This window comes from Pelmatolapia mariae, linkage group LG6 (assembly GCF_036321145.2).
Source record: "Pelmatolapia mariae isolate MD_Pm_ZW linkage group LG6, Pm_UMD_F_2, whole genome shotgun sequence".
In the NCBI taxonomy this organism is placed as follows: Eukaryota; Metazoa; Chordata; class Actinopteri; order Cichliformes; family Cichlidae; genus Pelmatolapia; species Pelmatolapia mariae.
In genome coordinates, this window is record NC_086232.1 from 14,232,935 (window position 1) to 14,490,636 (window position 257,702).

At 41.3% G+C, this 257,702-nt stretch overlaps 10 protein-coding genes across 13 annotated transcripts; 6 read left to right on the forward strand and 4 right to left on the reverse strand.

Annotated features, from left to right (window-relative positions):
• Window positions 1–35,063: 35,063 nt before the first annotated feature.
• LOC134629000 (beta-1,3-N-acetylglucosaminyltransferase lunatic fringe-like) lies at window positions 35,064–44,671 on the forward strand. The gene is made up of 8 exons (XM_063475874.1): window positions 35,064–35,580; window positions 39,538–39,586; window positions 39,966–40,068; window positions 40,151–40,304; window positions 41,241–41,326; window positions 41,445–41,604; window positions 41,841–41,926; window positions 42,871–44,671. Exons 1-8 carry the CDS (start codon window positions 35,215–35,217, stop codon window positions 42,935–42,937), a joined length of 1,071 nt encoding a protein of 356 aa, XP_063331944.1. The 5' UTR covers window positions 35,064–35,214; the 3' UTR covers window positions 42,938–44,671.
• A 2,271-nt stretch (window positions 44,672–46,942) lies between these two features.
• Window positions 46,943–76,797, reverse strand: LOC134629001 (protein tweety homolog 3-like). Of its 2 annotated transcripts, XM_063475875.1 has the most exons (15): window positions 76,278–76,797; window positions 75,110–75,295; window positions 65,129–65,325; window positions 59,768–59,879; window positions 59,465–59,685; window positions 58,487–58,582; window positions 58,278–58,350; window positions 58,072–58,147; window positions 55,783–55,838; window positions 55,588–55,680; window positions 55,408–55,500; window positions 54,948–55,084; window positions 52,896–53,069; window positions 51,334–51,409; window positions 46,943–49,897 (listed from the first exon to the last, which is right to left on the reverse strand). In XM_063475875.1, the coding sequence occupies exons 2-15, from the start codon at window positions 75,233–75,235 to the stop codon at window positions 49,763–49,765; spliced, it is 1,665 nt and encodes a 554-aa protein (XP_063331945.1). In that variant the 5' UTR covers window positions 75,236–75,295; window positions 76,278–76,797; the 3' UTR covers window positions 46,943–49,762. The 2 variants fall into 2 exon arrangements, with proteins under 2 accessions (XP_063331945.1, XP_063331946.1); XM_063475876.1 differs by lacking the exon at window positions 51,334–51,409 and having other exon boundaries at window positions 49,773–49,897.
• A 1,446-nt stretch (window positions 76,798–78,243) lies between these two features.
• Window positions 78,244–87,201, reverse strand: iqce (IQ motif containing E). 2 transcript variants are annotated; one of them, XM_063475164.1, is made up of 21 exons: window positions 86,690–87,201; window positions 86,443–86,484; window positions 86,227–86,272; window positions 85,987–86,136; window positions 85,446–85,547; window positions 85,149–85,219; window positions 84,827–84,940; window positions 84,675–84,725; window positions 84,513–84,583; window positions 84,347–84,419; window positions 84,220–84,260; window positions 83,934–84,085; window positions 83,243–83,298; window positions 82,917–83,146; window positions 82,649–82,756; window positions 82,114–82,381; window positions 81,893–81,979; window positions 81,268–81,395; window positions 81,087–81,169; window positions 79,250–79,348; window positions 78,244–79,103 (listed from the first exon to the last, which is right to left on the reverse strand). In XM_063475164.1, exons 1-21 carry the CDS (start codon window positions 86,759–86,761, stop codon window positions 79,006–79,008), a joined length of 2,142 nt encoding a protein of 713 aa, XP_063331234.1. In that variant the 5' UTR covers window positions 86,762–87,201; the 3' UTR covers window positions 78,244–79,005. The 2 variants fall into 2 exon arrangements, with proteins under 2 accessions (XP_063331234.1, XP_063331235.1); XM_063475165.1 differs by lacking the exon at window positions 84,675–84,725.
• Window positions 87,202–96,724: 9,523 nt separating this feature from the next.
• LOC134629002 (fascin-like) lies at window positions 96,725–103,416 on the forward strand. Its single transcript, XM_063475877.1, has 5 exons — window positions 96,725–97,704; window positions 100,566–100,722; window positions 100,844–100,965; window positions 101,214–101,384; window positions 102,140–103,416. The coding sequence occupies exons 1-5, from the start codon at window positions 96,882–96,884 to the stop codon at window positions 102,343–102,345; spliced, it is 1,479 nt and encodes a 492-aa protein (XP_063331947.1). The 5' UTR covers window positions 96,725–96,881; the 3' UTR covers window positions 102,346–103,416.
• A 5,512-nt stretch (window positions 103,417–108,928) lies between these two features.
• LOC134628483 (ras-related protein Rap-2b-like) lies at window positions 108,929–109,914 on the forward strand. The gene has a single exon (XM_063475166.1). It carries the CDS (start codon window positions 109,118–109,120, stop codon window positions 109,757–109,759), a length of 642 nt encoding a protein of 213 aa, XP_063331236.1. The 5' UTR covers window positions 108,929–109,117; the 3' UTR covers window positions 109,760–109,914.
• Window positions 109,915–113,695: 3,781 nt separating this feature from the next.
• On the forward strand, window positions 113,696–119,066 carry plk1 (polo-like kinase 1 (Drosophila)). The gene is made up of 12 exons (XM_063475167.1): window positions 113,696–113,794; window positions 113,887–114,265; window positions 114,586–114,754; window positions 114,955–115,099; window positions 115,368–115,461; window positions 115,572–115,797; window positions 115,929–115,971; window positions 116,087–116,184; window positions 116,285–116,362; window positions 117,670–117,824; window positions 117,925–118,107; window positions 118,212–119,066. Exons 2-12 carry the CDS (start codon window positions 113,903–113,905, stop codon window positions 118,404–118,406), a joined length of 1,749 nt encoding a protein of 582 aa, XP_063331237.1. The 5' UTR covers window positions 113,696–113,794; window positions 113,887–113,902; the 3' UTR covers window positions 118,407–119,066.
• Window positions 119,067–122,089: 3,023 nt separating this feature from the next.
• Window positions 122,090–130,008, reverse strand: palb2 (partner and localizer of BRCA2). Its single transcript, XM_063477211.1, has 12 exons — window positions 129,931–130,008; window positions 129,793–129,852; window positions 129,531–129,711; window positions 127,975–129,396; window positions 125,091–126,439; window positions 124,803–124,955; window positions 124,402–124,484; window positions 123,800–123,946; window positions 123,549–123,665; window positions 123,059–123,146; window positions 122,792–122,967; window positions 122,090–122,702 (listed from the first exon to the last, which is right to left on the reverse strand). The coding sequence occupies exons 1-12, from the start codon at window positions 130,006–130,008 to the stop codon at window positions 122,477–122,479; spliced, it is 4,080 nt and encodes a 1,359-aa protein (XP_063333281.1). The 3' UTR covers window positions 122,090–122,476.
• Window positions 130,009–131,982: 1,974 nt separating this feature from the next.
• Window positions 131,983–139,308, reverse strand: LOC134629004 (retinol dehydrogenase 8-like). The gene is made up of 6 exons (XM_063475878.1): window positions 139,154–139,308; window positions 135,841–136,002; window positions 135,559–135,738; window positions 135,266–135,359; window positions 133,969–134,152; window positions 131,983–133,846 (listed from the first exon to the last, which is right to left on the reverse strand). Exons 1-6 carry the CDS (start codon window positions 139,257–139,259, stop codon window positions 133,619–133,621), a joined length of 954 nt encoding a protein of 317 aa, XP_063331948.1. The 5' UTR covers window positions 139,260–139,308; the 3' UTR covers window positions 131,983–133,618.
• Window positions 139,309–142,739: 3,431 nt separating this feature from the next.
• On the forward strand, window positions 142,740–189,351 carry LOC134629005 (collagen alpha-1(XI) chain-like). Its single transcript, XM_063475879.1, has 66 exons — window positions 142,740–143,110; window positions 152,757–152,924; window positions 153,030–153,121; window positions 153,628–153,749; window positions 154,353–154,515; window positions 155,654–155,776; window positions 156,662–156,781; window positions 156,894–157,022; window positions 157,112–157,159; window positions 158,501–158,542; window positions 158,684–158,746; window positions 158,837–158,911; window positions 159,446–159,529; window positions 159,653–159,709; window positions 160,503–160,556; window positions 160,672–160,725; window positions 160,838–160,891; window positions 160,975–161,028; window positions 161,112–161,165; window positions 161,255–161,299; window positions 162,429–162,482; window positions 165,129–165,173; window positions 165,249–165,302; window positions 165,389–165,433; window positions 165,509–165,562; window positions 165,653–165,697; window positions 165,782–165,835; window positions 167,378–167,422; window positions 167,571–167,732; window positions 167,832–167,885; window positions 167,968–168,021; window positions 168,110–168,154; window positions 169,970–170,023; window positions 170,129–170,173; window positions 170,252–170,305; window positions 171,672–171,725; window positions 171,828–171,881; window positions 171,993–172,100; window positions 172,185–172,274; window positions 172,366–172,419; window positions 173,243–173,350; window positions 173,535–173,642; window positions 173,736–173,789; window positions 173,878–173,931; window positions 174,303–174,410; window positions 174,807–174,860; window positions 174,954–175,007; window positions 175,098–175,151; window positions 175,236–175,289; window positions 175,413–175,520; window positions 176,536–176,589; window positions 177,135–177,188; window positions 177,272–177,325; window positions 177,544–177,597; window positions 177,681–177,788; window positions 177,878–177,931; window positions 181,712–181,765; window positions 181,848–181,955; window positions 183,106–183,159; window positions 183,270–183,305; window positions 183,417–183,470; window positions 183,613–183,943; window positions 184,082–184,194; window positions 184,366–184,434; window positions 188,139–188,372; window positions 188,464–189,351. Exons 1-66 carry the CDS (start codon window positions 143,032–143,034, stop codon window positions 188,608–188,610), a joined length of 5,238 nt encoding a protein of 1,745 aa, XP_063331949.1. The 5' UTR covers window positions 142,740–143,031; the 3' UTR covers window positions 188,611–189,351.
• A 5,615-nt stretch (window positions 189,352–194,966) lies between these two features.
• LOC134629008 (noelin-2-like) lies at window positions 194,967–236,359 on the forward strand. 2 transcript variants are annotated; one of them, XM_063475884.1, is made up of 8 exons: window positions 194,967–195,224; window positions 208,953–209,102; window positions 215,285–215,440; window positions 221,725–221,944; window positions 224,266–224,372; window positions 234,149–234,325; window positions 234,440–234,613; window positions 235,441–236,359. In XM_063475884.1, the coding sequence occupies exons 1-8, from the start codon at window positions 195,162–195,164 to the stop codon at window positions 235,759–235,761; spliced, it is 1,368 nt and encodes a 455-aa protein (XP_063331954.1). In that variant the 5' UTR covers window positions 194,967–195,161; the 3' UTR covers window positions 235,762–236,359. The 2 variants fall into 2 exon arrangements, with proteins under 2 accessions (XP_063331954.1, XP_063331953.1); XM_063475883.1 differs by lacking the exon at window positions 194,967–195,224 and adding an exon at window positions 199,270–199,802.
• The last annotated feature ends 21,343 nt before the right edge of the window (window positions 236,360–257,702 follow it).

The following is a 257,702-nucleotide window of genomic DNA, read 5'->3' on the forward strand; positions in this document are numbered from 1 at the left end:
TGAATTATGTTCCACCTTCTCACATGCACTCACACACGGATTAATTGAATCTCTGAGTGTTTAACAAACCATCTCGGCTATCTGTGTGAGCGCCTGAGGGCAATCAATCTCTTCAGGCACCGCTAACGACCCTCTGCACATAAAAGTTGAAGCATATTCCCCAATAATGACTCCCCCGTAATGACATTTGCCTCTGCATCCTTCTCCTTTATCCATGACACGTATGCTTGTCCTGTACTAATGACTGCAAGCATACAATTAGCTTAAAAGCGATTTCACGAAAAATTGACATCCGCACAGCACCGTTTCTCGGATCTGTTTCCTTCCACCCCCCTGTCACTTCCTCAGTTTAATGGGAATAATTTAAGACCATGTTTTCACAACCTTTCTGACTGTTTGATGAAGACGCCAATATCTGCCAAAGAAAATGGAAAAAGATGATAAACAGGACAGCGTCGCAGCATGTTTCAAACCTGTGTCATGGCATTCTTTGCTTGGACACAAATACCCCTGAACCTGAATTGGATGGGCAGAAGAGAACAGATGGAGTGATTCGAGTTTGGAATAGCTTTGACTTTCACAAATAAATATGACAGAACTGCTGCCCGTCCTTTATTGGAAAACATTTCACAGACAGGCCTGGACACGTGGGGAGAAATAATGTTTTTATATGACACACCTAATTTACAATGAGTCCGTTGATGCTTGATAATAAAAAATCGATTATAAACACTTTCTCTGAAATACACAGTTACACTGTGGAGCATTAAATGAATCAGAAGAGCCAAAGTTATGATGAAGTTAGCAGAAGACACATTTAAAGATCTCAAACAACTTGAAGGCCACATTTCATCTTCAGCACGCATTACAGGGTGATAAAAATGTACATTTTTTTAATTAAAAAATCGATTTCCTGTTACTTTCTCTGTGTAAATACCTGAGCTTTTAGCTACACGGCCTGGAATAAAAGATGCAGTTTTCTGCCATATTAAAGATTAGGTTTATGTAGTTCACCACTTAAATAGTATTTACTGTTGTCATGACAGTACATTGTGGGCTGGATACAGAACATAAATCATAAGTAATAATAACTGTTGTTCGGATGGAGTCTCAGGGTCGATTGTTTAGTCATTATGCTGTCATCCCACCAGTGACAATGCCAGTAAGGAGAAAATAACTGGCCCATTTTTCTTTTTTTTTTAGCAGAAGCAGGCGCAGCATCAATACGAGAGAGGGTTCAGGGATGTAGTGAAGGAGGGATGGTTTGACAGAGGGAAATTAGGGATAGGGAAACTAAAAGTGAAGAAAGAGAAGAAAAAGAAAGTACAAGACAGTTTAAAAAAGAAGACAAATAAAAAAAACTCTTACATCTGCGTTGTAGCCCAAAGCTAATGGTGATTACTTGGCACAAAGATGGCCCTAGGCTATGGTCCTGAAGACTGAATCCCAAAGTAAACGCCTGATGACTTTATGGTCTCGGTCACTGCATTCATGTCTTCTGTAAGAAACATGAAGGTTTTTTGTACATTTTGGTCCTCATTAGTGTCCAGGAGGATGATAAGTCTCTACAGTATTAGCATGCAACATCCTTTTTTCCTCCTTTTTTTTCTATAATGTTTGCTTTCAAAGAGCTGCAATGGAAAAATGCTCAGTTTGAAGCTTTGAAAACAGGACTTCACAAAACCAGTGGATGACATCACGACGCTCACGTCCGTCTTTCTTATACAGTCTCTAACTGACGACATGCCAGGGTGAAATCCGCTGCTCAGCTACCAATCTCGCACATCATCTGTAAACAAAAGCTGATTTTTTTTGTTGTAAAATGTTTTGCCAAATTTCCTATTTAGTGCACTTTATTTTTATCATTGCACTCACATCTGGTTATCTGCCTCTTAAGTCTGACGTCATTCACCATTTCTGGGTCTGAACTCTTCTTCGGTTCCCCAAATTTAGTAAACACTTACGGTGTTCACACCGAACGCGATAGAGGCGGCCAGAGCGTCAGGTTTACATGTAAAGTCAATGGAAAAGCGCGATGACACGCGATTGCGCGTCCCGCGAAAATTCGGAAGCAGATTTGCATCGCGAAAACGGGTGAAACGCGCGTCACAGCAGCGCGTCACAGCAGCGCGTCTGGCGCGTTTGACTCGCGAAGAAAACCACGCGTGTCAGATTTTGTGTTGCATTTTGTGCATACGCGCGTATTGCGCCAACCGCTCGAGTTGGAAAATCTGAACTCCAGCGTCAAATCGCGCCGCGACAACCAATCAGGAGCCTGGTGACGTGGCTCTGACCTAGGTACTGACTCGTACTGTCCCGCTATTTTCCCACTGATGTACAAATACCTTTCCCTAACAAGATAATGTGTTTATTCAGAGGACATCTGCAGGAGAAAGTGGAAGAGCCTCAGGGACACATATAATAAGGAGAAGAGGACAGAGAAGCAGAAGAGGAGTGGGTCTGCAGCAGGATCAGGGAAGAGATGGAAGTTCTTCGCGGTCATGGGGTTTCTGGACCCCTTCCTCACCCCGCGGGAGACTAGCGGCAATATGGTGCGGACCGTGGAGAACTTCCCCCCTGAGGACCAGGGACAGCCCGGAGAGGCAGCAGAGGAGTGTCAGTCAGAAGGTGTGTTTACAATGAATTAATGTAGGCAGTTAAATATAGGAATATATTTTGTTTATTAATAAACAGTATACAGTGGTCCTGCTGTTCATCCGTCACTGCCTCGCCTTTTCGCTGATTTTTTTTATTGCACCGTACAGCTTTCAACAATGCGCATTGCATTCTGCAGCCTGATTGACAAATCTCCTCCGTGTCGTGTCTCCTGCGCTTGCCAAACTTATCATGTTTGGTTTTGATAACCATCACGTCCAATAGAAAAAACAGCACAAGAACACTCATAACTATGACCCTCATTCGGAAATACACACCTGCACCGCGAGGGAAAAAGGCGCACGAAAGTGGCGCGCAGACGGAGAAAAAGCGCGGCATAATAAAACTTCCTCCGACATTCCTCCCACATTTCCGGTTCGCGCGTGTAAATATATGCAATTTTGAGGTGCGATGGATTTTTCTTGGACACGCGTTGAGGTGCGAATGTGCACGCGTCAAATTAGGGGCATTTGGGGCGTTTGGTGTGAACACACCGTTAGAGTTAAAAACAGTCAAAATTCTTTCATCTACAATGAAATGAATGACACCTGTTCTCTCAGGTGCTGCAAAAAAGTTTAACATCATGGCATCTGTGGAAAAAGGACACATATGAGGTTCAACGGAGTTAGAAGTTAGCATTAAGTTAGCTTGCTAGTTTCCATCTAAAGATGATATAACATGTTTTTGACTGAGGGATTTCTAAAAAAAACTAAAATGTGCAGCTCTGCTATGACTTTGGACACTGATGATGAGGACAGAAAATTAAACAACAGCAGTGTTTGTAGGGTTCCTGAAGTTGGCCTAGCTTCCATATAATCGTGTGCTACCTACAGAGCTATGATTAGGATAATATGAGCACATTAGCAGAGCGAAGACAGAGGATGAGCATTGCCTTGTTCCCCTCACTTAACGTTAACATAGGAATTTTTACAATGAGCAGAGACAAACTGTTACATAGCAATTTTCTACTGTAGCTAAGAGCTCAAACTACAAACACTCACACTCTAATGGACACAGTGGAGTCAACTCAGGGTTCTGTATCATTCCCAAGGATACTTCCACGTGCAGACTGGAGCAGCCTGGGAAATGATCCACCACCATTCTGATTGGTAGACACACTGAATTCCACAGACCAAGCTAACCCTGTATTATATGTTTTATATGTATAAAGACACATAAGGGGAATCAGTTTACATACTAAATGAATGGAATGTGGCACAAGAAGAAGAACTGACTACACCACGCACATTTACGAGCCGACAGGCTGGTCGTCCTGCCTTCTGGTGACAGTAAACAACCACAACGTGTAGACGATGCGCTGCAAAACTGTGCGCACAACTAGTGCACAACATTACCTTCAGACTGTGACTGGTGCAAAAATAAAATCTTGATATGATCTGTCTAAGGTGGAATAAGAGATCTTGAGGTAGAAACAACAAATAACTTTTATTGGAATTGAGCAGAGAGCGGCACGTCACTGTTCATAGAGTCTGTTTCTAATCTGAGCTGTTACATTCACTTCAGCAAAAACTAACATATACAAACACTGTACATTAGGTTAATATCTCAGATATCTGTTACTCACAACAGCGTTATCATCTTTTCTGCCCTCTAACGCTGATAAAGGCCTTTATTATTAGCTCGCATTTTATCTACTGACTTATTTTATTTTTAATGTTCCTTTTTGTTTTAGTTGTTAGTTCAGTTAGGAGGAAGAATTGTGTCAGGGTGTCGTGGCTGTTATCATAAAGATGTTCCCCATAGTGCTATTTTTCCCTGTCACGTGACATCCATTGTGTCTTGTTCTCTGCACGTAGAATAACCCCACCCCTCGGGGGGAAAACTTGATCAGGAACATTTTAGACATCTGAGAACATTTTTCTTAGTATGCTACAGATAGCTGTTACATTGCTGTCTGTGCACTGAAAGGTTACTGTTAAATGAGGTGAAACAAACTGATGTTTGGGCAGTCGTAAAGTCTATGAATGCAACACTCGTTTGTTGCATAACGTCAGCGCCAGATTTGCACCGTGCCTCGATGTGCTAACATTTTATATTGTCACATTCTCACCACCCAGTATCAACGATCGTGCTGTAATTTTACATTCATAGCCTCATTTTATGCCCCCGTCCTCCTCTTCATCATGAAGCCAATTTCCCGCAGAGACATCATGTAAATTGACGACATTGTATATCGGTAGATGTGTTAGTCCACCTGTGTGTGAGAGCGCGTGTGCCTTGCACCCATGTGGGTTACAGAGGAAATGGATGCTTTGAAATGAAGTGCAGCAAAGAGCCCGGGGCAGCTCCTCACTCCCAGCCCTCTGCTTTTCATCATAAATCTTTCATTATTCTTAAGTCACCTTTGTTCTTGCCCCCTCTTCTCGTCTGTGGGCTTCCTGAGAGAAAGCGTAACTCTCTGCCTACCTCTGGATTGTCCCAATTGGATTGAATTTAAAAAAATATTCACGTTCAAATCCTTTTTTTTTTCATTCAAAACTGATAAAAAAGGAGCACTCAGCTGAAAGCATTTGCACTTAACAATGCAAAAAATGAGATAGCATTCAAAAAGCACATAAAGTACTCTCAGGGTCCAGTTCTGTATACTGGGCATGCTCACTTTGCTCTGCTGGGCAACCTAGCCATCCCTCAATTTAGCCTTTTACCCTTTTCCCTCCAGAATCACTCAAGATATATCTGCAGCTATACAACTCATCTCCTCGAGCAAACTTCCACTCCCCGTGATTTATATTTCCCAATCTCCTTCCGCTAGCTTTCCCCTCTTGTGGTCACATTTGAGTTCAGCTCAAAACACAAACACGGGATGTGGTCTGAAGATTTTGACGCAGGTATTCAGGAAATATCGAGCGAAGCACAGCAAGGTTCAGACTCAGCAGAGCCCGGTGATGGTGTGATTGGGGATTTTTATGTGTTATTTTTTGCCCTTACTGTGTGTGAGCAAAACCAGCCAGTTTGCTCAAGCAAACTACTGGAATCTATAGATCCCGTATTTTAACTAAGATTATAACAAAGTCCGTGTTTGAATTGGTCAGTGATAACGGTGTCTCTGCTCACAAAAGCATAGCCAGCAAAATTTAACCATGTAGCTGTTTTCCCAAGAAGTGCTTTTTCTAACGAGCCGTTACAGAGTTTGGAATACTTGAATTACCAGAAACGCTAAAAACTGTCAGAGAAAAGTAAAGATCTCATTGGCTGCATAAGCTGGAAAAGTCTTTTTCTTTTCCTTCTAATTTTTAGACCTATAAACCAATACTCTGCAGCCAATTAGACATGTCGACAGAGACAAAACAATGTCAGAATGGGGGTGAAATATGATCTAAATGACTTTGAATGTGGCATGGTTGAAAGGTAGTCTGAGTATTACAGAAACTGCTGACATTCTGGGATTTTCCAAGCTGCCATGGGTGAATGGCTGGGAACACTTCCGCAGCCTGTTGCGGGGCCATAACAACACAGCAGGTCAATGTTTTGCTCGAATGTATTCACCCACCTTTAAATATGTTGTTATAATGTTTAATTTGTAATGTTTGAACTTTGTTATTTGGATTTATTTTGTAATTTAACATACCTTGCTCCATTAATTCATCCTGCTGTTGTGAATCTATCCCGCAGTGGTACAGTGTAGGTAGTTGTCAGAAACTGCTGCATGTAGTTGGGCTAGCAGGGTCAGATTAGAAGTTAATCATGTAAGCAGGGCGTGGAGCAACAATTTAAAGATGTTTTTACATTATAACACTGACAGGAACAGATAAGCAGGACTACAACCAGACAGGTTTTTAGGTTTTTTGCCAGTTTTGTGTGGAATAAATCAGTTTTTTTAATGTCCACCTGTTTTGGTACCGAGTGGCATGCAAACTCCCTTCTACAAAGCATGAGTCTGAAACTTTACCTCCTGTATAATAGATGTGGTTGAAAAAATTGATTAAAATTGGCCACAGACTACAGATTTTTTAAAAGCCTAACCCTCATGTTCATCTGATCAAGGATTACAGTACGATCCCAATAAATTAAACCATATTCATTCAATGAATGGTTTCTGAATGTGTATGGAGTTCATTCATTATGCTTTATTGTTTCCACTTGTTTTGGTTCACAGAAAGAAAAAGCAAACACAAATCTGACCATGGCCACCACAGCCTCGGTCTGCGTGCCTTTCCTGCTGATCCTCCGGGGTCCTCCCACAGTTCAAAGACTGATTTCTGCAGATTCGTGCTAAATGAACTGGAAACCACCATGGCTGTAAATGTGATTATCTACCAAGAGACATTTCATTTTAGGGCAAAATGACAAATTACAATCTTATCTCTGCGTGAAAAACCACTGTCTGTTCATTTACTTGAATGGGGCCAATCCAGTCAGCAAGACACAGCAGCAGCTAATCAAATACATGCTTCCCTGCTCAATTATTTTGTAACATGAACATTGTGGAAGGCTACCTTGCAATTAGTGCAACAAAACAAAAAAAATAATAACAGTCATTGAAAATACAATTGTGCTTGTCCGGGACTGTGTTTCATTTTCATTTCCAGCTGAAAAAAGGAAAAAAGAAAGAAAGAACGAAAGGACATTAGCTGCTTTAAACCAGAGCTGTTTTCAATCTGAATGAAACAAACTTCAAAAATTTGATTACTGTAATATGAATCATAGTGTACGTTCTTTTATCCTTTTTTTCCTCTCTTTCAACTTGCTTTTGAGTTAAGCTGACTTTAGCTTGTGTGTAGGATAGACTTGAATGAATTTTGACCTTGAGAGCTGCATGAGCGTTAGCTCGTGTGCTACCATGTAAGATAAGAAGAACAGTCACTGACCATAGCTGCAGGACGGAGTCACAGCTTTCAGTGGATTTACTCTGCCATAAAAAGGCAAGAATCTACACCTTCTTTGTTCTATTCGGTGTTTATAAAGCAGTTAGATTTAAAGTGTGCTCAAACTTATAGTCAGCTTGTTTGAAGTTTTTGGTGATCAATCATCCTGTGAGTTTATAGATCTTGGCAGCATGGAGTGTGAAAACAAATCTGTTTCCAGATCTGAGATGTCAGGAAATCCCAGCGGACTTGACTGGCTGCCGTCTTTGTGTTTCTCAGCAAGCTTTCCAAATACTGTGAAAAGTTTTGAGGTTAATGTTTCTTTACTTTTCTTTTTTTTATACATTCCAAAATGGATAAAATGTATTTGTATGTTAAATTCTACACACAATAACTCACAATTACAAAGTGAAAAAGGTTTGCTTGAGGAAATATTACAAATAAAAAAATACATAACATCTACATACTTACATGTATTCAAAGCCTTAACAATGACACCCAAAACTGAGCTCAGGTGCCTCCTGTTTCCATTGATCATCTGTCAGATGTTTCTATAATGTGATTGGAGTCTACCTGTGATAAATTCAACTGACTGGGCATGATTTGGAAAGACACACACTTGTCTATATAAAGTCCCATAGTTGACTGATCATTTCAGAGCACAGACCTAACCATAAAGTCCAAAGACTTCTGTCTTTGGACTTGGCAACACTGTAGGCCTCAGAGACAGGATTGACTGGGACTGAAGGTCCCAGTGAGCACAGTGGGCTCCATCATCTGTCAGTTGATAAAGGCTACGTCCACACTAATGTGTTTTCGTTTGAAAACGCATCGTTTTCTCTCCGTTTTGGCCTCCCATCCACACTGAGACGGCGTTTTCCTCAAGGAAAAACGCAGCGTTTTGAAAACGCATACATTTCAAAACGGAGCTGCCCTGTCGCAGTGTGGACACTCGAAAACGCAGACTTTCTAAGACGATGACGCATTTTAGTCATGTGATGTAGTCATGTGACCAATTAAACAATGACAGCGGAGGGCATTATACAGCAGTTGTTTTGATTGCTCTCAATTTTGACAGCCCTAAAAAAGATTAATATCAGTCTGTACATGCTCCAGATAGCTTTCCTTCAAATTCTTTAATTCTCACTCGCTTTTGCGCATGCGCGGGACTGGAACGTAAGCGCTTTGGGCCGTTTCAATGTGGACGCGCAACTCTGTGAAAACGACTGAAAACGCTAGTGAGGACGCAGAGCGTTTTCAGATGAAAACGCCGTTTTCAAATCTATCCGGGCTAGTGTGGACGTAGCCAAAGTTTGGCACCACAATGACTCTTCCTTGAGCTGGCCACCCAGCCAATTTGAGCTATTGGGGTAGAAGGACTGTAGTTAGGGGGTAATCAAGAACTCGATGGTCAAAGAGTGACTCTGGCCTGAATGCAAGGGGTCATGTCTGGAGGAAACCAGGCACCGCTCATCACCTGGCCAATACCATCCCTACAGTGAAGCATGGTGGGGGCAGCATCATTTTGTGGGGGTGCTTTTTGACAGCAGGAACTGGGAGACAAGTCAGGGTGGGCATAGACAGAGACATCCTTGATGATAACCTGCTCCAGATCTTTCTGGATTTCGGACTGTGTCAAAGGTTTGTACATGTAACATTTTTGTTTTGTTTTTTGGTTCATAATTTTTTCATTTTGTCATTATGGGGTATTGTGTGGTTCCATTTTGAAATAAAGCTGCAACTTGACAAAAAACAACCCATAAAACAAATAAATGAAGTGCTGTGAATGCTTCTGTATGCACTCTGCAGAGAACCTGGTGTTTTTGCTCTTTCACCCTTCTGTGAACTCCATCCCTTGTCCTTGTCCGGTACATACCAACAGCATCATAGGAAGAACACAGGCCTCTTTTATCTGTTGGCTACAGGCTATTAGTCTTTCCACCCTTATTTCACCAGGCAGTTTCTGGAAAAAAAAAAAAAAAAGCTGACACAAACAGCCGGGGGGTGTAGTTACAAGAAAAAAGATGGAGGAGAGTAAGGGTGATATGGGTGTAGATGCATGTGCATGGAAGAGGAGGTGATTGAGAACGGTGGTGCAGAACAGACAAACTGTGCAAGCGTAATTCCCTGTGGCACCACAAGATTAATTTTTCACTTTAGATTTTCTGGTACATGCTGACACGTCAATGAGTCCCGGTCCATTTCATGGGGATAAGAGTTGCATGATGAGCAGATCACATCAGCTCCCTCCGAGCGTCTGTGAACCATCAATCCCTGGCCTTCGCAGTGACATGCTAAGCTCTGGGCAAAAAGTGGCAGGAGCCTGAGGAGGTGGATCTGTTTGTGTGGATGGTCAGATTAATAATGATAAACGGACAAATGCCCATTCACACATTTGCTTGTGTGTGCATGTCTGTATGGAAGGCGTGCTTTAAGGTTGTAGTAAGATTAGATTTAAGGTTACACTAAGGCTTGGGGGTAAGTTTAGGCAAGTAAGTCAATGTAATGTCTGTGAAGTCCCACATACGCAACTGCCTCTCTTCCTCTGTGTGTGTGGGGCGTGTGTGTGTCTTGAACATGGAGGCTAGAAAAAGGTAAACATACATTTATATCAAGTACTCAAGGGCGGTGTGCTGCAGCAAGAGGCTACAGCACCATCTTGTGGCGTTCTTCCACGCTTGAATTTGTCCTCACATGTGAGCAGCAGCTCAAAAAAAATAATAACAAAATGAAAAAAATAAACTGCCTTGTGTGCTGGAATAGTGCCCTGTTATGTTTTTATGGACACGTTGGAATGGTCCTTTGGGAACTGTAAGTTACACAAGTGGATTAAGTCTAGTTTGGCTAAACGTGGATAGAGATGAATGGGTTTATGCACTGTGGACAATGACAGCGAAGTGAAACTATACATTTCTCATGGAGGGGTCTGCCTGTAGACCTCCAGGGTTTGGACTATTCTTTTGCGGGCTGCCAAGACACGTCCAGTGTGGAAAGGAAATAACTAAAGGTTCTCCCTTGTGGCTGTCCATACAGTAATTGTGATTTGTTGTATGCATGTGGTTATGGTTAAGGCTAAAGGCAGGGGGCAGGGAGAAGGGTTAAGTATCTGTGGTAAATACTCAACCCATTTCTTCATTTGCATAGAGCAAAGTGGGCACATAATACCTGTCCCAAAATCATAGAAAGCACCCAGCTGCCATTTCTTCTCAAAGTTGCATTTAGACAACAAAAACAATCGGTTTTATTTCATAAAACATTTTGACTGCTGGGCTTCACACTAGTTAGTTAGCTCATTAAAAGTAAAACTGGAGGCAGATACTTCAGCTATGGAACCAGCTCCCAGTTTAGATTCAGGAGACAGGCCTGGTTTCCCATGATGCACTGACTGTTTCTCCTTCACTCACCTGTATCTGTTACTTCATGTATTTATACACCACTCTGCATTCAATCATAAGTTATTATTCATCTCTGGTTCTCTACCATAGTGTGTCTTTTGTCCTGTCTCCTTCCCCTCACCCTCAACCAGTCGTGGCAGATTGCCGCCCCTCTCTGAGCCTGGTTCTGTTGAAGGTTTCTTCCTGTTAAAAGGAAAGTTTTTCATTCCTACTGTCACCAAGTGTCTGCTCGCAGGGGGTCATCTGATTGTGGGCGTTTTCTCTCTATTACGGTAGGGTCTTAACCTCACAGCATAAAGTGCCTTGAGGCGACTGTTGTTATGATTTGGCGCTATATAAATAAAACTGAATTCAATCGAACCGTACTGAAAAGTTGTTCAAACAGTTCAGTTTAATGCTGTCACCATTATCAGCACAAGCAGCCTTTATATTGACATAACCACCAGAAGTGTCCACACACTGAAGGTCTGCTTTGTGGAGGGGTTCAGTTTGGTGGTCCCATCCTGCTACCAGTGTAAAAATAAGAACACCTTTCTCAACTGCTTACTGAAATAGTGATTATAATAATGGCATGCAGGCATAGAATTACTCTATAAGCAGCAGGGGATTTCAAAGTGCTAAGTCATGTGTGTAATGCAAATGTGAAAACCTGCTTAAAATTAACTGGAAATTGTCATCTAATTACTTTTAAAAGCAATATACAGACAGGCTCCTGCTGACACCTAGAGGAGTGACAAATTGTGCAAACGCATAATAAAATGAGGATTACATGACAGACCTAGCATCTAGGAAGTTGTAGGGATATGCAGTTCTATAAGGTAAATCAGAATAACTTTATAAGTAAAGGTAAAGTAAATCCATGCGGAGCTGTACAATACATTACACACAACTTTAATCGCTGACCACATGCCAGCTGACTCAGCACTGCTGACCTTTGATGGAACAGAAAAGCAGGAAGTCCAAAATAGGTTGGCTGATTTTTCGTATTTTATGATACAGTGGAAATCCTAACACTGCGTGTTTACACTGGATCAGTGAGCAGAGCTCATCCTTATCTCCAGTTTGAAGGAGTTACCTTGAAAAAAAACCTGCTGATCTCTGAGGTTACCACCAATCAAAGCGCTCACAGTGTTTTAAGGGATTGAGGCAGCTTTGCCTACAGGGCCGTGAAGAGCCTGGCACAAACTCCAGATATGGTCAGAGTGTCAGTTAATCGGCTTGTGGATCTGACTGTAAGCTCAAAGTTATCCTCTGATTGGTTCCCGCTGATTCTTCTTGTCGTGTTTAAGTCATGAGGAGAAGTCAACATGTGGAAGGCAATTGGGGGGGGCTTCGATGAGATTGCTTTAGGTGGACTTGCTTAAAAGAATTTTAAGGCTGATGTGCAGATGAGTATGCATATAATGTGCGCACAAAGCGATAGATCAAACACGCACAGAATGTTAAAGCTGTGCTAAGAACTCTTCTGCATCCGTCCCCGGGCTGTTTGCTTATCGGTGTCAGTGGAAAGTGTTGCACTGCGAGGGCAGCATTTTATGCCTCTGTGTGTGAGAAAGAGCTTTTCTTCTCACGCTATGATGACTCACTGGTGACAACAGCCACCACTAAGATGCTTTTAATATCACTTATCCTGGATTCTCCTAGAGGAGATCAGACACACACACAAACATACATATTTCCTTGTGACATTTTGTTCTCCTTCTCTTATATTCAGCCTAAATGACTGAATGTATCTGCAATACCCATGATAAAACGACTTTCCTTTTATTATATCTAATAAGAGTTTTATGTCATCACAAATCAATTTAAAATACAGACATTTCTGTGTTTGGTTCTGAATGCAACAGATTTACGAGGGACAAAGTGGAATTCACGCCTGTCAGACTCTCCATTTATAGTCCATTACTGATGCACTCTTTGCAGTGTGAAAGGGCTCCATTAAAAAAATAAAATAGCAGTTTGATCCGTCATGAAGACCAACGGCCTTTAATGGATTCATAAAGTCATGGATTATAAATCAATAAAATGCTACCACTCCACCTTCCACACAAACACTATACATTAGTACAACAATGTATAAGAAGAAACACAGTTACCATTAACTAGCTGATTAAGTCATAATAAAGCACTTATTAATATATCATAAGCTGCTAACTGAGTGTTTTTCCTTACTAAATAATTTAGCGACTGCTGCTCAGTGACTATTAAACAAATAGTTGTATAAATTATGATCTAATTATGCATTGCTCTATGTGGTTCTTATACGGTGAGCCCTTGACTGTAGTCACTGTCCATTTTTCTGGTGTCCACACATACACGAGTATTCTGGTAAATGTGGTGTTATCTATACGTTTTGGCTTTTTGTCCCCACATGAGCTGCGTTTTATGTCTGGACACTGTAACTGAGCTTTTGAAAAGGTGATTCTGTAGTAAGGATGTCCAGAAACTCAGTTTCTGCATTTGTTTGTGTATAAGGAAGATTTTTGTTTTGTGTCAAACGTGCGTGCCTTTACCTCCGTCTTTGATGTCAGACTGTGCACAGACAACAAGGATGGCTGTAGTTACCGTGATGTCACTAGTTGATTTGTAAGTCACATTTTTGAAGCCTAATGATCACTTTTGTGTTTTCCGGTGGACCAGTGAAGTTTTTTAGTGTTGCCATCTTAACATTTTAGAACTAGATGTGACGAGAGGGGAGTAGGTGTCACTTTGTCGATCACAAGGCATCAGCCAATGAGCATACCCTGGAAAATCCTCCTTTCTGAAATTTTGGCTTGGCTTCCTTTTTCAAACAACAAAGCTACATCCATCTTTTGTCTGTGTTACTATTACTAGATTTCTGATAAGCCAACATTTCTATACAGTTAGCGTTACATTGCCCTCCATTGCTTGACAGTGCTTGTGACATTTTTGCACGTGTGTGTGTGTTTTCATATTTTGGCCTTCACATAATTAAGGATACACAAGTCATCAATATATTGGTCTATTTTTCAAAACTGATAAATCCCAGTTAGAAACAATGGGCTAATGGGCTAAACACTTATAATTTCTCAAAGGCTTTCTTACGTAGCATCATTAAGTAAGCAGTAACAGTTGTTGTTGAGGGACACTCTTACATAGAAATCAATACATGCTTAATAATGACTCATAAAGTGTCAGTATGCTAGTTTATTAATTAAGGAAAATTCAAATTTCCTTCTTGCAGAAAGTTAGACTAATGTTATTGATTAGTTTGTACACTAAATATAATGTACATGCAACACATAACATACATAAATCCATGCAGTCTATGAACTACAGTCAGCGGCTTAGCTAAACAAAGAGAAGGAACCATGGCCTTCCAAAGGCAACAAAAGCACCTATCACCACTGTTATATTTCCTGGAAGTATAACAGTGATGACATAAAATCCACTGAAAACCTCTGATCCGGCCGAGAAAGAGTGCCAAAGACAATCCCCCATTAAACCTTTTTATTTTTGTGCAGATTAAACAAACACCCTATGTGGCCGGGCTAAATTCTAACAAAAAATTTACCAGGCCAGTGCAAGACAAAAGTATTCCTTTTAGACTTTTCTGCAGATGCTCTTTTGCCCTGTAAACTGCCCACCACAGGCCTTTATTACACTTCTGTGTTCCTGAAATAACCACTGCATGGTAGCGGCAGGCAACAGAAAAAGTGCAGCCCAAGCCTGTTGCTCTTAATGGCAGCATGTAGCATGACTTTAAAATCCATCCTGCCTGTGTGGAGTAAACTACACATTCTTTTCGATTGCTATAGAAACCAGTACAATGACCAGAACTGCAGAATGGGTGTGTGTGTGCGCACTGTCTGAGTGTGTGTCTGACGGATGCGTTCCTGACAGTGATGTAATTGGCAGTGTCCGAGTGCAGATTTGCAGGTGTCAGACTGATGTGACACACCTCTGCTGCAGGCCCTTTTTGTACCTCGCTGATAAGATAAGACTCAGTGTCTGTCGCTATCGCATTCACACAAAGTGAGAGGTGTCAGCTCCTTTCTTCCTGACAGATTAATGCGCTGCCATATTGGAAGCGTTTTTATCACTCACACACTTCACACCCGTAAAGCACAAACACATTCATTTCTGGAAATAACCGAGCGAGGATGACAATAATAATCTCCAAACTAAATGCCACAATTACAGCCACAGCTTTTAGAGGAAAAAATGCTTCTAAATTCAGCTGTTTAAAAAAAATTTTTTTTTTAAAGGTTCGTAACTGTGAAAACTTTCATTTCTCTTTATTGAATTTTTTTGTTCCGACCCTCCGATTTATCCCAATCCATCAGTACCTCAGTTCTAACCCAGCAGGCTACCGCTCTCCACAGAATAATAATGACAATGACAATAATAAGGGCTATTACACAGAGGTGCGCAACCGAGGGGAATACAGGAAATGGTAATGGATTTGTACCTACAGCAACACACACTGGCCCAGACCTGCATAAGCAGAGCGCTATTCATCATTTAAATTTGTTTTTCCCAGTAACAGCAGAGAAATGAGATATTAATGGGGTCCATGTTATGAGCATTCCAGTTAAACAGGATAGGGCTGCAAGCAAGCAAATAACTAAAGGCAGAGGCTGAACTAATGCCAGCTGGTTTGAAAACTGAATCACAAAAAGTTGTGACCAGGCCATATAAACTAAAGTGGCTGACAATGATTTACATTTAAACACTGGAGGGTTCATAATCTGGGAGCAATTTTGCTAATATGGCTTTTATAAAGTAGATGCAAAATTTCAAAACTGATCCGACGAATTTAATTGTTTTTCATGTCTGTGCAAAGGTCAGATTGACACTAAAGATTTGATAAAAGTTAAGAAATAGAATGCATATATTGCCCTTTTCCATTAGTACCTACTCAGGTCGGCCTGACATGGCTCGACACGGTTTTTAGAGTTTTAAATTAGGTAATTTTACCTGGTACCAGGTGCTTTTTAGTACCTCCTCGATCTGGGTTCCAAGTGATCCAAGGTGACATCAAAAGACAGTCAGCATGTGACCGACTGGCTGGTCAGTAATGTCAGTCGATGAGTCATGAGACCGTCTCCTTCACCAAAGTCAAAACCCCTCAACAAGCAAAAGGACTACACAGAAACAATAGGATAGCATTCGTGTCGCATACAAACAAAGTCACAAGGTGGGTGCTTGGGGTCGTTGCTATAACAACCCCATGCACATTAGGTGGTACTCAATTGTAATGGAAAATGAGTCGAACCGAGTGTCCTGAGAATAAAGGTAACTTAAGGGACTTTGAATCTGGCATGGTTGTTGGTCATAGATGGGCTGGTTTGAGTATTTCTGAAACTGCTGATCTACAACCTACAACCATCTCCAGGGATTACAGACAGTGGTCTGACAAAGTATCAAGGAGGAGGTAGTACTCTGGGTGGGTTCAGAGGAGAATGGTGGGACTTGAGCTATTAGGAAGCCAATAACCACCCAATACAACCAACGTATGCAGAAGAGAATCTCTGAACATCTCAAATCTTGAAGCAGATCAGCTACAGCAGCAGAAGACTGCACCAGGTGCCCTCTTTGTCAGCCCAGAACAGGAAACTGAGGTTGCAATTTACACAGGTTCACCAAAGCTGGATTGGAAATTAATTCTACTGCAAATCATGGATGGTAGAGAGCATGAATCCATCCTTCCTTGGCATTTATGACGTCTTCCAGCAGGATAACGCTCCATGTCAAAAAGGTCAGATGATCGCAATCTGGTTTCTTAATCATGGGAATGAGTTCACTGTACTTAAATGGCCTCCGCAGTCACCAGATCTCAGTCCAGTAGAGCACCTCTGGGATGTGGTAGGGAAGAAAATCCAAATCATGTGCAGCCAACAAATCTGCAGAAGCTGTTTGATGTTAAAATTTGGACGAAAATCTCTGAGGAATGTTTCCAGGACCTTGTTTAATCTGCGACATGAAGAATGAAGGCAGTTCTGAAGGCAAAAGTGGTTCCAACATGGTACTAGCAAGGTGTATCTAACAAAGTGGCCCTTGAGTATTGGCAGCATACAGATGTCAGACCTGTCATAATCTAGAATTATGATATATTTGTAGAAAGTTTAGTTTTATGTGATGTCTCTGTTTTTACATATTGGGTGTTATTTCTGGAGAAAGTTTTTAAAGGATTACATTTTTATAGCATGAAATATTAGACATGTATATGGATTCCACATTGAAAGACACACACACACACTCACTCTCTCACAGGGAGGTCACCAGCTGCCATAAGTGTCATGTGCTGTAAAATGAAAAGTCTCTTTTAGCAAGTAAAATGCAGTTCTCACACACTTAGGGCCAGCAGACAGTTTAACAAGACACGCATGTTTAAGATTGAATAACAGCTGTAGATTTATCACTCTGTGTGAGACAAACAGAACCTGATCTGTTGATTTATTTTCCCTTTTCCCTTCATCATCATCTTTTTCTTTTTTTCCTCAGTCCAGCATTAAGATGCAACTTGAAACGCGAACAGTACAAAAAAAAAACAATTGAACTCAGTAAAGCTGTGCTTTGCAATTTGCTCTATTTTGTTTGTTTCTGTGTGCCGAAGAAGGCAAAGCATCGACATTGGCTGTTTTAATATTTTACTTTTATCTGTTTTAAGATCATGTCAGTTTTGCAGATTCAGTTATAGTTTCTTGACTGTGACACCGTGACGAGGCCGAGGACTGACGAGGAGATCGGAGGCTCCCCTGAATTTGTTATGGCTTAGAGTTGGTATCACGGAGCCTGAGGAGGGGTTGAGCTTAGAAAATGTGTGTCTGAAGGAAGGTCAGGGCAGACAGTGTACATTTTAGGAGCTGGGTTAAGAGTGAATCACCAGGGGAACATAATCAGCCATTAGATTTCAGGGCTTGAAGGGATCATAGTGAGGACAGCAGGCGACTGAGGCAAAGGTAACAGGCTGGAGTTGAAGGTGAAGGGAATCAATCTCTTAAAAAGCCCTGCCTAACTGGAGGGCCACTCCAACAGCCATTGTTCACTGTCTCAGAATTTAGGATACACAAGTCATCCAGAATCTTTCCATGTACATGAATTAGTGCTGATACTGGGTTTAAATACACAGTCACACTTTATTAGGTTCTGTTCAATTGACTGTACAGAGACATTGTGAAGTCTTGCTGAAGTTCAAACCAAGCAATGATGAAGTAAGGAGATTAAGGAGACTTTTTAAGGTGACATGGTTGTTGGTGCAAAATGGTCTGAGTAGTTCAGAAACTGCTGTTCTACTGGGGTTTCCCACAGAACCATCTCAAGAGTTTAGATAGGATGGCCCAAAAACAGGAAGTATCCAGTCCTCTGGGCAAAACTGTAATGCTGATGTCAAAGGTTAGAGGAGATTGGCCGGAGCTGATAGGAAGGCAACAGGTAACCAGTCTGAACGCACAATACATCAAACCTTGAAGCAGATGTGCTATGACAGCAGAGACCACACTACAGGCCATTTTAATATCCCGAAGAGTACATTGCAGAGTAGTTTTTTATCAGTTGTGCAATAAGCAGTCACTGATATTGGCAAAGATCTTGCAATATGTTCTCACTCCCACACAGTGACAATTATCTTTGCTTATCAAAAAAAGAAAAGAAGACTTCCAGTTTCTGTTATTTCATCAGGTCTGCGATGCCAGGGGGGATTTCCAGAGAAACAGAAGAGGATAAAACCATCCAAAAAATCATAATTTGTCATTTTCCAGTTTCAAACAAACAAGACATACTGATAAAAAGTGAACTTCGGGGAAAGTGGGAGGTTGATTTCAGACCCATGCTAGCTGTTTTCCTTTGTTATGGTACTTTGGCTTCATATTTAACATAATGTTGTGGTAAGTCTTCTAATGTCGTGATCATTTCCCTCTTACTGTTAATACATGTGAGTCCTGAGAAAGCTGTCGGTAACCAAACATCTCTCTCACTCGCCTCCGTATTCATGTTTTCTTTTCATTTTCTCTTTGTGTGTGTGTGTGTGTGTGTGTGTGTGTGCGTGTGTGTGTGTGTGTGTGTGTGTGTGTGTGTGTGTGTGTGCGTGCGCGCGCGCGCGCCAGTATCAGGTCAGACTGATTAGACATGTTTTGGCTCTGAGTCAGATTAAACAACAGTTCATTTCCCTCCGTCTTTCCTACATTGTTTGTCTTCTTCAATCTTATTTGTGTCTCTTGCCCTCAGTGTGACACTCAGACACATGCACACTGTGGATTTTATCATCACGCTGCTCTCTTTGATGTAAGTGAGAATGTGGAGTGCAGCTTGTAGCTCAATCGTGGGAGAGGTGACGACTCGATCTTGTGTCATGTACTCTGCAGACAAGGTCGTAAGTCTCACTCACTGTGACTGTACCACTGAGTGACTCGCCATCTGAGAATGAGGCTGGATGACACGCCTAGCGTCTTTTCCAACTCCTTTATTGACTTTCTCACCCTCCTATTCACCCATTTCCATAATTCCCAAGTCTCTCATAAGGTTTGTTTTTTTCATTATATCACACATATGGTTCTACTAAACTCCCATTCACTCATTCAGAGATGCGCTTCCCCCCGTCACAAAGATGAGAAGAGCAAACCACGGCTGTAGCTTTCATTGCTTTTAACACTTAATTTAACATCACTGCAAAAAAACTCTTTGTCTATTTTGACTTTTGTCAAAGGTAAAAGACTGACAAGATCGCAGACATAATGGCCTATAATACTAGTTGTTCTGAGGTAACAGGACATTGAAATGTGGTTCTGGAAAGTTCTTCATACCACTTATACATTACCAACTCACTAAAAAGTCTGGATCGCTTGACGAGAGAAAATATGGTAATGTTTTCCCCTCGAGTGGTCAAAAACCTTATTGCCCATTTCAGTATAGTTTGACAGCTTAACCTGGCATAAGTAGGACACCTGTCTGTTCTTTGACAGTCCCAACAACTATTTAAACTTGAAACTTGGCGAGTGGATTGTAGGGGACATGAGCAGGCAAGTTCGAGGGAAATGGCTACACAAAAACCAACACCATGGTCCAATGACAAAGTGCATACACTTACCATCATCTCAGTGTCTTCCATTGTTGTGTTGTTTGTGTCATATATAAATGATGTCACAGGACTTCAGCCGCGTTCTTATGACAACCCCACACACATTGAGGTGGTACTATAATGGAAAAATAACTGAAACCGAGTTGAGTCGAGTCAAACCTTGTAGGTCATTATAGAAAAGTGGAATAAGTTAAGAAGTAACCATCAAATGTTTACTCGAGCCAGAACCTGTCATGACTAGTGCTGTGGCAGGCCTCAAATGCAGGACTCAAAACAAAAGGTTTAACTGAAGGAAGCAGCTTTAATAGCTGTGCAAAATTTGATACAAGAACACATAACCAAAACTAGAAACAGAAACTTTGGAACTAGAACTAGAAACTGAAACTGGGAACTCGGAGGAAACACTTAGCTATGGGAGCAAGAAGGCAAAAGACACACAGCGACATGCGGTAACGATGCGACAACGGACAGAGGACACCACAGGGCTCCAATACACCAGGGAGTAATGAGGGAATGGGAAGCAGGAGGGAGACACAGCTGGGACTAATCCGACAAATCGAAACAGGGCGTAAGCAAAACCGAAAACACTGAACGCAGGACACGAGACTGTCAAAGCTGACAGCGAAGACAGAGCGAACATGGAGCACAGAGACAAGAGTAGCAAACTGTGACATGGAGACACGACTGACTGGGGAGACACGGGACATAGAGACCGGGAAAGAACAGACAAGAAAACATAACTGACTCGACGTGAAGGGAGCGATCTAAAAATCACTAAAGTATAACCAGAAACTAACTGAATCAAATAATATTAATAATCAAAAACATAAACACTGAGACCGTGACACTAGGGCTGTTCGATATAACGATATATATCGGATGACGATATAAAAACGTCTATCGTTTCATTTTACGCTATCGTTTGTTTCGTGGTGTCGCAAAATAAACTGTTTACGGCAATATTTTTTCATCGTTTTGATGGTCACTGTAGTGGCTATATGAATTTCTTAAAATTCTCTCTTTCTCTTATATTTAATATAACCACACTACGGACGGACAAGCGCCTGTTTTTATGCGTTGTGTTTAGCAACAACGACGGTAACAGCATCGCGTGTCCGCTTGTTTATGTTCCATATAAACCTTTCACAATAAAGCTCAATATCCTGTTGAGACTTTTCAAAATAAACTGAATCACGTGAAAGAGCAGATTATAGACTATGTGCACGTTAGCATATGCTACTTCCGGTGCGGAAACTCCTGTGGGGAGCTTTGTTTCCGGTGTCCTATTCGCGCCCTGTTTACGGTCCAAAACAAGTTAAGCAAATGAATGAATCAAGCGGCGATTTACATTTCTATAGATGTCTTGGGCATTAACCCAATATATCTGTAAATGATGTTCATCGACTTGTCGATATTTTTCCCCCGCGCCTCAGCGCAAAAGAGAAAAGGGATTCAACAGTTATATTTCTCAGCTGTCCCTCGTTTATCGCGGCTGTTATGTTCTAAAAATAACCAGCGATAGGTGAAATCAAGTCGCCAATTTTATTTTTTGACGGTGCAAAACGTTTCGTGGACATCGTGGACATACAGTACTGCACTTCAGAGTCACACTGCTAGCGATCGATGCAGCGATTCTGTACTGTACAGGAGAGACGTTACGGTGACGTAAAAATAAGCATGCAAACTTGCACTAAAAAATCCGCAAAACAGCGAGGTGAAAGGTGAACCGCGTTATAGCGAGGGACCACTGTAATTTTGAAGGTAAGTCACAACATACCCTTCGTAAATACTAATGTATAGAAACCCTTACCACCAATCATTCATTTTTTGTGTGGCCTTTTTTCACGGTTTGTTAACATGCTGTGTAGGTGTGTACTTGACTAGCTGATATCGACATAACGGGAAACATCTGGTTTTACTATTCTTCACCTGTAGTTTGAATGCTGAACATTTGCCTGTTTAAATCATAAGACCAGTCACTATACAGAGATGTGCTTCTGAATGTGGACGATGTGTCTTCTGATTTTGTAATGCAGTTCTGCTTGTGTTGAGTGATGTAAACAACTGATCGATCGAAACTCTTTAAACGTCAAAATTGATTATTAGATTTTTTATGACACAACAGTGGTGAGTGTTCCCACCTTCTGCTCTTTGTAACTTAACGGGATCTTTCCGTTTTCGAGTTTTGGACATGATTTTGGAGCATATCTTCACAGTAGCGATTGACCGCAAAGTAAAGCTACCGGAAATGTACAACCCCACATCCGGTCTCAAACCAGGAAGTTAGCATTTTCTCGTGCACAGGGTCAATTACGGATGAGAAGTAAAAAAGAGCCGCCAGGTGTTAAAAAAATAAACCTTAGACTAAAACGTCAGAACAGGCTTTTCCCCGCAGCACGCCGTGTAATAAATACTCACAAAGAAAACGGCGGCCGTTAAAACTTATGTCTAAAAATGTATAGTTTCATGCATCAGTTAAAACACTCGACTCCAGGTACGCGCAGCTGGAAACACTTCCTGCAAGACGAGCTGCCCGAGATTCACAGAATTTACAGAACATGTTACATTTTTGTGATTTATATCGTTTATATCGTTATCGGGACGATAGAATTCTTATATCGGGATATGAGATTTTGGTCATATCGCACAGCCCTACGTGACACTATCCCAATTTTAACTTTAACTCTAACTCATACTCTTCACAACAAAGCTCGGTTTAAAGGGGCATTAGTATGTTTTACAGAATGTAATCACTATGTTACCTTCAATTCACCTGACACGCCTAGCAATAATATAGATTACATGCACATAACATGCTAGCAGTCAAGTTCTGCTTTGATTTTAATTTTCCATCCCCTCTTTTTTCTTGTGTCTAGAGATTTCTCAGAAATGGTTATATCTAAAGTTGGACAAGTAAAAAGAAGGATTTAGTAGTCTTGTAGTCTTGAAGCAGCAAGTGTACTCCACTGCATCTAATAGCTATAATAATCCAATGTCATTGTATGTCTTCACATTTCAGCAAGCTTGTTAAAGTCGCATCTGTCACTCTTTTACAGCATCTGCTTGTCCTCATTTTACTTTGTATTTGAGGTTGTCTCATGCACAGTGTAATCGACAAATAATGCACAGAGAATGTACACAGAGCACTCGTTAGGGTGACTTCTGTGAATTCCTGTGATCAAAGATTGTGGTTTTCAAATCCCTGCAGGTCACACACTGTCTCCAAATACCCACAGGAGACACTTTTAACCCATAAGCACACACACATGCACAAAATTACACACACATCCTGGGTGGTATGTGCAGTTGTGATATCATTTAATGGACTCACATGGTCTTAATCAGCTTTTGGCAACTAGCTGCCAAGTCATCCATGAAGATTTATTCGTGTTTTTATTAATCATATGATCATCACTCGCGTTTTTCTTTCATGGCTCGCAGCCTCGTTATCATCCCAACTATCAACACCAACTTCAGCAAAAACAAATCAAGTATAACAAAACCATAAAGCTCTACTTATTTAAGCCAGCTTTCTCCTGGCTGTAATAACGTTTGACCAAATCTTCAGCTTAAAAAGATTTATATCGTGGAAATTATTTGTCCCCCAAAAAGATAGGTCCTCACACTGTTGACTTAATATATTTCTGTCACCACAACACACATAAACAAACACAAACTCCCTGTATACGTGTATGCAAATAGATTTTTCATTGATGTTGAAAACTATCAGTCCTTTTATCCATAACTGAGGGAAGTATTTTAATGAGAAGCACATGACTTTACAATCCTGGTTAAGATGACAGGACCTCTTTTTGTAGCTGGACACACACACACATATATACACACATATATACACACAGCGAGAGCATGCAGAGACACACACACACATTCTGGAAACTGGATAACATGCAGAAGGAAATGTGGTTTTATTCATTCAGGAAAAGAAACAAAAGGTCTCAGATAGTCTAAAAACACACACATATTTTTCACTGTTAGTGTGATTTTAATTGCATTACACTATGAAAACAGGCAGATGATATGAAACACAAGCAATGGCCAGGGAAGTTTTGGCATGAGTACACAGTGCTCGGTATCGCTCCTCTGTGTGGTGATTTGCAGTGGAAAGTACCTACCATGGCACAGAATTAAACATATGGTGGCAGAAACAAACTGAAGTAATGAAGACAGCGAACAAAAGGGTGAGCATTTGGGGGAAAAAAACACTGAAGATAAAAATAGAATAAAGACAGAAAAAAGCATGTTGTGATGAGCCAGCTGAAGCCCTGTAAGCTCCATGCAAACTCTTAAAGATCTGTTTCTCATTGTCTTCTCTCCTCGACATAAAACAAACTCTCTCTTTCTAAAAAAGGCAAAACCAACAAACCATCCAATCCTGAATAATAATCCAAGACATATGATGCTCTCCAGGCATTCTGTGTTTTCTATTACAGCCAAATACACGAGTCCTAGCTCATTTGATTGCCTTCCCGAGTTACTGGATGCATCGGCACTCATTCTCAATATGGCCGGGGTAATCTGTTCTGGAGCCTAGTGTGAGAAAGTGCCAATCTACTCTCCAATACCCAGAAACTGGGAAATAACAGTGTTACAGCATATGTGTATGTTTGTATAAACTATGTATAAAGTTCACAGACTGGTGAACTTTAAATTTCAAAAGTTGAAATTGAATTAAAGTAAGAGTCTGTCACGACATGTCATCATGACATGAGCTTTCAATTATATCATAAGCTGTATATGAAAGATGGACATCACTTTAGATTAAGTAAGTAAAATTAATATTTAGAAGGGTTTTTTTATTCTTTCAGCTGCTTTTATGTTTATCAGTCTAAGAGCAAAGAATGAAGATAATGATATAATTGGCATGGTGTAAGTAAGTGCTCTCATATATTAACACTTATAGAGCAACAAAATTGTTTTAAAATGTTTGCAGCCAATAGGAAAAAATTAAGGCATAAAGTTACATATACAAGAACAATACTCAATACTGATGTTTTTCAGGGAAACCCAAAGATTTTGGTTGGTATTACAGAACTTTAATCTCTATGCACAGATGTCTGAGGAATCTTCCAGGAATAGTCCCACTACTTCCCAGAGAATGGATTGGTCAGTATGCAGTGATTTCACACATGTTAATCTCTAACCTGGAACCTAATTGGGTTAACTCTGGGTTAACTCAGTAAAGTGGAAAAATACACAGAGATGTTGAACCAACGGGACTTTGGTCCCCAGTGGCGACTAACAGTTCACTCAGAACTGGGCCGCATAGACATATTTGGGGCTGCTGTGGCTTCTTCTAATTTACTTCTGTTTTCTACTTGACTGGGTATCGCCAAGGCAGCTGGTGGGCAATCATGGAAAACCTGTCTGGTTTTCTTGAATTTCTCACATTTCTAGTGAACTTCCTTATACTGGCTCACTTGTCAACCAATCAGCATTCGACCGACAGACAGATAGGTCATCCCTATCAAGCAACATGCAGTTGGTACTGCATGGTAGCACATTTGTGGTGGGTGAAAAGCCCCTCTTAATGAACTATCCCTCACTGCCCCTCCAACACTGGACCTATGCCAAAAATACATTACCCATCAGGCAACCTTCTTACAGAAAAGTCCCTCCATCTAACCCTAGCTAACAAGTGCTACCTTTAGTTGCTAACTGCCTAGCGCTACACAAGATTTACAAAATAAGCCAAACTTTCAACAAGTGGTCCACAAGCAAATGGTGAAATCTGTCTTTCATACAGTCTTCATACTTATATGCATCATAAAAAAATGCATTCCTTTAAATACTGAGCTACATTACTTGATTACATTTTTGCCGATTTCGTAACACAGTTTAAATGAATCCATTATCAACAAGCATCTGACACATAGAGATTGTACTGCTTTTGGTCCTGAGCTGTGCTTCTAAAGTAAGAGTGGTCAGATTATATTACCCTTACTTTCAATGCACTTTGGTGGCTTGACTTATACCAAATAAACATAATAGGTCGCACACCATTGGTTTACACAACAGCAACAACACGTATATTTGCTCTCTGAGGATTACTGTATGTCTGTCTGATGGCTTTATCAGTCGGGATGAAGTGAGGAGCAGCTGAAGCAGTTTAAGAAGCTTCTGTGGACTCACAAATACACACCAAATGAAATACTTCCTGTTTTCTTCAGGGAAGCCCAAACCTTTAATCAATATCACATTGTGAATCAGAATCCCCGGAAACCACGAGTGACGCCATGGCAACCCCAATTCTTCATCCCAAACTGACACCTGGGATACATCTAACCCTACCGCCCACCCCCACTCACAACCCACCACACGCCAGACTTCTCTCCATTAGATGTGGTCTGAGAGCAATCGCTCACTCTGGAAAAAAGGAACGAGGAAAACATCCTCGTTGTTTATTCTTATTCCCGCTTCCAATCACCCAATCCCCACTGTTTCTTTTTTTCCCCCTCTCATAAATAAGCACAATTAGGAAGTCATTGAACTTATCAATTCAAACAGATGAAATAGACTTTGAAGGCTCGAGAATGTGTGGGCTTCTTTCTGTTTATGTGCGTGCATGGAGTTTGTAGAGTGAGAGGAAACGGAGGAAAAGTCCCAAGTTGAGGCTTGGAAAACTGTGACCTGTGACTCTGAATTCTGCAGCGCGTGGATGACAAGTTGAAACAAGAGAGGAGAGAAGGGGCAGAAAGGAAAAACACAAAAAGAAGGAGGCAGAAGGGGGAGATTTGAGAAAAAGAAATGAAAGAAAAAAAATCATTCAGATAGGTGCAGTAAAATAAAAATAGTAAAAATGTACGTTTTGAAAGATGAGAGACAGACAGGGAGGAACAAAAAAGATGCTTTACAGTCTTTGTAAGTGTTTGACATATAAAACGCACACAGTGCTGCAGAAGACCTTCATTTTTACTTCGACATTGGCAGCACAAAGATAAAACATCTTCTGTCAGGACTATAGATATGACTTCTTGAGTCCATTCAACAACCACAGCATGCTCTGGAGACTTCGTGCACACAAACACAGCTTCAGCTCACATGGTGGCTGCACAGATACAATTGGAGAAAAAGAAATTAAAGTGTATGTGTTTCAGATGCTGTGCTCTTAATGATCCCACTAGGATGAAAGTGAAGGCAATAAATTGCCCTTATCTTTGAAGGGAAGTAGTAAACAGGGATTTCATGATGAAGACAGGCAGAAGGGGACACAGAGAGGGGGAAATAATGAGCGGTCTGCTTTTTCTCCTTTCTCCACTGATTCTCTCAATATGTGTCTCTTCGGAGCATCAGCTGAGTTTGTTCTGTATGTTATCCACGGCAGAAAATCTGCTTCTCATATCATCAAAAAGAAAAACACGCAAACACAACTCATAGAAGTCAGAGATTTGAACTGTTTCTTGTTTATGGTTGCATTATATTCAAGAAGAAAACGTAAATCTAGAGCATTTTTTTTTGAGTAATGTGAAACTGTTTTATCTGCTGTTGTCTGTGTAGGATCTCATGTTTTGATTATATTCTGTTGTGGGCACGTGCTTCCTGTTATACTTCTTTGAAGTCCGCCGCCTGGAGCAAACGTACTCAGAATCACTATGTAATTTTGTTACATGAGTTCAAATGTTGCATTTAATGCACTGTAATCTGGTCAAATGAAATGCACTTGATTGGTATGCATTTATTTTATATTAAGCACATTCTTCTTAAAGATTAATTATTTGAATAAATAAAACTTTGATTTTACACATTTCAGGTGTTTTTTGTTTGATTGTTTTTTCATTTTTCTCAAAACTTTTGTGGGTGAAGAATCATTTTTTGAAGGTGTTTTCCTCTCATCTAAAAGGCTTCTGCATTTCTAAAAGGTGGTGAGAAGCCCCAGGTATGTAACCCCTGGTGGGGTTGTCACCTTGGAGGTGGTCCTGAGACACATTCACAATGCAAGTTGTTAGCGGCACATGAGCCCAAGGTGTGAAGTCTTTGTGAGATGTTGCCCCACCCGGCCATCATGCAGGTATTAAGGTGTCATGGTTTAAGTCATGAACGGTGGGTTGAATCGACTGGGAGGGGATCTCAGGGATGCATTATAGGTGGCTGATAGTTGGTGTTGTAGGCTTGGAGCTCATTAGCTGTTAGAACTAAAGAAGCCTTTCAGCTGAGAAGTAAGACATTAAAAAAATGTTCAGTTTGCCTCCATCTCATGAACTTAAAAACATATCTGCTGTTACTTTGAAAACTTGCGTGGACATGATTCACTACTTGTTGTAGTTACAGTGTTTCCATTACTGAACTACACTTTATTTCTGATCGGTGGCATTAAAACAGAATTTATGGGTGAGCATGCTTTTCAAGCATTAGTTTTTGATATTTGAAGTTTTGTTTAACAGTTCTCCCACTCCTGGTGAAGTCTGGTATCATTCCCCGCTCTATTCCAGCCCACTCATCAACCAATCAACATTCGGCAGCCGCATACGTCATCTGCTTCCAGTCAGGATCTTGGAGGACTGCACAGGAATGCGTTTCGCATGGGTAAGAACCCCTCTCACCCCTCTGTCTGAAAGTTGAAGTTCATACACAAGTCTGCCAAGTTTCACTATGATCATCATCAGATCGTGAGCACAAGGGCCTGTGCAGACATCTGTATGACTGCTTGATGTGTTGCCTCGTCAGTGGAGAATTTACATTACAATGCACAAACTATGCACGCACAGGAATAACTACTCAGCTGGGGGTCTCCAACTCTCTGTGTTCAGAACAGGATATAATCAAGGCTTTCAATAAACCCTGTTCTATTATTTTAATGCAGCAACTCGAGTCAACATTTAGAATTTGCATGAAATATTTCAACAATGTGTTCAAAGTAAAATCTGGTTTAAAAGAGTCTCCTTCTTAGACCGGACATTTATAACCTTCATGAAATTCAAATAGGCCTCAGCTGTGTTTTGTGTTGACTGCTAATTAGCCAATGTTGGACTGCACAGACTCTAAACTGGTGGCTCTTTCAGACACGTGTTTTTTCCCACCTGAACCTGCCAGCTTCACGTCCAAATAAGCACCATGACATAATTTGCATAAAGTCTGGCACAAGTCTAAAGTCCAGGTGGATTACAGAGACAGAGGCCTGAAAGTGAGAGACTATACAGATCTAGTAGCAGAGGGCACACGAAGACTACTTCGTCAAAGTAGCCTAGTTCTGATCTCCTCCACCACCAACAGCAGCATCTCTACAGACCAATAAAACACAGTATTGTTTCTCCCACAGCTCCAAGTCAACACTATACCACCACATTAGATGTCACTTTGATGAACTGTCCAATTTCATTTGTACCATTTTCCTCTCCATCACTGTCATGGGTATGTCTGAATGAAGCCTTTAGATAAAGTAACAGAAAAGAGATCTGTGTCTTAAAGACAGAATAGCATCACTCCAACAGATTGGTGAAGGCAGCAGTATTACGGTTCCCATCTCTGAAAGGGGCTTAAGATGCTTATACAGAACAACCTGCAAAACATCAGCATGTCAGCATAACTGTCTTTGTGGGCATGTCACCCCAATGTAAAAGTATGCCCACGGGCTGTTTCAGACAACAAAAGAAGGGATTCATACAACATGTCGAACAGATGTTTCGAAAGGCAAAAGCCTTTATATATGATCCAAACCAGCACAGTGGAAGGAGGCATGAAAAGAGTTTACGTTCATTTAAAGTTTTTTATGTGAAAGAAAAGGAGCCAGAGAAGTTTAAACCCAGCCTTTAACACCTTCACACAGCAATCACAGTGAGAAGTGGGTGTGAATGTGGGGTCACTGGTTTCGCAAAGTTGCAGAAATGCTTGAAAACAGACGCACTGGTGCACTCGTATCTTGAGTGCATATGCAACAAGTTGAGTCTGGTGCATACTAAACTTTTACTTTGTTTCACACAAGTCTCAGACAAACACACTTTAAGATACTTTTAGAAAATTGAAACAGTGTGGCTAACAAGCAGCGATACCAAGCCCAAAAGAAAACACAGACAAACCAAAGTGACCACAACAAAATTCAGAAAGTCCTTTGAGCAGGAATGTCAAACTCATTTTACATCATGAGCCACTTTGATCTCAAGTCCTGACGGCAGTTTTTCCACTTGATAAAGTAATACTCCTGCAGTCATGTCAGCGCAGATAAAATTGGACTTCAACTGTAATACATAAATTAGTAAAATCACAGTTCTGGCAGCTTAGTGCCCAGATTGTCCTTTAATTATAAAAGAAAACATCTGTTAAATAACAGAACATTTCCATTCAGTCGTTTATCTGTTACTTAATTAGTTTGGTGTAGTATGAATGGACATAGGCGATATATCAACATATTGATGTATCAGCAGGAAAAGCTGTACTACTTTCACAAATACAGATAAAAGTCCAAAATTTATGCCTTCTTTCAGAAGGCCATCCAGTGGCCTGGACTGGACCCTTTGCTGGCCCTTTTCTGGCAACCAGACCTTATGTTTAACACACCAGTAGAGGAAAGCTTCTCTGTTCAGTCGTTCGTATCTTATCGGGAACGGGATCATTAATGCGTACCCACAGGATAAGGATAATGGGGCAACACAATCACAACCATTCACACAACCTCTGTTCAAAGTTAGAATCGAGTCTGGTTTTCCACTGCAGGCGCAATTCGTTCAGCACGGTGGTCATGTGACTGTGACTGTGACTGTGCTGATAAAGTCTAACACGTACCCTGTAGTGACAATATTTACCTCATTCAGATCCTAGAGGCCTATTTCAGACTTATGCATAAAGTTACCAAGGTGAAAAATATAAAAAGTGATTATTATCTAAAATGATAGCAGTGTGTGGGGAGGGGTGGCACCCACAAAACATTTCCATTTGGTTTCCCAAATTTAATGTCACTTTCCTACTTAATCAGCTAAAGGATTTCCTGCTAACATGACGCTTATCATAATAGTATTAAACCACAGGATGCAAGCTACTGATCGCACATCATAGCACCTACACAAATCATTCTGAGACATGTCACAAACTAGCATCGTGTGTGACAGAGAGGGAACTTTCTGAGAAAGAGCATTTTTGACCTTTGAAACATTTGATAAACATTTGTGTTATCACATTTAAAAAAAATAACTTAAGTATGGCTCACTAGATGGAACTAGTGCTTGTCTTAAAATGGACTTACCATCACTTGCTTTAAAGCACTTCAACAACAAGCTATAGAAGCAAGATACACACATATGTCATATATGTCAGCTTAATATTTATTCTCTTCTAGCTCTGTTTCCTTTCTGCTATTGAGAAAGACTTTTTCTTTAGCTGCTAAAAGTTAGCTTAAAAAAAAAAGACTGATAGGAGTGGTGGGACTGACCCAAATTGTGAAATCACACATATTCAGCCGATTCTCTGCTACAGTAAGGGTGAGAAACCATATTTGATAATTTAAATAAACATCCAAATTGGACTTCGCATGACTCACTGTGAGGTTGTAGAAGCCCACTGGTTTCTACCAGCCACACATGAAAGATCTGGTCATGTGACATATTGGAGGATTTCAAACTTCAGTGTTGTTCGTAAAATCTCTGGGAAGTCTCTTTTTAGGCATGCACCAGATGCATCTAGTGAGCCATACTTATTTCTAAAAGATGCCTTATTATAAACAGGACAGTGGCAGTCAATAGGGTTGGATGTTGCAACAACTTTGCATATCAGCAGACAGTGATCCAGTGAGAAATTTAACCAATTTATAGACAGTTTCAACTGAGAAATATGTGATTTTATTTGTGTTATGACCTTAAAGCAGTTTTTTTTTGTATTAAAATTACATACATTAGTGTTTATTTTTACTGTCATTCCTGTTACTGCTAAAATTCATTTAGCAATTCAATACTTGTTTAGTTTTGACTGAATCATATATGAGAAAACAAAGAGGAGGTACCACTAGTAGTTACAGTCCTTTTTTAACCTACTGTTAAGTATTCAAAATTTTTATGTCAATTTATTTTGTTTTCAGTAGATCTACACTTTCCTTTGACTGTTTTCCTTCCACAGCCTGCTGGATATTGACTCAAAAATGTACTTGCTTTTCTTTTGCAGCTGTCCACTTGGCTCTTTTATGGAAGGCACCACATCCAGCACCATATCACAGAGTACACACGCTCAGTTGTCAGTGAATGAACTTAAATTAAGTTAAATCTTTGAAGAAAAGTATCAGTTTTTAGCCATATTGGATATTAATACCACTTCTGCTTCTGCTTGTGACTGAACAGGGATGCTTTTTTTTTTTTTTCAAAATTTTGAAAGAACATTTTTTAAAGAAATGTTGAATTTCTATGTATTTTTAAGTGTTTCCTGTAAAGGGTTAAAGTAGCTTCAAAGATAAGTTAATCAGTTCCTTGGACCACAGAAGTGAACAGAAGTGTGACCACCAAACTCAAAACTTAAATGTTATCTTCCTTTACTAACTTTTTTGGGCCATTTCCGTTGTAACTGAACAAATTCAATCAAATCAATAGTACATGTCATACAACTGAGATGCCAGCTGAATATAATTATTATCTACAGTGCCTAAAGACAGTATGACAGCACGCAGTGGTCTTTTATCAGTGTCTGAGACAGGCTTCTGTGTTTTGAAAAATGCAACATTACACCAATTTGCTTGAGGGACCGGCACAAACAAACTGCACACTATTAGAGGGGAAACATTCCTCAGATGGTTGGTGGATCTGGCAACCTGTCTGCTTGGCACGTCTTGTGTTCTGTGTGTGAGAGTGCACAGAGTTGGCAGCACTACACACGCTCCTCTGTCACGGTCTCTTTCAACATCTGTCCTCTTGGAGAATGACCCACCAGGCTTCCACACAGAGGAATTCAATACACTCTCCAGAGAGGAGAACTGCCACTTTTATGTCCAACAACTGAAACGGCTGTGCTGATTTATCATGTGTGTTATGCTGCATTTGAAACACCTGCCATATTTCCTTCCAAGCATCACAGGGGAGGTCATTAATTGTGTCCCATTGGAGAACCTCATTTTTTCAGATACTGATTTTAATTTAACATTGGTCAGATTAATGAAAACTAGACCGCTGAAACAGATGAGACAGATGCAAAATAAAATGAAATGCCTGAATAAACTTTTATGGATCATCCATACGCAACACAAGGAATGTGTGAATAAGTAATTCGGGCACCGTCCTTTTTGATCATTGGATTCCAAACCTTGCTTTAACACCCATGGGATATTTTGAGACAGTACTCTTCGCCAAATTAGGAATTATGAATTTCATTTGGAAAATGTATCCTAAAAAAATCAAAGGAAACTCCAAAGAGCTCTTTTTCTAATAATTCAATTCAGTCTTCTTTATTAAACGTTAAATCAACAACAATCAACAACAACAATCGCCTCACAGCAGACCCTACAATAATACAGAGAAAGCCCCAACAATCGGATGACCCCCTACGAGAAAATGCTTGGAGACAGTGAGAAGGAAAACTCCCCTTTAACAGGAAGAAACCTGTTAATTGGGACTGGTTGGTTCTAGAAGCACAGATGGCTTTGCTTTTGCTAGTTGTCCCTCACCCCCAACCAGTCAAGATGGATTGCTGCCACTCCCTGAGCCTGGTTCTGGTGAAGCTTTCTTCCTGTTAAAAGGGAGTTTTTCCTTTCCACTGCTGCCAAAGCGCTTGATTATAGGGGGTCATGTGCTGGCATCTGCCGTGACCTACTGGAGGTGAATGGAAGAAGACAGGACAAAGACATGCTTTGGAAGAGAGCCAGAGATGAATTATAACAAATAGTTAAACAGAGGTGTATAAACACATAGTGAGCAAAAAGGATCACTGAAGAAGTAACACTCAGTGCATCATGGGAATCCCCCAGCAGCCTAGAACTATTGCAGCATAACTAGAGACATTGTCTGTCTCTCGAATCCAAATTGGAAGCTGGTTCCACAAAAGAGGGTCCTGAAAGCTGAAGGCTCTGCCTCTCATTCTACTTTTAAATACTCTAGGAACAACAGGTAAACCTGCAGTCTGAGAACCTAGAGCTCTAATGAGTGATACAATAGTGATACAATACTATAATAAAGATAAGATGGGGCCTGATATTCCTTGTATGTGAGGAGTAGGATTTTAAATTAGATTCTGGATTTGGCAGGGACCCAATGAAGAGAAACCAATATAGGAGAAATATGCTCTGTCTTTCTAGTCCCTGTCAGTACTCTTTCAGGGAGTTTTTAGGTCATGTTGATAATAACAAATTACAGTAGTCCAGCATAGAAGTAATAAATGCATGAACTAGTTTTTCAGCATCACTCTGAGAAGGATGTTTCTCATTTTAGAGATATTGCACAAATGGAAGAAAGCAGTCCTACATATTTGTTTAATATGCGCATTGAAGCACATATCCTGGTCAAAAACGACTCCAAGATTCTTGGAGAGGCCATGTTGCTAGCGAGTCAGCTATGAGCTAAGCTAAGCTGGTGATTCCCTAAAGACATAAATACTGTGAAAATAATTAGCGAGTGAATCAACATAGTGTACTTTGGATAAAGCATGTGAAGATTACACTATGAAATAAGAAGTTATATATAAGTTTTAAATTAAATTGGCTAAGCAGATAAGCAGCACAAAAACACCGCTTTGTGTTGGAACAGTAAGTGATACTCTGCTCAGAAATTGGAGAAATACCAAATAGGCTGTAAAAGGACAAGTATGAAATTTAAAATGGAACACAACAAATGGCCAATAAAATTAAAAAATAAATTTAATGAAATATTTGGAGCAGGGATATTGTTCCTCTAAATGATTGGGGGGGGGGGGGTTACATGAGTTGTTTTTCTTCTGCAGCTGATCACACTGGTTGCATCTTTATTTAAGACAAAGTCCCAAAAGATTTATAGGGAACTTTAGAAAGTTTGTCTTTTAAAGAGACAGTTCACTCCTGTATACACATACGTACAGGCCAATGGAAAACTATGTATATTGGACGCTGGGGTGAGCTGTCCCTTTAAAGTGTATTCAGCAGCGGACTTTCCCTGCTTCTTTGCTGGATCTCCGCCCACACTAAACGCTCAAATCTGCCACTGGATGCAAACCGGACCTAAAACAGTCCCGCCCACTGGTGGATAACTTCTGTGTTAAACACAGCTGCAAGCCACTCAGTGGGAGGTCATCCACTGAAGGAGACACGCGGGACGGCCGTGATTTGTGTACTACAGTGGAAATGCTGTAATCCGGAGACAAGCGCTCTCAGAAACTTTCTCACTCTAAAAGCGTCCACGCAGTCACGATGTGGAAACCTGTGTGGGTATCAAAAGGCCTCCTCGGCTCCGCGGGACCTCGCGCTGCTGCTGCCGCGGTCACCTGTCTGCTGGTGACCGGGATGCTGGTAGTGACTGGCGGACACCCAAGCTGCAGAGTCCCGGAGGAGCTTCCAGCCGCGGGTACAGGCGGAAAAGTTTTCTCAGCGTATTTCAGCAAACTGACCCGGGAGAGAAGAGCGGTGAGCGGCCCCCCGCGGAGCAGCGATCCAACCGGTCCGGTGGAGCGTCTCTCCCCGGCTGATCTGTTCATAGCGGTGAAAACCACCGGCAGGTATCACCGGCAGAGACTGGAGCTTCTTTTGGACACCTGGATCTCCAGGAACATGCCACAGGTAAGTTTGATGGCCCACCTGTTACTCAGAAACGGGCCAGCTTCTCTTCACATCATGACGCACAGGATTTGGTTTTTAAGCACTTCGATTTCAGCCCTTCGGTAGTCTGTATACTTGTGTTTCTAGCAGCCTTTAGTTCCAGGTCAACTCACTAAAGGCACAATTGGGGAAGGCGTGTCCTAAAGGTTTCATACACTCAAGGCTGCGATTGCCATTTACATCCCAAAGTCTTTGTGTGAGTCCGGGACAGGCTGGACTGGGGCAAAAAAACATGGCCCTGGCAATTTGGGTCTAGGCGGCCCACACAGCATGTGACAATTAAAAGCCAAGCTTTAGTTATTAGTAGTTGCTCATTCATTTTACATGAATCCTTTACATTCGGCCCACCGGGGAAATGCCCTGTAAACCAGATTATCAGTCCTGCCCTGATCCGGCACTCATGGCTCTTTGATGCCCCAGGCAGGGAGCTGTAAAACGGAGATGGGTCCTTTTTGTAATGTATGAGATGGAGATCAGAGGGCAAACAGGCTGATCACACTCCTGCTAATGTGTTGACACGATACAGGTAGAGGAGAGGAGGAGGAGAGACTGCGCTGATCAGGCAGGCCTAATGACATGAGCCAAGAGAGAAAGTTAACTTGACAATTCAGATCATTTTTTTCTTTGTCTCTGCGATAACATTAACATGAAAGAGCTGAGCATGGTATCAGTCTTATCAATTTTATTTATATAGCACCAAATCACAACAACAGCTTTCTCGCCTTACTTTGTAAGGCAAAAACCTTACAATAATAGAGAGAAAACAGAACAAACACCAACAGTGAGACGAGCCCCTATAAGCAAGTACTTTGGCGACCTTGGGAAGGGAAAAACTCCCATTTTTAACAGGAAGAAACCTCCACAGAACCAGGCTTAAGAAGAGGCAGCATTCTGCCTTGACTGGTCGAGGCTTAAGGGGAGGAAGACAACTTACTTTGCAGATTTTTTTTAAAAGTCTTCTGAGATGAATTATTTCAAATTATCATCAGGATTCATCTTGAAACTGTGCTTGCAGCTGAATTTTAACCTCAAGCTACCCAAACAAGATGTTTTTTGTCTCTTGTGCTATAAATGTTTTCACTCAGACTGTGTGCACAGGGCTAATCATCAACTAATCATTTTCATGTTCTGAAAAAAATCAATCTTCAGATTTTTTGTAATTGTGTCTATTTAAAAAAAAAAAAAAAAAAAAAAGAAAGAAAGAAAGAAAGAAAACGACTACAAAATATTTTTCAACTTTCTCCCAAATGAGTCATTAATGAATTGGCCGATCACTACAGTTTTTTTTTTTTAGTTTTTTTTTTATTAAAACATTAGTCCTGTGATGAGGATTTAGAAGTGCTGGAGTTTTAGGGAGAGGCTGGTACAGGAGGAGTTTCAGTGCCTCACAGATAAATATTTAGGATCAAACAGGACGAGCAGACAGCTTTTTGGTCTGAGGCGCGGTGGTGAGTGAGTCAAGGATGAATCTGTTGCTATAAAACACATGGGCCAGCGGTTGAGTGCACCCAGCAGCTTCAAAGCTCGTAATCAAAGGCAGACGTGACTGTGGATCGTGCGGCTGTCATTCTGATTTCCATTTAAACCTCAATGTTTGAGGGGATGAAGCTCATTCGAGTTCAGTGCTACACCCAGACTGTTGACATGTAAATACAGTTTATGTGGAAGGAAATCAGCTTGTCGTGTGTATGTGGGGCATAATCATGCATTAGCTCTCGCAGTCAGGTGTTTGCAACCCTACCCGTTTCCCAGACACACCTCTGTACTGTAAGGTTGCTGAGTAATGGAAACGTGCACACACAGTCAGAGACCTTCACGAACGCACACATGCCCTGGGAACGCGAAGGATTTCTCATGGGAAGTTACAAACGTGTCTGATCACGAGGATAAACACGCGCGCACTCCACCACACACACACTGACTGGCTTTTGCTGCTTTTTTTTTTTTTCCCCTGGGTTGCCAGCCCAACTCCTGGCAACCTACCCCCACCTCCCAAAAAGCAAAAAAGGTCCACATTTTCTCCTCCTCCCCCCGCGCTGCTGCCTTCTTCTTAGACTGGCTCAGGCGTGCACTGGTATGTCATAGACATACTCTTACGCAGGCGTTCTGATGCAGAAGCTGACTCTGCTCTGGAGGCTTAAGAGGCTCAGAGTGGAAAAAAAGACTGACAGAATCTCACAGCTGGCTGGAGTGTTTCTGTTTTTTGGGGGGGGGTCAGTCACGTTTACTCTCTTGATCACGTAGTACTTAAAGCAAAGATTTATTGATATATTCATGCTGCATGTCAGGAGGGAATAAACTGACTCAAGAACGAGGAAAGAGCCTGGAAACAAAGAGCCTATAAGATGCAAAGACTTGAATTTATTTCGTCAAATGAAAAAAGTGTGCAGTATATGATACATTTTTGGAGGGGACACAACGCAGTGCTATGATGGGTTTTGTTATTTAGTGTCCTAGGAAGTCCTTTGCATTCAGTTTGTGGCTGGAGGTTGTAGCAGACTTTGGACATCTGCCCTGCTGCCAGGTCTGGACTGCAGCATCCTCTCGCATCAAGTATTGATCTGTCTGCTGGCAGAGAAACTTCTTGGCAACTTTTGTGGAGAAGTTCTGTAGACTTCAAGGACAGCCGTAGCACTAACAGCATTTAAATGATCTTTAGCTGCTAAATGATTTCGCTGCAGCTCTTTGTCCTCTTACCATCGAAATGCAGTAGAATCTTTTTGTTCTATGTAAGAGTTTTGGGGACTTCAGATGTTAAGTTTCTAATGCCTCACTCGAACATAGACAATAAAGTCATAAATGAACCATAAAGAATTCTCTTTATGAACAACAATGAAAGAAAAACGGAGAGACAGATTAAATCCACTCAATCTGAGATTCCTGAACCAAACTGTCTGCCAAGTACAGTGATGACCTTATGTATTAGCTACTTGCACTTACCACACTTGTTTACCCTAAATTTGATATTGAGAAATTGGGTGATTTTCATGGACTTCTATTCAATAGAGTCGCCCCCTGCTGGCCATGAGAAAGAATGTCCCTTTTCAAACCCACAGTCTGTATTTAGCTTTAACATATTAGCACAACAAGCAATTTAACATTTAGGTGTTAGCGTTTAGCTCTATACGCCCTTGTTTTTCTTTTTGGGGGCTTTCAGTTTTTTCCATCAGTTGGCTCTTTAACACTTCAACTGCTTTTATGCTGGACTGAGCTGACAGGATGTAAAATCATCAGATACCTTGTCTAAACGGCCTGCTGCATCATCCTACAATGGGGGAACTAATGATGTGATCCCCTGCTGAATTTGTAAGTGAGCAAACTTACAAATTCAGCAGGGGATCACATCATTATTTCTACCCCTGAACATTTGTGGGGACTAAATATGACAACTCTTTACCCCCGCCCCCCCAGGACCTATAAACGCATTCAGAATTACTCCCAACAGTGAGCACATTATACCTGCGATTGTTTCATTTCAAACACATTGTCCTGGAACAAAAAAAGCCAAAACAACAGACTATTTAGAGACGTGTATGTGTGTTTTTTTACTTCCTGTGGAGGGTTACGAGGTCTGCACAGCTTCCTGAGTGCACAGTGACCCTCAACCCTGTCACTCACCACATTAACACTCACACAGACACGCGCAGCAAGGGGGTCGAAGCCAGCTGCTGCGCTGCTGATAGACGGGAGGCTTACCTTTGGCCTGGCGCTCAGTCAGCGCAGCGTCGGCGCTGCTTACTGCTGCTTCGTGGAAACGGGATGAGTCTCACCTGAAATCACAAATGTGATCTGTGAAATGCTGATGCAGTCATCACCTGCGTGGTTGCTGTTTTTCTTTCTGTGCTGCTCGGGAAAGATTACTGAAATAATATGACCGGCGTCGTGTTTGCGGGTTTTTGTTTTTTCTTTGTTCCACAGACATACGTGTTCACTGATGGAGAGGATGAGAAGCTGAGGAAAAGAATAGGTGAGAGAGACACACACATATGTGCACACACACACAAACACACACAGCAGTTTTGCTGAGTAGCTGCAGTCTTATCTACAGTGTGCGAGGCAGGAAATCAGGGACCAGGCTGCTGACTGGGCAGTAATGTTTCCACAAAGTGCAGGAAGTCACTTCAGTTTAATCAACAGGCCTTTCCTCCTCTTACTCATGGAATTGTTCAACTTACAATGAGAAGAATAACTGATTGAATTACACAGTGCAGAAATGTGTAATTGGGGTGTTTTTATAAGGGTGTTTTGAAGCAGTCAGGATATAATGAAATCCAATACTTAAACAGCTCCACTGCTTAAGTCGAGGCTGCCTTGATCATTGATTTCTGCTTCTTATTGATCATCAGGAGCTCACCTGATCAACACCAACTGCTCTCAGGCACACAATCGTCAGGCGCTGTCCTGTAAAATGTCTCTGGAATATGATGCTTTTATCAGCTCTGGGAAGAAGTAAGGCGCAACGCACACCACACTGTGCACCACATACCCACATACACAGAGTTTACTAACCCACAGCATTGTTATGTCGCAGGTGGTTCTGTCACGTTGATGATGATAACTACCTGAACACAGGCTCCCTGCTGAAACTCTTATCTCAGTACAGCCACACACAGGACGTTTACATTGGGCGGCCCAGCCTCGAGCGACCGATAGAGGCCACGGAGAGGCCCGGCACTGACGAAATGGTAATTTTTGTCTAGAACAGTTTTACCTTAAAATTGGAATATTGAATGTTTTAGGTTTGTAACTATGCAGGTTTGCACCTTTTTGTTCCTTCTCTTACATTTTTTTTCTTTCTTTCTACTCCTGGCTCTCTTTGACGTCACAGAGGGACGGGAGTACGGTGGCCCCGAGAGGTCAAACAGACTGTAACATAAGAAAACACCGGCAAATAGAAAAATGCTGCAAAAGCACACTAAACACAACAGAAGTTGAATAAAACACAAAAGTAGAAAAAACGATCTCACAATAACACGTCGCAGTAACGTGATGCAACAGCTGCTGAAGTGACAGAAACCAAAACATGAGAAGGGTCGCACTGAGACACGCTTAAGGTGGGGGATTCATCAGTGTTTTCAGGGAGAAAAAGATACTGTGTGTGGGGGGGGTGGGGTTATTTTTTTAATCGCATGATTCATATAATAGTGTCAATATGTTTGTAATTAGCCGGATGCTGTTAGCTTGTCACTTCCCCAGCTGTTCTCATGTTATCGTCTCCCCAAAAACACTTCAGTTGTGTTTTGTGGGGGTTTGTCAGCTTTTATCTTGCCTATTTGCTGGTGTTATAAGTGTTTGACTGATCAGGGCCACCGTACAGCAGCCCCTTCCACTAGCTGTTTGAGAGGGGCAGCCAATAAGAATAAAGCTGGTTTAAAGTTAGTTGGAAGGCAGCGACAACAGCTTGTTTCAGACACTGGGACATGCAAAGCTACTCTAGAATAAAAACATGAAGCTGGAACAATTGATGATCACACAATGGTCCTAAGATTGTTTATCGACATGCGGAAATTTGCAAAAGAGATTTGTGGAAGCTGCACAACAAAACAAAGTGGAAAATGAATAAATTAATAAGAGAGGAAGTGGACAGTCCATTTATATTCATGCTGTGTGTGTGTGTGTAGAAGCAAGTGCGTTTCTGGTTTGCCACCGGAGGAGCGGGGTTCTGTCTGAGCCGTGGCCTCTCCCTGAAGATGAAACCTTGGGCAAGGTAAGCCCTCTCTTAAGATGAATTATATTTTTTTAAATTTATTTATTTATTTTCTTGGCACCGTTTCAGCTGCAGGTCTCATTTACTGTCTCTCTGATTCTTTCCTTCTCTGTTCTAGCGATGGCACTTTCATGACCACAGCTGAGCACATCCGCCTCCCCGATGACTGCACGGTTGGTTACATTGTGGAGGCGCTGCTCGGCGTGAGCCTCATCCGCTCAGGGCTGTTTCACTCCCACCTGGAGAATCTGGGACTGGTGTCAGACATACACAACCAGGTACACACGTCCACACACACAAAGACTCATTGTGACGCCAAAGAAACTAAATGGGCAGATGAGGAGACAAGACATCTTGCACAAAGACCAATCACAGTTTTAAAGAGCATGATTAAGATCTGCATCAGAATTTGAGGATCTCTCCCTTTTGCTCAGAGTTTCACAAACTTTGCCTTGGTGGCTTTTGCTCACAGACAAGAAACTAACAAGCCTCATATATGTCGCCCTCCCATCAGGTCACTCTCAGCTATGGCACATTGGACAACAGCAGGAACACTGTTAACGTGAAAGGCCCGTTTACTATAGAAGAAGATCCCACCAGGTAAATTTTCTGTGTCAACATGTTTACGGTATATTGTCAAAAACATTTGCTTGTCTGCCTTCTCACACACACGTACATGAGTGACATCCCGCTCCACAGGGATTATGTCAGCACATCATATTAACAGCTTCAACTCTTCTGGGAAAACTTTCCGCAAAGCATAAGAGTGCCATAATCACACCATAATCCCCCTCTACCATACTTTACACTTGGCCCTGGAAGTGATTGCTGGGATTGGTGACTCAACGGCGTTGGCAGTATAGTTTGTTTCCTGATGTAATGTTGAGCACAGGACACAACGGTGTAATTGTTTGATCTCTAAAATAGTGACTAGAAAATAGTCAGTAAAAAAACAAAAGGTCACCTTCACTGTGATTATTTACAGTTCAAGGACCATAGCACATCCAAGCAAAGCAAAACAAAAGGCTGGAGAACACGCTTCCTGACATTAAGGGGATTCCTTCCCTTCTTTTCCCCCTTCCCTTGGCTCTTTGGCCAGTAATTATATTGTTGTGTATTGAATTGAGGTAATTCTCTTTATTTATCTACTTTGTTAGCAGGCGCTGATGGCAGTGTGCCTAGATGGTGGGAGGTAATGAGATAAGCTCGCTGTGAGCCACTGGCGGCTAATGGAGGGGAATAGAAAATCAGTAAAGCCTGCAGTAGTTTATTTTGTTATTTATTTATTTATTTATTTATTTTAATCTATTCATCATAGTCCCACAGCTGCTTTGGCAGTCTGCTTTCAAATACAGTTTTAATACATGTGTAGTAAGCTTTATGTAAGCACTTGTGGTGCATGTTTTACTACTACAAGTTTCCTGGCTTTGTCCTCTGTCTGTGTGCGTGTGTATGTGCAGCTGATTGTATCCACGGCCTTATTTTGAAATGCCCAGTTGGCAGCTTCCAGGCATTGTCACACTCATTTCCCCCCTCTCTCTCAGATTTAGGTCTGTCCATTGTCTGCTGTACCCAGACACTCCTTGGTGCCCCGGCCCCTGGCGACTTTAACACCCATCTAGAGACAAAAGAGGGAGGAAGGGATGGACCGATGGGGGAGAAAACGTAAATATCTGCCGAGTCCCGCCGCTGCCGACTCCGGAGAATGCCTCGAGGCAGTCGGGAGATTTGTGTTTGCCTCTCTACAACTCAACTAGAAGACAGGCTTTTTAGGACACTTGAACTCTGACCCTGTGTGTAAAAGTCACGTGTCTTTTACGTGGAAAACTGATGGAGATTGACATTTATTTTTTTAATATGTAGCTTATTTCTTTTTTTTTTTTTTTTACGTACATGATCAAATGTAGACTGTTATTTCCAGTTTTTTGAGGCGCTGAGAGGAAAGTGTTGCTGTCTTTGGACAGACTGCTAACTGATGGCTTATTGTGCCTTCATACTCACAATGCTGACCCCAACAGTATGAATTTTATTTATCTGACTCTGCAATAATGCAAAAGGCCTTCAAAATGTCATAGTCAAAGATGCTTTTCTCCTGCAAGCAGGGCTGTTTAAAGTCTGTATGTTTGTCTGACTACATGGATTTATAACACATTTTATGATCATAACATCGCATTCATCCTCTGAGAACAGGGAATGCCAACGCCAGCTTACTCATAGCAAACTCTCAGATATTTTAGTTTCAAGTTTATCAGGCCTGGAGCGATGATTCAGGCACGCACCTCAAGGCCTGAACTTTTGCCGACATCACCCGGGGAAGCTGCAGTCAGATCGGCTGATCCTTAGCATGCCGGTTCACGAACACGAGAGTCTGCGTGATGTGTGATTGCGCCTGTGGAAGAATGCCGAGCAGGTATTAGTCTATTGAAGTCACGATGAGTCATGTGTGCTGCCTTCTGCACGCTCTGAGGCGGATTTTCTCCCGCTGCGTGCTACACGAGAAAGGGCAAATTTGGACAATGTGTCGATCTGATTTCACCAGTGTTATCTGGAGTTTGTGTGCAAGATATGACACAGTATGAGTGTAGAGAGATGCTCAGTACCAGTAGCGCCACTCCATTAGAACTTTTATAGAAGTTGGCCCCACTTGGATCTAAACTGCTGCGTAGTGCAGCCTGTCCTGCTTTCCTTTGAGCATCCTCTCTCTTCTTTCTCTGCTGTAAAAAATCTCTTGAATGTATATGACTGTATTTCCCCATCATGAAGGAAAAAAAACATGTCCATAGTGTTAAACAATGTGGGGTTTGTTTTTTTGTTTTTGTTTTTTTTCCATCAGTGTTCAATATAAACCCCATTCTTGGGTGTATATATTTTAGAACTGCACGTTTTTCTCTTATTTTTGCTGTTTGCAATTTGTCATTTGATTAAAAGACTAAAAGGAACAGTCTGACATTTTGGGGAAATGACTTTCTTCTCTTGTTTGTGCCTGGTTACTCTGTCGTATGATGTAATGTCAGTCTTCTCATTTAATTCTCCAAGAAAACAATCAGATTCCCCAAAATGTCAAACTGTCCTTTATTCCTGATACAAAAACTTCTTTGTAAAGGTTATTATTGATGCAAATGGAAGGAACATGACTGCACTGCTTCTAAAATGTTTTTGTTTTTGAGCATTGACTCATGTTGAGTCGTCTTGATGTCTTTCTGTGTGTTGAAGGAAGTTTGTGCAATTAATAAAAGTCCACCCCCACCCCTCCCCACGTGAATGTATATATGATAACTGTTGCTCCTGAAGCAGAAAGGCTCTCTCCAGTATCTGGACTGTATGGTTATAATAAAAGTGTTTTATCAATCAGCTGTTTGTTCTCTTTACTCAATTGCTTATTGTCGAATTCTCCAATTACAAACAAGTTGGAGTGATAAAAATTGCACATGCAAATACACTCACACTTCTTACACGAAAAGATATCTGCTGTTTGTTTGAAGAAGTCTGTGAGCTATGAAGAAAAATGCACTTTGACCTTTCACCTTTTTACTTGTTCGTGAATCTATGGGTTTCTGTCTGGCGGAACCTCTCCTCCGCACTCATAACCCTCTGACATTTCCCTCACACATTCACACTAACAGTCCTCTTATCTGATCAAGCCATGCAGAAGGGCCTGCAAGAGATAAAGGCAGAACCCAAAGATTAGCAGGCCGTGTGTGTGTGTGTGAGAGTGAGTGACCTCTCTCCCACTGTGAACCCACCGGTGTCAGGCTGTGTTGACCGTGACGAAAACTTAGCCAGTGAATAAAAATCACTTTGGGCTTTCACACTCATCTGAGTGGACAGCGACACCTGCTGACTGTATGTGTAACTGCGCTGCTTTTCAAAGTCAGACATCTTTTTATCCGCCTAACGCTGTAGGTTTTAGCTCCACCATCAAGCCTGTGAGATACAAAATCATTTGTCTTTCTCAAGATTAAATTTTAAACAACGCAATTACAGATTAAATTGCGCTGCTTATTAAGTAAGTATTCCCCTTATTTAATCCAGAATCCAGACATTATTGCAAAATAAAAAGTAAGTCGAAAGTTTTGTCCTCTCATGAATTTTGTCTGAAGTATTAAACGTGCGGCGTGTTTGTTATGTAAGTCTAAACTGTACATGGCATATTTTTATTATGGATGGTAGAATCTCAGTGCCACTTCTCTCAAAACACTGAACTTGTAAATGTAGCAATGATATTGTTAGAGTCTCTGCTTCTTGCTCAAAGTAATCTGCATCGTCTGGAGTCTCATGAATGCATGAATCGTGCTTGCTGCTACTTCTGCGCACAAGTCTGAAAACGCTCTATCAACCACTAGGTGGAGACTTTCTCATAGAGTGGCCATGACAGTCCTCTTATTGAGGTGTAAACTTGCTGTTTATTAATATAGGAGGCTAAATGTATCTTATACTATTCTCCTAGGTTTCATTAATCATCAGTAAAAACTGCTGCTCTTAATCTGTAAGAATCTAGAGGTCATAGAGCGACAAAACAAATCATTCCCCATACAAATGTAGCTCTGTAGAGATTAAAGCTTCACATCAGCTGTACTCATTATTGTAATATCTACACTGTCAAGATTAATGGAAGTAGCTCTCTCTTTTCATTGACATCGGTCCAGTCACTTTTATTTTCCTCTTGATGTGATTTGTACTGGTATTCATTTTGATGATGCAGGAGAAGATGCTGGTAAATAGCATCACATCAATAATGAAATGATGGAGTCTGCAAAATTAAATGGCTGTAACCAATATTTCAGTGTCACTGAAGAGATTCCAGCACTTTTAAAACATTTGCAATATCAGCTTACAGTAAAGACGCTCATCCGCCACTTTATTAGATAAACTTGTTCAGCTGGTCGTCAGTGCAAACGTCTAATCAGTCAAGGAAATGACAGCAAATCAATCCATTAAGGCACTAAGATTGTTCAAACTTGGGATGGGGAAGAAAGGTGATTTAAGTGACTTTGGATGTAGCAGATGGACTGCTTTGAGTATTTCAGAAACTGATGATCAACTTGAATTTTCCCAAACAACTATCTGTAGGGTTTATTAAGAATGGTCCTAAAGAGAGAAATATTTAGTGAGTGGTATTTCTCTGGGTGGAAACGCCTTGTTAATGCAAGAGGGCAGAGGAGAATAGCTAAAGCTTTGAGCTGATAATAGCAACAGTAACGCAAATAACCAGATATGCAGAAGAGCATCTGTGCATCGGCAGAAGACCACACCTCTCCTGTCAGATAAGAACAGGAAGAACAGGAAGTTGAGACATTTAGTGTAAAAACAACATGAAAGCAACCCACGTCACAAAGCTCACATGATCTCAAAATGGTTTCTCGCACATAACGACAAGTTCACTGCACTCAAATGGCCTCCGCAGTCAGCAGTCTCAGTCCAGTAGAGCAGCTTTACGATGTGGTGGAACAGGAGCTTTCCATCCTGGATGTGCAGCAGAGAAATTTGCAGCAACTGTGTAATGTTGTCATGTCAATGTTTCCAGCACCTTGTTAACTCTGTGTTAAACCTGGTAAAACCTTCAGGGAACAGGGTGATAAGAAGAAAAAAAAAAACAGACGCAACGGTCTTCATCAGTACGTTAAAGTTGCTTTAATTTCTTTTTTTAAAACATTTATTCCAGGCTGAATGATATCATTACCACAGTTTTGACATGTATATCATTAATATCTTAGTTAAACCATCAGAAAATAAAAACAGCCATAGAAAACATTGTTTGTCTGTCACATCTGAACAGTCGTGCATTTGAAGTCCTGTAATTACCACACGGAGAAGCGCCCACTCGTTACTGACTCTTACTGAGCATGGCTCTTCCCACCCGTCACGACATACTGTACCAGAGCAGTCAAATCACAGACAGCACTGGCACAGAACTTCAAACGCAGCACTGCGTCAGGTGCGCGGACGACACTGTAATAGTCTTATTAAAACAGTTGCAAGACAGAGAGTCATTCACCATTAATAAGAGAGGAAAAACGCTGCTCTTGCCTTTATTCTCCTACAAAACAGCTAGCTATTATTTTATCTTTAAAGTCTGATTTTTACAAGACAGCGAAACACTTAAAAAAAGAAAAAAGAAGAAGAAGACATGTCGTGATATGAAGAGTGCTGTAAGAGTTTAAAAACATTATGAAAGGCCATTAATCAGTGACTAGTCCCACAGATCTTAACACTGTTTGCATCCATGGTGCAATAAAACATTGTAAAAGTACTAGACCATAGGTAGCATTGTTACCATAACATGGACGTTTCCTTCCTAGTAAAATCACACATGTAAGATTGTCTCGCTAATACGAGAAGTGGTCATCGATTAATAAGACAGTATTAAAATGCTGTACAGGATCGGGTGGTGCAACAGCGTACGGGAGTTCAGGGTGGCCGACTACAGAATTGGGGGTTGCTCTTTAATTCGGTTACTACCTACTACGTGCTGCTACTATCGCTCTAGATATGAATGTAAACAGGATAAAAGTAGGGAAAGATGGGCTTTAAAGAATACTGCAGTATGTATGGAAGGTGTGTGTCAGTAAAGCACAAAGTGTATGTGTGTGTGTGTCCGTTAACGTGTGTGCAACGTCAGTGTAGGAATGACTCAGGCCAGATAGGCCAGCCTTTGCTTGCTTTGCCAGTCACTTAATCACTGTACTCACACAGAGTAACAGTGACATAGAGCAACGGCCAATCACGTCGCAGTGATGTCACACACACGCGGGTTCACGACTACTGTGTTTGGATTTTTTTATACACTGTACACAGAGTGGGAGGAAAAAAAGCCACTGGCAGTGACCCAGGCAGTGAGTTTTACTTCTCCATCTCACAAAGTCACCTTGAAGAGAATTTGTGCTTGTGGGTAGAAAAAGAAAGAAAGAAAGAAAGAAAATAAAAGATTCAATATCTGCGCTAAAAGGTTAAATCTGAGGTCACCAAAATAAAAGCACAGGAAGAAACAGAATACTACAGTTGGTCACAGTATCACAGCGTCAATGTCAGCTTATGATAAAAACAAACTTCGATGTAACATCTTTTTCAATCAGGAATGGGGTTTTTCTGGCTTCGGGACACAATTTACATTTAGTAATCACGGAAAGCCGCTCTGCTTTTCTTTAACAAATCCCTGAATTTAAAAAAAAGAAAAGGAAAAAAAGCATTAAAAGTAACAAAAACATTTCTGTCCCTCCTCAGTCCGGATCCTCGACTGCTTTACATAGCACCTGGCAAATGTGTAGTTGCAACTATCGGTCCACTCCTTCCCTTTTCCAAATGTCTCTCCTCTTCCCTTATCGTTGACAGACGGAGGGAAAAGATTCCATGTGAGGTTTCTTTTTTCCCCGTCCTTTCTCGAGATATCTGGAGGCAGTAGGAAATGAGGGCAGAATCAGGCATCCCTCATTGAATTATTCAGTTTTTTGGCACAGGTTGGAGCCTCCGTATGCCCGTTGTCTCAGACTCCGTTTTCCCAAAGTTCAAAAGCAGTCATTTCACAACAGGGTTACTGGCTCGTAACTGAAACGTATGCGCACGTTAACAAGTATGGAAAAGACACGCGGGCACACTTTTTTTTCTTTCTTTTTTTGAGCTTATAATTCAAGTCTTAGACGACAATGTTAAGCTAAAGAGAGAATGGGGATCTGGTGGTACAGTTCATCTAAGCATGGCTTTCTGATTCACTGGCTTATTATTTACACAAATGAGTGTTTGGTTAGACTATCTTCCTACTTGTGTGTGCGTGTGTGTGTGTGTTTGTATGAGAGATACAGCAAACATTTCCATGATAAACACACAGCACACCACGTTACCAGTAAAGGATTCAACAGTCTACTTTTCATGAACTCAGAATAAAGCACATGGTCACTATTTACAGCTCTGTACAGTGTGTGTGTGTGTGTGTGTGTGTGTGTGTGTGTGTGTGTGCTTGCCTGTGTGTGAGTGTGTCAGGGGCGGTTGAGCAGTGAGAGCAGCGTGGATGCCTTCACTGGACGGCAGTGGACAGATGCAAGTTGGGAGGAAGAAACTGTGGCTTTTGTGGTCCGTGCATTGTGGTTATGAGGCCTGAGCCATCGCAGCAGTGGTGGATCAAGCAGCTTGGGCGTGTGTATGTGTGTGTGTGTCCGTAAAGAAGAGAAGCAGAAGCATTGATCTTCTACAATGTGCTCTTCTGCCTTTTTAGTTATGTTGGTTTTATGTAGGAAAGAAGTAGAAGTTGAGCTTTAAAAGTGCAGTCATGTGCTGTGGTATCTGGTTGATGAGTCCTGCTGATGAACCGGTCAGTGTTGGTCAGTGGACCTGGAAAAAGAACTGGAAAAAAAAAGCACCCAGCTCTGGTGCTGTGGGCCGTGTTGGATCTTGCTGTTGGCTGTGAGAACTGGATTCAGGCAGTGTTGTGGCTGAAGTGCTTTCTTAGTGGACTGAGGACTGTGGTCTGGCAGCGGGGTGAGGCCGGCTAGCGGGATCCAGTTGGTCGTTAGGAACGGAGCGTCGGTTCTGGTCTGGTCGGTTGGTCGCCAGGTATTTCGCTCTCATACTGGAGGTGTACTGAAGAGACGGGGGATACAAAAAAAGAAGAGAAGAAGAAGCAGAAAGGGGCGAGAGTGGGAAATGATGAAAAAGGAGAAAAGGATGAAAAGAAGACAAGGAAACCACGGACAAACAAAGATTAATGCTTGTAGATAGATCGATATGAAAGGCAAACACAAACACACACGTACAGTTGAAATACTGTGACCAGTCATTTGGACAGCCGGGGTTTGATTACAACAGTTATTCATTGTGTAACAGCTGATTAGGTCAGGATGATGTTATTGTAAATTAGCAGATGTGGTTCATTCGTAGTTAGTTGCTCTACTTCTGATGTAGTAGGTTAGCCTGGTATGAGTTAGTGGTCTCTCGGGAGCACCGAGGTAGTTACAGTCGGAGGTCTGCGGTTTCCACATCGCTGCAGAAGACAGAAGAGCAGCTGTGCACAGGACGGCGGCCCAGCCATCGGCCCTGTCTTAAGAGTGGCGAGCGGCGGGCCGTTTTGCTGGCTGCTACGCTTCAACAGTGGAGGTGGGGGAATAAGTGCTCCTGTGGCTGTGCAATGGTGAAGGGTGAGGGGGAAACACAGGACACATACACCTCGACCAGAAGATGCACACATAGACACGGTGTGGGAACAAGGGAGGGAAGGAGGAGCGGGAACTTTTAAGAGGCTTGGGCTCAAGTTTTGCTAGAATTGCAATATAAGCTATATGAGCTCTGACCCGCAAGGGTTCGGGGTCAGGTTGCACCGAGCGAGGAATGCAACCCGAGCCCTGAAGTAATAACACCAGATTTGTTCAATAAATGCTGTCACTCCACAGTATTGTAATGTAGAAGTGTACAGGTGATACTGCATGGAACGAAATCCACAACTACAGGCCCAGCAGCACTTTTTTAAAAGCCATAACAGTCAGCATTTCATTTCTTACAAAAAAAAAGGTTCGAGGTTGAAAAAAAAAGTCTTTGAGGAGAAAAAAAAATCTATGTGGTCTGCACATCACCCAGCACCAACCAGACGTTTTACATCAGAAATAGAAGACAACTTTAGCCAAACATGACCCGGCAGTTGCGCTTATCGAAACAGTCTGCCCCCTTCTTTTGATGCAAGTGCAGATCTTACTATAACGACAGGCTTCTTTTTCAAGCTTCCAGTTTTCCCAGGCTGCCAAAATGACCTAAATGAAGGCGATCTGTGATCACGGTCTAGCGTGAGCACGGAGGACACTTGCAGTGTTTTAGGGATTTGGGGTGGGTGGGTGGCGCTACCTTCCAATATCCACACATAGCGTGCTATGAAACATCTGAAATAGTGAATAATTTACACCATTCTTTGCTCGTTACGCTTAAATGAATAATATGCCAACTGTGTGGGATTTGAAATGTGTCCCAGCAGCACTGTGGCTATTGGAAGATAGCTGTGGGAGAATGTGTTCTAGAAAGTGTGCACTTACAGAGGGTGGAGGGGACTCCCTGCCAATCAGGGGGGTGTTCTCACACCGAGGGTTCTGAAAGTTTGCGTTCTGGCTCCTGCATTATAGAATAAGAGGTTACTGCATGTCGTCACCCTGCCGCTGAGCTCTTGATGTGCGGATCTGCTCATCGCTGAAACACAATGACTCTGACATATGGCCTCTGAAAAATTACCTCAATAATTATTGCCAACGTAGGACGTAAGCTTGGTACTACAGGGGCTTAAAACACCTCGGCCACAGTCCAACATAATTAACATACTTTCAGAACAAAGGCAAAATATTGAATCTCACAATGGGACTCAGTGAAATAGGACTGTTATCATCATGGATAGCCACTGGAGATTAACCTCAGGCCCACATTTAAAAGAACTCTGCAGCAATCGTTTTTTCAGGCCAACATTTCAACTATTAAAGGATTCAACAAGATATTTTTTAACTTAATAACAGGCTGTAAATGTCCTGTGCAAGCAAAATTTATTAGGGAGCTAAATGCTGAGGAGACTGTTTATTCTATTACTGCAAGCGGACACTGTGGGTACAGAAACCAACAACCCCGGCATGGATAAGCTGCACTTATACATTTTTTCTATTTAGCTCGATATAATCAAAGCCAGCCAGCGCTCATGCGACACTCAGTTTTTAGGGTTTTTTAGTGTACTGTGGTTTAACAACGATGGATTTGCATGCTTTGTTCATCTAACTGTAAACATATGATTTGCATTACTGCCAAACCAGCTCCTAAACTTTGTAACTATATGTTCTGAAACTTATTTTCCAGGATTGATGACAATCTGGAGCTTGTCATATTCAACAGATTCAACTACCATATGAGACTGTGTACCTATGCAATGACAGCTTAGCTATGGCAAAAAGAAAAGTAATGACTGGATGAGACTTCCCATCTAACTTTCAGGAAAAGCTCAAACCAAACCCTGTGGTATGCTTTGGAATATAGACTCATACAGGGTTGGTGAATGTGGTCCTTCGATGGTCCAAAAACCTGAAATTAGCACGTCTTACTTTCTGGTTTCTTTGTGGCTTGAAAACCATCACTCTTCCCTTTGCAGCAAACACTGCATTGTGTTTATTAATTGTGCAGAGATATATGCTTACTTATCTTCTCTACTTCCTATTATGAACAAGCAATTCAGTCCTGTGCCAACAGCAAGCATGGTGCAATTATTAACTTAAACTATGCGAGTGCAAAGCTGAATTTTTGCTAAAATCACAGACTTTAATAGGCAGGTTGGTTGTATACAGCAAGCAGCTGTTTTTCTTTTAGCATCTCAAAGATGATAAGTACTAACTCACTGAGTAACAAATATCGCTGACAGTGTGTTGCAGTCGACATGCAAGCCATACATATTTTAAAAAAACTATTTAACAGCTTTTCTAACTTATCATTATCACAAGCAGTAAGCACTGCTGCACTTCTAGCCTAGATCACATGGTGTGGGGGGGGGAGGGGCAAGCATCAGCTACCTATTGGCAGGCAGTGTATGATCCTGCTAGCCTCTAGCTAGCGGTGGGTGCTAACTCACATGTATTCAGTGACGGGGGCATTGCTGACAGTGTGGGCTGTAGCGGGCAGGCTAGCTTCGCTACCGTAGCTGGAGCCACAGCTGTAGAGACTGGGCATGTGAACGCGGTACAGGTTATCGTGCACCCCGCCACGTGAGGCGCCCGACTCGTCCTCTCCGTCTTCCTCATCCATCCTTCAATTGGTCGGGGTAAGGGCCAGGCACGAAAGGGCATGATGAATAAGAGGGGGGGAGGGAGGGAAAGGTACAGGGAGAGGGAGATCCGAGAGAAACAACAGAGTGTAAACAAGTGGTTGAAGAGGAGGTTAGGAGAAGGGGGAAGGTGTACTTGTACTATCAGGAGTTCCCCGATATTAAAATCTGGGTAAGGCTACGCCCTCCGGCCCCAAAGCAGCTGAACAAGAAGAAAAGGAACATTGGGCAGCATTCATCTACTAAACAGACCCACCACAAGTGCAGTGAGGTCCAGAGTGGACACTTTTTTTCCCCCTTTATTGCTATGTGTTGTTAAGTAATCATCAACTGTAAGAAAGTAGCAAACCCTTCTGTATTCCATGTCATTGGTAGAAACATGCATGTCATTTTCTTCATGCAGTCATCCACTGTTTTGGCTGAGAGAGTTTGCTCCTTTTATTAACAGGTCGCATTGTTCAAACAGTGTCCGATTTCAAGAATGTCCTTTTATATAATTCATGCATCTCTGTGTGCTCCATGAAATTAAAGCAAAAACATCAGGAAAAAAAAAGATAATATGGCTGGTTTGGGCAAACCATTTTCAGACAAAAAAAAAATGGTCAAAAATGTAAAACAGCCAGCAACGTAACAAAATGAGGCATCAGATAAGATACGTGCTGATTTGGAAGTTGGATGCAGCTGCAGAAAAGCACTGGATTCTGTTAAGTAAGGTCAGTCACAGAAATGCATGTGTACGTGTAGGCTTTATTATTTATAAGGTTCTTTTTTTCCAGTGATTTTTTTTTGTAACTCTATATCAGCTGTCCATATGTTAAGAATATATCATCAGACTGAAAGAGTTTAAATTAAGGTAAAGAGGCAGGAAGCTGTATGATGAATAAATTAGCCTAAGCCCTGTGTTAACAGAGACAATAAGCGACAGGTGTTGTTGCCCCAACTGGCCACCAGATGGAGACGTGTTACTTATTAAACCAAAATGGAGTTTGCGACACAGTCAGTCTTTACAGGCAAGAGACCCAGTGAGCACTTGTTCTGAGAGATTGATTATTTTTCATACCTGTTGGGTCATACACTGCGATTCATGGCGATTTATGCCCGCAAACAGCAAGTGTAAAAGGAAGCAAAAGAAAAAAAACTATCATGGCACAGCTGTTTCAATATTCAAATCCTTCACCAGAGTGACACGGTCACTGCGAGCAAAGTCTACCTGTCTCTTTCTCTGATTTTATCGCAGAATTATTTGCTCGTTCGAATATCTGTTTGAATGGTAGCGGTGGTTAATCTGACCGTGGGGGTCATATGCATCACCATTCGTTGAAGCCCAAAGCATTTCCAAATCAGGACACAGGGGAGAGGAGGAAGGGAAAGAACATAAGGAGGAAGTGGGGCACGGAAACAAACAAACAAAAAAAAAAACTGTGGTGATATAAAGTCTAACACGACACTGGTGCTCCAAGTCCAAAGAGGAGAAAAGAAAAATGAGAAGTATGTACAACCATACAAACAATGTTCAGCCACACCGGCAAACGATAAAATAAACTGTAATAGATGCAAAGATGGCAAGAAGATAGTACAGAGTACAGAGTGATACGACAGTCTGGGAGGCAGGTACACTTAAAAAAGAATGACATGCATGGGCACCAAGTCGATTCTTTATGAGTCTTCCCACTGTTATCGAGTCCACCAGCTGAGATCAGTTAGACAGTTACAGTAAGATGTTAACGAGCTAGTGATGTGTCAGTCATTAGTTAACTGAAGAGATGGATTTAAGGATGTAAAGGCTCGTGTAGGTGTGTGTGTGTGTGTGTATGTGTGTGTGTGTGTGAATGAGAGAATGTGAGGGTGGGTGTGTGTTACCTCTTGCCAGGCCAGGTGTGCGGCACACTGCACACAATAGAGGAGAACATCAGAGCAGTGACAAAGGAGAAGAGAACCAGGTAGATGAGACCCTCCACGCCATCATAACACAAGCCAGTCAGTGCTTGGACGTAGTCCTACAAGGAGAGGTGAGTAGAGGAGAGCTTTGGCCCTAAAGTAGTCCTTTAATGAATCAATTCCTTATTTACAGTCGCACAAAGGAAAAAAAAATAAAGCTACTGTGCATGTTTCCACCACACGAGGAGAGGAGAGAAGTCGCAGGGGATTTCTACTTCACCATAACCTCTGAAAGCCTGCGCCATGATCTGGTGTGCATCTCAACAGAAATGTAACTGCACAGCGTAAAACGGTATCAGCCGTGCCGTAGAGTCACCGCACACGTCTACTTTAAGCTTCAATTACGGACGTTATCTTTACCACAACACACCCTGCAACTCACCATGTGCAGGCTGCGACAGTCGACGAGAGCAGTCAGCTGGTGCAGGCCCACCTCGGTGGAATTCAGCACAGACTGGATTTGTTCGAGATTCCCCTGCACACGCAGAGCAAAGGTTACACATGTATGCTCAAATATACTGTAAATATCTGCTCTTATGTACATCTAGACACACACACACACCTTGGTGCTGGCAAAGTCACGTGCTGCTGATCTCAGTAACTCTGCCACATCATCCTGCATCTCCACCAATGCTTTGTGGCTCCCCGACAGCCTCTGCAAAAAAAACAAAAAAAACAAAGCAAAACAGCCTCGTGAAAGGAAGAAATTGCTGAAAAATGTGTTCCAACGATGCAACAGCAATGACAAAGACCTCACCTGCTGAAAGGGGTTAATCTGTCCAGAGCTGCAGGTCAGGTAATACTGCAGGATATCTGCGAACATGCCAGTAAATACAGATCACTATAACGATGGGAACGTTTGGAATGCACAGTTTCATTTAAAAACCTCACGTGTAGAAAAAATATCCAGTATGAATCTATTGAGCCATGACTGCAATTCTACTCAGGCATAATTCAGTGTGTGTGTTAAAGAGGCAACATCTGTGCGCTACAGCAAACAGACAAAGCGGAAACAACTGACAGACAAACAGAAGTCATTAGATGAGTGAGAGGCGGCGAGCGAGGGAGAGAAATGGAGACAAAGAAATGGAGCAACTGAGAAATAAAGAGGGATATAACAGGATGGAAAGAGAGAACAAATGCAATTAAATGAAAACGAAATGTAGTCAGGTTGGGGTTTTTTTTCTGAATCTGAGACAAGCAAGGGCAGAGCGAGCAGGGAGTACAGGGTTGCTGATGCATTGCAGTGAGCACAGAGAGAGAGTGAGAGCTTTTAGATACCAGAGTGCCAATCAAACACAATCCTGCCGGATACACACACACACACACACACACACACACACACACACACACACTTGTTTCTTTAAATAGCAGCAACATGTCAGGGTGAGATTCAACTGTCAGTGAGGAAAATGGACTCTGTTTGAGACATTTCTGCTCACACTATTTGTCAACACGCTGCATTTGCATATAAAGGGTCGTACCCTACATCCCTTTACCATAAAATGTTCACGATTTATAATTAACAGAGAATTTCTAAACATGACAATCCCCTCTCCAGGACTTGTGGATCCAAAAGTGTAGCATTCTTTCTTTAAATTCTGATATTTTATTTGGTGAAAACCAAAACAAAATGTGGGTGCTTTTGTCTTCAAGCAACATAAATAACTGTAAATATTCTTTTATCCGGGGATTCCCAAATGGTAGGCCACAGACCCCTGGTGGGGCTGTGAAGAAACTGCAAGTAGACAGGAAAAATTTGCATATGATAAATAAATGGGAAAAATTATAATATAAACTATAATTATGTGTGATATATAAATAATATAAATTTGAAAAAAGAAATATCACTATTTGCACAAAGCCACCAGATTTTAATTTTTGGGGGGGAAAAAATCTGACATATTTTGATGGTTAACTACCCTTAGACTTCATTAATGATGTAAAAACCATAATGGAGATGTGGCCATCGCATGCTGCAACTAAAAGTGTTAAATGAGAATCAGCTTCAACAAGTAAATCGTTAGAAGATAAAAACGAGTAAATGAAAACACAGAAACACTTCATGAGCTCGTCTTATGACCACAGTTGTGGTTTAAGGTTTGGACTGCACACAGATTTACTGATTTTGAAATAGATGGCAGTGGTCTGCAAGACTGGAAAAGGCTGTTTTAGCCCTGTAGCAATTCATGCCTATCTTACCAGCACCGTTTAGACACACTGCAGCCAATGCCAATACAATTGGATTATGGATCAGTCACACAACAATAGAAATAGGATAATAACCTCCTTGCCTTATGAATGCTTTTAATTTAGTTTTTTTTTCTTTATTTTTTTCCTGCCACAGGTCAAGCATGCGACATCGTAAGTGTCTCAGCAACTACTTTCAACCACAATGGGACTTGACAGGTCATGTGTCTCCAAAGAACTGCGACCCAACTTGTACTGACTGCAATCCCTCTCAGACAGATTGGCAAAGCTGTGAAATTAATATAATTCATAAACACAGACACGCTCACAGTCTGAGTCAGTCTGCGCCAATGAGTGTAACTCGTGTGTGATTATCTCTGTCCAACAGAAGACTCGACTGCACTGGTTGTACTTCTATATAAAAGCAAGGTTACAGACAACCTGTCATTTTGCAGTTAATTCACTGTCCTGAAGAAACTACATCACAACTGTCAGGTTCTGGCTGGACTCTGACTGTAAGTAAATTTCTGTGCATGTAGACAACAACAGATATCCGATTAGCGTCAATATATATCAGTTAATTGCTGTTAACAGATTTGACCTCATTTCCAACATGATTCCATCCAATCGCAACCTGATGGCGCATAGACTCTGTCTTATTGCTGTTTCATGCACCTAAGTTGCTTTAAACAAGGCAACTGACTGCAAGTGGTCACAGACCTGGTCCCCATCTTCAGCAATCATTTCAAAGCCAACAACACCGCAATACAATTTGTTGAATTCATTTTATGATTATGTGAAAGAAGCACAAAAGGTTTTGAAAAAAGGCCAGTGATTTATTTTCTCGTCTCCATACCTTGGTTAATGACATCGTTTTCCTTGGTCACCCTGGTGATGTAGGTATCGGGGGAGACGCAGAAGTCGCTGGCTGACTGTGGGGGGCGAGTGCACATGACACATCAGGCTACAGTAACGTGCTGAACAAACTCACTCAAGCAGTGGGTAAAGATTACATCACTGCAGAGCCGGAGAGCTCAACAGTGTTGCCATGGTTACACTTACAGCAGCGACAGCCAGCTCCAGGCCCAGCGATCCCCAGCTGATGATCAAAGTCAGAACACCCAGCAGACACACTCTGAAGAACACACCCCCCCCCCAAAAAAATATCTTTTTAAAGCAAGATTCAGCTTACCAACACGACATACAGGAGGCAGGACACAATTTGATCTGTCCAATAGGAGCAGGCTTTGGTGTGATGTAAAGTAGCATACCCAATAAGAGTGCCTCTAGAGTTGCGTATCAGTCCAAACAGCACCAGAAGACAAATGAGAACATCAAAGAGCAACAGGCCAAGGTACCCCAACCACCTGTAAATAAAAATAATTATCACAGTGTTTCTTACAAACATACAACACCAAGTCAAACAGATACATATGCAATGCAAAGGACAAGCTAATTAAAGCTTTACTAGAAGACTCGACACGTAACAGCATCACAATCAGTATACTGTTTTTCAACCAATTTATCTGTCATTGTCCGAAAAACAACAAAGCAGGTTAACATGAACAGCAGTCATATTGAAAGAAGCCCCTAAAAAGAGGGATGAAAACCATTCACACTTAAAGAATGAGATCAGAGTACCCATTCATTCACAAACTACTGCGAAGGACACATAATCCATCAATATCTTTTAAGGGCTCCTTTTAGCATGTATCTCAGCCTCTCCCTTTAAAGGTACATCATGACATATTTGATCCAATATGTCTGTCAGAGGAAGCGGGTAGCCTTCATTCTGGTTAGAGCTAAAGCCAGACCGACAACTTTAGAGTGACGACCCAATACTGTATTTTTCATCATATCGTGATGTCAATAAGTTCTGTTTCTCACTAATGCTGTGAGCTGCTTCAGCCTCTTGTCTTAAAACTGAAATAACCCATCAATTTAGCACTGCCAACAACTATGTTGCCTTTTGTTGCTAACATTTGTTGAATCCTGCTGTTGTGTTCAGGGCTCACCAATTATTTTCATAAATGATTGAGAATCTAAGCTTAGTTGCAGATATACAGGTGCACCTAAAATATTTAAATCCTGATTTGATTTGATTTGATTGAGGACATGACCAGAACATATGGCCCATCATCTGTGGTTTTAATAGTTTAACCTTACAGTATAAAACTTTGTGTACGAAAGAATGTAAGAGTAGTCTTGAGTCTGAGCCAGAAACAAAATCCATGTTGGTCAGTAGTTACCTGTAAAAGTCAAAGGCCTCCGTTTTACGGGCCAAGTCCTCCAGGGAGATCTCAGTATTGGACCAGAAGGGAACATCAACCATCAGCCTCACCAGCTCATCCAGCTGTCCCTGGAGCTTCTGGACAATGGACACATAATCTGTCTGATCCTGGAAGGCTGTCTCTAACTGGACCAAGTTCTCCTCCACAGTCTGATTTAAGGCTAGGGCGCTGTCTGAAACCTAGAAAGAAAAAACTTTCATCAGGAAGGTTTTCCATAAATAAATAAAAAAATAAATTTTTTGCAATCAGTGGATAACTCACCAGTTTCTCCACTCCAGACACGGTGCGGTTGGCATGACGGAAGGAGTACGCTAAACGCGCGGCTCCATCACTCGACTCTCCGTTTCCATAGAACCCTACGGCTATGCCAGCGCTAGGAGGCAGAAAACAAGACATCCCCCATGTAAACACAGCACATAATTTAACCTTTAAATTCATATCATACAGAACTACCCACTGACAGCTGAACTGCTGAGTGCAGTTGCTCTGTCAACCAGCAACAGGCGACATTGAGCACTTTGGCTTTTCAGCTTCGGTGTCACCCTAAAGCCTCGGGCAAGCACAGGACTACCAGGAATGAGTCACACACACACACACACACACACACGGAGCCCAAACAATAATTGGGTCACCAGACCGCAAATAATATGATCCTTCTGCAGCTCTGCACCCACGTTCACACATTACATATGCTGCAATATCTGGGGTTACTGGCCCCCAACTTTCCTTTATTTCAAGCCCACGTCCTCCTTAACCATGTTCATGCTACGACTAACCCGTCGCCCACCCAACACCACCACCATTACAGAAATCTTCTCCACTCTCTGTTTTGTCACTCCTGACCCCTTTTCCCCGGCATCCCCCCTCCTCACCATGCTTTTATATCCTCACTCTGCCCGTAAAAGCTCCTGCGCTTCCCTGCCCTCCCCTTGTATGCGTGTGCCCGACTGTATGCTTTTGTATTGATGATGCTGTCTGCACAATAACACCAGACAGATTTGTAGAGAGAAATTTATGGCCCTTATTACAGCAATTCATTCTAGCCCATTAGATTTTGAGTAGCCCCTCTTACAACAGGGTCTGCGCTGTGTGTGTGTCTGTGTGTGTGTTTCAGAGCTTTATGACATAAATGACATAAAACCGCAAACACAGAAGAAAAACAGAGTGGCAATAAAAACAAGCACAGCGGCCCTTTAATGCACTTTGTGGTTGATGTACCCACTGTCTACTTCATCAGTTATCATTTCCCCAACCATCCCTGCCTCCCACCATCTCACTCCATCCTCCATGTGATCTCAGCTTAAACAGTCAACCACCTCCCTCAGCTCCTGTTTACACATCCTTCTCTTCTCACCCAACACCCCTTCTGTCCCTTAGTTCCCTTTTATCCTTCCTTTCCTCTCTCCATGAGTTTTATCTCCCTGGTTTTAATACCAGCTGCTCCTTTCAGGAGATTGCATAAGCTTAGGATATGAAACAGATAGAGCTCCTCCTTTAAGGCAAAAGTTGAGAAATCAAATAAGAGACAGTAAACACTGTACAGCTTAGTTCTGATAACACAAACAAGCTCCAAACGGGAGAATACAAATACGTTACTAGAACATCTTTTTGCCTTTTAGGAACAGCAAGCTGTTCTGAACGAGGTCACCTCAAAGAAACTGCTCTTTGTTTAGTTTCTGCTTCAGTCCACTTTCAACTGAAATGAACTGACTTCATGAGCTAAAATGCTTTGTTCTACCTAAATGAGCACACTTAAGTGGAGTCAGACGGAGCTCAGCAGATAAGAAAGTAAACGCTGAATACAACGCTGGGTTATGATCAATTCCAGTGCAGATTCACTGCAGTCCAAAATAAATGCATTCAGTTAGCAGACAGCATTCTGACAATTAAAACCGCTACTAACAAAGCAGCTGATGACTATTATGACTATTCTGGGGGATTCACCAATCCAATTCGTGCTGGCCAGGCCTCCTTTCTGACTCTAATTTCATACATTATCCACAATAATGTCATCAAAAACATTTTGATTAATCAAAATTGATACGAAGTGTATGATACATACAGGGTGAGTGTCATAGTGCCTGTGGTTTTTATTAGTTTTACTGTTTTCTCCCTCTGTGTGAGTCCCACAGATTCTGTCATCTTGTTCAGCGTTGCTGTCTTCATGTCTCGTCATTGGTTATTTGCCTCTACCATTTTTACTTTGAAGGTTAGTTTTCTCGTGTGCCTTGTTTTGGTTTTACTTCCTGCTTTTGTTTCCCTCCTTTGAGATGGTCTGCTGTTCACTGTTTTCACCTGCATCTAGACACCGATCAATTTGTGTCGGCTCGTCTGTTTGTTCCCTGTTGTTCTCCCGCTTGTTCCCTTGCTCCTTGTTCTTTTGGTGCTTCTTTATGGATTCTTGTTTACCTTTTCAGACTGGACTCTGGACTGGGTTTGATCTGACAGTAAATGCTCATTTTCTATTGCTTTCCCTGCCTCCCTCTGTGTCCTGCTTTTGGGTACTCTCACTAATATTATATGAGAAAATGAGACACATGGCTGATTTTTTCAGCAACAGCCATTTGAGCTATGCATATTTTTTGATCCAATGATCTCTCTATGTAATTGTTTTGATCATTCTACTAGATTCAAATTGCACAGGAATCCAGCCATTGATCCACAGTTCAGCAGTTCATGTTACCTTACCTGTTCCCTAAGTGTTTTTGGATATGCATTTTACAATCAGTTTCTCAGATACACTGTTCAGTTCATTCTTGGCAGCCAGTTTGTTATTTGAGAAAATGTCTCAGCTAACTAATAATCAAATATGTTGATCTTTTTGTTTTTTGGCTGATCTTTTCACAACAACAGCAAAAAAAACCCTAAAGCAAGCTACAGAGTCTCCTGTATAAACACACTACAGCTGCACACAAATGGAGGAAGCCCACATGTAGCTGGAGCTGGGCCAAAAATAACATATGATGTCATATTAAATTGTGGACCAACCAAAAAAAAAAAAACGCATGGAACTGCACGCACACAAAATCACACGCAAATGCGTTCACATATACTCAGATCCATATTCAATAAGAAATATTACAGCTAATCATAACATATGAAAACCTCCAAAACAACGATCTTCAGCTCTGAATCACGCTAATGTGCGTACATGCACACACACACACACTTATACACAAAGACAGCTTCCCCGACTGTATAATTCATTTCTCGTCTCTGCATCAAATCTGCTTCTGTCTCCATGGCAACCTTTCTAGGCCAGGAAGAAGGCCGAACAGAGAGAAATAATAAATAAAGGAGGAGGACTAGCAGAGATGTAGAAATGGAAAGAGAGGAAGGAAAAAGTCAGCAGAGGCGAGGCATAAAATTGATGAGAGGGTAACTGAAAGAGGAACAGTCTGTGTGTCTCTAAGCAGGCAGAAATGTGCTCGCCTGTGTCTTTGTGTCCAAGTAAGAGCAGAGCCCACACACACTCCGGTATCTGTGGTCAAAATATCCTACTGCTGGGTCACTTGGGTTAAAGAACTCAGAGTGTACAAAGCCTTCAGAGTCAGATAAACACAAACACTGAAGTGTCACCACCTGGCTGGCTCCCACATATGCCACATGGGCTTCATGCATGTGATACAGCAGCTGGAATGGTGACTTGCCACCATTGCCACCTATTCTGCATTTCACTGTCAGCTTCTTACCCTCGGCCTCTTTTTATTTATCTATTGTCCTGTCAGGGCGTGCAGCTGTAATAGACCTGCTAATTCTCTGATCAGGACTAGCTTACCCACCATCAGGCGTACCATTTCAGGCATTAACACTTTCTGGAAAGATTTTATAGCACTTACAGTGTCATGACGAGTTATCATTGATCTGCACACTTTTGTTATCTTTACTTTATATGTTCTACTTGGCTAGCCCCACATACACACATATGGTGAAACAGATAAACACACTAACATAAACATGGCGAAACAGATAAACACACTCACACACACATGTTGAAACAGAGCAGTGGAGAGAGGGGAAACGATCATGATCTTAAATAACTGCAAAATGCTGCACCTGAGTATAGGAAAGTCACTGTAATATGTAAAGAAACCAGTTTGAGATGATTAATTATCCAGCATCAGAAGATGGGTATACTGTGGTCATAGTATTTAAATGATGATCAGTTGATACTAAGGGGCCCAAAGTGTGCCAAGAAAACAATCACCCACACCATTACACCACCAGCAGCAGCCTGAACCGTTAATACAGGGCTTGAGGCCAGCGAGCCTGAGTGAATTGTAGCCTCAGTTTCCTGGTCTTTGCTGACTGTAGTGTCACTTGGTGTGGTTTTCCGCTGCTGTAGACCTTTTGCTTCAAGGCTGCTTCAGAAATGCTCTTCTGTATACCTTGGTTGCAATGTGTGCTAAGACAAAACTAGTTATTAATGATAACTAATTCAAAAATTATTTACATGTTGACTGCATGTGTTTGTTGCACACATATAATACAAGTAAGAGTCAAATAAAAAATCCAAAGTCATTCTGTTCATGCTACTCACTGCACCAAAGTAATGACGAGAGAAACTTGTTCTGATTGAAGAAAATTAAAATGTGTGCCTTAAGTCATCACTGCTCAACATGTTAGTCAAGCACTACAAGCCTTCTATCCCTTTTTAGTGGCACGCTGTACACTAACTGGCTGTATAATGCTTTTCTTAGCAACCCCCTGAGAAAATGTGAGTCCAGGGCTAGAGGGCAACTCTTCCAAGTGAATAGCTAATTATGCTGGCTCAGCCCTATGGGAGTATTCACACTTAAGCACTGCCAAACAAAAGCATCCCTGACTTTTGTTTTGTTTTGTTTCTTTGCAGGAGTGATGGTCTAATGCTGCGCTTCATTTACCTCCGAAGTCAGATGTCAAAGCAGGGAATGACATCACTCCCGACTTGACTGCGTTCAAGCCGGAAAAGAAAAGAAGGAAGAGAATTTGTTTTGCTCCTAGCAATGTAGAATCATCCATCTAGCAATACAGTATAATGTCTGTTTTTCTGCCCTTAAACACAAAGATGGAGCCTGGTTGGGTCTCTGTGTGTGACTTATTTAGTGAGTCACAAATACAAAACAGTAGTAGTACAGATGAGAGGTTTTACAGTTTTACTACTGTTTATGTGCACTTCCGCCAACATGGATTTTGAAGTAAAGGACTTTCTGAGCTGGAAATCCAACTTGAGGGGGCGTTCCAGTTATAAATTCAGTCTTGGAAGTCAACATTTCCAACTTCTAACTTCAAATAAAGTATTAGCAACACTGGCACTCTTAAGGCAAGCCAACCAAGTTGCTGTGGATACCTTTACATTAACGAGAGCTAGCTAGTGCTGGACCATTTGAATAAACGTGGCTGATATGGTGCTCGACATTCTGAACTTTCATCAACTTTTCAGCATAAGTAAAGTGAAGCAGAAGATCCACAATTCAGTTCAGCAACACACGACAATACTTCATTCAAAGTCAATGAGACACAATCCTCCCTTACTCATCTTACAGACTGTGATGCAAAGGTAGATGTTGCTAAACGCACTCAAGCACAAACAGCTTCATCACATTGTACAGAAGAGTCGATCTCATAGGAATAACGTCTCACCTGCAGACGAGTGTGGCAATGATGACGCACCAAGCGGTGCAGCAGCAGTCAGCGCTAGGCTGCTGGGAGTGCATATGGGAGTGTGAGGACTCATCACTCTTGCGCCGCCGGCAGCAAAGCCAGAAAGAGTAGAAAAGGAGGAAAAGAAGGTCCAGGCCCAAACACAGCAACGCCACAGCACCGAGGAGCAAAACAGACTGAGGAAAGAGTGAGAGAAAAAACAAAAAACCAATTAGCAAAAACAAGACATTTGTGATTTTTGTACAGTTTGTGTTACACGTTTTCCATTAAACTTTGTCTTGATTCGTTCAGATGCATCGTGTTTGAGAGGTTTCCTTTATCACAGGGAAGTGGGCCATTTAGGATGTGGGTTAAGGAAGCAAATTAGCTGATATGAACAGAAACCAGACACACCGACAGACCACATGATTTGCCAGACACATGTGCATGTATTCGCAATACTGTGTTCCTGTCTCCTGCTACTTGAGGCCCCCAAAATAGTGACTGTTAAATGGGCTTTTGATAGACACCATAAAATTTTTACCTTGTACTGTATTTGCACACCATCAAGCACATGCACACACACACCTCCACGAGTGAGAGGAAGCGCTGCTGCTGGGGAGCTGTATGCGCCAGAGACCCACCACACAGATCACATACCCTCTAAAAGCTTTGAAGTGTAAAAAAGGGTGGGGGTGGTAGGGGTAGACAGAAGGAGAAGTAGGGGGAGTAAATTTGAAACAAAAAAAGATATGCTGAAGAGACGTACAAGGAAGCAGATGTGAAAAATGACTGAAGTGAACACTAAAAAAGGAAGAAGCTGGTAAAGACAGACACGAGAGCTGTTACAGCAGTTTGGCTGGGACTGATGAAATCTTTTTTTATCTTACACACACGCTGAAATGTTGATTTTTCTTCCCCCTCTGGGACTGTCTGGAAAAGTCATTGTACTGGAGGACCATGAGGGACAATTATACGTTTCTGAAAAACCAAAAATCTCCAACTGCTAGACTACTTAAGGGAGACGGAGGAATCCTGCCACGGAGCTACATGGTGACAAACCGCAACAGTGCAACTCTGGGGACCATTGATGATAAACACAATGGGACTCCACCTCCACAAACACTTCCTGACTTCCCAAGATTTTAAACTGCTGCTTTTTTGCTACTGACCTCATATTTTTGCTGATTTCCAGACAGCAATGCCCTTACATCTTTAAGCTTATTAAAATATATCAGGAAAAGCAACCTCTGGGACAGCGTCTCTCAACCCAACAGGATTCATGCAAGGATTAAACCAAGGGTATACCAAGGTGGTTGACAAAAAAAAAATAGGAAAAAGGAGATGGGAGGGAAAAGAGAAAGGACCTGGCACGTATCAATTATAAAACCATGACAATCTTAATACATAAAAGTAGTTAACAAAGCATAACGGATAAAAATGTATCAACGCACACCAAATATTAGCTAGGTGGAAAAGCAAGATTAAATAAATAAGTCTTCAGCCGTGATTTAAACAATGGCATAGAGTCAGACGCCCGGATAGCAACAGGAAGATTGTTCCATAAGACTGGGGCAGCTACAGCAAGCGCACGGTCACCCCCAGACTTCAGCCGAGAACGAGGTTGCTCCAGAAGAAGTTGGGTAGCAGATCTAAGTGCTCTAACAGGAGTGTGTAACCTAAGAAGCTCATTGAGGCAGCTCGGCGCCAAGTTATTGATAATTTTGTATGTGAAAAGTAGTATTTTAAATTGAATATGGTATTTAACTGGCAGCCAGCGCAAGCCAGCAAGAACAGGAGTGATGGAGGAAAATTTCCTGCTACCTGTCAAAAGGCATGCCGCCTCATTCTGGACAGTCTGCAATCTGAGGAGAAGGGAGGAGGAAAGGCCAATGTAAAGAGAGTTGCAGTAGTCCAACCTGGAAGTCACGAATGCGTGAATAAAGGTCTTCTTCCTTGAGCCTCTTAGAATGGTTCCAACGATGCGAGAAAAAATAATGGAGAAACATGAACAACCTCCTAAGGATTGAACCAGCTATGTGTAAATATGGGTCTAAACGAACTGCTAAGCACCTACATACCATTAATTCAATACGATGTCAAAACCACTAGGCATGGCACTACTTTGAGCTCGACGCCAATGTTAGCATGCTAGCATGAGCACAAAAAACAGTGCTAACCTGTTAGTAAGAGACAGTGCCAAGTTTGCGTGTTCAGCGTCTTAGTCTAAAATGTTAGGATGAGGGGCCAGCTAAAACTGCAATGTTCTCACTTCTATTTCTACTTTCACTGTCTCTTTAAATTTGACTTTTTCAGTAAGCAGTACAATTCACGCTAGCTACTCACAAAAGCATATAAGTGATAACTTGTCTTTGAAGGCACAAATCTCTTTTCACATTAAGAAAAACAATGCACCCTAATAATGTCCGTGCTTCTTGGTGTGTGAGCTGAGGCACATGTAACAGCACTATAGCACCATACAAACACATGGGGGGCTAGAGCCAATCTAATCAGGTATGGGTTCATTAGAATACTACAGCAGAATTTTTCATACAGTATATGTGTAGTGAAACATGCCAGGCATCATTATTTACTAAACGCATCAGTTCACTTATATTGTGTGAGATCCTACAGTTGTGGCTGTGACCTGGTGCAATGTATAAATGTGATGTACCTCATTACAAGATAAGTTACAACTATAGTATATTGACAAAAGTACTGAGCTAGCTATACTTTATACCTACAGGAGCTGCTTAGCATTGAAAATCTAGCCAACGAAGCTCCTGGTGCAGTTTCTGATGTTGATGCCAGAGGAGGTTTGGAGCTCTGCAGTTATGGAGTCCACAGTGTTGGCGACGTTTACACACTACGTGCCTTGGCCATTGTCTGCCATTTGTGTAGTTTTAAAAGTTGTCTTATTACACTACCACACGCTTATTCCTAAAATAGCTGTGCTGTACAAAACAAACAGGTAGTATAAGTGAGCAGCTAAAATCATCCCTTTTCTGTCTTAAATTATCCCCTCCAGTAGTTTTATTTTAAAAAATGTAAGTATTTTATTGTGCAAATTCTGACTGTGAGAAAAAATACTCATTAGTGAGGGTCCATCTCAGCAAATGTGCCATTAGCAATGTTGAGCCCTGCTCATCAGAAAGAAGGAGGAGGAAAAGGAGAAGAAATCTGGTTATTACCCAGCTATCCCTGACTGTCTCCTCCCAACAGATTAAAGATGATGAGAGGAAATGACATGAGTTTCCTGATTCTTAGTCTATGGTATTATGTATAGGTATGTGTGTATGTAAAATCAACAAAGGGATTTAAACTAAATGGAGATACAGATTAACCGTAGCAGACTGGCAATGAAACTGCACATATACATTATGATACATGTCACTAGTAGGACACATTCATGGAGAGAAAGTAATATTTTTTACATGAATTCACGGTTTCCCCTTTCATAAGAGCTCAATTTTGGTTGGACTATGTTTTTTTTCAAGTGGCCGAGATCGGATTTCAGAGCAAACTGCTCACGATGCTGTGGTGACTCGCATGCCCAAAAGAACAATGGCAAAGACGTCACATGTCATACAGAAATAAACATGGAGGTCACAGTTATTGTTTACATTTTCTACTTCATAAGTTTGTGTGGGAAAATTTGTGAGCAGATGACAAAGAGCACAAAGACGACAGCCAGCTTTTTAATTATGGCATTTCTTGTGGCGTGTGTGGGTGCAGAGTCGGAGCCATGAGTGGTGGCATTGTACCATGAATTGCTTCACAGAGACAATTTTCAGGTTGTCACAGGCTATTTTAACTACATAATAGAATTGTGAATGTAAATTTCAGTTCAGATACCAGAAAAACTAACTAGACTTCTGCCTGCAGTCTGAAGACAGCCTTCGGCACGGCACTGAAACAGTTTCATGCAATGACTAAGCCAAAATGGAAAAGAAAAAAGAATACTGTACTGGCCTGAATGAATGAAAAGATCGTCAGATATCAGGGGACTAGGTAATTCTTTCTGCAGATTTGTTTTTGTGTTTGCAAGTCTTATTTACAGCCTTACTGTTGCTAGGCAGGGAAATATTTTTGGACTGTTTATAACATGTCTTTCAGGGTTAATACAATTGTTTGGTTAACCCAATTAAACACAGAGCAAGAGTGAGACAGCAAGGCTGCAACATGCTTTGCTACAACATTGGGAAGAAACTCACTGTGAACACAGAGAAAATCTCCTGTTCCCAAATGATGGGCTGAAAGGTGAAAATCCCAGCCTCCAAACACAGCTTAAACTCATGAGAAACGTAGGCTAGGCCATGCAATTAAACTGCAGGGCTTAAAAATTGGCATTAGTCAAAACAGTATTTGAAAAAAAATTAAATGTCATTTTTTCATCAATAAACACACATTTTCAGAGTGTGCATTCTTGATTTTAAAAAAGCCGTTTTCACAGAAAACCTGGGCATCTGAAAAACAACTAGTAAACAGATCATCAAAAAAGCAAGTAGTTCCAACAAATGCAACTAAACTACATACTACATCAACTACATACAATAAAGCTATCTATAGATAAACTATACTACAGACTATTAAGTCTGTTCAGATAAAAAAACTACATATACAATCCAATGCAAAAGTCTTAAAACACCATTGAAATTTACCTAAACACGTGCAAACGTAAATTAAAAAGATACACCATATAAGGCATAAACAGAGTTTGGACAATTTTAGTGAGCTTGAAAGTCATTATTTGGAATATTAAACCCCTTTTATTCTTCAGCACAGACGGAACTGTTTTAGGCAAACTTTCTTCTAATTTCTTATTCCAGGCTTCTTGAAGGACATTCAAAGCTCTTCTTTGGATGCTGGCCCCGTTTTATTCCATAAAGATGATCCTCCTCTAAGGCCAATGCTATCACTGATAGTATTCATGCCCGATAGTGTTTTTCTATCCAGGTATGCCTTTATAGCATTGTTTGGGATCATTGTCATGCTGAAAAATAAAGGATTTGCCAATGAGATGCTTTCCAGATGGTATTGCACGGTGGATCAAAATCTGATGATACTTTTCTCTGTTCATAATTCTCCCAAAACAATGACAGTCTCCACCGTGTTTTACAGATGGCTGTAGACGCTCACTGTTCTACCTCTTCTGTGCAGACTAACGACACTTTGGACAAAAGCTTTCAAATTTGGATTCATCACCCCATAAGTCCCACTGCCACTGATTTTCAGTGCAGTTCTTGTGTAATTTGGCATACCTCAGCTTTCTCTCCCTGTTTCCCCTCCTAAAGAATTACTTCTTCACAGTCACCCTTCCACCGACACCATTTCCGATAAGGCTTTGGAGAACAATAGATGGATCAACTAAAAGGCCAGATGCATTTTACAGGTCCTGTGTCATGTCGTTGTTTATTTTTCTGTTTCTTAAGGACATGACTTTCAGATACTGTTCATCTGCTTAATACATCTGTTTTGTGTCCTCCAGTTGTACAGTTCACTCGGATGTTTTAAGGAGACACTGCACTGAAATGCTGAGATATGGGAATCATCTCTTTGGTGCATTACTTTTTTATGTATGTCAGAGACCACTAAAAAGTTTCAACAAATTCTGGCACCTTGGAAGCAAACTGTAAAGAAATAAGGGCTCACTCAAGACTCTTGCACAGTACTCTAATTCAAGTAAAAAGTCAGAAAAAAGTGAAAACCCTAACCCATCACAAATTGGGTCTTAGAGATTATCAAACCTCAAAATTACTCAGTGCTTAGTGTGGTTAAGAGACGTAATGAAGTGAAAGTTTATGTTTAAGCAGCTAGAAATGAAAGATATCTCACGGTTTGCAGGAAATATGATTTGAATGATCACCTGCCAGTGAAAAGTGCAAATCAGCGAGTCATGACTGTCATGTTTACAAAGCAACAACAACTGACCTAGTACTCATAGAACTCCTCCTGGTGTGCTTGATGGCTGTTAGATTAACTGTCAGGCTAACAAACCATCAGTGCAGATTAGGCGTGGATCAATTAGCCCCTAATAAGCATGGTGAGCCTGGGTGTACATTAGTGTGTGCGTGCGTGCACATCTCCACACTAGAGATCAGCTTGCAGGCTGGAGGAGGGGCTAAACGTTAAACACCCCGGCACACTGATCTACTTTCAATCTGCCCATTTAAGTGTGTGTACGTGCACTCCCACAAGTGTGCGTGCATGTGTGTGTGTGTTTGAGATGACAGGATCAATCACTTCCACTTCACTGAGTTGTCCTTGCACTCTCCCTGCCTGTGTGTTACTCTGTAATTTGGCCTACTATCCTCTCAACTTCTTTCCTGAGGCATTCACTGACCTCAAGTTCATTCTGTTAATATTCACCTGTGCCACTGGGTCAAAGAGCTACCAAAGCACAAAGGCATAGACAGTGCACACAAAAAACATTCAACGCTAGCATCATCTTTCTAAACTGCTACGAGGAAATGCCTTCTTCAGTGCAAACTGTAGCAAACCATCCAAAATACCAATTACTGACTTACTTTCCACAGCTGGCAATATGAAAGTGTGTGTTATTACAGGTCACATGATTCCTCTGTAATGTTCTGCAGCTGCTTAACTGTGGCTGCGAGCTGACTTTGCGATTCCACCATAACGCAAACAGATGAACAGACATGCAGAACCTCAGGATAAGAGCTCCTATTTCAGCTATCCAGGAAAAAAAACGCAAACGGTTTTCTTCACAAAGCCACAGAGTCAGCATCCCTACTAAAGTCAAAGTCATCACAGACCAGTGAGTGAATGAGTGAGTGAGACATGGTGTGAGAGGAGAGCTTTTTTCTTTTTTTTTTTGTGACCAGCTTCAAAAGCTGAATGCAAATGAACCCGAGCCAAATCACATCAGAAAGAAAAACACTACACAGAAGAATCTCTCTCTATTGTGTGAGAGAGTGTGTGTGTGTGTGTGTGTGTGTGTGTGTGAGAAATGTCGTGGTGCGGTGACGGACACCGTGTGCTGAAAGACACTGTGTAAGACCTTGTTTGTTATGTGTGCGCTCGAGTGTTTATGTGCTTCTCAGCTGGATGAGTAGATGCATGAAAGCCTTTGAGACAGATATACTGAGCCAATCTAAAGACGGGCTTCAGTGAAAGAGTGAAAGAAAGAAAGAGAGCATTCTTCCACAACAGACTCCAGCCCTCCCCTTCACCCTCCCCCCAGTCCAACTCACCCTCCTTCTCCTTGTCCTTCTCAACCTCTATCTCTCCCTCCTCTGCGTCTAGCCAGAATTAACGATTTCACCCTGAATGGAACCCCTACATTCACTCACTCACACACACAATTGCGAAATAACACACACGAAACCCCCCCAAGGGAGTTGTGTGACCTCATCTCAACGAGCAAGCTCTAAATACGCGCTGACACAGAAAGCGAACATACTGTACGTGACGTATATGTATGTATATATATATATATATAAATACAGTGCACGCAACGTCTACAGCTGTACAAACAAACGTATGGCCGTAGCACAAAACCCTCACTGACATAGAAACCGCCTCGTTTGCTAAAATATGTCAGGATGTAATTAGTCTAAAAGGGGGGTCCTTAAAATTCCAGTGGGCAAACACATTGGCACACACATCTACAAAGGACCTTAGTTAAACACTGAATAGCTCGCAGGAAGTGGCTATTTGGCAATTTGGAAGCACCTCCCATGGCTCATGGAGCCTTCTCTCTCTCCTCTCAGCTCCAATCAGTCCCTTTTTTATCTTTCTCACTCCTCTTCCTCCTCTCTCCCTTCTTCTCTCTCCGGTTCTCATCTCCCTCCCCTTGTTCGTGGCTGTGGGTGCCTTCCCACGCTCAGCGCTTGAACTTGCACGCCCTCCCTCCTCTCCCCGTAGTGTCAGCAAATGCATTGAGGGATGACTGCGGTGCATGAAATGTGAGATCCTGAGTGATGTGCCTTTGCTTTATATGGCCTAGCGAGGCTGGGTTTACTGCTGCAGAGACCTGGGAGTCACCTTGTTTGAGGATTCTAATGAAATGCAGCAAAACTGGGGCAAATCCCCCCCCCCCCCCTTTCAAGATGAAGCTGCTTTCCAATGCACCGTTCCTGGCTCAGTCAGTGTTTAATCCAAGAATGATATCAATTAGTTTTATGCTTTTAAAGAAATCTAATTTGGGATTTTTCCTCATTAGTTTTTTCCAAGTATCAGGTTCATTTTAATCCAATAAAATGCTGAAAATTTGTGGAAAAACAGACCATCGGAGAGCTCAAAGTGCTGACTGCAAATTTTGTCCAACTAACCCTCGCAAATCAGCAGATATTACACTGATAATGATATACAAGTAGGACAATCGCGTTGGGATTTCTGTCAGTGATAAATGACTTTACATATTAATAGGTTTTCAAAATTGTCTGTGATTTATTTGTGGCCATTGGTTCCTACACTTCTAATGGTGTCTAGAGAGCCAAAAAATCAATTCCTACTCACTACCTCATATTACAGATTGCATATATGTATGAGCTGCAAGCAGTTCATCAAGAGTGATGATACTTTCACAAACCACCACATTTTATCATTGAAAGGTAAAGAAAAATACCCAATCTGTCCACAGATGATTACACAGACTTACTATGGCTTCATGGCCTGTGCTGGTGTCCATCTGGTACCTTTTTGGCTAAACAGAGGGAAGAATTATGGGAATTTAACCAATGTCAATCATGCTATTCGTAGGTTGACTGCTAATTGGCTGACTAGTTGGCTTTGATATTGAGGGGAACAGCAGCAGAGTTCTCGATGAGCAAGAAGAAGGGCAAAAAAATGTAAATATAAAAAAATAAAAACCACAAGACCTCAGACAATGGCTTTTTTCATTGTTTTTCCTGTTTGATCATGACAGGGGTTAAAGCACAAACAATGGGACAAACAGCCCACATTACTGACTGCTCCATGTGTTTTTGGCACTGCCATCAGGTGACAGTACAGTTACAGCACGTAGACGGGGTCCTGCACAGCTCTGTGTAGCTGCTCCAGTCTACCAATACGGCATCATGCCGCGTGCTTTACAAGGTGAAAAAAAACAGCACTGTTAACAAAGGTTTATAGTTTCAGAGTGTAAAACAAAACTGTGTAAAAACAGCTTTGTTCCAGCAGCCACCACAAAAGTGAAACAGCTTATAACAGATGACCCACAATCAGTGTTTACTTACTTTGTTTGATTTTATTTTTTGAAATTATAAGTACCTTTGGTGCTTAGTACTACGTTGTGTTATGTTGGATATGTTATGTGTCAGATTTGGAGTTCTACAGCAAACTAAAGTTTGCAAATAAAGTAACTCTTAACTGATTACTAAATTCATTGATTTACAGGTTCTCCACTTGTTATGTGTCCACGGTCTGGGACTTACAGTGCAATTCAAATATCCGGATATCTGTTGCAAGACTTCAGTTCAATGAACCAATCACTGTTTACAAATGTAAATACGTCTTTAAAAAAGGCTAATAGAAAGCTAAACCACTGTCAGACAAGCATGAGTGGGTTTGAGATTGCATTTCTATTCCCTTATTTGCTCTCTACATGGACTACAAATGTATTTGGCAGAAAATAAATGGAAGACACAAAGATTCCTTTACCTTCTCGCTTTTCTACAGAGTCAGGCTATTCATATGCAATATCTATTTATATAGATTAATCTGTCTATGACTGTGGAACAAGAATAGGCTCACAGATTTTATTCTCTCTTTTTTTCTCTCTCTCTCTCACACACACACACACACACACACACACACACTCACACAGCGCACTGATCGATGCAGGGAGGGAACCCACAACTCTGGCTGCAGGACGGCTTCAGTCACCACTTGGCCACTCTGCTGTGAAATTACAGTGTGGGCATGTGGCAGGAGGTACGATGATGAGGCAATGCTGCACGATGAAGGAGATGATGAATTTCTGAGTGGGAGGTAATTATTCTCCCGCACTTGTCTTACCTTCTGGTACTCAGAGTCCTCTGGCCTGAAGTCGCTGCTCACTGTCTGAAACTCGATGTTGAAATGAGGCAACCGGTGGAGCAGATTCACCCACCAAGGCGGAGAATAATTCACCACGGCCGCCATCCTGATGCAGCTGCCTGCCGGCTCTCACTTCACTCTATAGTCCGATTCCTCACAGGGACACTGTAAAAGAAACAGCCAATCACTGCATCTGAGGAGGACACGAAGCAACTTTTTATGTCACCAAATGCATTAGATGAAGAGTAAGACGCAGCATTCGCATGTTATCATAAGGCTAATGTGATGACCTAACAGTAATCAATACCCACTAACAGGGCGGGTCAAAAATGCCAATATAATGGATACCCTCTTTATTCATTAGTTATGCATATATTTTCACAAATTATTAATTTCAATAAGATTATAGTTGCAGAATCGTGATCATTTCCCATTGGACCAATATAAAACACCCCTGCTGCAAAACACAGGGGTTACATGTTTCTGTGTGTTTTGCTACAAAGGCAAAAAGACTGCAATATGACATATGACTTTACTATTTGGGGGGTTGCCTTCCTTTACAGTGATGTATGTTTGGCTTATTGCCAGTATCACAATGCATTATAATAACTATATTATACTATATTACTACCGCACAACAATTATCACCAATAACCTATTAAATGTAATTAAAGCCCGAAAAGATATTCAGTAAGTGTACATTTCGCCCAAACGTTAAACCTGTACATGAATTATGGCATCCATGACAGCGTCACCCAATTTACGCCCATACTGCAAAAACACAGGCTTCGTGAGATAAATGTGTCTTGGACGGGGGGGGGAATGGCCGTTATCAAAGCCCACACACCACTACGACTCTTATTGTTGTACTGAATTTACTGTATGGGTACATGTAGGTCAGCCCCTTCACGGGTACCCTCACACATTCAGCACTCAAGCCTTATTTATCTATCGCAGCGCTCAATAAAATGTTAGCAAACCCAGATTAGCTAGCTCTATCCCGCTTTGTCCATTAAAACTACCGCAGTACCACAGAGTCGTCAAGGCAACGAGGAGGGAGAAAAGGAAGAATTCATTTTGAGGTCTGCGTGCCTGTGGACATCCAAGTCCGTGTGCTGGGGTGGGTAGGAACCGTGTTATGACCTACCTAGTGAAGCCCAAGCGGATGCAGACCCTCGTTTGGTATAGTCTTGGAGGTCCAGACCGGCGTATAGTTCACCTATTGTCTTCCCGAATCCGGCGGTAGATTTGAGCACGACAGCCGTGCGCTGCTGCTGCATCAACGCGGCCGGACCGAGCTAGCTGCAACGAGCGAGTCGCTTGTAGTCCCATCCACATTGAAAAGAACGGAATAACGGTCACCGACCCGGTCCACTCACATTTCACCGAGACGTCCTCCCGTTTCGACTGCCTTCACCCTCCGCAAAAGCGTCACGGCAGATTAGGGGTTAAATTATCTTACCAGCAAACCAATATCTATTTTTTTTAATAATAATACAGTTGCTGTCCTCCGCTGCTCACGGTTCGTGCTCGTCGGCGGTCTTCCCACAGTGACCGCCGGTTCAGCGTTGCGGCTCTTCAATTGGATGGTATTGTTGGAGCGTGAAGCAAACACGGTGCTTTAAAAGCCCTGAAGGACGGGGCTTTGCGGCAGCTCTGTGTGCGTGTGAGCGCGTGTGTTTCTGTACGCGCGCGCCTGAGTTTGTAGATGTGTATGTGAGAGGGCAAATGCGCAAAAAAGCCTCCCCCTGGCGTTAAAGTGGTGGAAGTACACATTAGACAGTAGGGCACTTTATCCTCCACAATGGTGAAGATTATTTTAGAAAGCCTATATGACAAAGACACAGGTGGAAAGCAACACAATGGGTCTTTCACTAGAAATTGTTTTAAATGTTTTCCTGGAATATTTCCAAATTTGAAAAAAAAAATCAGAAAAAGAGTCCCAAATGGTAAAAAAATGGTAAATGGCCTGTATTTATATAGCGCTTTAATAGTCCTAAGGACACCAAAGCGCTTTACATATCCAGTCATCCACCCATTCACACACACATTCACACACTGGTGATGGCAAGCTACATTGTAGCCACAGCCACCCTGGGGCGCACTGACAGAGGCGAGGCTGCCGGACACTGGCGCCACCGGGCCCTCTGACCACCACCAGTAGGCAACGGGTGAAGTGTCTTGCCCAAGGACACAACGACCGAAACTGTCCAAGCCGGGGCTCGAACCGGCAACCTTCCGATTACAAGGCGAACTCCCAACTCTTGAGCCAAACAATATTAATGTCTCCTACCAATAATAAATATAAATAAATATGATATCAGAGGTTGAAGGTTGCACACCCAGGGGATGCCCAACATCTTCAGCGTTATAATTATAATAAATACATAGAAATTATATTTTCACTTGTACTTTTAACACTGGGCTAATTTCAGATACATACATTTTGAAAAAAAAAATCCTATATTTCACTGGTTGTTCTCTGTTTTCCCCAGACTTATTCTCTACATGAGAAGAGGTCCATAAACAGCATTATGGAGTAATGACACTTAACTCTGTCACTATTCTGAGGAGTTTTAGTAAAGAGTTTCTCTTTTGTTTCAGCTAAAACTCTTGATCATGATACTGTTGGAGGTTTTTGTACAATCCTCAGTGCCAGATGACGGTCTGGAGCTGTGCAGTTATAAAGTCAGCTGAGTGTTGGTGGTGATTTTTTCACACTGCACCTCAACCAGCTTTTGTTGTGGTTCCTATTACAGCACCACACTCAGCCATCTCTTTAAAACTACACATTATTCACAAAGGTTTGTAAAGACAGACAGCATGGATATGTGCTTGATTTTATACACAGTGGAACTGATATTAGCTGACTTCAAACATTAAAAGGTGTATGGACACAAAGGGTGTAACAACTTGGTACCCCCTAAAAAAATAGGGGGTACCATTCATATATCCTTTAACAATTTTGAATTATAATCAGTTTTAAAATACATGCTACTTCTCTCAGAAGTGTTTGGGAAAATAAGCACAAAAATGTAAGTACAGGTAATAGTTTCTGGGAAGGACCACGTGAGACTGGAGATTTTATTAGAAAAACATTTTATTTACTGTATCAGAAATTAAGTTACACTGATCACGTGGAGACAAATGCACTCGATCATTGATTTTATTGACTCATTTGTCTGTTTTAAAGCACAAGTATTATTGGCATTAGACACAGTCCCTGTGTATCCTGTGTATCCTCCCCTGCTCTCACCGTTTCAGTATTGCAGCAGCCTGATCTATAACTTATTCACAGTTTGGCTCAATAGTGCATCAGTTAAGAGCTGTCCCTCAACCACACCGCAGACTCAGCTATAACGAACTAAGCATGCAACATATATTAGTGTGCTGACTTTCATGTATTACCAAATAAGGCATGTGCAAATGTGATTTTATGGATTATTTCAGCCTGATGAAGCCAGATGAATTTAAAGTGATGCCTGCTAGGTTAGCAGAAACGAATGCATTTATTACTGTAATTTCAATTTGAATTCCCATGCAGCAGGCACTTTGGCAAAAAGAAACAAAAATAAATCTGACTAATTAAACAGATATTTGGCTCAAGAATAACACACTCAACAAAAATGGGCTGTTCGTTTTATGTTCTCGTCTGATTAAAGAAAAAAAAACATCTCATAACCTTACATCGACACTCAGACACATTCTGAGAATATTCCTGTTATTGGCATTGGCATGGGAGCAGCTCGTGTTACACAGTGAATATTGTTATTGATATTACAAACATTATTGGAACAGCCCAGCTTTTATTTGCAGGTTCAGTAAGAAGTTAAAGTTCTTAGTAACTATACTCAGTAACTATACTTAGTGACTACTCAGCTTCTCGATGGGCGTGACGGAGACACGATGATGTCATCAGAATCATCAGAATAGAAAGCGGCGTCTTCATCGATGTCACGAGACTCACTCTGGGCTGCAGGAGACATACAGCACACATGCTTATAGATGTGTGGACGCACTCCTCTATAATTACCTTCAACACTTACATTTAAGAACAAAGGCCATGAAAGAAATAAACACAGGATACAGTAAAAGAACTTGCTGTGACCTCTGTCTGACCTTTTGTGAGTGTCTTCCTGGAGGCAGAGATGTTAGACGCAGGCCGGGTATTTTTCTTTACACCTTCCTCTTCACCATCATCACTGAGGGATGCAGCATCTTATTAACAGAACAGCAAAGAGTAATTAATGCCATTCAGCCACACCCTCAGAGACACATGTACAGATGATATAGTGCTAACAGCATGCATTTAAATATGGACCATTTCTTCTCTTCAAGGTTCAAGGTTCTTTATTTGTCACATGCATAGTTATACAAGTATAACACACAGTGAAATGCAACCTGACACGCTCCTCGACATGTGCAAAAAAAAAAGGGGGGGGGGGGGGGGTAGAGGAAGAACATTATATATATATAGTATATACATTAGGTGAATGTGCAGTAGTAGCAGCAAGCAGGTGAATCCTGTACACCAAGTGAATTAAATAAGAATAGACAATCTGACTATTTTACAGAAGACAATATAAACATATTTAAAATTAAAGGAATTTGAAATGTACATTGTGCCTGGGTTTAGAGTGTCAGAGTCTTGTGGCATTGACTAAACTTTTCAACATGTAAAACCCTGGCTGTAGGAATCTAGAACTGCTCAGCGAGAGAGTTCATGTTGCTCATGATAGGCCTTTCACCACATTATTAAAAACATCAAATGGACATATGAAGATGGTAAAAAACATCAGCTTCACTGGAGGCTGTCCTTTACAACTTATAAAATATAACTACAATGTACCCAGTGAAGCATGACACAATACGACACACTGTAAAGATCCATAAGAAAGCACATGTTCTCAGATCGAAAACAAGAACAAGGTACGATGCAGGTTAAACTCTCTCACTGAAGCCCACAAGGTATCAAGTGCAGAGGCATTCTTGTAAGCATGTAGGGGGGAAAAAATGCTGACATCACTGCTTTGCTCTATGCACCAGCACGCTGTGACATGCTCAATACTCTGGGAGATGGTGGGGAAAGTAATGGGGGAGTCAGGTAGGGCAGACAGATGTGAAGGCAGGACTCCTGAAACAGAAACAGCTTCTCACAATGTTCTCAGAGAACTCCTAACTTTCTTGCTTAGGAAGGATTGAGGATAATTCACAGAGCGGTTCAGTCACATGGAAAGTTCATGCTCATTTGATCTGTTCATAATTAATCACCGTCATCATCTGATTTCTTATTTTGGCATTTAACAGGAAAAAATGGGAAGCTGCGACAGACTTGAGTCATCGCGGATGTTGCGATCACTTGACGTGAGCGCATTAAATATGATTCTGTAAAGTTTAATTAACATTGAATTACTTGCAGAGAGTTTGGGGGACATTCTTTAAACTCTTTTTTTTTTCTTCTTGTCATTTGCGCCTCTGTTTAAACAGTTCTTAAGCTCCTAAACAGTTTTTTCTACTCCTAGTAAAGTAGAGGCAGTAGTGGTGTGAAGGTCCGCTGAGTGCCCTCTTAAGTCTTTATTTTATTTGAGGCACACGGTGCCCTCGCTGGTGCTGAGCAGACAGGCACAATAGAATTACATTACTGCTCCAGCGAAATCCATCAATACTCAAAGCAGTGCCGGGGGGAAGGAATTATAAGTGATTTGGAACCTGAGAGCAGGGAGGTGCATACATCAGTGAATATGAAGTCTGAGCACTGAGCAGTTACAGTGTAGCACGAAGGCACTGAATACATTTGTACAGCGTGTTGGGGTGCATCAACCCCTATCCCTGAATTGAAGATGGATGGAGAGCTGTGACTTTGTTTAGTTTTTTGTATGTTCTGATGAATATTTTCATAGTTTGCTGTGGATGTGTTTGCATATAAACATTTTTTAAAAGATGGCTTGAACCTCACCTTTTTTGCTGGGTGGGTGTGGTAATGCACTTCCTCTTGCTGCCAGCGTGGGAAAATTGTTTTCCATTAAAGAAGGCACAGACCTAACACACAAACACCAACAAGCAATTATGGATTTTTTTCTTTGGTTTGACTGTTTGTTTGTTGTTTTGTTTTTTAATTCAGTGCATAAATGAGTCACCTTTCTTGTGCAAGACTACATCGAGCCAGATGTCCCCTGAACGCTGACTGTATCATCGTCAAGGCGTCATCATCCAGCATGTCACCAACAGAGGAAGCTTCATCGCTGAAGTTTGAGGATTTTTCAACCTGGGAACAGCACAAAAGGGGGAAGAGATAAGAGAGGTTCAGCAGGGACAGAAGCTTACAGCCAACCCACCAAAAAATGCTTTTTTAGAGCCACCTAGTGGTTATTTGTGTTAGCTGCAACGCTGACTCTGGCTTATTAAGGACATCATGATCTCTAGTAGGATTGTTGGAAGTAAAGACATCAGCACACAAGTAATTTCTGGTTTAATCAATTTTTTCCCCGTTTCTTTGGGTTTGAGGGGAAAAAAAGAAAGAAAAACAAAATTACATTTAAGTCCTTCATTGCTGAAAATACTTCACACACCTGCTGATCATTATCCAGCATTAGAAAAACAAAATCAGCACTCGTTATGCTAAAATTAACCTTAACAAAACATACATGAGTCTTCAAGTATCCATGAAAAGTAGCATTTATTGTTTTGATTAGTACACTGTTCTCGCTGCTTTACAAGTATGGCTTGATATGAGCGTATCGCATGGAAGCGTGTGGGTAAAACCTGATTCTGTGCATCTTCCGGTAGCTCCTTCAGCTGTGAGTCTCTGAAGAGGTGGCCTCTTAAAGCTGACTGCAGCATCACTGTGTCCTTAAAAGAGAATGCAGAGGATGGATATGGACAGAAAGGGAAATCTGGGCCAGAGTGTCTAGACTTTTTTTTTTTTTTTACATAACATTTGTATCAGATATTAATAACTTCCTTTGCATAAGCGTGTTACATACCCTGTTTCTGTGCTCCCTCCAGCATATCTGAATGTCTAATGCTGCTTTCTCCATTTCTTCTTTCTCTCCGTCATCTGTGACCGATTCCTCACCTCCCTCTGCCTCCTCTTTGCTCCCCGTGTCCCTCTCCTCTCCCTCTCTCACACCTGTGCTGCCCTGAGTCTCCTCTGCCAATGTGGGAGGAAGAGAGGAGAGCTCAGCCTGTGCAAGTTTACTGTTTTCCTCCTCCAGAGTTTGGATCCGGGCTCGCAACTGTTTCAACTCCTGTCTGGGAAACACAAAACACACGCGTGCAAAGCAATAACTAAACACAACTTTGCATGAAAAGTAAACTCCACCTGCAAATCATCGTTATTATTATTATTATTATTATTATTACATATTTATCTATTACTTAAGACTTGAAATGGAATTACACTTGGCTTTTAACTTAAAACTACAATGATCAATTTTATGAACAATGCAAATTGAAGAAAAGTGTGGACACACTGAACCACATCCATGTCAAACACCAAATGCAGGAGTGAAAGTGTACTTATGCTGCCGTCTCTCTTCATCGTGTAGTGTTTTCTGTTCAGCTTTCCACTGTTTTGTCGCTTTCTCTACTTTTTCTCTTTCAGTCTTCAGCTGTTTCAGTTCATCACTGGAACCACAGACACAAAGCAGATTAAGTATAGAGAACAACAGCTGCTGTTACAGATGTAATAATGTGGTAGGTTCACATCATTCATTTATTAAACTTTTACATTTAGAAGTAGTGTTTTGTTTTTTAACTGAGCAGTCTCAGGCTGCTCGTTACTCACTCTCTACTTGACAGCAACTTTTCAAGTGCCATTTTCTCCTCCTCCAATTGGCTCAAGCGTTCCCTCAACTCCAAAACCTCCTCCCTTTCATCAGTGAGCGTTCCCCCGGAGACCACTGCCTCTGTTGCCATGGTAAACGCCAGACTCTCAGTGAGTGTGGTCTGGACTTCCTTATCCAATAGGATGGTGCTTTTTGGTGACTGGGCGTGTCTTTTGCTGTCGTCCAGCCTCTGACAGGAGGAGAGAGTCTGTTAGCTGCGAGCTTAGAAACAGAGGCAGGCAACTGCTCGTGTTTACATGAACAACTGGTTACGGCTTCCTCTCACCTTCTCCACCTCCAACAGCCGTCTCAACAGTCTCTGTTTACTCCACTCTCTGTAATCTAGGACACATCATTACACACACTATTTTCAGTAACATTACAGCACACAGCAGAAAACTGTAAGCCAGTTATGACCATCCTCTTGATCTCCAGGATGTTCACTTATGACAAAAGTGCATTTAGTCTCCTTGTGTGTTTAATTGGAGGCACAGCATTTGGTTTTAGTTGTGGCTTAAAAAGTACAACTTTTGAGTCTTCTGGAAGCTGCCTGCATCCATGACCACAAGGAATTTTTGCCCCTTTCGCCCAACAGCACAGATGTAAAGACTAATACCAATTCCTTTGTCTTTGCATTGCACTTAATGTTAGCTGGAATGTAATCAGTAATGGCAGCCTATGTAGATCATAAAGAAAAACTGTATTAACCAATTAGGATTTAAAAACAATACAATTGTGTTTTATAGCAGCGAGCTTTACTAGGAGACAGGAAGGTTTCTAGTACAAGCTCCTTTAACGGGACCCTAAATCAACATATAGAACACACTGGTTCCAGTATCATTGGTTGTTTACCCCTCCCGGTTTTATACATATGTACATACTGTATGTAAAATGTACAGTGAGTTGTAGGCGTTTTACACTGATATCTGACTCTTGCTGGGTTTTTTAGCACTATGTTGTGGCGTGTGAGAAAAGACCTTTGGCTCCTCCAGCAGGACTGTCAGTGTTGAGTTCTTCTCTGAGTGCCACGTTCTCTTGTTGAAGCTGCTTCAGGTTCTCAGTCAGACGGTGAACTGTGGAGCTCAAAGCTTTTTGCTGCCTCTGGGAGCATTTGCTCTCGGCTCGACAGCTGCAACAGAGCAGGAGAGGAAGTCTCAATGCCAGAAACGTACTCGTTTATTCGTTAACCTTTTATAATGATGACGATGGAGATCCGTGATTCTCCTGAACTCAGCTACACTCAGACACGTGTGTTTCAGTCACCTTTTCTCAGCTGCTTCTAGAAGCATCCTCAGTCTCTGGATCTAAAAGGTAAGCCAGACAGACCCACTTTACTGAACTCCTTTACACACCACCAAGCTCACAGTGGGCAAAGAGGGACTGATTTTACCTCCTCAAAGTATGATTTGACTCGAATCTTCAGTTCTTCCAGGTTGGTGGCCCTCAGCTCACTTTGCAGTTTACTGAACAAGCAAAAAATAAATAAATCACATGAGCATCATTCTGTTTTACACAGAAACCAAACATACAGAGACAAAGTTGGAGGACGTCATTACCTCAGGGCGTTTTCTTTCTCTCTGCACTGCTGCTCCAGCTTTAGGATCCTCTGCTTCAGTCCATTGATAACCTTGACAGAGAGGATCAGCTTTTCTTGTTATAAACACATCCTAAATGAAATTTATTCCCGGCATGTTCACCAACCCACTGGGTATACTCACCACGCTCCCTTCTCTTTTCCTATCTACCAAACTACGCGTATATTCAGATCCCTACAGGAAAAACATTGCACAGTTGGGGGTTTTTTTCATCATTTTAGTTTCTTTGACAAAAAAACTACACACGAAAAAAAAAAAAAAAATTCTGTTCTTACCTTAGTGGGATCCAACAGTGATTCTATCTGTTTCTCTCTCTTGGCATTATCTTCCTCCAGGCGTCGTAGTTTGGCTTTCATTTGCTGGTTGTCAGATTTCTGTTCATGAAGGCTCTGCAGAGAACAGCACCAGTGACTACTCAAACATATAATGAGTGCATAAGGATTTACATTTTAAAGAAGCCTGACTAAATTAAAGAAGAAAAATGTAAAAACATATTTTTCTTTTTGAGAAGAAGAACAAAAACGAGATGGAAAAGTCACTACACCGATGTGCAGCCATGCATGTGTTGTTTTAACGTGTGATTGTGTTACTCCTTACCTTCTTGAGGTGAATGATCTCATCGTACATGTCCTCCTTCTTCATGAAATCACTTGTAACTAAAGTCAAACCTGCAAATGATGGGAGAAGGTAAATGATTTCACAAAGAAGATAACACATGCTTGGCTTTGTAAGTCATGAAAAACAACACTGACTGCACTAATATCACATCATACTCCCTTCACAGCCAGTATTTTTCCTTTCTCCTGTCTCCTGTTCAGCACAAAAACCTGACCTTCAGCTCTGTCTCCCTCTTCGCTCCATTTCTAAGTCTGACACACAAACGCGTTCTCTCACCGTTGGAAGCAGAGCGGAGATGTTTGGATTTCCTCGTGCTCAGGGTCTGCATGAGGAGCTCTGGTGTGGCGTCACACTCTGATCTCAGAGTCTGAGACACATCTGAAAGAGAGAAACAGACAGAGGCTACTTGTCAACATGCTCCAATTTCCTAATTCATTTGGCAGATTTCTATTGTTTTTAATAACGCAGCGTTAGATGTCTGTGCCATGCTTATTTTTAAGCCTAGATGCTGTGCTAATAAACATTAAAAAGAAGTTTGGCTAACACAAACTGTTCCAACACGAGTCAATACTGGATCTGACTCATGCCTCTTCACACTTTTCGAGGACACGCTGCAGAGCATGAATAATGCATTTAAGTTCAGATATGATGGAGTGACAAAATCACTGCAAACCTATATTTTCCTTTACCCTCCTTGTTTTTGCTGTACAGCATTCCATAAACTGTTTCATTTCAAGCAAGCAGATAAACCCATTCACTGTGAATGTATTTATGTAGACACCATCCACAGAGCTTGTTGTGCCTTCATGACACATACCAAGGCCGTTGCTGAGGGAAGTAAGGCAAGCTGGGCCAGTCTCCCCGGGAGTGTCCAATCTGGTGTCCCCCAGAGAGGCCCTTGGTAGTCTCCAAGCACCCACTGCTGCTCTCCTGTGATTCACATTCAGACTGGTGAGGTATGGAGACCCTACAAATACAAAAGCAAACATAACTTTCAAAGTGGGTTTTCCTACAGAGTCTAAAAATACTACCTACAGTGCAGCTGAGCAGGACTCACCTGGAGAAGGAGGAGGCTTGCCAGAAGAGACTTTCTTTTTCGTTTTCTGATAGAGGACAAACACGAAGGGGGCAAAGCAGAGGACAGGAGTATTTATGAAACTGATTTCATGCTGAAGAGCACGTCGAAAGCAAAGGAAATATCCCAGCCATAAAAACAAAGACATGACGATGTGTTCATGTGGCACAGATGAGATTCACGAGTCCATTTGTTTACCTTTACTGGAACATCAGCAGGGAGCGAGAAGCCATCCTCAACCTAGGAGGAGTAAGACACCCATACTAAGACAGAAATTCCCTCTGATTGAGAAGTCAAAAGTAATGAAAACGACTGCCATAAACTACTATAGCTTTAAATTATAGAACCTTATAGGCTTTTAATAAGCGATTCCAACAAGAACCACTGTAAAGTCAGTTTTAAGTAAACAGCTGTATCTTTAACCCAGCCAGATCAGAACACTCACCAGCTCCTCGTAGTCTTCATCTGTTTGGACATCACTCGCCTGAAGAGACATCTTAGCATTGGCACTGAACATAGCTAGTAAATAAATGTTATGTTAGGTTGGAAAACTCGACTTTTCCCACTTCTAATTCGGTCATCTTTTCCCAACTCCCAAATCTTACTTCACGTCGCCTCCCCTCTTGCTAAAAAATACACAGGGGGCAACAAAAGAGACGCTAGCTATGCTACAACTGGGAATTTACGTGTTTTGGGACAGCTAACTTTCCTTAATAATAAGCAGTTCATACGGTAATGTGGGCTGTAAAGTATAGCTTCCTTAAAACTGTTAAAATGCTGCTGTCTTTCCGTACAGCGGTTACTGATTTCTCATCGGCGTCGCAGATTGAGTCGTCTAGCAACCAGGCTGCCGTTAACCAGCGATGTCAATTACCAAGAAAAAATCCGAGCGGTGCCGGAACTGCATGAGGACGTCTTCAAAATAAAAACGTAAACGCGTGACAGACGATAGTAAACGTGACGCGTGATGCTTATCTTAATTTAGTGGTAGTTTATGAAATAATGTGTTTTAAGTTGGCAAACCACGCTTCGATTTCAAGCGAAGGGCAACGCATTTTTTAATAAGAAACTTATTTTGAAAATACCGACCGGTTGTACCCGTTAGCTTTGTTTACCTTGATAGAGCACAGCCCAGGTAGTGTTTTGCCCGCTGCTCTCGGAGTGGTGCTACAAGGAGGGGCTGAAAGTGGCTTCTTCTTGCCAGAATCATTCAGGTCCGTGGGACACATACAGCCCAATTTGATCCTATCTGGGATGGACCAAAAAAAAAAAACCTCCATAATTTACAAAACAGATGATTAACAGATGGAATTGTGTTAGTTTTTACTTGTGCATTACAGCTTACACAGCTGTAATGCATCATAGTGGATATACAAAGGCACACAACTTCACGTGTATTTTAAAACTAGAGAGTAACAGTATTTTTACTCCTTTACGATCTAAAAAACTTGAGATATCCAATCTAGCTAGCATTATTATCGACTTCTAAGGAATTTTCACACTTTGCAAAGCCATTCAGTTGGCCAGATATGACCATTCTGAAGTCCAGTTGTTTGAACCCATTCTTGGTTCCATATAGCATGAGTCAAGGGGATGAGAATGTAAAGGTAACCTTTGAGCTCAGTTTGAAAAAGTCAGAAAAACTAATAAGAGAAGTTCAAAGAATAACTGACAGAACCTAATAGTCCTATTGCCTTATAGAAGACACAGGGGTGTTGTCTTAACATCAAACATGTATCAGCCTCTCTGATGCTGAGTAAGTTCGGTTTGTTCAGAATATTTGCCTGAATTGGAAAAACCTGATTAAATCTTTCTCTTTTGTATGTCCACTGTCAGGAGTTGCTCTTTTTGTCATTCCTCAAATTCTCCTCTTTGCTGCAAACTCTGCAGCGAGCAGAGTGGCCATGTTCCTGTATCATTTTCTCATACTGTTTACACAGGTGCTGGACCCCCAGCGCCACACAACCAGGCAGACCAGCATATTTTTGTTCAGGGAGAGCAAAGTCATTGTAAGCCATTTAATCGTGCAGCTGTAGTTTTTTCTTAGAGAGCTTCACCAGTCTGTATCTTTAGAATAAAACCAGTCACCTATTTTGCTCATATACACAGAGATGATAATGGTATAATTAAAATTCATTTCAATTTTATTTATGTAACACCAAAAAACACAACAGCAGTCATCGTAAGGCATTTTATATTGAATGGTAGATACCCTACAATAATACAAAAAAATACAATAACACAATGATACAGAGAAAAAAATCAGATGACTCACTTTGAACATGAACGTGGCAACAGTGGTTTCTTCCCCTTTAACAGGAAGAAACCTCCGGCAGAACCAGGCTCAGGGAGGGGCAGATGTCTGCTGAATAACTTGACTTAATCACATAGTTTATAATAAAATAAAGACTTCAAACTTCCTACAAACCATCCACGATAAAATCCTAGATGTCTTTTCATTTTGGTCAACACCTACTAAAGCTGGAACCTATCCCAGCTGTCACAGGGCAAAGGGGGTATATTCTAGACAGGTATGGTCAATTTACCATTGGACTGTGGGAGAAAACCATCCAAACGTCACACAGAAAGGACCCCTACCAGCCAGTGAATTCAAACCCAGCAACTTCTTGTTTTGAAGCAAGAGTCCTAACCACTGGACCATGTCCGGTGTCCTCAAACAATGATCTTAAAAATCCAAATTTCCCTTTGGAGTCTCTCCTTCTCAAGAGAGAATTTCTGTTTTTATCCAAATAAAAGGATGGAAGGAAAACTCCCTGATAGAAAACCTTTCTGCCTGTGAATGGTGTAAATTGTAAATTAGTAGCACCATCTAGACTGATAGTTGTCAATCATTTTGTTTCTCAGCTGTTGTTTTATGAGATCTTTTAGTCTATTTCATTTTGTCATTTAACTTGATTCAGTGCTTCTGCCAGTAATCAGGCCTGGCTCTGGCTAGTGGAACTGAACTTTAACCCCGGTAATTCATGATTTAATAGGGCCAGGTAGGTTTGGTTCATTTTCTCTTTAAAAAAATGAAATAATAATTATAAACTAGAAAGCGAAAATTTCAGAAGAAATTTTAAGTGTGCCTATGCCGCTGGTAATCAATGTAGTTTGCCATTCATACAGCTACAGAGAGCAAAACTTAGCAGAGCAGCCATTCTCCACCATGAACTATGGTAAAAACAAACACCGCTCGCACCTCACAGATGACAGCTTACAGTTTTGGGTAAAGATGAAGTGACTTTGTACAGCCCCGATTTGCAGACGCTGTGCACATAGTTTCATGAGCAGAAGTCCCATTGTACCACGGCAGACCCGACAATGTTTGCATGAACACGCTTTGAAGCATTACGTTATGGACCACTTTTCACACATGGTTGGTGTACCCACACAGCCGGCTGTAGCTTTTCAACTCACAGCCTGACACACACCCAAAAAACAGCCGAGAGAGCACAGACTACGCCAGAGAGGCGTGATTGCAGATGCCGCTCAGGTGGGTCCACCTCCCCTGCAGCGGCACTGCAGACCACGCCCCGCCACACACATCAATCACGTAAAATAAATATTTATGCACTTTTGCATTCACTTTTTGTTTTTTGTTATTTTTACACAGTGTTCTGAATGATTAACAATGGTCTACAGCCAATCTTGTGTATTATTATACAAACTTTGGTTGTAAGATGCCCTACCTGGCCCCCTGGCAAAAGCTTTGCTAGATCCGCCCCTGCACAGTTACCAGCTGTCAGCTAAATAAAAAAGGAGCTTGGTGTTTATTTCTCTCAGAAACAGTTCATAACTTCCCTTCAACTCATTCATGTCACCTAAAAAAAAGGTAAACCTGTTTCTCCATCACCAGTTCAGCTCTGATGATTCGGTAAGGTCATCTCCTGGTTTCCACCAGCCGCTTCTACAGCTGTGGCTCCAGCAAACATCAGCTGATACTAGAAATTAAAATCAAATGAATTCTAACAACAGCTGATCAAGCTTAAACGTGCTGCTGTTGTTTAGCGCAATAAACAAACAAGAGAGAAAAGCCGATCATTGATCAGTTTCATGACTGAAGTTTGAACAGGCGAGAGAATGACAGGGGAGGCTGTCATAAAGTTCAACATCAGTAACTTAGCGCGCACACAGCTGTATAGAAACTCCGTCGTGCTAGCAGTACCAGTTATTATAACTGATTGTAAAAAGTCAGCACAACGAAAATAAACTACACCTAAACTCGGTTTATATCTGACCCAAATAGAGTGCAGTTCATAACTTCTTACCTGAAATTCAGTTCACCTCACGCTCTGACCGGCAGCCGCCTGCTTCTCCTGCCTTCGGTTTCCCTGATCCACGATCTACCACCGGTCGATCGGCGGTCGCCTCGCCGCCTCTTATGTCTCGTTCCCTGCATGCTCTGTCTGACACACACCGGTGGATAGCTGCCCTCGGTTGTAGCTCCGTGTCAGCGACCACCAAACAACTCAGTTATTTTTTCCACATCGACCAGCATCTGGACAATCCACCGCCTTTCACTGTTTGTACCGTTACTAAAAAAAACCCCTCATCAGCTCATAAAAACGAAAAATAAGTCCAGCTATGACCCTGAGTCAAAAAGACAGCCAGTTAGCTAGCTAGCTGTCTAGCTCTTTGCAGGCACCGAAACCATCAGAGCTAATATGGGATGTCTTGGTAACACAAGCAGATATTTGAAGTTTACATCTGGCCAATCCACCACCTTTCACTGTTTATACCGTTACTAAAATGAATAAATAAATAAATCATTTATTTATTTAAAATAAGTCCAGCTGTGACCACGAGACTTTACGAAGGACCGGGTGTGAAACCAGAGTAAGCCGCTCTCACTGTCATCCAGGCCGGCTGTAGCTTGTTAGCAAAGCCGCGCTAGCCACACTAGCCAGCTAGCCTCAAGCAGAAACGACATCGTCAGAACATTGTCGCTAATATGGGATGTTTTGACAAAACGAGCAGATATTTGAAGTTTACACACCTATATTCTCGCCTGAAAATATCTTAAAAGTTTATTTTGTGACCTAGAAACAGTATTAAGAGGAAAATAAAAACTAAGTGATGGCCGCCATTGTTTGACTCGGCAGAGGCGTGCTATGAATTGTGGGATATTGAGTTTTCCACCAAGCATTACCGTAACTATTGAATGATTTGCGCAACCTTAAAAATTCCAATGGCTCCTGAAAGCAGCGACGCTGTGCGCACCGTTGATATTGTCATCATTACGGTAATCCAAATAAGGGTAGACAGGCCGTACTACTCCCGGCATACCACTAGAGAGAGCCAACACACCACAAATGAAGTTTGAAATTTGTATCAGTGGGACCAAAAGATGGAGCCAACACACCACAAATGAAGTCTGTTTATTTGGCGCCAAAAGATGAATTGGCCTAAATTTGCACTAAAATCTAAATATTTCAAAAACTATAAAAGTCATAAACACCAAAAGTCACACCATACTAGTCCAGCTTCAGCCGCACAAAATGATGTAACATATGTAACCCTAATGTCAAAACTGTTTGGCAGAGGAGCGCGGGAAAATTTTCACTAAAATATTAATATTAAAAAAACTATAAGAGTCATAAACACCAAAAGTCATAGCACACCATTCCTGATCCAGCCGCACAAAATGAGGTAACATATATGAATCTTGTCTCAAAACTGCGAGGCGAGATTCGCTGCAAAATTTCAGGCGGAAACTGAAGAATAATAATAATAACTAGAAAGCGAAAATTTCAGAAGAAATTTTAAGTGTGCCTATGCCGCTGGTAATCAATGTAGTTTGCCATTCATACAGCTACAGAGAGCAAAACTTAGCAGAGCAGCCATTCTCCACCATGAACTATGGTAAAAACAAACACCGCTCGCACCTCACAGATGACAGCTTACAGTTTTGGGTAAAGATGAAGTGACTTTGTACAGCCCCGATTTGCAGACGCTGTGCACATAGTTTCATGAGCAGAAGTCCCATTGTACCACGGCAGACCCGACAATGTTTGCATGAACACGCTTTGAAGCATTACGTTATGGACCACTTTTCACACATGGTTGGTGTACCCACACAGCCGGCTGTAGCTTTTCAACTCACAGCCTGACACACACCCAAAAAACAGCCGAGAGAGCACAGACTACGCCAGAGAGGCGTGATTGCAGATGCCGCTCAGGTGGGTCCACCTCCCCTGCAGCGGCACTGCAGACCACGCCCCGCCACACACATCAATCACGTAAAATAAATATTTATGCACTTTTGCATTCACTTTTTGTTTTTTGTTATTTTTACACAGTGTTCTGAATGATTAACAATGGTCTACAGCCAATCTTGTGTATTATTATACAAACTTTGGTTGTAAGATGCCCTACCTGGCCCCCTGGCAAAAGCTTTGCTAGATCCGCCCCTGCACAGTTACCAGCTGTCAGCTAAATAAAAAAGGAGCTTGGTGTTTATTTCTCTCAGAAACAGTTCATAACTTCCCTTCAACTCATTCATGTCACCTAAAAAAAAGGTAAACCTGTTTCTCCATCACCAGTTCAGCTCTGATGATTCGGTAAGGTCATCTCCTGGTTTCCACCAGCCGCTTCTACAGCTGTGGCTCCAGCAAACATCAGCTGATACTAGAAATTAAAATCAAATGAATTCTAACAACAGCTGATCAAGCTTAAACGTGCTGCTGTTGTTTAGCGCAATAAACAAACAAGAGAGAAAAGCCGATCATTGATCAGTTTCATGACTGAAGTTTGAACAGGCGAGAGAATGACAGGGGAGGCTGTCATAAAGTTCAACATCAGTAACTTAGCGCGCACACAGCTGTATAGAAACTCCGTCGTGCTAGCAGTACCAGTTATTATAACTGATTGTAAAAAGTCAGCACAACGAAAATAAACTACACCTAAACTCGGTTTATATCTGACCCAAATAGAGTGCAGTTCATAACTTCTTACCTGAAATTCAGTTCACCTCACGCTCTGACCGGCAGCCGCCTGCTTCTCCTGCCTTCGGTTTCCCTGATCCACGATCTACCACCGGTCGATCGGCGGTCGCCTCGCCGCCTCTTATGTCTCGTTCCCTGCATGCTCTGTCTGACACACACCGGTGGATAGCTGCCCTCGGTTGTAGCTCCGTGTCAGCGACCACCAAACAACTCAGTTATTTTTTCCACATCGACCAGCATCTGGACAATCCACCGCCTTTCACTGTTTGTACCGTTACTAAAAAAAACCCCTCATCAGCTCATAAAAACGAAAAATAAGTCCAGCTATGACCCTGAGTCAAAAAGACAGCCAGTTAGCTAGCTAGCTGTCTAGCTCTTTGCAGGCACCGAAACCATCAGAGCTAATATGGGATGTCTTGGTAACACAAGCAGATATTTGAAGTTTACATCTGGCCAATCCACCACCTTTCACTGTTTATACCGTTACTAAAATGAATAAATAAATAAATCATTTATTTATTTAAAATAAGTCCAGCTGTGACCACGAGACTTTACGAAGGACCGGGTGTGAAACCAGAGTAAGCCGCTCTCACTGTCATCCAGGCCGGCTGTAGCTTGTTAGCAAAGCCGCGCTAGCCACACTAGCCAGCTAGCCTCAAGCAGAAACGACATCGTCAGAACATTGTCGCTAATATGGGATGTTTTGACAAAACGAGCAGATATTTGAAGTTTACACACCTATATTCTCGCCTGAAAATATCTTAAAAGTTTATTTTGTGACCTAGAAACAGTATTAAGAGGAAAATAAAAACTAAGTGATGGCCGCCATTGTTTGACTCGGCAGAGGCGTGCTATGAATTGTGGGATATTGAGTTTTCCACCAAGCATTACCGTAACTATTGAATGATTTGCGCAACCTTAAAAATTCCAATGGCTCCTGAAAGCAGCGACGCTGTGCGCACCGTTGATATTGTCATCATTACGGTAATCCAAATAAGGGTAGACAGGCCGTACTACTCCCGGCATACCACTAGAGAGAGCCAACACACCACAAATGAAGTTTGAAATTTGTATCAGTGGGACCAAAAGATGGAGCCAACACACCACAAATGAAGTCTGTTTATTTGGCGCCAAAAGATGAATTGGCCTAAATTTGCACTAAAATCTAAATATTTCAAAAACTATAAAAGTCATAAACACCAAAAGTCACACCATACTAGTCCAGCTTCAGCCGCACAAAATGATGTAACATATGTAACCCTAATGTCAAAACTGTTTGGCAGAGGAGCGCGGGAAAATTTTCACTAAAATATTAATATTAAAAAAACTATAAGAGTCATAAACACCAAAAGTCATAGCACACCATTCCTGATCCAGCCGCACAAAATGAGGTAACATATATGAATCTTGTCTCAAAACTGCGAGGCGAGATTCGCTGCAAAATTTCAGGCGGAAACTGAAGAATAATAATAATAATAAATCCGACGAATAGTAATATGTGTGCCTCTTGGCATAGGCACACATAATAAATCCGACGAATAGTAATATGTGTGCCTCTTGGCATAGGCACACATAAATATTGTGTTTATCTTGATTATCTTTTTCTAATGTTAACATTTGTTTGATGATCTGACACGTGATTAAATGGGAAGGGGGTGAACGCAGCACTGTAAGCCCAAACTCATGCTTCACATTACTTGAGTAGTACATACTGTATCATTTGAGCAAGCTGAGTTATACTTCATTACACTTTCTCACCACGAGCTATCTAAAATACAGGCAATCAGGCATTATACTTCAAAAGTATACACAACTCAGTGTTCATTACCAAGACTCAAGGACTTTGCTGTTAGGTAATGAAAAACACCCAGACTCTCCTTAACTTGATGAATTTGCTTTTTTTCTTTCCGAGATTCTTGTCCTTGCTGCTTTTCTCCAAAAAGCCAGATGGGGGCGATGTAGTCCAAGCTGTAAGAAATCCTCCCCCCCAGATATCCCACCTCCGCACTAACTTTGCAGGCTGTGTCCCAGCACAGGTTTCATGTCCTGCACAACCTCCCGCTTCAAACTATATGCACAAGCTCATATAAAATCCATACTTTTCATGATTTGACTTATCCTACATGTTCATTTCATTGGACAATGTTGTTGGTGGGGCAAATCTGGGATTCTTTTCCTCTGTTGCTACCCCTTCACTTTGTTTAGGGTATATCGTGCTACTCGTTTTAGCGATTTATAATCAATTATCTAATTATTTTATTTATAAATACAGATCCAAGCATGGGATGCAAAAGTAGTGCCATAAAAATGCTCATCTTGTCCAGATAACAATCAAAAACCTACGTTTGTTTTACAGTTATCAAAGATCAAAAGCTTAAAGTGAAGTGAGTAAAGTTGTCAAAGATTTTCCTGATTTTTATTAGGTTACTGACGCAGCAGCACACCAATTTTTCACGCAGCAACTTTGCAAGCCACTGATCTCCCTAAATTAAAACCAAGTGAAAATGTATGCATACAAAGTGAACTGTTCATGAACTAGCCCGTCTTTCAACTACATCCTCAAATTACATTAGGAATTAATGGTTTTTAGCTTTACACAGGCAATCAGAAGAAAAGCCACTGTGAGAAAACTTCACTGGCTTATAGCTGCGAGGAAGATAACTTTGCAGTACAAAATCAAAATACCATTACCATAATCGATTATATGTTCAACTACTGGAAAATAAAAGAAGAAGAAAAGAGAAAAGCTTCATTTAGCTTCTCATGGAGCTTTTTATACCTTCGAAAGCTCTCCTGGGGTAGTGGGCGTGAGGAAAGGATAAGCACCCGCCTGTTATCGCTCTCTCTGTCTCTCTCTCTCAGAGTAAATAAAGGTGGATGTGTAGACAGGAGTTATGACAAAGCACGGGGGAGAAGGACGGAAGGGCTGATCAGACTACAGGATGGAAAATGGGTGGAATTACAATGAAGGGAAACAACTGAGTAAATTCGCACTTTTGTCTCTGATCTCTGATTTTCATGTGTGAAAACACAATGTTTTCATTGTTTCACTCTCAGTAGTTTTGTTTGGTAATTTTTTTCAGCACAGATTTTGTGAAAACTACAGGGGGAAGAGAACATTATACTAAAAACTACCCCACATCAGATTCAGAGGGGACATTTGACTCATAAGAGATCCCAGCACCTGGCCTTCTGTATACTGAAAATGGCCTTTCTCTGCCTCTTTCCAGCACAAACATACCAAATCTGTTAGGTGGTGAATCCACATGGACCTAGCAGAGCTCACCAGGAGGAATGGAAAAGTTAGTGCTGATGGTGTGGATCATACTGGTTATATAGGTTATATATGTGTGGGGCTATGTGAAGATCAGTGCAGGGGTGGAGTGGTTTGTCAAAATTGCAGTCATCTCCCTCCAGCTCCTCTGCCTGTATCTGTATCTGGGGCGTGTACTGCCTTGAAAAAAAAAACAAAAAACTCACAAGCTTGCAACTCCTGCAGCTCCAGCGAGCCAGTCCGGATTTTTACCCAGTTAGGGGACACTGATCACCATCAGCACCATCAGCAGCAGCAATCTCTCTCTCTCTCCTTCAAACACCCCCACAGTCTCTCTCCCTCCCTCTGTCCGTCTGTCTATCCCTCTCTATAAGACCAGCATCTCCTTTCTTTGCTCCTCTTTTCAAGCTGCAATCATGTCCTCAAACGGCGCTGACGGGGACCTGCTGCAGATCCCTCTGGGCCTCATCAACAGCGAGGGCAAGTATCTGACTGCGGAAACATTCGGCTTCAAAATCAACGCCTCGGCCAGCAGCCTGAAGAAGAAGCAGACGTGGACCCTGGAGCAGACCGGGGAAGACGACAGCGCCGTGTTCCTCCTGTCCCACCTGGGCCGCTACCTCGCCACGGACAAAGACGGCAACGTTACCGCGGACAGCGAGACGCGCGAGCGGGACTGCCGCTTCGTCATAACGGTGCACGAGGACGGGCGGTGGTCGTTGCAGTCCGAGCCCTACGGCCGCTTCCTCGGCGGCAGCGAGGACCGGATCACCTGCTTTGCGCAGACCGCCTCGCCAGCGGAGAGATGGAGCATGCACCTGGCCGTGCACCCGCAGGTCAACCTCTACAGCTTCGCCCGCAAGCGCTTCGCCCACCTGAGCGCCCGGGAGGAGGTGTCAATAGATCGGGATGTCCCCTGGGGGGTCGACTCGCTTGTGACCCTGGTGTACCGCGATCAGCGCTACCACCTCGAGACTTCTGACAATCGCTTTTTGCGCAACGACGGCAGCCTGTCCACCACAACGGACAAGGATACCGGCTACATGCTGGAGTTCCACTCCGGGAAAGTGGCATTCCGCGACTGTAACGGTCGCTACCTGGCCCCCGTAGGCCCCACCGGCACTATGAAGTCTGGGAGGAGCACCCGGGTGGGAAAGGATGAACAGTTCGGCCTGGAGCGCAGCCACGCGCAGGTCGTGCTGACTGCAGGCAACGAGAGAAACGTCTCCACAAGGCAAGGTGAGGCTGTACAGCTGCACTGACCCAAGAGACACCAAGTAAAAGAAATGCAGTTTCACCGTGAGGTCACCGCATAGCTGGACACAGCAGGAGGCAGCTGTTGCATGTCTGTATGAAAAAGTAGAGCAGAATTGGAGACCCCCGTTAGCTCATTTTCCTCCCACACCATGTGTTTTTCATTATCGCCCCCCTCCCCTCCCCTCCGCTTTTTTTTGGGGGGGGGGGGCAGTCCCTGCCCAGCTTAACATTTTTCCTGCAGTAATTCTACCCCTGCTCTGTGGTTGCTGGCCCGGGGTCAGCTTCAGTCTGCAGCTGTGCATCGTTCTTTATCTCAGAACAGACAGAAAACGAGGGCAGATTTGCTTTGGAGACAATGGAAAAATGGTGGAGAGGCAGAGAACGCGGGCCACAAAGAGCGAGGTGTGCCTTACACAGGTCTGCTGAATGTGGGTCTTCATCCCACATGCAACCCAATTGTCTCGTTGCCTCCCGGTCTCTAATTGATTCTGTGCACAACATTAACAGCGATTTATCAGTGTGTGAGTGAGAGTGAGAGAGACAGAGAGCATACCAGGGGAAATAGAGGATGGTTTGCTTGAATGAGGTCAGTGTATGTAAGGCAGTGACTTGTGACCTCAATTGTGACCATAATTGAAAGGCTGATGGAAAGCAGGACCAGGGGAATTGGACTTATAATTCATCACAATTTCTTTTCTTTGTTAAAGGAATAACAGTGCTGCTGCATTTGTACTAACCACTAATAGTTCAGTGGGCTCAATATGGGCATTGCACAAGCATTTTGTTAGCTGGCAGCTTGGGTGTTAGTAATGAGGACAGAGACATTTTTATCTGAACTCTTCCAAGGTGGACTGGTTTTATGTAATGTGAGGCTGAGAAGTCTACAGGTCAAATCTTTTTGCTCTTTGTCTGGAACCGGTTTTCCCTATCAATAGATGTGTTAATCTCGCGCTAAGTTCATATTCAAACATATTAACACGTTTCTTCTTCTAGTATTCAAAATATGTTGTCTCGATGTGGGTTGCAGAGATGATGGGGCTCTGCCATTTCACCACATCCTAAAAGTGCTCTACTGGATTGAGATCCAGTAGAGCACAAATTTAAGCTTTGTGACGTGGTGTGGTATGCTGCAGCCATAAAGGGATGGACATGGTCAGCAACAATACTCAGGTAGGCTGTGGTGTTTAAACAATGGTCAGTTGGTACTGAGAGGCCCAAAGTATGACAAGAAAATATCCACCACACCATTACACCACCAGCCTGAGCCAGTAATATACAGTAGAATGGATCCATGTTTTCATGTTGTTTACATCAAATCCTGAACCAATTATCCAAATGTTGCAGCAGAAATTGAAACTCAACAGAGTAAGAAATGCTTTTTCCAGTCTTTTGTTGTCCAGGTTTGGTAAGCTTGTGTAAATTGTAGCCTCAGTTTCCTGTTCTTAGCTGACAGGACTGGCACTGAGTGAGATCTTCTATGCTGTACAGTCCAGAGGTGCCCTTCCTGTTGCTGTCCTATCAGCTTGAAGCAGTCTGACCATTCTTCTCTGAACTCTGACATCAACAAGGCATTTTGCCCAGAGAACTGCTGTTTCTCTATAATTTATCTTCTCTGTAAATGGTTACTTGAATCACCTTTCTTCTCCATTTTCATGCTTGGTTTAAACTTAATATCCAAATACATTAAATCTGATCACAGTCTCACTAACATCTCCTCATATGCAAGAACATGATTCCTTCTATGGAGGGATATGGTGGAATACCAGTCTCTTCATGTAATTGTTCATTACAAGGTTGGTGGATTTGTACTGAGGAACCATGTCATGATTTATGTAAAATACATTGCATTTGAATTTTTAAAATGTATTTCTGGCACTTTTATGTGCCATTTAGTTCCATTATATTGTAGGAAAACCGCTTATATCTGCAAAACTGGCAACTCACACCAAAAAAGCTTAGACAAATATCATTACAGCACATGTATTTGATTCATGATTTGATTTATGGGTGAACTCTTTCTTGTTTTGATGAACTCACAATTATTGTTCAGCTCTACAATTTAGCTCATTGTTTTGGTTTTAGTCTCAGAGCCTATATTTGCAGATGGCTGCCTTTTTTAAAACAATTAATTCACTTTAATTTAGCTGTCCAGCAAAAAACAAAGAAAAAGGGACAAAAAAACAAGTAGTGAACTCTAGTAGCTATTTCCCTTTGCAGATGAAGTGAAAATAATTACAGCTTAAAGTGAGGAATATTTAAGTGGCACATGTCATTTGACCTCAAACATGGCTCCAATTCAATGGTCATCCCCGTGATCAGCAGCAGACGATTCTGCATGGAACAGCTGACTGGATCAGCAGTGTTTTCCCAAAGGCGTGTTAACTTATGGCTATGTAACACACACATTTGTTTTTACACAGCACTTGATTTGAATGGTTTGCTTTTGAATTTCAAATCTTTAGCATATAGTTGGAGTGTACATGTTTTGAGTCAGCAGGCTGACAAATGGATCATAAGCAGAGATGTTCATTAGAGGATGCGGCGTAATCACGACACATTAGAATTAAACTGATCAATGATACGTTTAATGATGAGGAAAAACTTTCTGCTTTATCGTTACTCTGCTCACATGACCACATCTACTTCTTCTTCTCTTATCTAGTCCCATTCAGGACTGGTGAATCCACTGAATGGGTGCAGTAAGACCCAGATCTTTGTGAGTTTGAGATATCCTCTGGCTTTAAGAGTCTCTCGGGAGAAAGTTCATAAATTGAAGGGTTTGAAAGTTTCAGACATCCAGAGACAAGAATGAAAGCTGACAGCAGTCTGCCCCACTTTTCTAGGCATGGATTTGTCAGCCAATCAGGATGAGGAAGGGGACCAGGAAGTCTTTCAGCTGGAGATGAGCCGTGAGGACAGGAAGTGTGCCTTCAGGACCGCTGCTGGAAAATACTGGACACTCACAGCTACCGGAGGACTGCAGTGCACTGCCTCCACCAAGTAACAACACACATACGCACACACCATATAATGTTGAATGTTGGTTAACACCCATTTTATTTAATGCATAACCAACATTCAGTGGAATAACTGGCTTGTTTATTGTGTGGGTGTGTTTCAGGTCTGCCAATAGCTACTTTGAATTGGAGTGGCGTGACGGCCGTGTGTGTATCCGTGCAGCCAACGGCAAGTACGTGACTGCTAAGAAGAACGGGCAGCTGGCTGCTACCATTGACAGCGCAGGTCAGCCATGCTCCTTACATTCCCAAATACAACTTTTTCACCAAAAAAATGTTGATGCACATCATATCAACATATTAAATGTAATATGTGTGGAAAAAAGATGTTATGGTTCAGCATTGATGGTGCCTCCGCAGATGTTTGAGTTACCTATGCCACGTCCTCTAATGCCCCCATATACCCGCGTAAGGTGCTTTTATGAAACGAGCCCCAGAGTAGTTTGGTCCAACCTTAATCTTTTTTCACTTCAGGGGAGGCTGAACAGTTCCTGATGAAGCTCATCAACCGTCCAATCATCGTCCTCCGCGGGGAGCACGGGTTCATCGGGGCTCGAAAAGCTGGAACGGCAACCCTAGACTCCAACCGAGCATCCTACGATGTTTTTCAGCTGGAGTTCCACAATGGTGCTTACTCCTTCAAAGGTGTGTAACTGTTTGAATAAAACACTAAATTTGTGTGTCACTTAGATGCAATGTGTTGTTTTGGCAGGTCATACTGTTTTTTTCTTACTAGAAGTCACAGAACGTGACTTAAGTGTGACTAGTTAATGCATTTGAATACTTTCCAGGGAGCCAGGTCTAATGTGGATAACAAGAAATGTGCAGTTATATTTAGTATTTTGTCAAAGATATACTTAATATAACTGAAGCCATCTACACAACACAGCAGTTGTGCTAGAATGAGACAAAGAAGCTGACTGAAACCTCTGTAGCAAAAGAGCCTGTATCAGATTCAGATCGTTCAATAAACAATGCTTCCATTTTCTTGTCTCGTGGCTTTGATTTGATTTTCTAATGAATGTGGTGATGTTTGCCATGGTGTTTAAAATAGTGTTCTCCACAACCCAACCCTCTTCAACCCCACCCTGCTTAAGGGAAAGTCAATATTTAAGCATCTAATGGGAAAGCCATTATAGCTGTATGGATCACTCACCCGGGGCCATCTCCCATTTGAACCATCATACTCAGGCTTGACAGTGAGCCAGTATGATGCATTATTTTTCATCTGGTATTGTATTGTTGGCCAGCAAATTCTGATCCCAAAGTATTTTAAACATTCAAATAAAATGATGTGAAATATCTTTTCCTTGAATTCCTAAACTAAATTGATAAATTGATATACTTATATATGTGTACTGTGTGTCTGCCGAGCCTCATTAAGTGTGTTGTTTGTCCAGACTCCCAGGGGAAGTACTGGTGTTTTGGAGATGGCACAGCTATTGTGTGCGGCGACTCATCGCCTGTCCAGTTCCTGCTCGAGTTCTGTGACCTCAACAAGATGGCCATTCGTACTCTGAGGGGGAAGTATCTCAAAGGGGATCACGCTGGAGGGCTCAAGGCGAGTGCAGACTCCCTGGAGAGCGCCACCCTCTGGGAATATTGAGAAAGCACAGCTGGACTTCTCCACTATGCTTCAAACTAGAGGTAGTTAGTGTAGGTAGCAGTTCTTTCTTTCTTTTGCATATGTGTGCGTGCCTGTGTGCGTGTGCGCAGTTCTGAATTTGTTTGGATGGGCGGCGGAAAAATGACGCTGACGAGAGGAACCAAAGTGCTAAAGGTGTTTTGTTTTTGTTGTGTTTTTTAAAATTTCTCAGTAATTATCTCATCTTACTGGTCTTTGTACTGGAGGCTTGGATTTACAACGACTTGCTGTTAACTGAATGCATTGTAGTGTGATTGCACAGTATTTGTTTCACTCCCAGTTAAACTTTACACATGCCGTACCTGATAACCGTCAGGACAGTTATTCTTATAAGTTGTGCCTATCTGTGGTAACTACTGGTGTAAATGAACGTGTTGAATACTATAACCCATAACTCGCAGTATCTAACCTTCAAACCTTCTCCTGCTAATTGTCCTGCTGCCTCTACACGCTGCTTACATCTCCTATTCTCGTTCAAAGTGTAACGCATAATGCTCATCAGATGAAGGAATGTTACTGATTTACACGCGTCTGCTGTAAATACTGCTCTTTTTTTGTCACTCAATTATTCAAACCATAGCAACCATGGGAAACACAGAGCCAGGGGCTGGCAGATCTAACGTGTCTTTTTTTTTGCCTGTACACTCTTGGTGAATAAAATAAAAACAGTTGAAAGGCGCTTCGAAACTCACTCACCGAGTGAAGGAGTCGCCTTAGCACAATAATGACACACAACGCACTCAAACGCACACAAATGCATATAAATAAAAATGCATTAATTCCAGCTGTTCTAGCACAGCGCCCGAAAATGAGCACAATATTACAGCGTCCTTTTTGAACGACGTTAAAAGCACATGTTTGTGGTGATGAAGTGCCCGCTTTGGATTGCGTGCTGCTGCTGGTGGTTTGTAAACACAATGGTGGAGTCATCTCTCTGGCTGTGCCTTCCATAGAGTATTCTGTCTTTTCCCTTTCATGCTCATACATTTTAATCAAGTGAAAAGTCCAATAAAGTTTACCTTCTCAACAGTGGATCGTCTTGTTTTTCTCTCGGTTGATTTTACTTGAAAGGGTTAGCTCCACAAAGAGAGGGCATTTGTGGATTTGAGGGATTATTTCTAAAGATTCACACCAACTTCCATCTACATTTATGTTCCCCTTCATTCAATGTGACTCAATCATTCAGTCGGTGCTTTAAGACTTTTAAAAATAATCCCATTCACCCTCAGTTGTGTCTGGTGTTTAACTAGCTAAATGATGAACCCATATTTAAGATAATTAAACACAACTATTTTTTTCTGGCGTTGCCAGGCTGAGCCCATTAGAGTGTTACAGAAACTAATATGACATTCATTTCTTTTATGTGGGGCAAACTGATGTAGGCCAAAATATCTTTATTCCTTGCTTGTTTGGGCAGGACTACTCCATGAGAACTCATTAATAGCTTTTTCAGTGCAACACTAAATTCTTTAATGGCAGTTTAAATTGTTGGTTGTAGTATTCAATTTTTTTCTATGGTAGCTGGAATAGGCTCCGGCCCCCTCGTGACCCTGATAAGGATAGGTGGAAGGATGGGAACAATAACTGTAGAAACATGGACAGTATAAAAGTTATAAGTGGTGAACCTTGATGTCACCCACTGGTTAGTGATATCTCCTTATGAAGCCTTGGGCAGAAATCACTTTTCAGAGTTATTTAAACTGGATGTGATGTGTGAAACCACACGCTTCCTCACTGCCTGACGACCTTTCAATCCAAAGTTCTTACAATGTGCTTACAATAACTTGTAAGTTATTCAGTGTTAAGGCTGCACCTGCGATTTCTTGCTCCCGGAGCAGCTGTCTTGCCTAATCATGTGAGCTGTAATAGCGCACTCACTTCCTTGTTCTGGTTTTTATAGGATCATTTCAGTCATATTCCAATCATGATGATTGTGTGCAGTGACTAGACATTCTATATGGTGTATACGGCCACCCCTTGGCTCTGCAGCTGCAAAATGGTAGTGTGCTTACAATTTCATTTTGAGCATGCTCAAAGTACAGCCTCACAAGTTCCCTGCCTCTGGTCTAATCTTGCCCGTAATATAACTGAATTGATCCCATAAAAACAAGTCCGAAAAAGGAAGTGAGAGCAATATTGCAGATCACATGATTAGGTAAGATAGCTACTCTGGGAGCAAGAAGTCATCCTGTCCCTTTACAGGAATCCGGTTGATAGATGTAACTTTAAAACTGAACAGCTCGCACATAGTGAAAAAGATAAGCCTGATAATACTTAATAATGCTGTTTTTATTGTTATTAAATTGTGTGAAAAGACCAAAGCATATGGATCAATAACAGGGCTCAGTTGATCTCTCTGTGCAACAACTGAGCTGAGCATTTGGGTCACATGTTTCTTCATGTTACACCTAAACAGAAAAGAAGGTGGACCTACATTATTATTCTTTTCATAGATTTTTTCCTCCAACCATCTTGTTCTGATGAGGCTATTTAGCAAATGCTGGTGTGTGTGGGAGAAGGAAGAAAGAGCCTGCATCACGTCCCCCTGAGATTGCACTGAGCCAAAACGGTAGAGGAGAAAGGCAGCCGAGCTCAAGAAGGAGGTAACCTACTCCACTTTCTCTCTTCTGCAGACCAAATCTCAACTCTCGAATGCTATAATGGGTGCAAAACTTACCACGCGTGTTTGAATACACGCAAAAGCAGACGAACGATCATCCTTCATCTTTCACTGCAGGGTCTCTGCGTGTTACCATGGCAACAAGTAATGCAGGAACGAGGCTCGAGGAAGATGACTGTTAAAAGATGGAACACACATTGCTGAATAATCCCAGCAAACCTTGTAATAACCAAAGCAGAACCGCCCTGTGTAACTACAAACACAGTTTCTCACACACTTACACGAGGACTGTGGAAATTAAAAGCCTGAGTGCTTATTAAATGGATTGGAGCGTCCACTGTGCTCAAGGTAATATGATAACCTCCCATGCCTTTTTCAGTTTGTGTGCACAAAGTCTTTAAGAGAAAGCACATGTCAGGTTTGAGCCAATTCCTCCTGCCAGAAAAAAGCTCACATGGCACTGGAGCGGAGGGACAGAGCAATGAACAGAAGTGAAGACAAAGCAGGAGTGAGGTTTTCTTTGTCCTTCAATTATAGGACAGATTTCTCCTGGGCAATAAACGTGATAAAGAAACTCCTCAAAGTGAAATGGGACAGTGTTTTACCATCCTGACAAAACTGTAAGAACAGTTGTTTTTTTATTTTATTATATATATATTTTAGGATAAATTATGTAATGTGTCGATAGTCATACCAGTGGGAGAACTCTTGAGTAACATGCTAATACTAGAATGTACCACACTCACAATGACAATGCTCTCATACACTATGTCTAGCAGCAGTGTCCCTTTATGCAAACTCATAAAAGGACACTAAATCTTTTATGAATCTTGAAGTAAAAAACCATAACCATAATAAAATACACACACACACTCACTCATTTTCATGTCTTAGTGAGGACATCTAATTGACATAATGCCTTCCCCAGCCTCTTACCCTAACCATCAAAAATGAATGCCTAACCCTAACCCTTAGCCTAAATCTAACTATAACCTAATTGTAACCCTGACACTAAAACCACATTTTGAGCCTCAAAAATGCCTTCAAACTCGTGGGGAGAGGTGTTGGTCCCCACAAGTACAGTAGCATGGCAATTTTCTGTCCTCACAAGGATGTCTAAACATGTACACATATATCAGAGGACTGCAGCAGATGCCAGTGTTTTGGCGAAGCCCACAGTTGACACACCTCAGATTCATCTAAACTGCATGAAAACGTTTTCTTTTAATGTGCCTCTCTGACTGAGAGAGGACAGATTTTGTTTAAGGGTAAGCTACTGTAAGATATGAAGCCGTTGCCGATTTCATTATTTATACCCATGATTCCTGTGTAACATATCGATGACTCTTTGCTGTTACTTCTGCACAGATCACATACTTGCAACAGCAGCAACTTCCCAGTTTTTAATTGCAACTCCAACTGTCAGAATGCTTTTCTAATGTGTCTACTGCTGCCATCTAGTGTACATCATTTAAAAGTGCTTTAAAACTGATTTTCACTTTATCACCAAAGTATATGGGCACTTCTGTTATTCCTAGCTTAAACTATAACCTTAATTAATATTATTAATTAAGATAAATAATTATTATAACTGTGCATTAAGGCAAATGTTGCCCTGGCAACATTTATATTTATATTTATATTTTAGGTGAGTGTGTGGAGCAGTATTCTGGTGCATTGTCTCACAATCCGAAGGTCCTGGGTTCAAATCCATCACCTGGCCGCAGCCTTTCTGTGTGGAATTATGTTAATTGGTGATTTAAAATTTCCCATATGTGTGAATGGTTGTGTGTTTCTATGTCTTGGCCCTATGACAGACTGGTGACCTGTTCAGAGTCTACCCAGTGTCTCAGCCCACGGCAGCAGGGATAGGCTCCAGCTCCTCCTCCTTCCCACAACCCTGACTTAAATAAGCAGAAGAAAATTGATAGACAGAAGGATAATAAATGCTTCCAGCTTTCTGGAATATGTTTCAGTGAAGCCATTGCTTCTATCAATCTGAAAATGTTTTCATGCACAAAAGCTGAGTGTGTAAAAGAAATTTCACACTACTATTTTTGTTGTTCTAAATTGTTGTATTGATTCGTGGTTCACACCTCGCAGCTACCATATGGATTTACCCAGATTCTGAAATGACCCAAAGCACTTAGAACCCCCCTTAAAGCTGCAACCACTTGTACGAGAGTTCCAGCAGACCTCAGGTCAGTTTCAAGGTTGGCTTGTTCTGTTTTTACTGTTTGTTCCCGTCTTATTTGCTCCATTATATTACTGCATACACTTCTTCAAGGGTACAGATAAGAGAAGCAAATGCACTCACCCAAATACACGCGCACAATGACAAGCTATCGCAGTACCTATTTACCAAGTGCAGCGTCCAGCCAGACCAAGTTGGTCAGCGAGACAAGGGCGGAGACTTTAGTTCTGTACTTCGTGCAGGGGCGTAATTTCCAGGGGGGTTAGGGGGGTTATGACCCCCCAATAATCAGACCCAGCCAATATAACCCCCCCCCCCCCCCCAATAAAATTATGAATTATCTTGCATAAATAGGCTGTTGCTTTTCTTTACTCATTTCAGTTATTACCAACAGAATAGTTGCATGTTTAATCATCTGGGAATTTACCCAGATTTTTTTTATTTATTTAGACAGAGATCTTGACCCCCCCCCCCCCCCCCCCCCAATGTTCAGCACAAAGTTATGCACATGACTTTGTGACAGTAATTACACGCTTCATAAGAAAAAATTTAGCGAGTACAGTTTTCTAAAACCCCATTACTTGCATCACATAAATTATATTCATGCCAGCCACCTGCTGTGAGGTCAATGTGTTCGCATCATCACACCACTGACAGCTTCTTCACGGTGCTGCTGGTAGGTCCACACAGCCAGTTACCACTGGGCAGCCTGATGCTTTCCAGATTTCTTTTGGAAGGCCAGCAGCGCTTTTAATTACAGGTAGTGCGCTTTAATCATCAGATTATAGAGCATGTGTATTTGCATCAAACAATGGGTCTTTGTGGCAGGACTGTCATTAAAAAGAAACCTTCCACACATGGTGTAAATATAACTGCACGTGACAGGACCTTGTTTGCGAGCGTGTATGACTGTTTGTTTTTTGTTTTTTTTTATTACCACCGGACTTCAGGTTGTGGCCACAATAACAAATTCAGGTGTGGGTGGAAATGTTGAGTCAAAGGACTGAGAGAAACGAGCCAATAATTCAAAAGCAAAGGTGTAATCACCGAGCAGAAGACGGTGCACACATTTAGTTGGGAAGGGGAAGATTTACTGGTGACACACTCACTGTGGTTAAGTCTCAAGTTTGACCACTGAACCTGAAATGGGACTTACATGCTTCTTTTAGATAGGAAAATCAAAATAACTTCTTCGCAGTTCAGAATCATGATTTATTTTATACTGGGCCTTGTAGCAGTCCCTTAATTCATCCTCTGTCAAGTAACAAGTTGCAGCTCCCTCCTAGCTTTTTTTTGCCAGCTTTCTTCTGATTGGCCACCCTTTGCAAACACAGGGTTTGATCAGCAGGTGGGGGTTCTTGCTCACCGCCAGAGCTGTATTTCTGCTGGTGGGAAGTAGAGTGCTGCAAGAATTACATTTTACGATGAGGATCCAGAAGGGTTTAGCATCCCCATTGTTCTATTAATAAAAAAGGGGATTCGGATCATTGCAGTAAATAAGCAAACACAATGGTGGGATGTAAAAAGGCTAACCATGGGTTGTAAATTAACTACAAAGCTTCGACAGAAGCTTGTTATTGTATACACACTGTTGTGAACTGTGTTGTGGAAATGATTTATGATATCCGGGTTCCTGTGAAATACACTAACATTGAGTTCCATGACTCACAAACGCTGCAAACAAACGCACGTGTTCGACTCTTTCACACATGTTGACATAAGCGCTGAAAAGACATTAAATCCATAAATCATTTATGTTTCCATGCTGCCAAATCGGGTGTGCTCCGTGGCTTTCAGAGTCTGAACTTGAGCGATTTTGAGCGGAGAACGACCGGGTGGGGTCGTATCGGTGGAGCAGCCTATAAATAGCCTGGCTGCATGAAGCTGCATAAAGCTGCACGTGCACCGGGATCGTCGGGATGTCTCCGTCAGGGCGTCCCAGCACGGTCCGGCTTGTATTCCTGGGAGCAGCGGGGGTTGGCAAGACCGCGCTCATCCACCGATTCCTCCACGACGGATTCGAGCACAAGTACACGCGCACTGTCGAGGAGCTTCACGTGCTCGAGTATGACACCGCGGGCTCTGAGGAGAAGATGCGGCTGGAGATACTGGACACGAGCGGCAGCTACTCGTTCCCGGCTATGCGGGAGCTCTGCATCCGACACAGCGACGCCTTCGCCCTGGTGTACGCGGCAGACGAGCCCGGCTCCTTCGAGCAAGTGCGTCGACTGCGCGCCGAGATTCTGGAGCTGCGCGGCGGCGGCAGGAGCGTCCCCATCACCGTGGTCCGCAGCAAAGCGGATCTGACCGAGAGCGAAGGTCGAGCGCAGGTTGCCTGCGACGCCATGGCCACGGTGGAGGCTGAGTGGGGCGCAGACTTCGTGGAGGCGTCCGCGAGCACGGGCAGAAACGCGGTCGGGGTGTTCAGCTCGCTGCTGCAACAGGTGAACCTGCCGCCACGACTGAGCCCCGCGGCATGGACACGCAGAGACACCGTGCCAAAGCCCCGAGCTAGGAAGAGACCCTCGCTGAAGAAGCACAACAGCTGTGTTCTGTCGTAGAAACAGCTGCAGCTGGACTGCGCCTGCTCAGTTTCACACCTGTTCACGGGTGACGGCTCCTTGGGTCACTTTAATGTGTCTGAAAGCCAGCGGGGCCTGTAATGCTCATAGTTTAAGGGGAGCAAACGGGATGATGCACTTTATTTGAGTCCTATTTTGTGTATACATTTTTATATGGTGTCAGTAAAATAACTTTGTTGTAAAATGTGTCCGGTGCTTCATTTGTAAACCTTCCACTGGTCTTGGCACATCTGAAACGAGTCTGTCCATGCGTGGATCATAGAGTTAAACACCCCTGTGAACAAGTGTCTGATGGGCCCTAGAGCTTTTTTCTTTCTTCAATGATCAGAAATCTCATACAGTAATGTGATGGTTAAAGTAACCATCAAAGCACACACACCTGTTCTTTTTCTCCTCTCATTCCCTTTGTCTGTTTGGTGGTCTCCTCTTTTTCCTCCTTTCAGCACCTCTGTTGCCAGTAGACTGCTACAGTCCCGCTCCCGGATGAGTGTTGAAACAGTAGAGTAGAGCCCAGAGAGCTTTTATGAGAAAGAACATTTATAAACTTTTTTTTTGTCAATAAATAAGTGAATGAATAAATTAACGGATAAATGATCTTGTGAAGGCAGCCTGGCTCCTTAATTAAAATCCAGTCAATGTTTTGGGTCGTAAATCCACCGTTACTGTGAGCTGCTAACCTTCGGATTAACTTGCTGGTCGATGCACTGCGTCTCAACAATTTTAAAGTTAACAATGTTTTCATCCCGAAATACTCGAAAAAAAATTGGAAACTTTATTAAAAAAAAAACTAGACATCCCCCCCTCCCTTTTTTTTTCTCATGTCTGTTTCATTTATTTTGGAAGTGCTATTAGATAGCTAGCTGACCTTGGGAGATACCATTAGTTTTATCAGTGTAGGGGAGAAAAAGGCAGGTCAAATACAAAATAAAACTACTGGATTTTACCAGTTATGATAAAAAAAACAAAAAACTCTATCTATGTTTTGTTAAAATAGGAGTAAAGTTTGAGATGATACAGTTCTGGTCTTTTTTAAATTTTTTCATTTCATCTTCTCTTGGATGGGCCCCCAAATATACATGGGCCCCTGAGGACGTGCCCAGAAAGGCAATTGGCAATTGGACCCGCAGTCTGTCGATGCTGTTGTGATATGGTTTGATCTACTTTTTTTTTTTTTTTTTTTTAGAGAAAATGGACACTGAAAATCAGTTACAAATTACTGTGACTATTCAAATTTATCCTCTGAGAAAATATTTCTGATGGGAGTCTCTTCCATTTATTCCTAACTTCCCAGCATTCCAAGCTTTCCAGGGTTTACATCTTAAAATTGTTCCTCTGAGTTATTAAATCGATGTACGAAGCCGATGAGCATATTTTTTCTAGTAATAATGAACAACAAGCGCCATTTTCGGCTTAGCGTGAGATGGTGCATCATAAAAATAGTTCCTTTCTTTGCTTGAAGCTGTGTCGTGACGTTTTAGACACACACACACACACTTATATGAAGTAGAACAAAGGGGCTAAGCAAACACGCTGGTATCATCATCTGTCCTCTCTTCATCCACTTGTTCTCCTCTTATTTTCCTCTCTTTATTGCCATATCAGTTGTATAATCTGTTGCTAAGCAGATAGTAATTGTGTCTGCCAAAAAAGCATTAATATGAATGAGGAGCAGAGGCTCATGCAGCACACAAGGGCTAAAGAACAGAGGCTCCTGACAAGGATGAATCTGCATCATTACACATCAAAAATGTCACACTGTTGGATTAAAAGCTTTTGTTTATCTTTTACCAAGAAGAGTGAACAACATGAAAATGAAAGTTTGAATTACTTTATTTGTCAGCTGCACGTGCCCAGAATAAAAGAACACCTGAGCTCTTGGACAGGCTTCTCAGTCATTTAGATAAGGAACAGATCAATAAAAAAGAAAACCAATATACACATCTTATAAAACAAGATGATAAAAATACAGAATAAATAAAAGCACAATGATTCAAAATACATATAAACAGATGGGTGACAATGATGTGATTAAGAGAAATCTCTGAAACATGCCATGTGTGTTTATCTTGGATGAAGATGAATCCCATTATTTTCATTCTTGAGAAACAACTGAGTGCACTGTGGACAGAGGCTGTGATGCTAGAAGAGACTATTTCCATCACAACACAAATGTTTCATCAGGCCCGAGATGAACACTCATGACAGCTTAGCATAGATTTACAGTAACCACACACACACACACACACACACACACACACACACACACACACACACACACACACACACACACACACACAGAGCATAAATGATCCACCAGTGCACCTCAGGGGTGGAGGGTTCAGAGAATATTACAGCACTATATATAAAGTTTATCAGCTTTCGTAGCAATTAAGGTTTTTGTAAAGCCAACATACCGTTTTTCTTATTTATTTATTTTTATTGAGGGTGATAATAATTGTCATTTACCAGAACTAGCATTATTGGTAATTGTAGAAGCAGCAGGCTAGAAGTAAAAGGCATTAAAGGCAATGACGCAAAGCAAGGCTGTAGCCATGGAGTCAAGACTGGGGTGAAGCAAAGGCCTGGGTGGTTGGTTGATCATGACGTACAAGGTGGACCATGTTTGCCACAAATTTTGTTTCCACTCCACGCAATTCTTGATAATTCTTCTTTCCATAGTTACAATTCCAGTGAAAAATTATTTACATAGCCTTTTTCATGAATGCTCCGCCTGAAGTTAAGTCTAGTTGGTGTTGCAATGACAATCCCTTCAATAATTGTGTGGAACCATAATATATCCTGAATGTACACAAAAGTTTTTAATGAAACTAATGAAACACAGACATTGCACTGACTAACACTCGATCATACTTGATCCAGAAAAGATTTTAATGGAAATATGGTAACACTTTTTGAACAATCCATTCAAAGAAATTCAGTCCTTTGGTCCACTGTATAACTACAGCCTTCAACAACAGCAATCTGTTATGGTACTGATATCAACATATTTTTGCTTTTCAACATATTTTAATATTGGGACCGTATGAAGTTATAGCTTTATATTGCATTCGGGAAGTTATTGGATAGGATATAGGAGTGGCAGTGCCCCCTACTGGCTAAAAACAGTATTAACAATAGGTTGTGTGTTTTACATGAATGTACGTCTACATGTTGTAGCTGCTTATGCTTTAGAGTTAATTAAACTGGACAACCTCACGACTGATAATTACGAAAAGTAGTATTACGCGAGTAATAACGAAACAATTCTTACCGAAAACTAGTGAGGTCAGCGTATAAATAAGCAAAGCTTATTGCAGTGAAGTAAATCTACAAATTATACTGAGTCTCATATAAGTTAGCCTATAGACTGCTACCTCGACTAAACTAAATCGGTTACAACAATCCACGATGACGACTATTTATTCCGGGCTTTTAGTTAAAAAAGAAGAAGAAAAACAAATCAAATGACCATTAAATTCACGTTATCTACTTGGGTAAAAAAAAAGAAGAAGAAAGAAAAAAACGGATGTATGTCACGATTAAAGCCCACCCCGACTACATTTCCCATCAGTACTCTCGTAGAGAAAACAATGAGAAACCAACAACAGGGATTCAGCCAATAACACTGCGGAATGTGACGTACTCGTTTAGTGATTGGCTATTTTTGCCTTAATCTCCCACGATGCTTTGCTGCAATACCTTAGAATTCAAATCGAGCGGACCAATCAGAGAGCACCGTAACGACCGAGGCAGCATTTTAAACTTGTAGCAGAAACTGTTGTCAAAAGGCAGGACGGGTTAACGCTGTAGCCATCGACGGACAACTCTGGCGATTACTTTAGTCAATATTTTCGTTTTTAAAAAAATAATTATAGTCTAGTTGCACCGCGTTTTAATTGTCAATGCAATGTTTAAGTAAAAAAGACGTCTAAATTGTATTATAGCTAGTTTTGATTTAAATTCAGAAGTGCAGGGAGCACGCTAGCTTCCAAGGCCAAACTAACGTCGGTTAAGGTAGGGTTAACAATACTCTCTTTCTTGGGGTTTATCATTAATAACTCGATTGTGAAGGGACTTTAAAACGTTTCTTTTTACTCCCGGCTAAGAGCACTTTAATCCAAAATGAGCGCTGGTGTTGCAAAGCCGGCGAACCCGATGCCGCACGTCGACCCAAAATCGGCCACTCTAAAAGAAATCCCAGATGTTCTGGTCGACCCACGCACCATGAGACGATACACCAGGGGGAGATTCCTCGGGAAAGGTGGTTTTGCAAAATGCTACGAAATTACAGACGTGGAGACAAAGCAGGTTTTCGCCGGAAAGATCGTGCCCAAATCGCTGATCCTGAAGCAGCACCAGAGGGAGAAGATGACTTCGGAAATCTCCATTCACCAAAGCCTCAACCACCCCAACGTCGTGGGCTTCCACGGGTTCTTCGAGGACGATGATTTTGTGTTTGTCGTCCTGGAAATCTGCAGGAGAAGGGTGAGTGCAGAGAAAGTGTCCTTTCTGTTAACTGCGGACGGCCAACGGTTACCCTGGCGGTCTCTTCCCATGGCCTTCCCGTCACAGTGCAGGAAGCTTGGCCTGTTTAAAACGACAGGAGCTCTGAACATAATTCAAATGAGCCACTATTTCTAAACTCAGTATTTTGATGGCATTAGTACTTTTTAAAATCCATTTTTTGTACACTGACATGGTGACCATCCGATATACTTGATTTTTGTTAAAAATGTGCCTCAGTACTGCCTCTGTGATTGCTGCTTTACTGTCTCAGTTTCAAATCATTTTCTTCTCCACTTCAGTCCCTGCTGGAGCTGCACAAGCGTCGTAAGGCTGTCACAGAGCCCGAGGCCCGATACTACATGACTCAGCTGCTCAAGGGTGTCCAGTACCTGCACAACAACAAAGTGATCCACAGAGACCTGAAACTGGGCAACATCTTCCTCAACGACGACATGGACGTCAAGATAGGTAATTTGCTCAACTCAGCATGATAGCAGGGACTATAAATGTCAACTGGGTATATCAGCAACCTCAAACTGCTGGTTTTAGTAGAAAAGGATGAGGCACACCCAGGTCCTTGCGTCAGTAACTTCTCATACTTCAAAAATGAACTTTTGCACACAAGTGTGCCTCTTTACAGTTATGTCCCCCCTTTTCTTTTAAAACAGGGGATTTTGGCCTTGCCACAAAGATTGAGTTTGATGGTGAGCGGAAGAAGACCTTGTGTGGAACACCTAACTACATAGCTCCTGAAGTGCTCTGCAAGAAAGGCCACAGCTATGAAGTGGATGTCTGGTCACTTGGGTGTATATTGTAAGTTTGAACACACAAGCACACCTGGAAACGGAGGTGTTACGGCCACTGAGTCAATCACACCTTGTAGTGTCCATTCTGATGCCAAGCTTTACACATCTGCTCGTGTTTAATTAGGGTTTTTTGTCTTTTTACAAAATGCAGCTTTATGAGTCCTAATGGTTTTATATTTTTTCCCAAGACATACTTCTAATGATGTATTAGAAAGTTGTTTAAAAAACCAAAATCTGCACAGTCACTTTTACCTCCTCCTTGTCTGAATTCTTAGGTACACTTTGTTGGTGGGCAAGCCTCCATTTGAGACCTCCTGTCTGAAGGAGACCTACAACCGCATCAAGAAAAACAACTACACCATCCCCTGGGTGAGGCAGTTTAACACGATGCTCTTTTTTTTTAAAGAAAAAAAAATTGTATACAAAGATGCTTTTTCGTTTAAGTCGTATCAACTTAAACGGCAATTCTCTTCGTGCAGCACATCAACCCAGCAGCGACCACCCTCATTAAAAGGATGCTGCATGCCGATCCCACCCAGAGGCCCACCATTGCTGAGCTGCAAGCGGACGAGTTCTTCACGTCCGGCTACATCCCCTTGCGCCTGCCTACGACTTGTCTCACGGTGCCCCCGCGGTTCTCTATTGCCCCTTCCACAGCCACCGAGCTCAGCCAGAGACGCCCGTTGACGGCTATAAATAACAAAGGTAATCCTCCCAGCAGGAAGCGAGTTGAAAGAAGCCCCAACTCTTCAGATGTTTAAAGCAAGGCTGAAATATTGGAGTTGAATTATTTTAGTGTTTGCAGGAATGTTAATGATATGGGTTTGTATTTCCAGTAGGGACAGAGAAGGTGGAGATGAAGGACGAGCCTGCACCACGGTGAGATGTTTGTCCCACTGAACTTGAAATAATGGAAATATTTATTAAGTACAGGCTTGCTTTTTGTGACACATTTATGTATTTGGATGTTTTGACTGGTGTAATCTGTGTGTAGGGAGGTTGAACCCTCAGAGAACCATCTCAGAGACATGCTGCAGCAGCTCAACAGCATCATTGCTGCCAAGCCTTCTGAGAAGGCAGTCGTCCGTCAAGGTGAGTGCTGGCTTTTTATGACTGTGCTGCATATTTCATTAAGCTGGATAATCTACGTGTCAGTGCTTCATACAGAGATGTAAATTCTTTTAATAAATAGAGGAAGCAGAGGATCCTGCATGCGTCCCCATCTTCTGGATCAGCAAATGGGTGGACTACTCTGATAAATATGGACTGGGTAAGTATTACACTTAGAGTCCACATCCATCCATCTAGTCGGCTGCACTTGAACACCTAGTTCAAAACAAAGGAAACACAACTGTGATATTGGCTCATTTATGAAGTCGGTCTAATACTAATAGTCTAATATTGAACTCCAAAGAGAATTTATAGTTTCACTGTGAAAATTGGTAGTCATTGGCCTCCATCGGTGGGCTGGGGCGAGCAAAATGTGTGTGTATATGTATATGTGTGTGTGTGTGTGTGTGTGTGTGTGTGTGTGTGTGTGTGTGTGTGTGTGTGTGTGTGTGTGTGTGTGTGTATGTGTACACGTGTGTGTACACGTGTGTGTACACGTGTGTGTACACGTGTGTGTACACGTGTGTGTACACGTGTGTGTATGTACACGTGTGTGTATGTACACGTGTGTGTATGTACACGTGTGTGTGTGTACACGTGTGTGTACACGTGTGTGTACACGTGTGTGTATGTATGTACGTGTGTGTATGTACGTGTGTGTATGTACGTGTGTGTATGTACACGTGTGTGTATGTACACGTGTGTGTATGTACACGTGTGTGTACGTACACGTGTGTGTACGTACACGTGTGTGTACGTACACGTGTGTGTACGTACACGTGTGTGTACGTACACGTGTGTGTACGTACACGTGTGTGTATGTACACGTATATGATGGCTGTAGCCACTCCCGTGTCACTCAGCTGTTTGTAAACACTTTTAAAACCATGGAAGTTAAATTTACCATCACTATTTTATTTTTCCTTTCTTTTGGAGTCAAAAGTGATCAGATTTACAAAGTTATGACTTCATAGATGGTATAAGACAGATGGAGCCCGTGTGATGCCAAAGCTGCAGGTTTTCACATGGATTTATTTGACTGCCGTGGGACTGGATTTCTGTTTTGCAACTTTGGCCTTTCGCCCTCTGGTGGCCATTAAATAGAAGACATGTTTAAGGGACTTGTGCTCAAACTTCACTTTTCAAACCCAGAATCTATGTCCTAGTTTTTATACTCTTTATGCATCGGTTAATATCTATTGCAAACAAACTGATGTAGGAATTACTCACTGTAATTCTGAGCACAGACAACGTGTTTGCTAGTTCAAAAGAAACCATAGAGCAAGTGTTGTTGTAAGGAATCGGCCTTAGATTGACTGAGGTGTTGCTTAACTAACAAGTAGGATCCCTCGTCTTACACTTTGGTCTAAATGCAGGTTATTTGGTTATTTTAAGTATTGAGCATTGTGCTAAGTACATTTTGTGGTTATGAATATTTCAAACAAGAGTTTCTCATCTTCATTTCAGGATATCAGCTTTGTGACAACAGCGTTGGTGTTCTGTTTAACGATTACACCCGTCTAATCATGTACGCTGACGGAGACAGCCTGCAGTACATCGACAAGACGGCAACTGAATCCTACATGAGTGTGCGCTCTTTCCCTTCCACTCTCAACAAGAAGGTAAGAACTTAGACCTTTTGTTTTGTGTGTGAGACGAGGTTTTAAATGGTCTCACGCCCTCGTTTTCATACTCAACTCAGTGTTTCTCTCCTCTCTGTAGATAACATTGCTGAAATACTTCCGCAATTACATGAGCGAGCACCTGCTGAAGGCTGGCGCAAACATAGCACGTCGGGAAGGAGATGAGCTGGCACGACTGCCGTACCTTTCCCTCTGGTTCAGAACCAAAAGCGCCATTGTGCTGCACCTCACTAACGGCACTGTTCAGATCAATTTCTTCCAGGTAGGACGCCACACCACCTCCCTATGGTCGTTAACTGTTTTACCTCTCTCGTGATGCCATATACAGATCCTTTATTCATGCTTTTGCTACTTTGTCTCTGGCAGGACCACACCAAGCTGATCCTGTGTCCGCTGATGGCTGCAGTGACCTACATAGATGAGAAACGAGACTTCCGCACCTACAAGCTGTCTCTTCTGGAGGAGTTCGGTTGCAGTAAGGAGCTGGCGAGCCGCATTCGTTACGCCAAGCTCATGGTGGAGAAACTGTTGGACAGCAAGCCTTCTCCCGCTGCACATTAGTCCCCAAGTGTCTTTAATCACCGGCTGCTTCTCCGTGAGTTCAGGACGGGCTCGAACTGTCAGTCTTCATCTGTTTTATGGGTCATGTTGTAATCCTTTTTTATTGCCAACTCCGACACTTTCACACCTACCGTGACCATTCATCTTATATATGTTGTACATGGAAAATTCCCGTCTTTCAGCCGCTGTTTTCTCTTTTAAAAATCTTTCTTGCTGTTTATAGAAACTCTCATTCACCTCTTGTTCTTGTAACTTTCTCGATGAAGCTTGCGTTCCCGCTGACAGCACAGCACAGACGGTGTGTGTTCAGATGAGTCTAGACGGGAAAACGTGAATGTTCCCTTGGTTTACATTGAACTTAAAGTTGGAACGGTCCTCCGAGGTTTCCTCTGCATCTTTTGTTTGTACATAAAGTCCTGCTTTTCAAACTCTAAGCTGAGTGGACAGACTGGGAGGTGGGAGGTTGAGACTCGGGCTGGCTGTGTGGGTGGACGAAAGCTTCACTGGTCTGCTTCTCTAGTTTTTTTTTCTGTGTTGTGTGTAGAGAAATGGACCATGTTAATACGTCTGCATCATGTACATTCTTTCTCTGTTTTACTTTTTATAATTCTATTTTTAGATGGCATTTTCAACAAGTTGTACAAACATGTACATACTGCTGAATATGAAGACATGTTGTAAAGATGGATTAATTTTACCTGTGTTTAAATAAAGATTCTCTTGTACAAGGCACTTACTTCATGTCTTCAGTTGAATTTTCATGTTAATGTAAGTTGTTATTTGGGGGGGGGGGGGGGCAGTGTACAATCTGGATATTTGTCAGCAACAAAGATTAGTATTTCAAGTCAGGGTGGTTAACTGGGGGGGACAAATAAATACCACACCAGCTGAGAACTGCTTGAACTTCTACTCATGTTATGACTGAAATCGTGGCAGATGTCCTGTTTCCATACACCTAGCACAGGATTCATCTTTCTTGTTTTCCTACCCCACACCCCTTCTCAGGTCACATGTTGAGGTAAGCTACTTTCTCTTTTTCCCCCTTTAATATAAATGCAGGTGTCCTGATATTACACAGTTAAAAACACTCTTGAATTTCATTTTCTGACTTGGTAAGATGCTTTAAATCATTGATGTAGAACCCATTTTGATCTCATCTGCATCAGACCAGTGAAACTATCCTTTCTGTCAATGTACTGAACTTTAACTACACATTAATCCTAGAGATGCCTTAATGCTGAAGTATTATTTTAAGAGATTGTCTGTCTTTTTCTACATTATAATGAAGTGCTGCTGCAGTATTTGAAATAAATCTGTCAGGATGAGACTTAAACTGTTTGAAGTAAATGTGTAAAATTACAGAAATCTGCAACTTAATTACTGTGGTTTGGTGTGAATGGCTATGGGGGAAATTTTGATCAGTAGAAAAAGCTATAAAACCTATGGAAGTGCAATTAAAAGTCCAAAATTTCTGTTGCCCTTCACATTGTCCAAAGCCATCCAGTGGATTGGAGTCTTTACCGGGCCGATTCTGGCCCCTGTTTGAGACCCCTGGTTTGAACCATAAAAAGGATCATGTGATCATCCACTTCACTTGTCTCCTGTGGTCTTTCAGGCCTTTTGGTGTTGCTTAGCTGGCCAGTGCATCCTACCCCATATGACCTCGATGTTGCTTATTCTTTAATTGTGCAATTACTACTGTCTGTGGAAATGGGGCATCTGAAAATATTGTCAGTAATTCCTAAACATCAGTAACTTCAGTCACATCTTGATTGCTTCAACATACCTTGGTGGTGTATGAAACAAAACTACTGTATTAAATATATATATATATATTCTCTTCCGCTTATCAGGGTCACAGGGGTACTGCCTGAACAAGTGCATCTAACACATAGAGACAAACAACCATTCACACTCAGATTCACACCTATGGGCAATTTATAATGACCAATTAATGGCCACGTGGTAGGATCGAACTCATTAATAACTGTGAACCCCACTGTTGCCTGCTGGTCACCAACGACTGGGAACTCAACTATTTTTATGACTGTGGCTCGTAAATATTTGCTTAAAGAAAAAAATGTGCCCACGGTCCAGTAAATTATTAATGATGAAATGAGAAATGGAAAACAATCTACAGGGTAAATGTGTGAAATTTCATTAGGGGAGAACTGTTGAATAGTAACTACAGAGACAGTTAAATAATATTTATAAGGAGAAAAACGTGGCGGCATTATTACATAAAGGGAAATAAACAATCACCTCCCACTTTGTTAGGTACATCTGTTTAACTTCTTGTTAATGCAAACATCTATTTAATCAATCAACAGCAGCAGATCTCTTCCTTTAGGCATAAACCTGAGCATCGGCATAGGGAAGAAAGGTAATTTAAGTGACTTTGAATGTTCCATGGTTGTTGGTGACAGACAGATGGCTCGGGGTATTTCAGAAACTGCTGATCTACTGGGATTTTCCCACACAGTCTTCACTAAGGTGTTACAAACAAAGAGCATCTCTGAAAGCACAACACATTGAATCTTGGACTGCAGCAGCAGAAGACTACACCACATGTGCCACTCCTGTCAGCTAAGAACCAATAAATTTGGACAACAGATGGGAAAAATGTTACATGGCTGATGAGTCTCAATTTCTGCTGCAACATTTAGAAGGCGAATTGTTGGATGTTGATCCATTTATGAATACAGTGTACCCATCTTCTGATGGCTGCTTCCAGTGGGATAATGCACCATGTCACAAAGTTCAAATCTTCTCAGGCTGCTTTTTTTGAAGATGACAATGAGTTCACTGTACTCAAGTGGTTTCCACAGTCACCAGATCTATAAGTAGAGCACTTTTGGGATGTAGTGAAATTCACATCATGGACAAATCTACACTATCTGTGTGATGCTATCATGGCAACATGGGCCACAATTTCCAAGGAATGTTTCCTGCACCTTTTGGAACCTTTGCTACGATTAATTAAGGCAGCCCTGAAGGTGAAAGGGGGAGGGGCTAAAGTGTCCGGAAAGTGTATATTTTGGGGTAAGAATTTGAAACGAAATTATATAGCTTTTATACCTGGTAAGCTCATGGTAATTTTGGGCTTTTAATGATTTCTCTAACTTTCATTTCATAACATACATCTGTTATGACTTTTAAAAAAATAATTGAGTGCACAAGCTTGAGTTTATTTTGGATTTTTTCTAATCCACACAGGGTCACATATACACATACATAGACTCAATGGATTGACGCTGGATGTCAGAACAATGGCAAAGTCCAAAGAACTCACGGACAACCCACGTGTTTTATGGTCAGACAAGATAAAGACTGAACTATTTGGTCACAGTGACGAGAGTAGGATGTTGGGGGAGTAAAACTACAGAACACTGTACCAACTGACAAGCACAGTGGGGGTAGCATCATGCTCTGGGACTATTTTGCTGCCGGTGCTACTGGTGCAGTAGTAAACTTCTGGCCTTTAGTAATTTTATTACTACAGGATCCATTTCAGTAATATACTCGAGTAATAGTATTTCCAACACTGCATACTTTTTAAAAATATGGCCTGTTGTTTTGAGCCACAGTTGTGGCTTAAAGTAGATAAAATGTACAGAAAATAAAGAATTCACAAATGTTTAATGTAAATCTTAAAACCAACTTTAGTAAGATTTCTTTTCTATATAACAAATACAACATACACATACATAAACAAGTCAAAAACAGCTGCAGTAATAAAACACACATTTCCAGTCTGACGTTACAGTGACCTAAAAGGAGCTCTAGGGTGTGATGTGTTAGAAAGCTTGTACAGTAGCCACTGGTTTATGGTACATGCTCAGTTTACAGTATATGAAAGCTCATGTTTTTGGATTTTTATGTTAAATTTACTCAAGCTGAAGGTAAATTCCTGAAATGTAATACAGTTTACAGCAGTAACCAAGTCAGCTAAATGAAAGGAACATGTCCATGCCCCACCATGACGCTGAAACACCCCAGTGTCTTTATGTCAACGCAGACTGAAACAAAGATGTTTATATTTGATTAAAAAGTCGTCTAAAAGTCAGTTTTTAGCAGCAGCGCGAGTTCTGACTGTAGCAGTATAAAGTCACGTCTCCGTTGTGATGTCCAGTCACCAGCGTGTTTAATCCCCCCCATCGAGCCAGCTGCCAGCCTTCACTCTCTGGAGCCCACACCATCCTCGAAGCCCCCGGGTGCCCGAGCTCCCACACACAGGCGCAGCCGCTCTGACTCAGGCCCACCACGCCGGAGCCACTGACGTCGGCTTCGCACAGCCTGTAGAGCAAAGTGACAGATGTAAATATGCCAGTGGGTTTGAAAAGTGACGCAGAAACACAAACCTCGTCTTCCATTCCTCAACTCACCTGCCAGCCCAGGTTTCTGGTGGGTACAGCTGAGTAGCGGGGATGGATTGTCCACTTAGAGGGTTAATGGCGACCAAGGAGAACAAGGCAGTCTTAGGATCTTTTATTTTTCCTTCTTTTTCTTCGTCTTCTAAAGAGCTTAGAAACTGATGCTGCAGCAGGACAAACAACACTCCCTGTGCACAAACACGCAAAGGACTTATACCACATAAAGAATGCCAGCGTTACAGGGGCATGGTTTTTTTTGTTTTTACTGCTTTTACTTACACAGGAGGAATATCCTCTGAGGCAGGCTGTGTGAGAAAAACCCTCTCCAAAGAGGACTCTGCGCAGCAGCTTTCCAGTCTTTAGGTTCCTACAACAAACAGAAACAATTTAACTGTAAGCAGGAGCAGCTTCGAGGTAAAGATGAAGCTGCTGCTGAAATCACATTTCTTTCTATCAAAAACAAAATGACAGGAGGATTACGTTTTGTTTTGTGTTATTTAAGCTGATTTTTCTGTCAGTAGGGGGCAGCAGAAACAAACAGATGAGTCTTTAAACTTCCTCTTGTCCCATCTGTTGTCAGTTGATACACTGACTGGTCAGGCGGTCCCAATGGAGCACAAGCCTACTGATGTCATTAGCTCTGTTTGAATAACTGATTCTAACAACATCAGAACCGAACAAAGACGAGAGCAGCCAAAGAGAAACCCGAAACAGAATTCAGCATTCTTGATCTTTAAATTAGACTTTTTATCATCACATTTATGTTTACCAGACAAAAAGGTGTCCGCCTTCATCTGTACCAATGAGAGCATCAGGAAGTCCGTCAACTGGTGCAAGCGCTCCCACGCAAACACCTGGAGATACCAGAGTCTGAGAGCTTGGTGAGCTGAGAGAAAAAAAAAGAAAAAAAGAGAAGTGAGACACGAATCGTGACAACTCTATGTAAACTTCTGACCCCAAATGCAGATGACATCGATACAATGAGAGACAACAGCGGAGAGGAAAACTGTGATGTGTTACCTGTAGTCTGACAGCGTAAACACTAGCAGAGTGGAACCTGTGGCTGAGTGGGAGGTGGTCACCACTCTGGACCGGGACACACCAATCGCTGCCTGAAGAATCCCCTCACAGAGCAATATTTGCATGAGGCTGGAGCATGACAGCACCCTGTGCACACAGACAACATACAAATATTTTACAAACTATACTGAACTTAATGAAAACTGCTCGTTTGCACAGGCAAAACAAAAAGTACACCCTGTGATTCAGCAGCTTGTAGAACCGCCTTTAGCAGGAATAACTTGAAATAATGGTTTCCTGTATGACTTTGTCAGTCTCTCACATCGTTGTGGAGGAATTTTGGTCCACTCTTTTTTACAGTGTTGCTTCAGTTCATTTGCATGCAAGCACAGCTCTCTTAAGGTCCTGCCCCAGCATTTGGTTGAAGCTGAGGTCTGGACTTTGACGTCTACTTGTATTGAATGATCAGTTAATTAAGTGCATTTAATCAGCAGCACCTGGCTGCTACTTACCCTCTTAATAGCTATGGAAGCAGGAGGGGTGTACTTAGTTTTTACATGACAGTACATGGTAGAGATAATCATTCACGGTTTAGTATTCACCTCACTTCTCTGATTTCCAGCTGACCCAGAGTCACACAGATCAGCCCAGCAGCATCCAGGACATGAAACACACTGATCACTGGCTGCAAATAAACACAAAAATCCAATTACTGCCATGTGATTTTATGCATCTCCCAACCAGCCAAACTGCAGTTTACTAATTAAATTTATGTATAATTTATATTGTTTGTGCAATAACACTTTGAAGATGAAACTTCTTCTAATACGTGGATGCTTTACGCTCATCTTTAATTATGTATTTATATTGTATAGCTAGGGTTCCTGGCAGATTACTGAAACCAAGTGTTAATCAGTGGAACAGTAAAAAAGAAAAAGTAGTTCTAGCTAATGTTCAAACCTCCACAGAGTCATTCTGATATGCAGGCCCATAAGAAACTCACCTCACTAAAGGTCCAGGTGTGTATTAATTTCCATTCAGATGCTGAAGCTTGACTCCAAAGGCACACTGCCCACTTTCCTGCTGCTGCTACACACAAAGTGTCTGAGGATCCAGGAAAACAGCAAGCATCTACCAGAATGCCTCCTGCTGCAGCCTGAACACACACAAAAAAACTGTAACTCACTCAAGAACGATGTTACGGATGCTTTAGATGCACACACCCTTAAATTATATTTAAGCTAAATAATAATCTTTAACTATACAGCAACATATAAAACAGTTTTTTTACCCTCAATGTGTGCATGTGTCTAATTACAAGTTCTTCTTTCGTCTCCTTTGTTCTCAGGTCCAACTGCCCAGCTGAGTCCTCCAGCTGATGGCCGGAGGGACTCAGGGGAGTAGTGGGTTCAACTGTGTGATGCTGATTGGCTCTAACCGGTGGCTTAGATAAATGGTGGATCTCTCCAGATGGAGAGAGAGCAGAGGGGCTAGGAGGGAGGTAAGTGATGGAGGGACAGGGAGACAGGGGTGGAGGAGAGACAGCCTGTCTGGAAGGGCTGTATGGTGGAGGCAGGGTGAGACAAGGGGCAGAGGGGGAGGAGGTCAGAGGGAGGCTGCAGGTGACAGGGTGAGGGGTGAGACCTAGTGAGGGTAGTTTTGGGCTGGTACTTAGGGTGGATGAAGGCAGGTGTGGGGTTATAAAGAGGGAGGGTGCTGAAGCCAGAGGGGAACTCAACATGAGCTGAGAGATGACACCGTGTGAAGATTTGGTCTGATTTTCAGTGAGTCTGTTTAGAGACTTCAGAGGTTCTCCTGGAGGGTTTGTTTCATTACATGCTTGTATATCAGCGCAGCTGCTGGAGGAGACTTCCTCTAGAGGTGACTCAAAGGAAACCAGCTCAGTGGTAACTTTATCTTCTTCACTGTGATTTATACACCTCAGATCCTCTGAAGCATGGACCACACCATAATATGTTTGTTTTTCGGGTTCGGGATGTTTTACTTTAAGTTTTTCTGGGTGATTGATGACATCATCATTCTCTGTGCAGACTGGTCTGTCTGCAGAGTTCATGAGAGTCTGAAGTTCAATATGCGAGTTCACAATCACAGTTTCCTGCTCTGCATCTATACAGACATTAGCACACTTTTGCCCCACCGGCTCTGTTGGGCTAGAGTGAGTCTCTGCCAAGCTGTTTTCAGTCTGCTGCTCTTCAGTGAAGGAGTGCTTCATCACTTTATCTGTAAGCCTGTGTTCTTCTGATACACTCTGGATGTTTATGGACTGGGTAGCAGCCAGCTGTTCTTCATTATGACCTGGTGAACTTGCAATTGTGGGTGTGAGGCTTAGCGGGAGAGGAAGAGGCGTCGCTGGATCAGCACCACTGCATCGAAAGTCAAAGCGGCGCCAGCTGCTGCGTGTGTTGTAAGATGGGGATGAGAAAGGTTCAACTGCAGATTCTCCAGTAACTTGGCGAAGCTTGAGGAGCTTCAGGGAGGCAAACTGGTCATCTGGGAGATGAAAATCTTGGTGGGTGTCCAAGTTCATCAGCGGGCCAGACAACAGAGAGGGAAAACGAAGCAGAGACGTTTGAGCCGGTGACAAGGAGGGCAAGAGGAGAGATCGCCAGCTCGATGTACCTGAAGAACACAAAGTGGAAAAGCTTCAGTCAAAAACATGCTCATCACTGTATATAGAACTGGGTGATGACCTGACTGAAGGAACAACCTGTCAGTCATCATGTCAGGAGGTCTGTTCAGGGAACTTTAAAACAGTTAAACTGACACCAGACACCAAGCCAAACTTTCAGTGCACATCTACATTCATCTCTTCACAAAATAGCCTCTGTGTCATCTTAGATACAGTCACTTCTTCTTTAGATTGTATCAAAAGAAGAAGTGCAGTTCTCTGCATTGGCTGTGGTTTCCTTCACACAACAAAAGTTTCCAGTTTCCATTCTTATAATTAACCTAATGCTGTCATTTCTTTGGCATTTCTACCCCTTTAATCACCACCATATGGCAACTGTGCACTGAGGGTTAGGATTCACGCTGATGACAGAAGGTTCTTTTTGAAGGGTTATTATGAAAAAAATTAAAAGAGTGCATGCAAAGTATAACACACTAAATTAAAAATTGCAGCTGTATATTGCAGCAATAATGTATTGTTGTCACAAACTCTCACAGCAAACTGTGCATTCAAGTGGGTCTCAGCAACATGTTTGGGAATTATCAGGAACTTTCTGCTGATCTCTTATTTCCCAAGGGACTGCACAGCAGATGGATGCACGCTTGATTTGGCCCAGATTTTAAACCATCTCCTCCCAGTCTTAAACCAAGGATGTTTTGCATGTAAGGCAAATGTGTTAACCACTACACTGCTGAGGCACTCATTGCTTTGTACCACTACAGAACTGCATCCAAACATTGTGCTGTATCAAAATGTGCAACGCAAATAATGTTTTTAACGCTGTCTCTTTGGCCACAACAGTCAAATTAATCCAAAAGTCTTTGAGATGAGTCTCTCCAATTTCTGTGATGTTTTTATAACCTGAACACGTGGAATATGTGTCAGATAAAGCACATAAACATGAACATAAACTTAAGGAGGAAGGTTGTTTTAGAAATGGGTGTAAATAGATCTTGCACTCACCCTTTCGTCACAATTCACTTTATAGAGTGAACATAGGTCTCAGGGTATTTTTATAATGATGCACAGACACAGACAAAGACTGATACCAGAGCCCAACAAATATATGACCAATAATGATAGACAGTTCTAATTTAAACATGCAATATATGAGCCAATATTTCTTTCTTTCAGACACATGAAAAAAAAACAACAGATTATTCTAACGTTTGTTGTGTGTGGTTATTTACGAGTCCTTACTGAGGTAATGTAATAATGCTGTTAAAAAGTTCACTTGTTTCACTGTGACAACAAATCAGAGATTATTCATTAACTGCTGACTCTGCTCAGATTAGCTGCTTGTTGTATTTGTGGCTTTCGAAACAGGGAACTTGGAGAGTGCCCTCCTAACAAGTTATTTCATGTCTTTCTTAAAATTTTAATTTATCAGCCATTATAAATGCAGATACAGATCTATCAGCAAATAGCTGATATTACCTGGAATATACGCTGGGCTCTATTTGTTTCATACTCATACAAGTCTTACTTTGGTTCATGTGTGGGGATCTGTTAGCCTTGTTGTTCCTCTTCATAAAGATTTCATAGACCTTCTCTGGATGTCCAGAGGCAGAGCTGGAAGAAGCTCTATTATCTCCAGCAGTAAGCGGAGGATCAGTGATGTGTGTGGGCACGTGCTGTGGTTCATCTGTTGCTGGGTCGGTTTCTCCTGGGATTGGGCAGGGCTCTGGTCCATCAGCTCCTTGGAGAGACTGACAGGAAGAGACTGGAATGTCTGTAGGTTGGGGACCATCTGAGGTTTGCTCACCTGGTGACTGATGTGTGTTCAAACTAAGAGAGGCTCGTCCGGTCTGAGATCTCCCTCTCCCCGTGCCTCTCTTCCTCCTCTGGCCTCGTGCTGGACGAGCAGACGTGGGAGAAAAACTAGAGTCCATCTGACAAGCTGAAATCTCACCAGAGTTCTGGCTGTGTTCAGCAGATGCACACACAGATGCAACAGCCTGTGATGGTTTGTTAGGGTCCCCAAATGCAGTTGTTAGAGAGGAGAAATCTGTCTGAGTGTGCGGCTGTGAAAGTTCGCTGCTCTGTGTGTTCCTGTTCTGTCCTTTGGCACGACCTCGGCTCCTGCGTTGTCGTCCCCTGCTCAGCTGGGACTCTATTACAGCCTGCATGTCAGGCTGGCTCTGTGAAAATGTCATTCGTCTTGTGGTTCGAACGTAGTATTCCACTGGGAAGAGTAGTCCCTCCACTAACGTACAGGAGTCCAGAAGGCTCCCACTTTTTCCACCTCCAGTAAACTCATTCTTTTCCTCTTTTACTTCCACACTATTATCATGCCTTTTTTTACTTTCTGTTTTGTCCCCTACATTTTGTTCAGTGTCTTTACTAATGTTCTCTTCATTCTGTCCTCTACTATTTCCACCATCCTCTCCTCTCGCCCCTTCTTTTCTCGGTTTGTTTTGTGTGGTCTCCTGCCCCCTGTTTTCAGTTTGTGTTGTGAGCAACAATGACTCGGATTCTTTCTCTCCTTCACCTTTTTCCTTTTGTTCTTGGGATCTAGGGATGTCTTTTCCCTGAATATCTCCTGATTCAGTACATCCATGTGTGCTCCAGTGTGTAAGCAGCAGAGAGGGAGACTCGGAATCTGTACCAGAAAAAAGCTCTTCACTTTCATTTACAGCATCTGCTCCATCTGATGCGAGTTTCTCCTCCTCTCCTGCTCTTTTGGCACTTTCCATCCCCTCACCCTGCTCCTGTCCCTTTTCATTGTTCTCTGTGCTCCTACTTTCCCAGCGTAGGCGGCTGCGTCGTGACCTGAGGCGCAGGGAAGAACCTGCTCTATAACCTGTAGGTTCAGCATGGCTGAGATCTGGCGTTTGCGGGCAAGCATCAGATGGAAGTGAGAACCTGATCACCTGGTTGCTCCCTGAGTTGTCAGATTCAGCTGGACCTGGCAAAAAATTAAATGATTTGTGAATTTCACTTTCTGCTTTTATTACAGGCCAAACATGTTGTGCCTCTGACAGTAATAACAGTGTAGTCTCATCCATATGACAAAGCAAATATCCCATGATCAAGTGTTACCTTCAGTGTGTCTCTGGCCCCGAGTTAAGCCCTGAGCTTTGTCACTGCTGCTGTTCAGTATCAATGAAGAAGGATTGAGACGGAGATTTGATGCAGCCTCCGTGTCTCTTTGCTCCAGGTGGTTTTGTTCAGCGATCCTGCTCCTCACATGTCTCTGTACTGCCTCCAAGCGCTCGGCACGCTGGTTGCAGATGTATGCATGTATATGAGACAAAAAGGCTCTTTACATTTTCCTTTTTATAGCACAGTGAAAGACACTCACCTGCAGTCTCTGGGCTGTCCTGAGATATTCCCTTTGTAATTCAGCCAACTTCCTACGAAGCTGAGAAAAAACAACATTAATCTCAGGGGTCATGGCAGCATTTTATGTGGCTCAGGTGTGAGGACAAATGCAGGTTACCTTCTCCTTATCATCAGAATGCAGCGTAGATCTCAGCTGCTCCTCACAGTGCAGAATATCTCCCACAGTGGTCTCCATGCTGCTCTCTGGTCACAGCAACACACGACTAAGACTTAAATGTAGCCATGACACGGCTTCTATGGCGGTAGCACAGCTGGCAGACGTAACCTTTGCTATATAGATTTCCTTAATACTTTAGCTCACTTGAAAATAAAGTGATTTTTCTTTAACTGAAAAACCCACACGACACATAAACGTTAGCAGCCAACAGTGGAAGCTTACACCGCTATTGATAAACACCGATACTTTATTAAACGTGCAACTTGCCTTTTACTGTAGTTCATACTATTTCACAAGGTGAGCTCTTCAGCGACTGCACCGGGCTACAAGTTTATTTTGACGGTCGATTTGGCAGCTATCGATTTAGTTCTAATTTCCCGCGACTCACATCGCCAGGCACTAGCAGTGGAGCGCCGATGACTCGATCAGCGGTAGGTAAGTGAACCCAAAGCGTCTCTGCCGCCCCCTCGTGTCTGGCTGCAGTGTAGGTCATAAACTAAGAAGCTTGGAAAGAAAAGCGGCTGGACTTCTTTACGTTTCTTGAAGACGTTTCAACTCCAGGAGCTTCTTCAGTTCTAACACCAGATGGTGGAGAGTCCCAGGTCATAAACCCCGCCGCCTGTTTCCCCCAAAGATTCCTTTTAAAATTATTATTAGTCCTCATCACGCTGATTTGTCTTTAAAGGATAATCATTCTCACAAGTTTTATTTTTACTATTAAAATTGGGGTGCAACATTTTGATGACAGCTTTGATTGTCAGCTGCAGAAATAAAGTTCTTTGACAGCATTAAATAAAACCTGGCGTAAAGTCAAAGTTCTGTATTTAAATGCTGATCTGAAAACTTTAATCAGGAATTCTTTTACAGTGCATTTTGCCATAGAGAATAATATTTTAAAGATATCATTTCTACAGGACTGAATAGTCCTGTACATACATCAGTATGTAAAAGTCCAGAGTCTCTGTGCATTATCTGAGGATCATGTGCAGTACTTGTAACATTACACAAAGCAAAGGTCGCTGTTACAGTGTTCAAAAAGTGCTGTTTTTGTTCAACATCAGTGGGGGATCTATGGTGGATGCCTGAAGACGATTTCCCTCTGAGGAGGCTGCTGGTGAAGATGTTTCTGACATGATGTCTACCTCACTTGGTCAACAGAACATCTGGCACAGGATAGCGGTGAAGAAAGAGAGGGAGAAAGCGGCTCTAAACCTCTGGACCCAAGAATCCAGGCCCAGCTTGGTCCTGATGATCTCCCTCACCCATTACCCCCCTCCAGGGTATTTATAGCTATTGATAACAAAGCAGATTCTGGGTCCTGCTGTTAAATGAAAATAATAAATTGTGCTTCTATGAAACCTTCGCTGTTGTGTTTATAAGTCGAACATTTTATTTAAAGTTTTCAGGCTCCAGAGCTCTGAATCTGCAATGGATATAAAACTGTTTAAATCTTCAGTTTGATATCATTGTCAGTCTTATGCTAAAATCTTAAAAGACAACATTACATTTCCAGATTTAATTTTGATATTATCAGCAACTCTGGGCCTCTGTGGAAACTCCAAAATATTGTCAAACATATTGACAATGAGAGCAACACAAGTGTGTAGCATCACTAACTAGCTCACAACAAGCCTACCACAGCACCCGTGCTAACTGTTAAACTTACAAAATCATGTTTAGCGTATAGCAGTAAAAATAAAATGCATCAAACTGCTGCCAAACAAATTTTTTTCAGCCTGCTGAAAGTCTTTGAAAGTCTAACATTATTAGCAGTAAAAAAATTACCCAACTAGCAAGCTGCCTACAAAAAACATCAAAGTAGGCCAAAGTATTTTAACTGGGCTAAAAATGTAAATAATGTAACAAAAACTTTGACATGCTCGTTGAATGACTTAAATAACTTAATTAATGATGACTTAATTAATTAATAATTAATCAATATTTTATTTATTTATTAATTAAAATTCCTTAATGATAATAGGTGACACGAGGTGATTTTATTGCATAACCTTTATTAAAATAGATTACTATTACAGTTTTATTAGTGGAAAGATAGATGGGTTTTGTACAGAGCCATGTTTTCTGAAGACTGCGAGAAGCAGCTAGCACAGTTTTGAAAGACATAAATTGCCATGTTTAACCCCAAAGATGTTTACTTTAATATACTGATGAGAAAAAGAAATCAAACAAAGATGCAGAGGCTACAGATCAGGCTACAGAAGTGATGGAGTTCTCTCTGAGTGTCTTGGACTGATGAGAATAAAACAATGAAGTAAAGCAATGCTATGTTGTCTTGTAAGTGTGAATCCTGCTCATTTAGCAGTCTGCATAGGATAACATCCTTTAAAATCTGCATCAATTAAACTGAACTGGGCTACAGTTTCTTTATATTCAGAAACATAACGTCCTATAAAGGAGAACATAGATACACCATATTGTCAAAAGTATTCACTCAGTGATCCAAATTCTTGAATTCCTGCATGCAGACCGTTTCTACAAACACTTGTGAAAGAATGGCTTGCTCTCAGGAGCTCAGTGAATTTGAGCGTGGTACCGTGACATGATGCCACCTGTGCAACAAATAAGGTTGTGAAATTTCCTCACTACTAAATATTCCACAGCCAACTCTTAGCGGTAGTATAACAAAGTGGAAGTGATTGGGAACCAAACCAACTCAGCCACAAAGTGGGAAGCCATGTAAAAGTGGATGCTGAGGAGTATAGTGTCCGGAGGTCGCCAACTTTCTGCAGAGTGTGCAGACCTCCAAACTTCATGTGGCCTTCAGATCAGCTCAAGAGCAGTATGTAGAGAGCTTCATGGAAAGGGTTTCCATCCAAGCTTTACATTAACAGAATGCAGAATGCAAAGCGTTGGATGCAGTGGTGAAAATGTGGGTTTGGACCGTATTTGTCTGAGTGCACTGTCCCAAGTGTAAAGTTTGGTGGAGGGAGGATTATGGTGTGGCTTTGTTTTTCAGGAGTTTGGCTCGGCCTCTTAGTTCCAGTGAAATATACTCTTAATGCTTCCGCATACCAAGATATTTTGGATAATTTCATGCTTCCAACTGATTTTGGGAACTGTTCTAACATGACTGAGCACTAGTGGAGAAAGCAAGGTCTATTAAGACATTGAAGTTGGGTGTAGAAAACCTTGACTGGCCTCCTCATCCAACATCATTGTCTGACCTTGGAAATGTGCTTCTGGAAGAATGATCAAAATTCCCAGAAACACATTCCTAAACCTTGTGGAAAGCCTCCCCAGAAGAGTTGAAGCTGTTATAACTTCAAAGAGTGGACTAGCATCATATTGAACACTATGGATTATGAATGTGATGTCACTCAATGTGATATGAATGCAAAGGAGGATAAGTGAATACTTTTGGGAGTATAGTGTATTTCTCTTCACTACAATGCAGACTGCATATCAACTGCATGAAATGTGAAAAGTGACAAAAAACTCTTTGAAAATGTTAGTGTAAGATTAGATTTCTTATAGTCTTCTTTATTTGTGATTGATTTGCAACTTTGGGTTGTTCATATTAGCAAAATGCATTTTTTGCAAAAGCCCACATAGACACTCATAGTGTTTGTGTTATTATTCAGACTGTTGCGCAAAACATTGTTCAAGCCTAGTTTGGTGAAATTCTCCATTTCCTCATGAACCCAAAGGTGAGGTACTTCAGGACGGGCATGCCGACGTTCATCAAAGGACGCAGGGTAAAGAGCATGCAGTAGAAGGCCTGGAGAGACAGGTGTCCAGTTTCATCGGCATATTTCAGCGCTAAAATGGGCGAGTATAGCGGGTTGGTCAAATTGTGGAAATGTGGATTGCTGGCTTCGATCACGCTCATTGTACGCTACAAAGAAAGATAAGACAAATGGAAAGACACCATCTGCAGTCAGACTTAAAGGATTAATCCAAGAAGGAGTCAGATGGATTAGACTGAGTGAGTCATAATGACACAGTTTATAAACTTACTTTGGCAATGTGATCAGGTGTTTGTCCCAGTATCTCAAAGATATCCACAGCACCAGGGAGATAGAAATTCCTGAAGTAATTCACTGTGTCAGGATCAACACTAGGCCACTCCTTCTCTTTCATGCCCTTAATCATCTTTAATTCAAATTCTGTGTGCACGGGGCCTGGCTCCAGCATTGATAATCTGCGGAGAGAAAAACACACAGCAAAGAAGTAAACCACATGGATTAGTTAAATAGATTAAAATGAGCTTTAACTGCTTTAAACACGTTTGCTCGGATTTTTGACACAACTGGATAGTTAAACTGCTTTGAATGAAAAAAGGAGGGAAAAAACCCCAAACCAAAACATTCTTATGCTGTTCTGTTGGTTTTATTGGTTCTTTGTTTAATCCCTTTTTTCAGATTGAAGTTTAACTAACTAAATTTTTGGACAGTGGATTGCCATGTAAGTTTTTTTTAGAGTTAGTCATCTAACATGCCTGTTGATCCCTGAAATGTTCCTCTAGTTCTGCCATTACGTTGATATTTATTGTTTTTTGTGAAATGCCTCGAGGTTATTAGACGGATCCTCTTGGGACCATAAATGTTTGCACAAAATGTCACGATAATGTTGAATATTTGTTGAACATTTCAGTTTGCACCAAAGTAGTGTACCAACCAAGAGCTCAACATGAAGCATGGTTGAATGATTTAAGCAGTTATTTGTATATTTATTTTTGCAGCTTATCCTACTTGATGCTGGAATTAGGGCGAGGCCTCTTTGATTGACAGGTATCCCAGCACAGGTACTTACAGCCTGCTAGACAGTCACTACTTCAGAGCATTAAACCGAACTTCTGCACCATGTGTGTGCTGTTGGAGCCTTTTGAAGCTTTATTTAATGGATAATCTGAGTAATATTATGATTTGCTGTTTGGTACAGGCCATCCAAGAAGTTTGGGATTTGTTTTTTTTATCAGTCCATTACTAGGCACTGATTATATATACATTTTTGGCTGCGTTTTGTGGAGTCCAAAATCCCTGGATAATGTCACAGAGTCTACATCCATCTTTTATATACTCTACAGGCGGGCCCACCTTGACAGATTACTACAGTAAAATGTAATTTTCCTAAATCAGTTCCACCCCATGCTTCACCTTCAAAATGTCAACAATGTGACAGTGAAAAAACCTTCAGCTTGAGTCTTCCCAAACTAATGGAAATTCAGTGACTAATGGGTAACCTCAAAGTTTGTTTGTTCATCTTTTATTCACAGCCGCTGATTACTGTCTTTTTAATAGTCAGTTGTACTCACGTGACATTAAAACTCAAAAGCTGCGCAGCCAGACCCTTGCAGAAGCCCTCAAGAGCAAACTTGGAAGCTGCGTATACCTCGTTAAACGCCACGCCTGTGAAAAACAAAGCGTACATGTAACCTCACAGATCGGCTGTTCACACCTGTTTCTGAAGCCATACACATTAGTCTCTTCATATGTCCACACTTCCATTAGCCTGCCGTCCACCCGCCTAACCGTCAAACTGAAGCTGACAGACGTGTTACTTCCTCCACCTCACCTCCTCTCCCTTCGTACCTCTACGTCTGCTCACCTTGGAGTCCCATCACACTGCTGATCACTATGATGCGTCCCGCTCTCCTATTCTTCATGTCAGGCATCACCTCCTTGATCAGGCGAACTGATCCGTAGAAGTTGGTCTCAAAGACGTTGTTCATCTCGTCCATAGGGATGCTCTCCACTGGACCCACCAGGCCGATGCCTGCATTACTTACTGGTTTGGAGAAAAAGGATGAATTGAAGAAAAGGCTATGATCAACACCAGGTTTGGACATTTTAGCATTCCAAAGTAGAGTGATGCTTTCGTTGTACTTACTGAGGATATCTATGTGTCGATCTTTGATGCTGTCGATACACTGTTTCACGGACTCGTCACTGCAGACGTCCAGTTCAGCCACAAAAAGAGTTTTGCCGTACAAATCCCCAGCAGCTTTCACCAGATTATCTTTACGTTTCAGGTCACGCATCGTAGCTATTACTGCAGACAACATGGTGACAGAAAAGAGAAAAAAGACAAAAAATAATAAGCTGGGATTAATGTTCACATATTTTGTTATCTTAGCCTCGTTCTGTGATTTGTTTCATCTCTATCAGCTCTGCAAAAACAAGATTGCCACAGAAACGCGACATTTTTATTTAACCATTATTTATAGGTAATCCCATTGAGACTCAGTGTCTCATTTGTTTCTGTCATCTGTTTCAGACACACATATTAAAATTACAACAATAAAAGAAACAATAAATGTTTACACAGTCCTATCAAAAGCAGGAACAAGTTCCCAGTGATGATTTCACAAGGACAAGGAAATGCAGTCGTGCTGCAAAGTGGCAAAAACTTTGGTTTGCTGAGTTTAGCCACTGTCATCCCATCCAGCTAGAGCCATCATGCTATAAAGAAGACCTCCTCTGTGAAAGCTGGAGAGAAACCCTGCCTCAAGCCAAAAACAAGGATGGGGCTTCTCTCTACAAACTCGAATTGACAACTGCATGTTGACCTGGACAAACAACTGAAGTTTCTGCAAGATAATGTCACGACTTCACTCCAGCCATCAGAGATGATCATCATCTTAGCTGACAAAACACCTGATCACACTGGAACTCAGGAGCTGGAAGATCTATAAGCCCATAGAGGTTGGCTGGAAAGGTTTTGCAGGACTGTTCCTCTGGAAAGGCCTTAATCGACTAAATCCAAGATTGAAGCCACAGACAAAGCCACTGGATGGCTTTGGATTAAAAGCTGATCCATGGGTAGCTTCTGTTTGGATGCAAGTCTGGGCTTGATCAGCCCTTGCTGCATTACCCAGGCGACAGTGTCTGATTTTGAACGACCAGACCGAAACAGCCCCGTAACCCCTGAGAACCTAGAAGATGTGAACCAATGCAACCTTCCATCTGTAAATAAATGATTAGGAAACTGCAGGCAATATGCTTATATGCAGACAACATGCAGAGTCAGACTAAGTTCAGTGTCTACGGCTGTATTCAAACTGACAAGGTATGAATGAGCACAAAAACAGTGTTTTTTATTTCACACAATAAAAGGCTCTGGTGCAGCGTCAACATAGGATTTACACACATTTTTGAGCTTTTACGTGAGAATTTTCAATCTGAATGAGCCTGTCCTTGTGTACATGCCTGTGGCAGAGGGGTGTGCTCTGCTGGAGAGGAGGGTTGGTGCAGCGGGCTTGAGGGGCACTGCCAGGGTGGCTGGCAGGGAAGCTGAAAGCACTTTAGAAAACGCGTTTTCCCTAATTCAGTGATGCCGGACATGGAGGAGAGGGAAGTGCAGGTGGCGATGGCTGGAAAGTGGCCGCAAAGCACAAGATACTATGTATAAAGCTATCAATAAAGCAGTTCTCACAATGCGATCAACAGCTGTGAGTCAGGTGGAATAATATCCTATAGGTGAACATACAGGATAAAGTCCACACACATGGCCTTCATCCTATGCGCACATGCCTACTTTCATGACTCAAACAAGACTCATTTATCAGTTGTCACTTTCTAAATAACAGAAGGGAAATCTATGCTATAGATAGCCACCATAGTAATGATAAACCTTAAGTAGCTTTCTGTGATGATACATAGTATGCAGACTGGCATTAGCTTTGCCATGACACATCACCTGCCTGCTCCAAGAATAGCCCGGTCAGCCTTCACAGCCTTGTCCGTGGGATCCTTGAGTAAAGCAATTATTAACACTAACTGTGGCTGGCCTCCTGTTTTTACTTATTGTCTGATGTTTTAAGAGAGACTAAGGTCTAAATTGGCAACACAGACAGCTACACAGCATCATATAGTGAGCTAGGAGAGTGTTTCCTTTCACTGCAAAATGCAGTTTCTGGCCTTAATGTTGGAGCAATACCCTGAGCACCACTGACAATCACTGACTGTTTCGAAGTCCATAATCTTTCTAGTTACATTTTTCATCCTCTGAACAAGTAATTCTTGGCTATGGTTCTACAGGTAGAGCAGGACATGTGCTAATCTGAAGGTTGGTGATTTGATCCCTCACTGCTCTAGTCTGGATGCCAAAGTGTACTTTTGAGTTTCCCAATACATTAATCATTGTGTGATTGAGTGAATGTGACGTGTTGTATGAAGCACTCTAAGTGCTCAATCAAATTGGAAAAGTGCTATATACAACCAGTTCATTTACCATTTAACATAAGATAAGACAAGATAGCCTTTAATAGTCCCACAGTTAAGAAATTAACATTGTTACAGCAGCAGAGTATAAGTATGCATTTTTTCCCATGCTATGATATCATTGTTTATGACTGTTTAATAGTATCAAAAGACAAAGAGAAGCATTAATATGACTAGCAGGAGAAATGGAACAGTAGAAAGGCAGCATTACATACATATATAATTAGCTGTGACTGGGTGATGTAATGATTTTTAACACAGGCCGTGTGTTCCTTCAGTTTGGTATTGGATATAACAGACAGGGCGTAGGAGGCAGCCTTTGAAGGAGTGCACGCAGCTTTGATTTGGATTAGATCTGGTCTGATGCTGCAGAGACTTAGTTTCTCTGGCAAAACTTGACGCACTGTATTTCAGTGCAGACTGGCAAAAAATTGCCTCTCATGCTGGCCCACATGTCTGTAACAAGCTGTGCAAGTATTGGAGATCTGTTTTGTAGAGCTAACAGGTTTTTTGGCGGTAACCTGAGAAAATGACAGCAGTTCTCTTCAGGAACTATATATATGATATATGTGGCAGAATACTGTTGATGAGGACATGAACCATTTCCTTTAAATTTCCTCAAATCATTTGTATTTGCGCCTCCACTTTTGCATTTCTGAAGCAAAGAGCTCCAAAAAAGGTCAACTTCGACCTTTGACCTTCAGGTTCTACATAAAGTAAAGATTTCAGCCAATAGCTTTGTAAGAGACTGTTTTTTAAGAGTGTTGCATTACAAACACGATCATTTTACAACTTAACAACGCTAAAAAAAAGACAATAGAGGATAAAACTCCTGTGATAAATTATATTAGTTTTTAATTATTTCACTGAACTTTTTCTGTTTCTTTATGTCTTATAACACAACTGTAGCCTGTTCACATGCCAGACCAGTTAAATTCAAATATATAGGTATTATCTACCTTCCTCACTCATGTACCCACCGTGATAGCGCTGCTTTTCATCCTCGGCCAGCATTACGGCAATCCTCAGGCCGATGCCGGAGGAACAGCCTGTGATCAGCACCACTTTCTGCCCGTGTCTCTCCATGGCTCTGCTCAAACTGATACTAGCAGACAAGCAGCTCAGCAGGATGAGTGATACTTTCAGATGAAAGCCATTATAAGAGGATAAACTCAGAAAGGGAGTCACATGGACAGGCCACACAGCACACAATGCAAGAAGATTGGGATTATCCAACAGCTTTGCAGGTATAATATAACTGTTAAAACTGAAAAAAGGACAGTAGCATGTGGAAGAACCATACACAACCACAGCAGCCTGTCACCTCATCATTGCAACTACCTTGGTCACACACTACTGTCCCATTCTTCAACCAGCATTTGTCGCATCACCCAGTATGATTGTCTTGGTCAATCTGGCACAAACAGGTTGTGATCCCACAAGTGTTCAGTGGGGTTCAGGTGGCTCCATTCCATCCTCTCCACTCCCAAATTCTGGAGGTAGTCTCTGATAAACCCCACTGTGTTTGGGCAGGTTTTTGTCATCTTAGAGGACAGAGTTGACTCTCAGACTGTGGAGATATGGGATTGCCACTGGTTGCCATCTCATCTTGATATCTCTCTGCACTGAGATTGCCTCCAGTAAAGACAAGCCCTATTTTTCCAGTGAGGGAGATGCTGCCACACACTGTCACACTGCCTCCACCAAAAGCTGTCATTCTATCGGTGCTGCAATTAGCATAGTGTTCTCTGTGTCTTCTCCACACTTCGACCCCATGATCCAGCAGAATCTGGACTCAACACTGAACATAACGTTCCTCCACAGCTTCAGGTTCCAGTGCACATGTTGGTGACACCAGTGCAAGCGGGCCTGACAGTGAAGGGCAGTTATGGCAGGCCTCTGACAGCCCTATGAGACCAAAGATTGGCTGTGTGCAGTCTGTTCTAGATTGTCTTGTTTTCTCTTTGTCCTGGAAACCTTCACTGCAAATCTGTAAAAGACTCCCTACAGTTCCTAAGTGCTGACAAGTTGAGGAATCTTCTCATTTGGCTCTCAGCGAAGGCGGTCGCACTTTTCTCCTCTCCTTTCCCTTATCTTCCCTGCTTAGCTTCTTATGTCCTTGTATTGTCTCGTGTTTTTTTTTTTCACTTCCCTGGAACACTCTCTCACAGTCTGTGTCTAAAAACCTAAAAGAGAATTATGGATTTGATCAACTGGTCTCTGAATGCTATTGACACCCTTTTCTCAACGAGAAGTCTGGGCTCGGGAGAGCCCGAGTGCCCTGGAGGGACTTTCCCTGCCGGATACACGATGGACGGGTGGCAGAAATGGAGGATCGTGTGCCTGGCGGAGAAGTTTGGCAAGTTCTTCATGGGCGCAACTCAGATACTCAACTTTGCTGCTCAACCCACAAATGTATTTTTCTAATAAATGTGGCACCATTTTAGGGGAAATAAAAAGACTTTCCAATGGTATAATTTTTTATTGCTAAGAAGCATTGTTACAACAAAGAAATAAATTTTTCTACTTTTTGTGTTAAGTTTAGATGTCAGCTTGTGTAGACCTCCACCAAGAAATTTGGCGACTCCCAGTGGTCAACATGATTACTTTCAATAGATAGATAGATAATTGTTTTTAAAAACTTAAATTACTGAAATGTAATCAAAATATAAATGACAGTGTTGCTCTAGCACCATAAAAGATAAAAATAGTATAGTGTACAATAAAAACAACTTTGATAAAAGTACCAGTTGTCTATACTGAAGGCCTTATATGTGAGGCAGTGCAAAATGTTATATACAGTGATAAAGAGAATTCTAGCAAATAGTGTAAATGGCATTAATAAATATACACTACTAATCTAAGAAGAACAGCAAAAATGTTTGATACAAAAATTTGTAAATGTGTGTGGAAACTGTGGAAGCCTGACAGGTGTGTTTACCTGTCACAAAAAGGAGAGCAGTCGTTGTGTTTTTTAGAGAATGGTATGAATGATTTCCTGAAGCGTTCTTCATGGCAGAGAGGTTGAAGAAGGAGAAGGAGCTCAGCCCCCTCTGTAGTGAGGAGTTGTGGGGGTGAGATGGGTTATCCATTGTGACTACTCCAGATTCCAGCTGTGGTTCCAGCTGTGCATTAGGTTGTTGAGTCTGATCAATTTACTTTAGCTTTTGTTCTAAGACAAAGAAATAAGACCATTAGCACAATGGTGTGGATTCTTTTTTATTTTAGAGCACAAACATATACACACACGCACTTCAACACAAGACAGTAGCTTCCAGTCATACATTTCAGACAACCTACCTGAAGCAGGAGATACAGGGACTTGGGAAATATGCCTGGAATCTATTCTCTTCTCCAGAAAATCAGCATGCATGTGTGCCAGAATCCAATTGAGTCTTGTTGCCAAAACAGTGCTGTTACTTGAATAGCTCCTAATAATTATGACTAATAATATCGCAAGTGCCTTTAAATATGAGATCATTTCCCTCTAGTAGGCTATGTTACCGAAAACACAGGAGAGTCTGATCATATGCAACACGCCGAAAATTGTGCTTACAAAGGAAATAATTGCTCTTACCTTCTGATACTTTGTAATTCTCTGGGATAACTTACAGTATGTTGCCAAATGTGTTTCTGTAGAAATAAAATAGAATAAAACTGAATTTATTTTAAGCCCAATCACAAAAACTGTAATGGGATACTAGATTTGTGGAAAACCTGCAGCCAGATCACTCCATAAATAATACAAATAATAACAACAATAATAATACTAATAATAGTAGAAAATCACCCTTGTGCACTTTTTATGACAATATCCGTTGAAATTTGGTCAAAATTTAGCATGCACATACACAAAAAAATGAAAGAAAAATACATATCTTTTAGACATAACAAATGCAAATGAAGCATGTGTGTGCGCATCTGCGGAGTTCACAGTCTGTTAGACTTCTTCATTCATAAACTTCTCGTACTCCCAGTGAGCTGCTTTAACTTCTGATAAGTTTCTGCAGAAATCAGGGATCCTATTTTTCTTTTATCGTGCACATGTGAGAAGGCTATGGTGTGCGTCTGAAGAGAGCGTGGGGTGGGCAAAGACAGACAGGCACTGGAATTTGGAATCTGCAGCGGCATATTTTTATTAGTTGGGCAGCACCGCTGTCCTGTCCTAGCATGCTGTGTATGTGTGCTTTCAGAGAGGGGGAGAGCAGTCAGTGCAAAGTGGCACACTCGTGTTTGTAAAAGAGAGCAGTCCCCCCCCCCCCGGTAGGTTATTATTAATATTAAAGTCCAATAACAAAAAGTGTGCATGTGCTCGTGCGTACCATCGCTGTATTTCAATCTGTGCTCGTGCACGCAGGGCACACAGGCGCGCCACATCACAGAGACGTCACATAATCCTTAAATCACTCATCCAGTATTGATGCTAAGAGTGACACGCGCAGTAATTATGGTTTGAGCACAGCCCCACGAGCCTAGAAGGAGTCTCCGGAGAGGCAGGGAGGGAGGGGTCGCCCTGCAGAGGAGGAGAGGGGAGGGAGGGGAGAGAAAGTGAGGAAAGTTCTCTGCGGGTGAAGTTAGAAACACCTTCCCCCAGATCAAGGGGCTCTTCATCACCGGTCTGCCGTCTTCATCCGTCCACCCAGAAGTCAAAGAGCAAAGAGATCGGTTTGCGGGCTGCTGGGTATCACCTGTAATCAGCTGAGTCCGCTTTTATGCATGCGCGCTCTTAATTACAGCATACAGTGCGCATTAAAACGCACGGGCGCTGCTAGACTGTTGAAGCTCTCTGGTGCAGAGTCAGAGCCGTGTCCAGAGGAGCGAAGAGCAGCCGCGACGGAAGTGTTTCATTAATAAGTTCATGATGGATCGATGGAGCCAAGTGCGCCTGACGTGGCTGCTGTTGCTGCTCGTCGCCTCGCTGCATACCTCAGGAGCAGGTAGGCTGAAGCATCCACACTTGTTTATTAGTTTATCTCGTGTTAATAACTGATCCTCTAACTTCAGTTACCCAATTAAATGATCTATAAAAAAAGTTGAATTGGATCCTCCCTCCTTATCTCTCCTCCTCTAACCTTGTCACATCACTTGTCACCGCCTGCCCTCCAAGTCTCATGAGCCAAGTCTGAGTGTCCTTTTTAGCCCATCCTCGATCCTGTTTTTATGCATTTCCAGAAAATGCACCGTCAGCCACTTGTTTGGTTCAAAACTTCCTAAAACTCTTATCCATAAATACGTCTTCTAGTCATTTTCTTTGACCTCCTTTTGAGGTATAATTTCATTCCTCTGTGTTATGCAGACCTAAGGCTTATTGAACTGAATCACCTTTCTCGAGCCCACTGCACATTTGCTAGACATTGGTAAGATGTCGGCCTATATGTCCAGACTTGTTAGTCCATACCTGCTGCATCTGTCTGTTCTCTCATAGCACAGCTTACAGGGTTTTTAGCCCATACAGCTGGGTAATGAGGAACAGACTGAGGCAAATTAAAGTGAGCTGTACTGAACTTAAACTGGAGATCCTTGCAGCAGCTCCTGGAGCTGCACCAGAACCATATGTGGAGGACTTTAACTGTCCAGGGCTTTTAGAGCCCAGGGTGGCCGATGTTCATCACCAGCACAAGCTCAAGTGAGCTTCTTTTTATTTTACAGAATGAGAAAAGCCTCCAACAGTCCATTTTATGGTTACTGACATAATACAGCTCTTCTGAGGAACTCAGTGAAGTGCAAAGAAATAGTTTGTTTTAACCTGCTAAGCCAAGACTGACTGAACCTTAGTCAAGAGAGGCCACATACTTTCCTGTGGCTTCTTAAAACTTGTGAAAACAAGTTAGTTTTTGCTCAGTAACACAGTCCTGCTTCAAAATGAATTTTTGACCTTTAAATCATTAGCCAACAATTCACCTCAGTGTGTCTTTAGGTGTTTTGGAACATTTTTCTTTGAGCGCTTGAACGGCTTTTGGTTCACTTTAGCTTAAAGACACGAGGACATCATCACCTGTGTTTGAGCTTCATTCTCAAATCTGGAAATGGCACTTATAACAAAACAAGTCCAGTGTTGGATATTGGATAAAGATGATGCAAACTAAGGGAAAAGCTTAAGATGAGCTAATTTAGTCAGTCACACGGACTGTAAAGTGCTTCTCAGGGACAGAAAATGCTTCAGAAAATGAAGGATAGGCTTAAAAAAGTCCAGGCTGATCTGTGTTCTTCATCTTCTAACTGTTCTTGTTTTCCTCATTTAATGGTGGTTTCATTTGAAATCCCCCCAGAACCAACAGCTTTGTTCAGGAGTAGCGAGCAGGTGACTTGGCAAACACTCCACCATGTTGTCTTCACGTGCTCCATCTGAGAAGATGCGGAAAACTATTTGTGTTATGTCTCAATAACCTTTAATAGCATCTGCCTTTGTGTTGGAGATTAAGAAAACATTTACAATCCCATGTTTCAAGGTTCATTATCCTCTGTCCCAGTGTAAAGTAGTAACACACACACATTTTGTCATTTTGTGAAGGTCATTTCTAAGCTGAGTAATGTAACCTCTGGACCTAGAAGGTCATCTCAGGTCAAACTCAGGTTCTAAACCTGACCTGGAGGCATCTTGAGCGTGTCTCAAGATGTTCTTGTAAATAAGAGTTTATTAGAAAATATCCCACTGAAGTGAAGAGAAACACAGATTCACAAAGAGTGAAAACACATGAACAAATGCTCTTTTGTTTACCTCATGAGCTCTTTTCCAATTATCGAACAAACTCTTGTATTTTTTAACAGCCTTTGGTCACTCTTGATATTTTTCTCACTGTAGGAAACCTGGCTGTCCAACAGGTTGGGTTTAAATTATGAACTCAGACCTCAGAGCAGTGTGGCCTGAGGTGTTTCTGACGCCTACCCTTCCTCACTGTGTAACTGATAACTATCAGCCTGACACAGTCTGTTTAGCCATTTTTTCAGTTTGAGGCTTTGCTGTTACAGTCTGACCGACTTACACCACTCACTATTCTGGGGACACAACCTGTGTGAATGCAACAGATTCACCCTTTTCTCAGCATCAGTTATTAAGGAGTAGGCAGACACAGGTGGTACTGAGCACATTAGTGAAGGCTCTGCTTTTAGAACTAAACCTTGGATAAACTGAGCAACACCTGGGTTTACCTTCTGTTTCATGTTAAAATGACTGCTGGTGAAAGATGTTATACTTATAAGGGCTGGGAGTGACAGTGTGGGGGTCGGCCTGCCATGTTAGACTGAAACACTTTGACAACTAGTGAATGAATTAGAGTTAGAGTATCTTTGTACTAACTGGTAATATCTGAACTTCTTATCTGGCACTAGATGTGAGTTTTAATTTATCCAACTTTGTTTTTTTAAATGCCTTGTTGTTTAGCACTCACAGGCAAATATCAAGATAAGACGATGAGGATAGACTGTATCTTTCTGCCTTACCTTAAAGAGAGTCTGCCATGCAAGACTCGACGAAGAAATCCTTGACAACATTCACTCAATCTCTCAATAACTAAATGCAGAGTTTTCCTCCATCTGTACTCAGTTAATGCCTTATATATCCTCAGGAGAAAATTATGTTCACTTTGTTTAAGATCAAAACAAAATGTCTGGATGGATTGCCATGAAATCTGTACAGACATTTTCTATTCAATGAACACTGTTGATTTCAGGATGATGTGTGACAGCAAAGATAGTCTGGAATTGAATTTTGGTCCAGTGAGCAACGTCTTATGTGGAAAGTTGAAACTGGTATTACGCAAACAGAGAGACACACTAAGACCCTAATTTAAAAGGTTAATGACTTTTAATACTTGTTTTAAACACAAAAAAGACAAAGTATTTCCTCCAAAACAAGAAGGCTATATATGTATATGTGTATGACTTTAATAATAACAAAACGGAGACATTTTCATCAGTTTCTGCTGTGCTTTGTCTTTAGCTAAATGTTAGCATGACTAAGATAATTACAATTAGTGCATGAAGGGGAACCACTCCCCAAAAAGCAAAGCAAAACAAAAGAATCCACATGAGTATGCTTGATATGTCAAAATAGAAAAATTACTCAGATGGAAAAGTCATTCTCAGCCATTTTCATCTACTTATACAATTTAAGCTTATCCCAGCTGTCATAAAGCAGAAGGTTGGGCTCACTCCTATCAGTGTACTGAAGGGCCAATACAGAGAGAGAGAAGTTTTCACACTCACATGCACACCTACAACCAAACATCACGCAAACATCACACAGAAAGCCCACAGCTCCTTGTGTCTTCTAACTCTGTGAGGTGACAGCAGTAACCACTGTCCCAAACAACACAATGCTAAGGAAACACAGTAACTTACATGCACTCAAAATATGATGACTTTAAAGGCCCTCCATTAATACAAGAAAACAAAAAGAAATGCTTTTAGTTTTACTGACACCATCTCCTGCATAATTTAAATAAGTCCTCTGAGCTGATGACACCTAACTTTGTGATTCTACTGACGTGCCTGAAGTTTTGTTCAAATTTGTGCTTCATTTGGATTGAAATCGAGCTGTGCATTAAAGCTATAATAGACGTTATAGATAACAAATCAGACTGTTGACAGGAACTGCAATTACAGTTTTAATGTCTGTGTTCAGTGCAGTTTCCTTGGATAGTCTTAAAACTTTGGGCTAAAACCAGAACAGGACGACCAAACTCTCTCGGTTTAAAACACGAGAGCGAATGGTTTAGTTCAAATCAGCTGAGCCTGGTTATTTTACTGACCGGCTGTGTAAACAGTCCGGGTAACTGGTTCTATAAGAAGTTTCTAAAAGGACCCCAAGAAACACGTGTTTAACCACTGGTGATTTCAGGCTTTTATTTTGAAATATCAGACAAAGCACTTTAAAATGAAGGATGCATGTACAGGATTAACCTTTGAGCCAGCTGCGAGTCGTGGCCAAGTGATAAAATACAGAAAAATCATGAGATCGGCGTTGCGTTCCTTCTTTATATTTATGACAGCAGCTCTCCAGTGAATGCATTAAATTTATAATCTGACACGAGGCATCATATTTATTTCTCTATTATCTATTAAAAAAAAAAAATCATGCTTTGATGTTAAGGTGTTGATAGATTTTTCACCATTTGTATATTTTTTTTATGACTCTGGCACAGCTTTAATTTTTTCCATGTTTAAAAATATACTCACCCTTTGTTCTCCAAAATCAAAGCTACCATATGATGCAACAGCCAACAATAATAGGGGCCAGAGCCACATAAAGCAATGAGTATCGGCCCGAGAAGAGCCGGAGCCCTGCGACTGACAAATATTGATGCAGTCTTTGATCGGCGTTTGAGAGGAAGCCTGCATGAGAGTCAGAATGTATGCACTGTACGTGAGTGAAACTCTCATTTAGGTAAAGAGAAGGGAGAAGATCACAAATAAGACGCAGATTCCTCGAAGGAGATCGGAAGCACATGTCGCAGGTCTGTTTGTAGGCTTCCCTCTCTCTGACGCTGATATTACGGATTCATCGAAACGCTTGTGTAAATTTATGCACAGACTTGTGTGTGTGTGTGTCTGACAGCAGGAGAGACAATCCAGTGTGTTTTCTTGATCAGAGCCAGCTGAACTGGGAGGAAAGAAAACATATGGTCTCTCTATCCTATTTTCTACAGTCTGCCCTTTTCTCTTCCCCCTGGCTTCCATCCTCCCTGTTCTTATTATTTCCTGGTTTTGTCTCTGTGGAGACAAACCTTTTAGAGGGACGTTTGAGCTATGAGACGTTTGAGTCTACAAAAAAATAAAAGCGGTAAAGGATAGTAATGATAGGCTCCTAGGGCACATGCTCTGTGGGGGGTTTGTGCCCTTGAGTGCCCTCTTTTTATGTGTGTGTGTGTTTTGGTGCAGTGCAGGAAACCTTAACTGCAAAGTGTGTGTTATTGCATTCTTTGCTATTATTGAGATAATGGTACGCTAATCAGAAACACACACAGATAGTCAGTCATATACAAAAAAAAAAGTTGCCAGTCTTCAAACATCTGGCTACCAGAAAATCCATAGACTTTCCAACATGGTGCCAGTTTAGTTGTTGGTGTGTTGTTTGTGTCTGGGTTTAGTGCTGCAGTCTAACTTGTGTTAAACGGTTCATCCAATCATCCACCCGTGTAGATAAAGTTTTTCATTTCTTACACTTTAAGCTCAAAAAGCCATGCTGAAAGATTTCTTTTCCTGAGATATGATGCTGAAACCGTACCCTCTTCTTATATTCAAGATATCTCAGGAATGACAAGTTTAGTAGGCGTGTAGGAGTTTCACTGGTCTGGCCCTCTTAAGATTAAAGTGAGCTGTGTTTGCCCTGTGATATAAAATGAGTCTGACATCGCTGGTCTACTGTATGTTCAAGGAATCAGTGTGAGACAGAAGATCAGGCTTCAGACTGTTAATTCCACTCTTGGCTGTGTGTGACATCATTAAAATGGGATCTCTGGGTCTGGCTGTTTGCAAAGAAGCTCCACCTACGCTGGTTAAACCTTTTGTTTGTGAGCGGCAGCGAATCAGAAAGCATATATATGTGTGTACCTGTTGGAGGTACACTCAAAAGTGCTGCTTTCTAGCATTGACCTTTTGACCTTTTTTGTTTTATTTAAAGTAACTGGATAAATTAAATTAGATACATTTAAGTAAATGATTAACTGTATTTAACATTAATATGACCCTTTGACTCCTCCACAGCACTGATTTTCATTTCTAAGCTGTGTTGGAAGGTTTTTGACTTCTGTCTGCTTTCCGGCACCTGAATCCCCGGATTAGTTTGAGTACAGTAAAGAACATTTTTATACAGTAAAGAGCATTCTGCTGTTTTGTCTTTCTGTTCAAACCACAATCTTTTTGCTTTTTGTGGAGGCTTACACTTGACATACTCTGCATGTATGTGCATGTTGCTCACGGTGCCCCTCACACCACAGCTTAGTGCCTGAGGATAACAGCAGAACCCGATGGAGAGCAGAACACCCCCTTTTGTATGTATAGCACAGTATAGGTACGGTGTGACTGTTTGTGTGTGTGTGTGTGTGTGTGTGTGTGTGTGTGTGTGTGTGTGTGTGTGTGTGTATCTGCAGATGTTGCTTTGAACCCATACACACTCACACATCAAGAGCATATGGAAACATTAGCTGACATTAGCTAAGTGCATATAGAGTAAAAGCAAAGTCTCCATGTCGTGTCTTGTCCTCGGCTGCATTCAGATGTCAGTGCTGCTGATGTATGACTGAAACCCCTCTGCCTGCTTATAGGTGTCAGTGTCATCCCTTAAGTCTATCATTCTAGCCTGTGTGCACAACAAGAGCTACCTTGCAACCAATCTTTATCTGTAAGTAAAGCATGCTAACATTGGAGCAGAGTAATAAAACAGTTTTATATAGTGTCGACCTTTTTAGTACATATGTGAGTCTAAGGGCCTGTGGGCCAAATCTGGCCCTCTGCAAATTGCCCACCTGTTAATTAAAGTTCCCAGAAAAAACTGCATCACATGCACACACCAGACTTAAAAGAAAGCGCATCCACGCTGCAAAGGGAAGTTGATCCTGAAGGTGAACAATTTCAGAGGCCTGTGCATTCATTTGCCACAAGACAATCACTGTTTTCAAGGATAATTTGCACCGTCACTTGAAAACTGCACACAAAGGCATCACAAAGTTGCCGAACTGGCATGCAGAAAGTGCCAGTCGACTACAGCAGAGTGCGCTTCTTCAAGCCAGATCCCAAAATGATGGAGCTGTAAGGGCAATTTTCATCAAAACAGAGGAAAAGGCTAAGTGGCTGTTAGAAACTGTAAAATTAATTTGAAAATTTTGAATCCAATTTCACGGCTGAGCAATAAAAAAATAGAAATATCAGACTTGTAGAAGAGTGTGCAGGAACACGATTAAATATTTATCACTTTGCTTTTGCATCAGGATTTGTTTGGTTTTGTTAGCATGCAACTACCAGCTGTCAAATTCAAACTTGATGATCAAACAGACTTTTGTTAGTTGGCTGTGGAGGAGTCTTATTTTAGAGCTGTAATCAGAATGCATTATCTTTATGGATAAATGGTATAATGGCAAAGCACCTTTTTGTTGACAGGTTGAGGGCTTTTCATGCAAGTGTAAAAGCCCATGCAATAAAGCCTGACAATAACATTCATACAGTATGTCTCATATGATGGGGTGACCTTTATTCAAACTAAGCTTAACACCACTGCTATACAGGTAGAGGATGGTTTATAAGTTTTTATTTCAAATGCAATCATCCATCTATTAACATTTGGCCACTGGGACAACAGCATGAGCAGGGCGATCCAGACCTCCTCTGCTGGGGGGGGGGGGGGGGGGGGGGGGGCAAACCAGCTGATAATCTCTTCAGAATATCCAAGATCTGCCGTGGAGTCTTCTGGTTGGGCATGCTGGAAACATTATTTTTTAATGGAAATATAAAAAGCAGAAAATGTAATTTACTGTCAGTGCATTATCAGTTTTTACAGATGTTTCCATAAATGGTAAATGCTAGAATTCAACGTGTGGTCAGATGACGGTAGAAACAGTAAAGGATCACAATTTCAGCTCACCTCAGTTTGCAAAAGAGCAACACATCTGCAAACATCTGGAACCACCAGATTTCCAGTTCAAATTCAAATTGTACCAGTGAACCAAATGAGTAGTTTTTAGTATTGGCAAGGTATGTTAAAGATGTGAGGACCCAAAAATAGGACACAAGGAATGAAATAACAATAATGTTCCCTTTATTTGATTAGTGGTAAAAAGATCTCATAGATAAGCAAAGTCACAAAGGAAGAACAAAAACCAATGTCAAGCTGAGGGTCATGAACAGGACGGTCTATGCAGTGACAGGAGGGGGAATAAGCCACAGTCACACAAGAGGGAAACTGGAACAGGAAGTAAAAGCAAATCAAGACGTGAGGAAAAACAAAGTAAAACAGGAAGAAATGAAAAGATATATGATGCTGAAACATGAAGATACTAAAGCATGAGGACTGACATAAAGAGGGGGGACAGGGGGACACACAGCACAGGGGAAATAAGGGAACTAAAAACACAGAGTTGCAGAACAAAACAAAATACCAAGACAGTGACAAAGTGCTCACACAGCAGGACTGTAAACTCCCTTACATGGAAATTTTTTTTTTTTTGTAGTTTTCTTGTTTGTTTTTGTTTTCTGCTCAATTTAAAAAAATGCATGACATCACCAGCTCTGAAGCTTCGGTTATCAGTCAGAGGACTAAACACAAAACAAGTAATCAAGATGTCATTTCCTCAGCCAGTTAAAGGGACAAAAAAAAAATCACTGGCATGTTTTAATAGCATGGACTTGTATCTGTAAATGATACGATGCCAGGCAGGAAGACTGAATTACAAGCTGACAGAGTGCTAGCAGGCAGCCTGGCAGACAAAGCAGACGGACAAACCGAAAAAAAAGAAAAAAGAAGAGAGAGGCAACAAATACATCTGGCACTCAGACTCAGACATTATGCCAACCTCATGTGTGCATGCACATGCCCGTGTGTGTGTGTGTGTGTGTGTGTGTGTGTGTGTGTTGGGAGGGTGATTGGGTTAAGGTGCGTGGCAGATGGAGGGTTTACGTAAGCCTCAGAATACGTGTGAAAAGGAGCCACACCAGTAGAGGCATGCCCTCCTCTCCCCTACCATCTATTATTTCTCCTATTTTCCCCTCTCATCTCCCTACTTCCAATATGTTGCACATTTCTCCGCCGACCCCCCCTTCCCTCCAACCCGCCCAGCCTCGTCTTTTATATCACATCTTTCTTGGCTTAGTGTCTTCCCAGAGCTCTGCAACTATTGTGTGCACATCACGCAAAAGAATCTGAATGTCTGTGAGTGCATATGTTACGCATTTTTACTTAAACCTCAACTCTGGGCATATTCCAGTTGTCTCTTACATGGAGTGTTTCTTTTTTTTTTTGCGCGACAGCAGAGTAGGTCACTATCAAAACGTGTGTATTCATTGTTGCAGTCTGGTAGAACTTTTTTGTGCACGGAGCCTCTGCAACAAACAAGAGAGAGTTTAACGATGACGGGGAGATGTGCTCTCTTTGTCTCGATCGGGTTGCTTATATGTTGTGCCAACATCACCCCACAAACTTTAGAGGAGACATCACACATAACAGCATTTGAACACAAGGTTTTCAGTTTGCTTTTCAATTAACTGCTGAGGAACTTCTTTGTTTTTAATTGGTTGGTTACTGTCTGGCTGCTCAGTGGGGTTAATGAGAGAAGGAACACCAATGATGAGCATGTATTGCATGAGCATGGCAGCAACTGCAGTCTTAGAAAATGAAAGAGGGAGTTGCTATGCATACATTTTCCCATTTTCCCATATGACTTTTGACCGTGTCAAACGTCTGCTACTTGACGCTGGCAGCAGAGCACACTGCTGTGCATGCCGGTGTGCGATTACGGTAAAAAGCATGCATCATAAGAGTGTCACTTTTGAGTCTGAAAGAGCTGTAATTTAGATGCCGGCTAGGCTGACTTGACAAATACCTGAAAATTCAGGCCATAATCATACCCACTCAGTGCTCTTGTCTTTTGGCAGTCGCTCCTGTCGATGTCCTGAAGGTCCTGGAGGTATCGGAGGACATGGAGGGCGTGTCGTTAGAGGCAGGGCTGTGCATCAGCAGAGAGGGGAGAGAGGAGCCAGACCTCTCCTTTAAAATCAATAAGAAGATTCAGCTGAGTGCTCCCACCATGCAATTTTTCCCTGGTGAGTTTTGATACGAGTCTGTAGACTTGCTTGGCAGAAGAAATGAAAATGAATCTGTTTTTTTTTTTTTAAATATATATTTTCTTTTTCGTGCTCTCTTCCCAGATTCTGCATTCCCTGTGAATTTCTCAGTGGTGACAACAGTTAGAGCTCTGAAAGGCTCACAGGTCTTTCTCCTCTCCCTCTATGACTCGCAGGTACGCATCACACATGCACCACTTTCAAGCTAAACGCTGAACCTCATCTGTCTGCATTTTTGACTGTGTCCACGATACATTTTATAATGAAGTTATGTCACCATACTAATATATGAAACACTGGATCTGCACTGGCACTGCAACCTGCACCTGAAGCACAGCTTGTCATCAGAATGGGAGTTTGGTCATCTCTGATAAAGATCATTTTTGTCAAAATTATAATTTTGGACTAATCTAATTTAAGTGTGTTTATGCTAGCTGGAAAAATGTGAGCACATTAGCTCTCTCCAGCAGATTTTTATGCTGCAGTTACAAAAATAAAAAGGCCCCCAACCTAAAACCTGCTTTTTTCTGGTTGGTTTCATCCTATGATGGCTACAGGAAACAAATCCATGCATTCCTGTGTGCATATGAAATATAAGGAAATCTTGGAGGTCTTTCTTTCTTATGATCATTTCATGAACATGACATGTTTTCCTTCTGGTCTCTGTGTCTGCATCTGTCAGGGCACACAGCAGCTGGGCATAGAGATCGGCCGTTCTCCTGTATTCCTGTATGAGGACCATGAGGGCCAGCCCCCTCCAGACCTTTACCCCACTTTTAGGAAGGTCAACCTGGCTGATGGCAAGTGGGTAACTACACACATACACAGCCACCCACGATGACGATTCTGTGTTCTTATTTCTTTCTTTATTCATTTGTTTACTGCAGATAACGTGTGGTAATATGTGCTGTGTGCATGTGCTTTTCGTCTTTAGTCCCTAACGATGAACAGAGGAGTAGAATTTTTAAGAAGCATTTAGTAGTATTAATATGAGGGGGAAAAAGAGACTATTAATGTTAGTAAAAACATCATATGTGAATCTGTTACTGTTTAGGCTTCCCTCTTCCTTCTCTCACCCCAACTGGTCACAGCAGATGCCGCTTCTCTCTGAGCCTGGTTCTGCTGGAGGTTTCTTCCTGTTAAAAGGGAGTTTTTCCTTCCCACTGTCGCCAAAGTGCTTGCTCATAGGGGGTCATATGATTGTTGGGTTTTTTCTCTGTATTGTAGGGTCTACCTTACAATATAAAGCGCCTCGAGGTGACTGTTGTTGTGATTTTGTGCTATATAAATAAAATTGAATTGAATTGAATTGAAAATATGCTCAGATCTTTCTCTGTACTTACAGGCACACCTTCTCAACCAGCAGGAGCTTTGGATAGAGTAACTTTCTTCTCTCTTTGTTACTAGTTGGCACAGAATAGCCTACAGTGTGGATGGGCAGTCAGTGACTCTCTACCTGGACTGTGAGAAGCTGAACACCCTTGACCTGCTCAGAGGTCACGACCCCCACGTCAGCACTGAGGGTGTTACCGTGTTTGGAACACGGCTGCTGGATGAAGATGTGTTTGAGGTAGATCGGTGACAAGGAGGGGGTTACAAGTGAAATGTCAAGTGAGCCGTGGTGAAGGTCATTGCCAATTGTAATGTACGGTGGCCCATAGAGGTCAAACTCACCGCAACTTAAAAAACCCCACCAACAAATAGGAAAATGCTGCAAAAGCACACAAAACAGTGGAAGTTGAATAAATTCCTTACTCAGTTGTGTTTAGTGAGATTTCCTACTTCCATTATGTTTTATTCGTCTTCAGATATTGCGTGTTTTGCGATGTTTTGCGTGCTTTTGCAGCATTTTTCTTTTCTCAAGTTGCAGTGCATTTGAGCTCTCAGGGTCACCATGAAAATGTCTTTTTTTTTTTTTTTGCAGTGTATTTAGGAAAACCAGAAGCTCATTTGTCTTTGATAAAAACTATAAAAACATGCAAAAAAAACAAACGATGAGGACCCACAATAAGGTCTTTGTGTGCGGTGAGGAGGTGTCTCTGCTTGTTGCCGCTTGTTTGATTTGTCAGTCAAATAGTGAGAAATGAATCGAGCCTTTTCCCCATTGCATCGCCCTCCAGTGGTTGTGTGGGTGGATGCAGTGCAGTTTAAGTTCTTGAACGGCTTAATTTCTTAATATTATTTACTGGTGTATTTATTAATATTTGTTCCCGGAGCTCATCCGTGGATATTGCAAAAAATGAATAATCCATTAAAATAAACAAATCTGTGCACACTTTAAAAGCATCTGCGGTCGTTTTGACACAGATGCAAAATGTGCAAACTGTAACCTTTGCTTTGTCAGGTGGTCCAGCTGCTTAAGTGAACAACTCCCAGGCGCGTTTGGCTTGGACTCGCCATCCGTTAATGTGTGTGTACATGTGTAAAACAGAGAGAAGAAGAAAGAGCTTGTGTCTGTCTTAACTGGCTCCATTTGAGACTGAAGCTCTGGAGACGATTACGTGCGGAGCGGCGATAAAAACAGCCCGTTAAGTCACTTTGATCCGTCTAAATGAACACAGAAGATAGAGATGTTACAGACACGTGGATGGGCCAGTGATATTGTTCAGTGATTACAATTAATGGCATCCTTAACGTGCATTCCTGACAGCTAAAGTGGAGTCACAGACTTTTCCGAGTTCAGCTTGGTGTGTGTTTCTGGGACACAGGGAGACATCCAGCAACTACTGATCATCGACGACCCCAGAGCAGCGGAGACGTACTGTCAGGACTACATCCCAGACTGTGACGCACCTTTACCCTACAACAGCATATTAACAAAGGCCGAAGAGGTAAGTCCTCTTTAACGGTGAGTCAGAGACAAGGAAGGGAAATGAGCGGTGAGTTTCACAGGCACACACAACTGTGAGGCATCTCAGGTGTTGAATGCTGTAAATCCACAAAATTAAAGGTGTCCCCCCAAGGTTACAAGCGGCAGGGAAACTTTTACCAGTATTTATGGGCATTTTAGAAACCAGATATGACAAAAAAGACGAATGGTTTAATTACACTATGCTGGTCATATTTCTCTTCTCTGAAATCCTCTAGGTGTCATAAATTAAAAGCTATGAAAATATGTTCACTGTGTGGAGGGAAAGATCATTAGCTCACACTATTTTAGTTGCCAGTATGTAATAAATTTTTTTCTCTCAGACACGCACTCATGCCTCTTATTGTAGCTGCGTTTTGAGAAGCACCACAGGGCTGTTTATTTCCCTTGTATCTTAAAATAAAGTCATAAAAGCTACCAGTTCTCCCCCTCTTACATTTTATCTCTTTCTCTGTTTCTTCCCGTGCTTGTAGTGAAGCACATTACATGGCTCTTGTGGTTCAGAGTAGCTCGCCAGGGTCCGTCTGCCAACGGACCACACTTCTGGGAAAAGCTTCAAATCCTCTTCCTCTTCCCATTGGCTTCAAGTTCAAAACACACGGAAAGAATCCTGTTTTACTGGGTTCAGTTTGTTTTTAATGTAGCACCACTAGAAATGCAACCAGGAAGCCAATAGAACACATGGAATTAGGGCACCACTAAAAAACTGGAGTACGCTGCACCTTTTTTAGAGTTGTCGTGATATTTCTGAGTCCAACAGGCTGGGAGAGGAAGTTTAAACATCCGTAATGTCCTAAAAGGCCTCAAATTATTAATCTATTTTGATTCTATTGTACTTGCACTTTAGGTGGAGAGACCGCCAAAGAAACACGTGGTCGAAGAATACGAAGAGTTTGACTTCAGCGACCTCTATGATGACTCCTATGTTTCCACGGTGACCGCCGGTCCAAATGTCACAGAGTACGAGGTGAGATTGAGCAGCAAGAACAGCATCACGAGCTCGGACCTGTTGTGTCTGTTTGTGCTCCATCTGCTTCTTTCTGTCCTTCACCGTTTGTATCTGCGCGTCTGTCGGATAGATCATAGAGTACGAAGACTACGACAACACAACAAACTACCACCACGTGAACGAGTATGAGTATGAGGAAGAATATGATGACCGCTATGGACCTGCGGAGAGAGAGCGGGAATTCTCCATTAACGCACAGGTACCATCAACACATTTATCCAATTCTACATGTAAACATACAGAAAACTTGCCTGCATCTACAATAATGATGCTCACTCTTCTTGTCAGGATATACCAGAGAAAGGACAGAAAGGCGAGCCAGGGTATTTGGGAGCGGTAAGAAAAGAGATGATACTTCATCAGTTTACACATTCTGAACACTTTTTAATGAACATTAAAACACTGTGACTTTTACTTTCCACAATAACGAGTTAACAACGCAAAACACACCTCTCAGTTTTTCATGTATTTCATGTACTTTTAAACTGTTTTTTGTTGTAAATGTAAATGCACCTGTCTCTAAAGCACTTGATAATTTCTGGTGATTAACGGCCCTGTTAATCACCATGTTTTGTTCACTACTGAATTCTTTGCCTTAAAGATATTATCTCCCCTTGCTGGTACTGCAACTTCTGCATTCGTGTCCATTTCACAGTTTGCCTCTCCACAACGTAAAACCGACTCAGTGGACTGGCATGTCTATTACATGTTTTAGACCTGGCTAGAAGATGAGAGGCCAGCTGCTGTGATAAGGTTTCAGAAGCGACCTGTCCATGTAGAGCTTTATATGAATCAACAGAATTTTAAAGTCGATTCTGAATTTCACTAAAAGTAATTGAAGGGATGCAAGAATAGGTAAAATAAATGACCGGCAGCAAGTTAAAAAATGCTGGAAGGATTAACAGATGGTCAGACAAAGACTGACTGTAGACGACTGGACACAGGAGGGCAACAAGGCACAGGTACAAATAGTCACAGACGACAATATGCGGGAGGAAAGCAAAACTAGACATCAGACACCAGAGACAAATAACTACCAAAATAAAACAGGAAGTGAGACTAGAAAGTAAACAGGAAATACAGACACGTGGAAAGCTGGGGAAACTGACACAAGAGAATGAGACAGAAAACTCTGGGCGAGCTAATCTAATCCCTCACTTTCTTTGAAATAACTCAAATAGCCCAAATCACAATAAATAAATAAAACATGACACAGCACTTTAAATTAAACAATAAAATCTTAAAATCTATTCTAAAACTAACTGGGAGCTTATGCAAGAAAGTCAGTGTTTGATATGTGGTCTCATGTGTGCCTTTTAACAGCTGAGCTGTAGAGTTTTGGATCAGATGCAGGTGTGTGAGCAGTGACAGACTGGCATCTGAATAAAGTCCGTAGTCGAGTCCTGTACACCTATAGGAGTACAGGACTCCTATATATATATATGTATATATATATATGTATATATATATATATATGTATATATATATATGTATATATATATATATATATATATATATATATATATATATATATATATATGATTTTGCTGTTGTTAACTAATATCTGCTCAGGTATCAGGTATAGCGTGCATACAAATCCTGTTTTAAGTGGTTTGAGTGGTTGTATTTTACCAAAATAACCTGAATGTAAAAACTTTTTTTCATGTGAAATTTTAGGGAACACAGATCACAGGACCCTATGGACCTCCAGGGCCCGAGGTTAGCGATGCTTACTGCATGAGATATAACATGAAACACAATTTCATTCACTATTTAAGAAAAAGAACAAACGTTTTAATTATTTGAATTAAATAGATTCAGTCATACTGACTTGCTGACTGCTCGTCTGTGTGTTTGCAGGGAGAGCCGGGGCCACCTGGAGTCACGGGACCAGTGGGACCTCGAGGAGACGCTGGAGAGCCGGTGAGGACTGCCCTCTGTATGCAGAGTGAATGGCTGAGTGCTCCACACATCGACAAGTCTCCATAAACGTTCTCATATCTCTCTTGTCAGGGTCCTCCAGGGCGGCCAGGCCTTAATGGTGTTGATGGGATACCAGGTCCCCCAGGAAACATCATGCTTATACCGGTAACACAAAGATAGCACAGCGCTGCCTGAGGCTAACAAGCTGCATTAATGTTGCTGCAGCAGTTATTTGGTCCTGTTAACCTTCAACAAAGCCTTAGGGCAAATGGGAATGTTTGAATGCCAGTAATGCCAGAGGAATGGGTTGTTACAGAAATGATCCATCTGTTTGCCTCTGAAAGCTTTTATAGTGCACGTTTTTGTTTACAGCAAAATATATTTGGTGCAGTTTCTGTGTCAAATCAGGTGATTGAGGGTGATCATTTATTTTACTGATCTCTTTAAAAATGAATCACTTGTGCTGAGATCTGGTGGCTGCGAGGCCCACAGCATAGCATTCATGTTGCTGTCAGAATCATAAAACAATGAAATGTTTTACAGCTTATTTATTCTGGCTTCAAAATGTCTTCCATCTGCACCTTCTTATGCAAGACCAGAGCAGCAGTGCAATGCAGTGGCCACTGGGAGGAGTATTTAGTTTGACTTGTGAGTATCATGTCCGCTCAACTGTGTGTGTGTCTTTGCCTCTGTGTGCAGTTCCACTCAGGTGGCGATCCAAAGACAGGTTCTGTGGTTTCTGCACAAGAAGCACAAGCTCAGGCCATCCTGCAGCAGACCAAGGTATACAAACAGTTGCATGCTGCACATACAGCTTACTCAGAAGTGTAGCTTATATACTGTATAGCTCTGAAGATGATTAAAACCAGACTATCTCTTCTATACTGGTTCTTCTTTGTCTCCTAGCTGGCTATGAAGGGACCTCCAGGGTCACTCGGCCTCAGGGGAAGACCTGGGCCACTGGTGAGTGCATCCCTCATTATTTATGTAAACTCTGGCAGCCCAGAGGATTTTAAAAGTTATTTCTCACACAGTACTTGGCAGTTGAAGCATTTGCAGGATATAGGGAGTAATTTACGAAGGTTTGCATGCTGACTTGTGATTGACAAGTCGTTGGGCAGTGAGGATATCCCGGATAATCTAAAGATGACCATAATTCACAAAATCAACTTCATGTTGTCTTCCCTATGACCAAAATCATGAAACTGAGCTCATAAACTAAGCAAGAAAAACATTTACTGAAGTCACCTAGAGCAGAATCAGGGGCCGTTTTTTCCATAGATTTCTATACAACTGGAAGTCTTTACAACCAGTTGAGTCGCCCTCTGCTGGACATCAAAAAGAATGCAGTTTTAGGCCCTTAGGGCTTGAATCTGAGTGCATCTCTTTTATTTAACCATTAATGACCTATGCAGTGACGATTGTGTGACCATGTAATATGCATTAAATAGATTTATGTGAATTTCTGCAGCATATGATAGCACCTATCGTTCACATTTTTTGCCTGTAACCTGGTATATGAGAGTGCATAAACATAGATTTGATTCATGTAGTAAGTGCATATGTGCATTTAAAAGGTTGAGTGGTTGCTTATGTAACTGAAACATTCATTTGTCTATGTGTATTCTTCCTAAACAAACACTTCCAATTTCCAATTTTTTTCCTTTTTTTAAATATATATTTGCAATTTGCAATTTTTAAAAAATTCTTACTATTAAATAAATACCTCAATAATATCAATATGTTCTTTTCTCAGGGTGCACCAGGCCCCTCTGGGCTGAAGGGGGCCACTGGTGAGATGGGACCACCAGTAAGTTAGTTTAAACACACTGGAGCACCAGTTAGACTCTGTTTGTTAACACAATTCACCATTGGCAACATATCACCTGGATCTTGTTCCTTTGATGATTTTATTTTTCCTGTAGGGCCCTCCAGGACAGCCAGGTATCTCCGGTCAGAATGGGCGACTTGGGAAACGGGTGTGAATACTTACTACAGTTTTTATTGTTGAAACTGTTATATACATCGATTTAAAGTAGTTATTTCTGTGACTAAACTACTACCATGTCTGGGTCTGTGTGTGTTTTTTAGGGTCGAGCAGGTGCAGACGGGGGTCGTGGTGAAATAGGGGAGACTGGAGCAAAGGTGAGCTAAAGTCTCAGTCACACCTCACTTTTGCGTCTCCTTAAACTGAGACATTAACTTTCTCGTTTTCATCTTTCTTAAAGGGAGACAGGGGATTTGATGGCTTGCCTGGTCTCCCTGGAGACAAAGGGCATAACGTAAGTTATGTGGCTGAAAAAGTTCCTGTTAAGTAGATAACTCTGAATAGCGCTTGTCAGCTCCCATGTGTGTAATTTCTCAGGGCGACAGAGGGAAGCCAGGCCCTGTAGGTCCTCCTGGAGAGCTGGGAGAGAAGGTGAGAGGTCGTGGCAGTTGTAGGTGTATTTCATGTGTGCAGGTGCTTCTATTTATGGTTATTCATGTTTGCTTTTTTTTTTAAAACAGGGTTCTCAGGGGCCACCTGGGCCGAGAGGACAACCAGGTGATGCTGTGAGTGTTTACACAAACACACCCTAGTGCCATTCAGCATATTCAGTTAGACCAGGGGTGGGCAATCTCAGTCCACGAGGGCCGGTGTCCCTGTAGGTTTTAGATGTGTCCTCGAACCAACACAGCTGATTTAAATGGCTAAATTAGCTCCTCAACATGTCCTGAAGTTCTCCAGAGGCCTGGTAACGAACTAATCATGTGATTCAGGTGTGTTGACCCAAGGTGAGATCTAAAACCTGCAGGGACACCGGCCCTCGTGGACTGAGATTGCCCACCCCTGAGTTAGACCATTTGCCAGTATTGGAGTCAGTGAGTGATATATTACACATTTTTTGTTACTTTTCTTAAATGTAATGCAGTATGCTACTTAATTACTCACTGGAGAAAGTAGATTGCTTTCTCAGTAACATGACCTGGAATGCACCGTCACATAATTATCCATTAACAATATAAACCTTATACTACAGTCCCACACACCAACACAAATCGCTGTCCTAATGAAGACACACATGTGATCTTTCTGTTAGTGTTTACATACAAACACAAAGCCGAAAACTCAAAACAAAGATGAAAACTAGCCCAAAGTCACTTTAAAGCGATCTCCACAGTGATTCAACTTTAGAAACATGAACAGGTAGAAACACAGTCCTACAGGCCTGACTGCTCATCACTGCCTTTGTTACTTGTTGAACTTTAGGCTGGACTAAAATGAACACTCACTCGGCTTCACTTTGGGTTCTGGGATAGCTTTGTGTTAACCTGCTGTTTGTGCAGATACTTGCAAAGAACTGACATAGTGTTAGTAGTACGATGCAATTGTTTATGTCCTGGACTGGAGGCAGTTTGCTCTTTACCATTGCAGCTCTTGTCGATTTGTGTGATTAAAATAAAATTAACCTTAGGTTGTGAGTGTGTATTAATGTTAGATAGAAAGCACTTAAGCATAGAAAAAAGGGCTTGTACGAATGACGTAAGCTGTATAAAGCACTTTGAGTGCTATGTAAGAACCAGTCAGTTTGAGACTTAAGTTTGCAACAGAAAGCGGTGGCTAAAATGTGGCTGCAAGATGGTGCACAATCTCTACTGCATGCTACATTATCTTATTTATATTAACTGATCTGTGTTTCAGGGACCCAGAGGTATGACTGGCCCCAGAGGTCGGCCCGGTCCCCCAGGCATGCAAGTGAGTGTGAACCTTATCATTTTTAATGCACCACCTTTTCACACATTAACATCTACAGCTAACAACAGCAGACAATGTAAGATAAGAGTGATTACAGTTCTGTGCTAACTCTGTGTTTAGCATTGAAAAAAAAACCCCTCTTTTACATCAGCCGCATGAATCCAGCTGTGGTGTAACTATCAGATAATTCCAGGAGATAATACCTAATCACAAAGTTGCACCACTTCTCCATTTGTTAACATTGTGTTATGTAATTCTTATCTGAGAAAGAAGCTGTCTGCTGGCCTGGAGTCGTTTCATTTTGTGTAACGTATGTTTGCACTTGTAGCAACACACGTTCGCGCTTGTCGGCATCCGACAATGCTCTTTGCTTTGTTTAAATTTATTCATTGATGTTGGTTCATTACGCTTTAAAAGCCTCAAGCAGGAAAGGTGGTATACCTAAACCAGTGGTGCAGTTGATCATTTTTAAATTGTTTCCAGTCCCAGGGGTTTTATGTAACAAGCTTTAGAAAAAAAAAGTGTAGGGGAAATACACCCTCCTCCTTACAGCTGAAGGACACTTAAAAATTCTAATAATGACCTGAAATATCATTAGATTATAACGCCATCGAATATTACATATCAGTGAAAGGGAAACTTCTACTATTACGAGTACACTGGAAGTTGAAATTTGATTCACATGTGATGACAACCAGGTGTGAGCAGGAGGACTCCAGACAGAAAGGTGTTGATGCTGATCAAGCTGGAATTGGTTATAGAACCATCTCTAAAGAGTTTGAACGTCACCAGTCCGCAGTCAAACAGACTGTATGCAGATGGACAAAATTTAAGAACAGCCGTCGACAGAGTTCAGTGCAAGAGCAAAAGTGGTAGAAATGCTGTCGACAGACCTGACGTGCACAGTTTATGTGAGTAAATCCAGTCTGAAGCTGTTTTGTACAAAGAAAAGGACAAAAATGCCTCTAAAACAATGTGCAGGACTGATCAAAAGTTACCTGAAGTGTTTAATTGTAGCTTATTGCTTCACAAGCAATAGTTTTACCTCTGCACACCACCACAGTGGATGTTAAAAACAATTGAGATCTGATTGAAGTGCAGCCTTTTGTCTTTAATTCAGGGGTTACAACTGTTTATGAATAACAGCTATTTTTATACACAGTCCACCATTTTCACATGCCCAAAAGTTACTGGACAGTTGAGTGACAAGCAGCCTTATGGTTGTGAGTCCTGTTCCCTCAGTTAGTCATGACAAGTTAAGCTCATGACAGGAGTTGGTTCCCAGCGTTGTTCATCTTCTTCTTGGTAGTCGTTCACTGGAACTCTCGATATAAGGCCCAAAAATATGTTGAAGTCAAGAAGGATGAAAAATCAAAATAAGCCTGTCAGAGATAACCAAACCAACAATCTGGTAGATTCTTAAAATGTAGGAATGCACTGACCAGCTCATTAACATCACAAGACTTGAAACCTGAGACCATGGAAGACAACTGAAGTGGATTGCTAAATTCTTTCCTTGGTAAAGAAAACCAACTAGGAACATTATCAAGGATGTAAATGAATCATTGTCAAGGCCTACAGTCCAGAGACACCTTTACAAGGTGAAAACCAGGGGTTATACTCAAGAAGAGGAAAGCCAGGTAAGAGACATACAACATCTAAAAGAGCCTGCACAGTTCTGAGTGCATCTCAAGGGAGGAAACACAATATTTTGGTGACGTCCATGGTTTCTGAAATAGCCTCTGAAAATGTTATTTTATTAAAAAGAAAAAGTCTTATTCCTGAACAGTTAATGCTATACTTTAAAGCTTAAAGCTGAAAGTCCGACCTTCAATTGCATCTCGATTTTTTGATTTTTTTGTAAGTGATTGTTCGAATACTTATGGACTGTATTGTATGTTTTCCTCACACAAACATGTGATTTTTGCTCATTTTCCTCAACAAATAAATTAGAAAAAAAGAATAGAAAAAAATCAGCAAGTCTGAAATATTTATCAAAATATTTAAATATGTAAAATGTTTGTTTCATTCGTTCAGTTCTCTTTTTCACTTAGGACTTAGAGCAGGGGTCCCCAATCCCAGTCCACAAGGGCCGGTGTCCCTGCAGGTTTTAGATGTGTCCTTGATCCATCACAGCTGACTTAAACGGATAAATTACCTTCTCAACATGTCTTGAAGTTCTCCAGAGGCCTGGTAATGAACTAATCATGTGATTCAGGTGTGTTGACCCAGGGTGAGATCTAAAACCTGCAGGACACCGGCCCTCGTGGACTGGGATTGGGGACCCCTGACTCAGAGGATTAATCTGATAATGTTTCAGCTTATAGTTCCAGAGAAATCTAAACAATGGCAGCTGCATGGCTTCTTTGTTTACTCAGACATTATTTTTTGTAGGAATAAAGAGTTCATACGACAGAGAAAGTTACTGGCAGAAAGTACACCTCATGCAAAGAAACTATCTTACACAGGAAGTAGCAGCTCACAGTTGGCCCACAAAACAATGCACGTCTTTAGCCAGAGTCCTATTATTCTGAACAAAAACCTCATGTGCTTTAGATGTTTTGGTTTAGAGGCCACATAAGTAGATTTGAGGATATAAAAAAATGTAGTCTCCTTCTTTAACCGCCATCCTTTTTCTTCTCACAGGGCATTCGAGGAATTGATGGGGCTCAGGGTTCAAAGGGAAATATAGTAAGTAATATAAAAGCTGAAGACCCCAGATCTATATTGATCTGTTCTGATGACATCATGTCTCTTCTGTGACAGGGGCCGCCAGGAGAAGTAGGAGCACCTGGACAGCAGGGCAACCCTGGAATCATTGTAAAAGCAGTGAACATACACTCACAAATGTAACTCAGCTGCATACATGTATGTAAGGAAATGCTAATCCTCTGTCTCTGCTCCAGGGTTTTCCTGGTCCTCAGGGGTTAGTAGGGCTGCCAGGAGAAAAAGTAAGAGTCTTTTACTTGGATTCTTTCCTCAGAGCAAAGAGAATCTCAGTTGACTGACTCATCTTTGTCTCACAGGGTCCTCAAGGGAAGAAGGGGATGAGAGGCTTGCCAGGAAATGACGGGCCCCCAGTCAGTAAATGCACACTTGTATTTCTTTACTTTTGTGATCGCTTGTGACATGATGCACTCCCTCAACTTCACACATCGTCTTGTCTACAGGGTCACCCTGGACGAGAAGGTACCCCGGGAGAAAAAGGACTGCCAGTAAGTTTGTTGTCTCTGTTGAGGATTTATGTTGTTTTCATGGTGTTACAACTGACTATAATATGTGAATATGCTCATTTCTAGGGTCCTCCAGGTGTCCAAGGGCCTGTTGGATACCCTGGGCAACGAGGAGTTAAGGTAGAAAATGCAACCTGGTTTGGAGATATATGGATATATGGATCCATTAATTTGTATATTTCTGGATATATTAAAAGGCAGAGTGAGGTTTCCAGTTGGTAGGGTTAATCTTATGTGTATGTAACCACATGATATCAGTATCAACTTGACACTACAGCAACGCTGGCAAAGGAAACTTCTCTGTGAAGATATATGAAGTTCTAAAAAGAAAACATTTTTACAATTAAGTGAATTTATAGCATACAATATCCACAATATCAAAACTGCATGCCTGATATAGTGTAGGTCCAACTTATGTTGCCAAAACAGACTCATCAAAGCATGGACTTCTCTGACCACTGAGTCTTGTAACTTGCGAGTGGGTTGTCCGAGAGTAAAATCCCACTGAGGTCTTAGGAATTTGAAATAAATTCAATTTTATCACAACAGTTGCGTCAAGGCACTTTATATTTTAAGGTAAAGAACCTACAATGACAGAAAACCCCAATCAGATACGAGCACCTGCTTGGCGACAGTGGGAAGGAAAAACTTCCTTTTAACAGGGAGAAACCTCCAGCAGGAGCAGGCCCTATGTAACAACAGATGGGGAGGCAGACAGGACAAAAGACAATTAATAAGAACTAATGATAAACACAGAGAGTGAACACTTGTGATGTTCCTCAGTCTATTCCTAAATAATCTGTAGCAGGAGGCATTACCCTGTTTAAAGAGGCCATTGTTATTAGGGACTACATCTGCCATGAAGGTGTGTATGTGGTCTATAACCATGTACAGGGAAGTGGTACTCGCCAAAGTAATATCCACATGAATGCCAAGGTTTCCGAGCAGAACATTGTTTCCTGCTGCTATCTCTGCCCCAGGTAAACAACACACACTGAGCATGTGCAATGTAAATCAAAACATGACTCATCAGAGCAGCCCTTATCTCAATGCTCCACTGTCCACCTCTGACGCTCATGTGCCCGTTGTAGCAGTGGAGAGGGGTCAGCACGGGTACTCTGAAAGGTTTATGCAGCTCTGTAAGCCGCAAGCTGTGATGCACTGCATGTTCTGTCACCTTTCTGTCAGAGCCAGCAACGTGTTTTTGCTGCAGTTTGTGCTACTGTAGCTCTACGTGTGCATTTATGTGCCATGGGCGCCGATGACTCAATCGCCGGTTCCCAGTTTGTCCCTTCCTGGAACACATTTGGAAGGTATTAAGGAGTGCATGCTGGGAACACGCCACAAGACCTGCTGCTACAGAGATGCTCTGACCCAGTCATCTCAGTTTGACCCTATGAGTGACTCAGGTCCTCACCGTTTTCTCCTATTTTTGCTTCCAGCACACCAGCTTTAAAAACAGATTGTCCAGGCGCTGCGAGAGGAATCAGTTTTTACTATTGTGACTGTTTAGGATTTGTCAGCGCACTCAAAATGTATTATTCTTCCACATTGGATTTCACCATATGCTAAAGTCAGGAACAGCCAACTGTGACATTGTATCATGTGTTCTCTGTTTACTTGTTGACTTCCAGCTTTGTTGTCTATCTTCCTGTTTGACAGGGAGCAGATGGGCTCAGAGGTTTAAAGGGCAGCAAAGGAGAGAAGGTAACAAAGACAGAGAAACAGCGCAATCTGTCCTAAAATACAGTATACAATTTATTTGTTCCAGAACCATCTGTGGTTTTATCCTGTCTGTTAAATTATCTGGACATTCCTTTGTCTTCCTGTCTCCTCTCCTTTGCTGTGGCTGCAGGGAGAGGATGGTTTTCCAGGGGCCAAGGGGGAGATGGGGGCAAAGGGGGATGTTGGGGACAATGGAGCACCAGGGTCTCGAGGCGAAGATGGACCTGAAGGTCCCAAAGGCCAGTTGGGTCCCCAGGGGGAGGCTGGACTTATTGGTATTCCCGGAGAGAAGGTACAGAGCAAATCATAGCTGATCAGTAAAAGTATCAGTGAATAATCCTAACTCATATTGCACAACATGTATTAGGAGTCATACTGCCTCTCTTTTTAGGGTAAACTGGGAGTACCGGGACTGCCAGGATTTCCAGGGCGACAGGGGCCGAAGGTGAACTAAACTGAATGAAAGTAAACCAGATGTTGATGATATAATGTACGCAAAGCAAATCTGTGCATCTTTTTCCTCCTAGGGATCTGATGGGTTTCCTGGTTCAGTGGGAGCTTTGGGAGAAAAAGGGAAAAAAGTAAGTAGAGGGTTTGACATCGTGATTATATTTTCTGTGAAGAATTATGCTTTTTCCTTCAATATTCTGCTTTTGTCCTCTAAATCAGGGCCCTGCAGGACAACCAGGAAGCGCAGGCCAGAGGGGACCAAATGTGAGTGTCATCTCAAAACAGATATTTGAGTAATGGGTGCCAGAAAGGACACGGTCAAGGATGCCATTGTCTCACTTTATATCGGGGTCATTCTGGCTCAAATCAGCACGGGCTTTCTGCTTGAATCTTTCATTTCCATAAAAGTTTTATGGTGCAAAAATAAATATGATGATTTTGGTGAAATCTTTGCTTCATATATCAAATAGTTTTCAAGGCATTTTTTTTTTTTTTAAATTGACCCATTTTCAGGCCTTTTCTTCTCTCATTGAAATCTGCAGCAATGTCTGAACATGAGTATCTCAAAAACTATTAAAGATAAAAGCCTGAATATTTCTGTGGCCTTTCTTACCATCAAGATGAATCAGACTCTGTGATTTGAAACAAATATTAAAGTTTTGGCTAGTTAAAAAGTGAAGCAAAAAAGAAATCCTGCACTCTTGCAAAGTCCTACATTGGAACATAGACTAATAAAAAGGTTTAATATTGCAAAAGACAATTAGTGGCGATTTCTGAATAGCATGTATTTGAATTTCACAGTACTGTAAAGTAAAAGATGTAAATACTTTATTCTAAATTCTTAGTCACAAATGAAGAAAATGCTATAATGTTTTTAATATAAATTGAAGTGGGACAAGAAAATTGGCTGATTTGATCATAGACTGTATAATTTTGTTCTTTTTTTTGTAACCTTTTTTTGTACGTCTTCAGCTACAGCCTGCATTGAGGAGACCGTTTTATCAACATATCCCATCAGCTGCAACATCACTGAGTTTTCACAAAGCAGCAATCATCAGAATCAGCCCTCATTTTGAACTTATTTTGACCTCATTTGCAAATTTCTGTGGCTGTATGTTGCACAGATATTATGGCAGTGACAAAATCTCTCCACAGAAAGATCGACATATAAACATCTGAAAGCACTACCTTTGTAGTAAAACTGGTACATTGCCGCTCCCACATTTATGGACACACTGTTCAGAAAGATGCAGCACATCTCCATTCAGATAAAATCTGATGCATGAAGAATTTTACCATCACATCTGCACATCTTCACATCTTTCCCAAAATGGTTTCTTCTCCTGTCCTCTCCTCTCTTGAAAGAAATTGAGCCATACTGTATAGAAAATATGGTCATCACCATGGTGATGTCACCAATCGGTTTGTGAAGCCCAGTTTTACAACATCAGTGTTTTTGTCATTCCCATGCTCCAGAGTGTAAAGAGTGTCGATTCATCAGCGATCAAGCCTGGTTAGCAAAATTCTGAATTTATGGGTGAAGAGCATAGCCACATGTATCTGCTAATTAGGCCAAACAAGCATCAGACACAACAAACACAGGCGAGAGAGACAGTTTAGTGACTCAGATTAGAGGAGTTTAAGACTGGCAGAAAGCTCACTGCTACAGCTCCCAGCATTTGCACATCTGTCAAAGGTGTGCAGAAAGGCTGTGACCCTAACTTTAAGCCTTCAAAATGAATTAAACAGGTGAATTATCAAAAACTCCAAGCCTTTACAGTTGTCATGAAGGACTAAATTAGCTATAGAGGCAAAAAAAAACCCCAACTGTAATTGAAGCTTTAAATATGGTTACATCTGCTCTAAATTTATTCACTGGCCCACTTTAACAGGAAGTCTCTAGTGGCTGTTGAAAAAATTACATTTTGGCACTTCCCCATTGACTTTTTTGTTTTTGAGCCTCACAGGTTGCCACTTGCCCAGCAGTAATGTACACACATCTGCAGATGCACTGATTATCTTCCTTCTCAGATCTGTACAGGTTTGTGTGCCCTAACTTTGAAGTTTCTTCTTTGGCAGGGTGCACGAGGTGCCAGGGGAGCGAGAGGGCCTACTGGTAAATCAGGAGAAAAGGTTTGTTGACTGTATTGTTAGCCAATGGCAAAATCCTGTCACCATGGTTTAATATTTCTACCCATTACCGCCTCCATGTTCTTCTTCTCTCTTATATTTTCATAGGGTGCTTCAGGACATGATGGCCCACCAGGACCATCTGGAGAAAGGGTAAGAAAAATACTTTTAACATATAATATACACTTATCTTTAGATTTTGCTGTTTATAGACTATTTTCTGTTTTTTAGGGACCTCAAGGGCTACAAGGAAGGAATGGAGAACCGGGACCTAAAGGAGCAGTTGTGAGTGCAGTACAGAGATATGTAGACACATTCACAAAATTTCACACAAACAGTGATGTGAAAAAAAGTTTTTTTCTCAGGAGTGTATGCAGTCCTGTGAAAAAATAAGTACACCCCATGATTCAGAACCGCTTTCAGCAGCAATAACTTGAAATAATCATTTTCTGTATGTCTTCATTAGTCTCTCATAGGATTGTGGAGGAATTTTGGACCACTTTTCTTTACAGTTTTGCTTTAGCTCATTGAGGTTTGCGAGCATTCATTTATGAACAGCTCTCTTAAGGTCCCAATATAGTATTTCAACTAGATTCAGACGTGTTGTTTGACCAGGCCATTGTAACACCTTGATTCTTTTGTTTTCCAGCCGTTTTGTTGTAGATTTACTGCTGTTCTTTAGATCGTGGTCGTGTTACATGACCCAGTTTCAGCCAAACTTCAGCTGTCACAGATTATCTCATATTTGATTCTAGAATAGTTTGACAAACAGAGGCGTTCATGTTTAACTCAATGACTGCAAGATGCCCAGGTCCTGTGACTGTAAAATAAGTCCAGATCCCCAGCCCTCCATCACTGCGTTTGACAGGTGGTATGAGATGTTTGAGCCGATATGCTGTATTTGGTTTTCCCCAAACATGGCGCTGTGCGCATGTGTCATAGCCAAACATCTCCACTTTGTTCTCAATATTGTTCCAGAAGTCTTCTGGTTTGTTCTGATAAAACTTTGCAAACGTTCTTTTAGAAAGTCATGAATGTTAAGATGTAACCTGTTAACTGAGGCCTGTAGAGTCTAACCTTGGGGTGAATTTGCTAGGACATCCACTCCTGGGAAGATTGTGGTATTATGTTAACGCATATCCAAATGCACCAGACCATTAAACTACCAAAACATCTGCTTTTATAGAGGTGCTTGTGCTTGTTGATGATCATTTAATCAAGCGCATTCGATTACCCGCTCCTGATTGCTCTTTATCCTCTTATATCCTGTGGAAGCATTAAGAGTGCATTTAGTTTTTCACGGGACTGCAAATGGTGCTGTGGAGACTTTTTTTGACATAGATGTACATTTAGAACTGATTCATTGCTGTTTACAACTTCTTCTTGTAAGAAAAAAATAGACCAAGTTAGGAGGAAACCGAGTTTGTAGATCAAGCTGAAATTCTGTACAGTAAAAAAAACCAAACAAACAAAAAAATAGTTTTGGCTAAAAGATGATTTGACCTCTAAGTGATTATTTGATATTCTACAATTCCAAATTATTACCAGGTTCATGACTTGTCTAAAAGGTTGAAGGTGAAGGGTATTTTACCACCTCATATTTAACTTCCTGAGCTCCTGTTCATTTCTCACCAAGTGTCTCTGTGTGTAGGGTCCAGCTGGGAAAGATGGGCTTCCAGGTCACCCAGGTCAAAGAGGAGAGCCGGTGAGTGAGGTCATGGGTCATGGGTTAAATATGTTCTTTTTGTCTCCCCACACACAAAAACTCATCAGAACATGCTTTATTTCCATATTTTCTATGCTGCAGGGATTCCAAGGAAAGACTGGACCCCCAGGACCGTCAGGTGTGGTGGGCCCTCAGGTAAGCATGAAAGTGTGAATCCTTACTCTAATTTAGTATATCTTCTTCTTCATGTGCTGAATGTTTTCATTGGTATTATTGAGCCAGTAACATTGTTATATTTTTTTTCAGGGCAAATCAGGAGAGCCCGGTCCACCAGGGGACCGAGGTCACCCAGGAGCACCAGGTGTACCTGGAGAGCATGGTTTACCTGGGACTGCTGGGAAGGAAGGTGGAAAGGTCAGTCCACATTCTCAGGTCCACAGTGTATGATAGAAATACAACGTATGCTTCAATTTCACTATGCTTTTCATTTCCTCTCAGGGGGACCCCGGTTTACATGGGACATCTGGGAAAAATGGACCTCCAGGCATGAAAGGGTTCAGAGGGAGCAGAGGAGCCCCGGGCATTATGGTAACACACACACATTAATATTTAGTTCTTACTTTCTTAAGATTAGGAATAATATAAGATATAAATTCAAAATGATGTGTGATATTTCCAGGGACCTCCTGGTCTGAAAGGTGGATCGGGACCTCGTGGATCACCAGGAGCCATAGTGAGTCTTCAGCATGTCTTCTGGTTTTCTGTTTGTTGCATAGTTATAAAGTAGAATATTTCAAACATTTTAACCATTTTTGCTAGACTGTGATCAGGTGATTTCCGATTCACACATTCACTATAAAAAATTAAACATAGACAGAAATGACACAATGGAGAGAAACCACTTGAGAAATCTTGAATGCAAACCCAAGTATCAGAGTCAAGCGTGGTTAGTAATACCAGCAGATCTTAATGCAGTCCTACATTAGCTAATGGCACAGCTGTTACCCCTTTTTTGCTTCCCCTTGGTAAATCACACTCGTGGCGCACTATTTAAGCTGATAGATACAGTCGCTACTGCCTGTGCAAGCCACTTTGTAAACCCCCTCAACCCTTGCTGACAATCAAAGTAATGTCCATTGTTCTGTCAGGGATTCTTGCTGTTGCTTTCCTGCTTTTTGGCAGAATATACTGACAAACATAATTTGCTGCAGATGGATAAAACAGTCCGATCTCGACTAAAATGGTCCTGAGAGAAATGGTGACTGTATGACAAATACTCTCCTTTCCCTATAAAAAGCTAATCATTTTCTTTAAAACAGCCAAACCAGAAAACATCAAGCCATTCATGTTGCTGCCCTAGCAAGCACAGTTTATAGCTCCAATGTGCATGTGTGGTTGAAGTAAAACCTAAAAAGAAAAAGCCAAAAGCACTTTTCAAATAGTATTTGGCATATATGTTATTTATGTCAAGTGCTATTATTTTCCTACAATGACTTAAAATAAAAAACTGTTTTTTAAGCATTCAAGTTTCAGCATGGTGTGCTGATTGTTTCTAGGGGCCAACGGGTGAGAGGGGCCCTCCAGGACCAGCTGGTGCCATTGGACAGCCTGGTAGGGCCGGAGCAATTGGAGGACCTGGACCAATGGGAGAGAAGGGGGAGCCTGTAATTACATCTAATCTTCTATGTTCTTATATTATATTTGCCCATTTGGTCCATTTTCATAAGCAGCATGGATGAAAAACAAAGATCCATCAAAGTAGTCTGTCTTTGGTTGGACTGTTAGTTTTTACTATTGATATGTTGTGTGCAGAATAACATGAATTAAATGTGTGTATTTGTGTCCCAGGGAGAGAAGGGTCCAATAGGACCGGCAGGTCAGGATGGGGATCAGGGACCTGTAGGGATGCTTGGGGCAATGGGCACTGCGGGACCTGCAGGAGAGGACGGGGATAAGGTAAAACCAAATGCACCTGTATGAGCTGGAGGGGATGGGTGAGTATGTGTCTGTACTGTTGTTATAAGCTGTGTCCTCTGTATGTGTCCACAGGGAGAGCAGGGAAAACCTGGACAGAAAGGCAGCAAAGGAGACAAAGGAGAAGGAGTGAGTCTGGAGCTGCAGACGTACATACTCATTAGTGCCCAAAAATATGATCATAAATGTTTGTTTCATCTTCCCTCTCTCCTTACAGGGGCCTCCAGGGCCTACTGGCCCCCAGGGGCCGATAGGTCAGCCAGGACTTCCAGTGAGTTTGCTTCTCTCATTTTTTTTCGTTTTGAGGGTTTTGAAAATTGAAATGTCTCAATTTACACTGTCAGTGTCAGTTCTTCAGCTAGCTTTTCACTTTGTAGTTTTTTATTTACCGTGGTGTGTATTTCATGATGAAACTGTATTATATTCTTACCAGTAGTATGGGTACCAAACGTCTGACCTATAAATAATTTACCCATCAGATCAATCCCTTCATAAATTATTTCCATTTGGTACTTTGTACTGATACTTCACAGTTTGTTGTCTCTCTCAGTCAAACAGGTTTAGTAGGAATTACATCATTTCAGAAAGTTAAATACACAATTTCAGTCGTAAAGACATTTCTCACTCTCTCCTGCATACCAGGGTCTAGATGGTTTGCCAGGTCCTCGGGGCCAACAGGGCATGTATGGCCCCAAAGGAGATGAAGGTCCCAGAGGCTTCAAGGGCTCTACAGGACCAATAGGATTACAGGTAAGACTCTTATTTTTTGAAGGCAAACAATAAAATCTGCACTCTCATCATATAATGCTGTATAATGCATAATGCTTCGGTGGTGGCTGTGGCTCAGGTAGGTGGTAGAGCAGATCAGCTACTGATTGGAAGGTTGGTGGTTCGATCCTTGGCTTCCCTGGTCTGCATGTCAAATATCCTTGGGTAAGATACTAGCCCCAAGTTGCCCTCCGATGCGTTCATTGGAGTGTGAATGTAGATTAGTTTGCACTAGATTAGTTTGTGTTTAGAAGTGCTTGTGTGAGTGGGTGTGAATGGGTGAGTGAGGCATGTTGTATACAGCGCTTTGAGTACTCCGGGAGAGTAGAAAAGCGCTATATAAGAATCAGTCCATTTACCATTTATGTGTTCCCCAAGGGCATGCCTGGCCTACCAGGAGAAAAAGGCGAGAGTGGCCATGTGGGACTGATGGTGAGCTCTTAATCTGTTTTATTATTTGCCACATTTTTTCCACTCCATTTTCTATAATCAGTAAACTTGTTTCTGTCTCATCACATGATTTAGGGTCCACCTGGACAACAAGGACCTTCTGGTTCTCAAGGACCTATTGGGGGGCAGGTAAGTCTCACAGACATATTTGTGGATCTGCATTTAGTCAAGCGCTTGATTTACGTTTTGATGAAATTAAAAAGTCTCTGTGGTGAACAGGGGCCACCTGGTCGTCCCGGGATGATTGGGCAGCCAGGTGTTGTTGGAGAGAAGGTAAAGAAAATAACAAATAAAACAGCTTTTAGATATTGATGCTCTTTCCAGATGATCTTACACCTAATTTGCCTTCCCTCTTAGGGTGAGGATGGTGAGGCAGGTGATCCTGGACCAGTTGGTGTTTCAGGAAAGCCAGTGAGTTTGTTTGCTTTTTGGAAGGCACAGACATCTTTTAATCCATTTATAATACTTCATCTTTTTCTCTTTTCCTTTGACATACCCAAGATGATCACTTACTCTGTTCTTTTGATGTTTTAGGGAGCAAAAGGAGAACAAGGGGAGAAGGGAGATACGGGTCCTTCAGGAATGTCTGGTCCTCCAGGAGCTAGAGGCACCCCAGGGGAGGATGGAGCCAAAGGCAATGCTGTAAGCGACATTCATGACAAAAAAAACCTTACTATTTAAGTGTTTATATGTATTATAATACTAGTCAACCCAAACCACTGTAATACACTATGAAAATCTTTGATTGCCTGATTACGTTTAATATAGTTTGTGGTACCCTAACATTATTCCCTTCCTATACTGTTTAATGTACTAGACAAGCAGGAAATATACTCCTACTCCAACCACTTGTTGGAAACCTGTTCAATTGGTTATTAACACAATCTTTTCACATATTCAATGATCCAGTCACATGTCGGGAACTGTTGGGAAGTGCATTTAGGCATGTAGAACTGAGCATCAGAATGGATAGCAAAAGTGATCTAAGTGACTTCGAATGTAGATTTGTTGATGGTTCCAGATAGGCTGGTATTAGGCTGGAGTATTTCAGAAACTGCCAGTCTACTGGGATTTTCACACACAGTCATCTCCAGAAAAGAATGGTCTGAAAAAGAGAAAATATCCATCAATGCCTTGTTGATGCCAAAAAGAGAGAATAACCAGAGCTCATATGAAGACAACAATAACTCAAAAAACTACTTGTTACAATCAAGGTATTCAGTAGAGCATCTCTTAATGCACAACAGATCAAACCTTGATGAATATGGGCCTCAGAAAGAACTATAAAAATAAGGCTAGCAAAAAAAGCATTTAGCAATTAGCTAAAGCCTTTAACGACTAGCTTAAGACTTTAGATACAGTAGCTTCACAACGTAGTGCTGTATTTAATATCCATAATATATAAACAGTCAGAAAATCAAAGTAAAGTCAAATTAAGCAAGAAAAATTGGGCTACGGAACATTTCAAGGAGTATTTCATAAAGAATAGAACATGATTAAAAAGAGAAATAATCTCTCTTTAAAACATAAAAGTGTTGTATACTTTGTAGCGAATGCACTGTTTCTGTAGTATAGTACATGATTCAATCATTTATGAAATACACTCTATGATGTACAACATATTGCTGTAGTAGCGCTTCTCCTTCACTCTCCGCAGGGTCCTATAGGTCTGACTGGGGACCTTGGACAGCAGGGAGAGCCTGGACCCAACGTGAGTGTCTGCTCTTTCTTTTCTTCTTCTTCCTTCTCTTCTGTTTCATCTATCGTCCACATTCTGTTTGATGCATCCACTTTACAGAACAAAGACTCACCAAAAAAGAGCTTTCTAGGATAAAAAGTCATTATTTTTTAAAGGACTTCAGTGTTTCATCTTTCTCGGTTGCATTGCACTTGCAGTTTCCTGGAATTTGAATTAATTCAAACTAAAATGTTAAAAATTTATGAGGACCCATAGAGAGGGAGATGTGGAATAAACCAAACTTTGAAATTACATCCGAGCTAAATTTGAAAACACCAGGCAAACATATATTTTAGATGATCTGTGGAGAAACAAAGGTCCTCGCGAGCTCATTTAAGAACTCATATATTACCACTGGAAACTAAAGTACATAAAATCCTCATTATGTAACATCTTTGTAGTTGTTGTTTTCTCAGTCAGACGTCTACCAGGCTAGTTTTTTTCTTCTTTTTTCCCCATTTTATTGCTTTGAAAGCTGTTATGTGTTCCTCTGCCCACAATCTTTGTTTCCCCATCAGGGTGTTGATGGCCTCTCTGGATCTAAAGGAGACACAGGAGATCCTGGAAAACTTGTAAGCTGTAGACTGCTGTATGAACACAAAAGAAAACGCAACATAATGACCGACCATCTAACCTTTTTCTTTAAATGTACCAGGGACCCCCAGGGGCACCCGGGGAACCTGGACCATCTGGACCTCCAGGGCGAAGGGTTTGTCTGTTTTTGTTATGATGTTCTTTTGTCTGCATGCAGAAACCTCATTTTCTATTTACTGTTAAAGCTGAAGATTAAAACTTCTGCTGTTGGGCAGAGGTTGGGAGTATTTTTGCTTAATACATTCTCACTGTGCGTATGTGTGTGTGTGTTTGTGCATGATTGCACCTGTATGACAGATTCAGGTTAAAATGTTTTAAAATGTTGTTCTCCAGGGCCACATGGGGAAACCAGGAAAGGAAGGAAAAGCAGGCCTGAAAGGAGCGAAGGTGAGAGTTTGAAACAAGTCTTTCAATAATAACTTCTAAATACTGGCAGTGCTTGAAAGCTGACTTGCTTTCTGTCACTGCAGGGTGCTCTGGGATTGGAAGGTCCCATTGGGAAGATGGGCCCTGTAGGAGCCCAGGGGCATCCTGGCAAGCCTGGTCCCCAGGGTCTGAGAGGGATCCCCGGGCCTGCAGTGAGTTAATTTAGGAAAAGCACAGAAGGAGTGAGTAAAGCACGAAATACATGATGTTTCAATCATTTCTGTGTCTCTCTTTCTTTCAGGGTGAGCAGGGTTTAAATGGACCACCAGGCCAGACAGGACCACCAGGTCCCATGGTAAGATAACCCATCAAGATAAGATAAGATAAGATAAGATAACCTTTATTAGTCCCACACGTGGGAAATTTGTTTTGTCACAGCAGGAAGTGGACAGTGCAAAAGTTATGAAGCAAAAATTAGAATAAAATAAAATAAGAATAAATACAGTACACAACTGTACAGAATAGAATAAAATAAAATACTATATACAGTAGAATAAAATAGAATAAAATATACAATAAGATAAAAATAGAATACAAATGCTATCAAATAGCAAATCTGAGAAGTTTTCAACAAAATCACGCTTCCATCTTGCATTAAAACCACAGTTTGATGTTTTTGCAAAACAGACATTATTCTAAAGAGAATTTAAATGAGAAAATACCCAGTTAACATCAGTTAACTTAGACCAAAACTTCTGGTCTCAGATTTGCTTAAAAACCTTTCATCTAATTAGAAATCCCAGTCTTCAATTAATTCAATACAAAATACTACATAGAGTGCACTATACAGGTCATCGGATGTTCAAGATGGGCTTTACGTCTACCAACAACTGCTCACACTGCCAAACCAATTCACTGGACAATTATATCCACGCTCTTTGGTTCTGTCCACCAGTTCAGAAGTTTTGGCGTGAGATATGTGAAGACTTATCGAAGTGTCTGAAATGTAACATTCCAACTTCTCCTTTAGTGTGTTTGTTGGGCAGCTTAGATAATGTCACTTCAGAAAAGAATATAGCCCACATGGTTTTCACTGCCCTATGCATAGCCAAGAAAACAGTCCTCATGAACTGGAAAAATAAAAATAATCTTAATTCTAACCAGTATAGAAATTATCTATTAGATTACATTAGTCTTGATACAGCCTCTGCCACCACATCAGATCAATTGCTCTGGGCTCCTTTGATCAGCTCCATCACCTAGTGGGGGTGGGGGGTCATAGTTTGGTCCCACCTTCACTGTTGTGATTGGTGTGGGGGTAGGGACAGGCTTAGGGCGTCGGGGGGTTCCCCAGGAGCATCTTCCTTGGGGGGCTCAACCCGGGGTAGCGGTCATGGCCAATTAAGGGCTCTGTTGGCTCTTAGGTGACGGTTTCCTCGTGGCTGCGTGCAGCGGGGCTAGGGGAGGGTCTGTGCTGACGGACGTGGGTTACTGACCTGGTAGCCTGGCTGCCCCTGGGTGGGTCCGGGACGGGCGTGAGGTTTTGGGGGCGCTCCGTCTCTGGGCTGGGGCCCTGGCCGGGCCTCGGGGGCTCGGGTCCTGGTTGGTGTGTTGCTGGGGTTGTGGGCGGGTGGGTATATGGGGGCCCAGTCCTGGCGCAGGGCGCCGCCAGTGCATTGAGCCACCTGGGGGACTCTTCAACTGGTGGGGGAGGTTGTCACATCTTGCAGGAGCTTTCCTCTCCTCAGGAATTCTCTCTGCAGGAGGGGGAGATATAGGAGAGGTGGAGGAAGATCTCAGCCTGGGCGTCTATTGTCTTGTGTAGTCTGGAAGATGAGTGGATGATGGGGTGGGTGCAGTTTTCTCTGTAGTGGGGTCGGGTGGGCTGTCCCGGGCTCTGTGGGGCCGGGCGGCGCTGCTGCACTGGGCCCTGGTCCGGATGGGCCTGGGCCCCCTTTCCCTGGCGGGTTGCAGAGCATGGAGGTGCCTACTGGGGTCAGCGGGGGAGCTGGCCCCAGGGAGGGGTCACTTGCCCCTCCCTTTCTTCCCTCCCCATCTCCAGCTGCCTCCCTCTTCCCGCTCCACCACAATCACCCACACATGCAGGGCCTTGGGGTAGGGGTGTGTCACCAGGGTGCAGAGGAGGCATCCCCCCCTCTGTCCCCTTCTGGCTGCCTCTGCCTCAATTTTATCTCACAACTTAGACATTCACATTACTCACACTCTCATAACACATACATATAGGATCTTGGGGGTGGGCTCACAACACGGACTCCAAATTACCATCAGGGTGTACACCTCACCCCTGGCGTCATTGCCCACCTCTCAATTTTAAATACACGTAGACATTGAGGGCTATCAGGAGGGGCTATGCGCTTACCTGCTGCTCTCTGGCAGGTAGCTCCATGCCCTCCTGGGTTTTAATTGCACCTTAGAACACATATACATCAACACTACATATGAGCGGGTAGAGGGAGGTTTGGAGTCTTCTCACACCCCCGGTCTCTGCGGCCTGCTGGAGCGGGGGGGCTAGGAGGAGGAGTTGGCCGTCCGACTGGGGTTTGGTGTGTGGGGCCTCCCTGCTGCTGCGGAGTCGGGGCAGTCTGCTTCTCCCCACTGCAGGGAAAAGGGTAACACCACCTGGGTCTGGGTGCAGTTTCCCCCTCCAGGGGCAAGGGTACCTAGACCCGGTTCTTAGAGTACGCTTGGGGAGTGTGATTGTGTGTACAGCGTCTCTTTATGTCTGTCTCCACGTTGGTTGAGTGTGGAGTAATTGCCTATGAGAGCATGAGGGTGGGAATGGATGTTTGTATTTGAGTGTGCCTGTATGTCTGTGTCTATATGTCAGGTTGGGTATCAGACGCCACCTCTCTGGGGACATCTCAGGCCCTCCAAGGTTTGGAGGCCTATCTCCCCCCACCACTTCCCCTGCCGGTGGCAGACGCCCTCAGACATCGATGCGTTGGTGGTTCTTTGTGTCCGGGGGTGGGCGTCCGGGTACACACCGGCTCACTCCTTGGTGGCTGCTTATCGGGGCCTGGAACCTGGGGCTCGCTCGGGCCACTTCGGGGGTGGGGTGCCCTCGGCCTCTCGGCCTGGGGCTCGGTCACTCAGGCACAGCTGGCTGCCGGCGGAGCTCACGGGCACGTCACTGCAACCCCCCCTGGCTTCTGCTCCGCGGCTGCTGAGTGATCCCTCATCTGGGACTCTCCTCAGCTCTTTCTGGGACAGTGGCGCGGCTGCCCCTCTGTTGGTCTTCCTTGGTCTCTTGTGTTCTGGGGGCCTCTGGATGTCTGGAGTTTTGATCTCCTCCATACCTGCTTCATGCCCTGGAGGATGGGACTGTGGCCCCCCACACCCTCTAGCAGATCATTACATTAAGGAACCTTTTAAATACAAGCGCGCTCATGCTCACAGGTGTACACACAGGTGATCACACACACAAACTACACCCTTTTTGGCTCCTACCTCAAAGCACACTGTGCGCTGTCGATCTTACGTGCTGCACAATAATGTTTAATATTAAGTATGTAGTGTTATATTCCCATATATCATTGTGATGTTGTTTATTCTATTACTCTCGTTTTCTTCTGCTTGTTTTCTTTTTTCTTTCTCAACAGGTGATCCAGGTGATCGATATATGTATTTTTTGTCTGCTTATTTTGTTGGTTTTTGTTTTTTGCCCTTTATCCCCGTCCCTCTTCTCCGCTGTTTTTTTTTTTTGTTTGTTTTGTTTTTTCCCCCCTCTTTCTTTCTCCCTTTTCTTTTCCCCTGTCCCGTATCTAGCAAGTAAAAAAAAAAAATAAAATAAAATAAACAATAAAAGGTAAATCAAATGGACCATTACGGCAAGGCTGGGATGGTCCATTTGGTAAAGTAAATCCGTTGTGCATCTTTCTTCGCCTTTAGACAATAATTCTGATGGCAAAAGAACCAAACGGGACAGGTTTAAAAAAAAAAAAAAAAAAAAAAAGAGAAAATACCCAGACTCATATGTATATAGCACAGAAAACCGAACTATAAAAGTTAACATTACATTGCAATATAAAACACCTTGAGGCAACTGTTGTTGTGATTTGCGCTATATAAATAAAATTGAAGTGGATTGAATTGACTCATCGTTTCATCTCCTCAGGGTCCACCGGGTATAACAGGACTGAAGGGAGACCCCGGCAAGAAGGGAGACAAGGTGTGTTCATACTGTACTCACAAATATTCAAGTTATCCTTTACTGGGACTTTTCTTTGACCTCATCTCTGATATCTTTGTAGGGTCATGGTGGTGTAATAGGTCTGATAGGGCCACCAGGAGACATTGGAGAGAAGGGTGACAGAGGACTACCAGGAAACCAGGGATTACTGGGTCCAAAGGGAGATGAGGTGCTTAAAAAACGCTTGAACACACACTCCAACCAAGCAAATAACACAAGATGTGTAGAGATGTATCATGAAAGTCCAGTATCAAATCACGGAGACATCTAGATGGTGCTGTCACAGTTTTAGCTTTATGATGATATGCAAAGTATAAAGTTTGCTACAAACAATGGTTTTAGTATCTGTTTTTGATAGAGTGAATAAAGAACTGAAATTTGTCCAGTTATATAAATGTAAAGAAAATATATATTTAGTCCCTGAATGTTCTTATCTATTTCAGATATTATAATGTCATGATGTTACCTGGCAACCACCTTCCAATGGGATAAAATTACAAAATGTTATTATTTATGATAATAGTGATAATAATTACTATAACCACTTATAAAAGTATCACATCATTTTAATTTAATGACAGTAATATCTAATTTAGCAAATATTAAATTACATGTTTGACACATTAACTTATGAAGTCAAGTTTACTGTACTTAGACACTATATGAAAGGTTTAATGCCACATAATTATTGTAAATGTAGTTAAAGAGTGTCTTGGTATACTTTTTCAACCTTGAACAAAATCTTAGATACAAGTGTTTTATTCAGTGCTCTCAGCGTAAATCTCATTAAAATGACGTTAACGCCACAACCGCATTAACGCGGCAAATCTCCGTTAGCGAGTTAGCGCGGATCAGGGGTGGGTGGGGCTGCATGGTGCTAACGCGTTAACGAGCTAACCACGCTAATGCGTTGCTGATTTTGATGTTCTTTATATACAGTGAAAATCAAACAGGCATGTCAGAGCAAGCTGGAAACAGAGACAGTTCACCTTCAATGTAAAAGCTGCACCTTTTGAAGTGTGTAGCGCTAAACCAAAGAAACAACTTGCTTTAACAATAAGGACAATTCATAAATATTATAAGAACACATTTCTGTCACTTTTTATCACTGGATAAATTGTTGGTATGACTGATGATTGCTGACACTCTGATCTGTTTATTAACTACAACATGATCATTATTTTTAATGCCTATATACTTTTAATTGGTTTAAACAGATATCATATGGCATTAATCCCAAGCTTTCCAGTATTATTCTGATAACTAACTGCACATAAAAGGAATCTGCTGACTATGTTCACCCCACTGTGTAATATTAGGGTCCAGTTGGTCCATCAGGTCCTCCCGGTCCACCTGGTCCTACGGGTCTGTCTGTGAGTTTGCACGATTATTTTCCTACATGACTTATAAACACATAAGCATGGAGATTTCTGAAACAGTGCATCCGTGTTTCCTCTTTTTTGCTCTCTCATTTCTCTCACAGGGTGTGATTGGTCAGAAGGGGTCTAAAGGAAATCAGGTAACTCTGAGATTCATCATTTCACACAACTGAATTATTCAGTGCTATTATATTACACCATAACTACTCATAACTGAAACTGAAAGACTGATCATTTTGTGGCTTATTTAGGGTCCAATTGGTCCTAGAGGAGACACTGGGCCTGCAGGACCTCCAGGACTCCCAGTGAGTAATATTTAGTTCATTCAAGAACCTTATGACCTTTGTTTACTTTGCCATTGATCCGTGTGCATCTGGACTCTTCTTTTCTTTTTTTGTCTACTTCAATCCATTCTTCTTTCTGTCTTTTCATCTACTTTCATCTCAGGGACTACCAGCAGCTGGTGTGGTCCCTCTGCCACAACGAGGCAGAAGAAGGAGAAATCACTCCTGGGTGGATGGTGCTGCACTTGAAGATGAAGAGGATGGGGAGGAGGAGGAGGCCATAGATGGGGGAGAGGAGGAAATGATGCAAGGGGATCAGGCGGAGCAGGACAGCCAGCTAAACGAAAAGAAGGGCCAAGGCATGGAGGAAGTGTTTGCCTCTCTATCCTCAATGAAAGTTGAAGTAGAAGGTCTGCGCACCCCGCAAGGGACATATCACAGCCCCGCCCGCACCTGCAAAGAGCTTTGGCTTCTCCACCCAGATCTCCCCAACGGTACTTCATGAGTTTATGTTCTTGGCCATCTGTTGAGCACAGCTGTCTCATTTCAAGATAATCTGTAGATTTTTTCTGCTGCTTCTGTCTGCTGTGGCCTTGGCCCCCCTGAGGTCCTCTCTTTGTCTCTCTATCCAGGCGAATACTGGATAGATCCCAACCAGGGTTGCCATAGAGACTCCTTCAAGGTGTTTTGTAACTTCACCGCACAGGGAGAGACGTGTCTGTACCCCGACAAGAAGTTCCAGTCGGTTCGTTTACATAAATAACACAGTGTGCTATTTTTTTGGGAGCAATACGATTAACATTAAAAATAAGCAGGAGGCTGTATCAAAAGCTGCATGATGTAAACACTATTTAGTCATCACCAGTTTGCTGACTGTGTGAATTTGGAGGTGATTCTTTTGTTTGTCTGTTTTTAGGTAAAACTAGCATCCTGGAAAGGGGAAAAGCCTGGCAGATGGTACAGTCAATTCAGGAAAGGAAAACAGGTATAGTTTGATCATTATTGCACATATTTTTGGGGCTTAACACATCTGGATGAGTGCCAGTTGCAAAGCTTTAAAAGAAACTCTGAATTTTAGAGACACTTGGGGGCAGATTTACTAACAGACTGTGCCAGCACAAAATCCTCTTTTGGCGTAAGAAAAGCTGCTGCTGGTATTTACTAAAGACACACAGTGTCATTTTGCAACTGAAGGATGTTTTTGTAGCTGGCCTTTCCACATAAATATTTGTCTGGGATTCCCTTCCAGAGCTTAACATTTTGAGAGGATAGGATTTAAATGATTAAACATGATTTATTAAAGTTTGTAGCCTCACATTGAGTTAAATTAATACTGAAATAAAGCATGTCTTATTTTTTCACCTCATCCGGCTATGGCTTAGGAGTTAGACCAGATTATCTACTCATTAGAAGGTTGGTGATTCAATCCCTGGCTCCTCCAGTTTTCATGCCAAAGTTTTCTTGGGCAAATTATTGAACCTTGATGTACTGATTGGATTGTTGAATGTTAGCTAGAAAGCTAGAAAGTGCTCTGAGTGCTCAGGTAGGGTACAAAATGCCTATGTAAGGACCAGTAAATTTACTTGAAATACCATTAATTTTAAATAACAAAGAGAGAACAAGTTAGTTATAAGAACGAGTAAGGCAGATGGCTCAGAGCTGTGAGTCCTGTGCCAAAGCTTTGGCTGTCTAACTCAGAGTCCTCACCCTGCATGTTTAGACCCAAGCCCCACATATTTCTGGCTCTCAGTAACACTGGTGTTTTTATCAAACAGAGCTGAACTTAATTGAACTGTAGTTAATGCAGAGTGTAGGTGGGTGATGCCTGCAATGATGCAACTTGTCTTACAGACAGTCACGTTACTTTTTACAGTGAGCAGAGGTGCTTATAGTGAATCACGCTTATAGTCACATTTCTACACAGAAATCAGTACACAGTGAAAAAGTCTTTGACGCCTTTACTCAGAAGCACTCGCACAAAGAGTGACTTTAATGTCATTTTTTTTCTTAGTTGTTTTTAACATATTTTAATATCTGTTATATTCATGTCTAAATGTTCTGTATGTAATATGTAATATTAAAACATTGATCCAGCAGCCCCAGAGTGAAAAAAACACATAAAAAAACATCTGGGGTGAATTTACACACATTAACAGTATCTTCATCAAGGCTCTGGATCTGACTGTAAACACTTTTACAAGTGGTACAGGTCACCTGTTACCCACAGATTTTAGGTTTAGAAAGGTTTGTAATATTTTGCATCTTTGTCTTTGCTTTTTTGCTTTTGTAACATGGTGTTAATTTGTCGAACCAAGTAAATCTGGTCTAAGCATCTTACAGACTTCATGAGTAATTCCAAACCATCTGAATTTAGGCTTTGGCAGCAATCGTATCAGTGATGGGTACACCAGGAACTGTCTCCCTCACTAAAGGCCAGTTCATGCTTTTTGCATGCAAACGTCAGAGTGACGCACATTTCATCATGTACCCAAATCTGTGAGGGTGGATGAATACTCCTCTGCAGATGTGCAGCCCAAAATATTTGACGGAGTGGACTGCGCAAACTGCATGGGCCAGTGGGAAAATAATAAATACTGTGGGATATGTGACGAGGTTTTTTGTTATCCACAATTTTAGATTTCAGCTTTAAATGAATACAAAGACACAGATGGCTTTAAACTCCTGCTAAGAAATAGTTCCAACTTCTCCAGAAATCCTGTCCGCCTACTGTGGTACTGTAGACATGGGATGGAAACACACTCTGGCTTTCAAAGCGCTTGGCTCACCTAAAGAATTATTGGTGTGTTGCAGCAAGCCAATTTGTGACTATAGCTGCTGCATTCTACTGCAAAGATCCTGAAACTTAAAATTAGTCAAAGCTAACCTTTCATGAACATCCATGGGGACCATGTGTGTTTTCTGGTTTGATGTAAGGGGCAGCAACCCTGTCAATAATAAAATATTTATCTGTCTGTATCGCAGACAGGTGCATAGTATTGGTAATAGCAACCATATTCACGTCTGCATGTGTTTACCTTGGCTGGCTGTTTTCATGGGAAAATTTGGCTGCATTAAAAGCTAATAATAATAATAATATAATAATAACAATAATAATAATAATAATAATAATAAAGCTTGAATAGGTTTGTGTCCTTGATGTTCAACTGCAAAATAAACATACATTTTCAAAAGGGCTAATTATGGTACTTTCGTACTTATCATGTCAAGTAAAAGTCCAGCGGTTAATAGCGGAACAGGCAGCATGTTCTGCAAAACTTGCTAACTCCAACAAGAGGAAGAAGTCTGCAGGTGAAGACAGAGAATAATTGTGCAGCCCATGCTGTCCAGCTAAGACTGTTAAAGAGGAGAAATTAAAATGCTTTTTGTTTTTTTAAGTTTTAGTGAGGGAGGATTCAGGTGAGGGCAAAAATCTGAATGTTTGCTGCTCCGTCAAATGAACTGCTGTGGCCTGGAGGGACGCAGGTGCTGCTCCATTCTTGTCTTTACGAGTTCAGAATTCTGCAAAGGGTAGTAGACTTGGAAAAACAAGTCTCCCACCTCTATCTCCCACCTCTAGCAGAGCTATGGCAGCATTCCAAGGGAGACTGGGGACACTGAGTCCAAATAGATCATGTTCAGCATCTCCACTGGTGAAGCTGCTACTCTGAGCTGTGGCTTCAGGGTGTTTGGTGCCTGTTGTGGTGGTAACTCCCAAACTAGATGGTGGACACTGGAGATAAAGGGAATAATCAGGCTGAAGAAGGAGTCCTATCAGGCTTGGTTAGTCTGTGGGACTTTGGAGGCAGCCGATAGCTACTGACAGGCCAGTGGGCAGCGGCTGAAGCAAAAACGTGGGTGTGGGAGGAGTTCTGCAAGACCATGGAAAAAGGCTTTTGGACTGCCTCGAAGAGATTCTGGCAAACTGTGAGGCGACTTGGGAGGGGAAAGATGTGCTTTACCTGCACTGTGTATAGTTGGTGGAGCACTGTTGACTTCGACTGAGGATATAGTCGGGCGGTGGAAGGAATACTTCGAGGACCTCCTTAATCCCACCTCTTCTGTAGAGGAAGCAGTCTGGGGATGAGAGGGCCGGTGGCAGTAAATCGGACTCTTTCCCGGCAAGGCTGCTCTTTGCCTTTGTCATCGATCCTGTTCATAATTTTTATGGACAGAATTTCTAGGTGTAGCCAAGTGGGAGAAGGCTTTTATTCGGGTGGTCTGAGAATCTTGTCTCTGCTTTTCATACATGATGTGGTTCTGTTGGCTTCATCAGGTGGTGGCCTTATGAAACCACCCTACCCTCATCTATGGTCATGAGCTTTGGATAGTGACCGAAAGAATAAGATCGCAAATACAAGGGGTGGAATTGAGCTTTCTCTTTGCTGGTCTCTCCCTTAGGGAAAACAACATGTTTGTTTGATTTTTTTTCTCTCTATCTGCCCAGCATTCAGATAAGCGAAGAACCTTTGTAACGCAAGTAACAAGATACTTGCAACCGTAAGGTGATTACCGAATTTAACATAGCAATGCTTTACATACCGTGCTACTGAAAAATGGAATGTGATTGCAGTAATGTGATACTTTGTAATGTGTTACACCCAAAACTGTTTGCAGGTATATTTGCTTTGTCTGCACTGTTTTGACATTGTATGGTGTTGTCAATGAGTCAGTGTGATCTTGGTGCTCCAGTTTTCCTACTCCGGGTCAGATGGCGTTTCAGTCGACATTGTCCAGGTGACCTTCCTGAAGCTGCTAAGTGCCACAGCCAAGCAGATATTCACCTACCACTGCCTTAACTCTGCTGCTTGGCTGCACACCGCCACGTACAACCACGAATACGCACTGCGCTTCAGAAGCAGCGACGGCGAGGAGCTGACATACGAGAACACACATTACATCACTGCACTATACGACGGGTGTCAGGTGAGGAACTCAGACACACATTTGAGGATAACTTATTAATTAATGATTTTGTTATTTATTTACTTTATTCAATTGTCTTTGTCTTCTCTAGACACGCTCAGGGCAGGAGAGGACAGTTTTGGAATTTGACTCTCCGCTGTCCAACACGCTTCCCATCATCGATGTAGCTGTGTCCGACTTTGGAAATAAGAACCAGAAATTTGGTTTCGAAGTTGGCCCGGTCTGTTTCAACGGTTAACAGAGTCAGGGAGTAATTTAAAGGGAAAACGAGCCATGGACATTTTTTACATGCAGGGAAAAAAAGAAAAAAAACTAGATTCAAAACCACATATTTATAAGTTGATATACCTACAACAGTGTTCCTTCTTCTGTACACACACTCGTTTGCATACTCTGTCCTTCATTCACACAGCCCTGTCAAGCATTCTCACTGTGGGCTTACATGCTGTCATTAAGAGAACTGCATACATGTACTGATTGTTAAAAACCCCTCAGCGACACTCATTTTGTCTTCTTTTCTTTTTGAAGGAGTAAGTGGTGCTCTCACAGTTTCATTCGTGTCCTTCTGTTCTTACAAATAATGAGCTGTGCACTCAAATCTCATCCATATGTAGTCACACAGAAGCATGTTTCTGCAATGTTCATTCTCCATGTTCTTCAGCATTGTCATCAAACCTCAATTTGTTGTGTTGTTTTTATCTGTTGTTGTTGTAATTTTGCAATTATGCCAATCTGTTATGTCATGTATATTGGAGTTTAATTCATCATGGTGCTATAATGGAGCTCCTTCTGGAGTAAATGTTTTTTAAAAATGGGTACTGGGGCAGTGCATTTTTTTCTTTTTTTTCAACATTGTGAAGCCATGTTTAATATTTTTTCTGCTTAACAACCTGTGGTGTGTGATTGCCTCGAGATCTTTCTATGCATATATGTGTGGGGAAGTGACTGATTAACATATTTTAATAAAAGTACACGATGTACATTTAAGTTAATAAGATGAAATTTGTTTTTTTTAGTGAATACATTTGCTTAACAAAGACAACTCCGGGAGCAGCTTTAGGTCTGCACTTTCATAATACATGTCAGTTTGAAACTGTTCTTAGAGCTTGCAGGTGTGTCGGTCTCAGCAAATATTGATGGTTTCTTATGGGTAACTTATTTTTTATTTCCTTTAAACTAAATCGCACTCGTGGACTCATCTAAAAGATAGAACATGAAAATAAATAAATAAAAAAAAAACTAATGAACAAGGTTAGCTACATAAAAGCTGCATAAAATTGCTAATCACATTCCTTAATAATCAAATTGTGTTTGAAATTTAGCTGAATTATGTACATTGTCGTGTATAATGTTGAACACACTATATCAGATTAGTTGTGCGTGGTCTGTTAACATGAGCAGTGCTAGCACCTGTCATCCACAGGTTGTGTTACGTTACAACCCATATGGAAAAGAAATAGTAAAAACTTATATGATTTACTCATGAAAGTGGCCACTTTCTCATTACTTTCATATATTGTTTTAGTAAGTATCCAAAACATACAAGTTTCATTATATAATTTTTCAAGGGATCTTATATGTGTTTTCACTCTTGTATGCTTTTCATACAAGTTTCACACAAGACAGATACAAACTTTATAAGATTTATATATATCTTTTCCATATGGGAAGTGATTACCAATTCCTTCAGTTACTAACATTCAACCTTTATTTTTAGTTTTTAAAATGTAATTAATTAATTTATTTATTTTGTATCTGCAAGTACTGCACAGCTGTGGTAGTTAGCATATCTAACAATTGTTTACAGTCACTTCATTGTTTCCAATTTCCTGTCACAAAGAGAGAGGTGCTGCCGCTGTCAGGGCTGGAGCCCCAGTTAGTGGTCGGTGGGACGTCATAATATATCTTTGACACAACAGGTAACTGCTGCATGATACTAAAATGAGAATAATTCTTAATTGGCTAGTATTTCTCGTGCTGACTAGCAAGAGCAGCAATCTTTAAACGTCTAGTTATGCACATCCTTAGTTTCTTGGTATGAAATCCACCTATAATAAAGTATCTTGACCATAAGGGTAGAAAGTATAAAATATTACAAAAATTGATTTATGCACTAAAATGCCATTCATACACAGCTGCACAGAAACCTGCTTCTGCAACATTCACTCTTCATGTTCTAAGTAAAAGTATAAAAAGGGGGAACCTGGTTTCAGGTGAAAGCAGAAGTGTCTTAAACCAGCATTCTTTTTAATGGCCACCGGTGGGGCTATAATTGTCACAAAAAGATGTGTGGTCTGATAGAAGTCATCATAGACAGCCATCGGACTTGACATTTTCCTGGTGAGTTTATGGGCTCAGCCATTCATTCATGGGGTAGCTCAGGAGGTAGAGCAGGTGATCTACTGATTGGAAGGTTGGTGGTTCAATCCCTAGCTCCCCTAGTCTGTATGCCAAATATCCTTGGGCAAGATATTAATCAACTCCAATGCATGCTCTCTGATGCATCCATTGGAGTATGAATGTGTGTGAATGGTAAGTAAGCACTTAAAAGCATAGAAGACCGTGCTTGGGTGAATGTGGCATGTTGTATAGAGCGCAAAAGTAGAAAAGCGCTATATAAGAATCAGCCCATTTACCATTTCTGTTCATAGTATTTCCATTTTGAAAATTTGGGTTATTCCAAGTTTCATAAAGGAGGATTATCTGTGATCCGATCATTACCATTTCAGATCAGTCCCTTGCTCTGCCAAGAGGCCAAGACAGCAAAAGTAAATTACAATCATCTCAAGGCTTTGAAATGGGATTTGACGAAACAGAGGATCACACTGAGGTAGTTATGTCTCTGGAAGTGTCCATCTTTTGGGGTAGTGTGGGGGTACTTGTTCTGAAAATTGAATGAATCACAAAATAAATTACAAAATACATTAAGTTACTTACTCTCAGCAGATAATTATTTGTTACAGTATTCGTTACATTACTTTCTAGTTAATCTTCAGCATGGCCTGAGATGTACTGAATAAGCAATGCATCTAATTAACATAAACCAAAGGCTACAGCTCCACAGAAGACACACTTTCTTATAGTGATTAATTACTACCACAAAGCCAAGAGCAAAGCTGGAAAGGAAAATGTTGTGGCCAGGCTGACTCTGCTGGAGAAAAAGTAGTGCTAGAAATGGAGATTAATCCTACAAGCCTGACTGCTCATCACTGCTTTTGTTACCTGTTTAAAAGCAAGCTTTTGCTCTTTCAAATGGGTCAGTTTCTCACAATTTGCTTTATATAAGCATGCTGTCTTTACAAAGAGTTGATGTCCTGTTAGCTGCTGCATTTGTGGCTGTTTGCACTTCCATCACGTTCTTGTTCTTTCACAAAACAAAACAAAAACAACATTGCTCATATCTTCACTCCTCAGAAGCTGTGTGCAGCTTCTGAGGAGTGAAGATTGTAACACAAGTGCAGGGAAAAAAAAGACCTGAAAAATGAGCCGATTTTCCAAATACTTGAGATACTTATGGAGCTCTTCATGACGTATAGTAAAACTACATTTTGTGAGTGTAACCAGCACATGTTTGAACTCCCTTATCCTGAAAGGTCACTGTGTAGGCTGATGTGTAAAATGTTAAACCTATCGTTAACTGGATTGCAGTGACCTTAACATGCTTGAAATGTCATCTCTAAACATGAATTTAAAACCCAATTAAATTTTGAATCATTTCTAAAGTGCAGAATATCGAAGGTGAAAATAAAGGCACTGCTGGATTTACATCAGCAGCATTCAAAAGCTTTCACTGAAAATAATAAAAATACAAAAAAAAGTAATAATAATAATAATTTCTTTAACCGGAACATTTGAGTGAAAAGTGATTCATGAATTTCTGGCCGGGCCCTGTTGTTTGGTTGGCATTAAGTCAAGTTTGTCATTAATTTCACGCACAGCTGGAGTAATGTACGTAAGGTGTATGACTATTTGTTATTGGGTTTATACTACAGGCCGAGCATGCGTGCATTATATTTCTCTCTCGCCACCTATGTCTTCTTCAGTTGGCCTTTCCTGTTACTCTCTCTCTGCCTGCTGTGCCATCTTGACATCTGCATTACAATCATGCTGAAACTTTAATGAGGGGAAGCGAGTGAACACAGTGAGCTCATCCAAGAGTATTTAACAGCTAATTTCCAGCAATGAAATATGGATTGTGTGACATGAAAGTCACCTACATTGTGTTTAAAGCCAGAGTGGCAGGTTCACATGGAAGACAGCCAGCACAAGTTAGTAATTTATTCCTGTTCGGTTTGTGTACTGAAGATAGATGTCAGTGTCCAGAGAGAGAACAATGCAGAGGAAAGGAAGTTTTTTTTTTCTCTTTCTCTTATTTGTTTTAAGCCATCTGAGGTATGATAGCAGATACTGGGAATAATTACCAGAATATATGCTAACATTTTACTTACCAACATGACGAAGCTTGCCTTGACTTGAATCATGTTCGTTAACTGGCACTAGCCTAGCCTTTAAACTAATGCTCAAAACCATAGACATTATAACACATGGACATAACTTATAGGTGGAAAAAATGAAGCTAATACGTCAGTGCCTAAGAGGCTGCATTCTGCCTAAAGGCCACCAGACGGCGATAGCTGTGGTTGAAAAAGACCTGGGGTCCCATAGAAGTTTATGGGAAAAAGGCTTTCTGTCATGACCTCTGTAAACACTTTCCTGCTAGGTTTATAGGTTTAGTCACTCATTTTTGTTCTTATTGAATAAAACATTGAGTCTGTTTTCTTAAAATTGTGGTATGTACCCAAACCCTAATTGGGTAAATACTTGTCAATCACAAGTCATTAGACTTATTATTAGAAAACAGTGGGTGATGTTACTGTACCACACCAGCATACATGACAATTACAGAACAACGTCCATCTTTTATACTATGCTGTAAAATGCTGTTCAGTCACATCTAATATTGATTTAACATATAAAATATTTTTAGTTTACTTTTATATTAGACTGTGTTCTCTCATTCTTATTTTACATATTTCAGATCTTTAAAACTAAAACTAAACATAATATATATAGGATAAAACAGTTTTACATTTAAACTTGTCTGAATAGTAAATTTGCTGTAGAAGAGAGTAATAATTTATAAAAACCTTCCTGTTTGTGTGTAACATCATAAAATTTTAGCTCACTAGAATACAGCAGATTTGTTCTACTATTGTGTCTTAATAAACATGACAGTTAATTTTAGTTAACTTGCATTTGTTTTATCCATCTTTTATTTAGGCGGATACTGAGCCTCAGTGTATTCTGGGTGGCAGCCACAGTTAATTTATGCAGTCTATGGTTGTGAATAATATGAGCTGGTAATGATTGCTCCTTAGATACACTTTTTTTAAATTTGTTTTTATTTTTTTATTTGTTTGTTTGAATGCAGCTCTTTAATTTTTCATCAAGAGACTGAAAAAAATCAATGTTCTGGTATTAACCATTGGTATTAAGGCAGAAACTTATATATAAATGCATCCATTGATACCTGTAATGGGAAACATACTCGATACTGGATTCCATATTTTATGCAGGAAACAACTACAAACTTAAGAGGCATGTTTTAAAGTAAAGTGTTGAACAATACAAACAATAACATCAAAGACAATACTATTGTTAAACAGCAGAAAAAATTGTAAGATAGGCTGCCAGTTTCTATCTAGTTGCTGGTAAACTTTCTCAGCTTTAGTCAGGGACTTTAAGAGAAACACAACACTTTTTAGAAATAAATTATTGTGTTATCTTGTTAAATAAATGTTATATATTAATGCTACAGACCACAGCCCTGATTAGCTCCAACATGAATGTTATTATTTTACTATTAGCCATAGCCGCTAGCTGCTACCTTAACACAGGGCTAAACTGCTAGCAGTTAAAAGGCTAACGTTAATGTGCGCAGCAGCTAGATTAGCATTAGCAACTGTTTAATGTTCCAGTTTTGTGAAAATGAGGGCTTTGCTTAACTTTAGAAAATGTTCAGTGTTGTGAACTATGAGTGTAAAAAACTCTTTTATATATCACTCTTATATAGTCATGCGATACGAGATGGATAACTGTTCCTGTGTTATGAGGGGCTGCGTGAAGTCGTGTATCAACTGCAGGAGCCAAGACAGCACTGTTGGTATTATACCAATTTTTAGTATCGATTATTAAATTATCTGAGTAACGATTTTTTTTATTTTGATAACCTTACCATTGAGCAATTTTTATTATTACATGAGTCAGAAAAGTTGGACATTTTTTGCTTTTTTTTAATGTGGAATTTGGGAGTTTTTAAAAACTAAGATTCCGTACAATTCCGGCCCTTTTTCCAAACTGTAATAGAAAAAGTTTTCCTGAGTTCTAGAGAGTAACTTTATGATACCAGAATCAGCAGTACAATCTCACATGCAATCTGTTACTAACAAGTGCACCCACTCACTAATTAACTGTATATTCACTGGCTGTGTTAAGCAACAAATAATCATCCTTTTCACCAACTCCTCCTTCCCTACGCCTCCTCTCTAATCTTCCTCAAAGACAGTTGCTGTCTCCAGTCAGCTCTTGAGTAGCTCTTCACAGCAAGAACACTAGCACTGTGTTCTTCTTCCACAGCCTGAGGGGATTCAGTCACTCCAAACTAGTCAAATTAGTCATAACCTCAAGGCTACGCAAGGAAGGTGTACAGTACCACGTTTTCTTTCATGTCTGGTGCGTGTCAAAGCTGGGTCAAGACCAGGAATACCAGAGGGAGAGAAAAGGACAGCCATGAGTCCACCTGAAGCCCTGTGGGTGCTGCTGCTGCTGCTGGTCACTGTCAGCTCATGTAAGGTAAGGAGACACCGTGTCCCCAACTTATCCATTCAAACTTTGTATCAAATGAGCCAAAATGTAAAAGTTTCTAAACTTTAAAGTGGTTCTAGGAAAAAATTGATGTACTCTGATTTATCATTTTGTTAACCAACCTTGTGTCTTTTATATCTCCTGGTATTTGCTGGACATCCCCAAAATAGTTTAGCCATATTGCCTACATGCTAACAGTTAGAGCATGCATTTTTTTTAAGGGAAACATATTTATAAGTCACAAAAACAGGACTAAAATAAAATGAAATAAATTTACTGAAAGAAATAAAATGCTTTATATAGATCCACATCTTAAAACATATTAGATAAAGAAAATATTGCTGACAAAAGAGTTTAGATCAAAATCGACCTCCCAAAAATGATATTTTTATAGATTTGTTTTGCCAAGTTTTATGCTCAGAGAAATCACGATCGTCTATATTTATTGTTTCAGTTATTTTTTTTTATTATATTATAGTTTTGAGTTTTCTTCTTGTTTTTATCTGTTGTACTGTATTGTTCTGAGAAACTTTGTCGTTCCGCTCTACTGAAAAGATGGCGATGATTAGTTTGTAAAAATGCAGAGAGGCAGCCACCTGAGTCAGTGACCAGAAACACCCTGAAGGTGTTTTACACCACTCACTTGTCATGTTGGCTCTGTTGTGCCCCTCCTCCTCCTCATGACTGTGTAACCTTAAGTGCAGCTGATTGAAATATTCATGTTTAGAGTATTTGCTGAAGGAGATTTTATGTATAATCCATGTGTATTCTGCAGACTCTTTATCTAGAAAAAAAACAATGAGTATGTTACTCCTTATTAGAACAAAGGCAGTATAAAATATTTAGTGTTGGTTGGTTAAATTGTTGACACATAATTGCTCGAGGCAGGAGACGGGGAAGAGCCATGTCCTTCTATAGCTCTTGATGTTGTTACAGGGCTGCTAGTTGTGCACTGCAGTCTGTTTAGCATCGCGGGTGGCCTTTTGCAACAGCTCAAAAACACCAGCTTGATGTGTCAGTATTATCCTATTTTCATTAGACTGAACTAATTACAAACTACAAATGTCCATTGCTAAAAATGTATATCATTCAATGATTTTGATCCTCCTCTTTACCGGTGATTACCGTGAGGCCTATTTGACACTATTCCAATATTGTGTTTGATCCTTGCGTTACATTTTCATACACACGATGAATTTACAGTACAGTATACTTAGTTTGTGTTTAGTTCTTTTTTTAAGCTTTACATTCATTACCATATTTTGTAGACTTCATCAAAAATTGCCACTTAAGTGCTGTCCTAAATACGGTCAGAAAAAAATACAATGAAATGTGTCTCATGGGTAAAGGATTCATTTAGCAGTGTCACTGTACAAATTAGTTTTACAGTTCAGTTCAACTGAAATTCCTTTATTTAGCAGCAGCTCACAACAACACTCAACTTAAGCCACTGTTGTAAGAAAAAAAAAGACGTATATGCAGGCTTTTAACAAAAATAATGTACACCGTCTTTCACATTTAAGATTTTATATGTCAGGTTATATTAATTAAAAGAAAAGGAAAAAAAAAACGACTTTATATGGGTTATTATAAACATCAGCCAAAATGCAGAACACTTACTGCTTCCATAACAATTAAGAGTAGCCAGGCGCTGCTGATCAAATACACGTGATTAACTGATCATGAGTGAGTGCGAGCGCCTCTATAAAAGCAGATGTTTTGTCAGTTTGCTGGTCTGGAGCATTCAGGTGTGTGTTAACACACTGCCAGGGAGGAAACACAACAGCAATGATTTTATAGAAACAAATGTTGCTGCCCATCGATCTGAGAAGGGTTATAGGGACATTTCCAAGCAATTTGAAGTCCATCGTTCAACATTGAGAAAGATTATTCATGAGTGGAAAACATTCAAGGCAGTTGCCAGTTTTCCCAAGAGTGGACGTTTCTAGGAAAATTACCTCAAGGTCAGTACTCAGAGAAACTGCAAAAAATTCAAGAGATTTCCAGGCCTCAGTTGGCATGTTAATGAATTAAAGTTCATGACAGTATACAGTTTTAAAAAGACTGAACAAGTATTGCCTGGCTGGACGGGTTACCAGAAGAAAGCCTCTTCTTTCTGAGAAGAAGCTGTTTGGAGAAAACCAAACACAGAATATCAGCACAAGCACATCATACCAGCTGTCAGCTTTGTTGGTGGAGGGCTGATTATTTGAGCTTATTTTGAAGCCATGGGACAAGTCACTCGTTCAAACATGAACTCCTCTGTTAACAAAGTATTCTGGAGTCAGCTGTCTGTCTGACAGCTCAAGCTTGGCCCAAATTGGGAAATTCAACAGGACAATGATCCCAATCTACAAAATAATGGCTGAAAAAGAAAAGAATCAAGGCATTGCAATGGTCCAGTCAAAGTCCAGAGCTCAACCTGACTGAAATACTTTTGTGGACCTTAAAAGAGCTGTGCATAAAACCAGTGAACTGAATTAACTCTGTCAAGAAGAGTGGCCTGAAATTCCTTCAATATTTCCTCTATGACAAAGTCACACAGAAAATTATTACTTCAAGCTGTTGCTTTTTTTAAGGTTAGTTTTAAGGTTTTTCTACAAGCTACTAAATATTACAGTGCGTCTGCATCCTGGCTTAGGTTTTATTAAATAGATGATACATGACACGGTCTAATATGTAATGTACCCCCCCCCCCCCCCCCCCAATCTGTTGTGCAAACCTTGTGTTTGTGAAGCACAGCCAATCACAGGGAAGTTGCCTGAAGAGAAGGGAAACAAAATGTCATGGCTCAGCGTAAGACTAACAAAGGGGATTGTTTTGAACTACTAATTGCGCTAGTTAGCATAATAATGACACTTTAATTTTTTACGGCCTGCAAGGCTTTCATTTATTCATTCATATAAATAAATAAGCCAGTGATTAGGGCAGTTAGTCATTTGGTTTAAAAAAGTGCCAGGAAACATTTTTTTAAAGAAACACAGCTCACCGCTTCACAAAAATTAGACAAACTGTGGTTGTAAGTTAAACCACTGGGAAAATAAAACATATCAAGCTAGAAAAACTCATCTTCATTGCAAAAACAATCAATAACAGAACAATAGTCTGAAGAGTAGCAGTGTTGCAAATGCTGCTGATAAAGAAAGTGGGTACCAGGAAAAAAAGCCTTCAAAATGCACATAGAGACTTAGACTTAGGTAGTTTTGTGTATACAGTAAGTATATTATTTAACTGGGACACAGTTAGGCTTTGTGCATAAGTGCTGTACCAACTTCTTTTAATCTGAAGTCCCCAGCAGGTGGATGTAAACGTTGTAAACACAGTGACAGAAGTGGCACACAGGCTGGATTTTATTTTTGGAGTTTGTTGCTGCCATGGAAATGCTGCAGAGCCAGATCAAATAAAGCATCTGTACATCTTGTACTTTCTCTGAAGTTTTGATCAAATCCAGTGTAAAATCTCTTACACAGTTTGGTTGTCGGCAGGCAACGAGGGCCACATGGTGGCAGTGTTGCATCAGTGTGATTTACATGAAGCACAAATGCACACACACGCACGCACACACTTAAGGGAGAGGTCAGTCCAGATCATTGTGCATTCCTGTAGGCGTCTGCATTTAATCAATATCAAGGAAAAGATGGGGACATTGGACAGAGAGGAAAAAGAAAGGTGTTGACTGCAGTCAGGATGAAAAGGGAAAATTAAAGGTCAGGTAAAAGAGGAAGAAAATGGGTATGGAAATGATAAAAGAGGGTGAAAAAAGCAAGAGAATGGGATAAGTGTCAGATGAATATTCTTTTTTTTCTCGTTAGCACTTTTTTTGCGGCGTGCTTTTTTTTATTGAATCAAATATGGTTTGAGAGGAGACTGTGGCGCTTGGATAAAGAAGTGGAAGGAATAGGTGAGAGTCTGGGGGAGAGATGGAGGAGTGTGTCTGCGAGAGAGGGTGGAGGAAAGGCGGGAGGGAGGGAGAGGCAGAGAGTTAGTGGATAAATGAGAGAGCAGCGCTGGCTCAGCCACAACGCCTCACTGCCAGACGAAGGAAGGAGTCCAGGAAACACACATACACACACGCACACACACATACGCACACACACACAGTTCAGACCAGCTGTTTCCAGGAGCACCTCCTGCAGCCTGAGCTGGATGTTTGGACTTGATGCGTCTTTGCATGGATGCATCTGGATTTATCTACTAACCTGTGGCAGTGTCTTACACTTCAGAAGAGGGAACATTCGTGTTTTTTTTCTCTTCTTTTCTTTTTAAACAAACACTGCAGAGCGACTGCACAACCTGTAACACCATGCTGTGCAGCTGCTCTTGTTAGAATGACTGCTGTGAACAGTTTGGACTGTGTGTGAGAGCCGGCCAGAGTTTCTGTTAGTGTGTGTGTGTGCGGTGTGTGAATGTGTATGCATCAGGATGAGTGTTCCCATGTTGAAAATTGGAGCGGTGCTCAGCACCATGGCTATGGTAACTAACTGGATGTCCCAGACCTTACCGTCGCTGGTTGGACTCAATGGAACCATCATCTCCTCAGAGGGCACGCATGAACGGATCGTCAGCGTACGTATTCATATTCATATGACTAAAAATGCACGCATACACGCTGTATCTGTGCACTTCCAGAACTTCGTCTTCATCAAACGATAGAGACGTGTTTTTGTTGTCACTTGAGTTGTGATTTTCAGCAGCACCTTCACATACTTCTCTTTTCTACACAGCAACATCCACTTTCAGTAAGCTCCTTTGTGACATGATCTGTAATTATTGCAAGATAAATGTCTGCTTTTTCATTGAAGAAGAAAAAAAGCCCCAGCATCTAAGATATCTACAATGACGGGGGAAGTAAGTCAGATTCAATTATCAAGATCTTCGGGGATATTTTAGCCTGCATGCAGCAGATATTTGATCTGTTCACTGGTGCAGAAAAGACATGAAAGAAGGTAGAGGAAGAAAAAAAAAAGCGCTCACAAGATCAGAGTCAGAGCACAATTAGAAAATACACTACAGCAGGTGGCACAACTGAAGACTAAATAGCAGTAATGAATAAATAAATAAATAAATAAATAAATGAATAAGCTTTTATGAGTCATAAAGAACACATGTACAGTATGCACACACTGCTGCACACACACACACACACTGCTACCCACAGACCGGTAATAGGATTGCTCTTTCTCAGACTTACTGGGGTGATATTTCTCCTAGGGAAGGCTGACTCACCCAATGGGACAGCCGGTGATTTGTTGCCCTAGCAACCCCCCTGGCAACCCGAGACATGGGGGATCACTGCACGCACCCTGGTTTCTTCACCCTGTATGCGTATCCTGTGCGTGCATTGCAGTTTGTGTGCGTTTGTGCGCACACTCAGGGTTTGCATGATTTACCTTTCTGGCATCTCGCATCTGCTGCGTGGTGGTACTTTGCAAGTTCAGCAAAGTGCATGTAGTCTCATGCAAGCAGGTGCCCACACACACACACACTCACACAGACCGTGGCTGAAGCAGATGGAGATGTTAGATGGGCAGTGTTGCTACTGCAATAGTTGACAGACAGTTTCTAGATGGGAAATGTCTGAAATCTGGCTGTTGTGTCTCTGTAATCCAGCTTAATGGCACATAAATTTAATTGTTAGCTACATCACTTTCTCCAAAGTGTTTATTTATTTATTTATTTATTGCCAATTGTGCTTCCCCGGAGTCTTATCAAATGAACTCAAATGCTCTTTAATCAGTACTACTTATCAGGTTCCAAATGTGTTTCAACTTTGCTGAATTAATTTTAAACTGCATGTTAATTAAAACATAAATTGTATTAAAAGGTTTTTCTTTTTGTTTTTTAAGATAAGGGTTGCTAATGAATTGGTGCTTTGTTCAGCTTACATACTGAGTAACAGAAGCATTTCAATGGATTCTTTATTGTTTTAAGCAACTATTGTAACTATTCACTATCCTCTGACTCTGTAGCATTAAGTTTAAGCTAAATTGAGTTTTTATTGGTCATTTTTAAACTGTTCTATTCATTTATGTATCTATTTAGCCTGTTGCCACAACACATTTCAGTTGTTGGCCTTTTACTTTTTGCTACATAATTTTATTATATTTGAGATTAATGTTGCAGCGTTTCTGTTGCTAACCTGTTTTGCCACGCTCAGTCAGAGCATTCAGTGTTTATGTGTTACCGCTGACTCACTATGTGCATATTTTTCTTATGTCATAAGAGCATGTGACTTTAAAAAAAAGAAGGCTTCTATACAGTCTATTCATTGCAGTGCTAGTCTGGGTAAACACACTCTAAGCTAGATGGTGTCAGTAAGACTTTCCGATTTTTCTCTTATATAGGATGTTACACACATTTTTCTGAGTTGCGTACGTCCTCCTGTCTCCTCAGCCTCTTATCAACAATTTGTCAACTGCAGAAATGCGGCTCTGTTTGCTCCGCGCTCTCTGTATTTGCTCTGATCACAATCAGTCGAGCTGCCTGTGTAGATTTTTATCATTTTTCCCTCGTGTGAAATGAGCCCCGAGGTGCCATATGTCCTCTGTTTAATTACATCGAGCAGGAGGCACAGCCGATGCTCATACATTCAGCTCATTCACATCTTCCTCTTTTTAAACCTCAACGCTCGCGTCGTCAGCTCCATTGTGAACGGGACTTCAAGGTTACCCCTCTGAACCCAGCTGATAGATTTATCAGATGTTTCCCTCCAGGCCGCCACGGTCCCCCCTCCATATTTCCCTCTCGTGCCTTCATCCTCTCGGCAGCCTCCTTCTCTCATCCTCCTCTGCCATTATTCTTTTTCAGGGTTTTTAGGGCAGCTCAGTGTGACAGGCTGTGAGTGTCAGATCAAACTCAGCCGTTCCTTTGCATTGTTCTAAAGTGTTATCACTAAGTAGGTCAAGCTGCAGACCTGGATAAACCTCACAGTAATGAGCTCGTGATTTAGCGTCTTCTGTGTTTTTTTTCTTTATGGTTTTTAACTTCGTCTGCTGTTACTTGCTTCCAAATGGTCAGCCCTCTGGGAACAATCGGTGTCACCTCAACCTAATGAGTCCCAAATAACCCAAAACATAAAAAAGGGTCTGATTATATAACAGCTTAGACTGTATTTTTCAAGTGCTAATAATTGCCTGTCCACTCCTCTGTGCTGCAGTTTTTAAAATCACCTCAGCAGGTTGGATTTGTGCCATTCTTTAGGCTACAAAAGATTAAAAATAGGATTCCCCTATGGTGAGACAAATAATAACTTTTTATTTTATTTTCCTACTGTCTGAATAACAAAAAGTGAAACGTACATACTATTACACCAGCAGGAGTGCTCACATATAAAGAGCTGCAAATGTACAGCGTTAAAACAGAGTCGTAAAGGAGCCACTTGAAATGCCTCTTAAATGCTAGAATACGCACACGGTGTGCCTCTTAAGCCCTTTCAATGAAATCTCTGTTTTGTTTGTTCTTCATATCACGATGGAGACTCTCTGATCTGAAACCCAGTGTTTGAGTCATGAATTAATCCTTTTTTGTCTTACACCAAAGCCCTTCTGATTTTGTCCCCCCCTCCCCAAATCAATACCAAGGACTTCCATTAATAATAAGCAGAAACGTTGTTTTTCTTTTTGAACATTAAAATCTCTATTCGACCGCTGGTCTCGTCTTTGAAGAGCACCTGATTGTGGATTATCAACACTAATCTACTGACCCAGTGCTTTTTTTTTTTCACTTTAATCAAATATTCAATTAATAACTGGATTTTAGATCGTCATGGGTAAATTCAAGTGGTGCATGTTAAAATAAATATTGATTTTAAAGTGATTTTTTAAAGGACGTCATAAATGCAGGCTCCAGAATCCTTTCATGTTGAACATGCAGACTGACCCAGAGTGATTTGATTAGTTATTGAACTTGGGCCTGGTTAAACATAGACTGTTTAGAACTGTGTAGTGAGAGGACCCAAATGCAAGATACAGGGAGGCAGAGTTCCAATAACAAAAGGCGAGCTGTTTATTTAGGCTGTAGCGAGAGCCAATAAACTAAATAGCAGATTTCCAAAAACAAGGCAACAACATGGGAACACAGAGAGAAGGTACGACTACAGGCAGCTCAACAAAAGACCAAGGGGATGCAGGACAAGTTATACACAGAAGGCTAATCAAGGGAGGGAGTAATATCAGCTATACAATCAGCTAGATGAGGACAGATGGGAAGTAAAAGCAACTGTAAAACACAAGAGGCAAAGGATTACCAAAGTAAAGCAGGAAATGAAGAATAGACAAAAGGATATGTATAAGCTTAACAGAAGCAAATGTAAAACATTAACCAGAAGTAAAACATGACAAGTACTTAATGCTCAGAAAGCTCAGGAATCAATGGAAATCAAATCCTAAAAGCTGAGATGTCAAACTCATTTTACACTGTGGACACATGTAGCCCACTTTGGCTGCGTTCACACTGCAGGTCTTAATTCTCAATTCCGATTTTTTGATCAAATCTGATTTTTTTTGTCTGTTTGTTCACAAATAAAATGTGACAGCAAACGCGCTATATTTGTTTCGTACTTTACGTTTCTCAATTTTGCTTTAAGTTATAAGGTTATTTTGTTATTTACATATGGCCTAATAATTCTCCTTATTGCTGTTTTAGAGAGGAGCGGCGCTTCAAAGGATAGTTGCAGATTTCTGTCAGAATCTGCAGATTATACAGTACAAATAAAATGTTCACGTTTCTCCAACGTTGTCTACCCAACAGTTTCACTGGATGGCCAGGAAGCATTCACGATGTCTTCTCGGGCGTTTCTCCGGCGCTGATAATTGGCGTCTGTCTTGTGTCAGTGACGTAAAAGATGGATTTAATGCGACATGACCATTCAAACAGCAGTCATTTTCTAAAACATCGGATATGTATCGGATTCAGTACCACATACGAAAGTGACCCAGATCGGATTTGAAAATATCTGATTTGTGCCGTTCACACTGTCATACCATGATCGGATATGGGTCGCATAGGGTCAAAAAAGTCGGATTTGATGCGCTTTCGCCTGCAGTGTGAACGTAGCCTTTGATCTTAAGTGGACTGAGCTCATGAAACTCTCCTCTCTGTCAGTGTAAAGACACTTTATCACACATTTAGTCCCTGAAACACTTTAATATAAGGAAATGAAGTGCAGTTAAAACAATGCATCTCAGTTTTTCTTCATGATGAAGAAATGATGCTGAAGTCTGTCGTCACTAATCTTTGGGCTTAAATTTTAAGATATAAATGTGTAAAATTAAAGAAAAAGTCCTGTTAGCTCCTGTAATTATAAAAGTGAACATTTTTGTTAATTGACAGAATGTCTTTCTATCGAAGATTTTGAAAAAACAGGAACTTTCTGTCATTTATTTACTTTGGTGTGTATCAGTGGCCACGAGGGACATTTTTATTAGTAAGAAAAGCTCTGAAATCTACAAAAATATCGTTTAAATCCCCAAATGTATGCTCTCCTTTACACTTTACAGTGCTGTCCCATGGGCCAGACTGAAGTCTTCAGCGGGCTGTTTCAGGCTCCAGGCCTCATGTTTGACACGCCTGTCCTAAACCATAAATAATATTAAAGAACAGAACAAATCCTGTCATTTTATAATTTCTTGCTGAAATCTCTTGGTGCGGTTAAATAATACGTTTATACTTACTGGCTAAACAAGAGCTGAACATGAGCTTATATCTGTGTGTGTGTTTGTACCAGGCTTGTTTCACACATTAGCTTGCTGAGGTGCTATCTATTAATAGCTAACTCGTACTACTAACAGATGTCGCCTGTTGTTGAAGCTACTCTTGATTTCAGTCAGATTTGCTTTATTAAGTGATCCACAGAGCAGATAAAAGTACTTGTTCATATCCATAGGGAAGAAAATCTGCTAACACAGCTTTTCTCCTTTTTTATCAGCTTACCTGAAACCACTGAATCAACAAAATGGCATTGATCTCTCCCCCACCTCTACAACAGCCAAACCACACTCAAAACCAGATTACTACAGTGTTTCCTGTTTCCCTGCTTTTAGCTTTGTGACAACGTTGTTTAGCTAATTCAATTTTTATGTTTTCTTAATGTAAAAAAGAGAATTTTCCTCACACACAAAAGAAAGTTCAATCCTGCAGTTTATCACAAACCTGACATAGTTTTTACTCACCAGGACGGTTATGGAAAATTGTAACAGGAGAAATAACTTGTAGCTATAGTTAGATAAATGTAGCGGAGTAAAAAAAAGCACTATAAAAGCAATACTTTCGTTTGACTGTTAATTAGAAATTGAAAGTTCAGTGAAAAAACCCCCACTCTATTGCAGCAGGAGGACCTCAAATAGGCACTTAAGGACAGTACTGGAGTAGACGTATTTTTGCAGCTGATAGTTTTATAAGAATTGTGAACGTAATGAAAGCTGACAACTACTTTAGATGAAAAAAGGAGCATTTTGTTGTCCATGTAAATGAACACACAGGTGCTTTTCCTTGCATGAGCGGGGGGGGGGGGGGGGGGCACTCTTTTATGCACTTTCTCTGCAGTTTTCACATTTTACATGGCAATCCAGTGGGCTGGTGTAGACCCCTCTTCTGGCAAGTACAGAACTCTTTGATTAAGTGGAAAAAAATAGAGATTATTAAATTAAGAATAATTATCAGATTCAGATTGAATATAAATATAGAAATATTTTGAATAGAACTGTATATTACTGCCTTTCAGACACAGGAAAGATAAACCATTTTCCCTAACATTCATGTTCATGATACTTCATTTGTACCTTTAGGTAAATTTGTTCTGCAGCAGTGGGCCATCCGTCGTCATATTCACACTCTCAATACAGGCAGAACAGACAACAATTGTACATAGTACTATAAAACAATGACTAAAAATACCTTGGGCTTCATGTCGCCCCCGCTAAGGGAAAAAACTGTAAAAACTATCATTTGTTCATTTGAGTAATGGCTGCTACAGCAAAGCTATTTTTAACTTTTGTTGTTTTACATTTTGGGAACAGAAGCGTTCGACCAGAAGGAAGAAACTGGAACTGTCTGGTGTACAGGGATGCTGTGGTTAACCAGTCAGCCTGTTAGACCACTTAACAGTTTGATTGAGTGAGTTTGTGTTATTTACAGATAAGAATCCAAACCACGACAACAAAGAAAAGGATAAAACAGATTCAATAAAAGCACGATAAAATGAAATCATCATGGTTTTATCAGTGCGGAAACAAGAAAGCCTTCTCAAACATGGGAGTCACTGGTGCCCCTTCTTGCACACAGCTTCACAGTTTGCTTTAAAATCAAGCTTTGGATCAACAACTATTCCAAGGTATTAATATTAAACACACTCCACCATCTGACCTTTAATAAAAGTAGCTTTGTGTTTAGGAGGGCTTTTCCTAAAATCAGTAATCGTGTATTTAATCTTAGATGTGTTCAGCTGAAGGCAGAATATTTATGAGTCCTCACTGAGATAATAAGACAATGCAAATTAAAAATAATCGTATTTCACTGTTACATGATCAGCTCCTTGTGTTTGTTACCTTCCAATTACGTGTTGCCAACAAGGAAGTTGCAGAGTGCCCTCTGGTGGACAAACTATGCAGCCTCAACACTCGTAACATGGTTAAAATATGTTTTCCACCTCAATTTCTTACCTTTTAAATTTTCATTATAAATGCTGATGCCAATATATCAGTCCCAACCAATATATTGATCAGGCTCTGATTTGTGTTATCAAAATCATTTGTACTAGCTACTGTTTCCAAGTTGTCCAGAGTATTATCTAAAAGAAAGTCAGGCTTAATTGGATTTATCAAATCTATCAAAAACATTTTCCCTCAGTCGCTGTGATTACTGTTGAGGGTGTTATGAATTATTTTACCTTGAATCACATGCTTCTATAACGGCTTCGCTTAAGAATGAATACATTTCCTACCTCTCATTTACAATATGTGCTGAAAGATAAAAGTAGGCATGCATATAAACAGATCATGGGAGATGTGCAGTCATCATTTGAAAAAAAAAAAAAAAAAGCTCATATTTTGGTGTAAAGGTAGAAATAAAGATAAGAGGAGTTACCACTCTTTTTTTTAGGAGAATGTAGTCTCTGTTAAATCTCAGTTTCATAGCCTTTGAAGTGTTTGCATGTATTTTTTATTTTCAGCCAACACACTTCTTTTCAGCGTCTCAGTCTTATTCAGGTCAGACTGCAGTCATCAGGGCTGAACAGATATTTTCCTTTTATGTCGTTATCGTTGTAGCCGGCACGTAAATCTCTGCGTGATCTCACCAGGATGCGTCTCATGATTTAAGTGTCTTTTTATGTTTGTCAAACGGAGATTGTGTGCTTTCTGTGTTTTCATTGGGCTCGACTTCACCAGAGACATCCGTGTCCAAATCTGATATTTCTCATTTGTTGCTAAAATCAGCTGTGACGTCTCCCACATGTCTGTGTCCAGGAAAGCTAGCAGCATTACTGGAGAGTTTCCACTCTCTGCCTCTACGGACGGAACTGCTGTTCTCTCTGGCAAAAAGTCACCGACTCCCCAGAGCTCCCACAAATCTGCACAAAAGATGATTTCTACCCTGCAAACAGTCCACACCAGTGCACAACCAAACATCTATGAGCAACCAATTAATCTCTTAAAATTTCAATCATCAACTTAAATTTTAATCACTGATATTTGCTTTCTGTTTTGTTGTATTATTATTATGCAATGTTAAAGCATACGAGTGAGTTCATAGCACTGAAGCTCTTCGCTTTAATCTCTAAATGTAGCATCCGGTTTTCAGATTCCTCTGAATGTGACGAGGCCCCTTTTTAAGCTAAATTTAAATCAAACTGACAAAGCAGAAATAAATAACCACAAATACCTGAACCTCTGCTTTTTTTTTCTCTTTTTCTTCTTCGTTTCTTGCTGTTTTCACAGCTGAAGAACAAAATGTGTCTCTCAAAGATATTCGACATTCACAAGACCGTGAATGTTGAACATCATCACCCTACATTCATCAACAACTTCAAATGAATGTAAATGTTGCTCCATCCATCTCTGGATGTTCATTGTTTTACCAATAAGTTTCCTGCATTAGTGCATTTACACATTTGTTTCCTGCTACCTGGCTGCAGCATGCAGAACAAAAAGGCATTTTCACCATAAATCATTTAATCCCTCCCAGTTTGATTTGATGGTTTCAAATGTCAAACTTGTGCATTGTTAAATGTCAGTTTTACACATTTTAACTTGGTTTCCATTGTGGTTAATCTAATCTGAGCCAGACGTTTTAGAGTCTTTTTACTGACAAAAACAGACCCATGGCCTGCCATGTCACAGAAGCATAAAGTAGTTAAGCCAAGGAGCAATGGTGAGGTGATTATGTGGTTTGTAATGGAAACAGTTGGACTCCAGCTTGTTGTAATTTAACTTATTTTTGCAAAGTGCACATCGTCTGCTCTGCTAATAGGTGATGAATTTGGCAGTCTCATACGGTTTTATCCATATATATAAAACAACAAAGCTATTTAATTAAGAATAATTTTGCTAAAACAAACTGTCTAATTGTAAAAACCCAGAGCCACATCAGCAGTATTGGAAACAAAACCCCAACATATGTTTTGTTCTGTTTTGCTTTCTGTGCTTTCCTCTGCTCACCCTCTCATCTGGTAATGTGTTATCCCGCAGTGACTTCATTAACACAGGGCGTGTTTGTGTGCAGGGACTGTACCCGGGCTCAGAGGAAGGCTGGCAGGTGTACAGCACGGCCTCGGATCCCGACGGCAGGTGCGTGTGCACGGTGGTCGCCCCGGCACGGAACCTCTGTAAACGAGACCCTCGGAGTCGACAGCTACGCTCGCTGACCGAGCAGGTGCGTGTGCATTTGTGAGTGTTCGCCTCGCGCCTTGAGCGCGTCCCTGCACGTTTCAGTGGTCAGCATTGACATGCGGCACGGGGCAGAGGCAGTGTACTGGAATGAAAATATTCACTGGACTGTCTCTTTGTTTTGACACTTGCAGAAACACACATGAACAGACACACACGGGCTTCGCTGACAGATGTATTCCTGATACATCAGTAGCCGAATCCTCTGTAGACTGCCAGTCATTCAGCATGCCAAAAGAGTTTAAACTCAAAGAAACGCTGACAGATGGGTGGGAAAGAAACACTTTGTTCTGTGTCGTGGGTGCAGCTCAGCATACGACCATTTGTGTGTAACTGTTTGTGTGTGTGTACATGTGTACGGGGCTATTCAGTTTATGTCTGTGTCCTAAGAGAGGGTAATAAAAGTGATTTGTGACAGAAATTGATGAATTATTGAACAGCATCAAGTAAGCAAACATTTCTGAATGCATTCGCTATTCTCAGCCTCGCACACGACGGCACATTTTCTCACCAACGCTGTAGTAAACCGGAGCACACCAATGGTAATATCGCAAAGATTACTACTCTTTTTGTCCTCCACTGGTGCCGTTACATCCTGTTCTCGCTTCACACAACACGAGAGAGAAATGAGAAAAAGGTAGATGAACACTATCAGAAATAACTCCCTCTTCTCTCCTCGCTCTGCTCTTGTTGAGAGTCTTTTGTATTTATGAATCTTAATCAGCTCAGCATGTCTCTGGAAGTGACACCTAGATCCCGCTGTGAGTGGTAATGTGTGTTTGTGTGCGGTGGTGTGAGCGCTTATTTTTTATTTTTTTATTTTTTTGTCTGGCCTCCACAGAACGTGTTGTACAGGAGATGTGTGGGCGGGTTTGTTTGTTTGTTTGTTTGCATATCACTCCTGAATATCAGGAAATATCTGGGTCATTTTTATAATAGATTTTTTTAAACACTTGTTTTTCATTCAACATTAAAAGAGATTTCAAGTGTGTGGTACACCCTCTGCCTGGTTAATGAGACGGGGCGTCAGTGGGGGTTGTTTTTCTAGAGCAGGACACGAAAGGAGAGGAACTTCTGTTTAAATGGACCTAATGAGATCTAAGAGAAGGGAACAGGGGGTGTGCAAACTGTGTGTCTTTGTATTATATTGTTGAGCAGTGAATGGGGGATGTTAAACCCTAAGCATGAACTGCTTTTAATTTAAAAAGCATATTTTCCTCACACTCTTTTATTTATCCTTTTTTTTTTATTTACCTGTCTATTTTTTCAGTCAGGAGTTGTGCGTGCTTCTAAACTGTGATAAAAAATGGTTTTTTTAATGTGGTGCCTACAACTTGTATGAAATAATAATAATAATAATAATAATAATAATAATTATGATAATAATAATAATAATGATATATTCTATTTCTATGCAACTTTAAAAACTCTCACCACCTTCCTTTAATACAGAAAATTAAAAACACATACACAATTAAATTAGTAAATAAAATTAATCAATTATTTAAATAAACAATTAAATAAAATAAACGCATAAAACCACAGAACAATAAAACTGCCCACCATACTGTTTGCAGTTTAAATTTTTAACCACATGAACAGAATGACTGTATTTAGCACTGTCAGTCTGTTGGTACACTGCTTTAGACTCAAATATCTCGACCAGTTTGGAAGAATTGCTGTAACACTTGCTGCAGATATTCACGGACCCCAGATATCTCGGATAACTTTGGTGATCCTTTTGTTTTCATCTTTTAACATTCAAAATCTGTTAAATCTGCCCAAAAAAAACCCCAGCCTGTTAGCATTTGAGATGGTTTTGTTGGTAGAATTTAACTCCAGGGACCACTGTGTCACTGTACAGTGCTGCAAAGTTTACATCTAGAGTTGCTAGCTTGATTGTAACTCTGTCCCTTTGTTGTATATAAACATTATGTAGTATATTATGTATACTTTGGGGTTTTGGAGTCCCATCACCATTAACCACTTATATATCAAAGGTAGGGTCAGGTGACTAAAGCCCCATTCACACAGTGCCAGAGACTGGTTAGTGACCCTTTTTGAACCACCGGTTGCTAGCAAAATGTTTATACTCTGGCCTGTTGGTGAAAACCTTCGTATGATTGCCTTTGTCACCAGCAGATTGCTGTGGTCACCAATAGTTTGTATGGACCTTACTGGCACGTAAGCAAACACTTGCTAGCTACTTTCTGAGAGGTAGTAAAACTGTGAAAAGTGCGACACAAACTGTAAATGGAGACTGGTTGTCTTCAGAGTGAAAAGTCTGCCCTTGAAATGTGTTGGAAACAGCACAACTGGCACAACTTTTAGATTAAAGCGACCGTTTACAGCTTGTGTTGCACTTTTCACAGTTTCACTACTGCTCGAAAGTAATTTCAATCTTCCATGCAAACTACACGTGACTGTGGCAGCCTGCTAACGACCAGAGCAATCGGAAAGAGGTTTGTGTTGCAACCCTCTATTTATAACTGATTTCTCCTAGAGATTGTCAGCAGCTTCCAGAAACCACTTGGCAACCAGTTGGTGAATACACATTTTTTTCACTTCACAACAGGTGGTTGTATCATGTCCAGTATGGTGGATGGCTCTCAAGGAATATGCACATGACATCCCACGAGAAACCTCTAGCATAGTGCGTGAATTCTGACTAGGGATGGGTATCGTTTAGGTTTTATCCGATACCGGTGCCAAACCGGTACTTTTGAAACGGTGCCGGTGCTTAAACGGTGCTCGAACCGGTGCTTAAAGAATGGAGAACACAAACTTTGTCCAAAAACCTCTCATGTTCAGCTGTTTTCCACTTTTTCTTTGGTCATTTTAGCCTTTTTGGCCAGAGTGAAGGGAGTATCTGCCATCAAACAAGAAGACAGCCGCATGTAACTACGACGGTGTTTGCTAGTTCACCTTACATGCATTAATTTAATAACGTGGTTAGTAGGGCTGCACGATTTTGCATGAAATGAGAATCACGATTTTTTTGCTTAGAATTGAGATCACGATTCTCTCACGATTTTCTTTATTTATATATATATTTTATATATATATATATTTTATATTTTATATTTATATATATATATTATATTTTTCCATATATTATATATATTTATTGCACTTATTAACTGCACATCAACTTCGTAACAGTTGAAACTGAACATAAAAACAATATATACACATAAAAACAATAAATGCCTCACATTTTGTGGTTGCCGCAAAATGTTGTACTGCTTGAAATTCCGTCTCCACCGTTGCTCGACACTGCGTGTATAGAGCAGGTAGTGCAACAATAGAAAAATAGTTGCGGGACGGCACTGTGTAGCGTTTGTCTAGGGTGTTGATCATTTTCCTAAATCCCTCGTTTTGCACAGTGTTGATATATCTTTGGTCAGGTGATAAGTAATAGCCTCCGTAATTTCTTTGTGCCTGCGGGAGTTCGACGTGTATAGGGAAGCGCTGTATAAGGTTCCCGTTATTGATGTTTGGGTGGTTGACCGGGACGGATTTTCTCCTGTCACTTTCTCGTCATCCCTGACGTGTTCTCCGTTGTTTTTCCCTGCCAATTTGAGCATCACGGCACAGCTTCTGTATCACGTGGTATAAGGCTCCGCCCTTGTCATTTGTTGAGCACGAAGAGTGAGCGCTTGTTTTCATGCAGATTACGTCCCGGATCAAAATGCGGTACAATCGTCGTCGTCTTTTTTTTTTTTTTTTTTGAAATCGTTGTCATTTGGAAATGAGATCGCACATAAGTATGAATCTAGATCGCGATTTTCTAACGATTAATCGTGCAGCCCTAGTGGTTAGCCTACTCAACGTAAATTACACACGAACAACATTAAGCTATTCACCCAGAGAAGAACGGCTGCTGCTGCCATCATCATCCGTCATCATTTCTGCTACACTGGCAGGGCTAGGGGAGAGGACTCTCCTCTTCGGGTTCTTGGGGAATGTTGCTAACTCCGGGTCCGATAACAGGCACCACACCCGCAGTAGATGTGCTCGGTGTGAGGTCTTGCAGCAAGCTATCAAATAAAGTGAATTTCTCGGCTTTTTAAAAAATGCTATGCGTTGCCAGGTGTTTCATCAGATTCGAGGTGTTACCTCCTTTGCACAGTATCACCTTAAAGCACTTGTTGCAGGCTGTTGAGTTTGCATCTTTTGCTGTGAAGTACAGCCAGACTTTTGACCACTTCCCCTTGGGCATTTTTAATCTGTAGCTCTGCTCTAAAAGAACGTACGTACCTGGGCCCGCCTACTATCCTTGGAAAGGTAAAATGATTGGCTAGAATCCAAAGTGTATGACATCTCAGGGAAAAAAAAAGCACCGAAATGTGCGCTGCTTTTCGGTCTGGCACCGGATACCGGTACCCATCCCTAATTCCGACAGGGTACTGTTGAAAACAGCAAGCTGTACTGAAGTACTTAATAACAGCTATGATATTCTTCTTCAGTGAAAATGAAAATTTAAAACAATCACCAATGAATCCCTGAACACGCGTAACATCAGTGTCTGAAAACATCTGCAACTGTTAGCTAACACTGGCATCACTATCAGTTCTGACAGCATGTCTTCCTCCTGCTGCCTCCTCCGTCTTGGTTGGTGGCCCGTGTCACTACTAGATCCATAAAGGTGTAGACCTAGATGGCATTGCATCACCAGGGGTGGGTACTACAAAGTAAGATTACTGGGCTAGCAGGCTTAACATCAGAGTGTACTCTGTCAACAAAGTGGCTCACTTTTTACCTAGCTAATTCACCATGGTAACTTACATTGAACACATAACCTGGTCAGGAGCAGGTTCTTTCATTTACAGCATGTTTTCAGAGCAATATATATTATCTGCTTAGAAAATGGAGTATTTGTGTAAGTAGTTGTAAACCTTACTAATGTCAGGAAAGAAGCCAAGGTGTAGGTTAAAACAGCTCAGACTGTGTGCTGCATTGTCATTAAAATGTGCATGTATTGATTTTGTGATGCAAAAAGTGTATAAATGGTTTTATACTTGATTTAAATTCACTTAGTTTTACACGGGTAGAATTGCAGCAATGAGAACACAGCGCATACTTTAAGTATATCTATTCAATCAATAAAATTAATTTTACTTTGATCAGCCAGTAAACTGAAGCAATTTCCACATCTTTATCACATCTTTCCACTCAGTTTATTAGGCTGTGAGACAGTAAGCTATAATGTTTAAATGTATCAGTTTTAAAGTCTCAGAACTCTAATATGCAGCAACCACTTTAGAAATAAATAGCAGCACTGAGAGCACACTCAGCTGTAAAATTATGAACGCACATTAAAATGTTTATTTTACATGATTAGCTAAATACATAAATAACCAAGTTAATGATCTTCTATAGAAAAGATCTGTTATTCTATTTGCTGTTGAGTTTTTAGGGTCTCTAAAGAGACCAATTTATCATCATCATCTGATAACTCCTCTGCAGGCGTTGCTCATAGGGATCATTTTGTGTGGTAGAAGGGTCAAACGCTCATTGATTGTCATTTACAAGTCGTTAGCTAATGAGCATACTCCAGATAATACTTCTTTCTGAAACACAGAATTACCAACATTTAAAAACTGATCTAATTTTTTATACATTATGTTTTCCATAGACTTCCATAGGACTTTGTGTCCCCTCTGTTGGCCATTAAAAAGAAGAATTCCGCATTGGTTTTACTTTTCAGACCTGGACTCTTTTCTTCTGTCTGTGCTACAGACAGCAACTACGTGATTCTGCCTGCTCTTTCAATTCACAATAAAAGTCCTTATATACATATACATTATAAAATATAAAAAATAATATAAAATAATAAGTAAATGATTATTGAAATATAGCATTTGTTTTGTTGGTTTAACATTAACATTCAAACCAGCGTGCAACAACTTTTTTTGTTTTTGCTATGCTAGTTACCATGGGGGGTTAAACTGAACTAGCCCTTTGTTTTTCATCATATCACCACACAGCCATATTTGTAGGCAAACAACAGGTGTTTGGAAACAAATAACAGGTGCCAGTAATCAGACAGCAGCCAAAGCCAATCATAAATATTAATGGAAGGGACAAACAGTAATCACTGATGGTATCAGCAGTGTGTGTGTGTGTGTGTGTGTGTGTGTGTGTGTGTGTGTGTGTGTACATCAGGTCCAGAACGTGAGTCAGTCCATGGAGGTGGTTGACCTGCGGACATCCAGAGACCTGCAATATGTTCGAGACTCTGAGCCACTGCTGAGAGGAGTGGATGGACGGTTACACACTTATGTGGCCAATCCCCGCACTCTGACAGCTAGGAGCCTGCAGGTAAACAGGCACACAGAAACAGACACACACACACATACACATCAAGTCGCATACAATGCAGACAGTCGCTGCAGGGAACATATAACCTTTGGTGTGAAAACATTGATTTCACGCATGCCAAGCTGAAGTTTCTTGCCTGCTCTCAGACACGCGAGCATCTTTCATCAAGAGGACAAAACTTGTCTTGAAGCTGTCAATTTGCTGGCTTCATGTCTGCTGTGTTAAAGTGTCGCACAGCCTTTTTTCTGAAGGTGCCAGTAAAACTGCAGCATCACTGCACACATTAAGGCTTCAAGCTGTCATAAAAAAAAAAAATCTGTCTGGAAAGAGTCTGAATTTTAATATTAATGACCAGATTAGAATAATATTGACACACAAAAGCACAGAACATTTTTTCTGCATTTGTCTTTTATAGTTTGTGCCTTGGCACTTTAAATTTGCAGGAGAGAGAAGATAAGATTGCCTTCCTGGATAAGTATTGCATCTTACTGAGGGAAATCTGAATGTATTTCACTTCCTAAATTAGGAGTACTAATCTCATTAGGCTTGGTGTTTTCTGCCATGATGCCACTGGCAGGCGTCTGTGCCAACAACAAAACATTGAGTGGGGGGGGGGTGTAGTGAAAGATTATTTCAAGAGCTACAGAGAATGACAGGCCGTGGATCTCAGGAGGGAGAGTTGAATGATCTAAACAGTTAAATCAGCTGTGAAACGGCTTCATTTGGCAGCTTAATGACACTGAAGTGGAAGCCTAGCATAACCCAGCACACTGTTTACACATGGATGTAACTTTAAGCAGTGATTTAGGGACTTTCATCTCACGGGAAAGATAGGCAAAAACTGTGCTAAGTATGGTTGACATTTTTCCACATTTAAGGTTTGTTAATCTGGTGCTTTAACAGGTTTTTTAATCTATATTAAGTTGATCAGAAACGGATGTAAATGGATTTTATGAATGGAAAGTGATGTGAAAAGATAATTATTTTCTTGTGTGACTTTAGATAGACAGATAAAAGTAATAAAAAAAACAGCCAACACATTTGAAATATGGAAACGTGGTGAAAAATCATATTATTGTGCATTAAACATCTGCTGTAAAGTGGGCGGTTTAAAGGACCTCCTGGAGCGCTCTGACTGAAGGTGCTACTGGTGATAACCTCCTGGGCATGGCGTGGTCATGTTAGCTTTAAGAGCGTTCTTCTCTCTGCCACAACAGTGCTGGACTGTTTCAAGTTCAGACCTGACCACAGAGCCTTATTGATAAGTTTGTCTTCTCTGTTCCTGTCTGCTGTGCGGTCTCCTTCACCCCAGCAGGCCACAGCATAAACAAAGCACTGGCCATATTGTCCACACTGCACAGCAGGAGTGGAATGGCCTCAGGCTTTGTCTCTTACTGTACCCCGCCTCCATATGGTTCTTCCAGTCCAACTTATTATTGATCACACCAAGATACTTGCAACTGAAGATAACTTTCACCTCGATGCCTCAAGTGTCATTTAATAATAGTAGATTGCATTTAGCGCTTTTCAAGACCCTGGGGGCAGACTGACAGAAGCGAGGCTGCCATATCGCGCCATCGGCCCCTCTGGCCATCACCAGTAGGCGGTAGGTGAAGTGTCTTGCCCAAGGACACAACGATCGAGGGCTCAAACCGGCAACCTTCCGATTACACGACAAATTGCCAACTCTTGAGCCACGATCGCCCCCACATTTATCAGCATGTCACCGGTCTTCTTTACACTGTTGTTTTCATTTATTTAGATTTGCAGGTATTTGTTTTTATGCACAACTCTCTTTTTGTGGTTTTCTTCATATACCACACTGCAATACGGCCAAACATCTCGACTTTGTTCTTGTCTGTCCAATAGACATTGTTCCATAAGTCTTGTCTAGTTGCAGCTTTGCAAACACGGCCATGCTCTGACATGATCCAGTGCTAATTTCAATTCACACAGTTCTCAAATGCAGTGTAAAATAATGAAAAAGCTGTCATAAAACTGCACAATCCCATATTCACACACACAAATAACAGCCCTATATTACAGTGAACAGAGATAAACTAATACAACAAGCATGAAAACAACAATAACTAACTAATGTACATAAGTTAATAACATTAAAGGTTTATATTTTAAAACACAATGAGAACAAGTTCACCAGGAAGTTATACTATTTCAGTTAATTGGACCATGTATATAAATGTAATAAACTGATATAATAGCAATCAATCTTAAAAATAGTTGGTCAGTGCTACTATTCACAGAAGTAGATTTCTACTTAAAAATAATGAGTATTTTCACAGCCAAACATTTGAATTATTTGCTCTTTCTATCAAATTACCTCACTTCCAGCTTTGAAAAGGTAACATGGGAGGAAAAAAATGCTTAAAAGAAAGGTGACATAAATGTCAAATAGAAAATGTTTAAACCTCAGATAAAAACGATACTAGATCCAAAGTAAACATTGTAATTCGACAGTCATTTTGAGGGGTCACACACAGCACACATTATGCACAGTAAATTAGATCACGGGGCCAAACTGTCAAGCTCTGCTGTAACGTCTGCAAAACAACATTTGTGCAAACACCTTGACTTTGGAACGCAGCACAAATTTGGCTCCTTGCTTCTGCATCCTCTTCCTGAAAATGAAACAAAATGTCACCTTTTTGACACAGTGGGGGAGACAAAGCATGCATCGCAAATAGTCAGAGCAGGACTTCCCGGGAGCGCTCTGAGGCTCACAGCTCTTGACAAAAAAAAAGACAACCTGATGGAGGATAGCAGCCAAATATAAATCAGGTTATTTTGTTTTGTTATGGACGGAGTTCCAGAAAACTGAGCACACCTAGTGGCCTCAGTTGTTGTCATCTTTAGACCCTCTACTTAGAGTGTGCTTTACACTGAAATACAGCCTTTCACAGTCATAGTACCTTAAAGGTATACTTAGTAGATGAATGAATGCAGAATATTTAAACACAGGGAATGGCATTAACCTACATTCTAACCTTGGAGACCTTTTGGATTTTATTACATTTAGATTTTATAACAAAATGTAAATAAAGAACAATGAACAATGAGGCAAGCAGCTGCAAGGGCATTTATGTGCACTCAGCTTAAGTTTGCAGAATTTAAGATTATTATCCATTTCTATTTGTGTTTATTTAAAGAACTTTTTAAATACAGCATATTTACACTGGAAAAGGAAAGAAAAGTTGTGTAAATTTGAAGGAAGCCTTTTTGACTCAACTAAGCGGTGAACTGTTGTATCAACTTGATACAGTCAAGTTTAGGATCACTGATCTAATTGTGTGTTCAGTGACTAATTCAATTGAAAACACTTCTATTGTCCTGTTCGAGTGGCTAATGAGGTAAGGCCTGTGCTAATTCGGATTAAAACTGATAATCTACTATTGGAAAGGTAATTGCTTTTCCACCATGCTCTCCAACTGAGAGGTGAACTTAGACAAATATTCACACATATATGTGTGTATGTGTAAGCCTCAGGAAGTATAACCTAAATTCAGCAGGTGATAGCTGATCGAAAGACTGCCATCCCAGTTCAGTATGTATTCAGAAGCTTGATATCTCGGGTTATATTTGTGAAATGTTTGCTTGCTCATCTTGTCAATGTCAGTAATTCCAAATTTACAGGTGAATCTTTTCAATAAATTCAGTTCTATTTTATTTTTATAATGCCAAATCACAACAACAGTTGCCTCAAAGCATTTAATATTGTAAAGTAAAGACAAACCTCAACATTAAGGCGACCCTCAATGAACAAGTGCTTGGCGACAGGGGGAAGGAAAAACACCCTTTTAATAGGTTTTGGGATCCGTCTGTCGTGACTGGTTGGGGGTGATTGGAGGAAATAGGACAAAGGATGCAGTACTTCACAGTCCTTCATTGGTTAGTTTGTCTTATCATGGATTTATGAAATATACATTTAATATTCTGTGGTCCCACGAAGAATAGTTTTGTTTTTAGTGTGTACAAGAAATAACCCTCCACAAACCATCTTGTCCGACTGTAATCCTCATCATAACCCCAAACCAAGTCTTCATATTAGAATTCATTAATAATTAAGAATTAAAAATATTTAATTCATGCGGACTTTGTCTACAAAAGGGACACAAGCTCCACACTGTGACTGTATACACAGATTTTTTTGGCCTGCTCATAAAAAGCTGTAGAAGTACACACACACACACACACACACACACACACACACACACACACACACACACACACACACACACACACACACACACACACACTAACCCTTACTTACCCCAATAGGGCATATTACCGCCTCCCCATAAATCCATTCTGCCTTTCATCTCTTGCCGAGCATATCTTAACAGCTGGGGGGGGTCTGTTTTTAAGTTTTTATATAGTTGGTTTATGCATATGCGTGTGTGTGCGTGCGTGTGTGTGTGTGCATATGATTGTTGCTCCTGGGGGGTTTTCACAGTCATAAGCTTTTGCCTTTGCACTGAGAGGAAAGACTCCTGAATATTTATGTGGAACTTCAGTAAGTTTATCAATAACTAAACAGTATTTTTAACCCATGGAGGAAGGAAACAAGGGTGGAGGCTGGGAGTGGAGAATGGGATGTCAAATGGGAGTCATAAACAGAGAGAGATGGTGGAGGAAAGAGGAGGAAAGAGACAGGAAAGGAAGCCTTATTGCACCTAAATGTTTCTTGGTGGGAGGGAGGACATGAGAGGACTGTGCAAGGAGAAGTAAGAGGGAAAGTAAAGGTTAAGCAGAGACTGGAGGAGAGATAAAAGTGTGAATCAGGAAGGGAGAGATTAGAGAAATCAAGATGAAGGCGGAGACGTGGCAGGGGAGGGATTAGCCAGGTAAAGTGGTTCGCTATCTAACAAACCATGGCACCTTTGGCATTTTGTCAAAATTGGGGTTTTAATGAATATTTAATCAACTTGCAATTATATGCAAAGAACACTGCCAATATCAATCAGCGGTGATGATGTAGTGAGCTGAAGCTGCTCGGAATTACAGAGTTTTCACGCTGTGCTCTTGTGACATGTAAAAATTGGAAAAATGCGTCGTAGTGATGTTGGAAAAGTATTCAGGTCGCGATTTCAAGACAGCAGGGGAGGGATTAGATACATAAAGTGTTTGACTGACTGCCAACTGCTGACTGTTTCCTGGATACAGTCAGCAGTTGTGTTTGTGTGCGGGGGTGCAGAGATGTTCTAAGAAGATGATAACATTTTTGTCTTCGCTTTTGACACTTCTCTTTATCCTTCTCTCTTTTCCATATCAAATCCAGCTCTTTATTCAGCAAGCTAAAAGAGAAGATACATCTAAGTATCAAGGCTAAAAGCAGAGATATAAAAGTAGCAAATAAAAATGTATTGTCCCTCTTGCTGCAAGCACAATTGTTTCATATGCTATCCATATTTTTATTGATCTTCATTTAAGCTGATTAGAGGGGGAAAAAGGGGCCTTTCTGGCCCGAAATGATCCAGAGTGCATTTTTTTAAAATGAGAGTTTTCCTCCATCCATTTTATGCTGCTTATTTGGGTCACGTTGCCAGAAAAGACTTGCCCAGACGTACTCTCTTCCAGCACATCTTCCATCACCTCCTGTGGGACTGTGAAGCGTTCTCAGGCCAGATGGATTGCGCAGTCCCTCTAGCATGTTCTGGGGGCGCTTTCCATTCGGTTAACGTGGTTCTCCGCTTCCCTCGCTCACGTCTGTTCCTCGGGGAGAGCAAAGAGATGCGGCGACAGAGGCAGAAATGAAATATGATGTGCAGCATCTCAGCTGCCAAATGCGCAGAAAGAATTAAGGAAGCAAAGTAAATATTCTCCTGAACCAAACACAAAGGAAACGAGAGCTTTATGTGTTTCAGTTCATTTCATTTGTCTCCTACCAACAAGTTTATCAGCAACAGGTAGACCAGGGGGCTGCCTTGTGACACAAGGCTGGTCTGAAACATGTGCTCAGTTTTCAGCATCGACGAGTGAACAAAAGGGACAGTTGAACAGATTCATTTGAAACATTCACAGGTGGAAGGCAGCACAACGGGAGATTAAGGATGACAAGGAGAGTACTCAGCCGAATGAGAAACAAACCACTAACCCTGTTACACACGCTGGGATGAGGTCACCCTTACGGGGCACCCTGACCAGTCCAGACACATAAACTGCCTCAAGTGTGCCTCAAAGGGTGGCACTACGCCAAACTACAGCAACTGAAAGAGAAAAATAATGACTGCAAATGGCCTCTCTCACTTTCTTTAACTCATTCACAGGAGTTAAAGGGTCAGATGTCTCAGCTACGGCCCCTGTTGTCAGTTGTGGAGCAGTACAGACTGGATCTACAGACGCTGGCCACCTTGCGGATGGAGCTGCTTAACCTGTCGATCGTCCTGACAGCCATCCAGGAAGAGATTGGAGCATACGACTATGAGGAGCTTCAGCAGAGGGTCCTGTTGCTGGAGACCAGGCTGCACAGCTGCATGAATAAACTGGGTACGTGCTGGGAAGAAAGCAATAACAAAATATAACTTGTGCTGCCTTTGAAAGTAACTCACGCGTTTGCAATTTGAACATGAAAGTGAAGAATGTGAACGTGCGGGGGGTGGAAGCGCGCAAAGGAGCACTCCGCAGGTTTACACACTCAAAGATTTATTTATAACAACGATTCATCAGTCTGCAAAAATAGTTTTCTAAAAAACTGTATTATAAACAAGAAGAACGTTCAGGAAGAATAATGGAGGGGAGTGAAGTTTAAAAATGTGCAAATTTACCAAAGGGAGTGAGGAAGGAGTGTAACAGAAAATAGGAGCAAGTTTCATCAAGTTAGTACACAATTTGCAAAGTCAGGCCTACCAAACTAGGATATACCCAACTAGATCACTTCACTAAATGAATCTGTGTAGGTTCTCAGTCGACTGTGAAAGCGACTGGACTTCTTTATATTTGTTGAAAATGTTTCACCTCTCATCCAAGAGACTTCCTCAGTTCTAAAATCAAAATGTGGCGACTCTGAGGTATTTAACTTCCAGCACGGTTTCTTTGCATCAGGTGACCTCAGTAGTTCACATGATAGGGTGGGGCAAGGTCTCACAGCGGTTTCACCCAAAGCCCCTGGTGATATCGTTTTTAACACCTTGGCTCATGCGATGACGCACAATAGTGGGTCAAGACTTCACTAAACAGGACATTTAGGGAAAGATGCATACATACATAAAGGAAAATCTGAGCTTGAAAAAGGTGACATTGGGAATGCAAATTAAGAAGTTGGCCTAGCTGACTTAGAAGCAAACAGGACCAACTGGCAAAGGAACAAAGGGAAGCAGGGGAGTACAAAGTGGACATACAACCCAGTATCGTGGCAAAATGTGTAATAGACATGCCGGTCCACTGTGTCCATTCCACAATTTGTCTCTCCAAAACATGAAATCGACTTTACCGCGTGCAGAAATTGCATTACCAGCAGGGGGAGATAATATATTTAAGCCACGAAGTCAGTAGTGAGCAACAAATGTATTAAGTACATTCCAGGGTCCTTAATCAGCAGAACAGATTATGCTAGGCGGCTAATGTGTATATACATGCAAAGGTGTTAATAAAGTCTGTTTAAGCACTTACCCGTGATAATTTCATGTTGGCTTGAAATAAAATATTTTCCTCTGCTGTTACTGCAACTTCTGCATGCATGTACATTTCGCGTTTTAGAGAGGCAAAGCGTCAATGTGTCTGTTGCTAGCTTTGTCGTGATATCGGATTGGGATATATGCAGCTTTTGCAGAGGAGCACATGGAATAGCTATAGTGAAGTAAGACTATGGTTTAGGATTAAAGAGATTTTAGGAAGGATTCTTATTTTATTTACTTGGTAAGAGTTGAGGGTGTTTGTTCAGTAAAAAGAAAAAAAGGCGTATAGCCATCGGGTAGTAACATGCGGAGACAGCTATGGGGAAACAGATGGACATTCCCGGTTTCCTCTTTGTGCTAAGCTAGGCTGCTGGCAGTCGCTTCATTTTTACTGGACAGACATAAGAGTGGTATTGATTTTCTCATCTAACGCTCCAACGGGCAGTGAATAAATATTTTCCACAAAATGTCAAAGTATTGCTTTAAGAGCAGCAGAGAGTGCTCTAACAACAAAGTCTAACATGGGGACAGAAACAGAAGTACGCTTATTTAGGCCCATTTTGATGAAAATTGAAAAGCCAGGACACAATAAGCCTGTTTGTGGAAAGCATACAAGTGGATGTTGATGTAGAAGTGCATTGTGATTTTTCCGGGAACGTTTTGACATTGGGTTTGATCTAAATAGCTGTCTCTGTTGAGATCCATTATAACTGATGTTAATTCAGGTAGCTGAAAAGGCTCTATTAAAACTCTCAGTGAAATAACCAACTACACTTTTCAAACCTAAAGACAGTGTTTTATAGTTGGAGTAATGTACACGCGGTATCACTGTGAGTGGGCAGTAGTTTTAAAGTTATTGATCTAAATGACTAAAACACCCAAATGTATTCTTCTGTGTTATCTTTTCGAGAAATAGAAACTGTTTTTTCACAGCTCACGCCTGTGGCGTCAACACATTTTCAAGTTTTTATGAAGCATTGCTGAAGTGAGTTAAGACTGGTGGCAGGTGATGGCTGCTCATAAACCAGCTGGCCAAGTCACCTTGACGACGAGCATTACTCAGACCAACATGCACAAACTGGTGCTCCATCTGCATTATCTTCTCCATGTGGCTGCTCTATGCATAAACAACAGATCTAGGATGGAGGATCTCCGCCTCAGAGTTTACATGGTTCGTTCATCATTTGTTAACAGGATGTGGTCGTCTGACTGCCGTTAGCAACCCCATCACTGTGAGGGCCTCGGGATCCCGCTTTGGCTCTTGGATGACTGATGCCATGATTCCCAGCTCTGACAGCAGGGTAGGTGTACAGTGTGTGTTTGTCTGTTTTCTGTTTTTTCTTCTTCAGTTTTTTCCATTTATATATATTTTTTAAAAAAGGTTTACAGTCGGGGTTAGAATAAGGTTTAGGTTGGGATTGAGGCATTTGGTGGTCTGGCTAGGGAAAAGTCCTTCTAGAAGCAAGTGTCGCCACTCAGTAGCCATATATTTGTAACTCTTACAAAACCCCTTACTTACATGATTGTGGACAGAAATGTTACTTTAATTTCACTGAAACATAAAAATGCAGCTTTAAAAAGTCTGATAACTTGGTTATGCTCTGACCAGCATGCCGACTGCCCTCAACCCTTAAATCATCATCTCTCACTCATATACATTTCACTTCTTTCTGCTGTCATTTATCTTGTTGTATCCTGTTTTTATTGTGTGTTTATCACTATTTCTGAGATTATTTAATTAATTACATTTATTTATTTATGGTTATGGCTGGAGGGATGTTTGTTTGTTTGCTGCTGGGTATTTAAATCTCTGCAAATTTCATGATTCATTATTACTCAATCCAGAGTGATGTCTTTGATGGCCCACCAGAGCAGCTGAACAACTGTAAACTAAGAACAGTGGAACTCTGCTGTCACATGTGGGCAACATGACTGGCTAATAGTTTCCTGGTTTATATAAGCAGCTCTTCTGGTAGTACAAAATACCCTTCTTTCTTCTTTAGTTGCAACAATCAATTTCCTGGCCGAGGTTCAGACTGGTGACTGGTTACCTCCGCCTGTGCGTGTGCGTGTGGGAGTCGTTCTTTCTGTAAATATGATAGCTCAAAAAGTTTTGAATGAATTCTCATAAAACTTTGCAGGAATGCAGAGTGAGGTCACACATGCTTATATCCACCAAGGTCGGCATGGTCAACTTAATGATTTATTGGTCAAAAACTGACAAAAAGCTCAATACTGTAGAAACTATAATTCTTAGAAACTTAGAAACTAACTGTAGCATGTATTGTCAACATATACATTATAAAATATCATCTCAAATTTGACCTCTGACCTCTTCTTCAAGGTCAAAAGATTGATCTGAAGGTCAAAGTGATAATAATGCTATATAGAGCTGTTTTTATTAAAACTATGTTTCTTACTGCTGTTGTTTGTATTGACAGCAAATAGATATATAGGGAATGATATATCTGGATATCATGTTACTTTGGACCTCTGACCTCTGTCAAACGGTCAAACTTTCACAAGATGTTTTTTATTTTTAAAATTGTATGTAAGATGCTTTTGCCTTTGTTTGTATTGACAACAGGAAATGATACGGTTATATGGGGTTTCTTCTGTCACATAGTTTGCATCCAAATATCGTGCCAGTTGGGAGATCTGAGACGTGTTATATCTCTAACAAAAGTATTATCAAGTGAAAGAGACAAGCTGCCTAGTTAGAAATATGGTGCAGTATAATATTATATAATAGGCTCAAGTTATTTACAAATCAACACTCGTTATCCATCGCCTACTCCCACATATTGTTTGTTTAATCAAAGTGTGAATCTGTAATGCTACCCTTAACTGATTTTTCCTTTACTACAAATGTCTTAAAGTACATTTAAAAAGATTTTGTTTTTATAATGAGTATATACAAAATAAAATACTATTTCTTTAAGAGCAAATACAGCCCAGAGAACGAGCTGCCTTGATGGAGGTTTGTGCTCCTGGAGTGCTTCTTGTTTATTTATGTAATAGTCTCTGGCTCTATCTCGCCTCCTTCATATTGCCAATGCTAGCATAGTGGCCAGTATTTCTCAAATGTAACTATTTACAGTTTCTTCTTTTCACAGCCCCGCTGAACAATTTATGAGCTTCATTGATTTAACTTAAATTACTGCACCTCAAAAAAGGAGACATTTTCACACCACCTGCATTTCAGTGTTTATTCGCTCCAACTCACACATGATCTGCTCGATGCAGTTGTCGCAGCGGCATCGGGTCACCCGCTAATGTTCTGGAGATATATTTAGATGTTAAATCATGTTAGTTTAAGTTCTTAGCAGGTCAGTCTTTTTATTTTTTAATCGAAATTTTTCTCTGCTAGGTGTTACATTCATAAGGGTCCCCACAAAGATAGGCATGCGTATATGTGTATGTACTTGTTAGTATTCGTGTTGTGAGGGCATACATGAATGTCATATTAAAGTTTCAATACACATGCACCCATAAGAAATTAATCATTGAATTTTTAGTGTGAAGTCACGGTGTGAGCTTAAATGTACTGTAAGTTTGGATTTAGATGGAGTAAAGGGAACTGATGTAATCATCAAAACAAGACTGTGTGCTCTTGTGGGCGCATGACAAGTACGGCAGGTGAAAGTGGTCATAAAGTTGCCCGCTTCTGTATTTTCGCTGATGTATTTTTCAGTTTCTTTCAGCCTCATTTCTAACATGACTCCTGTGTGCACTCTGTCTCCGCTCACTGCGAGCTTCACCCATTTTACACACACACACACACACACACACACACACACACACACACGCACGCACGCACGCACGCACACACACACACACACACACACACACACACACACACACACACACACGCACGCACGCACGCACACACACACACACACACACACACACACACACACACGCACGCACGCACACACGCACGCACGCACGCACACACACACACACACACACGCACACACACATTCTGTTCAGGGAGTGCATATTAAGCTAGTTGTCAAGGCGACTGTCTCCCAGTTGCCAGGTGTGATTTATATCGCCATGGTGACCCTTGCCTGTTCTCTATTAGAATGTCTCCCTGGTGATGAGAAGGCGCTATACACAGCAGCAGTATCCCAGTTATTGCTGTCTGTTTTCCAGTTCCAGGTGTGACTGGTGTAGTTATGGGTGGCAGCTCTTTCTCAGTCTCTCTATCTGTTTGCACCTTTGTCCCAACAATTGGAAGCTTTTTCTGGTCTTTTCATGCTGTACAGTAGGTGATGTTCCTGAATCAGAGTGTGGAGAAAGGACAAGAAGTGCACTTTTATAAATGCACTGTTTTTTTTCCTGTATTTGTATTGTTTTTAAATAAGCCAGCAAAACTATTATATGCTGTAAAGTGCTTCAATCACTTTTATCTTTTTTCCCCCCTCTCAGCCTTATGGAGCCCTGTAGAACAAATACAGTAATGTTTATCATTAAGTCCTTTACATTTCCTCCCTCACAAGACTATTGCAGGGCTGTTTCCTTTTACAGAAGTAATTATGTCTGCATGTGTTTGCCAGGCTCTAAAAGATGCATTTAGAATTTTACAACCACTCCTGCACTGGCACAACAAAACAAAACAGTTGCTCCGTACACAGCTGGAAAGGGCGCAGCTATAAAACGGTGAATACATTTTACTGAGTGACGCTGCATATGGACTCTTTGGATGCATTAAGGAGAACTAAAAACCAGAGTCAAGATGACTCACTTGAATTAAAATTGCACACTTGGTTCACAGGCACAAAAAAGCTTCAGTATTTGCTCCCATGTTGCGAACAAAAAAGCGGAGCTTTCAAACTGTTGAGTAAGTTCAGCCTGTTCTCATTTCCAGTACAGCAAATACTGATGTACTGTAGAAGTCTCTGGCATCTCAGAGTGTCCTCTGAGTTTGGTTATATGACACGCCAACTGATGCTTTTTACATATGGGTGCATGTTAAGCAGCTTTAGGAGCATGCTTTCTCTGCTTTCATGCTGTTTACTCCAAATTCTGACTCTACCTCCAAAATGTGAAAATCCCAGCCGATTCATCGGCTTTTGAAATATTCAGACCAGCCTTGCCACATTCAGTCCACTTAAATCACCTTTCTTGTCCATTTTAAAGCTCGCTTTGAACTTCAGCAGGTCGTCTTGACCATTTTGACATTTCTTAAGGAATGCCATGTGATTGGCTGATTAATTAACAAGCTGAACAGCTGAACAGCAGTGCCAAATAAAGTGGGAAGTGGGTTAATATGTAAACATAGCATACTGATTTGGGCAGACATTTCTCACATGAAACAGAATAATAATATGTAATGGGCTGTGACTGAATCTAGTTTACTTGTAATGATAAATAACATTAGCATAATAACTGACTGTAATTTATAAGGAAGCCATTAATCTGCCAGTAGAACAGCTGCCATTTCCTTGTTTCCATTCGTCTGCCACTCGATCTAGTCTTCTCTCTTTTTGTGTTGCGGTGATTGAAAGTTAAAAGATTCAAGATTCAAAGTGTTTATTGTCATGTGTCACAAGAGAAAAGGCATTTCTTTGTGCAATGAAATTCTTTCTTTGCTGGGCAGAAGTGTGAACAGTCCATGTTGGGGGTGTGTGGGGTCTTTGAGGATGGAGGCAGCTCTCCTCTGGTCTCTGAGATGGTAGATGCTCTGCAGAGAGGGCAGCGGAGTTCTGATGATCTTCTCCGCGGTTGTTATCACTCTCTGCAGGCGTTTGCGGTCCATAGCAGTAGTGCTGCCGTACCATGCAGTGATGCAGCTAGTCAGGGTGCTCTCCACAATGCAGCTGTAGAACCTGCTGAGGATCTTGGCCGACATACCAAATTTCCTCAGCCTCCTCAGGAAATACAGCCGCTGCTGAGCCTTCTTGACCAACTGTGTGGTGTTCAGTGTCCAGGTGAGGTCCTCAGAGATGTAGACGCCCAGGTACCCAAAGCTGCTCACCCTCTCCACTTCAAGGCCCCGGATAGACAGCGATGGGTGAGGCCTCCTCAAAGTTAAAAGTTAACTTTGTAACTATTTATAAAAAGGAAAAAAAAGCTCTGTGCAATAACCTGGATTTTAAAGAAGTAATAAAAAAGCCCTTTTATTAAAGAAAAGTTACAAACAAGATATTGTGTGTTGTTAAATTGTCTGGTTACTCTTTAAGAAACAATTTTATCCACTTAATTTTAGTAAATGTGACCAGGTTCTGTAGTTTTTGGCTTCTAAAACTAACTGCAAAATTATGAAGGAGTGAAAATGAAACTAATCAGGGAGTGAAACCAAAGTGTGAAACACAAAGCTCCAGAGGAGGAAAAATCACGGTCTGACAAATTTGTGATTTATTGATATTCTTAAATGCAAATTCAACACCCTAATGATGCAAATTCTGTTTTCTTTACTTTCCTTCCAAACGTTTTTCCAAGCACACAGCAGCTTTGGCATTAATTTCATCTGCTGTGTTCTGAGAAAAAGAATCAAACCTAAGCGAGGCACAAAAGAGTGGTGTGGGTGTAGCGGAGAAGATGATGTGACTTTGACAGCCATTGTGTTCTCGTTGTTAAAGCTGTTATTCTTCATGATTAGACCAGCCAACTAACGGACAATCATCTTATTGAATCGATTTCCCCCCAAAAAAGGCGTCTTTTTATTCCCATCTCATCAAAAACAGACAAAAAATTCCAAACAATGATGTTGATAGTATTTTCTCAGGCTTTGTTTATAGTAGTGCACATATTGAACATCACAAAACATCACAGACCAATTAATGTGTTTGTTTTTAAAATTTTGTTCTCTTTAACAAAAAGACACACACGCGCGCACGCACACACACACACACACACACACACACACACACGCACGCACGCACACACACACACACACACACACACACACACTGTGAGTCAAAATGAGTAAAGTCATTCTCATACATCCTTTGGTATCCATGACTACAGGGTGCCACTTTGGCATTTATGAATTCTTCATTAGCTCATCAGCGCACGAATGTGTATGTGTGTGTGCATATGCACACTCACACGTGCGCGCACGCACGCATGGACACACCTGTCGCTGTATTTGAGAACAGCTGCTGAGGTGTGTATATCCCCTGATCTGTCAAGATGCCTCAGCTGATAGTGTGAGAACGAGCGAAAGGGCGAGAGAGACATAGCAAATGGAGGGGGCTGGCGGGAGGAGGGGGGCATGAGGACGGTTGCTGAAGAGGTGTTAGGCAGGGAAAGGAGAAGTGAAACAAGGGGCGAACAGAAGGAGGGGACGAGACAAAGAGAAGAAGAAGAAGAAGAGGCAGTGAAGGCTGATCAAAAGAGCAACTGTAGAGGGAGACTAATAGGGGAGCCGGGGAGGTGATGGTGAAGGTGAAAAATGTGAAACCAAAGAAAGCAGAAGAAGAAGAAGCGAAAAAGAAAAGGTCAAGCGTTTTAGTGCATAATTCCCCAGTAGCAGGGGGTTAAATCAGGGTTAATTCTTCGATTAGCTTCGAATTGTAGTTGTTGATCTGGTTCACCCTGCTGAAAACAACACTGTGAATGTTACAGTAGATCCTCTTTTGGTGAGGGTTTTTAGGAAGATGCTCTGTAAGCGATGGTGAAATTCAATGCATTTGTTACTTCTAGGCTTCGTTTTTGTATTTCTATGGTATACAGTTATCTTTAAAGCTCCCCGAAAAGCCTTCTGGTGATCGAAAACGCAGCGGCAGGAGAGCTAACAGGGAACAAGAATAGGAGATCACATTTCTCCTGGATTATCTTCTCTTTATCGCCTCCCTGTTAAAGCCAGAATTAAATTACAGGGTTAGAATATAATACTATGTTTGCATCAAAGCTCAAGCGTGCTTGACATGACATTACATTGAGATATGGTTAAAGATGAGCCAGGTTCACAACCCTCTGATATCTACTGTAGCCCTCTGCTTGCAGGCCTTTGATTTGTCAGGGTTGATCAGGTTAAATAGGAGCTGCGTTTTTGTCAGACAGTTAGGGCTGAATGTGAAGCAGTAGTCTGACATTTTGGCAAAACTGCTCATTTTTGTTAGGGTAAGATGTAAAGAGCCTAACAATGGGCAAGTTCTGCAAATTACCTGTGTCTCGTTGTCCTATAAATACAATGCATCAATGGCCTTTTACTTAAATAGCATAAGTAATTTAAGTAATGCATCAGTATTAGTAGTGTAAGTAATGTATTGGTATTTCCAGTACTGTGCTAAAGTCTCAAGTCACCCTTCATTTCCTTGTATTTTCCCTCCAAGGAGCCAGAGATTCTTGTAATTTTTTAAAGTGGTCTTGAGCAATAGTTCTCCAGGTTTTCTGAAGGTCTTTCAAAGGTTGCCTTTGGACACTGGATGCTTTTTCACCCAAGGGGTGAAGTTCTGTCTAAACATAACAGGCAACAAATGAAGAATCAGCAGGCTTAAAAACTATTGACAGGAGATGAACAGTATCTGTAACTCACGTCCTTAAGAAACAGGAAATAATCCAGCAGTGACCTGACACAGTACCTGAGAGATGCATCTGGGGCTTCAGTTGATCCATCTACTGTTCACTGAAGCCTCATCAGAAATGGTCTCAGTGAAAGGTTTGGTATCAAGAAGCCATTTTCAAAAAAAGGAACAGGAGAAAAGGTTGAGGTATGCCAAATCACGCAATAACACTATCAGTCATTGACTGGCCTCTCCAGAGCTCAGACCTCAACATTACTGAAGCAGTGTGGGATCATCTTGATACAGAACAAAACAAAAGGCAGCAAAAAACCAAAGAGCTTTGAATGTCCTTTAACAAGCCTGGAGAAATATTTTAAGACTACTTAAAGAAGAGACTTTGTTGATGAGAGTTCAGGCAGTGGCTCTAGCAAATTTACAGACTGTATTTCCATGTATATTTTCAGATGATTCAATAAATCCCTGTATCTATTTCCCATTTTCCTAGAAAAATATTCTTAAAAAGAGAGTGACTTTTGCACAGTACTGTATGTTTCCCTCTTAAGAAATATAAATACAAGAGCCTACTCTATATGAAGCTACAAACCGCTAAGCTAAGCTAAGCTAACTGGCAGTAGTTTCAGAGTAGTATCAGTCCACTGATCACAACAGTGTTTATTCAGCCTCTGGCTCCTCATGTTTAAGTATCCTTGTGAGAGATGTTGATCCCTAAATTGCACCTGATGCTGAGACCGGTGCCTTTACTGGCAATAGTGTATCAGTGCATCAGTTACATGCTAAAAATGCCCTGTAAATGCAGTCCAACCCACTAATGTAAACCAACATGTGACTGCCAGTATGAAGAGACCCACTTGAAATGTCAGACGTGCTCCCGAATGAATATTTGCAGAGAGCAGGACCTGTGGATATTCTTTCCCCTTAGTGTAGTCACAGTGGGGAGGGATCACTTCACAGCATGTGGATACTGTAATAGGATACAACTGATCCTTTAAGGGCGTATGGGAGTAGGCCAGCCGGTAGGGGAGCAGAAAGAAAATAGCTCACTAATTTGTAAAACTTAGACGTAAGCTCTAGAAGCAGAAGAAGAAAACAAAATCCCGAGTCACTTTCCGTGCGCACCGTTTGCTGTATAATCAGTATCTGGAGCTTGTTTATTTAAAGTAAATGGTGCATTCAGACACGAGAAGATTACAGCTGCCAATAAACAAAGGGACTCGTCTTCCTTTGAAACCTATTTAAAAGCGAATTAAAACTGAGAAAGCTTCATCAGTGTTTGTAGGAGAGAAGAGAGCGCACTGGAAGGAGCGGGAGAGGCCAATCAGTCTGCTTCATTGTCTTTTCAAACCACTAGCCGAGTCTCAATTAAACTCTGTTATTGAAGGCCCTCAAAATAACAGCAATCAGTTACCTTTGTCTGAAAGTCTCTAATTCAATGTGAACTTTAAATATTGCTGCTACAAATGAACTGTAATTTAAAAAATTGCTGTTCTACTGCAGGAGAGGTTTTTTTTCCCCTTAACAAAAAGGTTCCTTTTCATCTGCCCCCTCCCCACCCCCCTTTTTTTATCTGGCCTCAGTACTTTTCAGTCTTTGCGGGGGGAATAACGAGCATCTTTTTCACCAACAATGCTCTCTCTTCCCAGTGCTCTCTGCTCTTTTCTTTCATCTGCTTCACCTCTCGTCCCCTCCCCGGGTAATTAATCCTCCACGCTGCCGACGCTCAATTTTCCACCCATCCCATTTCTTCTCTGGTCATTTGTTTCACTACTGATCTTTTTCATCTTCTACTCCCTCCCCACAACTTCTTCCACTGTCCTATATTTACAGCTCTTCTCATTACACTAAGATTATTGGGTTTTTACTTTTCATCAGGCGGTGATTTAAATTCAGGTCAGCTTGATTGAGGAGGTGGGAAAAAGGTGGACATCAAACATCCATACCTGGGATAGATCAGAATTTATTGCTGCTAATTATCTCCGGGAATGTTATAAACTGTGGAAATGCATAGCCAAAACTGCTTCCACTGTCACGCATTGCTGCTATTATTTTTCTTCTAGTCCTGAAATAGGAATATGATAGGTGGGGGGGGGGCAGGCGTTCCCTAGATGGAGGCAGACAAAAAGCAGTTTTGTTATTTCTGGTGAGCAACGCCAGCAATCGCAATCGCCGAAAACCGACTTGCATACACATTTTGCTATTTGTGATGCAGGAAAAGCAGCTGAAGAAAAGCCCTATAACCTTTTGTATATTGAGCATCTCTCTTGCTGCGGCCTCGCGCGCACAACTTCAGCATGCTGACAAATCCAGAGCTTTGGCAGGCCTGCTGAACCTGCGTTTGTTATCTTCCCCACCTGGAGGCCTGGGTGATACCAAACTGTTGCCTTTGCTTTTATTTGATTTGACTGACTCGAGGTTTGCAGCATCCAACTGCGACAGTCTGAGTACATTATGTCGTGATCTAATCAGTTTGTTGGACAGCAGGGGGGGGGGGGACCATGATGGATCACTCTCAAAGCGTAACGGAATTTATTGCTCAGCAGAAGTTCATTTTACGACCTGGCTATAGATGAGCCATCTGCGCTCCTTTCCCTTCTCTCCAACAGGTGTGGTCGATGGATGGCTACTATAAGGGCAGGCGTGTGTTAGAGTACAGGACCATGGGGGACTTCACAAAAGGCCAAAACTTCGTGCAGCATCTGTTACCCCACCCCTGGGCGGGAACCGGCCACGTGGTCTACAACGGGTCTCTCTATTACAACAAGCACCAGAGCAACATCCTGGTACGAGACTGGGTCACGATCAGTAACAGCTGATGCTGATGATTGACGGTCGACTAAAATGAGATGCTGTACGTGTATGTACGTGCATATGCGTGCGTGTGTGTGTCTTTCTAGGTTCAGTACCATTTCCGCTCTCGCAGTGTGTTACTCCAGCGTAGCCTAAGCGGTGCAGGATACAACAACACCTTCCCCTACAGCTGGGGAGGATCCTCTGACATCGACCTCATGGCAGATGAGACAGGACTCTGGGCTGTCTACACCTCCATCCCAAACGCTGGAAACATTATGGTCTGTCTCCGTTTTCTCTAACTTTCCTCCACAGAGACACATGAGACACATTGCCGCACAGCAAATTTTGACTGATTTAAGTGTTATGACTAGCACACTGAAACAGAGAGAAGAAGCTGCTGTCCTGTACATCAAATTCATGTGTTACAGCCAGGATCTTATGTATGGTACTGGAGCTTAAGAAAACACCAGCAAATAGAAACATCCAGCAAAAGCACACAATATGCAGTGGAATTTGAATAAAGCACAATGCAAATACAATGAAAACAAACAACAGAAATCGACAAAAATCCACACACACTCACAAAAAACACCCTTCACAAAACACAACAGTTGTGTTTTGGGGAGACAAGTAGTAACTAACAGTAAATGGTTAATAGTCTATATACTATATATGTAGTAAATTACAAGGTAGCTGTGCCCTAAATCATATCCTCGCCATCATCTATTTTACTCTGAATGGGATCATAATGCACCAATGAACATTGTGCTGTTTTCAGTAAAGACAGAAACTAGTGATTGAGTGTTTTCTGAATCAGTTGAAATGTAGGGTCATTTTCTCATCCACCTCCATCAGAAAGAAGACAGGTTTATGGCTCCTTGGCTTCTCTTTTCAAGCCCAGAGGTTGCATCCATCTTTTATGCAGACGGTCTGTGGTACTGTGAGGCCCTTTAGAAATCAAAAAAATAAAAGTCCTCTCTCATGTACAATCACGACAAACACACTGCTTTCAACAAATTTCACCATTTCTGCAGCTACAGATTTACCTCAGCTTATTCACAACCGTGTGAGACGGCATTGCCAACCCTGTCCTCTCTGCCTCCAGGTGAGTCGGCTCGACCCTCATTCGCTTGAAGTCCTCCACAGCTGGGACACGGGGTTTCCTAAGCGGAGTGCTGGGGAGGCTTTCATGATTTGCGGCACTCTGTACGTCACCAACTCCCATCTGGCCGGAGCAAAGGTCCACTTTGCCTACCACACCAACACCTCCACGTACGAATACACTGACATTCCCTTCCACAACCAGTACTCCCACATCAGCATGATGGACTACAACCCCAGAGAGAGAGCACTGTACACCTGGAACAACGGTCACCAGGTCCTCTATAATGTCACACTGTTTCACGTTATCCGGAGCGATGGATAGATTTACACCTAAAAGATATAAATAAAAATGAAAAAAAAAAACAAATAAAGTAGAGATGAAGGAAAAAGGTTTTAAAGGACACTTCAAACCTTACAAAAATACATACGCATGCACACACACACACGCACACAACAGCAACTCACATCAACAAGGTAATAAGTACTGTCTGTGTTTGAATTTGAATGACTTCTAGATGATGAGAGCTCACTGAGCTAATAACTAGACACAGTACATGGTTGTCAAACACCAGTCTAAAGGTCACAGACAAGAGTGTTCATCACCGCAACGATGGAAATTAACTGCCTCTACAGCAGGGACGCTAATAGAAAAGAAGGAAGTCAGACATTTTGAGCTCATCCATATTCTGTTACGTTTCATTCCACTCGTATATCAAGAAGTGACTTTGGAAGTCGAGGTCGCATTGTTGGAAAAAAAAAATTATATATATATACACACAGCTCATGAACTGAATTTCACCTCGCTTCAAACCTCGAGCTATGACGACGGCCCTGACTGAGATATTCCGGGTTTGTGATGTGATCGTGGACGTGTTCAGTCAGCATGGTTGTTCATTCAATAAAGTTTACTGTCAAACTTTGCCAAGACTTCTTTGTCCTGATCTCTACACAACATAGTATACACAAATACACCAAAACAAAAAAGGCTGTGTGCTTTCTCTCCTTCTACCTTTCTCCACTTGGGCATCTGGTTGGATGGAGCCTCATGAATTTAGAGGATTAAAAAACACAAACAGGGAACCAAAGATGTCCTCGTGGGATGGCAGGTGTAAGCAGTATATTCATATAGCCGCAGTTATCTTCTAGAACAAAGCAGCATCCAATCATGTGACAGTCTGCTAAATTTTTCCATCTTAACGTTAGCTTTTCAGGATCTGCTTGCTATGTTGTGTGAGGTACTTTTTAACGTGGCTTTGGAAGACCTCAATAAATAGTGAAAAATAAAGAGTGTAATGGATACTAAAGGGCAGTGACGATCGCACAGTGTCTGGAAAGCCATTCCTATAATCAGTGCACTGATTGCAATTAGCTCCTCAAGAATGCAGCAGTGTGGTTGGGCAACTGGCTTCCATGAGTCAGTAGACCGTCTCCCACATGTTGCTGTGACAGCCAATACAAATGCTGCTTACAAAAAACACCTGAAAAAGCCATAACTCCACATATACAACAGGATATACAACTGGTTCCTCCAATCTTAATAACAATATATGGAAAATGCCCCTTATGGTTATGTGCTAACATTCCCAATGAGGGTCAAAAATATTGAATTCTAAACCTTTTTCTGCAAGAAAAAAACCCAAATGAGCATTTCTAAGGAAAAATTATGTGATCGACATGTTAGTAATGATTCCCACCATGTACTAAAGGAAACTTGGTAAATTGTGGTTAGTGTAAACTGTGTCTCCATTTTTCCTTCTCAGTTTCTACACTTACTAGAGTGATTATGTGTTGGACAGACATATTTCTTAATTTGGGCAAACTTGAACATCAAGCTGATAGTTTTGAGAGAGAAAATCAACTGAGTAATCTTCTCTCACAGCTATTACACATCTGATGTTGAGGTTTAGCTTTGTAAGTAACAAGGTGAGCATATCAGGAGACAGTTTGTCTGCACTTTATTTCTCTCATGATGGTGATAAAAATCTGTTTATTTTTTCGTTTGAAGGGTCAAACTACACGTTTACTCTTACTTTTATACTGTGCATTGAAATATAAAAGGAGAGCTAGATAGCAAATTCTGAAAAGAATGTAAGCGTAGTCTGCCGTAACGCCATGTTTAGGAATAAACAAGCACAGCATATTGGCACAAAGACCCCAACTAACTGTCAAGCATGGAGGTGGAGGGGTGATGATTTGGGCTTGTTTTGCAGCTGCTGAGCCAGTTGTGAACGCCTCAACATTGATCCCAAACATATCAACAATCTTGAACAGAATGGCTGAAAAAGGAAAGAATCAGAGCGTTTCAATTGCCTAGTGAAAGTTCAGACCGCAACCTGATTGAAATGCTGTGGATGTGTATAAACAAATCCCTGCTAACCTCAATAAAAGAAGGCCATGATATACAAAAGAGTGGGTCAAATTTCTTCCACGACAACATGAGATACTGATAAAGTCATAGAGAAAATGACTACTTCAATTATTGCTGCAAAGAGTCATGCGAAAACCTTTTTCACAGTACTGTAAGGAGCTGGGCCTTGAAATTTCAGCTGGTAGCTACCAAGCGTCAGTTTGCTTCTTACTGTATGTGGATGTCTCTTTAAATGCTAATGTTTCTGTCGTCATGAGGTCTCCCAGATGATACATTGGTGCTGTACGATAAGATAAAACTTGATGCCCATTTTACTAATTTTTAGCAAATGTTCTTAGTTTTAAAATTATTTTAGGGAGTGTAACAAGTCAATGCGGAAGGCAGATTCAAATACAACTCAAAAACACACAAAAAAATCACGCTTTTTATTATCCCAAAAAATCAGGCAGCTGGGACCACTCGGAATAGGATGGTACACCTGTAACTAAGATCCATGTGATACAAATTAGTGTATCGCAGGTAATCACAGAGAAGGAAAACACACAAGGGCAGGATGTCAGGATCTGAAATGACAGGACAGCTCAGTTAAAAAATAATAATAATAACAGAAAACTGCACAATACAAAGTAGAGTCAAAGATTGAAGAAAATAATAGCACTGTGTGCTGTATAAAGCCCCCCCCCCCCAAAAAAAAAAAAAATACAAATACAAAAAAAAATTTGATGATAACTTGTTTTCCAAGGTTGGACCTCTGCTTGAAATCAAAAAGAGCCCAGCCGTGTTACACGGGATTTGAGTTGAATGAGCTTGGGACAAGCACAGCTGCAAAGGTTAACCTGCTCATTATAATTTAAGTGGCTATTATGGGCTGAAAATGAAGAGATTACACAGCCAGAAATTAGTCAGTGCTGCTTCTTGAAACCGGCAGTCTCACAGAAACACACACTCACATTCGCACAGATGAGCTCACATACACGAAATGCATACTGTAACACAGCAGATGTACAGACGAGGCAGGTGTCACAGGCGGTGGCGGGCTCATGGATAACAAGATGAACAAAATATTGGATCGATAAAAAGCGATGGAGGATAATAAAGACACAGTGGAAACATCACAAATGGCCATTCTGTTGCCATGGTGACTGTGATTATATTGTGTCTAACTGCTTTGAGTTCAGGTCACTGCTCAGAAACATCCACTTATTTTAGCACAAAAATGAAGAGACATTAAAGCAAATGAAATTTCTTGTGTATGGACACTAATCTAAAATTTGTGGATTCACTCTACAGACCGTGCTGACAACACTCAGCATTACTGAGTCTGCATCACTGGCTTCTTTTACACAGGCTGCGCTTTTTTCCATTCTCTGGAGAGAACAGGTGTGATCCTACCACCTCCCTTCACTGCCTTTCCAACAGCAATAATTAGCTGATTATAATCACCAAGGCAATGCTTTTTAATTACAACAATTATACACAGGTCTAAATGAGGTTTTTACATTCAGGTTGTAATGGCAATAAGTATAATTCAAGTGACAAAACTGGAACAACTGAACAAGCATGTGCAACAAAATGTGGTCATATTAGTCTTTGGTTGAGCAAAACTGCTCCATCTTTCAATTTGCAAACAGCAGGACTAAAAGAAGCAAGCTGCTGTGAGCGCTGAAAAACTGCAATCAGATCAGATTGTAAGCTTTGTAGTTTTTGTCACGTTTTCTGGCGCTGAACTCAAAAGGCAGGACTCTGAACTATGCAATCAAACAAGTGGGTTTGTACATATATACAGTGAGGCAGAGAAAAGAGGATTCCAAGTGCAGGTCCAGACCTGGGAAAAGGGGAACACACGCTCACACTCCACTATGTACAGTCCAAATCCAGATTCCACACTGTCCACTCCAACACCGTACTCACTCTCACTCACGGTCAACTGGGAAGGGTCCAGGAAAAACAGGTTCACGTCCCAGAAAGTCTATACAAGGGAGATGGAGACAGACGTCAGAGAAACACTCAGGAACACAGGGAGAACAACAAGTGACTAAATCGGGCTACACTAACACTAGTAAGTACAACACTCCAGTGAGGAACACCACGCCAGCCAGGCTTAAGTTTGGTTGGTGTTTGTCAGCCGTGATGAGCCACAGGTGCATGTGCGTGGGTGTGAAGATCAGGTGACCACTGGAAAACAGGCACCACACCCCTGGACATCAACTGGTGGATCATGACAGTTTGGGGTTTGACAAGTCAAGTGCAGACAAGTCCTGTTGTCTGAGAATATAATTTTACTGCTGCACTTTTTCTCTTATGACTTAATATAGTGACCCAATTCCAATTCACTTTCCACTTGCAAATGCAAAGTGTCTCTTAATTAAGTCTTTTGGAGCAAGCATGCTGGCTCAATCTCAATGCCCACACTCACAGACTTTGAGACACATTCCCCTTCAATCCTTGAGAGCTCAGGGCTATCCCACTGTTAAATCGGCAATGCATGAGCACTCTCTATTGCAGACGTTTTAAGCCCTTTATGCACACTTTCCTGTTCAACAAGTCTGCGTTTCTACGGACTTTGCCTGAGGGAATTACCCACAGTTCATAGCGCTGTGACTTTAAACGTTTACCAGGGAAAGCCTGGGAGAATTAAACAGTAAACAAACAATGGCATAATCAGCCACTCCACAGCATTACAAGGAAAAGGAAGATGGAACGATGAAGCAATTTTATAGCTTTAATTGTGTGCAGTTGCTTTTCTTGTGATGGCAAGATGATGAAAGTCATATATTGTTTAATCAGATATGATCCAACAGGATTTTTCTTAAAACTGTACATGTCAACAAATACTGCCTGATCTCTGTTTACACTTTCTCAAGCTCGTGCAGCCTGTGGCACTCAATCATTTACCAGGTGACTTCAGTTAAGTCTGTGAGGGTTTACTGATTGGGTCCTTAGGGTGGAGATTGGAAATGAGCCACTGGCAGGCTGTACGAAACCTTCACCTTTTTCAGACGGAAACAGAAGCTTCGAGCATCTGTGGTGATTTATACTGCTATCAGATGGATGTATTATTCCACAGATTCTGCCTTCAAACACGAAGCACTGCCAATATTTTTTTTTTTAATATTTCCAACAAAGTCATTTCATGTTATTTATTAGTAAGGAACTGCCTCTGAAATAACTATAGGGAACTTCTATTTGTAGGTGTGTGGCACACCATCCATCTGGAAAACAAGGCAGGTGGTGTGCTGGTGAAGATTGTGCTTAATAAACCTGCACGGATGCAGACTTTGTATGCAGTCTTCACACCATGCTGTTATTTTACTGTTGGCCAGTTTTGAAAAAATAAATAAATAAAAAAAGGTCCTTGTACAGATAACCTGCCATGCAATGGTAGGCTTTATGCTTTCTAGCTCAGTCACCTGACCTTCCACACCTGCCTGCTCACCTGCTTCCCACTCCATACTGAGCCATTCAGCAGTTTTACTCCCTACTTTTCAAACAGAGTACAGCATCAAGTCAATTAAACTTTGTAATACTGATCTGGTCACTTAAGAAATAGAGTACCGTTTTAACTTACCTGACTGAAATGAAATAAACGGGGGGGGGGGGGGCTATAAAGTAAAGGTGAGCTGTGATATTTTCTAATTCCCATCATATCCAAACTAAGTCCTGTTTGCTTTCACTGAGTCATGATGTGAATGCCAATTAGCTTTGTCTGGTGCTTGGATATGGGCATGTAGTTTAGAGTGTTTTTGCTTTTTAAAAGCTGGCTCTGAAATAAGCGAACCAAAGGGTTATTTGTGGCTAAAAAAAACAACAAAACACACACACACACACACACACACACACACACACACACACACACACACACACACACACACAAAAACAATCCTGGAAGCCGGTATAAAGCCGTAGGTTGATGTGTGGATTTATCATATAAGCGATCAGAAGAACAATCATTCAGTCTGTTGATGCAGCATTAAATCTTATGTTTTCACATAGAACAACAACAATAATCGTTGTAATAAATGTATATAGCAGATTTCTACACATGGCGTCTGACTGACACTGTTTGTCGAGCATTGCAATATCCAAGTCAATAAAAGGAAAAAATATATAACAGCATGCATAAGTTTGTGGAAATTGTGACAGACAAGAATGATCTAATTTTGGAAATTTGCTTAAGCCAACAGCTGCATGACTGGACAACTTTTTTTCTTTTTTCTTTTTTTTTTTACATGTGCATCGAAAGTGAGCAAAAATCACTCCTCTGTCATGAGTGCAAGGATTGACATTTTGGTCAGTGAGTTAATTTTCCTAAAGTCTTGGGCAGTAGAATTTTTAGAAAGGTAACTAATACATTGGATTTATTGTCAGGGAATAGTGCAGGTAAATAAATTGTCAAGGCTACTGGGATTGGGGAGGGACATATAACTGTGTGTCATCTGCATAGCTGTAACAGCAAAGTCATGATTATGACTTATCTGATCAGGAAACATATACATTAAAAAACAAGAGTGGGCCAAGGATAGAGTCTTGAGGAACGCCACATTTTAAATTGAGAATTTGAATATTTGAATTAAAATTAGCTTTTTTTTTCTAAAGATGAATGCAACCACTGTGATTTGTCCCAAATAGCCTCAAACCAGTTCTGAAACCTTGAGTTGACCTTTTTGCCCATTACTATCTTGTTTTTTGAAACTGGACATGGCGAGTGAGAGATGAATCTGAGTGAGGAACCAAGAACACTGGACTCTCAGATGCTTGTCAAGCACAAAAGTATGCTCTAAAACATTTATTTGATCTTAAATTTAACCAACAAAGCAAACATTAAGTTGCATTTAGTGAATATTACACTAAACTCATGAGAAAGGGTTCTATTTACAAAAAAGTGAGTCCTATAGTTATTTTACCACAGATTTCTGTACAACCAGGCTTCAGACCTTTCTCAGACCTGAAGGTCAGAATCCTTCTTATATTTATTATTTACATTCAAGTTTCTAAGAAAATAAGAGGGAAATAGCATATTGTTTTTTGGTGCACCATAAAAACAGCTTTTATTATTTTCCTAAGCCTGTGAGTCATCTTCTTTGCAGACACTATTATCTCAAATAGTTTAACAGAAAATGTTTGTGTGCTCCTGGGTTACCCTCAAAAGAAAAGCTGGTTAAGGTTCTAATTTTCAAGAATTTCCATGTAAAACTAATTTGGAACTAATAATAGGGAAATATCAGGCTTTTATCTATCCAGTAAAATTAGATTAGCAAGTAACTGTACCTAATGGACACTGCTTTTATTTCCCCTATAATTAGTACCAAATTGCGCAGCTCTTTCCTGGCAGCCACACAGGAAATTACCAACCCATAATTCAGTGTCATCTTCACATCCAATAATGGTTGCACTTTTTAAAAACACAGGTAGCAGGAGGTTTTTCAAACATGCACACACACACACACACACAAATATATATATATATCTATGTGTGTGGATTCTTGTGTCAGTATTGTGTCATTGCTGCCTATTGCATGCAGTAAACCACGGTCGTTGTCTGGTATTGCAGGTTGTGATGTTATCCTTGCAGACACGTTACATAACAGCTTGGCACACATTCTTATTCTGCTTTCTGAGACAAGTGAACATATTGTTGAATGCACATCTCGGTGATAGACTGCAGGCAGACAGACTCCTGGAAAATTTACTCCAGTTGCTTTGTGCACCTCCACCTTTATGTCTCACTTTTACCATCTATCTCTTGCTCCTTTGTATGGCCACCTCCCTGCTGTCTTTGGCAGGGCCCCAGTCAGTTTGGCATGGTCCCTGCTGCAAGGTTCCCTTCTCCCCATCTATCACCATCATTGGCTCAGATTTTCTGCATAGTGGAAGCACCTCTCCGGAAGACCTGCCGGAATTCCACACAGCGATGCAGTCTCACACGCCCACACACACACACACACACACACACTGTTCATTTAGACACACAATCACGACTTGGACAAAATGCTGCTCCGCAAGGAATAGACAGGTGGATATATCATTTTTATCTTTTTATTTATTCATCTCTATCTGTCCAAGTATCCCCTGGCTTTTTGTCTCCTGGGCGGAAATCAGACTGTTGAATAATTTAGTGCTGTTAAAAAGAGACCACCTGAGGGGAACAGAAGAGGGAGAGAAGGAAACAGAGTAAGGAGAGGTAAAGTGAGGAAGGAAAGACAAAAAGAGAGACCTTTGGAAGAGAAACGCAATCCCAATTTGGGAGATAGTGGGGCACACCGATGCAAAGCAAAGCACACAGAGAGACATGATCATGTTTAATTAATAATGGAGAGATCAGCCTATTTAACAAGGACACAGGCTGAAAGACTAGCCTGAGAGGAAAACATGGGCTGGTGGGAGGAAGAGGTCAGGGAAGTGGCAGATAGTTTTCCTGCTTGGGTGTAAACGAGCAATGAAGAGGATGCGGGGGTCTGAGAGAGAAAAGAGAGGCATAAGGTTCCACCCGGGCTCGTCTGCTGTTCTATTAATAGAAGCCCTTGCACATTGGGGAGGGAAATCCAGCCAATTAGAATCAAGCTCCAGTACCAGCGGTAAACCCCTTACTCAGTCTCTCTCTCGCACATTCATAGAGATGTCAGCTGCGTTGTCTTTGTCACTTATTGTCACCTGGATCTTCTCTTCAGGGACCTCCATGGGAAGCTTTCCACCAAGAACACTAATGATGTCCCCCTCACCGATGTTTGGTTGGTTGTGTTGTGAGAAGGAACATCACTAGAAATGGTTGAAATTCACAGGTCTGATTATGTGATGCTGTGCTGGTTTTGGGGAATTTTGAAAGTAATAGTGATCTAAATTAGGAGTTGCAGCAATTGATACACAAGCTATGAATTTGTTTTGTGTGAGCATAATTACTATACAGAGGCAATAGACTAGGAAATTTATTTTATCTAGATCTTCCCCTTGAAATGCAACATCTCATTTTCAATTAGTCTAAAATGTCTTTATTCATATCAGTTAGCCAGTAAACACTAGATGCTGAATGGTGTTTGGAGATTACACTTCAAACTGTATAGGTTTTCAATGAGGAGAGCCTAATGAAAAAAGGCAATTATTTTTGATAGGCAGACAAGGCTGTCTGCCAATCACACAATCATGTCCTTGGTTCGCACACAAGGACGTTGCTTTCCGAATTGTTTTGGTCTGATTACAACAATTTGTTCATAAGGAGGTGTGTGTTTGTTCTCCAGGAAAAGTGGGGGGAAGTTTCATTCACAAAACTGCAACCTAAGAAGAAGCTGCCAAATTGTGACACATGGAGGCGTGTTGTCTGCAGTCACTTGTGTCACTATAAGAAATGCTGCTAAATAATAAATGCTACTACTACTGCAACTAGGATGGGCATAAAATATATCTTCATTGATCCAGGCAGAGACGCTCCAGCTTTGCATATTATATATCAAAAGTATAAGAAGCAAGATGCAGCCAAGGTTCAGCACCTCAGGATCAGGATGTAAGCCACCACCTTGTTATAGGCCACAACAACATGAGAATTTACCTACTTTGTTTTTGAGAAATCAGAAGAAACCCCCACAATCCCAGGTTTGACCCTGACCAAAGTGAATTCATAGTTATTATTAGAGTTGTAGGAATTACTGAATATTATATGGTGTTGAGGTTACAGGATGATTGTTTACACCAAACTGCATAAATAAGGCAACAGCAATGATGCTCTGCTGAAGTATACCAACAAAACCTAAAGAAAAACTGATTTTATAATAATTTTACATTACATAAATCTTTGTTCATGTAAATTTTTCATTTGCTTTTGGAAGTATTAAGAAAATTCAGCAAAGAAACCAGGCGTATAGTTTCACCATATGTGGTAAAACAAATGTTTCTTTATCCTTCTTCAAAACACTTATGAGCGATACAATTTACAAAATTAGCATTATGTTGTCTTCAACAAGATGTGAAGCCAGTGATTGAGCACAATTATTGATCAGGAAATATAAAGGGCATATAATAAGGGAGACATGAGTCATTTTCCATTATTATAGATCAATTTGTGACTTTCACCCACAGAGGTCGCCCCCTGCTGCCATTACTAAATATATTCAGCTGTTGGCTTCAGTTTTGTGCCCCAGAGGTATGCCCGTGTTTTATCTACAGATAATGGTCCACTTCAAGAATATGCCAGTGATCTTTGATCATATTCTCTACAACAGCAAAGTCAAACTCATTTTACATCGTGGGCCACATGCAGTTCATTTTGATCTTAAGTAGGCCACACCAGCGAAAATGTCCTTTCCGTCAGCAGAAAGAAGTTTAATGGCATATTTAGCGGAGATGTTATATCAGCTGTATTTCTTAGTTTCTCTACATGATAAAGAAATTCTGCCGCACTAAATGAAAGAAATGTGTCAGCATGACTCTTTGGGCTTATGCTGTAAGAAATAAATGAGTAGAACTGCAGAAAAAGTTCTGTCAGACTGTGCTGTAACAGATAGTTTCTGTTAATCAACAGTAACTAACATTAGTTTTCTTTTTCTTTCTTTCGTTTTTTGTTTTTTTACCATGGACCCAACCATTTTCCAAAGACATCCAGTGGGCCAGTTTGGAGTCTTTGCCAGGCTGATTCCAGCCACCAGGCCTTATGTTTGACACCCGTGCTGTACAGCATTAGATACAAGTGAACACTGTATAATGCAAATGATTTTATGTTGCTTTTCTTTTGAGTTGAAAGTAGCAAAACATTTAGTTTGTGACAAGTTGGTTAATTATAATTTTTTCTGACTCAGTTATCCAAAAGCCTAATTTGGATGCAAAAGTCCCCTTTTAGAGCTGCAGATCTGTTTAATTCTGTTAAACTGACTTTGGATGATTTAATTCACAAGGTAGGAGGAATTTTTTCTGCTGTTCTTTACCTAGAAAACTCTTTGCGTTAGTTTGTTTTGGTATCACATACTGTATCTTTACTGAGATGAAGGGACAATGACTGTAGGGTTTATGCGTTTCTGATCTTTGCAGCTGTGCTTCATGCAGCTTGTTGACATGCCAAGTTGGAGATATCATCTCTGATACCGTAGTCAGGAATCCAGCACATCTCATTCGTTCCACAGACTCGAGGCTGAGATGAAAAGTGAACACTTGCTGCCTATAATTCGGTCTGAACTAACCAATGTATATACAGCGAAGGCATGACTCACATCACTTTCATACTCATCAAACCATTCAGTGAGCTTCTTTGCCCTTTAGGGAAACATTTGTTATGCTTCACAAATCATTTATTCAAGTTATTCATGTTTGTCACGCCTCTGTAGTTGTCAGACATGTTCAATATCTGGACCTGCTCCCGAGAACTTTTTGTTTAATTCAAGTCAGACATCTGAGAAAAGAAAACTTTTTAAAATACAATTAAATAGGTCTAGGTGTAATTTAATCTAATGGTTTTGAATAGTTCAGGGTTAAATTAAATTACACTGAACACCAAAGCCTCTATATTTAAATTTATTTGTACTTGAATGACAATATAAATGACAGGCATGCAAGAAATAAAGTCCACACAGACAACACTGTAGAATCACTGGGGAAACATAAACCTCATGCTGACAGCAGCAGTCGCCTTTCGTATGAGTTATGATGACAGAGTTTTCAAGCTTGATTGTGTCCTGCGTAACAATATGCGTATTCTGCACGAGCTGAGGAGAGTCCACCAATTTGCATATAATACAGTTCCACTTGCTGTGTAACATTAAAAGTCTAAAAATATCAGCTCACATAACACAGGACAGTTCATCACTGTTGTTGTCTTGGCAAGAACCCAGCTCTTAAGCTCGAAATATCGCCTCGCTTCATTCAAGTGAATTTGAAAGCTGAAACCATAGACTGTATATAAAGATGGATAACGTGACCACGTCCTGTTCAGTTGTCCCCTGGTGGCTGGTTGCAGTATAGGTTAAAAAATCTACCAACTCCATGTTGAACATGGATGGAATTTTTCTCATCTCCTTTGGTACGTAGGTAGGTAGGTAGGTAGGTAGATAGGTAGGTAGGTAGGTAGGTAGGTAGGTGGGTAGGTAGGTAGGTAGATAGATAGATAGATAGATAGATAGATAGATAGATAGATAGATAGATAGATAGATAGATAGATACTTTTTTTTCTTTATCAAATATTCTTCATGCACTGGTCACATGTATTACAATACCAGAGGGAAAAAAGGAACTACATGGAAGGTGTAGGTTATCTGTGCCAAACAAGTGTACTATTGAAATAATACACAGGCCTACTACATGCATCAGGGCAGTTGGAAAACAGTGCTTGGATGCATGAGTCACTCTGTCACTTCTGTCTCTCAGCTACAGATTCTCACTGACCTCACACCTATGGCTCTACCTCACAGTGTAACAAGGAAGGACCTCTGCACTCTTCTATTCTCCTGAGTCTTCAGCCTCGTCTAAGGAGAGGAATATAGTTTTTCTTATTATAAACAAACTCTGCTGTCCTCAAGCTCTTTATTTTTATTTTTTCACAGTACTCATATTAGTGACTCACCTCATACTGAGCCACTTAAAATAAAGCAAACAAAGTATTTCTGCAGCAGAGATAAGATTATCCACTTTGCTCATACTTGGATGGCAAGTAACAGAAGAAAACCGAACACAGCTCATAAACACAAACACCTCATACTAACTGCAAAGCACGGTGGTGGAGGTGTGATTATTTGGGTTTGTTTTGTAGAACGTGGGCACATGCTTCAGTCAATGAGTCGACCATGAAATCTGTCTGATAGGTAAAATGTGGGTATAATTGGGTCATGCAGCAGGTTTATGATCCAAATACAGCAGCAAATCTACAACAGCATGGCTGAAAAAGAAAAGAATGAAGGTGTTGCAATGACCCAGGCAAAGTCCAGACGTCAACCTGAAACCCTGTGATGTGAAGAGAGCTGTGCATAAACAAGTGACCGCAGTCTTTTTTTATTTTCTTTATGTAAAGAAGATGGGCCAAACTTCCTCCACAGAAACTGATAAAGAGATAACAGAAAGCAATTACTTCAAATTATTGCTGCTAAAAGCTGTTCTATAACGCTATAATGCTTGTTTTGGTTTGGTTTTTTGGTTTTTTTTTCACAGGTCTCAGTCTTCAGAGAGGTACTTCAGTGTATATATCACCAGATGGACTTTAACCCTGAGCTCCTGGAATATACTGTGTCCTTTGTCCGGGACCTCCCCTTCACTGAACCACTACAGGCGAGGTTCCCGCTCAGCCCACATTATTGATTCCCTGCATTATTCCATCCTCGCTACCTTGCCTCTTGTTCCCCTTTCATCCTCTAATTTGATCTCTCTCCCTCCCACAGAGTCTCTCTTCATTGAGATGCCGTCCCCTTCCCCACATCCATCAGAGCATCGCCTCCCTCTCCCACTCCTCTTATCTCATTACTCTCTCTAATTAGCCCCAAACGAGCCCGTAGGAACCAATAACACGCCTTTGCTCACACATATCAATGAGTTTCTCACACACGCACAGACACATGCACATCTGCAAAGGCACATTTCATTTGTGTCTGTGTGTGTGGATCTGCGAGTGTGACTCACATCAGTCTTTTTGACTATTTGGACTTGCTGATATGGCCATTAGTTTAGACAGACCTTTCTTTGGTTCATTATGCAAGTGGGAAAGGAAGTGTGTGTGTGTGTGTGTGTGTGTGTGTGTGTGTGTGTGTGTGTGTGTGTGTGTGTGTGTGTGTGTGTGTGTGTGTGTGTGTGTGTGTGTGCATGCGCGCGCGCTGGCCACCTCCTGGTATATAGTTCTGCCTGGGACAGAGTGGTTCACCATCAACTGTTCCCAAACAAACACCCATTTCCTGTGTCCAACTGAGATGCAAGCTGGTCTCACACACACACACACACACACACACACACACACACACACACACACGCACACACACACACACACACAGTGTTCACACATGCAAACCCATGTGCAAACACGCAAGCAAACAGACAAGTGTGCAAGTCCATTCATGCGATTAACTCTGAGCCCCAGCAAAAGTAATGAGATAATTTCCTGTTTGTTGGTTTTTTTTACTGTCATTTCACCAAATGTCATGTTCCTCTGTTTGTGAATGTATTGTTGGGACATTTTATAATGTAAACATTGCGTGTTGACAGTCAGACAGTTTTAAATGGAGCACTGTGTTTAATTATGGCAAGAGAAAGTCGTGTCTGACCGAGAATGGGAAGCAACCCAGGCACAGCTGCAAGTGCAGCTAAACAAACACTCATACATAAAAGATGAGTCCCCCAACCCCACCGCCCTCCCCATGACATACACACATACACGCGCTGCACTATATCTATAAGTGTTTACCTGAGTCTATTGACTAATCTCCTTTTCGTGGGATTTCATTTACCACCTCTCCGTGTACCCTGGAAGTGGACAAACAAGGTTCCTCCGTTCCACTTGTTATTTTAAACCTGTATGGATCTGTGCACCTGTGCGTTTATTTCCGACTTTTCCGTCTCTCCTCTCCGTTTTCCTCTCCTCTCCTTCAGGCCCCAAGTCGGTCTGAGAGGACAGAAGAATACCTTTAGGTGTTTTTCATCAGCGCCACTCACCTATCTGTGTATAAAATGGGTTATATGCTGCCTCACCGAGGCTCAGCTCAGTCTGTTTGGCATTGTGTAATGAATTAAGAGTGCTGCCCATTATGAGTGTGTGTGCAAGCAGGTTAGAGTGGATCAATAGCATCCGTGGAGTGAAAGGAAACTAAATCTCTCATCTCTGTCCCCATCTCACTCAGCTGTATCTGTCTCCTTTATTATCGGTGCTCCCCTCATCCTCACCCCCCAACCCCCTACTATCCCTCTCTCCTTCTATCTCTCTCTGCCTCTCTCTCTCACCCAGAAGCAATGAGTGACTTGAAGGGCAGAGGGTGAAAATAGGAATTAACCACAGAGAGTGAGTGAGTGACAGAGCCTGAGAGGAGAAGGAAACGGAGGGATAGACCATGTAAAAGAGATGGGAGAGAAAGATTGTCCCCGATATTGATCTGGTAATCCTCGTTGTGCTCTCTGGCGATTCTAATCTTCCTCCTACACAAGATAAGGAGACGCAAGGAAAGGGCAAGAGAGAGAGGGAGAGAGAGAGAAACAGACTACATGGAGGGAGGGAGTGGTGAATGAAATGAAACCGTGGGAGGAGGAGCAGTGCCATCCAGTGGTTCAGAGAAACCCTGCATTCAGGGTTTCTTATTATGTCATTATCATACACGTGATAACGTGCGTGGTAATGTTTCGTCAACATTGAGAGGTGCCTATTCGTAATGCAGTGATCGAACACTCGAACATATCACCTCCTTTCCCCTCAGCACAGAAGGAGCTACAAGAGTTCAACATGCTTTAAATGTAGGACGACATGTGTGGCATTATGTAGACACAAATACACATTGAGATACACAATTTGTCCCACTAAACACAGTAAAATACTGTCAGATATCGCCAGTGTTTTACTGTGTTTAAACTGTTTTCATGCACTTTCTCACTTGTTTGTTTCCTTGGCCTTTTGCACATCATTTAACTGATTTTTTTCTTGAGCAAAGACAAAATCACTGCTTACATTTCCCACAGGGGTGCAGCTTAGTTAGTGTTCAAGTGAACGCTCTGCACACGAACACTGACTGGATGCAGTTATTCAGCCAGAGTGTGTGGACTTCCCCACATCCACACCTGTCTCCACACACTCTCTGCCACACAAACATTAGAGACCACATTATGCACCCATAACAAATACAGTACTATAGAGCCCGAGCATTTACACTGGCATCAGTCACTGCTTTTGCCATTGCAGACCTGAGGGACAGCCTCTGCAGCTCACTTTGTCATTTTACAGCTTTGTAAAGATCACTTGTTAAACGAGGTCAAGGAACTTGATATAACGTGATTTCACACAGATGAGTTATGGGTGGACTCAAGCAAAAGAGGACTCGAGTGTGACTTAGAAAGAATAAAGAAGTACTGTATAATACAATACAGTGGTGTACACTTGGAAAAGCACCAAGGTCACTGCAGTTAAATAACACTAAAATAACTTCTGAAATTAACTGTGGAAAAAACTATTTAGTTTACTGGCCCAAAAACTTGCACAAAAATATATCTGAAACAACATTGTGTGTCAAAATAACTCAAAAAGCATACAGGAAATGTGTCTTCATTTTGAATTTTGCTCATTTTTGTCACATTTGTTAACACAACACTTAGTGCTGCATATGTTTAGTTAGATTGGAGTTATCTGTGTGAATGGTATGTTTCAGTCACATTGCTGCCTCCAGTTTCACTCATTTGCATCTTCAGTTGTAAGCTACATGTATGTTACCTGCCCAGCTAACACAGTACTACTACACTAGCTGGTGAACCCATTGGAGCATTAAGTCGGTCTATATTCAGATATTACCATTAAAGGTTGACAGAGTTTAAAAACAGGAGTAAAAAGAGAATTTGTATTGATCTGCAGGCTCGAAACTCCAGATGAATTGTAATGCTGCTCCACATCTACTGAATGCATAATTAAGCAGCTGCTTGCTCGACATTCCACCATGACAGTTTTATAAGGTAATGGGTTTTGGCCACTAAAGTTAAAATGTAAAGTGCAGCCATCATCAGATCATCTGCCCTGAGAATGAATTCCTAGACCTGAATTTCAGCATTGCTTAGGAGGTGAGACTACACCCAGGTTCCAGGTACTTCCTGGAGGTACCTGGAGGTACCTGGAGGTTCCTGGAAGTACCTGGAAGTGTGCTGTTGATCAACCACAACCACACTTTACTACTGCAGCTGCATCAAGTGTGTTTTCTGATGCTAAAAAAAAGAGGCCCAGTTATAGAAAAAGGAATCAACATAAGGATTTTTTTATTAAACTGTCTGCAAAATCAACATAAATCATCATAGGACATAAAACATAACTAACATTGATATAGAACATTTAAAACATTAACAATGACAAAAGGCAGATTGCTTACTGTATTTGCACTACCTTTTACCTTTTTATCACAGAGCTAAGTCATCCTGAGTGATAGCAACCCTAACCTGTGTGTTTTTTGTTTGTTTTGTTGGGGTTTTTTTGGACAAGCTGGACTATTTTGAGATAAGTTTTTTAAAGGGTTTTTGACATGTGGGTAATTCCATCTTATTCAGCCAATTTTTAGGACATTTTCAGCTCAAATATCTTCATTTTGCAATATGGTATAAGGTCTGAACATATACATAGAGTCCTGTGAAATTTTAGCTTCATATATCAAATAGTTTTCAAAATATATATTTCTGAAAAATCATCCTTTGACCCACTTGCAAACTATTTTTTACACTTTGAAAATCTGTGGCAACATTTGAACATGAATATCTCAACAACTATTAAAGATGAAAGCTGATATTTTCACTGGTCTTTCATGCCATCACAATGATTTAGGATCTGTAATTTGGGACAGATACATCACAAAATGTCTGAGCGTTGGCTAATACTGTCTATGGATATAACTTTCTGAAGTGTTTAACTGAGAATTATGGTCATTTTCCGGTAACTGTCAAGACTTTGAAAAACTGAAAAACAGGAAAACACAAATATTTTAGAAATCTGTCAAAAACTTGTTTAAAACTAAAAATTATGGAATATTCACTGAATTCACATTTTTATGCTCAAATCTGAGCCGCCACACTGGACTTCACTGAGAAGTCAGAAACTAATCAAGCATAACATCAAATCACTGAAATGATTTTTCCTCTTCAGTAAGTAAATAACTATAATTTGTCATCTCAATCAAAATAATAATAATGTACTTTTTTTCTGCTTTTGGACAACAACAGTTTTAGCATTTAGATGTAATAGCTTGAACAAACTAGATGATTAACCATTATATAAACACAAATTAAACTGAATTACAAATGCTGGCTTAAACCTTACTTTAGGTGGTGGTGTGATAAATTTCTTTTAAGCACTGTATGTATTCTGAAAGTACAGGTTGGGGTCATCAGTGGTGATGACTCAGATCTCACTGGGTTAAACCTGGAAAAGTGTTGTGTTATTAACTAAGAATGGAAATAAAGAACTTGTTTGCTCACAGTAGCTTACTTAAGTTGCTTACTAAACAGCAACAAGAAATACTGTATGTGCTCCATCTGAAACCTGCCTCTGTATAAACTACAACAGTTACTCAAAGAGCAACCAGGTAATGGGAATCCCTCAAAATCTTGTGGAGCTCAAACTTAAAGGCTCTTTTAGGTGCACTTTCAACCAATATCCCTAGCTGGGTACAACATTTTGGACAATATGTGAACACTCTTAATTTAACACAAACACTCCTTTTCTTCCTTCCTTTCTATCTCCCCTTTTCCTCCAGCTGCATTTGACATCCTCAAGAGCCATTTATTAACATGGATTATTTGTCGAAACGAACAAAACCTGGCAGGAAAATAGCAGCCTCTCTACCGACCCCTCATCCCCACCCCTTTTCTCTGAGCCAATACACCACCAGAAGCCCCGCAGCAAGACTGAGATAAAATGAAAGAAAGACAGAGAGACATATGAGAACAGCAGAAAGAATCCACTTTTTCATTGACCTTTTCTTGGAACATCATTCACAAGGCCCTGGGTTTGATTGCGTCTCTGTGTTTGAGATTAGCCATCAATAACTGTGTCGTTAATGTCAAGCCACCGCTGACCCGACTTCCTCTGGTAGGCAGATCGGAAGGAAAAAAGAGAGGGCAGCTAGCTGTCCAGTAACCCAAGCACCACAAAACACACAAAGCTGGATCACAACTCTAGTGTTTGAGCTGTGCAGGCAATCAAATAAAAAGGAGCCACATCCAGAAAGTACTGGCATTTGTAAGACAATATCGATCCCTTTATTCACCACACCTGCTGCTGTACATCCTACGAGTGATGTAACAGTTTCAGTTCCACTGCAGTCGATTTTGGTCAGAAAATTAGGAATGTTGCCAGGGAAACAGGACTGTAAAATCAGTCAGTAAACGTGACAACATGATTCACTGTTACATTACATGCCCAACATTTTTTTTACATATAATCAGATCCACTATTCCATCCATTGGATGTATGGATGTCTTTATGGATGGATGGTTGCTACATTTACATTTTTGTCACTATGACAAGACTATGTGAGGAATACTAATATTCACATTTACTACTGTACATTACATGAAATATATTACATGAAATTTTAACATCCTGTTTCCTGCAAATATTTTACAAATGTTTGTTAATGTAATGTTAAGCTGTTTTGTTTTATAAGCAGTTAATTTGTTTTCCTTTACTATTATAAATAAATAGATATTTATTAGCATTACTACATTATCTGTATTTGAAACCATAATACTGTAAATGAAAGAATAATGTATAAATGTTTATGTATGGTATGACGTTGATAAGTTTGATAATACATTAAAAAATTACATTTCTTTACCGAATTACCACAGACATGCATTTTTAGCTAACTGGTGTGAATGTGAGTGTGAACGATTGTCTTTCTCTCTGTGTGTTAGCCTTGCATTAGACTGAACAGCTGTTAAAACCATGGTGTAACTAGCCTTTCTCCCTATGACAGCTGGAATAGGCTCCAGCCCCATTGCAAACTTGAATTAGACGAGCAGAAGAAAATGAATGGATGATTTATATATTTTGAATTGTATGATTGGAAGATATATTTGCACAAATTATTCTCAGGTTAAACTGGGTCCTGAAAACCTTGCAGACAGTGAAGTAGATGAGACAGATGTTCTGTAGATATTCTGTATATAAAGCACCAGGTGTTTCTGTGTGACCAGTCACTGCTTCAAGGAGCAGATCAGGGAGACTGGAATGTGCTGGAAGGCAATATGTTAAGATTTTGCAGAATCATGACGTTGGGGATCAAAGGTTGCCAGGTTTGCCTCTTTGGACCAGGAAAAGAAAAAACGAGTTTACTGTGCAGATGATGTGTGCGCCCTGCACTGTCTGCAGGATGTGAATTCCAAAAAGGCTGACAATCTTGAGAAACTTTAATAATAATATGGAATTTGATCAAGTGTGTTTATTTTATCATTTTCATCATGTGGATTTTATTTATTCATTTATTTTTATTTTTTATTTATATGAAGGGAAAATCCCAGACCAGTACAAACCATTTACACTTACACAGTGTGACACTGCTGTCTACCTGTAAGCAAGGATGCAGACCAGGAACACCATGCTAGCACACGTGATGAGGAGGAAGGCCGAGGCGCCAAAGCTACAGTCGAATAGGGGGATAGCGACAGAGCTGTTGGCAAAACTGGTATTATACATAAAGAAACAGACGCAGAGGAAATCAACGGCTGCCAGGTCCTTCAGGTAGATCCCAATCCTCCTGGAAGCCTGCTGATGAGCTTGGCAGAAGTGAAACGTCTTGCCAGCGAGGAGAAAAGAAGCCGTGGGAGCAGATTTACAACTGAAGGAAAAAGTTTCAACAGTTTGAGATTGATTTAATTACTCATGAAATTCTGCAAAGGAAAATAAATTACGTCCCTGTGTCTGTGATCCTTTTCTTTTAGTCAATTAAAACATAAAACTAATGAGCAATGCTCTGCTGAGTCCCATGTGACACACTCTACTGTTTATGAAATACACAAGAACCAACAACATCGCTAAACATCAACATGAGAATGATGGACTCAAATGCCAAGGTGTGCACAGATCACAGTCAACAAAGGAAGAGTCCAACAGAAGAGCCAGCACATCCAGTCCAATTCAAGTTTATATTTAGAGCAATTTAGAATAAATAAAACTAAAAAAGTCTGAAAAAAAGATTATTAAGTGTCAAAAAACTGACCAGAAGCTAACTCTGGTACTAATCTCAAAATCCCGTGGAGAACATGTTTGTTTACAAAAGGGATTTAAAAATCTCAAGTGTTGGAGCCAGCTTAATATAGAGAGGCAATTCATTCCATTATTTGTAACCACAACAGGAAACGCTCGTCCCGTGAGTGCTTCAGTCTTGACAACAAGAAATGACCGGTCAGAGGATCCGAGAGTTATGTGCAGAGGATGTGCCAGGTAGGCAGGAGCCAGACCGTTTCAAAATTAAAAAAGCAAGGAAGAGAAGGAGGAGGTGTAGAGGAGAAGGGGGTGAAGTTGTTTTTTGTTTCTCAATTATCTTAGTTACTTTCACATTAACACTTGGTAAAAACTTAACATTTAATTTCACAGAGGTGAAAATTTGCTTTGCATTCAGAAGTCAATTAAGAAAGCTCATGTTAGTGTCTTAAAAGTTTGAGTTAGGTTTCCCCAAACTTTTAATTACAAGCTCTCAGTTCTGAAAAATCAACTGAAAATGGCAAAATCTAATTTTTCAATGGCAGCATTTTTTTCCAGTGGCAGAAGCAAGCTTCTATAGTCAGCAGTATGGCCTGTAGAAAAACTAGGATTGTAACGTATTCCTCTGCCTTTGTTTGCCTGCACAGTGAAGGTTTGTCATCACGGGGTTTTACAACCATTTTTCACTTATAAATAACCTTCTTCCTTTGTAATTTTATTTATTTATTTTTTGTAATGTGAGAGTTTTTTCCTTCAGCGAGTAAAAGAAAAAGCTCTCTGGGCATCTTCAGGCCAAAGAGTCAAAATTCAGTAAAAATCCTTGGATCTTTATCTTCCTACATTTTCAAATGTTCTTAGTAACGTCTTCATAGTATAAGGGACACATTTCAGAATATTGATTTGATAATGTCAAATATCTGTTTAATAATCCAGAGTATTAAACATAATATTTACATTTTTTCTTTAAAGCAAAGCAGAATGCTGGGAGCCAAAGATAGGATTAATTTAAGCACTAACATCAGCATTGTTGCTACTATTACTGGTTTTGCCTCATTACCAAATCTCT

Coding starts and splice junctions, on each gene's coding strand:
- LOC134629000 (XM_063475874.1), top strand. CDS start 35,215: ATGTGGAAACCTGTGTGGGTATCAAAAGGCCTCCTCGGCTCCGCGGGA. Junction 39,587..39,965: donor GAAGCTGAGGAAAAGAATAG/GTGAGAGAGACA, acceptor ATTGATCATCAG/GAGCTCACCTGATCAACACC. Junction 40,069..40,150: donor TTTATCAGCTCTGGGAAGAA/GTAAGGCGCAAC, acceptor GTTATGTCGCAG/GTGGTTCTGTCACGTTGATG.
- LOC134629001 (XM_063475875.1), bottom strand. CDS start 75,235: ATGGCGGCCGTGGTGAATTATTCTCCGCCTTGGTGGGTGAATCTGCTC. Junction 58,351..58,486: donor TCTAGAGGCACTCTTATTGG/GTATGCTACTTT, acceptor TGTGTTCTTCAG/AGTGTGTCTGCTGGGTGTTC. Junction 55,501..55,587: donor GTGACTTTGCCAGCACCAAG/GTGTGTGTGTGT, acceptor CTGCGTGTGCAG/GGGAATCTCGAACAAATCCA.
- iqce (XM_063475164.1), bottom strand. CDS start 86,761: ATGTTCAGTGCCAATGCTAAGATGTCTCTTCAGGCGAGTGATGTCCAA. Junction 84,726..84,826: donor CACTGTTGGATCCCACTAAG/GTAAGAACAGAA, acceptor TTTTTCCTGTAG/GGATCTGAATATACGCGTAG. Junction 79,349..81,086: donor ACACCCACCCAGCAAAAAAG/GTGAGGTTCAAG, acceptor TCTGTTAATAAG/ATGCTGCATCCCTCAGTGAT.
- LOC134629002 (XM_063475877.1), top strand. CDS start 96,882: ATGTCCTCAAACGGCGCTGACGGGGACCTGCTGCAGATCCCTCTGGGC. Junction 100,723..100,843: donor CAGTGCACTGCCTCCACCAA/GTAACAACACAC, acceptor GGTGTGTTTCAG/GTCTGCCAATAGCTACTTTG. Junction 100,966..101,213: donor TGCTACCATTGACAGCGCAG/GTCAGCCATGCT, acceptor TTTTCACTTCAG/GGGAGGCTGAACAGTTCCTG.
- LOC134628483 (XM_063475166.1), top strand. CDS start 109,118: ATGTCTCCGTCAGGGCGTCCCAGCACGGTCCGGCTTGTATTCCTGGGA.
- plk1 (XM_063475167.1), top strand. CDS start 113,903: ATGAGCGCTGGTGTTGCAAAGCCGGCGAACCCGATGCCGCACGTCGAC. Junction 114,266..114,585: donor TGGAAATCTGCAGGAGAAGG/GTGAGTGCAGAG, acceptor TCTCCACTTCAG/TCCCTGCTGGAGCTGCACAA. Junction 116,185..116,284: donor GAAGGCAGTCGTCCGTCAAG/GTGAGTGCTGGC, acceptor TTTAATAAATAG/AGGAAGCAGAGGATCCTGCA.
- palb2 (XM_063477211.1), bottom strand. CDS start 130,008: ATGGAGACCACTGTGGGAGATATTCTGCACTGTGAGGAGCAGCTGAGA. Junction 126,440..127,974: donor ATCCCCACACATGAACCAAA/GTAAGACTTGTA, acceptor TGTGTTCTTCAG/GTACATCGAGCTGGCGATCT. Junction 123,147..123,548: donor GGCGGACACCTTTTTGTCTG/GTAAACATAAAT, acceptor TGTTTGTTGTAG/GAACCTAAAGACTGGAAAGC.
- LOC134629004 (XM_063475878.1), bottom strand. CDS start 139,259: ATGGAGAGACACGGGCAGAAAGTGGTGCTGATCACAGGCTGTTCCTCC. Junction 134,153..135,265: donor CTTTTGAGTTTTAATGTCAC/GTGAGTACAACT, acceptor TTCTCTCCGCAG/ATTATCAATGCTGGAGCCAG. Junction 133,847..133,968: donor CACCTGATCACATTGCCAAA/GTAAGTTTATAA, acceptor CTTTCTTTGTAG/CGTACAATGAGCGTGATCGA.
- LOC134629005 (XM_063475879.1), top strand. CDS start 143,032: ATGATGGATCGATGGAGCCAAGTGCGCCTGACGTGGCTGCTGTTGCTG. Junction 160,557..160,671: donor CTGGTGAGATGGGACCACCA/GTAAGTTAGTTT, acceptor TTTTTCCTGTAG/GGCCCTCCAGGACAGCCAGG. Junction 173,790..173,877: donor AAGGAGACAAAGGAGAAGGA/GTGAGTCTGGAG, acceptor CTCTCCTTACAG/GGGCCTCCAGGGCCTACTGG.
- LOC134629008 (XM_063475883.1), top strand. CDS start 199,659: ATGAGTGTTCCCATGTTGAAAATTGGAGCGGTGCTCAGCACCATGGCT. Junction 199,803..208,952: donor CGCATGAACGGATCGTCAGC/GTACGTATTCAT, acceptor GTTTGTGTGCAG/GGACTGTACCCGGGCTCAGA. Junction 224,373..234,148: donor TTCCCAGCTCTGACAGCAGG/GTAGGTGTACAG, acceptor TCTCTCCAACAG/GTGTGGTCGATGGATGGCTA.